The sequence below is a fragment of the Drosophila sechellia genome, chromosome 3L (genome assembly GCF_004382195.2).
Source record: "Drosophila sechellia strain sech25 chromosome 3L, ASM438219v1, whole genome shotgun sequence".
NCBI lineage: Eukaryota > Metazoa > Arthropoda > Insecta > Diptera > Drosophilidae > Drosophila > Drosophila sechellia.
The window spans coordinates 2,320,052-2,552,402 of record NC_045951.1 but is presented as its reverse complement, the minus strand read 5'-3'; the positions used below and the strand labels follow the sequence as shown (position 1 = coordinate 2,552,402).

Sequence of the window (232,351 nt, the reverse complement as noted above, 5' to 3'; positions counted from 1 at the left end):
ATTGGGTTTCGTTGGCCAGCTTTCGGCTGTTTTTCGGTTCATTGAACCTGCAAGTGTACTGAGAAAAATATTCTAATATAAAATAGGTATCTTATGTGATATTAAATGTGATATGAGATATGAATGATTCTAAAATAAGACCCATGTACCTACAACGCTTTAAAATAAATTATAATTTTAAGCAGTGAACTATTACAATTGTTTAATTACCATGCATCACTTAAGTTTCCCATTTCTGTTAACTGCATTTTCGCTCTCCTAACTCTTGTTTGCGTTTGTTTCTCCGATTGTTTTTTGCAGAAATTTGCATTTTCATCTTGCGCAAAAGGCAAACCAAACACACAAAAAATGCTGACACCGATGAGGCCAGCGGTGGGTTGATTGGCTGACAACCACGACGACGTCGACGGACGAGAAGAAACAGCTAGACACGCTTCAGTGCATCGAGTGGGAGGAAGTGGAAGTGGAAGTGGAGTTGGCAGTGGGGAGCCGGAGCAGCATCACCTGGCTCCACTTGAGTTAAAAAAAAACTGCAGAAAAAGCGCACTACAAACATCCCGCCACAATGACAAATGTTTGGAGCGGAGCCAGGCTTTAGGTGTAGAGCAGGTTTAATCAAACAACAAAGGAAGAGCCGAGGAGGCCAGCGAGGAGAAGGAGGAAGGAGGACACCACATAGCACCTGAATTGGCCAGGAGAAAGGTGAGTCAACTTTTGGCTATCGCCGGGCAATAAATCCAAGTGCCCAGCGGGTTTATGGCAAGATTAATGCAACTGTGGAGTGCTCATAAATTTCAATTACACATCCCATATATTAGTTTTAGAAAATAATTACACCTTGACTAACATAAAAACACATTTATGAACAATAAAAGTCTAATATTTAAAGATTACATTATTTATTTTAATAGTTTCTACCGCTTTTTTACCATAAACTAGACTTTATGCATGGCCAAACTTATAGCTGATGAAGCATAATCCCATCTGACAACTCGTATGCTTAGTATATGGAACATTTGTTCCATACGCCGTGGCAAGTCCCCTTCCCAAAGCTGCCACAACTGTTTTTTAGAAGCCCATCATCTCCCAGTTAGCCCATAAAAACTCGCTAGCACATACACACGTAGCGAATCCTTAGCCAAGTTTGTAGATCCCTGGACTCCTTAATTATGCGCACATGAGACTCATTCGGGGAAACGCGAGGACGATGGCGCCACGTTGAGGTCTAGTTTATTTGGACGCCAGTCGAGGGTAGCAACAAGAGTTTGGCAAAATAATAAAAATAACTTTCCGAATATATTCATAATTTAATAATAAACTATTACAGGATAGGGTGAAGTTCTGATCGAGATCCATTTTTAGATCAACTTTTTTTTATCCCAAATCTGTATTTTAATGTAAATATTTTAAGAATCCCCTCACTACAATATGGAGCATATGGAATAGGTTGCTACCTGAGGTGGAGTGTATGCAAATGCTGTGCCAGCATCCTGGGAATGCTTAAGAATAGTGACTCGCCAAGCCGGCAACGACAGTGTCCTCCACCCGATTCCAGGCCACTGACTCACTGGCAGTCATTTGTCAGGCTTATAAAAGTCAATCGGTTCGATTATGCAAATGGATCCCGGATCGATGTGTGAGGCTCTAAACACTTTGGAGCGCTGAGGACGTATCTCAATTGGTTCTGGCCTGGGATCTGTGGAGTGCGGTGCTGGAGCTGCTCCTCTGGTTATTCAATTTGGCAGGGCGCATCCTTTGAAGACTCGTTCGGTGGGGCATGCATTTTTGCTCTTGCACGTAGGCACAATCCAGTTTGGATGCAGAATTTCAGAAGTGGGAGACTGCCGGAGTGGGATCGCGAAACCCACTCTAGGGGGCCACCTCGTGCAGACTTGCCAACTTGTTTTCCCACCGTTTAATTGGCATAATTTGTCTAACAAGACCAGCGAACCACAGACAACACACAATATACACACAACATCGAAAACAACTCGTTTCGCATTCATCGCCGCTGCGGTAGCAAGGCGACCGTATCAAAACATCTTGAATTGTTGTGTTCTCGTTTAATAAGTGAATGTTGTTGGCTGTGTTTTTTTTTATATATATTTCTTGGTTCCTTCGTTAGTTGTGTTACTAACCAGGCCTACGCGGAAAATGGCCCGCCGGTCTACAGGTCTGTAAGTTTGTGTGCCAGACAGTTGTCACGACCAGCGAAGGTTGGACTTTGAATCGAAATGAAAGAAATACAACTTGTTAAGCACACAAAAGCTGGAGAATAATACTAGGAACTAAGGCGACTCTTTGTGAAGTAGCGTCCAAGGTTGATCTTTGAATCAAGAGTCATAGATGTAACTAAAATGCTGACACAGAAACTGTTGAAAAAGTACACGAATGAACTTATATCTTACATCATTATAAAAGTTATCCCAAAGGAAGTGCTTTTTGGCAGACACAACATCAGCTTTGAATTAGTTATATTCTTTTTAATTTAGTTATTTACTAAGAAACAATGTATGAATGATCTATATAACTTTGTTATAAGAGGTTGTCCGCTTGTTAACCCCGATCTGATTGCTCACAGCAGTGACTTTGGTTCCCGACATTATCATCATCATCATGTCGTCATCATTACTGCTGTTCCGATTCCTATATCCATATCATATTAAGAATCATTTCCCTGGCGCCAAGCTTTAATTCGTGTGAACTGGTGGGCAACTCCAAGACCTCCCAGCGGGGATTCCCATCTCGCCTTCGCCTAGTATATGTATGGCTTGGTGGAGTACCATCCACGGATCCACAGAGCGCGTAGGTAGGTGGCTTCACTAATTGCTACCAATCTTTTGTGCCCGCCACTTCACTCCACTTGCACCCGGTGTGCCACTGCCATTCACAATGGGGCCATCATTTCATTGTTGACATTGTTTTCTTGTTCACGCTCAAGAGACTGAATGTTGACGCAATTATAACATATGGCGTCGTCGCTGGCTACCTGCTGCTCACCTGGCCCGGCCTCCTCCTGGTGCCAGTCCCTCCTCCTCCTCCATCATCTCGCCGGGATCACGTGTTTGAGCTAACGAGTGCAATTTAACATTTTGCCGACTGCAATTAACATTTATGCAAAAATTAGAGAGACAGGGGTAAACTAGTTTTTTGTCATTTGCAAGGCGTAAATTGCAAATTATGATCGTTATCGTTATGATCGGGGGCATTTAGCGCTGATTACAGTGCTCTAATGGGGTGTCTTAATCCGTATTTATGCTAATGATAATGGTGACAGTTGTGCTGAGAACGAGGGTGCCGCTGAATGGATTCTCCGTCGTTTTTATAATGCAAATTACTCGGAAACTGTAATAGATATTATGGTTCACAGTTGGGAATGGTGTGCATCTTTCATGAGTAAAACGAGTTTGACTGTATAATAAACTGAAAATAGTTTTAAAAGGCATATTGAACCATTAGGGGATATTTAAATCGATAATTCTCTGCAAATCATATATAGAAACTATATGGGCTATTCATCATCTTGCATTCACCCTTGAAAGCCCTCAATGGGAGATCTTGCCATGAACTGTGTGCTTAAATTGCGATGCCAAAAAGCCAAGGACAAGGAGCCATGGAGGGACCCCATGGGGTTGTTATAAATAGCTGTGTAGTCTGCCAAACGAGCAGCCAATACCACCCCAAAAGCTGCAGGGATTGTGCATTTGAGCAGCTTGCTGGTCGTGTCCATGTCGGTCCTTTCACGTCCTTGCCTCTCTGGCCACTGGTAGGTAGCGCCATTCATTTATAATGAGGGTGGATGGATGTGGATAAATGGAGAGGAACTGTCATTAAATCAATATCAACTCGGCAGCCAAATAAATCTGCGAGCTCTTTAAACATTTACCACGAATACTATGCACTGAGTGCAACGTTGTTTTCCCCCGGGAAGGAGCAACGCGGCGGATGCGTAATATTTTAAGTGAAGACTTTACGATTCAACTCATCCGTCATGTGGTACGGGTGATTTTGAATAATCCAACGACGGACGAGATCATCGGCTATATTTATCTCGCCGTAATCTTTATCTTATCCACCTTATTCCATCCTTATTCGCGGTCACATGCAATGTGCATTTCGATTAGATTAGATTAGTGCCTATCCGTCGCCATTGTCTCGTGTTTCGGGCTCTGACTTTTGCGCCGCTTCCATATTTACAAGACACAAGACCCCGGGCAGATATTTGCATAGTGCGGCCGACTGTTCAGATCCGACCTTTGTCTCGGTTTCGGTCGCTCCTCCTAATTGTGTGGACATGGGTGTGAGTTCACTATCGGGCCATTTGTTTACCTCTTCGCTCGTGTTTGCTCTTTTCCAGCTAGTTAGGCGCGTATTCTTATTGACTTTGCGATAAGTTTCGACTGTCTGCTGCGTTAAGATAGTCTGTGTGGCACAAACTGCGCTTTTTTCGCCTACCGCGCTCTGACACACAGAAAATACACAAAGAATTGTGATTATAAAGAAGTTAGTTTTGTTTAGGCGTCTTAATTAGGTCTGGGTGGGGTAATGTTTATAAAATTAGTTTAGCTCATTAGCGGAGATTAGTAGTTATAAAATTCTACGAGCAGGGTTAGATAGCTCTACTTTATTAGCAGTTATGAAGTTTTGTTTAATCTGTTGTAAAATCCCACTACAGATTGTTACAAACCATTCTTCATAGGAATATTTCCCATTGCCAGTAGGGCATCTTGCGGCGCCAACCTAGCCCAACTCGTAAATCAATACCGCCCGAGCCGATAACGGTAACCACTACCCTATCACCTACACCTCATCGCATAGCTTTCAATGTCGCACCGACATTCCCCACTCTCCGAGGCTCTCCGTGTCTCTCACGGCCTCTCTTCGCCTTTCTGCAAAGAAAGCCCCAGTTGGATACCATATGGCAATGCCGTCTCTTTCTCGCCGAGGCACCAACAACTGAAATTTGTTCACTTTTTCAAAGACTTTCACACATCCAACACCTGGGAACTCAGCTGGAAGACGAGGGAGCAGGGACCGGATATTAGGTTCCCATCTATATCAATGGAACCTTAATTGTGTTTGATGTGCAGAAAATAACAAACATACGCATAACAAAGGAATATTCATAGAAATCAGCAGAAAGTGAAGGTGAAAATCGCCGCGAAAGTCAGTCAAATCGATGAGCAAGAAAATGGCAAAGGTAAAACTGCAATAAGCGTTGAAGTTACCCATCGATTTTATCAGTTTGGCCATTAGGGTGCGGCTGGGTTGAATTTGTATCATAGATAACTGAATCTCGTAATATACACGACTTCCGATAGTAAAGGAAAAACACCGGAATTTGCACAAAACATTGTGTTATAAGTTAATGGATCATTTTTTTTTTGGTTTCACCAGAGAAACGTTGCATTAAATTGTAATATTGAATAAAGAATGATCGAACCTACTTATTCTAAGCAATCTTTTCTTTGAATTCTTTGCAGTTTAATCATGGAGAAACCGATGCACCATGCACCCGCTCCCGTGGGTAAGGTGAGCCAGATAGCCAACATCTTCCAGCGCAAGCCCATCGAGATCCAGCCGGTGGAGCAGCTAAGCGCTGTGGCTGCCGCCCACGCCGCTGCCGCCGCCGCTGCCGCCGCCGCCGCTGCTGCTGCCCACCACGCCCACGTCCAAGGAGCTCCGGCGGTGCGAACGGAATCCCACTCCGCCAGGTTCAATAACGCCCGGGCTCTGTTCGAGAAATTGGGCGTGGAGTCCAACTCGAATGTGAGTTCTCGACTGTTGAGAAGTGGTTCGCGGGAGGACAACTTATGTGACGGCTCGGATCGCTCGTCATCACGCTCCTCCGATCGCTCGCAGTCGCCGCCCAAGCGGAGGACTCCGTTTCCCTCCGGGGTATCACTCGTTCACAACAACAACAATGCAGCCATTGTGGCCCAGAATGGAGTGCCACCAGAGCAACGCTTGAGCAACAGCAAATTTATTGTGGAACCAGCGGCGCAAGTGGTCCCCACCTCGGTGGTCAAGTACCCGCAGCACAATATATCCCGATTGAAGTCGGAGGAGCCATCGCCTGTTCCACCACCGGCCAGCGGGTCAGTAAGTGCTCTGTTCGCCAGTTCCGGCGGTGACAAGCCGGAGAAACCGGAGCGAAAGTTCAATTCACGGGAGCTGATCGAGAAGCAGAAGAAGTGGACCTCCCATTTTACCAAGACCAAAACAACTCGGACGCACAGCGATCTAAACCGCTGCGATATCATACGTACAGTACCCGGAACCGGGCTGATCATGGATAGCGAAAAGGTGGCCAAACCGGCAATGGAACCGCCACAACCTCCACCAAATGCCAGTCCCAATCCGCCAATGCGATCGCACGCTCCGCCAGAAATCAAGCCAAGGAGCGGGAAGATTGGCAGTCCGGTCAAGTCGCCACCATTGCCGCCCATTCCGGCGGTCAAGCCAAAGAACGTGAGTCCGGTGAAGTTCAATCCGGACAGGGTGCGTCAGTCGCCGACTAAAGCTGCGGATAATTCTCCGCCTCCACCTCCGGCCAAATCGGCAGCTGTGCTTCAGCGATCCCTGATGCAGGAGCAGCAGGAGCTGCTGAGGAACTCATGCGATCAGGGAGTAGCTCCCATTCCGCCGGAGAAGCCGCGTAAAAAGTCCGTAGATCTCATCGAGGATTCTCTGCCCTTGACCAATTGCTCCACGCCCTCATCCTGCGCCTCGCCCACCAGCTCGTACTTAATGCAGCCGGCCAAGAGGGGATCGCTGGACGGTGGATCCGGAAACGGACAGTATCCCGGCAATGGACTCAGTGGCAGCACCAATTCGGCCACCTCTGGCTCACCGGTGGCCAGTGCCTCCTCGGGACCTTCGTCCCCAGTTCACACTGAAGATGAAAAGCAGGAGAACGAGTCTACGGAGAAGTCGGAGATGGAGTACTACCACGGAGGCAACTACAACAGTGTTCCCAGGCGACGACGCAGCGAAAATGAAGGTGAGCTCTTTAAAATGATAATATAAAGCATTCCGCGCTAAACAAATTATTCACAAACATTTTTGGTAGACAAAAATGCATACAAAAGCAAAACAATTTCTCAGGAAAAGTACTAAAAAGCCAAACAAAAACCGCGCTTTTAACGTTGATAAGGTGACAGCCCAGAATATTTTCATGAATCATCATGGAGCTGATAGTATTTAGATTAAATATGTAAATAGATAGGGGCTTGCTAAAAGGGCTTTCCAATCTTATTATACGTCTTGTCTACGGACATCAAAGTCAGGCTTATCCAAGGAAGTTCTAGTTTCCATGTTGCTCCATTTTGTTGTGGTCTTTTCCTTCCTTTCTGGCCATAATTAATAGCCTTGTGAATCAGGAACGAGAAGCAACTCATCTCAGGGCATTCTCGAACTTCCTTTATTGCGAAGTTTTGAACTTTGCTGGCTTGAGTTCAAACACCTTCCAGACATTCCTCTTGTGTGTATGTGTGTGTGTGCTGAACTGCCAGGTCGACTTCATTGTGCAGTGGCCTCCTGTTGTCCTCCACTGGCCCCAGCTCATCCCCAGCCATTCCATTTCATTGCATCCCACATTCATTACAAGTTTTTCTAAGCGGTGTACAAATCGTGACTTGCGCGCTGCCCCAACTCCGCCCTTCCACCGCCCAAGACCCTTCCTTGTCCTCCTGACACCACCTCTTCAAACTCGACTCTGTTGCTGTTTTTACACTGGCAGAAAATAGAGTAACCTTAATGTAACTTACTTTTAAACCATTAGTAGTAAAATGTTCGATCATGTGCCTTCTTAAAAGTTACCTATATTTTTCTGCGTGTGCTCTGGAGGCAAATTCTAATATGGGTCAAACACAGCAGGCATATCAAATGCAGCCCCCAACGACAACGGCTCGACAACATTCCAAACGCTGCTGCCCGCCGCCCGCCGCCATCCGAGCATTCCGCTGCCCTGTTCCCTGGTGCACTTCATCCTCCTCCTCGAGTGCAATGCTCACAATCTGTCGTCGCCCATCTTCATGGTCCGAGGCTCGTTGGCGTTTGGCGGATTTTGTTGGGATTCCCGCCCCCTCTTGGGGTCTTCTTCTTGGGACTCTGCTCTTCTAGCGACTCCGCACATAAAATTGTATTAATGCCAGATTAGGAATTCAATGATGCGTTGCTCCTCTGCCTTCTCGTCCGCCATCCCAAACCATCCCATCCTGCTGCTGATTACAGAATTGGTATTTGCACGCCGCACTTCCGCCAGCAGCCTCAGTTCTCAATCTCAGTTCGATTCTCATCCCGAAGATACCACATTTCGATGCTCTTTCGGGGGAGTTTTATGACTGGCGAATCAAGATGGCATTATTATGGAATAGCGATTAAGTCGGAAATAGTGAGGCATTTGGAAATTTTGATTATTTCTGACTTAAATAAAATGCAGTTGATATTACAATGGATGTTAATTACATCATTGTTGGCAACATGCCCGATTTATATATACAAATAGCATATAGTTGGCAAATTAACATATTTTGCTTGCTAATTATCTGAAACTTGGCTGTATAATAATATAGTATAGTAAAAAAAAAACATAAGCACTTTGGCACTTAAAGTACCCTGTAATATTTGGTTTGTAAGGGTATTTAAATTTCAGTAAAGTCATGTTGTTTCCACTGTCTGCTTTACTCCACGAGTTGTAGCTTCTGCCGATTATTGGTTATCTGGCGATGCGAACTGGGGTCTGGAAGTCTTTTTAATTCATAAATGGCAGTGTTGTGTGGTTCATGAAGGGGGCGTGGCGCACCTTGATTTATTGATTTAATGGCTGCGGAGGGTGCAATGGAATTAAGTGGATTGGATTATGTGCTCAAGTTGGGGTAGGTTGTGTCTGCAATTGCCTAGTATGTAGTATGTAGTTTGTATGTTTGAAGTTCCAGTTTTTCTTCTCTTTGAATGGAGTGTCTGTCGTTTTTGGCCATTTCCCTGTACTCGCCTATTCCCGTGCTCTTTTAGTAGACCAAACACAATTTTTACAGCATTTTCTTGTCAAATCGCTGACACAGCACCCGTCATTTGCTTAGCGCCATCTAAATGCAAATGGGAATGTGCTCTATAAACATCATATCTACAGTGAAGACACAGTAAGCTGAAATTGTGTCAACTTTTGATATCATTTTATATAAACTTTAAGGTAGTAACCACTAGTTTCTCTAACTCGATGAAAGGAAAGTTTTCAACTAATACTTTTAAATGAATCACTGTACCTTTGGCCATACCCTTAACGAGTGTCAGACTCGAGACATGACGAGCACACATGAATGGGGCACGGACTCATTGGGGGTAAAATGGGGGGATCGGGGGCGAAGTGAAGAGAAATAGAAACATAGAGTCGAACGGAAGGCCTAGGCTTCTGTGCTGCATGGCACATTTTGAATGGCCTGCGTCCGCCTGTCACATTCAAGAGTTTATAAATAACGCGGAAAATACTACTCAAATACAACTGCGACGCCATCGAGAAGAGATGGGTGCTTTCAGGTGGGGGAAAGTCCCGAACTGTGCACTAAAAGAAACTTAAAAGAAATTAGACTTCCTTAGTATTATTGAAAAAGCATATTCTTGATTGCTTAGCTCCAAAAAACTAAGTTTCCATAATTACAGAAGACAAGCTATATATTTTCTTTCAGTGCAAAATGTCTGCTGCCGTCTGTCAGTAAATTATGACTGCCAAAAGTTGCTTGTGCTCCACTTTATATATCAGCACAATGAAACATGATGGGCACAAATGTTTTATCATTATATATTGGTTAATCCCAAACGGAAGGTTTTATTTATCACAAATTAAAAGCCGCTCAAATATTGACAATATGTTACGAATAGACTGGTAGAAAAGAGGGGGCTCGGCTGCATTTGTGTTTGTGTGCCGCCAACGCAAACCAAACGAAAACAATGAAGACAGCGCACACAATTTCCAACAAACGATGTACGCTTTTATTCACAAAGAGCACTAATGCCGACAAATAAATGGTGTCTTTATCGCTCAAAAGTTCCTTCCATTGAAAGTTATCATATTATAATTCTTTTTCAAATGTTAATGCTTAAAGTCCCTTTAGAGTTAATTACTGTTTTTTGCTCGGTGTATTTTGCCAGAAGAGGGTTGCTGTCTTCGCTGAAGGCACTGCAGCCCTAGTATCGGTACTGGTGGTTCGAGTCTCGGCTACATTTGTGCTCTCTTAGTTTGCTTATACACCAAAGCTTAGTCTGCCGAACAACAGATGGCGCCAGTGGCAAAACTGCTTGCACTGCTTACGACAACGGTCCATAGTAGTCTGGTTTTATTTAAAAATATAAATAAAAAGCATGAACAATTGACTTAAAACTATTCAACTGACAATAGTAAAAATAGCTAGTTAGTTAAAAATATAGTTTTAATATAAATGTTGTGAATCTTATAGAGCAATTTACCGCAAGAGTTCAATGATCCGATGTCTTAATGGAAGGCGCGTGGGTTTTTCGACAGCCACTTGCAGACTTTTCCCCTCGCTTTTCCTGTTCTTTGTTTGCCTACTTTGACCACCCAGCATCTTCGCATTTTTCTCATTTATGTTGTAGTTTTTTTCACAGTTTTCCGTCACTTCTTTTCACGCCAAACTGATGACGTCCATTGCGAAAATGTGCTGAAATATGTTCACATCGAGAAAATCATCAACGCGACATTTCGCAAGAGAGAAAACTCTTTGGAAATCGCCACAAACGCAGTGCGATGTCCAAACTACACTGAAGGAAATTGTGTTAATTTTCCTGCAAATAATTAATTTGATTTGCAGCTCTTATTTGTTTGAACCATTAAGCTAGCTATAAAAGGATTATTTTGAATGGTTCCAAAAAGATATACAGCAAATTTCCTACTCTGTCGTTCTCAGCTATTTTCTTTCAATTTTATTATTAGATATCACTAGTCGAAAAATCTGTCTCGACACTTGACTGATTCTCTCGGATTTCTGGCCTTTCCCAACATTTCATTTTGGGGATTTTGCAATCTGGCAGCTTGACAAGCGGCGACCCTCAAAAAGAATGTGTTGAGAAAGCCACTCGGAATACCCTGTAACTTGACTGCCGCATGTCTGGCCCCAAAAAACGCACGGCGGAGAGAGAATGATGCGCCGATCGGTCGATCTCGGCTATATGCTCATTTTCCACGCTCTTTTCTTCGCGGCGATGCTGAAAAAGCGAAAATTTTCTGCGGTCGTTCTTCAGTTGATGTCGCGTTGATAAGCGGGCAAGAACTTTCGCAATAAAATCGAAAAAAGAATTCGAACGCGTAATCGAAAGAATTCCCAAAACAAAATAATTCAAAATAAAGTGAAGATAATCCGAAGCCGTGCAAATCAAAACAAATTATTTGCCGCACGTTGCCGCGAGGCAAATAGAAAATCGAAATATATAGTAACCATGAGCTAGGGGCGTGATTGTTGTGGGTTTGTTCGATTTTCGAGGGGCACGTGAGGTGTCAGATTCGGCTTTTTTGTCCCCCTGGCTGATAACAGATCCTCGCCTTCGGAGTCTGGAATTGTCTTGAATGGAGCGGAGAGCTCTGGCTTTTTCTTGTCACCGTCGTTTTGATCAGTTGACAATTTGAACTGCGCCGGGAAAGTGCTTTCATTGAATGGCGATCCTCTTTTTAAATCAGATCTAAGTGTGGAGGTATTCATTCACTTGCAACTTTACGCATTGCGTAATTGATTTGAACTGAAATTAAATTGCAAGCTGCCCGAGTGACCCTAATATATATTTAAAAAGAGTTAATTGATGGCGGGCGAAAAATACAGATGTAGAGAAAAATGTGCAAAAAGAACGCAAAAGATGCAAGCATCTGCCAGCTGTAAAGTATCTTCTGGATATCGAAAATTATGGAAGCCTTTCTTTGTTTCGCCGGAGGTTCAGCGAACTGCATTTTGTTGTGGCGACAAACAAAATATTCAAAAAATTCATTCACATTTGTGGGAAGTTTTTCTTGGCATGGCAACAGCCACCAGAGAACGTTTAAACTTTTCCTATACTTTTTTTTCACAATTTTCTCGCACTCTTCCGCTGCTTTTTCTCCTTTCGCCGAGTTTATTTTCAAATTTGAAATTGTATGCCACAACAAAAATGTTTGCGATTGTCATGTGTTTGCAGTTTTCGCCATTCAGAGGTTGTAAAATATTTCAGTGTTGCCTTTTGTTCCCTCAGTTTGCCTGTTGCTGCTGGACAGAAATAAGGAATGTGTCCAAAAGATATTCTCCGACTTGCATTGAGATATTTTCCTTGGGCTAAAAAGTATCCTCAAGTATTTAAAATCAATTTCGGTTTTAAATGCATTGAAATATTTTCTTCGTTTCCATTTGAATTTTGTTTTGTCGTAATTCAGTTTATTTAAGATATAGTCGTTATAGTCAGTGAATCGTGTTCACTTTGAAATATTTTTCTGTCAATAAAACTAAAATATAAATATAAATATATTTAAATATAAATCAAAATATATTATTAAGAGGCTGTGACTATTTAAGAATTTTTTATTTTTTCGAAACTTTTTCATCTGTCATAAGCGAAGCATTTAAATTTGCACGTAACAGAATTTTATCTTCTATGGAAATTTGAAATATGTGCGCATTTGTTCAGATTGCTGTTTATTTTTGCTTTAATGAATTCCCAGGAGTTTAGCCTGCTCAGCTATTTTGCAGGACATGCAGAAGATCTTTGTGCCCTCTTTTTAGCCACAGAGATTTAAGACTCGCCTTTGTTTTGGTCTCGTTTGTGTTTTCATTATGCATATCTGCATTGTCAGGACTTTTGCAAGTTGACCCAACAAGTACACAAGCGCCGACTTTCTATATCACCCAGCCAGCCTACACACTGCAGCTGCCTTTCTTTCCGGGGATTCCCCTTCTTATCTGTGGGTTTTTGGCACATTTTGACAGCAACTTCCGTTTTTTGTCTTGACATTTCTTCTGGCGTCTCTTGCAAAATCTTCCTTTTCCCTGTTTTTGGCTTCTCTAATTTGCCGTTGCTTTGTTGTGGTTCCTCAAACAATTATTTTTGCATTTTACTAGTCAAATTTTTTCATGGTTTTAGTGGTTGTTCCTCAAAGTGAAAAGCAAGTGCCAAAATTTTTTCATCCATTTTTTTTTAAGAAACTCAAATCGATTTTTTGCCTTTGATTCATTGAAAGCGTTCGTTGAATATGTATATATGTAGTTGCATTTTTTCTATGCATTCAGTTTCATTGCTTCAATTTCCCATTTCGTTTACCCCCCTTTTCTGATTGCCATTTGTTACTTCTCATTAATTGTCTTTTGTTTGCTTTTATTCTTTTTTTATTCTCGTGTCATTTTTTTTGCAAAGCATTTATTTTTGGCCCGGTTTTTCATTAATTTTCGCATCTCATTATACAACGCACACACAGAGCGAACAAAAGTGTGATTTTCCCCTTCGATTTTTCATCGATTTCAATTGCGTTTGTTTACGCCTCCCCCACTCCACGGCCGACCTTCGGAATTTGGCTTGAATTTTCATCAAGTTTATTTACTTGAACCGAAACAGAAATCACACATACGCCCTCACCAGCTGCTCTCGGTCGTCCCGCCCCCCAAACTGACCTCAGTTCCCCGTTTGCATTAAGTATTCATGCTGGTCTTAATTAAAAGCGCACGCATGTCTAATTGGCATTAAGCATACGCCAGGGTGCACTTGACCAGATTTAGCACGCTGGCCAACACCGGCCCCTGTGGTCGGTCAACTGGCAGCACCCGAAATCCTAGCTTTGCTATCATGTCTTCGACAGGCCCTCTTCGCTGGCAAATAATAGCAGGCTTACTGGGGCAAGGGACATATACATGGTTACTATATCAGAACCCGTGGCAACGTATTCGTTTTCAATCTTAGCTAATTTACCATATATTTATACTTAGTAATCCCAAGATGTGTGTCTCAGAACATTGAAAAGTGGTAGTGAATTGAATAAAAAATGTGTCTCAGTTTGCGAAAACTTTGTCAAGCCTGTCGAGGTGGGTACTGGTAAAAATAAAAACGTGTCTGCATAAAAACTATAGTTAAACACAAATATTTAAAATAACTTACAAAACTTCTAAGACATTCCACTGTCAATTGGAAAATGCCTACACGTTTTACCAAAAAAAAAAAAATTTATATGTATGTGTCGCATGTCTGCTCCATCTCCCCACTAAAGATCCCCAAAGGTCCAATTCAGAGATGTACATATACATACGTGTATTTGGAGGCGGCTATATTTATGCCTTCCGTTGACAGCTTTAGCATCAGCACCTACACACGAAAATAGTCTGCAAAGTCCCAAAATACAGAAATGTGTATATGAAAGTTGCGATTAGCTTTGATCCATTTAGGCATTCGTGTTCCCCGGCAAATTTGTGCATAGATAAATAAATTAGGAAAGCGGACGATTAATTAAACAATTCATTGAAAGTGTCACAATATTTAGCGGTGAATCAACTATCTATATTTTAAAGATCAGGAATGTGCAAACTATTTAAATATCGAAGGAACCTAGGAGAATTCTCTGCCCTTGACATTTTTGGATTGTTAGATCAAAACAAAATTAAATACACACCCGAATAACACAAATGAATTATGCCAGATTCGAAAGTAACGAGTAATAGAAGGAAGAGTAATAGCCATGCCAGCCTGCTCCTGACCACATCCTCCACTCATGTGCAGCACGCGGAAAGCCACGCCAGTGGCCATCGAGGTAGCGTCAGGACGCCGGATGAGAATGACCAAAATAGCTCGCTGCTCTCCAATGACTTTGTCCTGATGCTGGACTGCTCGCCAAGTCCACAGGATGTGTTCTGCGAAAATACGCCGGAGTTCAGGACTTCGTGGCTGTGGCTCAACAAACTGACCACCATGCATTGCCACACCCTCTACGAGCTGCGCATGCGCAACGCGTACATGAGTCACTTCAGTGTTTGCCTGAACCAAAGGCGACTGACTGGCGTTTTCGAGCAGCCTCCGCCGGCGGAGTTGGCTTGGGTCGACTTCTCGGAGAAGCCAGAGGCTCAGCAGTGCCCAAACCTGACTGAAATGCAGCGTTCCTGCGATCTGAATCAATCCTCTCTAGCCGCAGTGACCTCCTCCTCTTCGTCATGCCACTGCAGCGGTAAACGATCGACATCTGAGTACTGGGACACCTTCTCGAATTGTGGTCGTCCTTCCGGCGGGACTAGTGAATCCATTTTAAAACCACAACTGCAGACAAGGCGATGGCTCCTCCCTTCCGTTCCCACGACCAGTGATAACGATGTGCGTCAGCTTTACAAAAACCAAAAAGCGAATTTTCGTTCAAACCAATCTTCTACCTCTGCCACGCAATCGTACACCAGTCGATCTCAATCTTCGCCGTCTAAATTTTCACTCAGAAGTCACAAGCCAAACGCTTTTCAAAATTCCGATAGTCAGAAGTCACCCGAAGATGTTCGGAATCGTATGATCGATTTAATGGAACTTATTAGGATGGAACTGCGTGGTGAACCGATTCTGGATAAAAAAGACATTTTGGAGGAGGAGTTGAAAAGATATAGGAATTTCTTCGAGCTTCATTTGCAGGATGGTTTGAACTTTGACCCGCATTCCAACTCGGCTCGTGTTCATGTGCTTCTCAACATGCAAAAAGATCTGATAAGGATGCTCAAAGAGGATTTGGCATAATGACATATGTTTCAGAATTAGTTTCATAATAAAAGATCCCTTTTTGTAATTTTTTTAAAGTTTAATCTTTTGGGATGTATGAAGCCTTGGTAGTTTTCAAATATAATCTATGTATATATTAATGGTTAATTTTTGATCTTCCAGGTCGCAAATCTGTGGACGATTCTTCGCCATCGGCCAACAACTCCCAACAGCAGCAGCAACATTCCATTCCGGGCTCCGCCACCGGATCTCCACAGCGAGTGGCCAACAAGCGCAGCAGCATCACGGTGAACATGCCAGCCGCCGGTCTTGGCCAGCGTCCCCCGAGCATTATATCGACGACCAGCCAGGAGGAGGGTGGCTTCAATGAGTCCATGCCCGAGCTGAAGGCCAAGCTGCAGCCCGCCTACGACCAGACGGAGGAGCAGCCGCACAGCCTGAACTACGTGGACGTGGGCTATCGCCTGAATCCTGACGGAAGCGAAAGTCGCGAGGTTTACGGATCGGAGGCTGAACTATACGACACGGCCAAGGAGACCGATATGCAGCGCAAGTTCCACGGAGCCAATGGTTTCGGCCAGGAATCGAGCACGGTCTACGCCATTATCAAGACGGATGTGCAGGAGTCCCAGCCAGTGGCTCCCTCAAGAGGCGTTCTCATCCAGTCGCCCAATTCTTCCAGCGTGGAGGGATCTCCCCTGCATCGCGGGTCGTATAGTTCCCCACCCGTGGGAGTGGTTTCACCTATAAGGCGGCGCAACAGCAGCAATCAGGATCAGAGTATGGGTGGTGGAGGCAGTGCCAAGTCCACGCCCCAATGTTCTCCCGCCCGTTCGGCCTTGGTGAAGGGCATTGCCCCCATTGCTTCCATCGATGCGCACGAAGAGGAGGAACTAGATCTCGTAGAGGAGGACGAGCACCTCGCCGTTGAGTATGTGGAGGTGCTGGAACTCCAGCAGGACGAAGAGGAGGAAGAGGCTCCGGTCCTTCCCGAGCGACGAGCTCCGGCTCAAGGCTCCCTGGAGCTTCAAGACTTAGAGTATGCCGATACCAGCGCTGGCGAGGATGAGGAGGACATCATAAACCATCTAAAGGACGGCGATGTATTGGATGTGGAACTAATCGACGATGTCGTGGATGAAGTGATCAAGGTTCATGTGAATCACAGTGTGGCCACTGCTCCTCCGATTCAAGCTGCTACTCCAGCTGCGGCGATTCCACGGGAGGATAGCCTGCCGGATGACATGACCGCCGCCGAGGCCGAAAGATTGTTGAGCTCTAGGTAAGTCACCACAAAGGAAGTTTATTTAGTATTTATTTTATTGTCTGTAATTTAGACATGTGTCTTGTTTCTTTTATGTATTGTAATGTTTACTTTGTATGTACTTAAAGACTAGCATGTTACTCTTATAGTTTTATCATGTCAATTAATATAATTTACTCTTCAGTGTAATTTGATTATTCTCTTTATTTATTTCTACATAATGTGCATTTATGTATTACCTAGTTATTGTGTAGTTTATTGTAGTCGAAGAATTTTCTTAGATTTCTCACAATATCTGCCAATATTCATCATTGGAAGCTAAGCTATTCCTAGTTAATCACCATAAGTACCCAAATAAAATAGCAACATTTGGCTTTGCCCATTCTGTTGATGCTAGGTAACCATTTCATTAGCATTTTATGTATTACCTGTAGCCAATAATTAATCCAGAAATCCAGGTATTCCGTAGCAGGCGGTATGCAGTTTCCCTGCATTTGCTTGGCCCTGCTTGAACTTTATTCACTCGCTCACATATTGAGCAAATATTTACTTTGCACCACCACCCACATCTCCTCTCCTCTGCCAGGTTACTATTCATCATCTGCTTAGTCACCTTTCAGCGCCGGCTTTGTTGTAATTGTAAGCTAATCTGTCGCTTGTCAACTGCTGATGCACTCGCCATCCGGAGTCTGTTCCGCCCGGAAGTGTTGACTCCGGCGGAGTTAAAGTTGCAGTAGCAGTTGCAGTTGCAGTGTGAGTGCACGTGAATACTCGCTTTGGTGGAGCTGAGCTGAAGGCTTAAGCTGATGCCACTTTAAACTGCCAAACTCTTTTAACTATTACCAACTCTAATTCAGTCAACTGGTCCATATTCGATACTGGATTTCTGGAACTTGAAAGATTGAAATACATAGATGCTGTAGCTATTCATGCAGTATAATGTTTTAACCCTCAACCCTTTGAAAGAAAGCAGTCCAATACTGAGATCTTCGCATGTGAACCCAAAATGCTCGAGTTCAAACACGGCGGTTAAACGTTTAAGTTTATCTAGATTTTCGCAGTCATTTATTCTCGGCCTGGCTTTCTGCGATTCAAACGATTCGTGGCTGCTCCCAGAATTGACTTGCCATTGATTTATTGTCTACTGGCAGGGGAACCTGAGCTCCAACGAACCTCCAACCCGTCCAATCTCCACCCCCTGCAAGCTATTGCACATATTTAAATGCAATTTTCAAACGATTTCCCAGCAAGTTGTTCCCATTGCAATCGTTATAGTTTTTGCGCTTGCTATTTTGCGCTTATTTGCGTTCAAGTTTACGTTCGGTCTTCGACGCTTTTGTTTCGGGGCAATTTATTATGAGCCATTACCAGGAAGAGGAATTACGTATCCTTGGCTTGGCTTTTTCGCCACCTCGTCCTGGAATTTTCACGTTTCGCACGCAAATAAGCAATTTCGTTTTAGCCGCGGAAAAAATTACACTTAACCGTAGTTTCTTTGGCAATATGTGTGCTGCGCTGCATACGTCAATTAGTCGACCGTTTTTTGGCCCTTTATTTATGAACGCTTGCCGTGTGACGACGAGCTCAACTTGGAATGGAGTGGAAACCAACGAACGAACGACCGATGCCTTCCCGACGCTTTTCCACTCGTTTTTCTCTCGTTGTGCTCGTCGCCGCCGCTCGCCTGCACTTTCCACTCATTTTCCGCTCCTGCGTGTCCTGTGCAGTTTTGTCCTGCATTCGCGGAGCCACTCGAATCACATGCCCGCCGCTCGTTCATCCTGTCGCATGGCTGGAAAATCGTAACGCTGCCAAAATAAGAATAGGAAAACGCAGAACGGCAAACGGGAAATTCCGCGCGCGAAACGAAATCCGTTTTGGCTGGCAAAAATAAAGTGGCAAAGGCTGAAAAACGCACGAAATGTGAGGCAATCTCTCGCCGAACATCGTTTTAATTAACATTTTCGTGCTCGGGCGCAGGAAATAAGTTTTAATTAAACTTTAAGTCGTCCCGAGTTGCCAGTGGAACTGCAGCTGGAGGAGCAGGAGGAACTGCTGAAGTGTCAACACAGTGCGCCGCCGTTTGGTAGGTGAAAAATATTATTATCAATATTTAATGTTCGCCATCGCTGGCACTTTTCTGCCTGCTGATGACATTTTGCCGCCGTTCCGATTATGATGATGATGACGAACGGATCCCATTGCGAGGATATATCCGGTTATGACTGGCATTATCAGTGCCTTGTTATCTTTTAATTAGACGTCTGTCGTGTCGGAGAGTCGCAACACATGCGTCGTAAGTCTCGTTAGTGGCCAGTTTTCAATTTTCCGACTTCGGTGTGTCAATAGGCAGTCGTACTTACGGCTAACCAGAGCGATGTCTATGATGACCCCCTTCACCAATTGGTCCAATTGGCCAGTTTCCGTAGTTTTCCCATCGCATGCATTAATGGCAATTGGTCCTGGCCCTCTCCTGCCTATGATTTGTTTGCCAACAGGACGCTTTTGTGGTTTGACATACTCGTGTATTTCAAGGATATTCGGAATGGGGCTTTTACGGTTAATTTTATCACATTTAATTACGAACAAACAGTTCAATGATTGATACACAGTTTATTTACAAAGTTACTCTTTGTGATAATCTAAATAGTTACACAAGGCTTTCACATCGGTATAAAATTAATATTTGATTATATGGTATGGTATTTAATAAAATTGTCATGCGTTTGACTGCGTATTATGTTAATCAAAATTTTATTAGATTCATTTGCCAAATAGTCATTGCTACTTTAAATAAGTGTTACGGTAAATCAACAAAACCTTTGAAACATTGATCTTACTAAGAACAACTAATTTGAATAGACCACCATTTGACAACTTCACTTGCCACCCATTTTCCTGATTAAACATTTTAATGAGTTTTTTGCTGATTATGCAGCCCGTCTCCTTTGGCCGTGCATTTCATTTAGTTTATTCAAATGAAAATTGTGTTAAGTGTAATTCGAGCGCAATCACAAAAACCAACAAACGGGGAATCCCAGCGCTCTATCCCATCGCCTCCATCATCGTCACATCCTGGACGACATTGCCAAAGGCATCAACAGGGCGACAAGTGCTAATCGCTCATTTGGCATTCAATATGCTGGCTTTTCCCCGCCCGAATCTCTGGGTTTTCCCCCTTGGCTTTTTCGGTGACGGTGGAAAAATCTCGGGGTGGGGAAATGCATTTCAGTCAAGTTTGCCTTTGGTCTTCGCTGCGCTTTTAAGCTTATTTAAATTGAGGTGGCGACTTAAGCCACAGGGGGTGTGGGCGGGTGGTTTTTGGGATAGAGGATGGTGCTGCCTGAGTGGGTGGCTGGGAAATGAATGGTGGGCTATAAGTGCATTGTGCAAGTGGTTTCTGTGCTTAGTTAAATTGTACGAGTGTCTGCTTTTACGTTCAAGTGACAGCAGCAGGAAATGAGTTAATGTGGGATCGGATAAGTCAAGGATTTGTCCTGGAAATAAAAAGCAGTAAATGCCAGTAAATAGACTGAGATGACATGACATGACATTGTGGCATTGCTTCCACATACCGAAATAAAATGTAACCAATTGATTTAATCCCCCAAAGAGAAGTGGTGCAGTAAACTCAAAAGTTTTCCACCCAGTTGTTATGGCATACTTTTCTGCACAATTTCCCCCTTCAAAAGGAAAATGCGCCCCAACTATGGGACCCTCATGCTTTCGAGAGTCCTTTGTGTAAAGTACAATCTCCCCATGATTATCGCCTGTACAATTAACATAACTTCAGGGCTGGAAAAATGATTTTATCAGGCGCATGGAACTTTCGGATGAACTGAAATAAATTGCATAATTTCAGGCTGGAAAAAAGAAACAATTTGCCTGCGAGCGGCAAAAGTGCAAGTTGGTCAACTAATTGAAAAACTTCACGCCCCCTGGGAATGCTTTTCGAAATGCAAAATTGAAATTCATTTGCAGTTGGCAAGGGCAGCAGGAAGGCCTAGGGAAATCGCACATACGCAGCGTTGTCGCAAGTGGCAATTGCTTAACTCTCTGATCTCGCCTTTTTGGCATACAACTCTCTCTCTGGCACTGGCTCTTTCGACTAGCCCGCAATTTACATAAATTGCAGCAGCGACAGCAGTTACGGCCATGTGTTGATGATGTCCTTGTCGTCCTTGGCCAAAAGTCGTGGCCAGAGGAGCAGCAAGGACCGGGACCAGCTGCAAGTCCAACTCTCATTTATCTTTCGGCAAAATGTTTGGGGCTCAACAGGAGCAACTCTTTGTGCCTCCCTTTTCCTTCCTTTTTTTTTTTGGCAGCCTGCCCAGCTGAGCTCGCTGTCCCCAAAACGTTTGTCCTTGACACAAGGCCTGTTCTCCACCTCCTCCTGCTCCTCTTGAATCCTTTTTCTGGGAGGCAAGTGGGCTAAATTTTCGGGAAATTAGCTGGTCAATTGTGGGCCATTTTCGGCATTGGCCTGTGTAATTGCGGAGTACTTTCAACTGCACTCCGAACAATCATCCTATAGTTCAGCATAGTTTGAATAGTAGGAAACTCAAAACGATAGGAGTGCTTAAAACACTGAAAACTAAGAAATGCAAATGCTTTAATTTCCTTGCTGACTCTTAAAACCCTTAACTATTTTGTAAATGATTTAAATAAAGCTATGTGCTTTTTCTCGAAGTGTCATTGTTGCAGCGGCATGTAGAACTGAAACTGATTGCAGGATTAACTTTCTTAGCGGCGGCTACTTCTCTTGCCGCCGTTTTTGGATGACTCTAGCTGTTGGCCGTTTTCTAGTTAACTTGGCCCTTTGCTCTCAACACTTTTTCCGCTGCCCGTTCGCTAGCGACTTTCCTCTTTTCACGCTTTCTCAATAATTTTTTTGTGTTCGGCGGTTTTAACTTTGCCTTCTATTTTCATTTCGGTTAGTTTCTGCCTTTTTCTCCTGGTTAGCTTGAACTTTTGCTTTTGACTGCATTTAAAAAAAGTTTTTGGTTTCGCGTTTTTAGTGCTAGTATTTCTTTCGCTTTTATTATTGTTGCCCCCGCTTTGCACGGGCGTTGTAATCTTATTTGTGTGCTTGGCTTATCGCACGCCCCTGTCCTGCCCACTTTTGTTTTTTATATTTTTAGTGTTTTTATTTCCACCCCCTCAGCCACCCGCTCAAATGCAACCAAAATGGCAACAAAGTGGGTGGCGCTGGGCGGCGAGAGGAAGTGTGCTGCAAGTGCAACGCAAAAGTTTCGAACGCAACTTGGAAATGGAGCACGAATGACGCTTTGGCCCATTTGTTGGTATTTATTTCAATAGTTCTTGAGATACTCTACGCTTAGAAGGGAAGCCCAGGGAAGTGGTGACTATCTGAGGGGGTTTAAGTGATTACAATATTATTTTATACAAATCAGAATAATTACAAATGCGAGTTGAGATAAATTATAGTTGAAACTTATTCAATGAAAAGTAAATTCATGATTATAAAACTACTTAATGCGAAAATAACTCGTTTACCCTATTAACAAGAGAAATTTCTCTCAAAAGTCCGGCATTCAAAGGCTTGGAAATCATTGTGAAAGTCCCGAGGGGCTTTTCCCAGCGACTTGTGACTCTGCGATTGTTGCTGTACCTCCATTAGTCGCCTCCAGCGATTCCTTCAACGTCGGTCCACTAATGCTGCCCCCCATCCGATATGAAAGCAGCTCTTCAGAGGCGACTTTATGGGTGGTGGGACGCACCTTTAGCACTTTGTTTTTTCCTGCTGTCTTGCAGTCCTTGGATCCTGAGTTCCTCGAGTCCCGGAGTCCTGGTGACTGTTTACCCAGTTGTTCGCATAAGTTTCAGTTTGAGGCAAATACTGCAATTTATAGCCGTTGCGTGCGATGTGTGACGTTCCTGCTAATTCGGTGGGTAAAGCCGGGGTGATAAAGATAAATAGGTGAAGAGCCCGGGTGTTTTTATTTGCCACGTTGATTGCCTGCAAGTGGGAATGCATTCACTTTGCTCGGGCAAAGTTTCTGCAAAATTTGCATTTTAGTAGCAAGTTATGGAATTTTTATCCTCCAAACGGGAGTTTTTTTCCCTCCCATCATTGAGAGGGCGGGCGAGTTGTGCCCAAATTATATTTAAAACAGTTTTTATATTCATATTTGTGTATGCAGAGCACTTAAGTTGTTGGCATCTGGCACACCGCGCCCTGAAAAAAAGAAAGAAAAAATTGAGGCAAATAATGTAGGCAGGTAACTTTCGCTTCGAGCTGATTAAAGGAAGCAAAGTTTTTCATTTTGCCGTAGATTCATCGAGCGTTTAATTACCTCAATTTCCTGCACAATCTACCAATGAATGGGCAAATGCAAAACGTTGTTGCTGGATGCTGGAACAGTTTATCGCATTGTTGCCACTTGAATCGAATGGGTTTCCAATTGAACGTTGCTCATACGCCATGTTGATACTGTTGACATTGTTGTTTCCATTTTCTTGTTCATATGCGGGCCAACACACAGCCGCCCACACTCGTCCTGGAATATAATTGTTGCCAAGTTGTCATTTTCAACATTGTCATCGTGCTCGCTGCTCACTGCTCCAGCTCCTTCCACTCCACTCCACCCCCCTTGATGTCCTTTGTCATCCTGTTATCATCCTGCATTTGTGATTTTTCTTGCTGCATACTTTGGTGCGCACGCAGTAAATATTGTTCCCGCCTGATTGTTGTTTCTGCCGGAGTTCTGTAGCTGCTGTGGAATTTGTGCTCTTCCCGTACGTGTTCGCCATGATAAAATGGGGTTTTTCAATTTTCATAGTTGCCCTGGCGAATGCGATTCGCTTTGTCCCGCCCGCCTCTGTGCATTCAAATTGATATTGTGTATATGATTGAGAGCTAAACGGGTTAACCTCTGATGTGTTGGCCCAATTTATGCAGATAAATCCGAAACGATAATAGCACCAAACAATTGAAAAGTCAGCCGCAGAGGTTTTTCCATGCATATGCGCAAGAAATATAACCAGTCTCTTTAAAAGAATACCATACCTTGACTTGGTTTTGGCCGAGTGCGGGTTCAGCCAGGCCAACAACTTTCTCGGTGTTCTCCACTCCACTCCACTCCGCCAAAGACAAGTGACTTTGAAAAGTGCTGGTGAACTGGACTAATGCAGGATGGAGTCTAGTCCACTGGCTTCCAATTCGAGCCAACTGCTATTAATAAACGAAAATGCTCGTTGTAAAACTCACGAATGACTAAACATAAATTCTGTTAAATTTATCACAACAATGGAGGGCTAACCAAGTCAGACACATGACGTCATTGTGGGCCAGGGCCACAGCCAGGAGCAGCACATGGAAAACTCACTCGGAGAGCGATTCTCCACAGGGAAAACGAAAGAGGCGACGGCCCGCTCTTGAGTGAGTTTAATCCGCTCTCGGTTTGTGGGGCAAGGCTTTTGCATTGCGGTTTCCCGCTGGCCGTTGTTATTTAAATTAATTATAAATGTATGACGATACAATGAGCAGACTGACCTTGTTTGCGGCTCTCTGTGCAAACGCCTTTTAATGGCACTTGCCATATGTCTGTTGCTTTTTCCTAATCAACTTGTGCTCCAATAAATAGGAAAGGAAAAGTGTTGGAGCGCACACCCTCCCCTTTCTGCGTTTTCCGGCTTTTTCGCCTTTGTTTACTCGGCACAAACGGAGAATTCCAAGCGTCGCATAATTGCATTTGTCTTTTGCATTTTATTTTCGCCGCAAGTACAATGGGCAAAAGGAGTAGTTTCGTGGAGAGAGCTCTTTTGTTAAAGAAATTGAGAAGTAGTCTTTTAAAATGTAAACCAGAGTGATAGAAGACTATTTAAATTTTATTATTTAGCAGGCCACTGCATACACTATACATTTTTAAATGTCCTTAAAGTTTGATGCCCATTGCCAGACTTTTTTCCGCTCGTAATTATTTTCCCGCTGCCGTCGACGATGAAACTTTGTCATCGCTGTTTCGCGCGTCGCACGCGGCGTATGCGTAATATTTTGTTATGCATGCAACTGCGTTCGCTTTGGGCATCCTGCAGAGGTGTGGTTAAAAAAGGATTGGGGGTGTCCCACATTCCCCAGCAATTAAAAACGGTAGCGTGTTATTTTTATTTTAATTAAAAAGCCATAACTCTATGCTAATTCCTTTTCGTTTTTCCTGGCTGAGGGAATCATTTGGAAAGGGAGGAGTAAGCCCTCCTCGGACTAAATCCGTCCACCTCCACTGGCAAACCCCTCCCATAAGCCGCTTAGTTAGCCGCTGGAATAAGTTTGCAGTTTTTGTTTGGGCCATTTCAATTGTTTTTGTTGATTGTTGGTTTTGCCAAAGTGGTCACGAAATAGAGAGAAGTATAGAGATTTCGCTTGCAAATCGCTGGCAAATTGTTTTATAGCATTTTATTGGATTGCATTGGGGCTATCGAAACATCCGAATTGTTTTTCAATGGACCACCGTTTTCAATCGAAACCGCCGTCAACTGTTGGCAATATCGTTGAATTTTAGGCCATTTGCAATATGTTTTTGAAACCAAGCTAATTACACTTTGCTGCGCTGCGCGTGAAAATGCCAATTGCAATTGCAATTACATAAATGCACTGCAACTCCGCTGGAAAACTCATTTAAATGCATGGTGTATCTGTGTGTCAGCACCTGGGGGGGGAATGGAAAAGTGGAAAAGCGGGAAAGGGCCCACTTTGGGCCGTTGCTCCACTGTTTGTTGTTGCCTCACTGTCTGCCACTTGGCTCTCATTATCAACAACATAATCAACCACTTGCAACTACTAAGGCTCTCTGTGTTAGTTTCAATGATTAGCCGTGCTCTGAATGCACGGGAAAAAACTATTTGCAATTAAATTTGTCACTACTACTTAACATTTTAGAATAATATCTTATAGAAAGCGTTAATTATTCATATAAATGCCTAATAATATACCCACAGTTGACCTTACAATTCTTTTATTAAATGTACTTTTTTTTGGATAAACAAAGGAGATTGTTTTTCCAACTTTTATTTCTCCCTGTGTGTGGGCTCGTCCTCGTTGTCGTTGTCGCTGGCAATTGTTGGCAGTAATTAACAAACACCTCGATGGGTATCCACCTTACACGTGACGTCACGCACAAGTGAGAGTGACAAACACTTAAACGTTAAATGCACCCAGCTAACTGAACTGGGCTGAGCCGAGCTGACAACTGTCTGCCTGCGCTACCTGTTTTCCTCACTTCAGGTGCCATTGCGTGTGCAACACGGCGTATGCGACATAACTTTTCACCCGATTTTCCACCCAACTCGCTTGGGGCTACGTGCCCGTGTAAGCGTGCATGTTTAATTTGGCATTGCGTACTTTGCGGCGCTGGCTGCATTTTCCTTCAGTCCTCAGGTTTACTATGTTATTACGTGCAATTACAGGGCGTTATTGTTATTAATTTAAGGTGAAATTACGGAAAATTATCAGCTTAGAACTAACTTCTATTGGCCGCGCTCAAGAATTCTATTAAACACACACAATGCCATCGATTGTGTCCGAGAATTAGCTAGTTAAAGTATATAGTTTAAGGATAGCTGCGATTGAAACGAATTTGAGGTGACCAATTGGTAATTGGATGCGAAAAATGGAAGCGGTTGCCTGGGAACTGGGAACCCAACCGCTGGATGGTGTGAATTAAAAGTGCATTACATTTTAATTGCACGCACTTGTCGACCGTTGGGCTCTCCACTTAATTACTGTTATTATATGCACTTTAATTTTATTTACACGCTCGTTGCGTTCGCAACGTTTATAAATCTTTAAGCGCCACATAGTTATAGTATGCATTTATTTGTATTATTTAAAATGATTTGCATGTTTTCACTAATATTTCATAATTTCGCATTTCTCACTTTGTTTAATTTCATTTATTTATCGTAATTTGCCTGTTTCTGTTGTGCTTGTGTCCTGTCCTGCATCCTGTATCCTGTCTGCGTAGCATTTTGGAAAACAAAATCAGGTTGGTCCTGTCTTTTCTGTGAATTCGTCGCCTTAAATTCATCTTGATCCGCAGAGGAACTTTGCTAAAACTATGTTTTTGTTCTTGTTCTGATCCGCAACAGACAACAGTCGCTGCTGTCGGACGAACAGGCCAAGGAAGTCGAGCAAATACTCAACGCCGCCCCCAGCGTGGGCGTGGCAGTTGCTACCGTTGTTGCCACAGCAACATCGCCGACCAGCATCAAGAATCTCATTGAGGATTTGCCCGGGCAATCGGCAGGCGCCACCAGCTCTGCCATCGGGGAGCAGGACATTCAAATCGCAGCTGTCCCAGCGATTGTCGAGGAGGACGAGGACGAAGAGGAGGAGTTCCCGGAGAACGACGAGGAGGACCACGCCAGGGCCGATTTTGATGCTAACTGCGGTGACTCTGACGGCGATTCCGATGACGTTGAAGCCGTGGACATTGTGGGCTATGGCCATGCATCCACAGCTCTGAATGCCACCTTCGTCAAGGCCGACAGCACAGAGACAGAGACCACCACTCCTTCGACGGCCACCACAGCCACCACTCGCCACGACGACGACGAGCCCGAGTGGCTAAGGGATGTCCTAGAGGTAGCTCATATCAGGCATGCTCTAGAAACTAATAATAACACAGTTGTCTCCCTTTAGGCACCCAAGCGCAGCCTAGAGAACTTGCTAATCACCTCCGCCACTTCGTCCAGAGGACCTGGTCAGCGTGAAGAGCTTGAAAACGGCTACGATCTAAAAGAGAAACATTCCGATCTCAATCAAACTTATGTGACTGGTGGGGAATCATTGCACGAGTCGATAGTTTCCGTGGAGTCCACGCAATCGGATGCCACACTCAATCAGACTACGACCATCGACGACAGTATCATCTCCAGCAAGCACAATTCCACCTACTCCCTGGCAGATGCCGAACAGGCCACCAGCTCTACGGTTTTGAGCACTGGGGTTACCGAACTCGACGACAGTCAGTACTACATCCCAGAATATCCGCCAGTGAGGAGCAAGGAGGTTCTTGTAGAGGCCGGAGTCCACTACTTCGAAGATGGCAACTTCTGGATGGAAGTGCCTGGTGAGTTGGTCATTCTTTTCTTTGATGCCTTCAGCGAATTATTTCTTTTCTAATATTGTACAGGTCTCTTAGACTTTGACGACGACGACTGTTCTTATCCGCCCATCACTGTACGCAAGAATCCCAAGGTTCGCTTTAGTTCCGGACCCATCCACGTGTACTCGACTTTCTCCGTAAACGACTACGATCGCCGGAATGAAGATGTTGATCCGGTGGCCGCTTCGGCGGAATACGAGCTCGAAAAGCGTGTGGAGAAGATGCACGTCTTCCCCGTGGAATTGATGAAGGGTCCTGAGGGTCTGGGTCTCAGTATAATTGGCATGGGCGTTGGCGCCGATGCAGGCTTAGAGAAACTAGGAATCTTTGTGAAAACCATTACCGATAACGGTGCAGCAGCCAGAGACGGTCGCATTCAGGTGGGTGTTGGTCTAACCATTAAGTCAGTAAGGAAGTAACCATTTTTCTCTGATCTCCAGGTCAACGATCAGATAATTGAGGTGGACGGCAAGAGTCTCGTGGGCGTTACACAGGCATATGCAGCATCAGTTCTGCGTAATACTTCCGGTCTAGTCAAATTCCAAATCGGACGCGAGCGCGATCCTGAAAACTCTGAGGTAGCCCAGCTCATACGACTGAGTTTGCAGGCTGATCGCGAAAAAGAGGAGCGCTTGAAGCGGTTAGTCAGTTAGGGATACGGCTAGTCAACAAATATTAATTGAATTAAAGTTATTTCAGTCAACAAGAGGAGTACCTGCGCCGCACTCTCGACTATTCCGAGGACTCCACTCAGCCGGTTTCGGCCAACTCGAGTGTCTGCGAGGGACCCTCGAGTCCCGTCCAAGTGGAACATCCGATGGAGGTGGAGGCTACCCACTCGCAGGAGGTAGAGTCGCTCAAGCGGCTTCTACAGGAGGTAAGGATTCTAGGGCGTCCTAAGACCGCCAATCCCGACGAGATCTCTCTTACAGCCGTGCTTAACTTGTGTGTTTGTGTGTTCTCTTCTCTCTCCTTTTGCTGAATTTCAAAATTGTGTGGATATTGAAATGCAGCACAAAGCGGTAATTGGATTTGAAAATATCATTGAAAACAAAATTTTAGATACTCAAAAAATTTTAGAGCACATTCTTAAAACACTTTGATACATATTTAGTTTTTTTTACATTAACTAACTCGTTGATATGTTTGTTTTAGGTTTGAAGAATGCGTTAAATAATCAATTGTATTTAGTTGTTGCTAGTTTTTAGTATTTTCCCATTATTTGTTTTTATTTTCGCAGAGCGAAATGGGTTGCCTTGTTAAAGAGGAGATTATTCAAAATCTTAAACGAAAGGTTTGTTTTCAGTTATTTTATTTATTATCCTAACATCATCTCATCCATCAATTGCACAACCTTTTTTAAGAGTAAAGTACGGCATACTAATATTTTTTTACAAATTCCCAGCTGGTCAAGCTCGAGACGACGGGAAATGAGAACGAACTGCTGAGCGAGCGACTGCGGCAAAGCGAGCGGGAGCTGGGCAACATCCGGAAGGAGGCGGCCAATCTGCAGAACATGCTCCAGCAGTCGCAGGGTCAGTACATGGCGCTGGACAAGAAGTACAATAAGGCCAAGCGGCTGGTCAGGGAGTACCAGCAGCGGGAGCTGGACATGTGCCATCGCGAGGAGTTCTACCAGCAGCTGCTCCAGGAGAAGGACACCGAGTACAATGCGCTGGTGAAGAAGCTGAAGGATCGTGTGATTAATCTGGAGCACGAGCTGCAGGAGACGCAGCGCAAGGCCGGTTTCCCAGTGGGCCTGCCCTACGATAGTGCCACTCTGAAGCTGACGCCCCAGATGATGCGTAAGACTCCGCCAAAGCCCCTCTTCCACAAGCTCGAGACGGAGCTGTCGGATACGGAAATATCCGATCTCTCACCCGACGGCGATGGCGTTAAGACAGCCACTGTGGAGCGCAAGGTTCCGGTCAAGGACGAACTGGATGCGGCAGTGCCGCAGCACGAGCTGCTGGATAACTCGGTTAACAAGACCAAAATCGATCTGGGTGAGTCACCACCATTAGATATTTTCTTATCCAAAAGCACCTTTTACTCATTAACTACAAGAATGTCATGGTTTTTAAAGAAAGTATGCTTTGAATATCACAAATGCACTGTCGTTAAGGATATGCTTTTTTACCTTTAATCCAAATGATTACTTATTCAATGCTCAAGTTTAGAACCATGATAATCCTGTTTTAAGTGAGCGTTCCGTTCTTTGTGCTTTGAGCTTTGAACTGCACCTGAGCTAAAGATTCGACCACTGCTCCTCCTCTTCATTTCCCTTTGCTACTTTCTTCTTTTGTGCTCCGTCATTGTCATTCTGTGCTAATTGTTATTCTCTTTCTTTCCATTTCTCTCGATTTTATTTGATCTCTGTGTGCCGTCTGTTCACGTTCGTTATATCGTTGTTCATGTTTGTATTACGTTCTTTGCTCGTTGTGTTCTTGTGACTGCCACGCCTACACGCTGCGCCCTCATTTTGCCCAACTTCAACAAATCGAAAAAACCAAAATCAATTCGAACAACACCAAATCAAACCAAATTCGCACCCTGCCAATTGAAATCGGTTTTAAAACAAAAGCCTCCCGTGGTGGTTTAGCCAACCGCCAGTTGCCCTCAGCAAATGGAAACAGTAGCACATCGAATGGAGCCGCTGTCGATCTTGGCCAGCTTTCGAATGGGAATCTGCTCAAGCGCAGCCGGAGCAACAGTCGCAGCTCGGACTGCACGCTGGATGACACGGATGAGGAGGAGGAGCGAGAGGGATCGGCATTGAACCTGGCAGGGGCTCCTGTCGCCCATGAAACCATCAGCCTCTCCAATGGCAACTCGCACCTGCTGGCCAACGTGAATAATCTGCTGCAGCACCATCCGCCAGCAATGGCCACTGTGGTCGCCACTCCCTCGAATGGCCACCTGGGCACCACCACGCCCATTCTGTTGAACTCCACCTCCTCCGCCTCGTCTAGTTCGTCCAACCAGTCGACGGCACGTGAGGCACAGATCAACCAGCTGTATGCCCAGGTGCACAAGGATCCCAGCAAGCAGCAACATCAGCAGCAACAACAGCAGCAGGCTCAGGCCGTGACCACCAGTATTCCAAGCATTTTCAAGAACGCTTTGGGTTCTCCGGCGGACAACGGGCTCAACGACTTTCATCGCGGCAGCATGACCACCTTTGGAACGGGTCCAGCCACCAGCAGCAATCGTGATCTCAACAGCTCGTACGACTCCATCCTGGGCTCCAACGATAAGCTAGCGGATAACGATCCTGCAGAGAGTTGGATGTATCCCAGCAGGAGACGAGTGGCACCAAATGGCAGCAAAGTCCCACTACCAGGATCCAGTTTTACTGATCAACTCAACCAGGCGCTGTCCGATCGAGAGAGGTGGGTTATGACTCCATAAAGAGTGGGTGGGACAAAGAGTATTATGTTCTCGAATGAGGTTTCCTTAGAACCGGAGCCTATTAGTTATTTTAATGATCTACCTAGTTACTGATTGTGTTCTCAGCCGGGATACAAAACAATTTATTTGTCTCCGATTTTTCCAAAATTTTTTTTACAATTATTATGAAGAGCTTAAAATCTGTTAGAGGGGAAAACTAGCAAATGGAATTAATAATAAATTATGAACTCTGTTATACGGTTGCTCGTGCTTTGCAGGCGACTCGGCGATGGATCCTCGCGACATTCCAGCGACGATTACACGGAGATTAACAAGAGCCAGAGCGCCGCGGCCATCAACTGCAAGACGCTGATCAACGAGATCCGCCAGGCGGTGAACGAAGCACAGCCCAAAGGTGAACTATGACCATCTAACCAACCAACTAGACCAGCACAATCCTCCGATTCTCTCTAGCAAGACCGTAGACTAACCCGTAGATCGATCCCAATCCCCAAGAGAGCAAAATACGTATCATGATCATCATCTCATTTCATACAGATCTGTACATATGTTTACTGTTCAACAGACTTAACTAATCCAACACCGTTGTTTCGTTATAACCATTTTTAATATGCGAAGGTTTTGAGAGTTCATTGCAGCTGTTACCCGTTTACATTACTCGCATTTCCCCATATGTATATCTCTATAAATATCTATGAATGTCTAAGCTAACCCGTTCAACCGATACCATGTGCTCTGCGTCGCAATGCCACTGGATCCAATGCGATCTTACTAACTCTGACTTTTCTATCTCTCCGCTTCTTTCTCTCTCGACTAACCCATAACCCGCAATCGTTCCTAAGTTAAACAAGTCGTTCCACAATCACTCTCCCCGCCCGGCACAGTGCCCTGGCAGCAGCAGCACCACCAGCAAATCCAGCAGCAGCCGTCCGCCCACACCACCGGTCCTCCGTCGCCCACCAGCATGTCCTCGGGCTGCTCCTCGCCCGGATACTCCCCCAGCCGGACCCTGGACCTGTCCGGTTCCAGCTCTAGTTTCTCCGATCGCAAGGCGATGGCAGCTGGGTACACCTACAAGGGTGGCCCCGTTCACGAATGGACCAAGGATCAGGTACGTCCAAGGATACTACATTACATTGCCATATCCTCTTTAATGACTCCTTAACGGCACACCAGGTGGGACACTGGCTGATGGGCATCGAGCTGGAGCGTTACATCCCCGTCTTCAAGGAGAACAACGTGGAGGGCGGAGCTCTTCTTACCCTAGACTCAAAGGACTTCAAAACCTTGGGTGTCTGTGGCGACGACAAGCATCGGCTGAAGAAGCGTCTTAAGGACCTGAAGGCCAACATCGAGAAGGAGCGCAAGGACATGGAGAGGGAGCGAAGGGAGCGCGAGAAGGCCATACGCAAGGCCGAGAAGAAGGCGGCCAAAAAGAAGTAGTTGAATTCTAGTTGATAAGCATCAAAGTAGCCAAAAACCAAAAGCATACGCAGTATATATTGTAGTCTATATACATACATGCATACACAACACACACAAGGAAAACAAGCGCGTATATATAAACATATATCTATTCGGTTATATATTTATATGCATGTAATGATAATATAATTTATTTGTACAACATAAATCTATTATACATACGTACTACATTTTAACCTATCGAACCTAATGGCAACTAGACGTAATTATTCTAAAGGAAAGAAAAGCAAGAAAAGCAGCAAGTAGCAGATCAGGGTCAGGAGTGGTAGTGTAGCAGTAGATCTCGGTTAGAAATGACCCCGAATCCCACACTCAAACCGGGCCCAACATCCAACCGATGGCACTCAGACTTCCCCGACTAAAAATCGAACTCACAACCAAAAGAAGAAGCTAAGTAACTAACGAGAAGGCGTTGGACTGACTGATTTTATGATTAATTTAAAAAGAAAAACAAACAAAAGGAATTCTTTTTTAAAGCCAACCAAAACCAAAATGAACCATTTGAATTGAAGTTGCAAACAAAAGCATAGAACACTTAAGGAATTCGCTGAACAGACTTGAACGGTGTAAGAGCTGCTTCAAATAAAATACGGAATATAAGGTTAATATTGTAATAACGTTTAAGTTAATGCAAGGCAGCACCCACGGGAGTGTCTCGTTTTTCTAATTATTAATCTGTGTAATTTAATGACTAGCGCATATTCAATAATATTCAATTCTAGATATACATATACATATGTGTGTGTGCAACAGTTAGTTGTCAAGACATTTACGAAACGTACTGTACTATCCCCTAAAAATTAATGCTAAAGTATTGTACTGTATGCTATGCCTGAAAGTCATTTAAGTACTTAAGTAGAGAAGCTAGTGGAAGTGTGTGTTTTCTGTTACCAATCGGCTGCCAGAAAACTAACTAACTAACTGAGATGCAGTCGGTTACTTTTTCGAGCAGCTTCAGCAGCCAAATCAATGCAAAATGTCCACCCAAATTTGTTAAGCAGCCAAAAAGAAAAAGGAAGCAAGTTTCAAGAGCGATTTCTATTCGTTAGCAAGTATGTCTGTGTGAATGGGCGTGATTGTAGCTTTAATTTCAATTTACTTTTTGTATAAATATTTATGAAACCTTTAGTATTCGTATTTCATATTCTTAATTGTTTGTATTTACTTCGTGTACTTGTGTTGTGTACGTAGTTTTATTTACCTTATAATTTCGAAATGTTGCAATAAAACCGCATACATATGCCGCGGTGTATGTATAACAAATCAAGACTCCTTCTACTTATCAGATAGCATCTGGTTAAACAATTCCACTCCCTGTGAATGCAACACCCCCTAATCGAGGGCCACTACAATCCAACCGACTTTGATTTATCGAGGAAAAACCAAATTTAGCAACTAGTCCTTGGTTGATTACCAATTAGCATATAATACTTATCAACATACGTATATACGAATACTCTCTTCTCTCTATCACTCTGTCTCTATTTGACTTTAAGACCCCGGCCGCGGCCAGGAGGAGACTCCATCCCACCGGAATGGAGGATCCTGTGGACCTGACGGCCGGCAGCGCATAATCACCGCATGTGTCTCACTCGTCTCGTTGCAAGTCCTTAATATAGCTTTTGAAAAGCTCGCCTCTAAACAGTGCCACCAACGAAAACAAAAGAAAATCAACCGTTATTACTTACGAAAAAACGATAAAAACACCTTTAAAAACGAATAACTAAATCAGTAAATTCAGAGGCGGCTCGCCTGCGATTTTGAACGCAAACTTCCGGTTTTTTTTGAGCATCCGGCCTTTCGAAAAACCGGTTTCAGGATCGCAAGCGTGCCGTATTCCAAAATAATTGTTATTTTTTTGAATATGTACCTCGGTTAAAGTTTATTTTTGGGTAATTGTTTGTAAGCGTTTTTTACACCATCAAAAAAGAAAAGAAAAATGCAAAAAAAAAAAACTAACAATCAAAAACCAGTTTAAAATTCGTAAAATTAATGATACAAGTAATTTAGCTGTTGCCCCGAAATTCTCAAAGAGTAGGGGCCAGTCGCATAACATAAAAAACGAAATGTTTGAGCCTACGAAACACATTCGTGCCTTTTTCATTGCGAAAAACCGTCCCAGAACCAGAATAACCGATCGGAGGAATCGAATACCATCTTTTCGGGTGTCTAGTGGATACTCTGTCACGAATACGTTGAAACATTTAAATCCCGCAAATGCCTTAAATCAAGAAAATTATATTACCCATTAGATATCCAACATTACTCAGTTCGCTTGTAGGTTTTGAAGCATTTTCGAATAAATTATTTAGTTCTCCGTTTGCAAACAAAGTTGGCTGGATTTTGTGGCCCCGACACGTAGAGGTGTGAATTTATCTGGAGTTTCCACAAACTATTTCTCTCTTTTGAAATGTTCCGAAAACGCTGTTCATTTCATTATGTTTTCCCAACCAAATGTACTTCGTATTTGATTTGGTACATTTTTTGTTTCGTCCTATCAGTTCGGTTTTTATATTGGTTTGTTCAAATCTAGTTTGTGTCTACTTTGTGTGTTTCTTGAGTGTACTGTTTATATTTGCAATAAAGTTAAGGCGGTCCCAGCAGATAATTAAATCTTGGGCCAATCCCCAATGAGGTGGAATTAAAAAGATGTTTATACAACTATACAAAATAATCAATTCGTCTATTGGTCAGCTTGCTTCAATCTCTGTTGCCATTTTATTGATACTTTCACGCATATAAATTGGAAATTAGATTACCCTTCCCTCAAATTATAAAAACAGAATTGGTTAGCGCAAAAAGTATTGTGAGGGTTTATAGAAGAAACACTACACTTAGCAATTAATGCGACTAGCCAATTATTATTGATGACAGCACTGCAATTAGCTAAACAACTAAATTGAAAAGTAAAAATCGCAACCAAATCTCTCAAATCATGGAAAATAATAAATCTCAAAATCAGTGCTAATAAATATACTCTGAAATAAACCTAAATATGAAATGAATTTCTTGTTTACTCGCCTGACAATCTCTTATCTGTAATCCTGTTCAAAAACAACATCGTAATGGGTTTGTTGTACTGCACAAGCCGGGAAAATGGGAAAGTCAGTCGGAAATGGAACATAGGAAGATACATACATGCCATGAAGAGGCCACCAACAGATACAAAATTCGGAGCCTGAGTGTCGAATCTTCCACGGAAACATGAATGGAACATTTTTAAGCATTCGTGGGGTTTTTCTTATTATCTGGGAATTTTCCACTCACTTGGGTTGCCTGCATCTTGCGCAGAGGTCAGTTTTTATGGTCTCTAACTAATGTTTCGATTTTGGTTGTATTAAATATGATTATAAAGAGTATTCAAACCTCGTCTTCCTTTCCATTGAAATATTCTCACGGAATCTTGTTTTGATTTAATTTCTGCCTACGGTTGATAAGTGAAATTGAAAAATACTTTCACGAAACAGAGAACTTAGCAACATATATTTGTACTATTTTCCCGATTCCGAAATTGATTATTAGCTGAAAACAGCAAGTGTCTAGTAAGAGTAATGGCATTTTCCTTGATCAACTTAGCTGTAATTTTTTAACTGCCTGGGTATTTAAATAATATTGTGCATCTGACGCTGATTGCACTTTTGCGTAATGCTATCAAAGTTGTGTCCCGGAATAATACTATGCTATTGCCATCAACGTCACTGCGACTAAGCGCACAAGAGAAATTTGCGACCCCCATGAATTGATGAGCTCTTTCATGTTGCATCCTTATCAGTGTTTATATTATTTTCCCACTTTTTTCACTTCGTAGGCCTATTGTTTTGCTAAAGAGCTCATTATTAGGTTAAGTACTTACGGGTGCGACTGGGATCTGCTTGGCAAATCTCTTATCGCGGTGCTGAATGGGTTGCTGGGTGATTCAAAAGCCATTCCATATTACAACAGACCAAATCGTGTTGATCCCAAGGTGTCTGATGACCTGGTAAAACTTTCCGACTAGCCGACTGATAAGCCAAGTCAGAGGTTAGTGTACGAATTATAGAAAATTCTCGGCAAGTGGCATGTTTTTCAAAATGATTTAAAAATAGAATCACTGATTATATTGTTTGGCGAATACTTTGTCTCTTAAAACAATCGACAAGTGACAATATTTCTCTATAAAGTTGACTTAATTCACTTGTGCTTTCCAGGTGTTTCTCTAAGAACTACGCCATATCATATCAGAAGTCCATAAAAACCTTATCGTGAACACTTTTGCGAAATCATTTATGGTCCTCGGTTACGTTTCTTATCGAATGTGTAACTAAAAGAGTTGTTTTCCTTCTGCGCCACACACTTTCTTTCAAATATTTAAATTCGCTCAATTCAATTAGTTAGGAGCAACGATTCCGGCAGTATACGCGCTAAACGATTTTAAATTGAATGCTGAACAACCAGCGCCGGCAGAGGCTCGGCAGAGCGTCGCTCTGCATCCCCAGAGATTCCGATTTCGATTCCGAACCCAAATCCGAAGCCGAATCAGAGCCAGAAACAGAATCTTTTCCTGAAGCCGTGCGACGTCGACTGCGTCGGAGCTCCAGTTTATAAACCCTCGTGCACCAGTCGGCAGCGTTCACTTTACCATCAGCGGTCGAGCAGGCAACCAAAGTGAAGAAAGTGCACATAGTACCACACACATATATGTACATACCATATCATCGAGTTCTGGACGCGGCCACAAAATATCATTTGTGAAACGTAACGAGATTACAAAAGGAATTCCAGTTCCAGATTTATAAATTAGTTTTGATTCGCGAAATAGAAAACGTACACAGTCGATTTTATCATAACTTGAAGCGCGAAAGTCACATTTGCATAACCAGAAGAAGCGCGTCCGAGGCGGTTATATAATTGCAGTGTATTTCGATTGAGCGAGAGCATCTCCAACTCCAGCTGCACAATGACGGGTTACAAGGTGGCCAATGGCAATGGACATAGCAATGGAAACGGAAGCACGAAGGGAACAAATGGCACCAACGGACACAGCAATGGACACAAGTCGGCGGACTACACCGCCCAGGAGAATCCCACGTAAGTGGGGAGAGTTGTTGGTTCGAAGTTCGAACGGACATAAAAAGGGGGTATTATATCGGAGGCCCTCACGCCAGCGGCTCGTTAACTGCAATCAGCTTTAATTGAAACTTCCAATAGTTCTGGCTTCAATGCTTCGCGGCTTCGCCTTAACCCCACTGCGCCACCTGTCCTTCTGCACGCCTCTCCCTCCTTTCCTTCCATGCTAAAGCTTGTGTGACCCGCTTTTCAAGGGGGCGAATCGATATGGCCTTGGCTATCCAGTAGGCCCTGCCAGTAGCCTCACTCTATGCCTGAATCAGTCATTTAGGAAACTCGCTCCGGCCTACAGGAAACCAAATTCAGGCACAGACCCCAACCAAAATTCGCTGCCTAGTGCGTAGTTCTAAGGGCTAAGACTTCCAACCAACCCGCAGAATGTGCTCCCGCGACTGTTGCTCCGGACCAGGTGGCTCCCACCGAGGCAACACCTGCGCGGACAAGAAGGGCGCCAGGTCCGGCAGTATCACTGGCGAGAAGATCATACCCACTCCACAGAGCCTGCTGTAAGTTGATTTTGGTGTCCAATTAGGCCTATCCTTAGCTGTCAGTCTTGTTCATTCGTTTCGATACCCCAAAACTATATCCCTCGGCCCCAAAATGTGTAACACCGATTGCTGTTCGAATCCCAAAGGCAAGGCTGGCACCAAGACCGCCATCAATAGTACGGATTCGTCAGATATCATACCAACTCCAGAAAGTCTGCTGTAAGTCCAAACTTTGTTTACTTCGGGCAACCTAAATCAGAATTCAAGTGACGGAGCTGGATCCTGTCCTTGATCTTTCCGCCGCTATCAAGAAATGAACTCAACTTAGATCTCTTGAATTTGAATTAAGACATTCCAGTATTCCAGGCTTATCAATTTTCGTCAGTCGACGCTGGCTACTCATTAAAATCCCATTCGAAGAATCTCTAATCTGCATATGATTATATGGAGTGGTTTCGCCTAGGTAGAAATACACAGTAGAAAAAGTAAATGTATTCGAAATAGTCAAGTGTTCAGGAAATATTTTTTTAATTAACTTATTTTCTCATTATTATAGAGTTAATATTTTTAGAGCACGTTTTTAGCAGCTGGACGGCTTGTTTTAATTAGTTATATTTTCTCTGTGTACCAAACATTTTGCTGATTAAAAGCCAAGATTGCCAGCTGCTTATGTAAGTGTTTAATGGCCAAGTCGGCTCCCGCTGATTGGCTGCGCAAAACGGGTGTGATTCCTGATCTTGACATAGGCCTCCACTTCGTAATCTTTGCCTCAGATACGGGTAATTGGCCAATGGTTCGATAAAGAGCGCAACTAAAACGTGTTGCCGCATTGATTAATTTCGAAACTTGTTTCCATTCCGTTGGAATCACAATGCTGAATATTGATGAAGCGGCGAAAACGCCGCGTCGCGTGTTCAGATCGAATTTTCATAAATGTCTGGCTACCAAAAGACCAATTTATTAAGGAATTGTGGCTAAAGTTCCCAATTAGTGTTAGTTATGCGGTATTATATGTTACCGTCTTAATGACGCACTTTATGTTTACTGTTTGGAGGCCAGCTTTTGTTTTTTCCATGTAATACTGATAATGCTCAGCATCATCGTCATCCCCGGCTTATCAAATCATTTGAACTGATCCGAAAACAAACACGTGGGAGGTCCCGAGTTCAGTTCTGGTAACAACATCTTAACATAACTCGACTTGCAGTTCAAGTTCGAGCAACTTAACCCAGAACCAGCTGAATTCTTTATGGCTCTAATAGCACTTAATTGCTGTTTTCGAGTTACTCGATAATAGCAAGCGAGGCAAGCAGTCATGACAATGTTACCACATTCTTTTGATTGCCAAGAAAAACCATAAATGATAGGGGGTCCTTATCTGGGTGCCTTCATATCCGTTTATAACACACCTTTGCCAACCTACTCAGCAACAAATCTTTTCCACAATTGCAGCGGAAATGGAAAAATCCAATGCGAGCTTACGCACGAAGAGCTACGAGCCCTTCGGGTTCTCAACGAAGACACGTTTGTAGACCAATTCTTCTGAGTTCTGTTTCTCTGTGTTCAATCGTCATTTACCTAATTATTAAAATACATTTATCCACACTACTGTGATTGGCATAAGGCTGTTAAGAATCTGCAAGAAGACACTTTCAGTTCTTCAAAGTAATTCTTATCCATAAATTTTGTATTTGTCCTTTTCAAGAATATCTATGTAATGCGATATGTGTCCATGATCTCTAAAAAGTTTTTAGTCTTCTGAGTTCTCACTGTGTATTATTTGTGTTGTGTTCTTATCATATCATCGAACTGATTGTACATAAATGAATTATTTGTTTTGATAAAACTTCGATTGGTAACTGAATCTAATTATATTCCTGTGTGGAACTTCACCAATTGGCAAATGTATCTTATTTGTTCCCTCTGGGAACTCCATTCTTCATTTCACTGTTTACCATCGTGGCGAGTAGATGAAAAGAATCTCTGGCATGTTAACATGTACCCATCCAAATTTATTGCAGTTCACACGTATATTTTTTCCACTTTTATTCGTTCAAAGATCACACGAAATACTCACCCAAACAAGATGTAAAACTAATTCCCCATTCTGGTTTTCAACAGGTATCCCTATGAGGTCATCGAGGAGATCGCCGACTTCATTACCAAGGGCTCCGGCATGCGCCCCAAGATCGGCATCATCTGCGGCTCTGGGCTCGGCTCCTTGGCCGACATTATCCAGGACCCGAAGATCTTCGAGTATGAGAAGATCCCCAACTTCCCGGTATCCACAGTTGAGGGCCATGCTGGACGACTGGTGGTCGGCACACTCGAGGGCGCCACTGTGATGGCGATGCAGGGCAGGTTCCACTTCTACGAAGGCTATCCGCTGGCCAAGTGCTCTATGCCGGTGCGCGTGATGAAGCTGTGCGGTGTGGAGTACCTGTTCGCCACCAATGCGGCTGGCGGAATCAACCCCCGGTTCGCGGTGGGCGACATCATGCTGATGCATGACCATGTCAACATGCTGGGCTTTGCCGGCAACTCTCCGCTCCAGGGACCCAATGACCCACGCTTCGGACCCCGCTTTCCCGCCCTGGTGAACTCGTACAACAAGGACTTGATCAACAAGGCCATCGAGATTGGCAAGGCCATGGGCATCGAGTCCAACATCCACGTCGGCGTCTACTCCTGCCTGGGTGGTCCCAACTACGAGACCATCGCCGAGCTGAAGGCTCTGCGCATGATGGGCGTGGATGCGGTGGGCATGTCCACCGTCCATGAGGTCATCACTGCACGGCACTGCGACATGAAGGTGTTTGCCTTCAGCCTCATCACGAATAAGTGCGCCACCGAGTACAGCGATAAGAAGGACGATGAGGCCAACCACGATGAGGTGAGTTCCTAGACCTACTAGTTGATTAAATCCAGCCACTAACTTTCATGTTTATTACCATCTAGGTAATGGCTGTGGCCAAGAACAGGCAAAAGGCTTGCTGCGAACTGGTCTCCCGACTCATCCGGGAAATCCACATGGCATCCGCTTAGGTAGTGAAGCGCAGAAGAAGTAGCGTTGGATTCTAAATTTAAAAATAGTTAATTCTCTGAGCTCGCTTCTAAGACTCACATGACACGGATTGTCCAAAATCTTACAGTATAGGCTTAGGGAATAGTTTAACTAAATTATGTAAAATAAACTAGCTATATCACAATTTTAGCACATTTCGTTTGTTGTTGGGTAAACATTTAAAAAAGTCTACGATTTGATGACATACTTCTGGGCGGCGAATCAGTAATTTTAGAAGGCGGCTAGGTTCAACTTGCTCCCAGCACAAACTTTCTGGGGATTTTGTTTTCCTGGCGTCAAGATCACGAAATTGGGCACAACATATATATATTTCACAAGGCGAATCTTAAGATGTTTACGGAGTCATTGTATACTTTTGAGTGAGTACTATTCTATAAAACGAACCAATATTTGCACACTTTTAGCTGCACAGAACAAACTCTACACGCAGTATGGCAAAAATACCAGGCGAACAGAAATTTCAGAACAGATCAGCAGAAATTCAAGGTGATCGATTGATTCCCCCGGTCTCCCAAACTAAAAAAAATCAAGGAAGAGTTAAAATATAATGAAATGTTATTTAATAAAAATTAAATATGCGCAATAATTTTTAACATATAAACACAAATACATAGTTATAAAATTAGGAAATAAAGCTAACATTAAAATGATTTCGAATTGAAAATAATGATAACGAGAGAGCTCGTTGGTTTTTTGGTGTTTGCAGAGATTGAACAAATGCAATTTCGTTAAATCGATAAAATATTAAATAAAATAATGGTAAAACAACTCAACTTAATATTATGTACAGGTATACGATATAATAGAACTCGAAACTCCGCACAGCTACCGAATGAAGCGAGTTGAAATTTATTGCCTGGCATCGTGCACTTGCATAGTAGTCGTTACATATATAAAGGCTATGTAATATGTGTAAAATAGAGAGTACATAGGGATATGCGCACGTGTGTATATGCTATACTAAATAGGCCTGTCTGTGTCCGTTGCAAAAGCATCGCCGCCTACAAAAAGTGCTTATAAAAGTGCCTTGTTTGTGTTTTGTGATTGTGTTCAAGTCTATAAAGTTGCATTGTGCCTGCCTCTCTCCTAGAACAGCCCTCGTTCCTTCTTCAGCTTGGTCTGTTTCCAGATGGGCAGCTGCTCGAATTCCCCCCGGCTGCATCCCAGTGCAGCCTGGAAGTCCTCAGCATTAAGGTAGACCTCCAGGCGGGTGGGCTCCACACCTTCGGGCAGGGGTCGGGCTTTCAGAACTTCCAGGGGATACTCGGTCTGCGTCATTTGTGCCAGCATTGTGCCGATCGATATGGAAGCATCAGTTCGCCCATCCTGCAGGGGAAACAAGAGCAATAAGTACGCTGCATTTGATTTGCTGCTTCCCAACTTACCTCTTCGTTGATTTCCCTTACATCCGGACGTTCTGTCCAATCGGGAAATAGCGCCTTGAAGGCCAGTGGCTCCAGGCCTGCCCACACCACCTGGCCTTTGATGCCATGGAAGGGCTCTTTCTCGTTCTCGCCGTGCTTGGCACGCCAATAGTCAACGGCTGTCTCGAGGGCTGCACGTCTCTCTGAGATCCAGCGATTTACTCCAGCGCGATTGTCATTGGTGGGACTGCTTCGCTCATCGGTGTTTACTATAAGCAAAGTAAAAAGGTTAATTTCTATCCAAACACATCGTTGACTATACAGTACGTACTCTTAACATCTTCCAGAGGCCACCATCCCATCCAGAGCCACAACTCATCGCCGTCGTCCAGCAAAAAGATATTCGGCTGCCTTGCATTGTACAACTGAGACTGGCTGAAGGGATACGGACTGTGCAGATCCTGGCAGCGCAGCGGATCGCTCAGTTCGAGCGCTTTAAAAACACCCTGGGTGCTGGAGAAGTTGAAGATCCTTATTTGGTAATCAAAGGACTTGGTGGCCTTAAGCAGGCTGCCGTATTCATTTCTTTCATCCATCAATCCTAAGGCCTTCTTGCACTGATCGTCTTCGGAACCCTCCTCCACCTCAGTTAGGTTGGCAGTTTCGGCGCTAAAGAGATCTTTAGGCACCGTCTTGATCAGATCCTGAGCAACCCCTACAGCCACATTACGCGTATGAGGAGCACTCTTCGATCCATGCCAGACAATCACATTTCCCTCACTGCCGTGAATTAACAGCATGGAGCTGCGTGATCGCAAATGGCTGGACTGGCAGACGACCTCCTTGATGATGGTCTCCTCGCTGACGTTGCCCTGCAGTTGGTAGAGTCTCCACTCGCTGTGCCTCTCCAGACATAGCTCCTTGCGTCCACGATGTTGCCACATTTGCCGGAACAGACGGATGAAGGCTGTGCACTCATCTCCCTGCGACACCCGCATTTGTGCGCCTTTCTCCTTGTCCAACTCCACAGTCAGCAAAGCAGCTGCACCCTTCTCGTTGGCACTAGAGTCCTGTCCTTGCCAGGTGAAATAGACACACCTGTCCCGACCCACTGTGCTCCTGTTCGACACCTTGCCACTGAGTTCGCGAACCGTGACCGAAATCTGATAGATCCAGCGCACTATATAGCTCTCCGCCGAGTAGAAGTGACCGTAGTCGTCGCGATTATTAGCGGCATCAAAGTTGAACTCGTGAATCTGCCATTTGTCCGTAGACTTAGTGATAACATCGAAGTGCCGCATAGTGTCCGTATCGTAGTAGAAATTGCCACGCCCCAAGTTGGCCTGCTCGAGCACCAGATTCGGTTCCTGGTAGGGTTCTCCTTTGTGCAAAGCGGTGCCGTTTAAAGCACGCACCATATGCACTCCGTTTGAAAGGTAATCCTTCTCTAGATCCTCGCGTTCTATCTCTGGCCAGTCACTGAACTTCTCCTTGAATAGCACCGTCTCCATGTTCTGGGTGATCTTGCCGAGAACACACCATTCTGGACGCTGAGCGCACCTTTTGGCATACTTAGTGTTCTCACGACGACCCACTATAGCGACATAGTTGAGAGGATTCAAGTAGCAGTCGGCATAATCTGCCGAATTCTCAGCACCAAAGTGTTCCTGGGCCAATCTCATGGCAGCTCGCTTGGCATCCGAAGGGGCATTCTTGCCATTCCACACATACAACTCGCTGCCAAAGTCAAAGACCAAAACTTTACGCGTGTCCAACATGTCCACCTTGGGGATGCAGCCCCAGAATTTCTCCAACGGAATGAGCGCCTCATCCTGGTACTCGTAGATCTTGTTAGTCTCGATCAGGCTGCTTTCGAACACGTCGTCTTCATCCGCATGACCGCATTCGGCTATATCCGATTGATCATCCTCTTTTTTGCCCAAAAGCTGCCAGAATTGACGCCACTGGCGCTCCTTTAAATACTTGCCATCGGTCAGGATCACCTCCTGGGTAGCGGTGCATCCGAGATCCTTGTTTTCCACAATGGCAGCGCAGATCTTCTTGCTCCGGGAGATCTCAATCACGTTGGCGAAGGATCCAACGTAGCGGAAAAGCTGCGATCCGGCTACGAGGATGAAGCAATCACCACGGTTCAGGGAGGTGTGCACGGGTTCCACCAGTCGGGTTTGGACATGTGTGCGCCCCTTAACATGGAGTAACATCACTGGCTTGTGGGGTAGCCACATCTGCTGCAGTGGAATTGACGAGGAGCGCAGTGCCACCGACTTGAAGTCCTCGACGGAGGCCAATCCGGCTATAGCCTCTGCAGCCAAGTTGGCATTATGACCATCTGTGGAATCAATAACATTAGTTGGGCTTCTAATTTGGCTGTTGGCTTCACTTACATGACTCCAGCTTAAGGCGCCGTAGTTCTCGCTCGGCTATGCCCGACCTCATTTCTGTGTACTCGGAGCTAATGTCATCACGAGCAGCTAAACTCTTGAGAGGATTGCGTGCAGCCCGTCGACCCTTGGGCCCCTGTACGTGTCGCTTGCTTACCAAGCTGTATTAAAGGGAAATTTATATTTTGAATTTGGAATTCATTCTCTCTGAAATTTGAAACTTACCGCTCAGTAGGCTTGATGTCATCGAAGGCGCTGATCTCCAGCTCAACGTTCTCCTCCTTCTTCGGCTTGGAGGAGAAGAAGTTCTCGAAAGTTTCCTTGTCGTCCAGCCGGTGCACCTGAATCCTGGCTCCCACATTGGTGGGTGCTGCGGCACTCTTGTTGTTGGCCAGCTCCTTGTTCTGCTTGGCATTCTGGGGGGAGTTGTGCTCTCCATCGGACTCCGAGCTGCTGCTGTTGGAGCGACTCAGGCTGGTGGGTCCCTCCTCCTCGGGATTCACGCTCAGGCTGCGGAGTGCGCTCTTGCTGGTGCTGTTGGTGCCGGTGCTAGAGGTAACCATCATGGAGGGGCTCTTGGCCAGACCAAGCTGCGGCTGATTGGCGCTGCGCACCTCCAGCATGGGACACTTTTTGGCCGCATCATTGGCAGAACGCTCGAATTGAAGATCCACGGGGGATTGGGCCTTCTTTTGCAGTCGACCGGCGACTGTGAACTTCTTGGCGTCGGTTTGCTCTGCACGGTGTGAATTTCATTAGTAGTACTCTCTGTTTTTCACTGGCTATAAGCACTTACCTATGCGCTGCTTCCAGTTCTCCGAGTTGCACTTGAGTTTGCTCAAACGATCGGAGACCTTGCCGCCCTCCAAGCTGGTGGGTATCAAAGGTGATGGGGGCAGTGGTTTGTCCGACAGCGAGTGGGCCAAAGATAGCGATTCCTGAAAAACAAGAGTTAGACGAGATCGTGATTACATTCACTTTACAAAAATTTGGGACCACCCACGCTCTAAGCCCCAAATATGAACGCGTTTATAAAGAAATTAACCAAGTTTTTATAGCCTCCAATATATGGTCAACAGTCTCGCGGCCTTATCGGCTGGGTTGTTCCCAATTCCAATGACTCACGGGCCACAACGCTTCTGTTTGCCAAAGGTTTTTGGATTGAGGAAAAAGCTTTTACCAGTTTTACTTTTTCCATGCCTGCGATTTAATAGCTTGTTTGTTTATTATTAGCGATTGGCGATTTTCCAGCTGCTGCGTCGCATTTCCCTGGCACACCTCGAAATCTGAAGGCCTCTACAGCCAAGTACGCTCCATTAGTGACCCGGAATGGATGCGCCAAAGTATCGGGAACTCGACTCGAGTGTCGTTTGCTTTGCTGCCGGCCAGCACAAAGCCAATCTGGCGACTGCCAATCGCCGCTTGGCTAATTGCGCACCTCCGCCGAAGCTCCAGAGCTCTAGACCCGCGCCACTGGAGAGCTCCGGCGGGAGACAGTGCGCGTCATTCGATTAGATAAGGCTGCACTGCGAAATATCGAGCTAGCCTAGGGCCGAATTTGGTATAGGTTAGTACCAGAGCATCAGGATCTGTGCAAAAATGTTTTCTGATCCTAATATTCTTGTCAGTAGAAATAAATACCTGATATATTGTAGAAGGAGCAACATTTTATTATATTTTTACTAGTTTTTGCAGTTGCAATATAAACTTTTACGAGGGACAGTCCGTAAGTCAATGTATGTAGTTCTTTCTCCTGGTGTTCAGTACTCTCAATTCAGTGGAAAGATAAGAAACGAATAGCTGCCGATATGGAACGCGGTGTTCACTCGACTTCCCTGCACTATTGATTTGTTTACATTCTGAAACTGGCAGTGCCTAGCGAAAAGTTAATTCATGTGTTTACACGGGCATCAGCATAAGTTATGGCGTGACTGAAATATCGATAAAGATATGAAACAAGCGTATCTTATCTGAACAAAACTGTGTCTTTGGGTGAAGTTCATAATCGCATTATCTTATTTAATGTTGTCAAATCTGTGTTTGATTTGCTTATGCAATGTTTAGGAATGTTTGGGTATGTTTGTTTGCTCGACTTCAGCCTTATGTGTGCCCCCCTGTCTATCTCAACTCAGTAAATGTGCCCTACAATAAATTATGATAATTTAAAGCCTGAATGCCAAACGCTGCAATCGAAGAGACAAAAATAGTAGCCAGCCTTGAGGACCCTCTTAACTCTTTCGCCACAACGACGTATTTCTCTTGAATTTCAGCGTGTGTCATACGAACCTCTCGGAATGAATCATCCCATACATAAATTGATAAAACAAATAATGGAACACGAAGTGGGCAAGAGCAGGGGGCTAATGAACAAGGAAAACAAAGCGGCGGGACAACAATTTGATTAACGAACGATGCGATTGAAACCGAAAGGTAGAATTCTTCCGCTAGAGGAGAGCCCAAAAGTGATGTGACCACATCAACCAGTAAGGTATGACGCCACAGAATCTCGACCAATAAAGGCCAATTTACAATATTTTATTGGCCGTTGTGCTTATTTGCGTCGCTGTATTTGGTTTTCGCATGAGATGAAAAATATATATATTCAGCAAAACTACAGCAAATGTTAAAATTAGCATATGAACATATTAAGTTTTCTCTGCTTTTGGTGGATTTTGGCAACCGGTAAAACTAAGCCAAGCCAAATCAAATCAAATCGACTCGCTGCCAATTAGGCCAAGTTGAGGTTGCCAATTGCTTGATGGTCAAGATCAAGTGCGGAATGCGTGGGCAACTGGCTAATTTTGTGGCTTCGCTGTGGAGAAATAAACTGGAAAATTTCCCGGAACTCGTGTATCTGTAGAGCTGCTTAATCTATAGTTCCCTGGGTGCGGCCCCATCAACTGGAGAGCAGCATAATGGGATTGATAAGGTCGCCCGGCTGCGGATTTATTGTTCGTTCTTGTTTGTATTGCAGCAGCGGCCACTTGTTGCACTATCCAAGGTTCAATGGAACTCACATCCCCAGAGACCTTTCACCGTAGGGTATCTGGTGTGTCTTCTGCTGTAGCTCGTCGACATTATAAATCCCCATCGAATCAATCAAAAGCCACAGCAACGAAATTACCTCACATCAAAATCGTTTTGCGGTGAATACTTTTCCTAATTCCCAATTTCCATCTCCCAATTTAAATTAATGATCGCTCCTCCAACGTTTTGATTTGCGTCAATTTATTTGACAAATTGTGTTTGGGGCCAAGACACGCTTGGATGGTCTTGCTAGACTTGCCAAACTGAAAAATAAATTAGCTGGCAGCTGTGTCGGGCTAAAAAGGTGCAAGAAATAACTAGATGGTCAACGTTCATCTAAAATTGTTCGCATGCCCAAGCAGCTGTGCATACGAAAATATACTGTGTTTTCTCTTTATTAAGAATATACGACAATAAGGTGTGTGTGCTGCATTTGATACAGTTCGCATTTATAACATATAGTACATTTAACGATAAGTAATACTACCATACAAATTCATGTTTATTCATAGGTTAATACGTACAATCAGCATATTAGTTTAGCAGTACTGTTCTCTGTGAATGAGATGCTTCGCAATTTGAATTCGGTTTCCAGACAGAACAAACGTTTTTATACAATTGATTGCGATTCTAAGTACAGGCTTCGATTGCCAATTGCGATTTGGGTTGGAAAGTCTTGACTTTGAGTTGCTTAAGTTTCCGTCGATTAAACAAACAAAATGCGGGCGGTTTCCTGTGGATTTAGGACTTGGCAAGGTCTCCGGTGGCTTTGTTACCTGGACAAATGCCTGGATGGGATGGGAGTTCACCTGGTGGTTCCATCTGACCCTGGGGGATGGAACCATAAAACGTTCCTTCAATCCCTCCGTGCTCCTCATCTGGTTTCGTTGATGTACGTGGTCTCTTCGATACACGAGGCCTGCTCTTCGTTGAGGAGATCGGTGATGGAGTAGGCGGAAAGGGGACGAGAGAACCTCCGCTCGGAGAGAATATCATCGATGCTGGTCACCGGCGACAGGCACTGGCAGTCCGGGCAGTCTTCCGGCTCCTCGGCACACCGGGCGATCACCTGGAATATGTCCTCCATGCTGGTCTGCAGGCACAGGGAAGGCGGCTTCCTCAGGAGAACCTGAGAGCGGGAGTGCTCCGGTTCCGGGGAACTGGAGAGCGGGGAGGCCGTAGATGGCGTGGCAGAGGTACCACGGGTTCGTCTTGGAACCGGCACTGCCACGGGCTCCCAATCGCTGTGGCCGGATGACTTCTTGGACGGCTCCTCCTCCAGTTCCTGCCACAGGTGTATCGACTGCTCGATGTGCTGCAGCTGGGCCGAGAGCTGACTGGAGATGCTGGTTTTCCGCGAGGCGCAAGGCGTCGAGTCTCTGGACTCATCGCTTGCTCCGAACATCCTGATCTCGGGAAGCGTTATGGGCGCAACTCGGCTCACCTGGCGCGTGTTGCCCGTCTCAAACATCCTGGCTATCTTGGTGACGTTGCTCCGCTTCACGGGAGCTGGACTTGGAGGTGGTAGCTCCGCTTTGGGAGCCACCTGCTGACGCTTGGGATACACCCGGGTCACGGGCTTCCTGGCCTTGGGTTTCACCTTTCCGGCGACCTGCTCCTGGGCCAGGACGTGGCAGCACAGCTCTGGGCCGTAGCAGCGGTGGAACATGTTCCTGTTGGCCTCGTAGTCCGCGTCCGCGAAGCGTTTCATCCGGATGAGGGACTTGGGCAGCAGGGTGACTACCACGTAGGAGACGAGGAGGTAAGGTAGCCATTCCGTATACTTCCAGGCGGTTTCCACGTATTCCGTGTAGCCCGTCATGCTCGCTTTGTTATCACAAATTGCAATTCGATTTGCTTGGCGGGTATTTATTAACTTTTACCTCGCTTTTCCGCTGATATCGTTTATTTCACTTTTTTTATATTGTCGATAAGGGCAAAGTTTTATTATGACATCACATCACTCTGCAAGGGGATTGGTTAAATAATGGGATATTTAATTTATTTTCACGGCTGGCAGAACGGAACACATTGCAAAATATTTACTTGGAGTTTTTATTTATTTAGCAATGTCTTCCGTGACTGGTTTATTTACTTAATTCGCGTTTTTCTTTTTGTGTCCACACAAATATATGCATGTATGTTCTCTTTATTTGTGAAAGAGTTCTAGAAATTATTCAGATTTTGTTGGACGTTCAGTTTTTAAAGTGTTTTCAAGAGCTGGTCATTACACTTCGCAGATTTTGGTTCTTTCTTTTCAAATATTTTTAGGTATTTTCTTGTTTAAATGTTTATTCAAGCTTTGTTTAGAGTTTTGCTATGTTTTGTATCACTTCAGCTTGAGTTCAATTTGTTTTGAATAAAAATAGCTTGGCAAGACATTTAAAAAATTATGAGTGACACTCAAAACAAAACATTGCAAACTCGTATTCAAAAGTTTCGTAGTTTTAAGGATCACATCCTCACACACCCACACACCTTTCTTCAAGTGGTGTCCACTGCGCTTTGCACTTTGCGACTGCAGCTTGCATTAATATTTATATTTATATTTTCATTAGTGCGTATTTTTATCTTGCCCCGACATCTGATATCCCGAGCTTTATTGATTTATTTATTTAGTTGCAATTTAGTTTTTTGCGAGCTGTTTCGGATCGGATTCTTTTGTTTCTTCAGCCGCTTTTTGTATTCCGTTGCGCCTCGCGGTCGTTCTCCTCTCTTCGGCTCCTCTTTTCGAACTCAGACGTGAACGCGATTGCCGATGCGAAATTCAGCGGTGCGATACGAAACTGCTCCCCAAAGCGGGGAGCTTTTGCTCTCCCCACGCTCTCTCGCTCGCTCGGCTGCTCTCTTTGGCGAGCGCAGTCGCCTTTCGCTCGCTCTTCAAGAGAGCAAACCTGCTGCACTTGCGCAGAATTCTTCTTGGCAATCTGATGATGCTGTTGCGCTGTTGTTGTTGTTCGGTCTGCAATTGTTTTTGTTGTTGTTCTGGTTGGGTCTGCTTGGGTCAAGTAGTTGATCATGTCTGATAAGAGCGTGCGCGTGCGAGGGAGCCAGCAAGTGGGCAACTTTCATTTCAAAGAAGTTCTTTCAGCAAACCTTAACCCTTTGCAAATCTTATATTAAATATTATAATTTTTGTATTTTAAGTTAATATTTTTTGTAATTTAATATTATTATAGTTCGCACTCATATTTTTTATTTTAATAGCATGTTATATTTTTAAGGTTTTTTTAGGAATATACATATCTCTTTTGCAAGATTAGTGTAAATATTTGCAGGGGTTTCCACATTTCCACTGAGCTCTGTATCATCTTCGGTGCTATTTGCCTGGTTTATCAGAGACGCGACATATGCAAACAGCTCACGTAGGTAAATAAACCAAATATAGAAAGGCACGATCAACAACAACAAGCGGAGCAACTGGGGTGCCTCTTTGTGATTTATGGGAATTAATTGCTAATTGTTGATCTTGCGCCCCTTAGAAATTTGTTTCATCTTTCTGTAAAATCTTCCCATCTAATATAGACATTTGCATCGCGACTAGATGTGAAAACAGATGCGCCTTTCGGATTTCAGAACACATTTTGTGTCGAGCATAGTGAAATACTTATTTCTGAATCACTTGCGTGGGTTCTGGTTCTGTTTCCGAATCTTTTCTATGCGATTTGTAATGGCCAAAGAGATTGCGGTCACTTCGGAGATTTCATGTCAAATCTTATTTTATTTTGACAGTCGCACTTTGAGAAAGTTTTGTATTTGCAGGTGGGTGGGTAGTCGCGTATGTATGTATTTGTGCCTATTTGTGCACACAAGTGGAATAGCCAGCCTTGAAACACTTTGGTATTTATATATCGCTTTTCATAATTTCATATTTCACTTTTTCTTTTCAGCCGCTGCCAAGCGAATGCGAACCAAAAAAAAAAGAAAAATAGATAAGTAAAAACAGTGCCATTCGCTTCCTGCTGCATTCGACAGTTTATGCAACTCAGGAAACCACTTCGCATTACTTTTTATGCAACTCGCAGCGGGCCTCCAGTTTTATTTTTATTTTTAGTTGCCGCTTATCAATTTTAATTTTACTAATAACAATAGCAACAAAGTCTGGCGAATCGAGAGCTGAAATCAAACTTGTATTGCCGCTGCGAAGTGCGAACCACTCGCTTCCAAGTCGCGATTCAAACTGCCTCGTAAATTTACAGACTGCCGAAGTCGGGAACTCGGAAACTCGGGATCGCATCGTATCGCATTGGATCGGATTCTTCAAAAGCCGGGTCTTCGAGGAAAACGAAGCTGCGAGTCTCCGATGACGAGGAGAAAGACGAAGCTGCGAAGACGTCAGCTTAGAAGGGTTTTTAAATTAAACTAAGCGTAGTAAACAAGATCATTGTTGGCATGCCGTGAAAATGGGTAAAATATAAAAAGGGTGAATTTAAAGTGCCAAATATCAGCTATGAAACTGAACTAGTAATGGTTCTTTGTAATTATTTCTCAATTCTTATTTCGAAATACATTATTGTTTCGGAAGCTGTTTTAAGTCTTACTTTTACATTGTACCAAAACTTAAAACGATCATCTGTATACACACACATTTTCTGTACACTTCGTGACTGGAATGTGACCACATAAAAAGGGACAACGAAATTTTTGGGCTGGGCCCACATCTGCCCAAGCTGATGAGATAAATCACCAGAGAAGAAGAAGGCAGCCAAGAAGGCCTATCGCGAAATTCATTTAGTCGCACTAAAAATAAACCAATGCAAGTTCAGCAACTTGAGGCACAATGATGTAATTGTCTAAAAATTCAATAGCTGCCAAGAAACTAAGAACAAAGGTAGAGGATCGAGAGCAGCAAGACACCTTATCTCGAAAAGTAATGAATCACACACAGAAGCAATAAAAGTAATCAGCAATAAGCAGGCATTCTTGCAGCTCATAGATACATCCCCCAGATACAGATACAGCAGCAGATATATATATATATATATATATATATACAGATACAAACGGGGAAACAGAGGGCCGCAGTTGATTTTAGAAGTTTATGAACAGCTCGGGGTACTGCTGTTTTCCTGCCCCTTTCCGCCGCTGTTGTCACTACAGCGAGGAGGGCATGGACTAATGAACAAGTACAGCAGCAACATCAACAGCACCGCAGCAACATTGCAGCATTGCAGCAACATCGCAACTGCAACAATGATAATGAAGTAGACTGCGGCGAGCTGCAGCACAAAACTGCAAGTATATCAAATTTACAAAACAATTTACAACAGCATGAGGCGAGGCCTGCAGCTGGAAGATGAGCACGTTCAAGATCTCCAGGCGGAGATCAAATGCTGCGGACCCTGCGAAGCCCCTAAAACAACAACTTCTGCCAGTTAGAAGCAGTCCAAAAGCAACCTTCGGTCGCCTCCTTTTCCATCTTTATTTCTTCGCTTTGTAATTGTTGCTACAGTTAGGGAAAAACGTAAGTAAACTTTTTAAAAACATATATTTCCAAGAGCCAAGTGTTTGGCTTAATCAAAAAGTTGAAGATCAGGCGAATATATTTGAAAGATATTTTTTTATAGTTTAGGGACTTACTGCCTACAGCTTAGAAACCAAACGTATATTTTTGAGTTACATTTTTTCTCTGAGTGTCTGGTCTGGCTGCTGTAGTTGCTCTTGGTTTGCTTTTCCAGATGCTGCGCTTGCCACAGCCCACAAGGCAAGTTTGGAAAATTATGGCAAAATGTAAGTTGGCAGTTGCCTCCAAATTGTAAAGGCAGGAGCAGAAAACTAGACACTGTCTATATATTTTTAGCTGCCCTCTTGGAACCGAAACTCCTGGATGCTGGATGCAAGATGCTGGATGCTAGTTGCTGTATTCTGGATGCGGCACTCTGGCGAGCCCTTCATTACTATGCGCATTTTCATTTGCTCCGCTCGTTTGCTCACTCGCTTTCTGCGATCGCGGCCTGATAAATTGTGCTAAATTACAAAGATTTCTTTCTGCCTTGACACGCGCTTGGGGACTGCGTCAAAGAGTTGGGCAGACTAATTGCGCATACGCCACCTGGGACGTCTGCCAAACAGCGCATGAATACGAGTGTCTCGCCTCCATCAGAGCAGGGAAAACAGAAATTCATCTTAATTATTAATAAATTGTACTATAATGGGCGTCAAGTGTCGTGGGGCGGAAAATGAGGGTAGAACTTTAGGTGGGGAACAAGCGAAATGGGCACTCCCTTTCAGATGATGTATCTTCTCTAAATATACGCTCTGCACATTGACCTTGTCCCAGTGTCGTCAAGCACACAGAAAATAATACTTTGTAGTTAGTATATATGATATAATTCTCTCACGAGGAAGACACAATTCTTCCTCTCAGTGCACTGAGCCACTATGAAAATAGGGAACCCAAAACAGTAACAGCTGTAGCAACCACAACAATAACAATAGCGACAGCACTTGAAAACTCATTTGGCCTGAGAGTGGGGAATATAATATGCATTTTGTTTGGTGTGTGGGTCAGAAGATCGCCCTGACACGATTTCCTCACAATTTCTCCACCCAACAGACGATGGGATGGTGGGCACCATATATATTATATACACATATAAACTCGTATAAGGAGGCGGAGTCCCAGTAATTAAGTGTGATTACTTCGGCGACTACTTTGGGGAAAGGCGCGAAAAGGGCGGGCGAAGACTACCCGCATAATTATGAACCAGAAGTAACCGTTTACCAGAGAGAGAGAGTTCACTTAACTTCATGTCTCGCCAAAAGCTAGCGGCAATTTTCAATGGATCGGCTAATTGACAGTCCAAACGGAATCGGATTTTAAACCAGGTCTGATAGCAGCAGCCGCAAAGTGCCCATGCCCATAAATAATAAGGCAAAAGTGGGCGAAGCTCTTGAGTTGGCTAGTGAAAACAGCAAACTTGCCAAACTTGCACTTCCCCCAAAAAAAGGCGCAAAAGTTCGTTTTCGTTTGAAATTCAATGCAAAGTTGGACCTTGGTCACCCTGAAAGTATGCAACATTTCTTACGAGATTCGAACCGCCGTGTGTTGGCGCTATGCCCGAAAGTATGCAACGTTTTTGTGTATACTACATGTAGTATACACGACGTATACGTAATGTAAATTTATCAAGTGTATTGTATATTGTAATACTAAGCATAAACAATAAATTTCTTAATTACTTAGCAATCTATTATAATGTATTATATAGCGAATGAAGATGCCAGTAATTCATTTTCTTATCGAATATTTCATTTTGGTAACCGTGAGACTTTTACAGGTATTTAGGTTCGGTAAGTATAGAATGGCCTTCTGTAGCATTATGATCCATTCTGATTATTCATAATACACGCAATTCGCAGACAGACACTTTATCGCGGAACCCACTTCAATTACGTCACTTCCCTTCCTCGAATGTAAGTCACACACATCATCCAGATAACACTCCCAGCCTCATCCTCATCCCTCCGCGATCGGTATCACTTGCACTTTTCGCATTATTATGTCATTGCCGTCAGGTTTAACGCTCAGTTGGCATTGCACGAACAACGGGCACATTGCAGAAATTGCAGAGAAAATGCAACAACGTTAATAAACAAAACGATTAGCAATAAGGAAACCATTTTCACGCAATTGCGATCGAGATCGAGATCGGATTCGTTGCGGTCCACAGCAAACCACCGCATGCATTGCAGCTTAACCTATCTTCCAGATACCATATACACTACATACTCCATATTCAAGATTGCAGATACCAGATACAAGTGGTGGGTACTCACGTTTACGAAGTTTTCACGGTGCACATCGTCGACTTCGTCGCGCTTCGAAATGCGCTTCTTCCAGTCGTCCTCGCCACTTTTGTGGAGTGCCGCCAAACGCTCCGCAATGGAGCCGGTCTTCGAAATCACCAAAGAGCGCTGATCGGGGCCCATGACCTGGATAAATGGATAATCGATAATGGATGGTTGGCATCAGCTCACACGTGAATCGGTTCAATTGACACTGGGTCAGATACAATTAGGGGGTTCTGAATTGAAATTATCCAAGGGAATTGATTCGTTCTTGACTCTTTTGGATTTTTCTTGTTAACATCTAACCTCCTCCAACTTCTTCCTCGGATGAATACTAGACTCACTTCGGTTGATGATCGTTGGACGCCTTGAAGAAACTGCGGCAGAGCCGTTGGGTGCGATGAGTCTCCCGAAGCTTCTGCCTGCTCCTGGCCGAGATCCTTCTTATCTGGCGATTCCTTGGCGGAGGATGTGGTGCTGCTGCTACTGGTGTCCTCCTCCTTGGCTACATGACGCAACTTAACGAAGCCGCCGCCGAGGGGAAGGGGTGGTAGCTGGGGGCCAAGGCCGATGGGTGCTGATATGCCCGAGTGGCTCTTGCTTTTCGCAACGAGATTGCTGCAAGAGAGAGAAACAGACGATAGACCGTTAAAAAAGTGCGCATAAAGTGTGGCAATTAAGGTGCGAATCCACGAGATATGAGATAAAGAGCTTTGAGTGCAGATACGAATGCATGCAGGAATGGCTGAAAACGTGCGTTTTCCTCAATGGACTCCACAATCCGTTCCCATTTTCCCCATCTTAATAGGAAACTCGTGACATAGCATTTTCCCGGCCACTAATGAACGAGTGGAGCTGCCTTATTCGAACGTCCCTCTTCGAATAGAATGCACAGGAAGCGATCGACAGTCAGTCGGCCTTTTATTTCTGCTGAGATGTTTGCCCTCCTCTGCAGCCAAACCAAACCAACTTTCTCCTTTAATAGGGGACCATCCATGGACCATGGATTTTATTAGGCGCTGGGCAGCGATTTTCCTCGCGTTGGCAATGGTATTTTCTTTTGCAAATGGTCATCGGATCGGTTATTGTTATGGCTGGGTCTCATTTTTATTGGCCGTCAGACGTTGACGTTAAAAAACCGCGGGCGGCTAATGAGACAAGTTGATTGCTTGGCTCGGGGGATTATCCTCTTAGTCATTCAGTTTCCTTGTACCAACTGACATTTTAAAGCATGTAAGACGGTGGAAGTTGGGGCAAGCATATTATTCTGCATTATTCATAAGCTATGAATTTATTGGAATTATGTTTTGCCAATAAAACAAATTTCAAATACTTGTTGAGGGACAACACAATTCATTATTATGCTCGATAGAAATGGCATAGAATTCCACTAGAATCGTTATTATTTCCCGCACATTTCATTCAGCACTTCCATTGATCAAAAGCTGGGCTTTGTCTCAGCAAAACAAGATTCTATCTGTATCGAATGGAAACCGCCTTGTATTCACTTTTTTTTTTAGCCGCACCGTTAAGAACGACTCGGAGATTTTTCATAAACTTCTGAGCAGACGGTTATTAGTCACCGGACACGATTCGGTACATTTTGATTTTTGGATTCTGACCGCCTTGAGAAATATCTCACAGCGTGAGTCAAAGTCGCGCGGAAAACAAAACCCCAACGAAATGGGCCCGGCATTTATATATGTCACGGATTATTCGGAACGACAGGCGGCATTCAGAAACCGCTAAGAACTTGTTTGGATTTCGATTTGGCAATGGCCATGCCAAAGGGAAAACGTGGCGCACTCACATTTGGGAAATCTCTGCACCTGTTTTCCTTACTACGAGAGGCACTGGAAAAGCGATTGAAAAGCGAACTGCACGCGACGAGCGAACAAAGACGAATGAGCAGGCAGCATGGATTGGGTCCCAGTACACTTAGGTATCTGAGTTCCAATCCCGACGAGGCTCGCCACCTGCGAGCCTACGGCAGGTAAACAAACAGCCAAACTGCTGACAGCTAAATTGCATATTAATTTGGAAAAATTTTGACAGACCCGCGACAGGCAAACGCTGACCAGGTGCTGGGTTTTCGGACCTCGTCTACCTAAAATGTCGGACGAAGTGTCCACTGTTTGCTGATCGTGTGTAAATCCGTTGAAGAGTAACATGATGACTATATCAGGAGCGTTTTAGCACCTTACATTTTATTACCTTAGTTCAGAAAACCACAGAAATATTTTCAAATGCATTATCTCAAGAATCTTAGAATGGGTAGTACATCTTTAAGCTAAAGTCTCCAATTGAAATCCAAACGAAACTAAAAATCGATTTCAATTACCATGCATAACCGCATGAAAATGGCATTGGTAAAGTTCAAAGTTTAGCCACAACTGCTGAGACGTGAAATCAAAGTAAAAGCCTGGCTAATGGAATAATGGCAGAAATTGCAGACGCGGTGGAGTGAGATTGGGATTGGGGAATATCTGCTGGCCAGGAGCCATAGGTCAGAGGGCAGACACGCGAGTGGCTCCTCCCGGGCTTGAACTTCTCCTGTTTCCACAGTCGATAGCTATAGATTTTAGTGCAGTAATTGCCCTTTGGAAAGCGTTTAGCGAGCAATTAGTTTGAGTGCCAAACTCCTGGGTGCGGTGAATGGACATGCTGAGCCACACCCTGAAGATACATACATGTACGAAAGTCCAGGCGATACCACCTTCATTCCACACGACTGACGGACAGCTCAGGGAGCTCAGGTTCCACGGAACTGAGACGCTTCTGCATATAATTAGAAGCCATTCCGGGGATCGTTGATCAGCAGTCCACTTGCTCAGCTCACTCGCGTTTTGTAATTGAATTACCCAGTGCGGTAATTAAAATTGAAATTTCTTTGGCCAAAAGTGAATGTGAACCGAGATTGAGAGTGATCACGCGATCAGTTTGGCAATGCGGCAGCGGTTTGTGGCGACTTAATGGTATAACAAAATGAATTGTTTTATAAACTATTTGGCGCGGCATAAAAAATGGCACGCCATCAAGCCATCGCTTTACGAGGCCCTCACACGGAATGATCTCTAATGGAGTTGTAAGCCCACAGATTCCCTCAAGGTGTTGAAAATGTATGCAAAAATACCTCATATAGCTCATATAAATGATGTGAAGAGTGCCTGCTGCACTCCCGATCACGATCAATGCCAACTCCCCGTTCCTAGAGGGTCTCTGTCATTGTCTCTATGTCAAGTACCCGGTTCGAGATAAACGATTTAAAGGCAACCATAAATCAACGGCCGTGGCAACTGTTGAGTTTGAGCGGTTTTTTAGCAAGGTTGCAGCCGCAGTTGAGGCTGAATAAGTATAAATAATAATATCTCACAGCTAATAATACTAAAACATGATATATTCCCAACAGAAGTATCTGACTTGATGGCAAACCGCAAAATGATATCAGGCAGGCCATCGAGTTGGATTGTGTGGCGGCACTTAGAAAAATCTACAACTATAATTTTAATTGTTTTCGACTTATTTTAAGAAAATAAACACATATATTTGTCTAAGATATATGACCATGGGACTATTTACAATTGCTATGAGTCTAAAGTGATCTTAAGAAGAAGAAGCCACACTTTTTTCCCAGTGCAGCCATATGAAACTCAGGTGAATTGCCGGTAATGCATCGCGTCATATAAATCATCAGGTAAACAGAAATTGACTTATGCAATGAATTATGGCAGAAAGCGAATGGGACTCACAAAAGTCCCAAGAGCAGCGATTTTGGCAGCCGAAAGAGTGAAAATTACCCACGAAGGCGCCAAGCTCCAAGTTGATGAGAGCAATGAAAGGCAATGAAGATCCGGACAATGCGCGGAGATCTCGGAGATCCGAGCTCCAAGATCGGAGATCCCAGATCCCATAGTTGGGCAGATTCAAGATCGCGTCGGGTTGACTTTCCCACGCCGCAGTTTGCCCGCTTTTCAAGTCCGGAGGAGAGCAGTTGAAGGCGGCGGTAATGATGCAAAATTACGACGTCAACATGGGCTTACAGCTTTTTCGCTTTTTGCCTGACTGCTTGGCTCTTTTGTCTTTTGTCTGGCCATTCGACATTTCATTAGGCCGGCCCAGTGGAAGGTTTAAAAGTAGTTACCAACTCTCGGGTCTTTTGTTCAGCAGTTTTGCTTATGCGCCCAACTGAAAAACTTGCTTAATTGTTACTCTGAGTTAAAAGCTACAATTTCACCTCAAGTTCAAGGTATCGCGACTTTTTGGTTGCTTTGTGAAATCGAAATTTGGCAATGGGCTGCACTTATCTTAGCGAAAAGTTGTTTACCTCATCATTCGCACTTGGCAGATTTTCCCTTGCAATAGATGTATTTTATATTCCATACTTTGTTAAAACTTAAAACTTTATAGTTTTTTGAGCTTCAACCTTTCTGGGGTTAACGCTTGTCAACATTTGCCTCCGCAACTTTGTTGCGGAACTCCTGCAATCAGCTGCTTTTGTTTTTCCACGAGCAGGCGCAGTACCCCAGACACGTGCTGTCGGCAGAAGCAACCCTCGAGTGAGCAGCCCCTGTCCAACACCCATCATCCAACGCCCAGAGCCCCACCCACTGGGGGATCCCCAGACGTGTTATTCTTTTGGTTCCTCGGTTTGCCGGTTGCCGAGACAACGCCGAAAATGCGTCAAAACAAAACTCAGTCCGGCTCTTTGTTCGATGCCAATGGCCATGGATGGGGGTGTTAAATCCGGGGGAGATTGGGTGGATTTTTTGGAGTTTGGGGGCATGGGTAAATGGCAGTTGAGTGACTCCGTGTGTTGACTGCAACGGAAGCAGGAAACATGCGTTTTTTGGGCAGGCCAGACAAAGGAGTTTCCTCGAATCCCACTTACAGCTGGTTAAGATCTGGGATGCAGCTCTATATGAATCCCATTAGGGCGGGGAACTCCATATTTCACTGGGGTTGTCCGTACTACGTGCCTGTCACGGCATTTTCCCGGTTCTGCAGATGGGCGTGCCCTTATTGATTGAGTTTTCCTATATATTCTCCCCAACTCTGGGACCCGCATAATTACCTCTATTACTCCACCATGAAATTCTTGATTCAGTTTCCCTGGGAATAAAGTGAGTCGACGTTTTTCAGATGGTCTACAATTTGGCCGACTCTTTGCTTTTCTTTCTACTTATATCTGGTATCTATAGAACAGATATATATATATATATATTTGATGTGACGCTCCCATTTACCGTTCCGCTGGCGTCAGAGGAACCGCGTCATCGTCGCGGAAAAAGGTAAACTTCTTTCGGTCTTTTCGACGTTTTGATAACTTGTTTTGTTTTCTGGCCAGGCCCACGACCATGTCGGCGGAACATGTGCGGATGTCATCCGAGTGCCTTAATTGACCGCCAAGTGAATGTACTTGCTACGACTGTCTCCGGTGTTCCGCCGACTTGTGCCCGTCCACATCGTAATATCGCAATGGTTCCGAACCCATGCCCCCATCCCGGTCTTCTACTTCAACTCCAATGAACTCTGCCGCCAAGTTCAACGAGTTAACCGGGAACAACGGCAACCAGAACTACGAGCAGCAATCGCAGTCCATTCAACTGAAGACCTCATACACTCGGAGAAAAAGGCATTTGGTAAACAAACGAATTTATATATATTATAAACTTTGAAAACAAATTAAATAGATTAGGATTGATAATGTTTTCAATTACACAGTCCCTAAGCTATTTTTATATCAACAAAAGATAAATGTTTTTTACTTCGATTTGTTATTATTACTGCCCGTTTTTCCGAGTGCAGTCTTGAGGTCTGGCCTCGTGTCTTGTCGCCTCGCTCCGATTGTCACAGCTGTTTTTTCTGGCGGGAATGGCTTGGACTGGTGGCTTGTCAAGTGCCTTGTTCTGCTTATCGGCAGATGCTACCGTTTCCTGGGTGCCCTGCGCCAAGTCGCGAATTTGCTATTTTCGAGGGGTTGGTCTGGTGCATAAATTTACCTTTAATATTTCAAGCTAATCATTTTATTCACTGCATCGATCGCTCACTGTATGTACACACTTTACACTTTCAATATCAGCACTTGCTCACTCGACTTGGTCACTTTGACTATCTGCCAGAGCAAAAAGGCCGTTTTGAATGCGAATCGCATACCGCGACTTGCAATACTTGGACTCATAATCAAAACACGACTCATATGTTTCAACCAAAACCAGTTCCCCGGAGAGGAACGCGCTGAGAGCCGGAGAATCCGATTATACAGAGAATATACTATACGTAAAGTTTTAAAAACTGAACTGAAATTGCGCTTGGCTGGTCAAGCGGCCGGTTATCATCGCACGGCCCAAACAGTTGATCTACAAAAGCTGCGGCATCAACAACGCAAAAAGTGAAACCGAATTAAAACAGCCAACTCTGAACGGATTCGGGGCCAATCCGCGGACTTAATCACCCCCAAAAGGTCATCACAACAGTAGCCACAGTAGCATGTGGCTGACCTTGATCACGGGAGCTCTGATCTTGCTCCTCACCTGGGACTTTGGACGCAAGCGGCAACGAGTCCTCGCCTTCGAGAAGTCCAAGATCCCAGGACCCATTTCCATTCCGATCCTGGGCTGTGGTGTCCAGGCTCTGCACTTGGGAGCGGAGAGTGAGTTCGATCGATCACAAGAATACTACTTATATTTTAAAAAACTAACACCTTGAACCCTTTCAGACATTATCGGATGGGTGGGGGAAAAGTTCGACAAATATGGCAAGACCTTTCGTTTTTGGATCTTGGGCGAGTCGCTGATCTACACGAAGGACCTGCAGTACTTTGAGACCATCTTGAGTAGCACCACTCTCCTGGAAAAGGGTCAACTCTACGAGTATCTGCGACCCTTCCTAAACGACGGGCTTCTCGTTAGCACGGGTCGAAAATGGCACGCCAGAAGGAAGATTTTCACCCACGCATTCCACTTCAAGGTCCTTGAACACTATGTGGAGATCATGGATCGACATAGTGGCGTTATGGCGGATAATCTGAGGAAGGTGGCCGATGGCAAGACAGCGGTGGATATGCTCAAGTATGTGTCGCTGGCAGCTCTTGACGTGATAACAGGTGAGTCGAGATGAGATTAGGATAATTTAAAACGTCAATTAAAATAAATTAAACTTGACTTTTAAATAAGTCGCACTTGAATTCTGGGAATGCGTTCTGTTTACTGGACACGTATAATTTACTAAACTAAAATACATGTTTATATTTAGTATTGACTTATTCAATCTTTTCGCAGAGGCTGCCATGGGTGTACAGGTGAATGCCCAGAACGACCCCGATTTTCCCTACATCAAGGCGCTGAAGAGGTGGGCATTACATATAATAAACTGAAACTCGCTAAGACTTTCCCCACTTCCACTCCCTTAGTGTGGTCTATATCCAACCGGATCGCATGTTCAGGTTCTCGAGGCGCTACAACTGGCTGTTCCCGCTGGCGGCACCTTTGCTGCACCGCCAACTGTTGAGCGATATCCGCGTCATGCACGACTTCACCGACAAGGTCATCAGCGAGCGGCGAGAAACCGTGCGGCGGGCTAAGGCCGACGGCACCTACCGACCGCTGAGTGGGTGCACTGACTCACCAGGAAGTCACATGTCATCACTGCTGACTTTTGTCTAATCTCTTGCAGGTCTGGGCGATGCCGAGATCGGTAGCAAGTCGCAGATGGCTCTGCTGGACATCCTGCTGCAGTCGAGCATCAACAATCAGCCCCTATCCGATGCGGACATACGCGAGGAGGTCGACACCTTCATGTTCGAGGGCGACGACACCACCAGCAGTGGTGTGTCCCACGCCCTCTACGCCATTGCCAGGCATCCCGAGGTTCAGCAGCGCATCTACGAGGAGTTGCTGCGCGTCCTGGGCCCGGATGCCTCCGCTCCAGTGACCCAAGCCCAGATACAGGACCTGAAGTATCTGGACTGCGTGATCAAGGAGACCATGCGACTATATCCGTCAGTGCCTGCCATTGGTAGGCACGCGCAGAAGGAGCTGAAGATCGGAGACAAGACCATTCCCGCCAACACAAGCATCTACCTAGTTCTCTACTACGCCCATCGGGATCCGGCCTACTTCCCAGATCCCCTCAGCTTCAAGCCGGAGCGATTCTTGGAGGACCAAGAGCAAGGCCACGATACCTTTGCCTATGTACCCTTCAGTGCGGGACCCAAGAACTGCATTGGCCAGAAGTTTGCCGTTCTGGGAATGAAGATCCTGATCAGCAAGGTCCTCAGGTTCTATGAACTGCTGCCCCTTGGAGAGGAGCTCAAGCCCATGTTGAACTTCATCCTGCGCTCAGCTTCGGGCATAAATGTGGGTCTAAGGCCCAGGAAGTTTTAAAACCATTAAAGTTTGCAATTGCATTGGGGTTTCGGTTAAAGGTAACTGGGATGTTCGTGATACTTAGTATGTAAGCATTATTATCTAATCATTAAATACTTGTAACGCTGTTGCTTTATTGGTAAATATATCAGCTTATTTAACACTTTTTTCAAACACAACCGTATTTTATTGATGATCCGTAGAATTGATAGTAGCTTAATAACTCAAGGGTGAACCATGTTAATAGTTTTTAAATAAATCACTTACTCATCCGCCTTTCATTACAACCCCTTAATCGCAATGCGACTCGCCGAGCTTATTGTTTCAATATTTGCGATGTTTATAAAATTAGGCCCCCAAACAAAGGGTATTTGAACAGCGGATGAGCGTGGCGCGCCATAAAGAATCCAGAGTTTATGAACGTAATACTGTATTTACCTAGGGCCAATATTAACCAGCTACTTAGAAAGCGTTCACACCGTGGAAAGTTATTCGCGGCCATTGTGAAGTGCTCTCGAGCGTCATATAAAATATGAATCGGAGCTGTAAATGGAAAATGAAATGCACTGCACGGAAGCAGTAAATTCTTTGAGATCCCAATTCAATCAAGCCAGCAGCCTGGTGTTTATCTATGGTTTATCATTGGCCAAAAGATAATGCGCTACGGCAATAGAAAAGTTTTGCAAAACAGATAAGAGCATCGCGAAAGGAAATCACATAACATTCTTATCATCGCGCCTGTCAGCCGCATAGGGTTTGCATATAAAAGAGCTCTCCGCCAGAGGCAGTGCGTCAAAAGAGCTTCTGTCTCCGGTGAATGGTGAATATTTGCAATGGGTCCCGAGATGTCATCCGTGAAAGTGCTGGCCTCGCTGGCCGTGATCGGTTTATTGGTTTTGTCTCCTGCGGAGGGTATCAGCCGACCATTGCCTCCATACGTGGGTCTGCCCACCCAGGATGGCCTCACGCGTCTGTTTCTCAATTCACGGGTCACGCAGACAGATCCCTTTGCCTCGGTGGCATGTTTCGGTGGCTACATCGGTGAATCTAACTTGATCGCGGAGCTTTACAGTGCCAACTACACCAAATGCTACAATGCGGCGGCGGACTCCAGGAAGGGTATCGATGCCGACTTCCTGGCCACTCGCAGGACTATCCGACTTTCTTCCGAAAGAGTTTGCAGCGAGCTCAGGGCTTGCAACAATATTAACACAACCCTCGCATCCTTCCAATGTCATGCCAATGTGGTAATTGGACCCCCTTTAAACTATGAGACAAACTTGCACCTACTGTAAATTCCCGACCATTTCAGGGCTCCAACAACACTGTGTCCACCTACAGCATCTCGGGTAACGCCTCCGAGTCGGCCAGCGTGCTGGAGGAACGCTACCGAGTGGTGGATCTGCGCCACAGCCAGTGCTGCCAGAGAGCGGAGCGGCACTACGTGGAGTCCACTGCCAGGAACTACAACTACCTGCAGGCCTGTCTGGATGGCCGCGCTAAACCGAAGCCCATGCCCAAGCCCACATCTACGACCTCCACAACGACCACCACCACCACTACCACGACCACCGAGGCACCCACCGAACCACCAACCACCACCGAGGCCCCTTTAAACGTCGAGGATCAGTTCAAGCAGCTTTTGAATTTGTTAAACTAATGCCCACCAAAGTGTACAACTTTCTGAAGGAGAAGCTTCGCAATTAAAGACAGGGCAGTCGCCAAGCAAACAATCCTTGGGCAACCATTTGCCCAACTCGAAATTCAACCCTCTGGCAAATAAATTAACCCTGCAAAAAGGGGTTGTAGGATTGAGTTTCGCAAATGGCAAAGAAGAAGGAATTAGCAAAATATTTAGACTAGGAAAAGGAATATCCTGGCAATTTGCTTGTGTCAGTGGAAGGGCTTTAAAATTGTTGACCTTTAACTAATTTTTAAGTGCAAGCTATTGCTGTGCAATCTCAGAACCTCATGAAACGCACCTCGCGCGCTATAAATGACCATAAGTTTAGAGCATGATTGATGAGATCCGAAAGAAAGATTTTTAATAGCAGCCCCAGGCTCTTCCGATTTCGACACCTCAAGGCGGAAACGCTTTGATTAATGATACCGTATAAAGAAATTATTTGAGCCAATAATGAGCCAAATGCGAAATAATTCGACAAGATCTTGAGATGGCAGAGATAGACAAAGATAGACAAAATTATTATGCCATTTATGGCAATGAAAATCAAAGTGGAGGAGCACACAGAGCTGGCCAAACTGGAGAATGGCCATAAGCCATTGAAGCTGGCCGCTCTTTGGTGCCAATCCCCATCCACAATTCCCAATCCCCTTTTACCAATCAAAAGAACACGTTTGGCTTTTATGGCTTTTTTTTTTTTTTTATGCTTCATTCCCTTTTAAGTCGATGGCCAAGTCGGCTTTTCTCTGTGAATGCCTCCACCTTCTAGGGCTTGAGTAAAATGAAAAGAACGAGATTCAGGAGAAGACAAAGACATGGCCATAGACGAAACACCTGTTGGGCCCAGAGCAAGTGGCTCATTTATTAGCACAATTGGCGTGGCATTCGACGCTGGACGCTTTTTATGGACCGGCCAGCAGAACCGCGGTGCAGTATGCCACTTATGTGCAATTCCCGGAATGCGATTACGTAAATCTGGATGCGTTTTACTGCAGACGAAGGGGAGTGGCTGGCTATCTGGCTTGTGGGTTTCTAATTAACTTTTGCTGCAAAACTAATTAAAATGCAACTTGTAGTTGGGTGTTTACGACGTGGCCCCTGATAATTGCCGCTGAAAATCCCAAGGAATGCTCAAGGGGTGTGGCGATTATGCTACGTAGGCTAAGGTGATAAAGATTGCAATTTATAAGCCACAACCACAACTTAGTTAATTAATTTAGGCATTGCATTGAAACTTAATTGATTTGACCAAGCACCGGCCACCATTACTCAACTGCACAAATTTCCCGCACCGCCTTTCATCCGATACGACCAATGTTGAAATGCGAGGAATTAATCACCTACTCATGTAAGCTGCAGAACGCCATTCCTAACCCACATTGACGGCACAATTTACGCGCTTCATTGAGCTTCGCCTGAGACTCTAGACTCTGGACCCACTCAGCCATGGCGAAAATTGTATAAAAATAAACAAAAACAAATGCCGCACGAAAATCTGAGGCTTGTCAACGTTATGCATAACCAAACGAAACGAGTTTTCCTCGTCCGAAAACGTGAACTTTTCGTTTTCATTGGGCCACCGGCTGAAAATTGGGGGAAATGTGTTAATGCAACGTGAGAGCGCCAGTGAAAAATGCTCAATAAATATTTGCGAGTGTTTTGCATAAATAAATGAAAATTGCTTATGCCAAAAACGAAGCGGACTGACAGCCTGGCCAATTAAGGAAAAGTTGCAAGTGCGATGGCGGCATCGTTGTCGCCAAAAACAAAAGCCACGAAAACATGTGGCAGCCAGTAAATGAGGTGTCGAATCAATTAGATCCTGTATGAACTATAGGGAGTTAATCAAACAACTTTTAAGATTTAGATACAATGCTTACAATGACCATTTCCTTTTAAGGTATGTTCTATGTATCCTTTAGATATTATAATCATAATGTGCTCATTATCTCAATATACCCTGGCTATCCGTCTGTTTACAGGGTATTTAACCAACTGTACGTAAAACTAGTTTGCCTGGAGCTGAAAAAACCAACAACTGAAAGCGCAGAAAAGGAAATCGTCGCCCGTCGTCATCGAAGTTGTGGTTGTTGTTGCTGCTGTTGCTGCCTTTTAAGGCTTTTTGGCGTGTTGCGCATGCGCCGTGTATGCTATCAATTTCAGCGCAGCTGTATGGGTGTGTGTATCTATGTGCCGGTGTATTCGGGTCATTCGCATTTTCACATTTTAAGGCGTAAGTTGTTTTTGGTTTTGCATGTTGATTTTCTTAAGATTTCTGCCTTGCAGCCTGGCCTGCACTTGCCGCCTTTTGCTGTTGCTGTAGCTGCCAGTTGCACGTTGCAAGTTGCAACTTTTACTGTCAGTGAACACACAGGGAGCACGCCCCGCCCCCTTTTCCTGCTGTCTTGGCCAAGTTTGTGGGGCCGCCTGTTAATGGGTAATGGCATGTTGTTGCTGCCCGATGAAGCGATTTTTGCTTTGTTTGTTACTTAATTGCGCCAAAGTCATTAATAATCGATTAACAATTTATGGCGAGAGGATGCTGATGATGATGGCCGATGGACGGCTTCAAATCGCAGGAAACTGGGGAAGGAAGTGCTCGGGCCTTCCTTTTTGATTTAGAGAGAGTACGCTATTTAGAAGATTAAAAGGCTATCACAGACGCATTTTATGGAGACATCATTTAATGCCAAAGATTTGCTACTTTTCCCCCTTTAGAGGATATTCATTTTCAAAAGTTGCTTCAAACTTCTCGATAAATCATTGGAAATATTTGTTTTTGTGACTTTTATAGCGCTTACTTATCGACATATGGAAGTCGTCTGCGAATGCCAGCTGTCTCGCTTTTCAGCGTAGAAGCCTAAGCACCGAGCAACAGGTGTCTAATTGATTGACTGACAAGCGACAGTCGACAACCGACAGCCAAGATGGTTTGATTGGGGGTCTGGGAGTTGGATGGGAGCTGCAGCTTCAGGTGGAGCTGGATGTGCAAATGGAAATGGCAATGCATTGACAGCCAGGGCCAAACAATGCAATTCAATATATCAAAGGAAACCAGCTCATTGTTTGTCACTCTGTCGCCCAGAAATCGATAGTACGCGATAGCAAGTGGCCTGAATGCTGCGCACATCAAGGAAACCGAGGCTGCAGTACATGCCACGTAGTTCGTACAGAGGAAATTGAATAGCCAGGCACACGAAGATGCTGCGCCAAACCGAAGGACTGAAATAATAAATGCCCAATGATGATATCTATGACAGGGCAGACAGACAAAGGAGCCAAGCCAGCAGGCCTGCACAAAGAGTTGCTTTCAGCTGCTGGAAGATGGAGTCCGCAATTGAGGGCAGTGGGCAGGGGAGCTGCACACAGAGAAAATCGAGATTGCAATGAGAGTGCATGAAGTTCCAAACTGACAGTCGCATCTTCTAGATACAATTTGATCACAAAAATACACATGTATCCATCAGAATTTAACAAAATGAATGAATATAATTTATTTTAGGGATTAAGCTCTTCTTTCGATGAAAAATCGCGTGATTAATCTCCCAAGAATACCACAAATATTTTTCCAAGTATGAGGACCAGCTGCAGTTGCAGATTTATGAGCGCTTGTCAGACAACAAAAGTAGCGAATACGAGTCCACGAATCCACATTGCTGGGCAGAACTTTGTCCGAAATGAGTTCATTGTACGGGGACGCGAAGGAGGTGGCATTCCTCCCCAGAACGTCCTCCTTGAATGCCCCGGCTAATGAGTTGTCAACTGGCCTGATGAGTTTTATTTGCCAGCCAGACAGGCCAGGCAAACATAGCATGCAAATAGTGAGGAGCCCCGCGGATTTGCATATTATCCTGGCGGGTTTGTTGACTTCGCGAGTGTCAAAGTCAATGTCGGAAAAACTCCGTCTGGGACTGTTGAAGTGACAGTTTAAGTGCATCTATTACGTCTCCTGCGCCCTAAAAATATAAAATATGCGCCCACAAAGCGGCGACTCACGTTTCCGCTTCTGGCCATAAAACCGAATAGATTTATGGGCATGGCCACTATGGTGGCGTCCAAGCATAAAAGGATGTGATGCGCTGGCCGAAAAATGACTCATGAAATGTGCACTAACTGCCAGGAAATCCGAGGCAGAGCGAATGGAGAATGCTATTGAGTAGCTATATATATTTGTGAATTCTAAATGGGCTTACAGACTATCGAGTACCATAAGCTAGAAACATTAAAAAGCTATCATTCAGCACAGTACAATTTTTATTGATTTCCAATACTCGAATCTCCTCCAGAAACTGCTCGTTTCGACAGCGTTTCTATCGCCTCCAACTGTTGGCAATTAGTCCTCATTAAAGTCATATTAAGTCAGCTAAATCCACGAAACCAATTTTTGGGTTTCGTCATTTCCTGTCAGTGGATTTTCTAGTTCGCTTTTTGCTAGTTGTATTTTTGAGTAATTCGAATCCAATTGCGAAATTCTCGAGTTTTTGGAGCACGAGCCATAAATTAGCTGGCCCAAAAAACTGAGGGGGCATTGATGGGGTATTTAATGCGCTGCGAGTGTGGGAGATGTGTTTCATAATGCACTCGATCAAGGGTTTATCTCCCCAGTAAGTCCAATTAAACGATAGTTGGACAATCAACGCCACAGGCCAATTTGCCCCAAAAGCACTTGCCCAGACAAATTGAGGAAGCGGAGCATTTGAAACTGACAGTAACAGCCAGCGGTAGATACATTTTCGATACAGAAACACACAGATACAAAGGTACACAGATACAACAGCTGTGCAAAGCGTAGACAAAAGGCTAGAGAGGGAAGCAGCTAAGCAAACAGGGTATAAACCAAAAGGAGTCAATGTACCAGAGCCCAGCGATTGTGTAATATTTTAGACAACTTGGGGAAGGCAAGCGCGATTGAATCGGGAATTGGTTGGTCGCAGGACCAGGACCCATAAAACTTTCCCGGACGCGAACAACTTCATCAATCGACGATGTTGCTGTTGCTGCTCAGATTTTTCCAATAAAAATAATATTTATAGCCCCGTGGAGGGGGAGCAGAACAAACCGAAGCGAAAACATAATTAATGGATCAGTGCCATGGAATTATGTGAGTTTAATGGTTGTGTAATCTGGAAATGCATTCTCCAGCACGCAGCGCAGCATCAAATAACATGCCCCAAATGGAAATGTTTCTCCACTCGATTCGGGGGCGGGGATATCGGCTATATGGCTATGGGATGCCATTGTATCGGATCGGTTCAGCCGCAAAGCTTTCCGTTTGATAATGCATCATTCGATCACGCGGCGACGGCGGTGGCGGCATTTTTCAATTAATGCCAGTCGATCGAAGTCGCCATATGCACTCAGGCAAATGGCTTTTAAGCATATATATCTTACATATCGGTCTAGCGAAGATTATCCATAACAACATATGGTCTTATGGTATGATTTCTACCATGAATTACTGTCTATAGAGCTTACTGCTTTATGTTTAATATATTTATATGCTTATTTCTTTGTGCACTGGGCGAGGCCCCTTAGTTTTTCCAGCTGAACGAACTGGCTTCTCCCGCAGAACTTTTGTTTCAATCCGCCTCGCTTATTTGCTTTGGCTCTTTAGCGTTTGGACTCACGTTTTTCCTATACACCGACGTGATCGGGCATTGCTATCTCCATCTCTATCCCTCGGCTAGTTGCCCTCTCTTTCTTCGTTGTGGGTGTTGTGCATGTGGATTTGGGGTAATGGTGATGCACATCCACTTCCAACACTTTCCCATGTGTAGCATGGAAGTGAAATTAACCCCAAGTGCCCCTTGACTATCATAAAAATCCGAGGCGATAAGCAGCACTCGACTGTATATTTATTTGTTTACAAATGAGCACTTTGTTATAAAAAGGGAAAACGAAGAGGCAACTTCTTATCTAGGTAAACTGCATAGGCATATTTTCCAAGTGTAGAGAAACCTTCTTCAATACTTTTCCGAGTATTTCGCCCCGTTAAAATATCAAACAGAGCTAATAAAGTTGCTACTAAACAAATGTCAATATTCCTTGAACAAATTTGAATAATCATAAGTGCTGAAATTTGAGTCTAATCGGTTTCCCTGAAAGCAGTGACTGCACTATTTTCACTGGCGATTAACTATTATTTAATTGGTTATGGGCAGACACGCTCGTCATTAAAACACTAATCAAAATAAAACAAATTGCAAACTAATTTCGTTTTCATTTCCCGCCCATCAAATGGAACCGCCAAAAGAAATTCGCCACGGGCCAAAACGAATGAGAAAATAAGGTGAATAAAAGTACAAATTATGCAAATTCATTGAAAACGAAAGGCATTCTCCAACAACTTAAACATTTGATTCGCTCCGCATTTGATTATTCATTAGCTGCCATTTTTTTGGATTACCTGTTTTGTGGGGGAGTTCATCAGCGAACTGAAATTATGCAATACAACTCAGAAAAGTTTGAATAAACAAATATAGAGTTAAAATAAATTGCTGGAGGTAAAACTCTTATAATTTTAATTGATTTCATTTTTCGAACGTGCCTGCTTTGGATATTTATGCAAAAACTGGCCTGAATTTGGGACCTTGAACTGAGAGACAATAGACAGCAAACACTTGATAATTAAAATCGACTAAGTCAACAAAATTTGGCTAAAATTGCTCAAGCGAGTCGGACTCTAAAAACTGGAAAGAAATAAAACCAAAACAAAAGCATCGGCTGCAAACATTTTTTCGTACAGATCGACAGAGAGAGAAAAACAATAGGGAATCCATGTGCAAGCAAACACGAAAACAACAACAATGTCTGGACAAGAAGCTTAACAACAACAACAAATCTGTGGCGATACACTAAAAAAATATACTGGCAGTTAGAGATTCGCAAAGTAAATCCATTAAATTTTTAAAGTTTAATGGAATTTCCCCAAACTGATAAAGAAGTAAGTTTTCAATAAAAAGATTGGTAGGTATATATTTAAATTATTGGTTCATAAAATGCCTTATGAAGTCAGTATTCTACAAAAACATAACTTATACAAATTTCCTTCAGCGCAATACTTTTTCGTTACTTTTCGTTTCATTTTAGCCCCAACTTTTTTCAGTGCATTGAACTCTGCAGAGGTTTCGGTTAATCAGCAAAATGTTTGAATGGAAACAAAACAACCATTTTACAGTTTTTTTCGGGTGTTCGACTGCAGGTAAGACAAGGAGAACGGGAGTTGGAGCGAGACGGAACCTGGCAGATGCAGCCCTTGCGAAAAATAAAGGAACTTCTGGTTTTTGTGAGAATCCTCTCTCCAATTTGTACAAACCTTTAAGGGACTGCAATAAAAGCCGCTGTTTCCACTGCAATTTGCACTTGCACTTTCAATTGCCAGCAATTGTTTTAATTAAGAAGCAAAACCTTCTTTTTGCTCGTTGCAACGATGAATTATAATTTATAATTTTTACAACCGCCACAAAAACGCGCGCGTTTGTAAAAGGTAAACAACTAAAACGTAAAACACGTATTTGCACTGAAACCTAATAAAATCGTTGTACATTTACTACAGAATATATTCCATCATTTTTGTGCGCACTAATATCCGTAACTTTTGTTGTAATGTTTCATAAACAAAACCCGCGTCACAAACAGCTGTGCGTCGTTTCTTCTTCTTGTTCCGCGACGCTTGAAACGACCGTTCGGGGCGAAAACTGTTTAAAAATCGCGCTGAATTCCGGTTTTTGCCTGTTTATATACCGCACAGAGTGACCAGTTTCACTGCAGCGGATAACGCTGCCATATTATTTTTGCACACAGCTACTCTAATTCTCTCTTAAGTACATTTCCTTACTCTCTTTCTGTTATGTTGTACGAGATAAAAGCGCCAGTGCGGCAGAAGTTGGAAACTTGGGTCGATGGTTTGAAACTACGGAATTACCAGTAATGTTAAGGTTGACATTCTGCTGGGTAACGTTCAAACTAACACTTTTGTTAAAAGAGTGAAAGAAGAGAAAAATCGATTCGTATCGTTATCGATGTCAAGTTTGAAGCAAAAGGAGAATTATCAATTTGCCATTTGAAAGTTTGGCGCGAAACGATAACATAGAATACTTCTTTTGGAACTTTTAGGAAATATAAGCAGTAGATTATATCAAACTCCATGCTGTTATTAAACATTTAGTTAGTAAGAAAGAACAGTTAGTGGCCAAACAAAACTACAGTTAATTAGGATTTCCGTGAACTTTATTAATGTTTCTTTTTATTTGATTTATCGGCTTTTTCGCATCACGTAAAAATATATAATGTGGCAATAATATATCGTTTAAACAAGTTTTCGATAAAATATATTATTTCTTGTGTATATATCAGTTAATTAGTTTTTGCACAAACGGTAGTAAGCAATGCAAGTTTAAACTTAGTTTCTAATTTTTTACAAAATGTCTGGGCTGAAGAAGCTTGTAAAGGGGTTTCGGCTGCTGCTGTATGAGCAACACTTGGCGCTGCTGCTGCTGTTGACCTTGTTGCTGCGGCGGATGCGGCTGATGTGGCTGTGGCCGCTGGCCAAGTGGCCAGTAGTAGCTCCTTGCCACGGGCTGCACTCTGACTAGGAATCTTTTGTTCGAGTGCGGAAAATCGGTTAAATCGAAAGCAAAAGTCTCTTCGGCAAACGAACACAGGGTGTGGAGTGTGGCGGAGACATATACAAATGTTCAATACAAAGTGATGAACGTCTTACTAATGTAAATTTCATCTCAACTCGACAATAATTGTAAATATTTAGTTTTACTTTTGGGAACCAGTCTTGAGGAGCACACACATTTGATGCATGTGTGTTGCTGTCTAAACGTTATGTCTACATATACGATTATAAAACCACGATGCCGCGGAACGTCGCACAGTTACAGCAGGTTAGTAATAGCTATGGGTTAGTGCACTAACACACGGAGCACTGGACGAGGAGGAGCAGGACCAGGACCAGGACCAGGACTCACCCATCTGGCTGATTCTGCTGCTGCGACTGCTGCTGTTGCTGCCGGCGACGTCTGGCCACAGCGCTGTTCTTGATTATGGCCTCGATCTCGCGGCCCCCCGAACTCTCGCCTTCGGATGCCGAGGCACAATTCCCGGCTGCATCGTCACGGGCCAGCGATCGAGGTTGCCCCAAGGTGGAGAGATTCCTCACCAGGTTCACGGCATCATCGTGCTTCGGCGTGGAGTTCTCCGAAACGTTCCTCAGGATCTGGGCTAGATTCCTCTGTGGATTGTCCACCTCATCACTAGCTGCTCTAGTGGCATCTGCCGAGGTTGCAGACTTGCGGAGATTGGAAACAGTGGCATGTGTGGAGCGTTTGAGCCGGTTCTTCAGCTCGGCATTGAGGTCCACGGGCATTAAGCCGCGTCCCATACCCAGCACTGGCATTCCCGTCTTAAGAATGCTCTTAAGTGGTTCGGTGCTAGGTTTTCCTATAAAATATTATAATTTTCACATATAAATTCATGTTAAATTTGCCCAATAATGACGATTGTGAAATCAGTACGAATGCAGCAAATCAATCCTTAAAAGCAGGCAAAAATCATAAATAACATGCTCAGTCACAGCTTACGTACAAATTTGAAAAGCGCAGAGAAAGGCTCGAGGCCACAAACATGCTCAAACACGATAAAGTACTTACTCAGCATTTGAATTTTAGCTAATAGTGTGTACCTCCCATTCTTTAGCACATTTCTTGTATTTATTTTCTTGGTGTAACAACTTCCATTAATTAAATATTACAATAATAATAATAAATGTAATACATACTCATCATAATATAATTCCGTTTAAGGTACAATTCGTTTTTAAATGTAAATAAAAAGTAGTGTTTTATGTATATATAAGCACAAAGCTGTTTCGCATAATAATAATATAGGGTAAAGGTAAACTGGAAGGCTTTGCTGGCCAGACATAATATACGAGCCGTTGGGAATAAAACTGTCTCTCGGTTTAAATACATTTCTAACATACATAGGTTTATTTTCATTTATTACTTCTTTTTCGCTTGACATATCTGTGGAATTTTCGTTTCGTTCAGTTTGTTTTCATTATTGGGATTACTGTGAGACAACTAGAATCGGGATCGGACGCATCTATCACACTGAGCGCGGACCCACACGAAGAGAGCGATATTTGTGTTTGTGTTTGGGACTTCGGGGATTTGGAAAAATTGGGAAATTTTGAATGCTCGGCCAAAATAGACAATTTTTCAGCCCAGTAACTCGCCGTACAACAGCTTGAAGTTCCTGCCGGCGGCCCGGAGCTCGTCGGGCGTGACCTCAATGTCCTCGATGGTGGAAATGGCGGCCTTCCGCCGGCAGACGGGCGAATGTGCTCTCTTGGGACTTGGCATGGCTGTGGGACTGGTGCAGCCGCTGGAGTAGTGATCCATGGACAGGGGTCGCGTCCTCTTGAGCAACTCCCGCCGTTTGGAAACCACGGTAGTAATCTGCGGCAGTTTCACATGCGCATTTTTGGCCTCAACTTGGCTGGGTGGCAGCGATTGGGTTTTATGCAGGGTGGTCGTGCTGTTGCAGGTCTCCTTGACACCAAAGTACTTGGCAAAGCGATCGTCCACATTGGGCGATCGCATTCCTACGGTCACGGAGGTGATCTCGGTGGTGTGTCGCCGATTGACGGGCTGTGGTTGCGGCTGCTGTTGTTGCACCAGTCGGCTAATTTTCCTTCGCATCTCGGACACCCTGGGCGGAGCTCGATCCTCGTCCTGCGACTGCTGGTGCTGCAGATGTTCCTGCTCATTGGAGGCGCAGTTCTCCTTGCCCGAATCGGAGCCACTGTCGCTGGTTCCGTTTGCTAGCTTCTCGGTATGTGGTTTCTCCTGCTGCTTTTCTATGAAGGGAGACTTAACCTTGCCAATGGTGCGCGAATGAACGGACAGGCTAACGGGCTCCAGGCTCTGCAGCTTGACCATGCAAGAGTTGCTCCAGCTGGTGCTCCCACTCCTACTACTGCTGTTATTGTTGCGATCACCGCGGAAGGTATCGGGCAGGACCAGCTTTCCCACAGTCCGTATGCTGATTCGCAGGGGCGAGGTGGACGGTGGCGGATCGGTGGCGGACCTGGTCAGCACGTGGAAGCCATTGTGCTGGGGAGACTCCCTCTGGACTGCCTCCTTCTTCCTCAGCTTGACCTCATCCTGGACCACTTGCTCCTTGACCTCCTCATGCTCGGGCTCGATGATGCTCTCCAGCGTGAGACTAGATGGCTCCTTGTCGTATGGAATCGGAGAGTAGTCCATGGGCGTGGGCGTCACACTGACACTGCTGGCGGATGTGCTGCTCCTGGGAGTGGTGCGATCGCCGGGCGGACTCCTCGAATAGCTACTGGTGCGACTGCGGTACCTACCACCGGCACTGGCACTCCCACCTCCTCCGCCGCTCTCGCACAGATTGCTGAAGAAGGCCAGCCGCTCAGCCAGCGACAGGGATGAGGGTTCTATATGGGGTTTGGTTTAGAGATTAGTTTTTGCTAGAGTTAATCCTTGTGGTCCTTGCACCACTTACGCATTGCATTTGCACAATCTGCTCGAACTGTCTGTCACTAGTTGGAAGTATACTTTAAGTTTAAATATTCATTGCTGCTGCTCTGGCTGCCTGTGGTTTCTTTCAGATGCGGCGACTTACAAGACTCAATGACGAGCTGCGCATTCGGTTATATCCGCTGCCCACACTCAAATGCTGTCGCTGCCGCTGCTGCGATAATGCTATACATTTCCCGCACTACACTATCATTTGCAGCAGCCTTTATCACGCACTGGACAAACTGACCGACCGACCATCACAAAAGATGATTTGTACCCCCGCATAACTGAATCATAGAAAGTTTGTCTGGCGTTTGCAAAGCAATTTCTATAATTCGCCACTTTTTGCGCCATTTACGCTTTTTGCTTTGTCCACCACACACACACACACAACTGCCATCTTCTCGATTTTCATTTTCATCTGTAACTTTCGATATTGGTTCTTCCACAGCGCTTTCAATTGATATGAACTTTCTTTGTAAGCGTCTGAGTGACATGTTATGTGTGGGTTGTTCGACTGATAAACGCAAAGAAATGATGGAAAGTTTAGTGAACATTACTTATGAAGAACTGGCCAAATGGCTTGAATTATTTATTAAAGAGAACCGCTTTCGAGCTTAAGGAAATCATAAATATAAATCATGAAACCATATAAGTCAAATCATATGATAGTATCGCGATATGGTACAAGTAAAGTTCTTCAGAGTTTTGTATGTGGCTAATTAAAATTTGCTTTTTGATTGCTAATATTTCTTTGTTAAAGGCCCTTAAACATTTGTGCATGCTAATTATATATTTAACTGGCGTCTATCAAGGTCAACGCCATTCCACCTTATCGACAATACATTTTACTGCCTGTTTTTAGGCCAAACCACAAAGAACATGACGCAAACTCGCATCTGTCGGTCATACCGATAAGTGATATGAAGGAGGCTCACCCATTTTCAAGTGTGTCAGGAGTTGTGGTGGATGACTTTCCAGGAAGAAAACGCCATTCGGGTAGGCGTAAAAAATGTTGTTAATTAAGACCGTTAAATTATGAACGCTTAATTAACTGCGTTAACTGCCATCGATGGAAATGTGGCAAATAAATATGGAAAAATAAATCACGCGCGTCTTAAATTACATAAAATACAGTTGTGGGGCATAAATTATTATTAGTTTTCTCATGCGGCAACAACAACAGCAATAAAACAAGTCAAAACAGCAACAGTAACGAGGAGTTAATTCATTTGTTAGAGAACTCAAACTGGCGAAAATAATGAAAAACTCGTAAATGAAAACCCAATGTACGCACATGCATGGAAAACCGAACTAGAGTACAAATTTCTTTTCCATTTTTCCATTTCTTTCATTGCGCAATTTGGCGTGGCTGCTTTTTTTGCATCCCGAATTCGGCATTGTTTATTTTTTATCGGCCAATGCGAATTTGTTCGAGTTAATTATGAATTAGTCTCAGGCGAGTCAATAAAAACTATATGAAATTATAGAAAACACAGACACAGTAAGCAACAACAATAAGTATTTTGTACATGTTTATCATTCCAAATGAGCATCGTGCAAATCAAACGTAAAAGATAAAATGGCCAAGTTGAGGGAGGAGTTGAAAGCCGGAAAAGCTGGAGCATATCTCTATGTTCCCAGCTTATCTGAGTATCAGTCTCCTCCCTTAAGAATCGATTAATATCCATATAGTTACTCACCGAATTCCGCATCTATCGTTGCATTTGGCGTGGACTGCTCGTCACTCTGCATGGAGTTGCCGGCTGCACTTGAAGACACCTCCGCCGATGACGCTGGTGGAGATTGACGGGTGGTGGAGGATCCTGAAATGTATGATTTGATTACAATGGTTGTACTGTGCCGCTTGATGGTGGTAGGCATATCTAAGTTAATAAATCAAATGTTGTATCCCAAAAGTGTTGCACAAACAAGAATAAGAAAATTGTTATGTGCTTTCTCTTCGAGTGTACTACTAATAACGTTCAAATTTTGGCATAGTTCTCCAGGCGGGCCTGGTTACTATTACATGACTTCGATACGGGCTCGATAACGAAAGTCTAATCAAAAGTGACCTGCACCACAAACCCCCGACTACCCCTTCCCGTGTCCCATTCACCTGGTCACAAATGTTGCGCAACACGCAAGCCTCAATTAGTTGCTGATTGCCGGAGACGGCGACTTTCCGAAGTGCGGGTGAGTGTGAGGCAAGTGACACACATTTTACAGCTTATTAACTTGGCCAACAACCATGAGAGGCCTGCCGCAACAACACCGAGCTAATGGCAAAATCTGGCAAGCACTCTGGAGTGGGCTCTACACACATTGACCAGCAGTGGGGGGCCTAACTAATTAATATTCGCAAAGGTATGGCTTTTGCTGGGACTCTCAAATGTTTAGGTGTTTGCTTAGTGTCATCCAAAGTGGCCCATAAAATAGAATTGTCATAAATTATTTACTAACTAACTCTAACCCTTAAGCCCTATCTATTTATTTTCCTATCAACTAACTTCCTTCGGTACAATACTGCTAACTCCACAGAAAAGCACTGTGGCCCTAGCCCAACCCCAGCTCTAATCTACTCCCATTCTGGCCACTGTGGTCTTGGCCTTCTTGTTCCGGTCGGTTTGCGACATGGGGCAACCAAGTTCGCAGTGCCACCGGTTCACTTAGCGGTCGCTGCTCGTCTGCTTTATTGCTTCATGCTAATTTCTGCGAAGCCAGCGAATGACGACGATAATGGCGGTGCTGATAGGTGGGTGAATGGCATCCCGACCCACAAACTCCCCATCAGCAGACCTTTGCTATTATTTGGCTACTATACTAACCCGTTGCCCGTTGGTTGCGCGACTGCTCCTGCAATTGCTGGAACATATTGGCCCTGGCCCGAACGCTGTTGCTCCGCGTGAGGCCACTGGGCGGTGTCATGGTGGTTGCGGTGGTCGCGGAGGTTGAGTTGGCAGATGCGGAAGCGGCTGTCTCGTCGCTCAGCGACTGGATGGCCGAGTCCTCCTCCAGAGCGGACATCTCAAAGATGTGCTCGCTGTCCGTGCCGATGGATAGGGTTAGCTGCTCGCTGAGGTTGATGCTGTCGTTCACCGAGTTCTGTCGTGCCAAAGCGGAGCCACCAGTAGCCTGACCGGCCAGGTGGACAACTCGCGGCGACTGCAGCGGTTGGGTGGAGCTGCGGGCCAGGCGGAACGAGGATCCCGCTCCCGAGTTCGTCGACGAGGATAACAGCAGTGGCGCGGGCACGTGGCTGAGTGGCTGTCCGGTGATCGGGGAAATCAGCGGTGGGTGCGGTGCGTGGGTCAAGCGGATGTCCAGCGGCTTGGTGGGTTTGAAGGCCGATGTGGCCGAGATGTCGAAGGGCGCGGAGTTGGCTTTGAAGCTGCAATAGAAGAATATACAAATCAATAAGCGCAGGTCAACGACAATTTGGTTTCACGGTTTAATATGATATTTTTATATGCCAATATTATAATTTAATGTCATTAAAATATGGAGAAATATTTTTATAGCATATACATTGTTTGTTTTCTGTCTAAAATCTCTTGTTTTCCCCCGGCGCAGAAATTTACATAACAACAGGCTTAATACACTGTGAATCTCTTTGTGAACATTCATCTCTATCATTCTCCCTCGGACATAATTATAGGCAATTTTGGCCAACTTAATTATGTTTTGGTGGTGAAACTTTGGCGCTGCCGGCTGCTGCTGTTGTGGATTCACTGCGCGCCTCCAGGGGAGCGAAGGTAAAAGTTTACAAGCCCGTCGATGGTCGGAAGAATTAGCCAAACGGTTTCGGCAATAAAAAGCCAGCAGTGAAAGGTAATTGAATTGATGATAAGAGGAATAAAAGCTAACTATATGTACTGCCGATTGTGTGTATGTTTCCACACACAGGCTCTCTACTGCATAAGCTTGCAAGTTGATCACCCTCCAAAGGCCTCTTCAACATTTTCCTTCTATATTTAGTACCTCACCTACAACTTGTTCGACTCTCGAGTTTTTCCGATATTTGTTTTGCTTATCAGGCCTATTTTCCACGCCTGGCGCACATCGAATGTTGAAAAGAGGAAGCGGAAAATAACAAAAAGACTAAAAATATACAACATTTTAATGCAACAACTGGCTAATTGGATTTCGGCTGAGGGCGGTGGGGGCAAAAACGGTCCGTGAGAATTCTCTCGTTGGAATTTTAAACACTTCGAGACTCAAAAAAAAAATAATGATTTGCGGCAACAGTTGTCGAGAATTATTGCAAATATATACGACTGTAGATTTCGAGTGATCTAATATAAAATAAAATATATAAAAATATATAAAAAACAGCTCTCGGATTTTGCCAATCTAGCGGATACACAAACCGCAGACATTTGGCGGAATATTTCACGGGCAAAAAACACACATTTAGCGCGCAAATTATTGCAGACACTGGCATTGCTATATAATTTAAATATATTTCGCAAATTTGGCAATTTGTGGCACTCGAATGTTGGAATTTTCATTTGGCTGCACGACTGCACACTTTCATGGAATTTATTTTTAGCGCATTACGAAATATATACATTTCGAGAGCTGAGCGAGAAAACTAGCGATTCGTGGCACACATCTTCTCACTGAATTTCCACGGATTTTCCCAAATTTCATTTTATTGACTACCTTTTTCAATTCACACGCGGTTGGCGAGCTCGTCTACCGGCAACTGGCCAAGAATTTCCGAAGGGAACGTGGTTCTCCTTCCACTAAGCACACACATGCGACTATAGGGTATAGTTACTCCCTACTATCTGGTTCTGCACCTGATAACGCAAAGACCGAACCGCCGAGAGCCGCGCCGCGATTTGGATGATAAATTTATCAGTTAGTTTCGATTTCTTCCGCACACACTATTCACTGTTTATTTTCTTATCTACGAGGCGAGGAATCTATAGTTTTCCGATACTCAAATTCGAGTTCTTTACGTAAAATTTATATTTCAATTTAATTTATTTATTTATATTTCAGCGCTGCTTTGGATACGTGAAAAGTGAAAAAGCGATCGCGAGCAACTGAGCGCAAAAATTGTACAAACAAAACGCCGAGCTGAAGAGCAGAGAACGTGGCAGAGGAAAGTGGTGGGAAGGTGCTGCTCTGCCGCAGTCGACGTCGCTGTCGGCAAATTTAAATTATTTTCAGCTTTATTTTCTTGCCTTTTTTTATTGCCCGTGCTTTATATTTATTTTGGTATGGTATTTTCCTTCTTTTCCGCCGTCTGTCTGGGAAATGTCTTCGTTGGCTTTTCTTTTGCGGTGCATTTTCTTTGACTCTTTCGTTTCGGGAAAGAGAAATCTTCGGCAAGGCAAAGAGCAAAGCACATATAATACAGCTATAATACTAAAAACTGGACATCATTCAAAGTACAATCTAATATGAATAATAATCGTGCTTAAAAATGGCAAAGCATAAAAAACTTCACTCTTAACTGCAACATAAAAGTGCATTGTTTTTGGCCCTGTCATTATGCATAATACTCATTTTTAAGAATTTGTGAATGGACCGACCGACCGTCTGAGGTGTGACATACATGATTTATTTATAGAAAATGCAGACAATTTCTCAATGGGCGCATAAAATAATTATTTCCCCATAGGAAACCTGCATAGATCTCGCCGCAAAGTTCGTTTTTTGACATGTTTACGATTGGGCTATTAATGTGATTCTTTTATAACCGTAAAACCGAAAGGCAAAGTATCGTTTGTGGCTGACTAACTGTTACTTTTTCGTTGGCTATCTTATCGGGAGATTAGGAAAGATACAGCATAACTTCGAATTGGACATTTATGAGCTGTATCGATTTAATCGGCCAACACATGTCAGCGTGCACTTTTTTACTATCTCAATGCTCAATGATTACGATTCGAATTTTTTTCGCTTTTGCTTTGGAAATTTTTTTGAGATTGATTTTCGGTTTTCTTGTTACCGTTTTCTGATGTACGCCTCAAACATTTTTTCGCTCTGACGTCGCTGCAGCAATAACATGGAACGACTGCCGCCCTTCCGGGGAATCCTTCTGGTCCAAAGGTGCAGACACGGAAATTCCAGATAGAAGAAACAAAAATATCTGTATCTGAACGCGTTCGCCCGCTGCAAACTACTGAATGCAACTGGCGAATATGGACAGCATAAATTTCACGGCACGAAGCGTCGGCAAAAGTGCAAAAGATATTGACAATACCGTTCGCTGAATGCAAATGCGACAGCCAGCGAGAGTGTGAAACAAAAACAAAAGCCTTCCAGAACAACCTGGCTTATGCTGTTATTGTTGGTTGATTTGCTGTATTGTTGCTTTTTTGAGGGAAGGGAGTGCCAGAGTGGAACAAAGGCCCCCCAAAACACAAAACAACAATAACAATAATAACAGCCAAACACTCACTCACCAGCAAACACATAAAATGCTGACATAAAAACACAGTTAAACAAGAACGGGCAACTTTGAGGCGGCGCAGGTGGAAGTGGTAGAGGAAGTGGAAGAGGTGCCACTCTATCTTGTAGTCAAAATTCTAAAATGCTTTTAGCAAAGAAACTGGGTTTACGAGCACGACATTGGCCAATTCGCGATTCGCAGAAATGGCCCATTTCAGGTGGGAATTCGTGGCCAACAAGTTGGTAAGAGCTAATTGTTTGCGAACGATGGTATGATAGTACTTGATGGTATCTCATTTTGGCTCTAGAAAGACTAGGAACAAATATTTCCGCACATATGAGCATATTTCTATGGATGCCCCCTTCCAAACTCGCGAATCCAATCGACCTTCCATAATCGCTGGCCATTACTAACCTTTATTTGTATTTCGCGCAACGCCGTGTTCTTGTTGGCCTCAATAGTTGCGCAGGTAATTAGGCAAGCAATAAGCTGCTTAAGTGACACCAGCCACAGCCAGTCGGGCCAATAAAAACTAAAAGGCGGCAAAGAAAAGTGAATGATATGACAGCGGATCGAATTGAGGTTAGCAGCCATGGAGGATTTCAATGGCTTGCTCGCCAACGAAACTTGTTGACATTTGGATGCGGAGCAATGGGAAAGCAATTAAACTATTGCCAAAATATCCGCGGGCGAAATGTGTTGAAGTTTCCATAAGAATCGGCTAGTTTATGGCTACGTGTTTACCGGAGTATGTCCACAGTAAAGTTAATTAAGCCGATCATGACTGGATTATAATGTCGGCTATGGCGCATGAATAGCCAAACAACTGGTACATTTTCCAGTTGACAGTGAGGCGGGGTTGTGGGCACCATGATGGTATAAATATTTATAGGCTCGGCCAAGTGCCAGCCAGAAATGTGCTCGGCGGACCAAAAATAGCAATGAATGCGAGTATATAGACAAATATTGCTCCACGCAAACACAGATACGGATACGGATTGGGATTCGGATTCGGGGGCTGGAATTCTTGGGACCAACGAAGCGTGAACTGGCGTTCGCTGCAGAATCAGTTGACAGCTTGACGGGCCACACGACGTATGCGCAATTTGTGAGCGAGAATGTGGCAATTTGAATGGAAATTCTGGAAAATACTGCCCTGACAAGGATATTCATATTTATAAGGTTTTTATAAGGTGTAATACTCCTAAAACTTAGCAGAAGCAATTAGTTTTGACTTACAAGCTCATCTCCTCGTTGGTCACGGGTTGCGTTTTGTACCGCTCCCTCTGCAAATCCCTGCGCAGCACACTTGGCTTGAGAACCCTTGGGGTGGTGGGTGCTCCATGCTCCGCTGACGATGCCTGCAGTGGCGATTCCCAGCTGCTGTTGGCCCCACCCGCCGCACGGGAAGTGGGCGTCGACAGCATCTCCATGCGCTTGATCCGCTCCGCCACCGATATACTTGTTGGTGTGGTTACGAAGTCCACTGGGGTGCTGGGAGCAGCCTGCGAGGTGGCAATGGCATCTAATGCAGCTGCCAAATCCATACCAGGCTGGACATCTTGACGTTCCAGCGAACGGGTGCGCCTCTTTAGCAAGCTTGGAGAAGTGGTGGACTCCTCCAAATCATGCAAAGCTGATCCGAGCGACCGACGCTTGGACGGCGAGTCTGTCTTTAGGATTGACGATAGGGAATCGTTGACCTCGTTTTCCAAGCCACTCAAATCGAACTCCTCTCGACTGCTTTTACGAGAGCTCTTCAATATAGGACGTATTTCGTGTTCATCCGCCTCGCCAAAGGATTTTTTTTTGAGTATGGGCTTTGGCGGCCGCACAGCCTCCTCGCTGGAGGTGCTCTCCTGCTTTAGGATCGGTCGTATCTCATGCTCCTCACCATCATCGAAGGTGATTCCATCATGGGCAGCCAGTTCAGCAGCAGCCAAAGTTACAGCTTGCGATATAGAAACATGCTTGTGGCATCCTCCGTCCGAAGGTGTTGATAGCGAGTCCTTCTTCTTCAGGATACTGTGTGGCTGGCTCTCCGTGGCCGAAGGGCAGCCGTCGCTCTTGCTGCTGTCGTAGCTGCTCTGCTTGAGGATTCCATGAGCCTGAGCCGGACTCAATCCAGTGCCCGCCTCCTCCAGGGAATTCCTCCTGGCCGACTTGATGAGAATACTACGTTCGTCGGGTGAATGCGAACGGGAGTAGTAGCGCGATTCATCTAGACTCGATCTCTTCTTGAGTATTCCCTGCCGTTTGCAGCGGCCAGCTCCAGCCAAGGGATGATCCACCACGCTAGAAGAAAAGGTCACCGGCGAGGGATTGCTTGAAGCACTGGAGTTGCACTCTCCAAGTCCATGTTCCTTCTTCTTCAGTATGGATACAATTTGGTTTGGGGCAGGTGGTGAATTCTGGTTTGTTGCCCCCAAAGTGGCTCCACCCTCATCCGTGCTCTTCCTGCGCATTATGGCTGACATTTTCTGGTTCTCATCCACCGAAGGCTGTTGCAGCTGCGCCTCCGATTGCTCAGCAATCTTCTTGATCTCGGCCAGATCCGTTTTGGTCCTTTCATTGAACTTCTGGGTGACGTTGCGGGCCGCAGGAGTATGCAGTGGTCGTGGTGCAGGCAGCACAGCAGTCATGGTGCGTACTGGAACCACCGGATGACGAACGGTTGGTATGAACTGGAGATGGGGTTCGGATATGGAGTTGGTTGACTCGCTGCAGGAACTCTTCTGCGGCGTTAGCAAATCTCTCAGGGCGTCATCATCGCCAGGAACCAGGGGACGAGCCATTCCCAGTTCACGACGTCGGCGTCGGCGGGTGGAGGAGGCAACCTCATCTGCAAGAGAAGATCAGGAATTAGTAACCAGTCGTTGGATCTCATGAGCTAAATAAGCAGATTCTGGACATAACACGTGCATAACAATAAGTAGGGACTCGGCACAGCTTGGATTTTAACATATTTTACACAAGTTCTTTCGGTGAAAAAGCTTTCTGGACGCAGCACAAAATGATTTAAGTGAATATGTTGAAAGTGGTATTTAAAATACGTATTATTCTGAGGCGATGGTTGCCACATGACGCTCGAAGATCGAATGAATCATAATGAGGTCTCTCCTCTTTGCTGCGGACTCATTGGAATGCTTATTCAAGCTTGAAGGCGTTCCGAATTTGGTGCCCTGCTGATCATCTCCCCTTGCTGTTTGCTGTTGCTGCACTGCATCCGTTGCTGTTGCCAGCCAACTTACCGCCATCCTTGGTGGCTTCCTCGGTCAACGAACGATTCAAATTCGATTTCCGTTTGGCCGACTTGTCGCGATCTCCCAAACGGCGTGGTGATACTTCGGGCTGTAAAATATAGATGGATTAATATAAGCAATTAACAAGAATTAAATTTCAGGAGATAAACCACTTTAGAAGGTTTAGAAGGTTTCCAACTGGACTCTTTAACCTCTAATATGGTTTACTTCATGAAAATTTCAGTTTACCGTTCGCTTTTGCTTTTGCACGGGACTTAATTGCAGATTAGCCAAGTGGTCACGTCGGCCGTTCTCCGTGTCCTCGGTGCTCATGGTGGAGCTACGTGGCCGCATCCTCAGAGTGCATTCCGCCGTAGCCTTGGGCGGACTGACTGCTCCACCCGTGAAGTGCAGCTCGCTGAGACTCTGCTTCATGGAGACGCCCGAACTCACGGCCACCAAAGGTTGTCGCCTTTGTGTGGGCGGTGTGTCCACAGGATGGGAGGCAGATCTCGCCGGGACTTTGTTCGCTGTGGCTGACGCGACTGGCTCCGAAGTGAATCCACTGGCACCTGGCGACTTGGGCGATAGCTCCGAGTTGCTAAGACGACGTTGTGCTTGGACTCCTCCGTTGCTGGAGGCTCTTGGCGAAACGGGCGAACTGTAGCGATGGCGCTGCTCCTCTTCCTTCTTTTTATCTGCGGGTTGGGTTAGAAGAAGGGGAAACTCACACGATAATGAGGATGACGAAATGCAGGCGTGGCAACACAGAGAAACACGTACAACCATTCTCTACAATAACTATTACAAATTTCAACCGACAGTTGGTAATAAGATGAATTGAAATCTGATATTGTTATTAAATAAAATTTAATCTTAAAAATTGTGATTATAGACACTTTCATATAAAAAATCGATTATGAAAGATATGAAGTGATTTTAAACCTTTGTTTATTGAGGTTTGGTTGCATGAGAAAGTTTGTGTGTTACCAGAAAACATAAGTGCACACAAAACAAACTACAGTGGTTAGGCTACGGGGGTAATGGATTTGGACAGATGGAAAACCTGATGACCTCCACCAATTCGGGGATGAAGATGGGCTGGTAGGAGGAGGAGGAGACTCACCAAGCGCGGCGGCGCGCAGACGACTCGCCTTGGTGGTGCGAACCGCTGGCGAGGATTGGGGCGAGGTGGTCGAGGAGGAGCAGCTGCCGCCGCTCATGAGCGGACTGGCAATGGCCTGCGGAGGCGCAATGGTGGACTGGCACTGGCTGCCGAGGAGCAGCGGCGACAGCGGATTCTTGCGACGCTTGACGGGCGAACCAGCAGCAGATGTTGCTGCTGCGGCAATGGACGTTGCTGCTGCAGATGCGGCTGTCTTAAGCACAATTAACGGGGCTTTGTTGGCATTAGCTAGGGGCGGCATGGGCGTGGCGTGTTGCTGTTTGCTATTGTTGTTGCAAGTGCTTTTGCTGCTGCTGCTGTTGCTGCTGATGGTGTTGTTGCTGTTGCTGCTGTTGCGTTGTCGCGCGTTGCAGTTGTTGTTGGTGCTGTGGCTGTGGCTGTAGGTGCAATTAATACTGCATTTGCCAGCTTTTCCTCGACTTTGGCTGTCTGCTGTAGCATTTTGATGTGTTTTTTTGTTGTTATTTTTTAGGAGGGTAAAATGCGTGGAGTTTTAGTGAGACATTAAAGCTTATGATTGCTGCTTGTTGTGGTTGCTGCTGTTGCTGTTGTTTTGGTTTTGGATTGCATAATGCAAATATGGGTGTCTGGGGGAAAAACTCGGCTCCAATCTAATGGCTAGCTGGCTAAGATTGATTGGTGTGGTGACAAACACGAAATAGTTGCGAAAGTCTCTGGGACAAAAGAAATGCATTAGGCGCCAAACGAAAGTTTCGAGTCGATCTCAGGTCATTAGGTCTCTATTTAACGATGATGTATTAGCTTTGCTGACTTTATTGGACATTAAACTGACAGAGCCAGCGATTAGATTATCGTCCAGCGATTAGATTTCGTTCACATATAAACCAGAATTTATGACTCGCTGAAGAGCTCTGAGTGTGGGAACTAATGGTTTCGAATCGAAAATACCATAAAAAGTATTATCTCAAGTCTAGGCATCCAACTGATGAGGAATCTGTGATTTCCCAATAGATTCTTTGCAAACAAAACAGCTGGAAGCTCTGTAATCCATTTCAACTTTGATGTTTTGGCCCCCAAAGTGGTGGCTTATGTAAAACCCCAGAGATTTCATAATCCACCCAGAAGACGGGCCAAAAGAAAGGGGCGAAAAACATTTTTCGGCAAATCATCTGCCAGCATCTCCGGGTTCCGCCCGTTCATTGCCTTCTGCTGGCTGTCAGAGATCAGTGAACGCTCTAAACTTTCGGGGCGATCGTTGGCCCTCTAGACAGCTCGCGAAAATCAAATTAATTCTACATAAAATGAATCAAAAATTGCCAAATTGGTAAATATTGAAATCAATACGCGCAGTGGCAAAACAAAGGTCGAAAACAATTGAAACGAAATCGATACGGCTGATCGATCATAGCCATCATCAGCATCATAGTTGTTTATTGATTTTTTAGCAGCTGCGCGTTCGTTCTGTGTGGTCGCAAATGCTTGGATCTATGTCAACGATCTTCGGGCGGACTTTCTCAATCCGTTATGCCAGACTCACAGAGACGACTGTCAAAAATTTATGAAACCCTCGTCCAGCCATTGATAATAAACCCGGTTCCGATCCGATCCGATCCGTCCGATCCATTCATTGATAAATAAAATGAAAATTGGGCACAGCTCTCGTCGTCGAAGAGCGGTCTGGTTGGGTTTTGGTTGGGGTCTATTAGCAATTTTATGGCATCTTTCATTTGCCTAAGTTGCGTGAAGACTGGGCATCGATTTTATCAAATGACAAACAATTTTATTCATTTATACAGAGGAAAGGTTTGCGAAAAAACATTTCTTGGGAAACACTGACACTCATAATGCGAATAAAAATTGCGCAAATTATCTTCTTATATAATAATTCGGAATGTTAGACTTTTCTGACATTCGAGAAACCTCGGCAGTCAAAACATTTTGGAATTGATTTGACGACTTGAATCGAGTTGCTCAATTGCAATTTGATTTAAATGTTTTGACCGAAGGCCTCATGAGCCAAATTAACATTTGTCTAGAAAACGTTTTCGCTTGATTGGCAAGCCGACAAAAATCTAATTTAGTTTAAATTGCTTTTAAGTGTTCCAAGCAAAAGAAACAGAAACGAAGCAACACGGCGACTCGCCTCTTCCGATGATAGAGTTTTTGGCTTTATTTCTCGGCTAATTTGCAGAAAACGTTGACAGGCCCACGGTTCAGGGCTGAATCGGCATGGGGCGGGCTAATTACCGAACTTTGGTTGGGAAAGTTTCCCCAAAGAACTAATGAATTTGTAATGTTCGCAAAGTGGGCTAAGCGAAGGTAAATTGAAGTGTGAGATCGGCAAATGGTTAAGGCAAATACAATAATAGCCAGCCAGCAGAGAAGAAATGATGTGTATCGATTTTGATACTAAGGGTTCAATGTAAGAAGATTGTAATATTGTAGTCCAACAACTAATGCATCATTAGTCATATGTAAGCCTTGAAAAATGGATGGCTGGGAATGATGAAAGGCTTAAAAATCATTACATAGACCAAAAATGCCTGGTCTAATTTTATGATCTACTGAACTGTGTTATTAACCTGTACCAATCTAAGCAGTAATTAAGGAAATTTCTATTATATAACTACAGTTTGATTGGTGTTGATCTACAAGTTTATAATGATAAATGGAGCACAAGAGGTAATTTGATATTAATATCCCAAAATAAAGAGTTATAAAAGAGAGAAGATGTATATAAAAGGTAAATGGGATTCTCCTCCTAACAATGAAATTCGAACAGGATGCGTGGAGTAAGCGGGAAGAGTTTCCCAAGGATAATAAAGAACTCTGCCAAGAACATGAATGGAAAACTGCTTTTTGGAAGCAAAGGATCAGTAAGCGGGTAGAAAGGACATAACAAAACGCTCATGGACGAACTGGAACTCGAAACACAAACAGGCAACACAGAGACGTCACGCAAGCAACAACGAAACACAGATACAGATTAGCGACTCAAGGACTCACCTGAGTGGGCAGATGCAGTGGGGCAGGAGCCCTGGACGATGTCTTCTGGCTGCGGTGGCTCGACGGTTAGAGCCTTAGGAACTTCAACTGGAGGATCTCGCTGCTGGTCATGGGTCATCACAGTTGTGGCTGCCGTCTCATAAGCGGAGCTATTCCCGTTCGCCGACGAGGATGGTGGATCGGTGGCGGCAGGAGCACCACCTGGCTTATTCCGTCTGCGGGTCGGTGAGGGTGAACTGCTGGAGGAGTCGTCACTGCGATGCAGCGGCGGAGGTGGGGAGTGTCCGGCGGAACTCTGGCGACTGGCGGAACGCGTGGTGCGCGTTATGAATCTGCGGAGGCGGTTGGACTACGTTATTATATTTGTTGGCTCGAACTCCCCACATAAGCGGTTTCTAAATTAATTTAGTTACACGGAAATAAACACGCAACGCTGCAGCAGAAGTATCAGAAGTATCAGAACACCGAAACAAAATACAGTCGCTGTGAAACGAGATATCCATTCGACAAATCGCAGATACAAAGATACAACTCTCGAGAGTTCCGCTAAATGCGGCACGGCTAGACGGCAGCAAACACGCTCGGCAACTGCCGCCGGCTCGCCCAGCAAACACAGTGGAAACCCACGGAGCTGCTTTTTTGTCGGTTATTTGTTTTTGTTGGTTTTCGTTGTTGTTGCTGTTTTTTTTATTATTTGGGTTTTGCCGCTTGGTATCTTGCAGATACACAGAGAACAGCAACAAAGTCACTCCGCCGAGCAGCGAATTCACTCAAAAGCGAAAAGAGAGCGCTGCAAAATTCGCACATTTGCGCCAGGTAGCAGCGGTATTTGTCAGATACAAGATATATCTGTATATGCACAAGCCGTGGCTCTATCTCCCGACCGTCAAAGAACAAAGCGTAACAAGTCTGTTATTGTTATGGATTGGTGTGACTATTGCACGCATGCGCAAAAGGCGGTGCGCAGGTAGCTAGCCAAGAGTATCCCAGGCGAAGTATCTCGAGCAAAGTATCTCAACGTCTGTAAATGATAGCCACATTTAGCTGAGCCACTTCCTCATCCTCGGCTGACAATGCATCTTTTGCCCATATCTGTTTAGCGAGCGAGTGAAGAATTTTGCAGCTTGTCGCAGACATTCAATCAAGCGCAAGACTTCGTCTAGCTGCCCGCTTTGTCTGTCAGTTTGTCGGTTTGTCTATCTGTGAGTTTGCTTATATTTCCTTTGGTTTTTGGTCAGGTACACAGGCTGCACATTTAAATGTCGCGACGCATCAATGTCACTCTTTTTGCTTTGTGTACTTTATGATGTCTCGTGCCTGCCAGTTTTACGGATACACAGATACAATATCTTTCAGTCCGTCCTTGTAGAGAGGTAGGGCATGATTATATCGATCGTCAACACGGGAAAGTCTCCCGAGGGAGTGATATTCTAGTATCCGGAAAGTAGGTTAGGGGATTAACCCAAAGAAAAATAATATGTCTGACTTTAGGATAATATTTGTATAAGGAAGTTCCACGATAATTGTTATGAAAACTGGGATAAATGGATTGAGTTACACGACTTTGCGGGCTTAGGATGTCGTCTGCTTCATTAAAATGCTTAGTCAGACACTTGGAAAATGGAAGTAGGAAGCTTAGAATGAAATCACAGACATAACTCGTTTAACTGAAAGGGAATTGGGTTGAATTTAATTGTTTTTTAGATTTCGATACCGCAATTTCAGCAATCAACATTTGGGCTGGACTTCTTGGAACCTCTTTTTCAAGGGTATTCCCCGGGCCTTTAATCTCCGCTGAGATCATCATTTCGATCTTCATCTGCCATGCGCTCAGTTTTATATTCTTGATGCTTGACTTTGCCCGTCCGTCAAATGGAAATTTCCATAAATTGTATAAATTGCTAGAGACACATATGACGTATCAGCTACTGGATGTCCGAGAACTTTCCAACCCGTTGGAAAATCTCAGGGGAAAAAGGAAAAGTGATAATAACCAGTTCGTGGATGCTGTTTTTTTCATCCATTTTGGTGGCTTCACGTTTTTTTGGGAGTCGCCACAGCTGCGATGAAAGCGAAACCAGGACTAGACCATCGACGATCTGGGCCAGGCTAACTGGCAATCTGGCCACCAACTGGCTGGCTATTAAACGGATACCCAAGCAGACGCAGCAGGTGATCGGATGACGGTGTTGACACCGCAAACGGCCCAAACGGGCCCCCAGATAAATTCCACACTTAATTGCTGTGCATTCAAATTATTCCTCGTCGAGATTCTACATTGAATGCATTTTTAGAAAATTATCTCTTTGGCTCTTTTCTTCTCTTCCCCAATCCTCATTTCTTTAATGCTGCGCGTGTTTTTTATGAGGCATTTTTGTAGCGAAAGCCCATTGGAAAAACTTGTCGCTAGTTTCGGGTTTGGCTGTAAAACAGGTGCTTTCTACGCCGGATTTCTTTCGGCGGATCCAAGGAGGATGAGGAGGAGGAGGATTAGGTGGTGGGTCCGAGGTTGGGGGTCATTTTCGGAGACAGCGACAACAGCGTCAATGTGCCATTCGCTTTTATATATCACATTATATTTGATGGAACCAAACACCGGCTGCCGCTGCGAATTGCACTCCACGCACTGACGCGATTGTCGAAGATGTCGCCGCCGCGATACGATACGATCCCAAACCGAAGCCCAAAGACCATTCCCAATCCCAATCGCAATCTCAAAACCAAGACAATGGACCACGTAACACCCGACGGAAAAGAGGCGAACAATACATGGATTTCATTTGTTAACAAGCCCCCTGCCTCTGTGAATCTCGATTTGTTTGGGGGCCCGGCTTAAAGAGGGCCGCCAAGTCGCATTGTATAACGCGACGTCGAACAATACGGGTGAAGATGGCATATGGATCTCAACAAGAAAGAGGTGGCCCACAATACATGCAATTTGTTTTGATTGTGCGCCAAGGATTATGGCGGTACCGGTGCAGCCTTAAAACGGATTAGACTCTCAGAAGTGGAGATAGTTTAGCTTCGAACTAAGTTCCAGCTTTAATAAAATTATACACACAACCAAAATCGCATTACATTTACTGTTTAATCAGCCACAACTTCCGAGAACACAACGCTTTCACCCTCAACGGTAATCAGCTTGACCCTCGAGTAATTCCAAGCAAAGCACACACAATCACAGTGGCGGTTAAAAAAATAGCACGAAAAGAAAACAATGTGGTTTAGAAAAATACTTTGGTACTATAGTGGTACTCTGGTCAGAAAGAAGGTGAGTGTAGAAAAATAACTTTAGGTTTACAAAAAACAAACACATATATTATAAATTGCTATTTTTTTAGCCACCGCTGTTCATCGATGCGTAATTAACCAGCTTGGAATAACTAAACATGGTGGGGGGCTTCGATACCCAACAACACCTGCCTGTAATCAGGACAACCTTTCCTCGGCTAACGACTGGCTAAAAGGAAGCTAATTATGCGCGTAATTGCCCCCGCAACAGATAGAGATACATTTAGGGACTTGTGATGTTTTTGGGGAGGTGGATTCCATGCGAGGATGGGGTCCCTCCGGCTTACCTGCGCGCATTGGTGGCCTGGTGGTGCTGATGGTGATGAGACTTGGGTTCTACTGGCAATGATTGATGTGCATGCTGATGATCGGTTTGATGGTCGGCCTCGGGATCAGATTGATCGTAGCCATTCGCGCCGTTCAATAGATGTGCCCCCAAGCTGACCCCCTGGCTCCAGCGTTCCAGGGTATCGTAGACATCCCCTTGATCGAACTGGGTGGTGCTGTCGCACTCCTCAATATCCAGGTCGTGATCGTCAAGAGTGTTTCGGATGGCAGACAGTGGTATCTTGGGCGGTTCCACAAACAATCGATTGGTATTCACAGGCTCCCCAGCATCGTAGCTCTGTACTTCCTTGGAGGCGGATGCAGTGATATTGCGGACCGATGGCTCCAGGCTCCTGGCCAGTCGCAGATTCAGTCGGTTGGAGGACGACTCCAGGGAGACATCACCCGAGAGTCCTTCCTCGGGTGGCAGAGAGGTGGCCTTGGCATTCAGATTGGTCACCTTGCGACTGGAGTGGAGATTCCGCAGGCATCCCTCTTCATCGCTGCTGCTGCCCGCGGGCAACTCCTTGGATGCTCCTAGCACAAGATGTGTCTGGTGTCCAAGCTGCTCTAGCTGTTGTTGCTGTTGCTGCTGCTGCTTGGGATTGCCACTGCTGCCGCCCGAGTTGCCGCTGCTCATCGGGGGATTGAGGTAGTGATGGTGCAGGGGCCAAAAGGTCGCCAGCTTGTCGGTTGTGGCCTTAGGCTGCTCCTGATCCTTTTTCTTCTCCTGCTCGTTGCTGCTGCTGCTGCTGCTGCTGTTTTCCAGGTTCTTCTCCTTGCATATTATGTCATAGAGGGCGCTAATCGGACGCGATTCACTGCGCACGCGCACCGCTCGACGTGATCGACTGTGGAAACGCTGCTTGTGCCGGCTGTTGCGACCGGATCCGCTGGGATTTACTACGGTTGGTGGTGGACTAGCCTGCTCTACGGGGTTACAACTACTGATGGTGGTGGTGCTGGTGGATGTGATGGGGGAGTGACTGGCGACAACGGGTGGCTGCTCACCACCTTCGTGGCCGATTGGAGGTTCACCTTTGGTAGGGCTCGCAGATCCCTGAGAGTATCTGAAGAAGCGTCCCTCGCTGCCGGTTCTCTGCTGGCTCCGACGGAGTCTTGAGTGGCTGTCGCTGGACGCAGAGTCGCCACGAAAAAATGTTCCCCTGGCCGGATTGCTTATGGGCAGCGGTGGATCCTTCGTGGCCGTGGAGCTCTTTGGAAACGATCGCTGTTCCACCAGCTGGGTGCTCGGAGTACTGTATACACTTCGATAGTTCTCGTTTAAGGCGCCCACATCCGATGCGTTCGGCGTGTGGATCCTCAGCTGGAGATCCGTGTAGTAAGCGGGCGTGGTGTGGTGGTGGAAGTGCGGATGCTGACCACGATACGACTGGACTGGAGCACTCTTCTGTGAACTGGAATCCTCCGAGTCCTTGGTGGTCTGCTGCTGCGGTGGCTTCTGTTTCAGTGGCTCAGGTGGCTGGCAGCTGGTCTTGGCAGTGGCAGGTGCTGTGGATAAGTCACTTGAGGCCGCAATGGTTTCTGCGAATGAAAGGGGAGAAAAAAACTGTGAGTCACAGTGGGCCAAATGAAAAGTAATGTTAACTCAATTCCCCCAATGGCATTTCCGCTTAATGCAGCAAGATGTCCCCCAACTGGGGATTATTACACTTAGCAACAGGAAATTTTAGAAGCAGTTGTGAAAAGTATGCAATGATTTAATTCCATAGCCTTTTAGATTCAAAATATGATGATGCATGCCTTTATAAACTTTTATTACATTTGTTTAAATGTATCTTACTTATTTTCATATTTTATTTTTTTAAATGTAAAGTTCCCCCCTTCGCTCGCCGCCCGTGTGTTTGCTTTTCTAATTCACTTTTCCCGCACCGCACTTGGCGCCTAAAAAAGCAAATCTTGGCAGCAATTAAATTGCACCTGAGCACTCGGATTAATATATTGCATGCTCTACAGCCAACCCAGAACGCCCCCTCATCTTGGGCCGCCCCATGCCCACCCACTAAACACCTACAACCGTGTCAAGGTGAGGTGAGGGTTGCCTGCATTTTATAGCCAAGCATCTGCTCTGCTCTGGCAATGAGTGCAGTTTTGCTGGCCGCGTACTTTTGGCAGTGACTGTGCATGTAAATGCAAATCTCATTTGACAACTGCCAAGGCATGAGCGATTAGTTATGCTCTGTGTGAGTGGGGTTAAAAATTGGTAGAACAGGGAAGCCTAACACGAGGGCCTAATTAATCTCATAAGTGTGGAGGGAACTCAAACGAAAAATTTGGTTATTTCGTTACGGAAAGTAATGCACGTTGTTATTTCATATAACCAACTTATTTGACAGCTGCTGCGCACATTTCAAATGCCAAGTGCCCAAATGGAATTTCACGAATGTGCTCGAATAAAATACCGTTTTTTTTTGGCCAAATGTTGAACAAATGCAAGAGCTCGGCGAATTTTTTGTGCCTAATTTATTATGACAGGCAGTCGAAAATGAGGAAAAATTATACAAATACAATTAACAGGCAAACAAGAGAGAGTGGGGAGTGATCTGTGGGATATATTTGGCCAGCAATTACGAATGCCCAGTGAAATTCAAATATTGAAACAGTTAGCACATCTCAACAGGGCAAATAGCAGTCTAGTAGTAAGATCGCATATCTTATCAGACGATGAGAGCAAACAGCCACAAAGCAAAAGTCAATTTGTCGATCGGAAAAAATAGAAATACACAAAAGAACGCAAAACATGGCTTGCTTAATTGCAACAATAAGCACGAAGCTATAAAAATTATACATTTCGCATTGTTTGTAAATATTCATTTCAAGTAAATTGAAACCATTTATAATTAAGAACCGATATCAACAATGTATACACACAAATATTTGTAATTCAATTTGGAAAAGGCAGGAAAAGCAGACGAGTGTGGGCGAGATTGTGTCATGGCTTCAACTCTATGAAGACAGCAATCCCCATAAACCGCCCTTTAATTCCAATCATAAATTAAAGGGCTTGTTTAACCCCTATGCTGTCACATACCACGCTCAATTAAAAAAGTAAAACAACATATTGCAAAGCGCCATTCTTTTTTGGTTCTCTTAATTAATTGTAATGTTTTTCTTTCGTTTTTTCGTTTAAACGAATTTCGTTCTGAATTTAATTAAAAAAAATCGCATGGGATACCTAGTCGCGTCTATTTTTTATCACCTGCGAAACTTGTCTGTGCCAAGTCAAGTGCAAGAATACATTATAATTGGCAATTGTAGAGCAAACCGTATAAAGACGACAAATCTGGTGGGAGCTGCGCACGTGTTAAGCTATTTTCCGAGAATCGCAAATGCCATGGGGTGAAAAAACTGCATATGTAGTTCGGTGTATCGAAAGTATTGGTTACAATGTAAGGCGGATGTTTCGTAGATATTTGACATAAACAAATATGGAGTTTATGCGAAAATGAAGAACATTTTCCCCCGACTGTAAAACAAGGAATGTATATAAAAGAATGAATATTGAACGCAAAGATAAACACAAGACTTGCACACCGCTCGTGCTTATCGCTAGCCAATTTCCTTTCCGGGAAAAAACAGAAATAATTGAAATCAAATATTCGCGCTTTGGTTTTTGTTTTGCCAACGCGCCACAAAGATGTGAAATGTTTAAAAACAACAAGTCCGAAAATGGCATTCTGGATGACAATGGCCGAGAGTTGAATGGACGCAGCTCCATGGGGCTGCGCTTTTGAATAAACGGATCAAAAACGTGGGATAAAAACATTTCGTGTTTGCCAAAATATTATATTTCCCGAATGCATTTACGCAATGGCTAAATCTGGCCATAAACAAATTGCAAGTGAAAATCCTGCGAGGCAAGTTGCCAGCGTGGGATTCTCCAACATATATATGAATGGGTTGCATGCCAAAATCCAAATCGAAACCAGAAAAATAAATAAACCAAGCCGTTGGCACGTTGCCTTATGGGCTATACGAGAAAACCGATTTGCAAACAGCTTTTGGCCAATACATTTCTTACGGCCCAACTAAGAAACTTTGACTAATTATTATGGGCAGTAAAAACTGCTGGTAGTTCGGTTCGAGTAACCAAAACGCTTCCAGCCACAATAACAATTACACATGCAACACTAAAGACAAAAAGACCAAGAAACAACAGATGCAATAACAAAGTGCTGTCAACATTTTTGCGGCTTCGTTGCGTTGAATTACCAAACGCTTCTGTGTGTGGCAGCCAGCTCAGCCAGCTAACTGATTGATCGATTGGCTCTTGTCTTCTTGCGTCTTGTGCCGCAGTCCCAGGTTGCATAATTAATAAGGGGCAGGGGCAGGGACAGGGGCACGGCTTAAACTTGCTGCAAAAATATCATATTGTCAAGGCAATCCCAGTCGGAGGCAGACCAGAAAAAAAGCTGCACTGCTAGAAATTGGGCTCGAATGTAGTGCAGGTGACTCTAAAGCTCGAAAGTTAAATTTAGCCAGAAATGCTATAAATTAATCATTATGATTGCATATCAATTAAACACATTTACTTCAAGATTTTTGTACATCATTATCAATATTGAGGAAAAAAGTGCATTTTACAGAAGTGGCTGCCGTCTCGTTGTTTACAGTTTGCAGTTTGCTGCTTGCCACAGAAAAACAGAAGAGGCAGGCAGCGAAATGTTGCAACGTCGTTTGGGATTATTTTTAAATGCAAGGGCATGCTGCCCACAACCAAATGGACTCCCACTCTTGCCCCGCCCCTCCCCGTTGTGGCTCACTTTTTTATGCAACAAGCACACATTTAATTATCAACAGCCAGAAAACCCCTTATCGACAACATCGGTCATAAAGCGGCCCGGGTCTTGATGGGCTTCCCTTCTTGGGAGAATCTTGAGAACTTTTGACGAGTGCATCATCAAATTGTGTAATTTTATGTTTGGCAATCAAAAGCAGTTAAAAGAACGCCTGAGACATGTGGGTGGCAGCATCGCAGGAAATTGGGTTAAGAAAAGTTCTTGAGCGTGGGTTGCAGTCGATGGAAGTGGATCTTAAGCCTGGGTACTCCTCTCTGTATATCTTTTAATGGATAACCCTGGGCGAGTGACCCTCAATATGGCTTGAGTCAACACATTTCTTCAACTTGGTAATCGAAACCATAAGTACTCAGTTTTCGTGAGCTGGTGAAATTTACACTCGAGGAAAACTGCTGTTGTTTCCCCCGATAAGCTATGGCCAAGTCATGTCTAATGGTGATTCGCTGTTGGTTTAGTATGCATCATCCTCCGAATGAATTGATAGTTAGCGTTTATCGAATGATTATTTATAGATTATTTTACGATTTTATGTTGGCAATATATTTATTGACCCAAGATATTTTAAGGCCTTAACCATCCGGGCTACACATGTCATTTCTAACGATTTATAGCATTGCAATGAATCCTAGGACCAGTTTCAATCATTTAAGGTAGATTTCATAAATAACAAATTAATTCCCACTAAGTAAATTACTCCATTGGCACTAATCCGGTTGGTCATAGTATCTTTCTCGCTCGTTCTGTGCTCAAGATTGGATAACAGGTCGTTATACACAAATGACCTCTGATTGGAACAACTTTATAAGCAGGTTGGGGAATCGAACTGGAGCCCTCCTCTCCTCAGCACTTAAGCCCTTTACAATCAAATAAAATGGCCATACATCAAGACTTAGAGAGAGAAATATGCACAGACAATCGAAATGAAATAAAAGCTGGCCGGACGGACCAACAATCGAGCGTAAAACAAAGGAACACCGCACACACCATAGACAAATGACAAAATCTTTCTGGGTCCGGGTTCGGGTAACTTGCCTCGTTTTATCGACAACTTTGAAAAAAAAAACAATTTTTTAGACAAAGAAGGGTTTGGGCAGAAGAAAAATGTAAGGTAAAACAATACTCCAGCAGGTGAACAAGGGCAATACAAATCGTTAACAGTTATTAAACAATAATCCAGTAAAAAACAGGCGCATTTATATAGGAAATACCAACGATAGCTGGACAACTGCGACGCCAACGTTTAAAAATAACCAATTGGAATGAAAACTGATTCTTTCGGGGCAGAGTCTACAAGTTGCCATAACACTTTGATAAAAAATTGCTATAAAATAGTACAAATAATGAGCAAATCATTAGGAGCAATGAGTAATAGATAAATATCAATAATATATATTGAGATTGTCAATGTATTCTCGTTCTTAGATATACTGAAATCTATATTAGTTAAAGCTGGGCTACAGATTGATTCAGCCGACAGAAAATCACTGCGAATCTATTTAGTTTATTTGCTCATTCACAAGTGCAAATATATCTGGCCAGCGCACTGTGTATCTTACAGATCCGATCTTTCAGATTAGAGAATGATTGTGCTACCTATAAATAGCACTTCTGTTAAGAGACACATTGGATCATGGAATAGAAGGTATTTTTCCTGCTATATTTACAAACTGCCACCCATCTATCTCATAAAAGCGCGGCGTATCTGACAGATACCCGCTATCAACTGCGTAATGCTGTCCGGAATGCTTGGATACTAACTGCGATATCGGGGAAAATCCATGGCCCCGCTGCTTTTGCTGCCGTGTAGATGGTACGGCCGGTACTTCTCGGGGCTGTCCAGATTGAGGACACCCTCCCGTATGAGGCACTCCTTGAGGGCCAGCATTTTGTCAACCTGGCTAAAATTGGCACGCCCCAAAACGCGGTCGTCTAGCTTCTTTTCTCAGATCTTCTTGCGGATTTGCTTATTTTATTTTAGAAAGTAAGACATACGCGTCAAGTGTTTATTTTGTGTAAAAGCGAAACGTTGCTGGGGACTTTTTTCTATTTTTTTCTTCTTTTTTTTTTTTTGGGTTTTTGCAGCAACGAGGAGGCTGCACTTGAGGCGAAAATAGAAAAGCGCTTTTCACTCGCGTCAACGTTACAACAAGAGACACTCGACGTGTCGTCTTCGCTTCGCTGTTGTTTCAGCGATTTTCCCGTATCTTTTTATTTTGTTTCGAATAATTTCCCAACGGCTGGCCGTCCGTCTCGGCGCTAAACGATTTTGCGACTGAGCGGCGAACGCTAGACAAAAGTATCTAGAACTCGGGGCTGCCTGTGTGCGCTGCGTTTTCGTTCTTTATCTTTTACTCGGCGAAGCAAAAGAATTAAAACAAAACGCGAGCAAGTGTTTGTGAGTATCTGTGTGCCCCGAGTATATTTGTATCTGTGTGCCCAGACTGCCGCTGTGTTTGCGAGCTCCGAGTAGAAGCAGCGAAATCAAAACAAAATAGCCAAAACAAAACGAAAAACGTGCTGCAACGGTAACTGCCACAAGGCGTGAAAAACCAAGATGCCGGAGATGGCATGAAAGTGGAGATTGGCGGGGGAAAAGCTGGAAAAACTCAGAGGCCGAGAAGCAAGTGTTGAAGGAATGCAAAGGCATCGATCTGCTGATGCGTCAGTTGGATACATGTTGCACGGTGCAATGCTTTCAATTCTGGGATCAATTTAATTATTTAAACGTAAGTAAATAAAGATTTCAAGTATTCAAATTTTTTCTAACTGAAGAAGATAATATAGTATAATAAATATTTGTTGCTTGCTGGTAAAAGGAAAAGCTGGTATCAAAATGCAAATATGTAAATATTACAATGGAATGGAACAAAATAATGGGATGGTTTATCTTCTAGTTACTTCTCCAATAGCAGATGCTAAAACGGAGACCATCCACGTGACACTGTGCCACTTTGCAGAATTGCAACGGTACCAACTGCAGATGGCGGGGCATGTCACCATGCCACACCAGCAATCCAATTCAAGCATCGGGAAGACCTGGGGACTTGGCCAGAGACAGTGGCAGCAAGGGATCGGATCGGGGGACGCGGGCATCGTGTGCTCCACATGATGGCTAAAATAGCAGCAACTAGAAACAAAGCTCATTAAACGGCAGGAGAGCCAAAACCAGCAACAGAAACAGAATTGCGGCTGAGGCATTATCTGGTTTATGAGGTTGGCCAACGGTAAACGCAACTTGGGGCGTCCAGGGGGCGTGGCTGGGCAGGGGAAGGCGGGGTAAGCGGGATGCAAGAGCGGACACTAATGAGTGCGTGCCATAATTGGCGTAGCCCAGTTTGGAGGATGCGTTGGTTCAGCTGGCAACTGGAATTGTGGCAAACTGCTTGCGGCTAAACTGTCGTATACTTAATATTCCGAAAACAGCACAGGCCCCATTACCACTAAAAGGCCACCGAAAAGTTTAGTTTTTACCTTGTGCATAGGGAATACAACATATCACATTGAAAGCATTTGAATGGATGGATTAAAAAGATATTCCAATATATAGTGCACATTTTCGCAAAGTGTCTCAGTAGCATAGAAAACTTTTACTTTTGGCAAGATCGCTTTTCAACCTGTGTGACACGGACATTTTCCAGTATTTATGTCAGTTTTTTTTTTGTTATTTTTAGGGGCTGTTTGTGTGTGTGTCTTATTGCAAATGTCAAGCGGTTTTGTGCTTGAACTTTGACCTCCCGCCTATACACCGATATTTGCATGTAAGCGAGGGCAACTTCGCTCGCTCTCCTATGCTCTCTCGCTCTCTCTCGTTTCTTTGAAGCGTAGATTTGGATTTCCAAAATTATTATATCAATTTCGATGGCGAACCAAGGCGAAACTAGGCGTATGCGCAATCTGGCAGTTCAGGCACGTGGCTCTGGGGTCAACGCGGAGTGACGTGACCTCATCATACACACTCGTCTATTCCACGGCGATATCGCATCGGAGCCCCGCAAAGTCAACAAATTGAGTTTGCCTTTATGGCGAGCGAGCAAAACAAAAACTTCCGCTGTGGGTGTCAATTTGTGTGTGTTTAATATGACAAAAGAGCGGTGGAAAGCTGTGAAAACTTCCTGCCACTTAAGCCGCTGACAAATTGAAACCAGTAAGCGCCACCCAGCATCGGTTGCATCTTGATTTATTAAGCGAAATCATTATGTCTGGAAAGCAGCCATTTCTAGCCGTGTGTTTAGATCACTGATTGCGCTGGCTCGTTTGCCTGCCCACTCGCAATATTCTGTTCTTGCGCGTTCATTTCCGTAATGTGTTTGCACTCCTAGCTATTTTTTACTTATTCATTACACCCGCTACAAATTGTATTTACACATTTTCTACAGCAGAGGTGAAAATAATAGTACTTAAGCATTTCTATAAATGATGTTAGTAAATGAGCTAAAATAAATGTCACCAAAAACAAAGCTATTAAAATGAATTAAGTATTATTTAATTGTGAATATATAACTTTTATAGTCTTATGTATTAACCCATAGCTGTATGAATTGAACTCGCTTTACCCGAGTTATGGCCAAAAGCGGCAAGTTGTTTTTTCTTTTGCTCGCTTTTGTTGTCTTGCTATCTCGCACTGTTGTTGAACATTTATGATGTAAACACGAGCGCAGGGAGGGGGGAGGGGGCGAGAAAAGCGGTCCATTAGAGTGGGAAATGTACATGCACGCGGCCAGTTAATTAATTAATTATTAATTCCGAGCTTACTCCACCCGCCGCAAGAGAGTTCAGTGAGTGACTGATGTGAGCGAGCGACAGTCGAGATTTTTCGCATCTCATGACGCATGATTTATGCCAATAATAGGGCTTTATTAATATGCAGCATACGTGTCGTATGATTGATGCGCCTGCGAAACGCACTCGTGCAAGTGAATAATGCATTACACGAGGTCCGTTCTATAACTCAAGTGATGTCAACTGACAAGCCCAATGTACTGGGAAAAAATACATATCTAAATGCCGAAGAATTCTTGCTATAACTTTCCATTTAATAAAGTTATTAAATCAAGCTTTCTTTAGTTATGACCAATTTCCTCCTATATATGTATGTATATCCCCCGACTGACATAAACACCAAGAAGTCGGGACGCAAGCCAAGTAAAGACGAGACCAAACAAACCATAAAAGTGTTTGCTTTTTGGTTTATCGACCTTTTCATCCATCACTGGCTGCGCCCTTTCCACTTCTCCACTTTGCCACTCGCAGTTTGACAGCCACTGGGATGTGGAAAAGTGGGAGGCTAGAATGTGAATAACATTTAGTGGCGCAGCCACAAAACGCATTATTTAGCAATGAAAGTGGATTAGTTGCAAGCACACCTGATGCCACCTGACCGCAGCAACCTACTTTTACTCACAGACGAGAGGTGGGCGGCTGCCAGGAAAACCATGTCAATACCAGCCACGCCCATTTAACCGGTTTAAAAGGCGTCAAGATGAAACCAACGACAGGATGCACGTGCAATTCAACATATAGATATCTTAAAGAAAGTACTTAAATATATTTTTTTAAACAGGACATTTATATTTGTACTGAGAAGATATTCCATTTGGAATATGCATGTAACATGGAGTAAGGCTGAAGGCTGGCAACAACCCGGTTGGCAGCGCTGTTGAGCAGCAACATGATTGTCGGAAATGGAAGTTATCGACAATCAGTCATCGAAGGAACGATCGCAAGGCAGCAGTGGAGTGGGGGTGGAAGTCAGCGTAGCAGTCAGTCGAGTTCTCAGCAGCAGTCGTTCGGTCACAAACTAAGAATACTTTATATAATTACCGCATTTAGAATTAAACTAATAATTAAATTAATAATAATAAACAATCTTACATGGGGGCTCGTCCAGTCCTAAATCGGTTATATGAAGGTGCAGTTGTTTAAAGAAAAAAGACATTGTTGTGTGCGTGGATATAGTCTTTAAAAGTTGTAAAGTTGTGGCTATATCTATTGCATTTAAAGTTGGAAAAATCAGTTGTACAGATTTTGTTTGAACACAAGTCGGTAAAAGTCGGGAAAGCTGCTAGAGAGAACTGATAAAGTTGAAATTGTTGTGTGCGTGGATATAGTCTTTAAAAGTTGTAAAGTTGTGGCTATATCTATTGCATTTAAAGTTGGAAAAATCAGTTGTACAGATTTTGTTTGAACACAAGTCGGTAAAAGTCGGGAAAGCTGCTAGAGAGAACTGATAAAGTTGAAATTGTCGTGTGCGTGGATTTAGTCTTTAAAGTTGTAAAGTTATGGCTACGTCTACTGCATTGAAAGTTGAAAAAATCGGTTGAACTCATACAGACTCAAGTCGTTTTGCTGTTGTGGAATTTAAAACAATTAAATTGCAAAGGTGGTGAAATTCGTTTCTAACGAAAATCAAAATTTGTCTTTTAACCGGTGGCGCCGTCTGCAAAATCGACTACCGTCGCGCCGTTAGAACATTGTCGTTGTTTGCTGGTGTTAGTGCCTTGTCGCGGAATGTTCACACGTACACCACCTACAAATAAAAAACTTAACACCGACCAAATACAAGCAATTCTAGAGAACGAAAGCGAGGACGAAAGCAGAAAAGAAAAAATGAACGAAGAAGATCAAAAGTTGGCGCCTGTAGGAGAAGCAGAGGCAAAGAAGCAGAATAAAGACGCTAGTGCTAAAGTCGAAGAGAAATTTGAACAAATGATGAATACTCTAACCCAGAGCATGTTGGCAAAATCTAAACAAGAGGGGCAAGTAATTATCGCTGCAGAAAAATTTGAAAAAGTTGTAAGTGACTGTGATGGCAAATCAATTCCTATTAAAAAATGGTTTGAAATTTTTGAGAAAAATGCCGAGGCATATGAACTTTCGGAGAAACAAAAATATGTTCAAGCCAGAAGTAAGATGATTGGATCAGCAGAACTTTTCTTAGAATCTGAATGTGTCAGTGGATACACTGAACTCAAAGAGTTACTAATTGAAGAATTTTCAGGCAGCTATAATAGCGCCGTTATTCACAAAAAGTTGCAAGACAGGAAGAAGAAGAGGGAGGAGACTCTACACGACTATTTGTTACAAATGAAGAAAATAGCAGCCTTAGGTGAAGTTGAAACAGTTGCTTTGATAACTCATATCGTAAACGGCCTCGACATTAAAAAGGAGTATAAGGGTGCTATGCTCCGTTGTAAAACTCTTAAGGAATTAAAGCAAGAATTCGAAATCTACGAGAGTCTGAATATTGTTGACAAGCCGAATATTCAACCAAAACCAAAGCAAATTACACAAGGTGTAAAAGCAGATCACTGCTTCAACTGTGGTTCGAGGGAACACAAACGAAAGGATTGTACACTTCCTACCAAATGTTTCAGCTGTAATCAAGAGGGCCATATCTCAAGCAAGTGTCCGGAAAAAGTAAACAGCATGCGCATTCACGTTGATAGTGCACGAACAAAGCCAGTAATCATAAATGGGATTATCATCAACTGTCTGGTGGACACAGGATCAGATGTGACCATAATTAAAGAAGCTATATTCAAGAAGATGAAAGATGTTGATTTAAACCGCACTGCAACAGTATTGCGAGGTTTGGGAAATGCCTCAACACAGCCGATTGGATGCTTCAGAGCATTAATCAAGACCGACCAGGTGGAAGCAAGCCACAACGTTTTAGTCGTCCACGATTCTAAATTCAGTTGCGATGGAATAGTGGGACACGATTTTATCAGCAAGTTTCGTCTTATCTGTAGTGCAGAAGGCTATACTTTTCTTGACCTGGAAGCAGATAAAAAACAAGCGGTTGAGTATTCCCAAATGTTTAATATTTGTGAAGAATCTTCTTTTACAGTTGCACCACAATACCGAGAAGACGTTGAACGCATGATAGAGAGAACATACGAAACACCACCCAAGCAGATAAAGCAATGTCCAGTCGAACTCAAAATTATTCCTGATGGCGTGATTAAACCCTTTCGCCATGGACACACCCGACTATCTGAAGAAGAAGCTATAGCTGTAAAGAAGCAGGTAGAGGAATGGGTCGAGCAGTCAATCGTCCGTAAATCTACATCAAATGTTGCCAGTCGCATAGTCGTTGTCAAGAAAAAGGATGGTACCCTACGCGTTTGCGTGGACTATAGAAAATTGAACACCATGGTTCTGATGGATTGTTTTCCGGTACCCATAATGGAGGAGGTGCTTGAAAAACTGCAGAGTGCCAAATGGTTTACAACCATGGACTTACAGAACGGATTTTTTCATGTGGCCGTAGAAGAAGCCAGCAAGCCGTACACAGCATTTGTTACCCGAGAAGGCTTATTCGAGTTTAACAAAGCGCCCTTTGGTTTTAAGAATTCCCCAGCAGCGTTTATACGGTTCGTTCAATTTATTTTTCAAGAACTAATTAATTCCAATATAATGCAGCTATATATGGATGACATAATTGTATATGCCGCTACCCCAGAAGAATGCATGGAAAAGACGGAAATGGTACTTAAGAGAGCTGCAGAATTTGGTCTAAAAATAAAATGGAAGAAGTGCAACTTTATGCAGAGGCGAATTCATTTCCTGGGACATATTATCGAAGGTGGACAAATATGCCCTGGAAAAGAGAAAACATCAGCAGTGAATTCCTTTGGAACACCTCAGAATGTAAAAGCCGTTCAAGGATTTCTGGGTCTCACAGGATTCTTCAGAAAATTCATACCTGGATACGCCCAAATTGCGAGACCACTGACGGACCTATTAAAAAAAGATGCCATTTTCAACATTGGACCAGTAGAGCAGCAGTCGGTGAATAAGCTGAAAGAGATTCTGGTAAACGAACCAGTATTGAGGATCTACTCACGAGAAGCAGAAACCGAACTTCATACAGATGCCTCTAAGGACGGGTTAGGAGCCGTTTTATTGCAGAAGTTCGAAGGCAGTTTTCACCCAGTCTGCTTTTGGAGCAGAAAAACTACAAAAGCCGAATCAAATCGTCATAGTTACTACCTTGAAGTAAAAGCCGCATACTTAGCTCTGAAAAAGTTCAGACACTATTTATTGGGAGTCCCTTTCAAGCTCGTCACGGACTGTGTCGCATTTAAACAGACAACAAAAAAAGCAGATGTCCCAAGAGAAGTTGGCCCATGGATTCTCTATATGCAGGATTTTAATTTTCAACCCGAACATCGTGCAGGAGAAAGAATGAGACACGTTGATTTTTTAAGCCGCCATCCCCAAGCATGCATGATGATAACATCCGAGTTGACAGCACGTATTAAAAAGTCGCAGCAGAACGATGATTCAATTAGAGCAATCCTGGAAATTCTAAAAGATCGTCTATTCCAACCCTACAAGCTAAAAGGTGGCCTGTTGTATAGTATGGTCAATGGCAATGAACTACTGGTTGTCCCTGCACTAATGGAGAGGGAGGTGATTCAAAGCGCACATGAAGTGGGCCATTCGTCGTTGCAAAAGACGATGCATAGCATACAGCAGCAATTTTTTATTCCTCATTTGGAATACAAGGTAAAAAAGCTAATTTCTAACTGTATAAAATGTATCATCCACAGCAAAAAGTTGGGAAAGCAGGAGGGATATCTAAATTGCATAGATAAAGGAGACGCACCGTTGCACACACTACACATCGATCATTTGGGGCCAATGGATTCATCGGCCAAACAGTATAAATACATTCTGGCAACAGTCGATGCGTTTTCAAAGTTTGTCTGGTTATTCCCAACCAAATCAACCGGACAGGAAGAAGTGGTCAAGAGGCTGACCGACTGGTCAAACATTTTTGGTTTCCCTAAGCGAATTGTTAGCGACAAAGGAACGGCCTTTACGAGTGGTGCGTTCGAACAATTTATGAGCAGCCATAACGTGGAACACGTCTGCACAACTACTGGAGTGGCCAGAGGCAACGGCCAGATAGAACGAGTAAATCGTTTAATTTTGGCAATAATATCAAAGCTGTCTTCAGACGAACCGTCGAAGTGGTACAAATATGTGCCTGAGGTACAAAAGGCGATCAACTGTCACGTGCATTCATCACTGAAGCTGTCACCATTTGAGGTCATGTTTGGCACCAAGATGTACACCCGAGTTGAGGATCGGTTACTGGAACTGCTCCAAGAAGAAGTGGTCTGTCAATTCAACGAGGACCGCTATGAGATGAGACAGCTGGTAAAACGCAACATCGAGCAGGCGCAGAAGGACTACAAGCGCAATTACGACAAAAAGCGCCGAGCTGAATACAAATACAAAGCAGGTGATCTGGTTGCAATTAAAAGGACCCAATTTGTAGCTGGCCGCAAGATGGCAAGCGGGTATTTAGGTCCATACGAAGTCACAGGAGTCAAAGACAATGGCAGATATGACGTTAAAAAAGCAGCAAACGTCGAAGGACCCAATGTCACATCCACCAGCTGTGACAACATGAAGTTGTGGAAGTACATAGCCGAAAATGCAGACCTATTGTCATCCGGGTCGGATGATGATGATCAGGAGGGCCGAATGTAACATGGAGTAAGGCTGAAGGCTGGCAACAACCCGGTTGGCAGCGCTGTTGAGCAGCAACATGATTGTCGGAAATGGAAGTTATCGACAATCAGTCATCGAAGGAACGATCGCAAGGCAGCAGTGGAGTGGGGGTGGAAGTCAGCGTAGCAGTCAGTCGAGTTCTCAGCAGCAGTCGTTCGGTCACAAACTAAGAATACTTTATATAATTACCGCATTTAGAATTAAACTAATAATTAAATTAATAATAATAAACAATCTTACATGCATGTGTATAGTTTAAATCTTTCTTTTGAAACACTCTCTACTTTTTCTTTCCATGTTCAACCAGATCCCAGAGAATCCCACCAGGAGCCTGTTTTTTTTTCGAGGCGAGTGGGCGGAGTGGCATCGAATGAAAAGTGGGCGAGCACAAGGTCGCAGGTGGGCCATTCTGATAGTGCTTTTCACGCCGTCAAGGCTGGGATGCAGTGCAGCATGGAAGATGGCCGCGGGGCAAGTAATCAAGCCATCATGGAACGCGTTGGCCGTCGGGCAACTAACTTGGCCATCATTCAGATTGAACGGGCCCATCCAATCCAAGCTGTCGTTGCAAATGCCCGCTTTGTTCGCACTTTGGCGCCATTAGCCAAGACAATTAAAGCAGCGCCAGAATGAGCAATGAGTTTGAGTTTAAGTTTGTAGTTTATACAATGTGCATGTGATGCATGGCGACGGCAATGGAGAAGAGTGCACTTTAACAGACACAAAGCGACAAGCCAGAGACACCAAATGCAGTTGCCATGACAGGCAACTCGGAAAGTAAATTAGCCGGGCAGAAAAAAGAACAAAAAAAAACAGAGTAAAAACGAGGAAAACCGAGACTGAGAAAGCAACTGGCTGGAGTTGCTGAGGAAATAACTTGATCAACGATGTTATAGCATAATTGCGCAGTGCCATTTAATCACAATTAAATTATATTTAATTTGCGGCGCATGGCAAGAGCAGAAGCTTTCTGGAACAGCCAAACAGGATATCCAGGCAAATCCGTGGGGAAAATTCCAGCGAATTGCAGTTAAGTGTTAATTTTATTACCAATAAATGCGTTCGTTAGAATAGAAACTTAATGTAATGAAGTTAGCATCTGAAATAGCTCAAAGTACGGCTTATTTATTTCCAAGTATTCAAGTTAGATAGATTGCAATTTCAGAGAACCTGCTAATGAACTCACATCAGCTGGGAGGCTAGGGGTGAATCCCCCTTGAGTACATTTCTATTTGCAGATAAGCAATCACCGGACTGATAACTCTTGGCCACTGATGATGCTGATGATGACGTGGGTGCCATGTGGTTATCCGTTGTCGGACTGACGAACATGGCTGGCATCTAACCGCCGACAGTGAACACCCGACAAAAAGAACCACAACTTTTTCGAACAGCGGCGTCGTTAAGCGAGTAAACAGTTTTTGCTGTGGGCGCCGGAAATAAATTGTGGTACTTTTTCATTTGGATTTTTTATTTTTGCAAGTTTAGGGATTAAACTATTTTGTGGGCGGTTGTAAATGGATTTTGCATAAGCCAAAGTGTTGAATAAATAATAAATAACAAATCATGCAGAATGCAGGAAATTAACATACAAAAGGCCGCTGGCCATTAAAGGCAAAGATTTGGGCACTGTATTAAGTATTTAGTTTCAAGGAGAGATTGCCTTGTTCAATTTCGCCATAAAAGAATCTTTCCTACATCCAGCACTTGACATGCAAAGTCCGATAATGGTGATGTCATTATTGGTTCGGTTTATTTATCCATGAAATTGGTGTGCCCACCTTGGCGGAAAACACTAAAACTCTTATCTAACAAGGCGCTTTGTGGTTGGCTCACAATATTTATTTTTTCGCAACGTTCCCGAGTATTAGGGTCAAGTTTGCCTTACACATTTATTTTTTATTTTTTGTTTATACTACCATCACCATTTTCGCTATATTTTCATTCTTATTTTTCGCTTTCCTGGCCGTTTTTCCCTGCGAGCTGCCTTTGGTTGCTTTCAATTGAAATTTCAGCGTCAATGCACGTTGCAAATTACGTGGCCCTTGAAGGTGACAGAAGTGAGAAAAGTGCACTTTGTGATGACTAGGCGATGCATTGCACTTAGGCAAAGGAGCCCCCTGTCATCGTATTATTATGTTATATATCAAAATAATATTTAAGTGACTCCAAATCTTTTATATTCATAAGAGTAGTATCAAAATGCTCAACAAAACTTCTCATCTCCGTGTTTTATTTATAAGTTCAAAGCCACAGGCCCACAGTAACAGAACAGAGTGAATTAATTGCTAAAACAATGTTGCTAATCAGCTCAAAAAAAAAATTAAATGAATGAATTGCAATTGAGCGCAAATCACGAGCAGATAGCAAAGCGTTCGGAAAATGATTCATGAATGCAAGCAAATCTGCTGCAATTGGCGCTGGGCCTGGGAAAATGTTCACGGAAATGCGAAAATCAAATTTGATTGTTTTCAAATTGAATTAGCCTGCTGCTAAATAACCCGATAATTGACTTGTGACTAAGCCAACCACCGCTGATGATGCCATCATGAAGAGTCGCCTTCCCCTGGGCCAAGTTAATAGTGCGCTACTGCGAAGTGGACCAGTTCCCGTTTGTTTGACATTTCCACCAATATTTTGCCACGACCGTGCATAAATTTAAGGCGTCTATCGAGCCATTTAAGATACTCGATTGGAAACGGTGCGAAATGAACACTTTTCCATAAACAGACACACACATAATTGATTGATCAATAAACTTAAATTTATATGCAAATTGTTCCAATTACGAAGCGTTAAAAGCACAAATCCCAAATCAAAGCAGTTATGCAATGGAGACGCTCGTAAATGCTGAAACAAAATAAAAGTAAAAACAAACACAAAAAAACAAAATATGCTAATTTAAAATGCAACTTCGTTTCATTATGCTTGAATAATTGTGAGTGGAAGTTTGAATGCAAGCCGAAATGAAGATGTGGCTGCCGAGCAGCGAAAGAGATTGTTCAAAACCTAATTAACAAGGCGTGACATAATAATCAAATCCGAGTAGACAGCGAAAAGATATCCGCCACGTTGAGATATAGTAAATATGAATATTATTAACACCCAAGAAGAAAGAGAGAAAGGTAATGATTATTGATGTTATCGTAGCTTACACTGCCATTAAGCTTAATCTTGGAAAAACTCTTTAGAGATGGGCTTAAAATGTAGGTAAACAGGCCGAAAGAAAATGGGAAAATGTAACTATCTTTTCTGTTTCATTTCTGCTACTAAGGCGATCTCTTCATTAAAGTAAGATAAAATAAACCGAATTAGAAGCTTTTGTTTCTAATCTCAATAACAGCCGAACTTGGCTATAGGTACGTTGTTTCATCGACCCTTATAGCCATCATTAACTTCATCATCAGCTGCCTGAGTGGGCTTTTGATGTCCAATGTCGCATATCGACTTGAAAGTTTGCCAACTGTGCCAAAGTTGCGACGGAGGGATGGGATGAGCTGGGAAATGCAATATGAAAGTTATGCTTGCAATGCACTTACTGGGGGCGCTGTTTGGGAATGGGAGGCCTTCGGAGGAAGTGGGTGGCACAGGGACTTAGTGTGCCAAATAGTTTCGGAAGGGCAGTGAAAATATGCAGGCGGCAGGAAGTGCAAGTATGGAATTCAATTACGACTAAGTGCCCGAGAGCCGAAAAGCTTTAAACGCAAAATAATAGTATTCTTTGGGTTCAAGTTTATGGCGCTTTTAGCAACGAGAGTTGGGTAATCCAAATGTGGTTATAGCATTTGCTTTCAAGAACCATTATCACGTCGTATTACACATATTCACCACTTGTCACTCAGCCTCAACTTCCATCAATTTGTAATCCCATTCCGTTTACTCGAACCTCATTCATTCGGCTGTCAAAGAAAAGTTCATTACCAACCCTTGGAGCCCAGCCGCATTTCCGTTCTCCCTTTTAACCAACAAGGACGATGCGGGGGAGCTGTCAAAAATTGTATCCCTCACACTCTGGGACAAAAGATGAGGCTACAGAGAGCAAACCAAGCTGAAAAGTATCTTTGCCAGCCGTATCTTTCGATGCCACACATTGACAAAGACTCATTGTCGTCGACTGCTGGTGCACGAATCATGGATGAGTGCACCCAAAAACGCTGGCCAAAAATGGCTGTCACCGAAATTGACTGAGCTCTGTCACCTGACAGGCGATCCTGTCGTGCCCCGCGATGTCCTTCCCCGTCAATCCGAGTCCTCGATGGGCCCCAAGTGCTTATGGCACATTTATCTGTCCCCACATTTGTTTTGTTTGTTTACTTAATAGATGTTAGGGCTTGAGCTCTGCTTTGTATATTATTGACAGACAGAGTCTAAACAACAAAAGGTCGAAGGACAACACAGGGAGAAAATGTGTCTTTAATAAGTTTAAATGTAATTAGTTGCAAGACATTGCAACGAAGTTAGAATAAGTTAATTTTTAATGAGATTATATTTCAAAGAGATATTTTAAAAGGCGCTCATTTATAAATCTTTATAGCTAACGTACTGTTTTCTGAGTGTAAGGACTACTAAGGGGATTCCACCGACGCAGCCTGACATTCGTTACAGTCAGCGAGAGGTGGGCGGTGGGTGGTGGGCGGATTTCAGTGGGCGGCACGGCGGGCTTTCGTCAGTCAATTGAGCTGACAGCTCACAGGAAGCGAGCGAGGGGAAAGGAAATACCAGCGGAAGGAAGACACACTCAGTGAGGCGACAGTTTTACATAGTATGTCTGTAGTCGGGGGATGGAGGGGGAAGTGAATCTCCATCTGCTGACGTTGAAAAGTCGCGCGTTTTGTAAATGCTATTTACGGATTTATCGATCGAATTAATACGTTAAAGTGCTGTTGGGGCAAAGACACGCTTTCTAAATTGGCTCTACATTTTAAAGCAATCGAATTAATCAATGAAAGTGAACTACTGACATTTGGCATTTCGCCTCCTGCTTGCTGCTCGTTTCGTCAATCTGCTCCTCCATTTTGTTTATCCTTAATATTACTCATACGCCACGTTGACGGCACACATAAATCACAGGCGCCTCAAACTTTCGTTAGCTATTGATGGCGACGGAAGAATTCCGTAATTAAGCGAAGCAGAAAAAATCACCAGCGTGAGATTTATTAAGCGTAAGCAAGAAAACAAAAACGCATAAATTTTTGTTTGTCATAAAACAGGAGGGCATAATCGCGGAAGAAGGCCATCCAGCACCGACAGCACCACCACCTCCGCGTTGCCTTGGCAATGGAATAGCCAAGATAGAGTGGGCGGTTGGGTGGACTTGAAGGTTACTCTTGGCGGAGAAAGATAACCCCAGCCAACTCGCAAAGTCAAGAAGTACATTTCGCTAAGGGAAGCGCAGCAAGTCGGGTGACCTTTAAGGGGCTGCAATTGTTGCCACAGAAACTTTCAGTTTTTGTCATGGCCACAAATGAAAGTAAAAGGTCGCATATTGTTGGGCGAAATTTTCAAGTAGAACCACACATATGCTAAGTGCTATTACTTACAATTATAATTTGGTCTGGATTATCGGGGAAAAGTTCTCAAAAGTACTCACATGGAAATACCACACAATATATGCAACTTATAGTAAAGGCGAGGGGTTTTTTCAAAGTAAAATGTCGAATATTGTCAAAGTGGGATGGAAATGAAAATCCAAATTATTCACTAGCGGAACCACATTTTCTAATTTCAGCTACGCCCACACAAAAAGTGAAAGAACGACTAGAAAGAGTACTATAATTAAATAAATGAAAATTAAATGTATTACGGTTAATTATTGACTTGCTGGCGGCTTGGAATAATTAAGCAGAGCAGTGCTGCGTTTCCAAAAACCAGATACATCTACCATTTACGTACAGATAGAAAGATACATCTACCATTTGCAAACAGATAGAAAGATACATCTACCATTTGCGAACAGATAGAAAGATACATCTACCATTTACAAACAGATAGAAAGATACATCCCAGCCACTGCGGTAGTAAAATTTTATGGCAATTCGCTGATGGCTGCGCAAAACTGCATTTTGTGCCGCGTTTCAGCCAAACCGAGATGAACAATTAACGCTCTCAGGGGCAGACAAAATTGCAGTTGCAGAGTTGTCCGCCAAAAAGCCAACTACCAACAGCCGCCAACGGCAAAAATTGCAACAAATTCCGTTAGTTTTGTAATGGAACGAATGGATTCTAATAATAGCAGTAATGAGCGGCATTTTTCGGTAGATTTGATTTGCAATTGTGCATTGTGCAATGCAAACAATTCAATACAGCCTTGGACAAGAAGTTTATGAATTCAATGAAAATTGAGAAGATAAAGGTTGGCGGAAATGACAAGAGCTACAATGCAAAGCAGAAATATGAAAGCAAAATGATGTGGGTTCTTTTGATAATGACAACATAAATAATCCAATTATAATGAACTAAAAGCAACAATGGAAATATTCAGTTTTTTTGTATTTTCTATTTCTATTGTATTTAGATTTTATTAAATTTAGAATTTTCAACCAACTATCAGTTTCTTATTAGAATAGACTGAAAATGAAAAATCGACCGAAGGCCTAAACTTCCCAAAATGAAACTGCAGTTGAAAGTTGGATTTTGCCATGGCAACAACATTAACAACAATCAAAATAGTAACAATAATAGAAGTAACAATGGGAGTACAAACAACAATAAAACAAAAATAACAACAAAGGGCGCGCAAACAAAACGCACGCCTCAATGCTCCAAAACCAACAACAACAACTCCCCAACAAGAACGAAACAACAACAAACCAGCAGCAGGTGACTCCACCTCTCTCTATCCCCCTCCCCCTCACTCCATTCACCACCTCTTTTCATCGACAGCTGCGTACAAAATAATTGTTATGCCCTTACAAGAGATTTTGAGCGAAGTTGATTTTTGACTTCTCAGCAAATATTGCTTCCACTCCTTTATACATAATCGTATGAAAAATTTACAAGTCCCCCAAACAAACTACTACTATTTTGCGCATAGCTGTATCTTTATTCTGAGAGTTCAGATGGAAAAAAACGCGATTCTTACGCTCGTCGAGCAGTGAATTAAATTAATACAAATTCGCGCAATAAAACGCACATGAGGAATGTGTACATTTATATTAAAGTAGCCTGAACTAAAAATAAAGACAACTTTTGATAAGCCGCCGCCTAAAAATAACAACAAGACAGAGCGAGCGAGATGGAGCACTCGAGAGTGACAGAGTAGGTCAGAGTCTTAGTGGCCTCTCGCTCCCTCTTTGTCGGTCAAGTGTAGATCCGAAAAAAAAAACATTACAAAAAAAAAAAGGAAAATAAACCGAATTTAGAGCTTTCAATTTTACCGTTTATACGGCTTTAAGAGTGAGTGAGAGGTAGACGGAGATTTCAATCTGTCACATTCCATTTTTTGATTCTGTTATTAGCTTTACACACTCCAAAAAATGTGGTCTACTTTTCTAGGTTTAAATCTATTTAACAACTATTATTTTCCAGAATTAATAGAATATTATGTATATTTCATTGTTGAAAACTTCTATTTGAAAGCGGTGTGTTCTTTTATTTACTTACAATTCTTTTCAATCCGACTCTTAATTTTGATGGTTTGCGGTATATGAAGTGTTGAAAATGCTATATTTATTTGGTTTTCATTCAGTAAACTGCAATTATATTATTCACCGCATGCAGTTTATATTTTTCTTTTTCGGTTTTTGTTTTTGCCCAACTTTTGTGAATTTTATGTGTATTTTTCCGTACTGCCGCAACTCTAAGCGGTTAAATCGAGCATGACAATAAGCGAAACAATCGGCGCGGATTTGAAACGCATTGCTAAACTTGTTTACGGCAACAACAAAAACACAAACTAGCACACGCGGCCGGAGCGGAAATTCTGATCAGAACAGAGACAGAACTCTCCAATTGCATTTGCGACGTCCAATCGGAAGGCCGACGATCCAACAGCGAGCAGGGCAAACAAAAGACTGAAGCCAGCTTCAAGTTGGAAGTTGCCGCTGCGCCAAAAGTTGCTGCCGTCGGGCAACAACAACAGCAACAGCAACAACAGCCACAATGGCAACAACGACAACGATCGACCGATCGTGTCTACCGATAGCAATTGTACGAGTACACCGGAAACAAAAAGGGGTGGAAAGTACTTTAATGAAGGTAATTCATTTATTGTTATAGCTATGGTATCTAAATTACCCAACCAATCCCTTATGTATTTACATAATATTTATAAGTAACAACGGTTTGAATAGATGATGATAACAAAAAATTTAAGAAATCAATTATATTACTTTAACATAAAATATTATACAAAAATAAATAAAAAAGAAAGCTTTAAATTTCTTCTATATTTGATCATATTTATGTATATAAGATAAAGATGTATCTTTATTTCTTGCGGTGTATGTGTGAGTGGTACGGGCGAGTGTGCTTGTGTGGGTGTTTGCAGTGCAAGAGGCGAAGCAAAGAACCAGCAACAACAGTTACGAGTATTGCTAAAAAGGGAAAGGGCGCTCGACTCTGTCATTGCGAATGGAGAGGGAGCGAGTGAGAGAGATGCTCGCCGGAGATATATCAACAAGTCAATGCCAAATGTTTTTTTATTTTTATTACTTTTTTAGTACCAGACTAATTAACCTATTAATAGGGCACCCAAACGAGATGGGGTCTTCAAAAGAGAATCACAGACCAATATAAGCCTATACTTTACTAAAATAATTAGTACAATTGCTTAATTTGCAGTTTTATAAGTGCTTTGGTGGATATATATCACATAAGCACTTATATAGTTGAATGTGATTTCACACATGAGTTGTTTTCATTCGGTTACTGGTTTTTGTGCTTATAGATGGGCACTACCAATAATTTATATGCAAACCAAATCTATTTGAATGGAAAAGCTTGAAATTTCACACAATCTAACCTTTTTGTTGCATACGCTTTTTTTGAGATTACAAAACACCGGCGATTTGAAAAAATTGAACCCAGTTAACTGGGTTAAGACAAGTAAGTGACACATAGAAACCGTGATCTCGAAAATTACACCTAATTAAGAACTCGAAGAGTATCTAATTCTCGGTTGACCAGTGCACTGATTTCCTACCATTCCGCACAATTTCCAGTGATCACAGCACTTGTACCTTAATGACAGAATCTGGTGGCCAATGAACACCTATGCACGTTGCACAGGTAAGGAAAGTTGGCAATGCAGGTGCCGTTATGAACGATGCAATGGTCAAGAATTGGCCATGATCTCGCTCGTTCGTAATAATGATGAAAAGCTCGGAAAGCACGGAAATGCCATAGAAAATTGCTTAATGAACCGTTTCGCTGCGCGTCTGCTCCAAATGGCCTTCGTGGCCATCATGGTCATAGAATCTCTCGCTCGTCACCCAACCAGTCCAATGGATCACAGTGGACCGAACCAAACCAAGTCACAGAGCGAGTTCAGTGCCATTAGGCAAACTGCCACCGAGAACATTTCCACAAACTATTCCCCATACCGTCCATAAAAGTGGTTAAATATGTATAAACACACAAAACACTTCACATATCTGCCGGCGAAACACGAGAATATTTATTGCGTAGGAAACCCTACCGAGATGATGCTGAATGTAAGAAAAGCCAAACTGCACACTGAATTTTCCGGATTCTACCTGCATGCTTTTATTTTTGTGTATGGTATTATTTTATTTATTTTTTTATATTTTGCGCAGGCGGCACACTTCAAATTGCGATTCGGTTGGGATCGGAAATTGAAACGGGGGCCGTGGCTAAAGGGGATTGGAGCAGTATCGATGGTTGGTGATGAGGTTCCAAGTTTAATGGTTGCAGAAGAAAAAGTTTAAGATGAGATTGCATTTGGAATTGGACGAGCCAGCGAGGCAGGTAAATCAAACCAGATGCAAATAAGTGGAGGCAAAAAGAAAAATATTGAAAACACTTCAATCAAACTCGCTCGGATAATGAGGCATCTATTGGAAATGCGGTGCATAGAAAAGTTGCAAGAATCATTATGAAAGTTTGGCCTTAAAAATGTGAAAATCTAATGGCATCAGATGATCTCAGTACCCTGTACTTTCACTGCTCAAGGCGCTGCTCTTAGCACGATTTTGGGTTAGAAACTTAAAAAAAAAACCCATTGTGAATTTCTCATGTTTATATGGCAAATATTTTCCTTAAACATACGTTTTATTTTCGAGTCATAAACGCTTATACGACCGGCAGTGCCAATGGCTTTTCAATAAACGGTTCTGTTTTCATACCGACCATAAAAAGTTAAATCGCAGTAAACCCTTAACTCACCCGAAAACAGAAAATAATAAATAAGACAGTCGTCGGGGCGAAGTACGAAGTACTCAAAACTGGTCGTGACTCACCTGTAAAGAGAGGGAAAAACGGAAAATGTAAGTTATACTAGTTCGGAAAATTAATCATAAATCATTGCATGTTAATAGGCGACGGCAAAAAAGTTACATATTTCAACAGATAAATTGGAGTGTTGCGAAAATGATGAAGTCACGTCGCGCGCCTTGTGGCACGTGCCTCAAAAAGTAGCAAAATAGCGACAAAGCATAATTAACTAATTAATTTGCCAGACAGCTGGCAACTCAAACTGAAAAGTTGAAACCGAGCGATGGGAAAAGTGGGGGGCTAGTTTTTTATGGGTGGGCGTCTGCTTCTGCTTTTTTGAGTGAAAAGCAAAACTTGAGTGAGTGTTTCGATCCGGTTCCCTTGTAACTCTTTCATTTGCCATTCCTATGTTTTTTTGCTTTTTTTTTAAGTTTTTATTTGCAAACATTTCAATTGCTATTTGTCAGCGTTTTAGCTCTTTGTTTGCTCCCTATGGTTTACGCCTGTTTGCTCACTCTGGCTTTTTATGACTTATTTCGCTTTGGACTTTTAATTAAAGTCCGCTTTTATGGCCCCTGCCAGTGGCCAAAAAGTCACGTGACATCGTCGCACAATGTCCATAAAAATCTGGGCAAGGATGCGAGGACTTGGATTACTGGCGCCTGCTGAATGATCACCCGTCTTATGCTAAACGGATGACTATATCATATTTCATCCTGACTCGGATCAAAGGGGAGTGGGTAGTAGTCATCCGTCTCGACAAAAGTCTTTAAAATGCTGTTATTAAATCGTCAAAAAAAAACAGGAATGAGGTTAATCCAATTAGGCTTTGTATGGCTCAAAATGATTGAGTAACAATTTACGAACACAAAGATGTGTCCCCTTAAAAAATGATTTACGAAGTAAGTTCGTATTAAATTAATTATGTTAACAAATATTTAGCCATATACTCCGTAATAAGGTAATTCGCTTTATCGCTTCAGACCAATCCCAACGTTAGATCTTTATTTAAAATTAATTACCGAGAAGTACTACCCCAGAGCTATACATACATATACGAACACATTCTTTCTTAAGTTAATAACACTCGGCCAAAATGCAAATTAGCAACGAGAACAGGCCACCTTGTAGTGCAATTTTTAGGCAAGGGAAAAACTTTCTAAACGGCCTGACCAAAAATGTTGAATTATGTAGATTTTATACCCTTTTCGGGCGACTAAAATCGCAATCATACGCACACAAGACCCACTTCAACCGAAGGACACTTTTTGTGAGCTTACCTGCACAGACCAGGAATTTGGCTCTCCTCCCTTTTGACCTTTAATGCCCACTAATTGGCCACGGGTTCAATATTACCAACATACAAAATTCTTGCGTAAATATCCGTGTTGGAGTGGTTGGACTGGTCAAAATCGAGTTCGTGGGGCGTGTCTGGTGTATTGAATTCAAATCGAACAGCGAACGTCGAACGGAAAATAAAATCTAAAGATATTCATAAAAACATATTTTTTATGTCTTTTTTATCTAATTTATCTTAATTCTTTTTAAAACAATAACAGTCGCAGCAAAGCTACGCTGATCGAAACTAAATTATTGAAAAAGCTCCATAAAGCGATTTATGCTGCACATCTGTATAAAAACATAGTAAGTTACTATCGATAAAATCGCATTTAAGACCCACTTTTCCAATTCGAGATCATATGAGTGCGAATCTGTGTATCTTTCTATCTCACCCACTTTAGCTTAATGCTGATGCCGCGCGAATGCCGAAACCACCGAAACAATCAGTTGGCAATTTGCTGGCAGAGCCAAATGAATGTTGAAATACTTTTTGGCTTTAACTGTTACTTCGTGCATACGTGCACAAATAACCGTTATAATGCGGCTTTATAGCCACATCTGCCGACATCCAGCCGATGATGAAACATAATTATGTTGAATCACTCACGTATCCGAAGGATACCCAGAGCAGCGAAACGGTAAAATGTAGCTGTAGGTGGCAAATGACAGACGAAGCTGAGAAATTCCCAAAATGAAAGTGAACGGAAACACCAGCAATTATACGGCAAAATCCCTAAGAAGAACCAATCAGCTTAAAGACTTCCCTGCAATTCTCAATCAATTTGGTTCATTTCCTTGAATTTCTTCTCCACATTTGTACCTAAGATGCGTTAAAGAACATTTCTCCTGCATTTTTACTCATGCACTGAAAGGAAAACTTGACAGGAAGCTCTTATTTAAAGCCATTTTTAAATGTATCTAGTACTTAATATTCAATGGTAACACAATAAATGTAAGGGTAGCATATAGAACCCAAGTAGCTGTTCAGCAACATTAAGCCCATATTATGGCTAGAACCAACCGAGCAGCAAGTTGAAAAACGTAAAAATAGCCACATAAATGTCCTTAGCCACACAATGAGTCGTGGGAAACGCCGAAATGGAAAGGAAATCCCAGCGTCCGCTCATTGAAATGAAAATGCAAATAAGCCAAAAGTCTGCAACGAGAAGCTGATGAGTCGAAAGGAAACTTCTGCATTCTAAGCAAAAAGAAAAGAAAAACCAAATACATAGCAGTGTAAGGCAGTAACAAAAGTGAACTTGAGCCACCAAAATGCGTTGAATATCGAGGGGGCAGATGGCAATGGTAATGGTGATGCTGATGGTGAAAGGGGGAAAAGCCAAGCGAGTTCAACGCACCAACAAAGGCGGCAACGGCAACGGCAACAATGGAAATTGGCCAACAAATGTCAGACGGATCCAAAACAGGACAAAGGCGTGTTCCAGGGGCGGAAGCGGGCTTCGACGGGGGGCGTGGCCATGAGCATGTAGGAGACATGAATTACGCACTAAGTGAAATGAATTGCAAAAAATCATAAAGCAAAGCGACCAATCAAAGCGGAAATAAAGTAACTCCACCACTCCAACTTGTGCTATACATTCCGGAAAATTCCGCGTAACTGTTGCTGGCCAGAACGGATTTTCCAGAGAGTTTGGGGTTCCCCTCCACGCGGACACGTGCATTTCCCACACACTCCAAACATTAAGCACCGCCGACAATGCGAAAACTTTGACAGAACGCACCTTGTTTGGCTTTTGTTTTGGGTTCTTTTCTCTAGGTTTCCCTTGCGTTGCTTCTAATGAATTTCTCTAATAACTTTTACGGTGATTTTTCATACAGGTTTCGCTCTAGATTTACGTAAAGTACCCGACTCGAAGGACACGAATCACACTTGCTTGCGCCGCCACTTCCGATTCGTTGGAGAACTCAGCGCGAACTGAGATCCAAGGCTGCAAAGAGACTGGTTTCCCATGCGATTTTCGCCACCATTTGGCAGTAATAAAGAGGCAACAGCAGGAGCGGCAGTAACTGCACTAGCGACGACCACGTCGAACAAGTCCTGAGCGCCCGAACAGCTGACTTTTTCAGCCGGTTTTTGTTAACGGCGAATTCGGGGGTCAGAAAGAGAGTTAATCGTAAGCTCACTCTTCAAGAGCAACGAACAAAGTTCTCTAAGCAAATACACATTTAAAAACTGGTTGAATTTGAGTGAAAAGTGTTTGTACACTTTAAGAGTGAAATTCCTTATCCTTTCCTACAATATAAAATATTACATTAAATTCATATGTGTTTTTAAATTTGTAAAATAACTATTGTATTAATTGTATTTTTGTATTTAAGAAGTTGTTGTCAAAACTCTCTTTTTTAGCCTGGCAATGATATTTAAATGCTCTCTAAGGATTTTTTTTTGGGTGTCCTTGCAATTCGCCCTGGCCAAAACTCTCTCTCTCTCTCAGCTCATTTTGTTTGTACCTGCGCAGTGGCAAGGACCTCGCAGCCCCCTGAGCCTCCACCCTCTCGTTACGCCCAATAAAGCAACTACTACAACAGGCTACACAAAATTGAACAAGTTGCCTACCCCGAAAACGAGTTGCCCCTTAGTCTAAATTTATGTTTGTCCAAGTTCCCGACTGTAAAATTTTCTGGCGTGCCCCATTTGATCACTTTGGGTGGGAAAAGTGGGTGGGCGATGGGGCAAAAGGGGCAGAAGGGGAGTCTCGAAGTGCAACCACAACAATCTGCGCAACAGAAGCGACAAAACAAACGCAACCCACACTTGACCGCATGCCTCGAGTCGTCGACTGGCAATCGAGACCACAAAATGTTCAAGCACTGCGGGAAAAAGTGTCACCAAAATTGGTCATTCCAGTGGTATATATCCACATAATAAATGTATTCAAAAGGATCAAACTGATCTGAAGAATTTAAGATTTTATCCTTATGTTTTGCATTTATTTAAGTATTTTGAGCGTTATTATTAGTATGATGATGTCATAACCGAGAAATTGTAAATATAAAACATAAATAAAATTAAAAAATGTAGCTTTCAATGTTTTTGCATGATCAATTTGTTTCTCTGTATTTTTACACACATGATTACGAATGTTGCGGTGTACCACGCGGCGTATGAGTAACGCTGAAAAAGGGGAACGCCTGTCTTGCCTGATAGTAATTATCGGGCACAAAGGTTGTCAATGAAGCGTTTGCCGCCTCCGCTCCGACGCCCACTTGGACACGCCCACTGGGGGGTTTCATTCAAGCGAATATCGCTCATACGCCCGCTGGGCTTCCTAGGCACATTTAATGGGGTTAAGTGAGTTATGATTATTTCAGCGATAGAAGGAGGCAAACATGCAGAAAAGGAACTCCAAGACATACACACTCGCACGCCCATGTGGTTGGTTTATTTATGGCACAGCCCTCCTTTACTTAACCACATTTTGAGGTCCTTGGAGCAGAGCTGCCAAGCGAGTCCCGGCGTAGACAAAAAACAAATTAGAGCCGGGTGACATTTTTATTGCTATTTAGCCTGGTGTGCCAGTGATTTTGTGTGTGTTTGTATAACGAGAGCAATGCTCGGCTTCTAAGGTAAATGAACTCTTTGTGGAGAATTTTTCTTAGCTTAAAACCTTATTGTTGTGGCTGCTTAAAGTCGAGGCGAACACTTCCGTTGGCCAATTTTCAATTACCCAAGCATCCACAGAGATTGACGACATAAATCATGGCCCGAATCCCACAACGACAAACGGATCGATAGCAGAGATTTAAAAAGAAATACGTACATCCATCCCATGGGCCTCTGCTCCCTGCGACTCTCGACCTAGCTTAAATTACCCGACGAAATCATACACCTCATTAGGCAAAAAAGGCCAAACATAATTATGAAAAAAGGACCCAAATACAAAAGCCGTAGAACACAACAATAAGATGCCAGAGCAAACCCAGGTCATGCAGTTGAATGTCCTTTTTACGCCACAACATCACGAGCCGATGGAGGGCCACAAGAAAAGTTCGAGCAGCTCCTTGAATTGGTTTCATTATGGGGCCACGACTTTCCCTTTTTGTTGTTCCTATTGCCGTGCGACGACTTTAGGCTTTAAGCTCTAACTTTTCTATTTTGAAAGGAAAATAAATACCTTTCAGGCGTGTTGCAGTACTCGTCAGTCTGTGACCCCACGAGACAGACAAATTGTAAACAGAATTCCATACACATTTATCTATACGGCCAAATTTTTTCCCAACATGCCTAACTTTTTTATTTGTTTTTACACTTGCAACTAAGTTTGAGCTAGGCAAGTTTTTTGGTTTCCACTCTGCCCGCTAAAAAGTTTTTTATTCAACTCTGTCTGGTCTGCATTTCTATTTGATATTAGGCATTTCGGTTTGCGAAGTTCATGAAAAGTTTTCAGAAAGAAGTTAGGCTGTGCCTTTAAAAGTTCTTTCTGTGATTGCCCACTAATTTACCTTAAATGTTGTAACTATATACTCAATTTTGCAATTTATTGATTAAGCTCAAAAGTATTTAAATCCCACACTTATTTGACATACTCATCTACACAAATTTTACACGCCATTCTACATATTGTGAAGCGCCACCTATCTCTGAAAAAGCTTTCACCACATGCACAGACAATTAGCGAAGACGCAAACCAACATACACAGCTTTTCATTCTATAAATACCCGCTTCTCTGAAAGTAAAGGGTATTTTTGATTTAACTTAAGGTAAAATCTGAAAAAAATATTTAAAATAATTTCCAATAATATTAGCAATAATCCATATTAGCGGCGGCAACAACATTTAAATAACATATTCCTTGCGATTGGCGAATTTTGATCTTTTATTACGAAATGTGTTAGTCAATCATGGAAAATTAAATGGAACAGGAATAGGAAACTCAAACTACACACAAATATAAATAAATCAAAAGCATTAGCAACGCAGAAAAGGAATCTAAAACAAAACGTTGTCAGAATCGTAGATTGTTTTTAAATAACATTTTATTAATAATATAAGTTTCATTTGCTTCATGGCTCCTGTTTCCATTTGTCTGCTAAATTATATAAACATTTAAATTATAGCGAAATAATGAATGCTACGTAAGAAATGGTTCGCTGTCAAACTTAAACTATTAAATTTTGAGCTGAAAATATACAAAGAGATTATAGAAAATATTTTCTCATTAGTATATGGTAAAAATGTAATTTGTCTTCGTTCATTGGTAAATTATTTTCGAATTTCTCGTTCATGTGCTTAACATTATTTTGGAGAGTACATATGGTGGATTAAGTATTTAATTGAATAATTAATAGAGCATTATTAAGTAAACGTATAAAAATCATTGGCACAAGTTGCAGTCAAATTAACAATTAATTAAGAAGGAAAACGAGGAAACTGTGTTAAAGAACTAATTTGTTTTTACCACGGTTAGAGAGCATTGATGAATGGTATAATTTTCGTTTGCAATTGCACAGTGGGCTTAAAAAAAATATAATAAACATAATTTTCGATTCGTATAGTATATGTAAATTGCACTTAGCATAGAAGTTGAGAATACTTTTGGTTCTTCTAAAATAAAAGCTAATTTAAACATAAATGTACACATATGTATGTATATTCATCCTAGACTAATTACTGTAAGTGGAAATTTTAAGTGCACTTGGTGGCTAATTCATAAAAAAAATCATAATTTTCTCTCTTTCCAGTTTCACCATAATTACAACAAACAATATAACAGCAACAACAGTCGGGCCATAAACGGCGCACTCAGGTGAGCGCAATTGCAATAATGATAATCACACCAATTACGATCAGGCACAAAGTGAGCAAATCGTTCGGTGTAATAAGGCCCACAGTGCAGGCGACAAATACGTGCTCGAGTGTAGTCCAACCGCCCCGCGTTGCACCACCAACCGCTCCAGCTGCGTCTGCCGCCGCCTGTGGTGCAAGTGGTGCCAAGGTTCGCACCTCGCCAAAAACGGAAAGAGCCTTGCAGCTGGTGGACGGCCGTTCATCATCATTAGCGGGATTCGCCGGAAGTCCTTTGCGACGACGATGTGTCTGGGTCTCAGTTACACTGTCTTCCTCTTCATCTGCCTTCTCTTCACTGCCTGCCTGCATCTCCTCGTCGCCTTTGTCATCGTTGTTCATCGATTTAATGGCTTCGTTGAGTGACTCTGATTTAATTACTGGCTCTACTTGTGTTTCGTAATTCACTTTTAGCTCGGAAATGCTCAGGTTAAGTTGCGGGGTCTCGTAAACGATGCTCTTTCGCCGTGTGAACGGCATTACGGAATCGCTTTCGTCAAGTTCTAGGTCCTCCAGCTGGTCATATGAAATTTCGTTTAGTCCAGTGGCGTTAAGTTCTGTGGCGTCAAGATCTATGCTGTCCAGCTCGTTATAGGTTTCGTTAAATTGGCATTCGCTGTTTTGTTCTTCGTCAAGTCGACTTTCGTCAAGTTCTTTGTCCTCAAGGTCTAATTCGTCTAACTCGTCAAACGAAGCCTCAAGCATTCTGTCAATGATTTCCGATTCGTCCAGTTCCGTTTCGTCTAGTTTAAAGTGCATCTCATCAAATGCAGATTCGTTAAGTAAGCTTTCGCTAACCTCAATTATAGCGGAACTCAGGCCATCTATTTCATCTGGCGTTATTCGTTGCAGCGTCTCAGTGGTTACATTGTAAACCTCTTGACTCAAACTAACAGTTTCGTTGAGGTTCAACTCTTCAACTACAGATACCAATTCTTCTTGCGCTAAGCTGTCTTCCCCCATTGTTGGTTCTGTTTCTCTGCTACTCTCTCTAGACAAATTTAAAGTGGCCGCACTAAGACTATCGTTCAGTTCTATTTCTTCCCGTAGACTCTCCTCTAACTCCTCTTCTGTGGGTAAAGGGGGAAAGTCTTCTGTTTCCAAACGACCAGCATCTCCTAAACACTCCGTGTCCGTCTGCTCCTCATCCGTTGACTCCGAAGCACTAATGGATACCTCGGATACGTAATGCTCTCTCACTTGAAATCGACTATTGTAAGCGGTCTGCAGTTCCAGGGAGGCATTCGCATGGTTCGCCAGGGGATAATCCGTGAGACTAACATTCCCAGAGTCCGGATTGGAGGAGGTCTCTTCCAGAGAACTCAAAGAATCGAATTGAGTTAAAGCAGCATTCGCTTCTCCTTCCGGCAGGGGACTTGCCTCTTCATCGCGATCCATTACGATGCGAATCTTGCTGGCATAAATCCTATTGAAGTTCGGCGACAACTTTAGCGTGGACTCCACCTCCTCGTGATCCTGCTCCGGAATCGTCTCTAGCTTATAACTATGGCTACTACAAGTGCTAGCATTATCGTTAGAGGTTGGATGGGTGGTTGAGGCTGAGGTGGAGGTGCTAGTAGTAACATCAAGTTGAACATTCATAACGGGATTAGTAGCGCTATTAGCTGAATCGAGCTGGGCGGGATTAGTAGTATTGGCATTGGCATTGGCAGTATCATTGGCGTTGGCGGAATCGGAAACAGGCGATCTCGGGGCCTCAGTGGTGGCGGGATCATCTCCGTTACCTGTGGCATTACGCGTCAGCCGGCTGCGACGCTGCTGTTTCGGTTGCTCCTCGATGCCGAAAATGGCGGCCAGCTCCTCGCTCGAGTTGTACTGTGAAGGTGAGGATGTGGAGGAGCAGGAAGCTCCCCGCTCCCGGTTCCTGCCCCTCCGATCACCCACTGGCGTCAACTGCAGGGGTGGTGGCGATACCGACGGGGCGGATGGCTTGGACTCCACACTCGGATTAGTAGTGCTACTGATCGTGTTGCTCTGACTCGTGCTCATCGTATTGGTGCTAATGGTGGTGCTCTGCGGTGTGGACTGCACCTCGTACGAGGTGGTGCTAAAGGTCTTGATCGGATCGGTGCTTGGTGCATGGCAATCACTGCTCTGCGACTTGATGTAGTCGCTGGAGGAATATGGATTGAAAGAGGTGATGCTCGAGGAGAGCGGACGGCTGGCACGCGAGGGACTCGACGACTTGGCTAAACAGTCGCTGCTTGAGCTGAACGAACTGGCGGTGGTGCTCACATTGGGTGGGAAGCTCCCGCTGCCACTCCCACTCGTCAGACTGGGGGCGGTGGTGCGCTGATCATCGGTGGTTGTGGTTGAGCTGCTGCTCTTCGCCTGACGCTCGCACTCCTGCATGATCTTGTCAATCTCATCGAGCGTCTGGCTCTTGGCTTGGGTCTCTGGAACGGGACAAACGAGAGTGGCATCAGCGGCTGCTCCACCCGTTGCGCTGGTGGTGCGGTTGCTCATATTACAGGTGGCCAGGTTGTCGTAGTCCGGATTGTTGGCCAGTTCGCTCAACTGCCGCATGCATCGTCTGGCAATGTGCTCGATCTTGTCGGATTGTAAGGGATCTAGTTTCTTGATAAGATGCGGCATCACCAACTGTTCTCCGCCTGGTCCAGTCTTTGTGGTCTGCCTCACTTGGAGGGCCTCCTGAACTACCACCGGTGGTTCTGTGGTCACTATGTCCTTGAGGATCTTCTCACAGACCGCATTAGCAGCTTCGGACACCTCATCGATAGCTCGGATGAGTTTGCCTTCCTTATGTAGCTTCCTGAGGGGCTTATCCTGAGGTTCCTGACCCTCCTGTCCCGCATCTGGCAGAGTTTCGAGCAGCATTTGACCACAACGTTTGGCTGCCTCGGAGACGGCTTCAATCTGCTGCAGTTCATCCTCTAATCTCTGTTGCTCGGCATTCAACTTTGGTCTCGCAGCTGTGATCAATGCCTCCTTGCGAAGTTCATGGAGTTCCTGACTTAACTTAATGCTGCTGGCCTGCGCATCCTGGGCAATCTTGTTGAGAGCATCATCTAGCATGGGTTCAGGAGTCAGACTCTTTCGGGGAGCTGGCACAGGCGCTGCCTTGGGTGTTTCCTCTTTGGACAACCGCTCTGGCAGCTGGGCAATAGCTCCTCCCTGACTGGGATGCCTAAACGGTATGGGGTGGTGCTTTCTAGCCAAATCCAGTTCCTCATCCTGAGCTTTTAACTTTCGGAGAAGATCCAGTGTGGCGGGTACATCTTTGGTATCACTGCCATCCTCACCCTGCAGGTTGGACATGCTGCCAGCTCTTTCAAGGTTGCGAGTAAGCTCCATGTAGCTCTTGAGATCTCCACCAGATGGTTTCGCAGCGTCTCTTTGGATCAGATTGTATATGTTGGCCGATTGGGTTCGAATAGCCCGTTGCTTCTTTTGCATTGGGTAGACAAAGCTGGATTTGGGACCAGGAGGATCCTTTCTCAATGAACGCACAGCCAGATCATCTTTAATGATGTCAGGAGAGCCACTCTTCTTCTTAACCCTCACTGGCTCCACGTGAAGATAATCCGACTGTGGAGCAGGCACAATGGGTCCCACTGGGATGCCGAATGGAGGCTGCTTCTCCGAGGGCCGATGTTGCAGATTGGCCAACTGTAGGTTCCTGAAGGCCACATCATCTCTGATTGGATCTGGTTCTCCGGTTGGCGAATCTTCATCCTCGTAGTCATCAGCATGCGCCAAGGCGAACTTTTCAAAATCACTGGAAGTTGGCACTCGCATCTTGGAGGAAATATCCAGCTTTGGCTCCTGTTTGGGCTCGGCTGGTTCAGTGAGTCCTAGAGACTTGTAAATGGCCTCCAGTTCGTTGATGGCCTCCTCCAAATTAGCAGGCTTCTTGCGGGGGAAGTAAACAGGAGGCGGTGGTGCCACTGCTGGTGTCAAGCTCATTTTACGCTCCGGATAAACTGGGGGAGGTGCCTGTTGATGCTGCTCCCTCTTCTCTGCAACGTACTCCTCATATTTGTTGGGTAAATCCTCGCCAGATCGCCTGTTCTGATAATGGTGCGGCATTGAGTTGGTCTTGTGCACATCCCGATGACGAATCTCCACATAGTTTTGGTTTCCATGCTCTTGAGTGGGTTTTATGTGCAGACTCCCACACACTATGTTATCCTGATTCGGCGAGGGATTGACTGGTGGCGCAGTCCTCTTAGGTTTCTGCACCTCGGAGTACATTGGCATGGGATAGGTTCGTAGCTCACTAAGTCGCGAGCTGGAGAACGACCGCGGTTTGGCCAAGGGATGCTGGGGAGCGGGACTTGGGGTGGGTAGCCCACTCTTAGAGGTTCGCAATATACCACTAGATGCTGGCACTCCTGTATTGTCCATCCTGCCTGCATCCATCATGTGTATCGGCTTCCTGGAGCGTGGCGTTGCATCTGCCACATAGTGGAAATCAATACCATTCGGCAGGGATTGCTTGCCAGGATTTGCGTTCCTCTCGGATCGAGTTATGAATCTCCTGTGATGTGGTTGCTGTTGACTCACTGGTGCACTGACTATTGACGAACTGGGCTGGGAGTTGAGTGAATGCACCGACTGGTAGTGGGGTGGCTGCCAAATGCGATCGTCCGACGCACAGCGACTATTGTGATCGAAGGCGTAGGACACGGGACGCAGGTCGCCAGAGCTGGATCCAATCTGCCCGGAACCTCCAATATGCACTCTCCTCAGTGGATCCCTTGGAGGCGGTGGCGGTGGTAATGGCTTACTCTGCATCCTGCCATTCATGTTCTGCAGGTGTATGTGACTGTCGTAGCTGATGCTTCGCTTTCCATCGTTCTGTATCGCATTCTGCAGGTTCTTCTGGGGCTGCGGTTGCCACTGGACATAGCCAGTGGAGGCGTTCGTTGGCTGGTAGATGGATAAAGGCAGTGGCTGGGTCTTGTATCGATGCTGGGCTACAATGGGTGCTCCGCCATGACTTGGTTCTCCATCCCGGGACAATCTCTTGTAGTAACGCTCATTGCGGGCCGCTCGACTACGTCGACTTTGGCCAGCAGCGGAACCCAGATGAATACTCTCATCGCTGCGGTATTTGGAGAACGTGGAGGAGTTCAGCGAGATCAGTTCCTCCTCGCTGGAGTGAGCTCCTGGTGGCTTGGGACCTCGCTGCGCCGATCGAGATTTGGGTTGCTGATAACCATTTCCCTGAGCCCCAGGCTGCATTAGTAATCTCCTGTCCAGCGAGTTACTCGATCGCTGATAGTAGCCCGGCTGATTTTGATAGTAGGGCTCCGGTTGTATGGCCTCCAAAGGCAAGAAGAACTCATTGTCGATTTGCGGTTGGGGTGGATGCGGTGGAGCCTGCTCTTGCCGCGGACTCACCACAATGTGATCGAATTTGCTGCTACCTCGCGATCCTTTGCCATGTTTTCCCTTCGGCTTGCTGCCTGACTGACGCTGGGCAGGCACAAATCCCGCCTTGCGATCTTCCTCGCTGGAGGAGGCACTCTCAGCCTCCTTTTTCTTGCGAAAAAGCCTCCCGAAGGACCATTTCTGTTTGCCAGAAAGCTGCTGCGAGGATCCCCCAATGCTGTGATTGCCCCTTAGCCGATCCATATCCTCTTCCTCTTCCTCCTCCTGGTGGTTGTGGTGATGGATGTCCGCTGTGGTTGTGGTGGTCGTGATCACCTTTGAATCGTGGTCGTCGGCGCTGTTCCGGTCATTGGTCAGCTGAAGCTCCCTGGGCAGCGGCAATTGTGGCCGCCAAGTGGTCTGAACAGTCTGTAAATGAAACGAGAAAAATAGTATTTAGTTGAGTTTACTCAAACGCAATCAAGATAAATGAATGTTTTATTTGCCCGCAACTCGCGGAACCGCGAGTCTGATAAGATTTCATGGTGCCAACTTGTGTTAACTTGGTCCGAAGACCTCGAGATAAGCAAACTCAGTCAGTTTTTAACGATCTTTGCGGCTATCTAAAAGGTTTAAGCTTTTTTACGACCTCACGTCGTTGGACCCTGGGTTTAGACAAATATTTAGGGCTTCTCGTTTTTCCCAGTGTAAGAGACATCTAACTTCAATCTTTTTCCACGTGTCAAGTGCGGTTTTTTTTCTTCCTAAGCGAAATCATTTGCATACGGCTCCCACACAATACTTGTACATAAATACTCTTTTTTAGTGAATTCAGAGCGGAAGCAGCTTATTATCATGGCAAATTAGAAGTTTAGCGAGCACTTTGAGAAGTGACTTACATACAAGCTATCTAGATAAACCTCTTGCCACTTTGTCTATACATAATGCATAATGTATTGTTTGGTTCCTGGAAACATTTCAGCCAATTCACTCGTGATCCATCAAAGCTTTTAAGACCCAAAGAACTATTTAATCTTATCTGCCAATCCCATTTGCCAATTGAAAGGCCCCGCAAACAAATGCTGAAACTAATTAATTTAATTTATTTTACAGCCCTCTCCATACAATTTTAATTCCGCTTTATTTTTTTTCATTTTCGAGGATATTAAACGAAAATAAACCAAATTGCGTGTGAAATTCGATGGGGAGGGCACATATATAATATTTGTTTATACAGAAAGCTCCGCAATTGGTCCGATTTTGGGGCACCAGGCGGCGTGTGGGATCTGGACGCATCATTTCCGTTGCTGACGCCATTCGAAATAGCTAAGGATGACGGCAAATGATATCGGGGCAGAAGAATATCCCAAAAGGTAACACTTGCTTCCCTCCCAAGTGGTAAACAATGAGTGAGGAAACATAAGCATAAAGAGATTATGCTCGTGTCGAATGACATTCGATATCGTTGGCATCTGTTAGCGAACTTGAGGAACACTTGGAGTTGTCATGGAAAACATTGGCTTATTAGCACCATTCAGTTTCAATTCATTTGGAAGTTTTTCGAAATTAAATGATCGTTCTTCAACAAAATGGATTACTCGCATCCATTATTCATTGAGTAAGAAAACTAAGAGTCATATGGTCGTTTTTTAGTCTTTTTTTTTATCTTTCATAACAATTCAAAGTCTCGTAAAAATTTTAAGAACTTTTTCGATAGAATTTTAAAGACTTCCAAGAACACATGTCTCATCGTGTGGTCACCACCGTTCGCTCACTTGTCAACTTTGATTTACAGATGGAAATATATGCAAGACTTCCCCAAATATCTTTGTTCCTCGGCTTGTTCACAATCGCTTGTTAGAGGCTCATTATAAAATCTGATCTAGACTATATTTATGTAAATTACACGAGAACTTTGACTGGGAAATTTTTACGGTCTCCTAAACAGCTGCGTAATGTCGGGCAATGAGGCAGTAAAAATCATATGCGGCTGGGTAAGATGGCCAACGCAAATCACTCATACGCAATGGCGCAAGCCGACCAAACAACAATAGGAACACATATCAAACGTGCGATTGTATCTCTGGGGAAACTATAAATAAGCACACGCAACAACTCCAGATGCGAAACCGAACGAGATTCCCGAAACTCAAATGGCAAATCCCCAAAAAAAGACGGGCAAAACGAGAAATATTTGAGAAAACTTATAAATAAAACAGGCAGCAAAAGTACAAACTGGGTGGAAATAAATTCGCGCGATATAGATCGAGGTATATAGAAGGTACAATCCGGTCCGATTCGATCCGATCCGATCCGTCACGAGCACTCGCGCTTTCTAGACTGATTACGGCTAAGGAAAAACTTTCCGTGAAGATCGATTCGAAGGCGACTAAAAAGCTCCCAAAAGAAGCTCCCCAAATGGGCAGAAGAGCACCTATAGAACTTAAGAGAACCAGCGAATGGGGTGAAGAATTCCCAAGAGTGCGTTTTACATGGTTGGGGCGAGAGAGGCGGTGCTCTAAAGGAAATCCCTTTAGTTAGTCCCTAGGCCGTAGGCTAAATTTCAATTAAGTAAACAGCAAAATGGAAACTAAATTGATTTTTCTAGCTTGCCCAAATCGGGATCATTAAAAGTGTATTACGATTGCGGGCAGTCAATGAACTTTTAACCCGACTTCGGGCTTTTTAATTAAGGCCGAAAATACACAATTCAATTAAGTGGGCAGGGAAAACACTGCAGGTGAAGGCGGTTCATACATTCATCCTCCAGCGGAAAAACACAGGCTGCACTCAGAAATAAATTACGCCCAAGATCGAAATGTGTTTTTAAAGTATTGTGACTAGATTATGGATTTTTCACCATTAATTCTTATATAATTATAATTAAATTCGTAAATTAGAACTTTAAGACCATATTCCACTCAACTATTTGTATGAGTGTATGTCACCTTTTGTTTGTGGTTCTGTCACCCGATTAACAAGATCATTAATTTCGGGAGAGGCGAAGGGAATATGTGATCAACTTCTGGTTATGAATGTTCCCGAAAATAGCATCTCTATAACACTGATCGAAGATGTTCCACTTGTGTCACATAAATATGTCCGAATGATTCACTAGGCTCGTATATAAAACGATGGCTAATGCAATTATCTGTAGTCCAAAGGTAGGAAAACTGTTTAGACAGCTTGGAAAATCGAAAACGAGCCCCGAGCTATGCGGAAGATCTAGTCGGTGGCGAAACTAAAGTGCACTCGAAAGTGGGTGAAGTGAGTTCCATCTAATTATAGTCGGACATTTGCTATATATACACTGGGGAAAGATCAGACGAGCGAGGAACGCGGCAATATGGGTCGCAATCCTCGAGAACTTGGGGTAGAGAACTACCTGGGCAAACTGGGATAACCTTGGATACTCAGCTTCATTCGCTTCAATAAAAATGTGTTCAAATCGGTTTCGCTAATTCCTTATTCGCAGCTGTGCGGCGAAAAGTTAATGAACTGAAACACGAATTTTAATTACATGTTTAATGACTTCAATTTAATATTATCGCTGCTCGTGGGGCGACTTCAAAGCTGCCAAGATTTATGCGGTAAGTGCTGTACGTTTCGAGGGATAAGTGAAGTGTATTTATAAACTTGGCAGCGTTATTTGAATACCGTTTTAAGTATCTGCCACATCCGCTTGCAAAAGCATCTCTGCGGCAGCCAAAAGAAGTTGAAATATCTGTGTCAGAGCGGAATATCCCCCAAGCTTATCACACACATTATGCAAAAAAGCCTCAAAAAACTCAAATGCCGAGCTGAAATTAAGAAATTTCTGCGCGGAGCTCAAGTCTTGAGGCTGACAGAAACAAGTGGTTGGGCTCCACTTGGCTCCACTTCTAATTCATTCGGGATGGCCCCCGACAAGCGAATGTCTCTGTCTTCCAGCGGTTCGCCTTTCGAGCATGCATAATCTATACTAATTTCTATGCTCGAAAACGCGGGGTCAACAACACGCCATTAGAACTGACCAACTCGGCTGGAAAAACTTCGGTTGAAACTCACCCGCTCCCGGATTTTATTATTATTATTTATATTTATGCACAGCACGTGTTGCACTTCTTGGCTGCAAGTCAGCATGTTTGTTTATCCCGACGAGCTAATGACTAGTGCGTGATATCGCTGATGTTGCCACATTCCCATTGTTTCAACAGGGAATCGCCGAAGGGAGGAGTATCTCTGGGGTAGCCGGGTGAACCAGGAAGTACGCTCAGCTAACATCGCTCTGCAGCCTTCCTCGCATTTCAAATTATGCATATTTTGTTCATTTTTCACGTCGGACGGAGCCGAAAAATGTGAGAATTTGTTATGCTGATATGCTATGTTTTTGGGTTGGGGTTAACTCAAGAATCCTATGAAAGCCAACTGGGGAATATAATTCTAAGAGTTCATTTTGATCACTTTTCTTCAGCTAGAAATTGTTTGCTTACAACTATTTTCTCCTACAATTAGTCCAAAAATATCTTGTTATACCCAAGCAATTTTCCACTTGGCCAAAACATGTTTTCAAAAATTTCTATATTCCATAGATTCAAAACTTTTCGCCACTCAGCTCACAACTTTAACAGACCATGAAAGCGAAAAACAATTTTTGAAAGCAGCCGCCGGCATTAAAAGTGTTTTGTGGCTGCTGTAATTTCATAAGAAAATAAAAATTCTGCGTGGCCAACGCATGAGAAAATATTTTGCATATCTAAACGAAAAAAAACAAACAGACGAAACTTGTCGCTTTCGTTTTCAAATATCGGGGCGTTGAACTTTTCCCAGAAAAGCCGCGTTTGACATGGAGATCTTGGGCAGTCGGCCGGTGGGCCCCCGATTTTACCTATTGGTTTACACTTCACCTTTCTTGCTGTTTGTTATACAAAACCGACTTTCACTGGAAGTCATTAATTTTCACCCAAACTCGAGTGTGAGCCAAAGAAATCAGCATTTGATCCACAGACACACACATGTAAATCGATTTTTAATTGCTACGAAATGTGCGTTGGGAAACTGGGGAGCCTAAAAAGCAGGTGGTAAGTATGCATTCAAATTTATGAAAATTATTTGTCTGATTATAAATTCAACTTCTGGGAAGGGGGATCACAGATTGAGCTGCAGAGCCGGCTAATTTGTAGCGTTTAGTTAACTTCGATTCGATAGGGAAACACAAAATCTGCATAATTACGCGAAACTCTCGAGGGCCTTTTGCGTAAGCTTATGTGGGATTTGGGATTTCGTTTTGGATGAATGAAATGTTAATCGGAGCAACAGGTTCACTGGAGATGCCTCAATCCGAGCTTATGTCTCAGATATGGGACTATAAATGAAGAAATTGGTAATAGTAATGTGAGTAGAGTCGTACTTCTAAAGGAAATATAAGTTCTTGCTTAAAGTGCGAGTTTAATTAGCACCTTAAATTTCAGCCCAAATTGATTTTCTGTTTCAGTATGGATCTGCAATTAACGCCTTGAAAGATTTGTGTGTTTGTTTAAAGAATTCGTATCCCTCTGTCGACACAAAAGACAGAACAAAGTCTTTCAATGGAAATATTAAAAGTTTGTTTAGCTTTGCGTGGGCAGTGACTAAAGACGTATAACTTTAACGATCATTCAGGGCTGGCTGGGGAAAATGGCATCAACGGCTGGGGAAAGATTTCAAAATAAACACAGACAGCGATCTTTGTGAGAGTTCACAAAGCGGAGCATTTTATTGCGAGACGAGCCAGAAAATGCATTTTTTGCACGCTTCGCTTTAAGCGGTTGAACTTGTTTTTTGTGCTGCTTTGTGGGATTAACAAGCCATTAACACGTCTCGAGTACTTTCAGTCCCAAGACCTTGACCCAGCCATCTGAAAAAAGGAGGTAATCGACGGGTAAGACCGAACTTCAATGTCGAACGGGCGTATGCCAGACTTAATTATGAATTGCTAAAGGCACTTGTTCGAAAATTGTACATTATATACTAACACGCCAGAAACGTGCATCTTCTTGCGCTACTCAGCTATTTCCGTAATATTTTCGGGTTTAAAATACTCAAAATGGATTTTGCCATGGCCCAAAAAAAAGAATTCACATCATCATTTTGTTTATAATGCGTATGGCGGCAGCCAAACGAGATTTTGAAGCGTATTTATTTTTTTATTTGGCGTACACGTAATTATTTTGAAGGTGTGTTAGACGGAGAATGAATATGTTTTTCGGTAATAAATATTTTACATTTAAAGTTGTGTGATTAATGAAGTAAACAATGGTTATAGTTCTTCCTTGTAAGAGTAAGGTGTCAAAAGTGTATTTGATTTTCTACACAAACCAGTGAATGATCATTTTTGCTCAGTGCTTATTTTCAAAATATTATTTTTGTGTGTATTTCGTTTTCAATTTTCTTTGCTTTGCTGACAGACAGTTCAGTTAAAAGCTAGAGGAAATTTCTTTGGCAGAAAATCGAGATGTGCAAAAATTATAGAATATATGTGCAAAGACCGCATGGGAATATATTTAGTTAATGCCGGCAAAATCTTCGAGTTTGTATATATACACCTGAGATTTGCGGATGAAAAATGTGAATCTTTCGCGAATGAATCACTTTTGAATCAGTTGAATCGTTTATACTATGTGTGCCGAATCAAATAGTTAGTTCTCGTTATTTACGAGCTCCGAGGGCAAGGCCAAGTTTGGCATCATTTTAGACTTTGGCTAGACAAGTGACTAGTACGAATAGAAAGGAAGCCGACAATTTGCATGCTAGACCAAAGGCATTAAATTAATTTCGCATATCGCGAAGCTGTTTCTAACATCCTTTGAGCGGAAAAAATAGCCGGAAGCTAGCATTTTAAATATCCGCTCGGCAACAAAGACCGCAATTGAACGGACAGTGATTACGGTTCGAGTTTAGTCGAGAAATTATATGGTAAACTTTCAATCTTCACAGTCAATGGATGCCAGACAAACTGCGAACATGGCTACATGGATACATTGGTACATTGGCACATGGATACATGACAGGTGGTCTAGATTTTGTGGCCCAAGGTTCGAGCCTTCATTGCGGATTAGTTGCAATTATTGTGGCCTCTTGACATTCTTCTTTATGAAAGACAGCAGCGGTCAACACAAAACTCAGCACTTACGCACTATCGATTTTTGTCCGGGCTTAAACCTATTAAAAGCCGCCACTTCCAAAGAGTGTCATCGATTGGTGTTTGTTTGTTTGACAATAAAAGTAGCCGGCATCATCGAATAGAAAGATACATCAGCGAACTTGCCCCTGAGGGTCTTCAATTAAATGACCAAATGGCCAAATGACCAAAGGGACTGCGATAAAGAGCAATAAACTAAGGGCTAAACCGAGTAATTAAAGAGCAGCCCATTTGATTTTGTTTGTTTTGTCTTCTTCCTGCCCACCAAATTGTTATTGAACTTAATTGGATTTGGTAACTACTTGAGCCGAAATGGATGAGAAAGAGTAACCGAAACCCCGAAGAGCAATCAAAATTGGAAAATTGTTTTCTTTATATAAGTGCATTGAGCAACGAATATGGATTCAGTTGATTTTAATCGGATTTTAACAAACTGTTGGTGGCGAGCCACAGAAAAGTGCAATGAAAGCCAATTGCATCGTAAAACGATCTCGGAATACTGCAGAAACAATTGTGCAATAAAGTAGAAACAGATAAAGAAAACGCTGCGATTCCGAGTTTTAACTCAATTTAATTTCTGAATTTAAAGATATCAATCTAACTCAGTGGACCACACAGTGGTTTTTCTAGTAATTTTCCATTTTATTTTCCATCTACATTTTACGACACAATTTTTCCACTTAATGCCAAAGATTTACTCTTCGTCCGCTACGATCACGTAACAAATTTCATTTACTCAGCCGACGTGCGCACTTCAGCTTGAAATAATAAAATCAATTGGAATACGATAAGAACAAGGACAACACTTTTACTATAGTATAGTATACACTTTACTTAGTTACAACATTGAAGAGTAAAACTTTTCCCTTTTATTCGCTTTTATCTGAATAACAAGGAAAAAGAATTGAAACTCCATTCGACAGGCCATTCAACGTGAGCCAACAATTACACAACTCTCGGGCACCAAAAACATGGCCATAAAAAGCCCATTTCATCAATGTCAGACGCAGGGGATTGCCCTCATCCCCCGATCCCCCGGTCCAGCTGCAGCTCCACCTGGCATGTGTCATGGGTACATGGACATGCCCATCAGCATCAGCATATGAAACGTTTTTCACATTTTGTGATTTCTTTTTATTTTATTTTCCAGCTGGCACACGTGCGGCAATTAAACGAGCAGCCAATAATTTCGCTTAATAACACACAAAAAATACTGGCATGGCATGAGGAGTATAGTGGTTCAATCGAACGTAATTATGGTACTTAAGGTAATGTTTTTTAACGCATTTCTTCGCAGACTTTTGAAGGTCATTGGGTAGCAGCATTTGCATCGATTAAATTAAATATAGATAGAGGCACAACAACAATAAAAGTAATGCCTGCCTCGGACTCGTGGCCTCAGTCATGCCAAGTTTATCGATGGAGAAAAACACGAAAACAAGTTTTCCTCGTGGCTCTATCGAATTACATTGGAGCGTGAGTTCCGCTTTTAATACGATTCTAGGTGGGAAATATATACGCCTGATTCGCTACGGTAATGTTAAGACCCGTAAAAACCCTTACGCCTACAAAAAAAAACACCTCAACAAATGGTTATGATCCACGCCTCAAAGGCAATGAACTTGAACCTCCGCGTAAAATATTCAAATTCAAAGGTTTTCCTCTTTTCCCCAATTGATAGGGCATGAAATGAGTTTGTCAAAGATAAATCATCCTCCCAGATCGAGAAGAAAGGCCAGCAAAGAAAGAAACAGGTAGGAATGAAAACCGTATAGTATTTATTCTTTCTTTAGCCTGGCATTTCAAGGAATTACAGAATCCTGTTCTCTAGTTTCAGGTAGTTGGTGTGGGTGTGTCGTCTTATTGTTTCTTGCTGCATCATAAAATGTTTGTTTGGAACGAAGGTAAAAAGGTATTTTAGGGTTGTTTCGAAAAGGGTTTCCTGAACTTTAATTGCGTGTTCAGGACCTCGAGGTAATTAAATTGATACATATTTCATGTCAGGAGAATGCGGAATTATATGGTCCACACCCCAGAGAAAAAGGAACCCCAAAGAGGATGAAAGCCTCGCCCAAAACACAAACAGAATTCCACAGCGCTAAGCCAGGGATTTATTCTGGCCAAGATCAAATGGCCAGTGACTCCTATAATAAGGCTCTTATTACGCACCCAGACGAACCCATCCCAATTCGAATTCAAAACCACAGACGACATTTGAGGATCAGCAATGCGCTCAAGTGTAAATCTGGAGCAAATCCATATCAATATCAATATAGATCATCTCGTCTTGCCCAAGTTGTTGACCCAGTGTAACGGCAATCCAAGGTTCTAGCGATAGCCTAAGCATCACATTCACTTTAGAAACTTTAGAATTTTTTGTTGGCTCTTGCAATAATAAAAAAATCTTCGTATAAAAATATGTCGCATTTCTGATGTATGAGGCTTTCTGTTCCGAGTTCTTATCGACTCAGCCACAATATCATTTGTCAAAGTGTCAACTCCGGGCATTGTTTGTGTTTATATACGAGCACAGTCTGGTGTGGCATCTTCGTTTCGCCCTTTGTTTTTTTTTTTGCTGTCTGTCCGAAATCTGAGCATTGAAAATTGAGTAATATGCACGGGTTTTCGGTATGCGGGCCTCTTTGGAGATGGGTTAGTCGAGATTGGCGGCCAGTGATGCGGCATTTTATAATAATGCAGAGAGAAGAACGATGAGGCATGCTATGCGAGCACTGAAGATTGGGGATTGGCTTTTTGCCGTTGCAGGCAGGTTCACGAGATTGAAGATTCATTGCTTCTCTGACAAGGCCGGTAGCCCAAAGTGGATAAGGGGCATGCAGTTAAAAATGATCAAGATTAGCGCTTGATGGAAAGTCAAGGTGAGCCGGGTTTGAAAAGTTCTTAGATAGTCTTCGGCTTAAAAGCTTTTATACAAGAAACCCATGGATTGTTAGATGTAAAGTGTTTATAATGGCCATAGGTTAATTATATGAACTCAGATTTCTAAACCAAGCACACAGCGCGGCAAATCTTTATAAATTAATATGGTCGCATTAATTGATCTTTCAACCATTTCTACAACATCAGAGATTTATTCTCTGAATAAACAGTTTTCACTCGAAAAAACCAACGTACATAACCATTTCAAACACTGAAATTAAGCAACATCCGTTAATGTAATCAGATTTAGCCGTTTTTGGTAACCGATCTCAAGCGAATTTTGCTCACTTGACACCTGAAGTGTCGTCACCTGTCGCACGAGCAGACCTTTCACAGAAACCCAGACATTTTCAGCCGTCAATTGATTATACAATTTGCCAGTAAAGTTACCAGTTAATGGTTTCTATCGAAAAATGTATTAACATTGACCGCAGTCAAAGTTGCAATTTCACACGATTCGCGGGGAGTGAAAGAGAGTAAAAGAGAGACACCCACCTGAGCGGACTAATTGCAGGTGGGCCCAAAAGCGAGTTGGCGTTTTGGCCAAAGAAATTTCGTTGTGGTGCTGATTTATGCTCGAGTGTTTTGACAACAGGCCGAAGACTTTCAAAACGATTTATTTGGCTTTTTGCAAATCATTTTCCAAATTGAAATTGGGTTAATTGAGCTTGACTTTGAACAGTTAAAAGGGTAGTGGAATTTTTGTGTGTAGGCAGTTGTTCCAGAGAAATGTGGATAGAATACTGAGAGACGCAGAGTTTCGTAATCGATCTGTGTGAAGTCGTAGAAATGCAATTTGTGGTTTCAAAGCGTCTTGAATGAAAGCCCCATTCGGGCTCAACGCTTGAGTAGTTTGGCCTGAAGATGCTGGAAACGGGGAGAAATAATGGCTTTAAAATGGTAATGCTGATACGCTCAGGTAAATAAGTGGGCAAGTGGATCAATTCTAAGTCTTCTCAATTCATCCGCAGATGCAGAGATGTCAACTTTCCACATGATCGATGAACCATCAGGAGTGGCTTAAGAATATTCCAAACGAAGTCCGCTAATCAAAGAACTATCACAATAGAACCAAAGATTTTCACTTCATTAGGTGCGTCTTTGTCCCGCGAGTCTATGGAGATACATCGGCATAAGCCATACAACTCCATGCTATCCACCGTTAAATTGTTTTTCGTTCGGCATTTTCGTAATTTACTTGATTAAATGCATTGATCATTAGGCGTTCTCCGTCGAGAGCAAAACTAGTTTACAGAATCCAGATAGTGGCAGGAAGCTGGCACACAAAAATGCTCGTCGAAGGTAAGCCACATTTTCAACCGAAAAACACAAGACCCAGAGGAAAGACAAAAACACACAATGAACTGAGGAGACACCTGCCGTAGTCCAAGCCGTTAGCAGTTGGCTACTGCCACACAATGGACCCAAGTCGAAGTCGAGCTGGAGGTGGAAGTGGAGGTATCTGGTATGCAACCTGTAGATATGCGCTTTATAATTGCATGAACCGCTGCACCAACTGACCCACTTCGGCACACCATACAGACTCTACTATAGAACCCCAGTCTTGGGCACCCGCAGTCCGGCAATAATGAAGCTTGTTCTGCGGCTTCTGTGGGCCCCCAAATAAAAATAAAAAAAAAAACAGAAAATAGAAAAATGAATAGGCTAAATTAGTTTAAAACAAATGTAAGCCCGCATGAGCGAACGAGTTAAGGCGATAATTTATGCAATTGCCTCGAGTCTTTGAACTTTTCAAACGAAACCAACAACCCAGCAAGCTTTTCTTGTTTGCTTTGGCACCTTAGGGAAAATTGAAAATTAGTAGTCAAAAAGTTCAGCTTTTCAGCATGGATTCGCTGCTCCAGAAGATCTCCGAGTTGTTTCATAACTTTACTTCCCCCATTGCAGCGGTGGTATACAGTCCTAAGAATGTAGAGAACGCAGAAGAAACCAAAACCTCTGCAAACCAAATACCAGAAGCTTTGAGCCAGGAAACTGCAAAGCCGGAAACTGGGAAGCCGGACTCTGATCGCCCTTCACCTGATACCACTGAACCCCTAACCTCTGGTGATATTCCAACCCCAGATGTCAAGTTGCAAAAGTTCAGGGAACAAACAGCCCCACATTTAAACTACGAGCTAGAGTTTGTTAACTTCGTAGATCGCAACGCCCCTCAGGGTCTATCGAAGAAGTTAATGGATATAATGCCCTATCTGGAAGTCAGCTTTTTGTCCTGGCCAGCGTTTTGGATTTGGCGCGGCTACAACTGGCAGTCCGCACGGAAAACGGAGAGAATCGCCTTTTACATTCAAAGGGTTTGAAATACGGCAGTCTGCCGTGCAATTAACATATTAAAAACTATTCATTTCAGACCTATCAACAGGCCAAGCTAATGCAGTTGGCTATCTTAACCACTGGTCTGTTCACGATATCAATGGGTCGACCTGCCGGCATACCAATAGAAATGCACACTGTGCACAATAATCAGGAAGAAACAGATGACATCGGAGACTCCTCTTAGTTCAGGTAAGCCTTGATATATGTTTCTGTCCAGACTTTACACACACACAATACACAACATTCGGTCGAAAATTAAACCTTTTGAAGATGGGCATCCAAAATTATTACGGCAATCTGAAGGAGAAGTTCTTGACGAGGCTCAAGCCAAAGGAGGAGGAACCAGCCAAGCCAAGAGCCCACCCACCTCGGATGCATAATCTTGGCGAGGAGATAAGTTTACTGGTGCATTCGCAATCCTTTGAAAAGGCCTACAGTACTGCAGCACCATTTCTTTTCGCCAGTTTGGGGGCGTGGCCGGGCTATTGGCTGTTCAGAGGAATGGATTACCATGTTCATCGATCGCACATTCCATTGCCCATCTACATAAGACAGGTGAGTCGTTTGCTGCTTCGGTTTGCCATAAACTTTTTAGCTAAACACATTATCATCTTAGACCTACTATCAAGCCAAAGTGGTGCAGCTTTTCATTATCTTGGCCGGCACATATACCGTCTTCAGAAACGCCAGTCGCTTGCGTTTGATGAATGCAAATAGAGTGGGCCCGAATTGAAGCCTTCAAAAATCATGCAATGGATGTCCAAGAACCAGCGTCTTACAAATTTCGGAAACAGACCATCGGAGAGTTGAACTTTTAATTTAACAAACACAAAATATAAACACAAAAATACATTTTATATGCATTTCCTACAAAGTTGAGTCTGTTGATGCAGCCGATTCTTCGGAATCATTACTTTCCTTATCTTCATCATCTTGAGCCTCCCTTCTAATGGTCTGGATTACGTGTGCTAGTGCGCCACCAGAGACACCATTGTCCACCAGTTCGATGCAGATTTTAAGGGATTCCTTGCTGAGGCCGGAGTTCAGTACATCCGATATGGTTTGCAGAATAGTCAAGCGATCGTCGGATTTATGTTGTGTCGGTTGTTCTGACATACTTATTGCACAAATTTTGATATGAACTCTGAATAAATATCAAAATAATTTAGGCGCAATGCTGACAGTTAGCTCAAATGCAATCGATTGAGTGTATTATTTACAAGTGATTAATGATCTGTCACACTGTCAAAATATTTGATTTCCCTTCATAATCCCAGGCTGGCACATTTGTTCTGCTAACCCGAACCCCGATGCCTAACCGTAATCCACATTGCCAGCTATAAATCGTAACACCGTTTCAAGTTCAAAGTTCAGTAATGAGGCACCTGCTCCAGTGAACCCCCATTCGCTCGCCATCCGATCTGCCCGCTGCCAAGTGGAAAGATAAATTAGCTACAAATTAAACAAATTATATACGCCAGAGATGCGTGCCCCTCACAGCCATTTTGAAGCGGAGGGGAGAATTGTAAATGCTGAAGAAATCTCAAATCTCAGCTGGCGCACAATTAAAAAACGCTTAAATGAAGATCTTTTTCAGTCGGCAAGTGCAGTGCCGCCAGCATGTGATAAGTAAGAGCAAACACTTAATCGTGAGAGGGGATCTATTGTATCGCTTGGCCTCACCTGTATGAGATACATTTTCCGCTTTTTTTTCGACGCTCCGCACAACGAATGCTAATTATGCAGCATCTGATGTGGTGATGATGAAGTGGTTACTGTCTTGCTCTACTTGGAATGCAGCTCACTTTTCGTATGTTTTATGGGTCTGGTGCAATTGCGATCAATTGGAAACCGAAAAGAAGGCGATCTCGGGACTTTTTCACTCAATGAAAATCAATTGAAAAACGTTTTCGCTGCGAAAATGTAGAACTTCACTTGGTAGCGAAGCAATTTGCAGCTTTAACTGAGGCGTTCAAACTAAAACAGTTGGCCGTGTCTTATTGTACAGTTGTATATAGTCGGGCTATATAAACGCAATTAGTCAGCAGCACGTAAACACAAACTAAATGAAAGGCAAGTGGGGTAGATATTGAACTCGCTTGTCTTGTGGCAGTGAAATTAGCCCGATCGAAGGGGGTAGTACATAAACTTTTCAGAGGGTGTTTCCCTGCTTAACACACTTCGCTTGCTATGGCAATAGGTTTGCAAATGCCTTTGCAAGGTGTTCACACCGCACAAAATCGATCAAACAAATATTTTCAAACACGATTGGCCAGCTCAATGTATGGGAACTTGAGCGGTCTTTTGGTATTTCGAGGTTTCTCTTCGCTGTTTGTTTATGCTTTATTTATTTACACAAATATGTACAGTTCGTGGGTTTAGGTTTAGTGCGTGGTTTAGTGCATATTTTAGTGTATTTGTCATTTGAATATTGTTTTCTAAATTATTATTCGTAAACGCGTTTGAATGACCATCGTGTTTGTGAGTTGAGCGCGAACTGAATTGAAATTCCGCTGGGCTGTAGCTGCAAAGCAGCTTGTGGATTGTATCTTATGGATTCCATGCAACCTCATCATGAGGTTCGCTTCGAACATGTTTGGAAATATCTCTGATAGCCGCCGGATCAAACAGGTTGCGCACGATTGGGAATGTTCGGATATGTTCCCAAGATTCCCGGGGCTGCACTTGAAATCGCTTCGACATTTCTTGATGTCACAACTTCGGAATTCGGATTATTCTGGGGACGGGATGGAGGCGCCCACTAGGAATTTAGTTAATTTGTTGATTATTCCGAGCACCATGGATGGGGCAGAAATTGGATGCTAATGAATGCTAAATGGTTTTAATGGTTGAAAAGACTAAGGGATGAATAGCATGGGGCGAACATACGTGAGTTGGTCATGGGTTAGAGGTGGATTATTTGTACTTTTATGATACTAAATAAAACTAATTAATATTAAGGAAAGTGTGTATAGCTTAAACTTTAGGCACCCTTTTGCCTAGCCCAGTCATATTCAACCCAAACCCAAAACCTCATAACTATTCACCTCTCCACACCCAGGCGCATATCTCAGCTTGTGGAACTCATTGCAACAGGTTCGCCGGGCATTAAAAATAAAAGCTGCAGAAATCCATAAGGCGAAAAAAAAACGAGACCATAATAATTAATACCGATCGGCCGAGAAACCCACCAAACTCCGCCAAAGGAAAGAAGTGCGTAAGTAAAATAAAGAAAAACAGGAAATTGTTGCGAAATATTTCATAACCTGCCAGCGAGAGATGACAAAACTGCGAATGGATCTGCATCTTGTGAAGAAATTTCACCCAAATACCAAGGTGAAGGGGGTGTGGTGTCTTGGCCAATAATCGTTCACCCTTGAAATCGACTTTCAATTTGCAAAAGTATAAAAAATGAAAATAAAAAGGAAACTTGCGGCCAATTTCATTGGCCATGCCTGCCCGATTCTCTGGCATCTTGTGGCACAAATGTGTGGCACCGTGATAAATGCACCGAATAAGACGGGAGAAATAAAATCAAAATGAGCCAAGACAAAAAACCTGCAATCAGCAAACGAAAGTGAAACAAAAGTGCCGACGAGCGAGCAAGAGAGACGGGAAAAGACATCGGGAACGCTCAGCGAAAAACTTGCAATTTCCATTTTAAATACGCAACAACTTTCGGCTAGAGGCAGGCTGCCAGCCACAAGGAGTCCACCTCGTTGGTCCACCCCGCCCCTCATGCAGCTGCTCAAAAACCATAAAGGAAGGGGCGGGAGGCAATGGGTCTTAGGACCAGATCCAGACTTACACTTAGAGAAAGTGGCAGGAATAAATTTAGTAAATTTAAATATCTTGGTCTGTGTAAAATGAATCGAAAATGAATCCTTATTTAGAAAGAGGCACACAGTATCCTTCATAATATTCATATTAAAAAAATGTTCAATGCTATATATCGTTTTCATCGTGTATCCATGAACAACAAACGGCTTGGGCCGCAAACTCCTTGACTCGGCGATTTGTTGTCTGTGGATCGTCTGGCTCTTGATTGGAGCTGCCCTCCAGGAAGCGGACGGGGAGGAGCAGGAGCAGGCGAGGCAGGAGGAGCTTGGGAAGCCGTAGGAGTCTGGGCGGATTGGCGCTCTTTTGTTGGGTATGTCATCAGCATAAATTTCGCCTCGCATTCATCATAATTTCCATGCATTTAATTTGTATCATAAATTGTCTGCTTTAGACTCCTAGAGTCTGACACTGAGATTGCAAAGGGCCATAAATGCTGAGATATTAAATCTTGCATTAGTTCTGGAGCGACAGAGCTTTGCGTTTGCCAAGTTCCCAGCAAGTTCAACGAACGACTGGCATTTTCACTTTCACTTAAAGCAGCAGGGAAATGGGAAATGGGAAATGGGAAATGCAGGTTCAATGGTCACGCACTTGGCAAAACAGCAGCCGCAGCAGCAGCAACACAAGCTAATTGACATCCCTAGCCGGTGTCTGATTACCCAGCAGATTTTGCAAATGAGCCGGGCAAACATTGGTAAAAACAAGCCCAGACACTTGAGATACAACGATATGCATTCGCCAGATACAAAGGTACTGTGATGCAAAGATACAAACACACAAATTCACTCGACGCACGTTTGAATGCTGTGCAGCACGGCGATCAATAACAACAAAAGACTGGCAGACTGTCTGGGCCGAGATGGGATGGGATAGTTGTTGGCCAGGTTAAAGATCGTTAGGCGCGACAAGGGGTCAGGTAGTAGTGGTGGTGGTGAAGGAGATATGTTTCTATGATGGCCACGATAATCAAGGAGTGGAGGGTTTCTCCGTTCGGTTAATTTTCCACTTATTTCGCTAGCCGCCTGACCAAATGAGCCAATAACTTCATTGGTGAGCATAATCATGGGCTGCATTGATTGGAAAATCCATTATGCGCCTCGCTTTTCAGACTGCACATGCTAATGGCTCCCTTTTTACGAGCCACTTCCTCGCAGGAACCGGGGATTACGCAACTCCTCCCCGGGGGAAGTCCTAAGTAAAGAAATCAACTCCGTTTTTTATTGACTTACGCAATGATTTCCTTTAACTGCCTATGGCCCAAAAACGATATCGGTGAAACTTACCTGCGCGGAAAGGAAGATCGCAGACAGATGGCATTAGTCATATGCGAGGTGTACATGATATGCGTGGAAATGATTAAGCAATTTCCGTTGACATGCCATTTTCCAAATGGACCAGTAGAGAGTGAGAGTGCGGCGATAGCGAAATATGTATCTGCAACTGCAATCGCTCATAAATCAAGTTTGCTCCATCGAGGCTTACGTTCGTTCGGTTTATGGCGACAGATTTTGTGGCCAACCAAATGCAGTTAATGGTCAGGAATGTGGCGAAATGTGGCGAAAGGGAACTGCCGATATAATAGAGAGTTTCGGTTTCGTGCCGTTTTTATCTGGTGTTTAAGCGAAATGATTAGGAAACCAACTCACTAACAATTTTGCTCCAGATACTTGGGTAATTATACCCTAAGATTCCTTCAATCCTCAGGGTGTAATAGACTCAAATATAAGTAGTGTAGATAATAATTTAAGGATCATTTCCTTCATGGCCATTTAATATATATGTAATAAGAGAAATACGTTAATTTCCCACGCCAATTATCCGTGATCTAACCATGCAGCTTCCTTGATGCAATTCCCTTCATTTTCCCACACCTTTCTGATGTCTCAACTGGCGGTTCTCAAGGAAAACAAACCGCAGATCATCTGGCTCTACGCCTATGAGTTCCACCCCCAAACAACTCAAACACCTGCTGACCTGTGGCGCAATCTTTTTCCACCGATTGATGGATGGGACACTGTCAGGTAGTCGGGGGCAGCCACCAATCCAGCAGATACTTTCTGCCACATTGGTGTGAAATTTCGTTTCGTCTGAGGCCGCTCAAAGATATCTCTTTGAGGCGTTTTTGGAGCCCAACAGACCCACTCTGCGCCAAGTTCAATGGACGCTCGTTGGCAGACGCAGAAAAGGGTCTCCTTTTATGCTTCTTCAATTTTATGGACAGTTAAACAATTATATTTGGTATTTACAACACACCAGACGACCATTCGAGAGATACGCTATGAGAAAGATGATGCAATGCGGCAATCGACCAGCCACTGGCGATCAAAAGAAGGAGGAGTAGATGGCTTCAATCCAAGGAGCCGACCGGCGACAATCTGCCACTTGGCACTTTCGATTTTCGCTTTCGCAGTTTAAAAAAGAAAACATTTTGTTGCATTTTTTCCAGCTGGTCACGTAACGAGACCCCCGGCCAGCAAACCATCTGACCATTAAGAAATTCTCGAGGGTTGGGTGGGTGCTGCAGTGCCGAGGTATTTGAGACCTGAGCAACTGCACCCGCACCCACCCAATCGAGCTGCCACGCCCGGGCGGCATAAATCACTGGGGAAAAGCGCAGTCCATTCCATGGTGTGTACATAAATTTAATCGGGCGTTTTATATCAGCACCTCGACGGCGAAACTAGAAGACAATGCGCAATTCGCCTAAATATAGCCCAGACTTCGAATCCGTTCGTCATGCCAGATGCAATCTAAATGAGAACCGACTCCCGCTCCGGATCGACAGCACGTCCAGATCTCAAGTTATGATGGGTTATAGTTGGGGAAAAATACGAGTACTCTACACCAGATACTCCGTTGAATTGCAACAAGAAATTAAGAAACTAATTCGCTGATGAAATCTGGAAATTGAGGGAATTCCACATTCACCTACTACTTAGGAATCTGCCCTACCCAAAGTCATGTCCATTAAACCTTACGCATGTCTCGTAGAACGTACGCATCGATATGAAGAGACAGCAAAGTACGTTTGAATATTAACGAAACGAAAAAAACAAGATTTACCTATCCAGCTGCTGGTTTTGATTTTTATTTTAATTTTTTTATGGGCTCTACTCATATAGTTTTATGAAATCTGGCGTTTGTAGGTGCAAACCTATGATGTTGTTATTTCTGGTTTTGGTTTTTCTTGACGATTTCGGTTCATTTGTAAAATGCTCACGTGCCACGGATTTCTTGTTTGCCTAGACAAAGTTGTGGAAAAATAAAAAGTAGACGTATATGTGTATAATAGTGAAAAGAATGCCATGGAGAGGCACGTTTCGGGCTGAACGCAGTTCGAGAAATTTGTTTGCCTATTTTATGTTGATTCCTATGACGGACCCTAATCCGCGACATGCATCCTATGGCCGCCCATGGCCAATCCTTGACGTCTGACGAAGGGGAGTGCCGCTCGCAGTGTTTGCAAATTAATTGCCAACTTATATGCAAATATCATAATCACCATTCTTCAATTCAAATTACATGGCTGGCGCAGCACATAACGATCGTGTATTCCAGGGCTCTCGGCAAATCTCCATGCAAATTCAATTTGATCTTTTCTGCATTTCTGTCGAGGAACGAAAAACAAGGCGCGAAACGATTTTCCAACCCACGCAGCGATATCGAGTAACAGCAAACGTGTTTGCATGTGAACTTGAATGAAATGCCAAGCTCGAATTGGGTTACAGACAATTGCCCGAACGTAATTATACCAAAAGCCCACAGAGCACCAAACAATCTTGTCCCCATATGCTGACAGCCGGATTGATTGCTCGGCAAGGTTTTTGGGATCTGAGGAGCAGCTAATAAGCGGGCAAATTGGGGAGAAACCTCCGAGCATTATGGCATTTTAAACGGAACGACAGAATGGCAGCTGAAAACCAGAAATGTCGATCATTTGCTTTGCTGTATGTTTAGACCACAAGAACTCATTTCTTGGTAGGGTTCTTCTTGTTAATGGTTTACCAAGACAGTAGGAACACCACTAACCTGATATTTTACAAAAATATGGTCAACAAAAATAGAAACTTCTTCATTTAAACCAGTACAACCGAATCGAGAATTAATCTGTCAAGCTAAGCAAACAGCGATGATCATCTATCATAGTCAGGTGAAAACAAATAGAAATTATAAATGTGCTGCGGCCCAAAGCAAAGTCATTAAGTTGTCTGAAGTCTAACGCATTAACTTCTCATCCCCAGATGATCTAAAATCGGATTAGTGTGATATCTAGCCCAAATCGCTGTAATAGTGCTCCAAAATTAACAAATTCATAATCAAATTTGGTATGCCGAATGTTAATTTGTATCAATTTGCGGCCGACCGCAGAATGAAGAAAGAAACTACTATTTTTCTAGTTTTTCGCCAGGCACGCCAAATCAATCAAACCTTAGCAGTCGCACATGGAGCAAAACAATCAAAGCATTATCGCAAAAAACGGCGGACTGCAAAAACTAAAAACAAAGGAAAGATTAATGAACACAAATGTACATTGAATTGGTTGGCCCGACGCACTTTCACTTTCCTCCATCGAACGGGCCGAGAAAAACCGATAGGGCAAAGAAATTTATAGTTAGGAAACTATCCATCAGATACTACGAACCTACTTGACCCATTAAGACCCACCAAACAGGCACACGCAATGCAAAACGCATTGGGATATCGCTCGTTGTCCCTGGCAATTGTTTAATTGGATTGTTTATTGGGTGAATGGGGGTGGTTGCCATGCTCCCAGCGGGTTGGCCTATCTATTCCCGACCTCAATGTCCGCGAAATTGAGTCAACCCATGTTGCCCCCTTGTGCTGACCCAGTTCGCCATATTTCATGCTCAATTTTACTCTTTCAGGGTCACGTGAAACCAAATGGACTAACTAAAAGTGCTCGTATTTTTGCAACATTCCCCAAGGCCTTCCTATATCGCCACCGATGTCGTCAGATCGGTGGATTATTTTAGCTATCCCGCTGTTGGTTGTCCATTCTATATCTGTCTGTCGGTCTGTCTAATAAATTAATGGAACTCTTTCTGCAAAATTTATTTAAAGACAATTTTGAAAATCTCTACGAAAACATTTTAAAATATGTTTGGGGTTTTCTTATGAGAAACAATATATAGAAAAGTTTCTATTCTAAGGAATTCACTTTAGTTTTCGATAGATCTTAGGAAATGTACTGTTCAGGAGTATATTTAACAATTTCATACGGCTCGTTACACCAAGAATTTCAACGCATTTCATTAATCTTTGTGGACGTTCCATTATACCCGACTTGACCGTCTTGCTCTGTCTTGGCCAGACAATTTTTCATATTTTAACGAGCTAAAATTACGCGACTTATCGTAAAGGGACCCTGATATTATATAGCTATTGAATGCGGTCCAAGTGCCACCCCCAACAATCTGTCACAATTTATTTAAACACTTGCTCCCCCATGTCGTTACTCTGTCGCCCGAAAAACAAATTGTATTTGTTTCTCTCTATATGTGGCGATTGTTTTTTGGGATTTTCTCTGAAAACATTTCGTTGACGGAAGTGCGCGTGTCGGCGCGACGCCATTTAAGCCAAAAAATGAATATGGCCTTATAATGTGTATTTAACGATTCGGAAAACAGGCGAAAAGGCAGGCGATGCATTAATATTTCAGTCGCGTTTCGAACGCGCAAATCTGTGACGCCCTCGAGTCGCCGAATCCTGACTTGCATTGAGAATCGGAACGACGTTTAATATCCCTATATAGAAATCGCAATATCGGCAAACAGTAGCACATACATATAGGTAGATATCCACACATAGAGAACATATAAACCAGCCGGCCATCAACTAAACGGCCCATGGCCTGCATAAACAATTTGACGTCAATTCGAATGGAAAGAGAACAGAAGTATCTGACTTCGAAATCGAGCAAAATCAAAATAAACCCAATGAATGTGTATTTTCATATTTTCGCCTCACTCGGCTTCAGGAAATAAATCAAAAAGCTCATGGAAAGAAACCATTTTAAGCTAAATTATATACTGCAAAGAAAGCCGGCAATTTGTTTGCTCATAGTCTGGTCAGAGAATTTACGACCCAACTATCTGTGGGGCTTGAAATTGCACTCAACCCCTAATGGAGAATGACTCAACCATCCGACAACCAACCACCGATGAGCCAAAGGGCGTCTTTCGTTGGCCAACTTGCCAAGTTGCAATGGGCAACATTGAAAAATAAGTATGCAAAGAGCAGAATGTTTAGCCGCTGACCCTTAAAAAGCGATATTTGACATTTGTGCTCGAAATATACATTTAACGAGTGCCGCAAGGCAAAGTGAAAGTACAAAAGAGCATTTAAGGCGCAAGGTATGTGCTCGAAATCCAGGGTATATTATTCGATTCATTACTCATCAAGATGGAAATATTAATTATCCACATTTATTAGTTTCAAGAACCGCAGGAATGATATACAGCCTCACGAATTCCACTATAGCCCAAACTTTCAGGGGAAATGATGTGGAGCATCGATTCATTCATATTAGACGAACGAATGAGTTTAGTTCGAATACATATATCTTATTTTTGGGGGTCCTTAATTGCCGACGAACTGATCCATTTTTAGAGGAAAACTATTGGAAAAACACACGCCAGCGGAGAACGGCAGAGGTGAAAAACGATTCAGAAGATGCGGCTGCCAAATAGATACAAGTTGCTAGCGCATACAGTAGATACAGATTTGAATCCGAATCTGAATCTGAATCATGATGGACGCACACAAGTGGACCTCGGCCACACCTCCCCGCCTCAGCTTATGTAATAGTCTGTCCAACGGATGTGCCGAAATGTTTATAAACAAACAATTGCACAGAGAGAAAACGAGCATACAGATCTGAGACGATTTTTAATTGGATCATGGATAATATAAAATATTCAGCTGTGTTCCTGAATTTTAAGACTATTTATAATATTATGATCCTTAGCCAGGGGGCAGGAGATGCATTAGTTCCGAAAAGAAATGTGGGTTTACTTGAACTTACACTTATAGCGCGTACTGTCGAGCATTTACAACATGCCGAGCTTCATCATTCCAGAACAGAAAGTTGGACGATATTTCCTGCGTTCCGTTTGGGGTTGGCCTTTCAGGTGGGTTTGTTTAGGCCGCTCACGTTGTCACAGAAACCGCAGTCAGTGGGGGGTTAAGTAAAAAGTAGGGTCCGAAGTATGTTAGAAAGTAAAACGCGCGCAAAACAAATGCCACTATACTGATTAGTGGAAAGGCACAGGGGAACACACGCGTGCAACCGGCGAAGTTAACCGGAGTCGTTAGCCTTATTCTTTTTCTATTTGTTGTGACAGCTCGCTGTCTGCACTTTTGTTGTTGTGACTGTGGGCAAATCCAATTAGCCAGTAAAGATGCCGCCCCAACAATCAGATAGTAGTGGCAAATACCCCAGATATTTACGATATATCCACCGAAAAATTACTGAAATATCTTTGGGATTGTTTCGATTCGGAAGCCAAAGAGATTTGCTTAGAACTTGGGATAGAAACGCGTGGAAAGCCACCGAAGACCGCGACGGAAAAGCGGAAAGCGCGAGGGAAAACGCGATGCGACCGGGAACGCAACCAAAGCAGAACTGAATGGCCAGCGGAGGAATCCAATGGCCAACCAATTCTGAGGCGATCCCTGAGTGAGAGCTTTTCTCTCACTCGACATGGGCGGAAAACTGAGAAAAAGTCGGAAAATGCTATTTTAGCCCATGCCGGAAAACCACTCAAAGAGCCAAAGCATAATGAAGAAATTATGTGTGAACATTTTGACGTAGCAAATTGTTTACAACGATTTTTGGGTGGAAGGCGCTCCGGCGTTCAGCGGTTGAAAATGAAATTGCAATTGGCCAGGAATTTTTGAAAGAAATATTTCCGGGATATATATTTTAGGAAAATTCGAGATATGTGATTTATCGAAAATTTTTAATTTAAACTATAACTTCTTCATGGATTCAGTTTGGCCAACCTAAAGATATATTTTGCTCGACAAGCATTCATTAACAATCGATTTTATTTGGAATGCACATATATTTGATAACACTATAAACCGCCCTCGCAAATCTAAGTTAAAACGGTAAAACGTGTAATTGCTTAACTTATAACGGTACATTTTGATGGCGGCTTACACCCACACTTGTACGTACCTTGAAATGCAGCTGGAACGCAGGACCTTGCGACCACCAAGCAAACAACAGCTGTTGCAGGACACCCGCCTTCGCTTTTATCAATATGTCGCCTCTCCTTGATTTTATATTTACATTTGGATATTTCCTCGTCGTTTTAAAACCGATAAACAGCAATTTTCATTTTTATTTGCCGGTGACACACACACAAACACGCACGCACTGCCAAAAACACAAGCACACGCGCAAGTAAACAGTTGCATTTTGCCGGCTGGATTTGTTGTTGCCGCCGCCAGATAAAAAATGGAATAGGGATAAATTGCGCAGAAAACTTACCTGTAATACGGCTAATACCGCTCTTTACTTTAATCAAAGCTTTGTTAACTACTTAATCACTCTTACATTAATTAATCACAACTATCACACCGGTTTTATTTACGCGCCTTTAACACGACACGTATTTCGTTGATTTTGGCGCGATTTCGTTTAAAAAGAGACGGTGGGATGGCATAGGCGCTGCCCATACACACGCGAAATGCACTTTTTATGATTTATAGCTTGTTTATTTTGTTTTGATTATTTATTGTTAAACGAAAGCTAAAATTTGGCATTTGTTTGGCGCCGTTGCCAGATCGATTGTGGTTAGTCATATGGTGAGCCTGCTGCCAGACTGCGAGAGCAACCCACTTTTTAGTGTTGGCTAACAGAGGTATTTGGGCCTAGCTTGGCAACGCCATTCAGAAACACATTTTGTTTGTAACTAAAGAGGTTTTTTAAATTTTCTTTTGAATAACTTGGTGTACAAAGTTGATTTTTGAACGGCACACTTCTGAAATGGCCCGCACTGAACTGGAGAAAAAGGACAAGCGCCAGGGAAAAAAACGCAAGCACGAGGTGGCTACAAACCCTGAACATGCGGCCAGCGACGACGAGGTGGCCGACAAAAGTCTGATTCTAGCTTCACAGGTAGATCAAGAGGAGGCCGCAATAGGTGGGTTTCAACTCAAATCTATATCGGCTATGTGTAACATGTCCAAAAAATTACAGATAAACCCGCCAAGAGGCGGCAAAAAGAAGCAGAAGTATCGGTCGCTAAGAAACGTATCAGGAAAAACCAAGCGGAGGAGCAGGTGGCCGCCAGTGGAAGCGATGAAAGTCTTCCTCAGAAGACCCAAAAGAGAAAACAGGTGCAGGATGCAAACGAAACCAAAAAGCAGAAACGCAGCAAAACGCAGGAAAGTAACTCGGAAGACGACGACGATGCGGACTCGCAACCCACAACAGCGCAACTAAAAGAAGCAGCTCGTCCGGAGAACGCTTATGCAGTGGTTACCGTGCGCCAAAAGAAGAAACAGAAGCACCAGCAGCGCCTCGAGGCCCAAAAGAGTCAGAGCTCCAACAAAGATGCCCAAGTCAACAAGGAATATCTACTGAAATGGAAGGAATCCCGCCAGGATTGGAAGTTCAACAAACTGCGACAGATTTCCATACAACAAACCGCCTTTGATGTGGAGAAACTTGATGAGGAGCTGTGGCCAACTGCTCTGGAGTATTTGGCCAGTTCACAGGGAGCAGCGCGCTCCAAGATCAGTCAGTTGGCCGAGGAGGTGATCCAGAAACTGGACAAGGAGGGCGAGAAACTGGAGGACGAGGCGGAAAGGCGAAAGCTAATCGAGTCCACGCAGTACCAGCGGGCACGCGATCTCCTCCAAAGCTTCGACTAGATTATTATGTTAGTTGTTAATTTTTGCCTTAGGAATAAATTACACATGCCTTCCTATTTTACAAGAACTTGTTCTTGATTTGTTTTATAGCATCCTCATTATGTATAACATTTTACAAATTTACTTATAACTACAGGTCCACATAGGCTAAAAGTTTGTCAATGTGATCAACGCGCATCTGCAGAAGCTGTCGATCCTCGTCCTTCAGCTTAAGTTTGTCCAGCTGATCCTCTTTCAAAAGAAAATGCTGCAGGAAGAGCCTTACGCTTTGCTTAAACTGCTGCAGCTTGGTGTTTTTGGCCACTCTTTCGAACGTCTGATAAATCTCGCGTTCATCGTTAGCCAAAAGCAGCCTAACCATCACTTCCTTCATAAAGTAAAAGCTGAGCTTGTCCAGCTGCATAAAGTCCACGACTTTGAGCACTGACAGCTGCAGACCAGCAGCTAGGATTACGTGCTGCAGAAAACTAGCCAGGTTGCGAATCTGCGGCTTGGAAAGCTTATCGATATCATTGATTCTGTCCCAACTGGCAAACTGGAAAGCCAGTTGAAACTTTCTGTTGAATTGGCAGAACTTAAGGGCCAGATGAGCGTAGTAGGGATTAGCACGCTTCTCATTCAGAGCGCAATGGATGATCACGTAGGCCACCGCTCGCTGGTCCTTCAGAGCCAAATGCAGAATCTTCTCAAAGGCGTCCACATAATCGGCGGCACTCATGACGATGCAGAAGATATTCCTCCTTTCGGCTGTGTTCATCTGCTGCTTTCTGGCCAGCTCCAGTAGCTGGTCCGCAAAACCTCCGTTGGCAGACTTCGATGAGTTCTTATCCTGCTTTTGCTTGGCGGATCCCATCTCATCCAGATTTCCCGTCCAGGCGGAGCCCACAATCCACCATTTACCCACTTTATCAGCACGCAGGAGGTCCTGCAGGGTTATGTTCAGAGTCACCACGTAGCGATCATTTTTCAGCATGGCCTTCAGGCGCTTTCGCAGATTCTCCGCCAACTCGGGATCATACTGGGGCAGCTTTTGCATGTTGTTGTTTTTGACAGCATTCAGAATATCAACCATGAAACGCAGGCGCGGATTCTCTTTCAGTTCCAGTGGGGCACTGGCAATTTGCGATTGAACTTTTTGCATCATGGTCTTAAAGGCCAGTGGATCGTCCTTGCGCAGCCGGAAGCCAATGGACTGGAAGATCAGCAAAAGGCACTCCACGCTCTTCTCGCAAAGATGATCTGACAATTTGCCGATGAGCTCCATCAGCAAGTTCAGCTCGTAGATCTTGAAGAGGTACATGTAGCAGAGCACCAGTACTAGGTTATTCAGCTGCTTATCCTCCACCTCCAGGCTAGCGATGTTCTTGACGTAACCATCGAATATCTCCACGAAATTCTGCAGGAAATGCGCTCCAATCTCGCTGCCCACCTGGGCATGTAGGTAGGCCAGCAGCACCATGTGTTCCTGCACCATTCGCTCGTTGGTTCGCGTGGAGCCCAGAAGGGCTTCTTGAATTAACTTGGTCAGGGTCTCGTTCATGTTGTAGCGGGAGTTCTTCATGTACAGCTCCTCGATGCCGGCGGCAATCTTGTGCAGATTCGCTTCTGACAATCGATTGAGCAGACCTTTGCATTGCTTCAGAAGGCGAGCTAGTATCTCTGCCTGTTTTTCACTTGATCCCGCGCTGGCTGCCATCAAAGCTCGCTGATGTGGCGGTATGTACTTTTGACCGGCGGCTGAGGACTCGAGCTCCACGGGATCAGGCAGGATGTTTCCCTCGGCATCGCGTTTGCGTCCGTAGATGTCCTCTTTAACTGTAATTAATTCGTTAATTAAATGAATAACTCTAAACGATGTGTGTTCTCACCCTTGGGTGCATTCTCTTCCTGCTCCGAATCCTCCTCGCTCTGTTCTTCCTCTCCACTTAGGTCTTCATCATCATCTTCACCCTCAGAGCCACTGTCATCTTCTGGGAAGTTATCCATGGGCTCATTCCTGTCCTCCTCATCCTCTTCCTCATCGCTCCACATTCCCTCCTCCTCCGTTTCTTGCTGCTCCTTCAGCTTTTTCTTACGCTCCTGCTTCTCCTCCCACTTCCGCTTCTCCTCATCGTCATCCAGGACAAAGTCAAGCAGGTAGTCCAGGCCATCGTTGAACATCTTCCGCACCAAGCGGTTTTTGTCCTTGGATTTGTTGAGCTTCAGCTTCTTCTCCAGCTTGTTGATCTCGCGATCATCTTCCTCGTTCTCTATGCGAAGTTGCTTGATTCGCTGCTTCTTGGACTTGCTCTCCAGTTCCTTTTGCTGACGCAGTTCCTTCCGCCTGACCGCCTCTTCATCCTGTCTTTGGATGGCGCCTCCTGGCGTTTTCTTTACCTTCCTTCCCAGTGGTTCATAGACTTCCACTTTTTCCCTTGCGGGCATCAGAGCATCCACCTCCGCATCGCTGAAATCCGAATCTATGGACTCGTCATCGTCGCTGTCTATCTCACCGGACAAAAGTTGCTCCTTGGGTATTTCATCTGGATTTATTATTTTCGGCTTCTCGCTCCGTTTCTTCTTCTTGTTTTTGCCCAGTAGCGACTGCACTGCCAACGCCTCTGCCGCCGCCGCCACGCGCTGTGTACCGTTTGTTTTGCCGGCGAAATAAAGGCGTTTATTCTGCTTTTTGAACTCTGACTTTTGCTTTCTCTGCTCCTTGCGGGTCAAAGGTTTAGCTTTCGGCTCCTTTTTCTTTATTTTTGCCATTTTCAACGGCCTTTACCAGAGATTTCAGCTGGACCGAATTTAACAATTGTTGTGGTTGACAATCAGCTGTTCAAAACAAGTGTTGGACAACCCACGTGCTTTTACACGGGTGTAGGTAACAGCAGTTTGAGAGGAATCTGGATTTAGTAATATTATTTTTTAAAAGTGTTAAAAATTTGAAATATTTTATAGTTGACAGCATAATAAAATAAATTAATAAATACATTAAGTCTTAGTTTACAATCTTACGCGACCCCCTTGCCACGCCTGTGTCCGCCGAAACCCTTGGCTTTTTTTAGTGCATTTCATAAACGCACAACAATTAATTTAATTTTTGTATTCTTGAATTAGAATCTTAGATAAGTTAGCAATTATGTCCACGAGGTGGTATCCCATCTACCAGCGCGGCAATCCGCAACTGCGCGTTTTCCTGCCCAACTTCTGGATGAAGCTAATCCGACCCACGGAGGAACAGCCGCCCAATGTGGTCACCTTTTCGGTGTCCATGGAGATGACCAAGTACGATGTGCGCAGCTATCTGGAGAAGATCTACAAGCTGCCGGTGGTGGATGTGCGTACTCGGATTGCCATGGGCGAGACCAAGAAGGATCAGACCTACGGCTACATCACCAAAAAAGACGACGTGAAGCTGGCTTATGTAACATTGGTATGACCCTACCAATGGGGGGTATAACCCCCCATTCAATGGATATTCCCAATTATATTTGTGTATTCCAGCCCAGGGAGGAGTCCTTTGTCTTCCCCGACTTCTTTTCCGAAAAGGCTGAGAAGCAGGCCAAGGAGGAAAAGTCGCTGGATGAATCGAAAGCCGGCTTCCGCAGATTTCTGGACAGAAACAAGAAACGACCCGGCACTCCGGGCTGGTTTTCCATTTAGTTTTAAGTCTGTAATCTTAGTACTTTTCGTTTCAACGGGTAAATAAACATTTATTTCGAAAGTTCGAATTAACCTAAAGCTCAGCTTTATTTGCGAGGAGGTCAACCTCCATTTTTTTTGGGATTTCTCGGTTATTACTTGGCCTGCTTGACGGCGGCGGCAACCCAGGCGCGGATTTTGTCCTCGTCCTGGAGGCCCACCATGCGCTGCACCTCCTTGCCGTTCTGCAGCACCACTAGCACGGGCACGGCGGCCACATCGTAGTCCAGAGCCAGTTCGCTGTGCTCATCTATGTCCACTTTGGCCAGCTTGATGGAACCGGCCTGTTCGCCCACAATACTCTCGATGCGCGGGGTCAGCAGCTTGCAGGGATTGCACCAGCTTGAGGATTACAATATAAACATTAATATGCCATGTCTTCAGATTAAAAATATGAAAATTACGTTGCGAAAAAGTCCACAATCACGGGCTGCTGGCTGTTCTTTACTTTCTTGTCGAAGTCCTCGGCGCTCTGGACTTTGAAGATCTCCTGTCGCGGCGCAGACACTGACAGCATGCGAATTTGCTGGCCGCTAGTCAGACGACGCGTTGTCTGTCCCAGAATGTTAATAATCTGTCGCTGCATGGCTTATTTTATACAATTTCTCAGTGCAAAAAGGTCAGCAATTAATTGATTGCAAAATAATGACAAGGGAATCAGAACAACAACAATGAGTGGGGGAGTTGCCAGATGGATTGGTATTGCCTAATGATGTGTGTACACACTGTTGATGAAACTGTTACTTCCCGGTCACTGTTTGCATATGTCGTGAGAATTTATTTTATCTTTATTAAGTTAAATAGTTATATTTATTTAGCACGACTATGTAATTTTTTTGAATTTTTAATTTATAATAAATAACGATATTTCGTGCACTCAATCTAGTTGGCATCTCCGCTGTGAAAATAATCACCAATTTCATGGTGTGCAAACATTGGCTCTACTTTTTTTGAGAAGTAGTCTTGTTTTGTTTTGTCGTAATAATATCCCAACTTTTCGGTTAAAATTCAATTGTTACAATCGCAATACGGTCTGTAATCATCGAAAGGTTAATTGGCGCACATAAAAAGCGGGAATAATCGTCTTAAAACCCCCGTACCCTCGGGTCAATTACGGAAATTGTCCAGCGAATTTCGCAAATGGCCAGTGGAAGTTTAGTATTTCAGTCAAACTGAAGACCAAGGATCAGGGAAAAGCTATCAGTATGGACGACCTGTCGCAGGGCGACATTTGCCGCGTGTGCAGATGCGAGGCACAGCCGGATAGGCCTCTTTTCTACCCGTGCATCTGCACGGGATCAATCAAGTACATCCATCAGGACTGCCTGATGCAATGGATGCGCTACTCGCACAAGGAATACTGCGAGCTGTGCAGCTACCCCTTCAGCTTCCAGCCCATCTATGCACCGGATATGCCGCGAGTCCTGCCGCTGAAGGATGTCCTCGTGGGACTGATGTCCGCCGTTTTGGGAGGCGCCCGCTGCTGGCTTCATTACACCCTGGTCGGGTTGGCCTGGTTCGCAGTGGTGCCGCTGTCTGCCTACAGGACCTACCGATACCTGTTCCGGGCGAGCTCCTTCGATATGATTCTCACGCTGCCCTTCGACATCTTCTCCGTTGAAAACCTGGCAGCTGATGCCTTTCGTGGCTGTTTTGTGGTCATATGTACGCTTTTGTCCTTCATAGGATTGGTCTGGCTGCGCGAGCAGATCCTGCATGGCGGCGGACCCGATTGGCTGGAGCGTGACGACGCCCCTCTGCAGGCAGCGGCTGCTAATCCGGCGCCTGCTCCCGCCGCCGGGGCAGCTCCACAGCCCCAGGACGACAACAACAATGCAGACGACAATGAAGCTCCGGCTCCAGCGCACAACGAGCGGCAGGATGCCCAGGCCCAGGGTGCTGCTCCAGCGGCTGCAGCTCCCGTCGTGGACGCCGATGCCGATGAGCAGAATTGGAATCCCATGGAGTGGGATCGGGCTGCCGAGGAGCTCACCTGGGAACGCCTGCTCGGACTCGATGGCTCGCTAGTTTTTCTGGAGCACGTCTTCTGGATCATCTCACTGAACACCATGTTCATCTTCACATTCGCCTTTTGTCCCTACTGCGTGGGCAACTTCATCCTGAGCTCCATGGATCTTCTGCAGCCCGAGAAACCACTGCTGCACTTTCACGGCCTGATTACCACGCTGTTCGGTTACTGCTGCATTGGATTGACCCTGGTGGTGCTGCACTTCTTCTCCAGAGTTTTCCGCATGCGGAGAGTCTGCTGGTTCATTGGATTGTGCTATATTGTGGTCAAGGTGTCGTTGCTGTCGGTGTTGGAGATCGGAGTACTCCCGCTGATTTGCGGCTGGTGGCTGGACATCTGTTCGTTGCCCCTACTAGATGCCAGCCTCAAGGATCGCAAAGAGAGTTTTAGGGCTGCTCCGGGCACCTCACTTTTTGTCCACTGGATGTTTGGCATGGTATACGTTTACTACTTCGCTGCCTTTGTATCGCTGTTGCGCGAGGTCCTGCGACCGGGAGTGCTCTGGATATTCCGCAATGTCAACGATCCTGACTTCAGTCCCATCCAGGAAATGATCCATGTACCAATTGCGAGACACATCCGGCGGCTGGTCGCTTCGGCTATGATCTTTGGATTTGCAGTACTCTTGATGCTCTGGCTGCCCATTAGAATTCTGCAGTTGGTTTGTCCGGACTTCTTGCCATATGCACTTAGTGGCGATTCAGAGGTCAATCTGCAATTGCTGCTTTTACAAGTAAGTTACACGAAAACTTATTTGAATGTAAGTCAACAATCTAAACTCGCCATTCCAGATCGTCTTGCCGGGCTTCTTCGAGCAGACCCAAACACGCATCTGGCTAAAGGGCTTGCTGCGCATTTGGTGCACAGCGGTGGCCTGGTTGCTGGGCATCCGAAGCTACTTGCTCCCAGCACCGGAGCCGGACATTCGCGCTGCTGGAGAAGAAGGCGTGGAGTATGCCGCTGGCGAAAATGCAAACCAGGAAGGCGCGGCAGCGGATGCGGCAGCCCACCCACCAGCACCACCTCCTCCACCGCCACCGCCAGTGGAACCGGCGCCGGCACCACGAAACCTTGCCGCCGCCCATCAGGCCATCATGCAACGAGATGCACCCGTGGGATTCCAGCCGTACGACAAGCCATCGCTGTTCGCTATCCGTTTGTGTGCCCTGTTGGCACTCATGTGTTTGTCCATCGTTTGTGCTGCCATGTTGACGCTCACGGTTCCAGTCTACATCGGTCGGCGGCTGATGATGCTCTGGTCCGCCCAGCCGGGTGAGAAGGCAGCCGGAGCGGCAGCCGCAGAAGGAGCGGCTGAAGTGGTACGAAATCTAGATCCAATCGATCCGGAAGGAGCCAGAAAGAACGAGCGACTACTGCGCTCGCATGAGCTGTACACCGCTGAGATTGGTGGCTACCTGTGCTGGATTGTCTGCCGGGCAGTAGCTGCGGTGGTCACCCTGCTGCCACAAGGCCGCGCGGCTATTGTCGACAAAGTAAAGCACTGGGTCCGAGTGGCATTGCAATATGCCCTGCCCGTTCTAACACTCCTGGGAATCTTCGTGCTGGTTCCGTTGCTGATTGGATTGCTGATGGAGTTGGCGGTGGTCATTCCCCTACGCGTTCCACTACGCAAGACACCCATCCACTTCCTAAGGGAGGATTGGGCGCTGGGAGTGCTCTACTGCAAGATAGCCATCGCCTTGACGCTGATGGGTCCGGACTGGCACTTGAAGCGGGCATTGGAGCGAGCCTACATGGATGGATTGCGCGATTTCGACTTGAAGTTTGTGATGCGGGACTTGGCTGTGCCGGTCGTTACTACCATTGGTCTGGCCCTGGCCATACCCTATGTCATGGGACATATGATGTTCCCGATTTTCCTAGCAGACGCCTATGCGCAGCATGTCGTCGCACGGCTCGTGTATCCCGTAAGCTTCATTGCGGTGGGCAGCATATGCATCCTTTTGTTCCAGATCGACCAGCTGAAGAAGCTCTACCTGTCCATCAAGGTGGATAAGTACCTGGTGGGTCAGAGGCTGGTCAACTATGAGCACCGCAAGAAGCAGCAACAGCAGCAGGAGGAGGAGAAGGAGCAACAGCGGGCGGCCCGCGAATTAAGGGAGAACCAGGAGAGAGATCGGGAGCGAGAGCGGGAACAGTTGGCCCAGGAGCACGAGTTGGCCGAACTTCTGTAACGAGATGATCAGGTGCGAATCGTAGGCTTTTCAGTTTCTAATTTGTGCGACAGGAGGGGAATCAATAAATTATGAGCTCACGAAGGCTATTAGGTTTTCACGTATCAAATTGTTAAACTCTTTGAATTCTTTAAGTTTTTCTATTGAAAATGATGGCAATCTTGTGTTTCTATCTTAAGCAATTAAAGCATGTCCAATTTCTATTTGAAGATTTTTATTTCAACCCGACAAGGAGAAGGACACCATGATGTTGAAGATGTTGAAGGCTCCGTGCTTTTTCGTCGTGGAGATGCTTCTGCTGCTAATTTATCCCTGCTTACCATCTATTGCTCTGCGAAACGCAAGGATTTGGAAATTTTGTTCTAGCTTAGTTAATTTTTTCCCCTCTTTGTTTTACGATTAATTTGTTAGCTGCAATTGTTGTTAAATCCTTACGCTACACAGTTTATAGATCCTAAGTTGTATGATATTTTGACTTCCGCCACATCCGCATTGACAGAAGTAATCGATGGGCAGCGATTAAACCTTGTATTAGAGCCGTATGCAGAAACTTCATCTGGGAGCTGTCAACTTTAGGAACTTTTGAGAAACCCCGAAACAAACCAAATCCCATATGGTGAAAGTGGTGAAAAATGAATGGATAGTGGAATAGAGAAATGAACATTTTCGAGCTAGCTTTACGAACTGTAAAAATTACATATGTAACATTATAAATATAACTGATTTAAAATTAATTAATAAATTAAACTTTAAACTTCAAAGGAGCGTTCGAAATTGTTTATAGATAATGGCGACACAATATTTCTGCCAACAAATTGATCAAGGCATCTGTTGTGCCAAGTCGAAAAGAAATATATACAGACAATTAATCAACGTCCAAACAAATTAAATGAAGCACCATAATGTAAGTGGAGTCAATGGATGAGCGCTCCGCTCAAGTGAGCTAATCATTGAATTCGTGCTGAGTTGGCCAGGAGCGAAGTGATGGGGGCGATGTCAATCATACGCCCTGTGTGCCAGCGGCAATTGACAGAAACGAGTCTCGCCCACGGCACACGTATGAGGGATGACCAGCTGGAGTGGAGGGAGACCGGCAGCAGGGAGATTCCAGGATGATCGCCCCGAAAATTCCTGGTAAAAAAAAGCTGAAAAGTTGTTCGCTTCCCCCAGCAAAGTTTCGACTGTTGCGAATTTGTTGTGCGACAAATAGAATAGAATAGGGAACAGAAATAGAAAACTTTTCAATGTTTGCAACTTAAATTGTTTTGTGGTTTGACATGGCCACCACGACCACTCCTGCCACACACACAGAGAAAGCCAAGTGGCTTATGTGCCATGGCTATTAAAATGTATGGCAGGTCCTCATCCGCCGCCAGTGCCGCCCCTCCACAACTTGGCCAAATTAAACACTTAGCAAACTTCCAGATGGCCGAGTCGCAGAGATAAACAAATAATAAAGCGAAATCAAATAATTTGCATTATGTCAAAGTTGAAAGTTGCCGAAACATTTTCCCTGCCAGCGCGTGCTTAAGTACGAGGACCCAGCCAAATGGGAATACGGCGTTTTAAAGTTGGCAAACTTTGGCGCGTGTTGGAGTGACCCACGGCGGGATCGGGATAGTGGATCCATCGCCCAGATTTCCTCCGCCTGCTGCTGCCAGGAAGCGATGAAGGGTTTGCGTTGCGGTTCATTGAACCAGTCACTAGATGCGAGTGTGGGCATTTTTCATTTGGGCATAAATTGTTTCTTAAAGCTTTTCAAACATCAAACTTTGTAATAAATAGTTAAATAAGGTATTTTGAAATATCTGAAGCTGCTTGATTGGAGGAGCCCAAAGGAAATAGTTCATTAGGCTGCAAGTCGAAGTACTTTTAATTGGATTTCCAACTATGCGAGTGCATGGCAACGAGGATGAGATGCAGCGAACGCATTCTCATCGCACCTCCATAAATCAATAGTCATCCATGTCGGATGGGCCATTAATAAAATCGCACATAATTCGCAAACATTCTCCAAGCTGACAACGCATCAAAACAATGCAATTTTATGGCTCCATCAAGGTTGGAATAAAGTCCATATTCGGCCAGAAAAACTTGGTAAGCGTAAACGGATTTCCAGCTTTAAGCTGTTGCCACATTAATGCTCTTTTCCCCGTTGAGGGGGACACACAAATTCCGGCAGGACCACAGAAAATGCCACAAAATGCCAGCAGGCAGACAAATAAAGTTTTGAAAATGCCACTGGTTGGGTAACAAAACTCTCGCCACTCCAGTGGAAAACACACAGCACTTGCCAACTTGTTGCCTATCAATTTATTTAGAATTTCATTTGAATAATTAAACCAGTATCGCTTTCGGTCATCGTCCATCTCTATTCGACCATGGCCCAAAGAGGGGGAGTGTGATTTGATTACTTTTAATAATGTAAACAGTAAATGTCGAGCTGTGGCCAATTCGAAATGTGGCTGTGCTGCAAATTGCATTACTCATTTCCATTTTGGCCCATTTGGCCTTTAGTTTGCTCCTTTTTGCTGGATTCAATTTCCGCAGAAACCTTTCAATTACCACTTATTAAGTGTTTTGGCTCTATTTGATTACAAATAAATGCAAAAGGTTCCGAATAGCTTTCATTCATTGCGATTATTTATTTATTATGACATTGCGCTAATTCACCATAATTTTCGCTCGGATTTCCGCGGTTAATTTTTAATTACCACGGCCAAGTCATCAAATTTATTTTCCTGGGGAACATTAGGCAATTTCGAAAGTCGAGGAAGTTAAAAAAAAACACATTCAGATGAAGATTTCAGCCACTCTTGTCAACAATGCCTAATGTCATTCGCTTTTTCATCTTGAACTCTGAGCCGAGCGTTGTTGTTGCTCAAAATTAACAACTTCATATGTCAGCCGTGATAACTTTGTGCCTCTGGAAGGGTGGAAAAGCATTCATGTAGAGCTCTGGAGCGGCTTACGCGGCTTTATCATTTGTCGCGCATTACGGGGCGTATGCGTAATGTGGCAGGGCGAGGACTTAAAGCCGAGCTCATTTGCATGAATTGCTCCGCAGCTTGTTATTGTTGTCGCTGCCGCTTGAGGCTCTTATCAAGCATAACCAACACTTCATAAATTGTCTAAAATTAGCCATAAAACAAAGCAAACAACCCGTCCAAGTTGCTGTTGTTGTTGTTGTTGTTGTTGTTGTAGTTGCCACGGTTGCAGCAATCTCAAGAGTGTAGCAACCTGCCCCACCACCACCACCACCCACCCACTTGGCACCCGCTTTAAGCTCGTTATGCTTTATTATAGCCATCATAGGCATCCGGAAACCCTCCTGCAAATCCCACGGACGTGGCAACTATGTATCCCTATAATGGATATCCATATCCAAACATGTCGGTACTGGTTGCCACACTCGCCCGTCGCTGAAGTGGCCTTTTGATTTCCGTTGCCATAATTTATTATTTCTGCCGGCGCAAATAAAATAATTTGGATAAAAGCATCGCCATGGGAAACGCGAGAGCGGTCAGTCCTAAAAAACACAAAATAGTTAACCACCGCAGAACGAAAACAAAAACAGGAAAACAGGAAGTGAGGTGGTCACCACCAGATTTCCCTTCTCAAGTAATCCAAATAACTTATAATCCTAAAACTTATATGGATTTTCAAGGACTCCCTTTTAGCAATAAAAAGTAGATAAGTTTATATTATTCATCAAATCGTTATTCTAATTTTTAAGAACGCTTTTATTAGCAAAGAAACAACTTTTGAGCAGTAAAGGAACCATAAACATTGATTAAAAGTTTTTACGTTTTGCATAACTTCCTTCATCGTTTATATACCTCAAATTCAAGAAAGGGTATCTGGTTTACCGATAAAGGAAGGGGATTTGGGAAAGCTGAATACCCAGGCGTATTTATTTACTTTCTGGGCTTCTACCAACCACAACAATAGACCAAAAAAGAGCCCAGCCCAAGTTCTAACGCTACCTTAAAGATACATAAAAAAGTACATCCGCATCGGACTTGGTCCGGGTTAAAGTTCGAGTTCGGGGGTTCCTTTTTTATGGCCAGCAGCCGTTGGCAGCGTCTGATTGAGCGTGAAGTTGTAAAACTTAAGGAGTGCTAAGTGCCCGTGGTGCGACTGCTGCTCCTCGCCGGGATTACGGCCCATAAAGCACGCATGTCGGCGCCAGGACTCGACTGGGCCAAAAAATTAAATATGCCTCACAGAATGGGACATTCGAAAGGTGTGCTCGTGGACAGTGTCCACTGCAGTCGTGGATGGGGCAGATTTATGAGTTGGTTGGGATCGAGCAAGTGGCTACTAGATGGAGAGATTAACCCGACTTACGAGCCACTTGTTCCCGCAAGCTTGTAAACTCATTTTTTTAGTTGGCCATAATTTAGTTGGGCTAATGGGGAAGCTGAGAGAAGGGTAAAGGAAACCCTTGTTCCCTTTGGGGACATTTTCGGGACATTAAGAGCTAAAGGTGTAGTCTCAACCGTTTAAAAGTGAAGAAAAATAAAGATAAAACTAAAAATATGAATTGAAACAAGTAAATAGAAGTTTGGTTAAGAAAGAGTCATCATCATTTTATTGATATCTTTACAAACCACAAGCATACATAATATGCCAGCTTTTCAGTTACTCTCTGACCCCAATATTACTGATATGAATAAATCCCCAATCAGAGCGCCATATAATAAACTAAGTCATCTAAACAACATCTGCTTGATATGGCCGAAAAGTGATTTTTCTCGATGCCAACTGGACATATTTGTGGCAATCAAATGAAGCTGCATAAACATGGCGCATGTAAGCCCAATATGTAAATTCACAAACATGGCATGCAATAAATACAAAAGCCATACACATACAACTGAGTAGAAATGCAGTCGAATTATTTGCCAATCGGGTCGGAAAGGGGGAGCAGCTCCATAAGGACTCCAGATGTTTTTCGCTATTATTGCGACTGGGTCACGCACTTTTTGCTCGATTTTGGTCCTGGACAAAGCGACGCCTCTGTGGAAGCCATAAAATTCGAACGCACATAGCGCTTTTACGCCGAATTGTCTGGCGTCTGGATGTTAGCATACTTTTTATGCAAAACGAATCAAAATCCAATTATAAACCGAGAGCGTGTGTGTTAGTCGAGTGCTGGATGGAGGCAAGGGGGGTGCTTCACGGGGCTCCAAAGGACACAGCAAAGCCAACTGCATTGCAGAACCCAACAACAACAGCACTTGGCCAGGCGGTAATGAAAAATTCCATTTGGTAAACAAAAGACGCCAGCGAAAACGCGATTTAATATACATGCGCACATATGTGCGAGCAAATGCATCGATACGCATTTATGCACTGAGAAAAATGTGTCAGCCCCGACGTACTAATATACAATATAGGAATTTGTTTAATATCTTAATCCTAAGTATAAGTAAGTATATTCTAAATCCAGAGTATTTTAAGGGGCAATCATTCAGAGATAATACAGATATGAAATTAATGTTAGCACTGGTTTCTCTCAGTGCATGTGTGTATGTCCGCCATGCACGCGTTTTCCAGGCGCCAAAAACTGATGGCCCCTCCGACTGGAAAACAATGAAACTCATTTGCATTTTCCCCCGCTCGTCGGAAAATGGTGTTGTGCCCTAAACGGCAACTTCAATGGTTTAAGCAAATATTTGGTGGGCCAGCAGTTACCGGCCAACAAATTTGGCATAAACACGTATATACGGTAGAAAATATTAGTGAACTACAAAACAATCTTTAAAATGTGGTATAAATTTTATTATAAACAAATGAATTTTCGAATCTAATGCCAATCAAAAATTGAGTGGGCAATAATTAGGAAAATCGAGCAGATGACAACGGTGAAGAGCATGATAGGGAATCCAACCACAAAGAATGACCTGAAGGTGATCTTGTAGCCATGAGCTTTGCCCACCACCGCGACGAACTCGTTGGCCAGGGAGCCCAAGAGAGTGCCATTGGCACCGTAGCTGGTGCCCATGCTCGTGGCCCAGATGAGCGGCAGTAGGCGTATCTGGCCCTCGTCATATACGACCATGTCAGTGCAGAGTTTCACCATGATGGGGGCCACCGCCGCATTGTGGATAAAGGCGGAGAGCAGGGCCGAAAGCCAGAGGATCAGGAGCATGCCGACCATGGTCTGGTATGACTCGTCCACTCGGAGGATCACGGACAGCACCAGGGAGCCCAGCCAGTGGATGAGGCCCAGTTCATCGACGACCATGGTGAGAATATAGAGAGAGGCGAGAAGCAGCATGATGCCCCACTCGACGCTGGCCATGACCTTGACGATATCCTTCTGGTCGATCAGGATGAGCAGCAGAAAGGCGGACAAAATTGATATCCAGCCCAGAGAGGCTCCGGGAATGGCCCAGGGAACCGATTGCAGAATGAAGCAGAAGGCGGCAAAGCCCAGGGCCAGGAGGGATTCCACCAGCAGCACCTTCTTGCGGACAAAATTGCTCGCCTCCAAGGTTGCCAGGGTCACGAAGTAGCCCTCAGCCGGAGGGATCATCCTGCTCCTTGGCTGTCTTCGCAGTTCGGCGATCCTCAGCTGGATATCAAATGAGGTTCTGATATTTTCTCGCCGCTTCTTTGCAAGATTCAACTGATGTTCGTCCAGGATGTAGATCTTCTTATCCATGGTCCAGTAGATTAGGCCGAAGGTAGACGCCAGACAGATCAAAGCAGTCGGGAGCATGAGTATCGAGAAACGAACAAAATTTATTCCTGCGGACTCCACCATCTTATTGGTCGCTATGATGGTATTGGGTGGCCCACTCACTGGGGTAATGGATCCTCCGATATTTGCATAGATTGCTACGATGATGAGCACCAAGGTGGTCCTCAAGTCCATCACCTCGCATAGTCGAATGACGGGTGGGCAGAAGAGAAGCACCACGGTGGCATTGTCCACAAAAGTCGAGGTCAATCCCACGAAGAATCCCAAAAGGCCGATCAGCAGCCAGGCATGACCCTTGGAGATGCGAAAGGCGACCACGGCCAGGTAGTCAAAGAAGCCTGTATCTGCCATGCGCGATGTTATTACCATATTGCCCAGCAGGATCATCATGGACTCCCAGTCCACCCAACTCACTATCGTTTCCACAGTGGGCCTGTTCCCCAAAACGGTGAGCAGGGCCAGGGACATAGCTGTTATAAGCAAAGTGCTCAGAATACGGTCCGAAAAGTCCCAGATGATAATGGCATATAGACCAATGACCAGGAGGGCGGCATACAGTATACCCAGTCCGTGCTTCAACGGAGTGCTGTTCACCGTCAAGAGCAGACCCACCGGATCCTTGCTCATGCTCTCGAATGAGATCACCGTCTGCGCAAAGGCCCAGTCATAGACGGAGCTCTCAAGAGAACGATCATTTGGCAAAGTACGCTGGATCAGGGACCTCTCATGTTGCCATCCCGAAATGGAGAACTGAAAGACCCTATGAACCTGCAGGTACTTCTTCTTATCCGTGTACATGTACACCATCCACATGCCAGTGCGCCAAAGGCTGCGGTTCATCCCTCGATCGCGCCACTCCAATCGAACTGCAACAGCCGAAAAGTTGGATGTCCTAACCCTGTGGTTCGTCAGATACGCATTTATGGCCCCATTCAGTCGTATCTCCACGGAGTCCTGCTTCATCTTAACATTCCGGAGGGCCGTCTTGTTGGGCATCACGGTCACCATCGAAGTGGCGAGCTCCTCAGGCTTGTGGAGAAACAGGATGATCGTGGATCCGGTCCAGAGCGACAGTAGAATGACAATTCGGATGATGCGAAACACATAGCCAGTGGTAGAGTCCCGTTCTGTTTTCCTTAGCCTCAAGCGATATTTCTTGATAATTGGATTCATGGTCAGCCATACGGATCAAAGTTACTTTGGGAATGCACTAATGTGAACATTTGAAGGATAAGTCAAACATCAGTTTCAGTTTCGTGATACGAAATATATATGTACCACTTAAAGTACTTTTAATCCATTTGATTAGAACCCAAAGGGAAAGCACCACAGATTTTTCCGTTCAAGATGTTGTGGCAACATCAGTTGGCCGCTGAGCATGTTTGTGAAATGTGGTCTGGCTAACTTAATAAGGAAACTCAAACCCATTATGGTTATTTTCCAACCGGTCAGCATGTGGGTAATGTGTAGCCACAAACTGGGAAAAATGCAAAGGGAAAACTTGAGTTCAGTGTTAGAAGGCCAAAGTAGGTGAAAGCCATTTTCCCAGCTGACCATCAAAATTGTAGCCGTGATGTCTGGAAAAGCGGAAAATGTTGCATTGCAAACTTTTTAATAACGCCGCAAAATGGACGGAGAATGGAAAATCCGACATAAAGCAGGAGCATGGGATTGCCATATGGAAATGGACAAAACAGTATTTGATGCATGACAAATCTGGGAAAATTGTTGCTATTCTTCCTGCTGTTTATTTCTATATAGCATTCTATATACCACGTATGTGTAGAGCAACTTTGCTGGCCAAACAAACAATGCGTGTCATTCAAGAGGATTATTCAGGCGGCAAAAGTTCTGAAAATATGCATATTATGCCCATGAGGTGGGCGAAAAGTATCTTCAATACTTTCAGCAACTTTACTTGCATCTTTCGCCTTCAAGCTGGGTCATTTTTCGATTTTCCCTGTCCCCGACGACACATATAATCCACTTTAGTTTTCCCCACAATTTGTCGCCATGCACGTTAATCTAAATCAGCTCTTTCAATCTGGTCGCTGCACGTGCCGCAGTTGTGTGAGATTCCACATCCCAGATCCCCCGGCAATCTGCAACAATTTGCCCACTTTATTCGGTCTGTATTTCCATTTTTTAATTCCCACAAGTGGCCTGACATCAACTTTAAATGGCAGCGCGGTTAATTGGAAACGAAGTGCAATGCAGACTGTCTGAGATCCGCTTCAAATAGCAGGCGGCGTAATGAAAATGGTCACCGACCCATGCAGGTGTTGCTGTTGCCTAGGCAATTAAATGGGATTTTCACATGCCATCAATTTATATCACCGGCAATGAGGTCTGAATTGTTTGACACAAGTCAAGACGCAGCTGTGGGAAAATAGCTTGGCAAATTCAAGCCCAAAAATCTAAATTATAATCGAGTTATCCATAGAACATTGCCAAAAGGACAAGCAGAACTGAGAAATAACTCAGCTTTAAATGTGATTCCCTAATTAAGTCTGGCTTGAATCTGAAACAAGCCCATTTAAGATACAGAATTTATTCTCTGTGTACTCACAAAATTTTATGACTGAGTTTATGCAGGTTTTGGCCAAGTTTTCGAAGCTTTATGTCTGCGAGAGTTGTTTTTCCTGCACCATCCACCGATGCTGCTGCCTAATTAGTCATGTGGGCGGAAGGGTGGGCGGCGTGTTGTGACTGTTGCCAAATGTTCTGACCCTTGGCATCGCACAAGTGTTGTCACCCCAGTGTTTTAGCCAAATGTCGACAGCTGGCAAAGCAAACCCCAAACGAGTCCAGAATGGAGCACCGAAGCTCCAAAAAACCAGACGACTGGCGGGTCGACACTTTGACAGTTGTCCTGTCGTTCGAATTTCGCACGGGTCACGCCCACCTTAATGTGGGTGTGTGTGTGTGTGTATAGACTGCGAATATAATCCGCATAATGGATACGCTCTCAAAGGAAATTTTATGAATTACTTGCAAATATGTCATTATAAAAATCTATACAATTATTTATAACAATAAACAATACTACATAACAATCAGCAAAATAAGAAAATCAAATATTCTGAGGGTGTGGTGTTCATTTTTAAAAACAAGGTTAGAGTATTCGGGACTCTGCGGACTGAAGGTACCTTCCTCCATCTATTATTTGCTTCCGCAGGCCTCTTCTGGGTAAAGGTGGACAAAGTATCAACTGGAAGCCCCCAAGAATGGCTTAGGCTTCCATCCAGGAGCTCATTACCAAATACCAGCGATGCAGCGGCAGCAGCTGCTGCTAAACGCCTTTGAAGTCGACGGCTCAGGGGCCAAAGGAATGCCGAGACCCAAGGAACCTGAGTCCCACGGATACCGGGATCCAGTTATCCAGGCATTCGAGGTGCAGATGTGGATGAACTAATGGTTATGGTTATATTTCGGCGGCGCAAGTGGGCTTATTCGAATTTATTGTGGGAAGTGAAGGCGCCCAAAGCTCCAAAGGGGGGGCATCTCGCATGGGACTCGGATCAAAAACAATAATTTACTAGATTTCACTTTCGTTTCGCACGAGTTCAAGTGGCTCAAATTGTCTGGAATTAGTGGGTGAAATGGCGGGGATTATTATTCAGAGCTGACTCCCACGGCTAATTGCCAACCGCTGGCATTAGCTAATGAAAATTTTGCCAATTCGGGCGAAAACGAGATAAAGGAGCTGAGTCCGGTCGCCTGTAAACCTATTTTAATTTCGAATGCGTGGAAAGCCCACCTACATTCCCAATTGGCAAAGTTTTGGATTGATATATCGCCGCAATAAATTGTTAAAAATTCAATGGAAAATTGGTTCACTCAGCTTCGTAACATATGGCCCTTGCTGAAATTCTGAAAAACTCCACCACTCGCTGACTGATTTATGAGCGCATGTAAAGCCATCGAGTGTGAGCAAAAGTTGGGCGGCAAAACTTTTCTGTCCGCATTATAAAGATGCTAATCCCAGGGACAAGTGCTCCTCCTGCCCGCCGGACTATGCCCACTCCGAGCTATCCTGACGTCAGCCTGGCCAGAACAATGGAAAAAGCAGCCCGAGCTAACGAACTCTTCAACAAGTGCTCATGAATGCAAATTGTTATCATGTTGTTGCGGCCATTATATATGTGTAAATATATCTCTTACTTCTACGATGTGGATTATGAAAATAGGAACGGCCATTTGCATAATTGATTTAAAAAATACGAGCAGGATACCCGGAATCGCCGTGCAGCTCTAGCTGTCCTTTAATTGAAAAATAATATGTACTGACTGAAGAGAGAGAAGGTGGAGTCCTCGTCCTCATCCGTCGGTTAGCTTGAGCTCCTCCTTCCGGAGGCCACCTTCGTGTGGACACATGGCATTTTATATATCTAGCCTGCGGTGATATTTCCATTTGGATGGGGAAAAAGCGGGCGGAAAATAGGAGGGAGGAAAAGCGCCTGCTTCGGCTGGCCTGTGAAATGTTAATGATGTTGCCAGCTAGCTGGGAGCACACATCTTTCAACATTTACGTTTGTAATTAAATTTTGTAGCAACTGGCAGGCATTTCGCAGTAATTGCATTTACCATTACTATATAGACTCGTGCTCAATTTTGGCCCTTTTAATATGCAATTAAACGGTTATCGTAAGCCGTCCTGTCCAGAAATGGCCATCAAATGTGGGTTTCATCTTGGCTAGGTTCTGCAGATAATCATTAAATTTAATATGGATTTTATAGGGGTAACCTGAGTGCTTAAAAGGCTTTGCCATCGAATTAGCCCTTAATGCATTTTTTATATATTTTAAATATATTATAACAACACATTTATCGCATTTATTTGAAACATTTAGCAGTAAGTGTATTACTCACTTCAATTATGCGCTTCTCTTGCAGATGCCATTTATCCCGACAGACATAATTCGATTTGCTTCATTTGTTTATTAAAATATTATAAAGTAATGCGGCACGTCATTCGATGGGCACAACAAAGGGCTCGTTAAGAGCACGTCGCCTGACTAACTCGGCGGTTAAAATTGAAAAATAAAACGAATATTTAAACACGTGCGGCATATTATGGGGCAACTTTCCTGAATTTCGCGCTGAAAAGCAAGCTGCTTTTTTGTTGATTTGGTTTCTGGCTCCGTTGTTTGTGTTTCCACCAACTACGAAAATAATTGGAGAGATATTGCGCTGATTAAATAAGCAAAAATTAAATATTCATATATGGAAATGGTTAATAGACAAGACAATGCAAACCATAAAAACTGTAATTTGGCTTAAAATAATTAGCCTACTGATTTTTACAGCTGATAATCTAATAATTGGCAATTCTCTAATTACACGCCACTTTCACAAACTAATGCAATTTGAATTGAAACTAAATTTACTAGTTAATTGCTTATTTAAATAATGATACTATGAATTCACATTTCTCTTACATATTTTTCTAAATTTAATGTCTCAATTCGGGAGTTTTAAGTGACCCTTTTCAGGGCCAAACACACATTTGCGACAGTTTGTGTGCCTTTGTTTGGCCAAGTTTGTTTTTAGGCCCATCATCATCATTAGAGACAACCCACGTTTCATGTCTAGCCGATTGTCTCATTTGTTTTTGTTTAATTTTTTGCATCGTTTGTTATTTCTATGGATTTTTCCTTTTGCCATTTTTGTGTTTTTTCTTTGGGTTTGCTGGCGCAGTCGAAAGGGATGTCCTCCAAGCTTTGGCTAATTAATGACAAATTTTCCTGTGCCTTTCTGGCAAAACCCACTTAAATTGATCGATGACATTAAACTGTTGTCATATCAAACAAGTGGGACAGAAATGCTAATGAAATGTTTGGCCTAGAAAAGTATCTGCAGCGAAATGGGAGAAAGTGGGCGTTTATATATAAATATTGCCTAACAACCACTAATGATGTCACACTTTATGGCTAAAAGTAAAAGTTATATACCATATATATATGTACATTTATGGTGGTTTTTTGGAAACGTGCTGCCAAAGCAATGAGTTCAAAACTATATTCTATGAGTTTCCATTTTATATTATAAATAAACGCAACAAATACATGCGGTTGTATCTTGTGAATATCAGGATTTAATATGTTTTATAGCCGCCAGAAATTGGAACCCGGGGATTACAAGCTTAGTGCCGAATTTTCCGCAGCCGCCTGCACATCGAAATTATTTCCGCGGGCCATAACTCTTGTCGCCACATCATCACCGGCATATTGCGATGGGATCCAGTGGGCTGCATGAGCAGGACCACCCGCCCAAATGGTTGGTAGGTCAGAGGTTCAGAGGACTCTAATTGATTCGTTTTAAGCGCAATGATTGCGGTTTTTGGTCGATGGCCAACATCGATGCATTGGATTTGTGGGCGACGGCGACTGTGTGTCCATTAGATGTGTCATAAAACGCTGGCCCAGATAGAGTGGGCTCAAAAGCCTTTTGGGGCTGCGTAAATAATCTAATTAAGCAGGCCCAGATTGAGATTGCTGGCCATAAATAAGGCAATCTCGGTCCGCAGGGCAAGTCATTAAATTTATGGCCACTGACCGCGCCGAATCAAAGCATTTCATTTAGATTTTAATGGCCAACTCCTTAGGCAGGTCCTGTGCAAATACCGATAAGCTGCTGCGGCTGCCGTGTCTTAACGCGAAAAATCAACACGAAATTGACTGGAAGTGCCAATTAGCATTTTTCACAATTAATTGGTAAACAGCGTGTGTTTTCATTCCCTCTTATCGGCGCATTCAACTTTCAGTGCCCCTCGAGATTAATTAAAAAGGTGGGGCTTTAAATCGAGAGTCGTGTGCAAAGGTCCTGGCTGGCAATTAACTGGCCGGGGATTATCGGATGTAGTGGCTTAAAAATGCAATGTCCTGCGCCAGGCAAAGGTGCCATAAATCAGTTGGCAGAAAAAACAGATAAACATGGGAGGGGACACGTATTAACAACTCTTTAAATCACAAAGGCAAGCCCAAATTGTATATTTTAAGTTATTAATTTATTATCGCAGGATGGAGTGGTTCTGAAAAAATAACAATGAAGAATCCAATTGGCTAAAAGATTGCTATTCCAATTTCTAGTCCGGTCATAACTTGTTGTCATTTCCTGTCCTTTTGTCCACCTTGCTCGTTGTCGACTTGTCATGCAATTTGTCCAATTATCAGAAGAAAAACAGTTTTGTGCAAACGAAATTTAATTGAAAATTTTAAAGACGCACAGCAAATTGGCAGAGAGCAAGCAGACTTTGGAATTTATTTAGTAGACCAAACAGAAGGGAATAATTTCGAGCATAGTTGTCATCCATTTGGTGAAATGTGAATGTAAATTTCTGGGATTTTCGTGCAGAGGACTGAATGCTTAATGATGATTCAATTGAGGGACTTTCGCGCTATCCTTATAATCCTGCGACTCAGTCTGCTCAACAGTTTCTTATTCATGGAGTGCATTTTATGCGAATTTTATGCAAATTAATGGTCCTTTAAATACAAGCAACAGCCGATGGATATAAATGAACGAAACCAATGAAGCTTCACGCCACGACTTCGCCTGGGATTTGGCCAGTATTAAGTGTACTACAATATTGGGTAATTAATTGGTAAGTACCATGTAAGGCGACACTTCAATTCGTGTTCGTTCGGAATAATCGAATTTCAGCCTACACTGAGGGAAACCCGGTGCACATTCATCCATTCATCTGCGCTCACCTGCTGCATAATTGTTTAAAAATGCCGCCAGCATCGAAGTTTTCGTCTGCCGCCTAATTAATTCTCAATTGATTTTGGGCACAAGCCGGCGGCAGACAACTTTTGAGATACTTTGTCCTCCGTCTGAGCTGAAAACTTTTCCGACCCTCCGTTTTTCCGTTCTGCAGTCCTGGACTGCAGTTAATAGAATGCATGTTTTGGCCAAGTTCTCCTAATTAGCTGGCCCGTACTCGAAGTTTTAATTATAATCACATTGCTCGGCAGTGCTGCAGTTGTCTTTACTGACAGTTAATTGATATTAAGTATGCGCAGTGTGGGCGCTGCAAATTTATATAGTTTGGGTATAGTTTGGTCCCACTAATGGCCAACGTCAGGTTTTCCGGGGAGGTAAGCCCCGGCATGCAGTTTAATTAAGACCCGTCCGATGACACCTGACACATTGACTTGGCCAAAGGACCTCCCAGCAATCTGAACGATTTTAATTTTCCTTTTCTTGTCTCAACTTCCAACCTAACTTGCAGCGCTAGTTCCTCGTTATTTCTTCCTCGTTTTTCCGCTGGTCCAGCGCGGAAATCGCGGAAAGTGGCAGGTGGAAAAGCGGAAGATATTCGAGCAAACTGCAGCAAATCGTTGGAGTGGACATGCAAACACAGACTTTGCGTGTCCTTTAGTCAGCAGTAAATCTCACGACCAAGCGGTGGCCAACTTTTATTGCGACATCCACCGCGCACCATCTGCCGGGAAAAAATCAGAGATGGGAAGGATCTAAGAAAAGGTACGCCGTGCTTAAGTTTGATATCTTTCATAAAATAAAATAATACGTAAAACACTATTTTTTATATGAAGCATTTATTATAAGCTCCTATTTTTGTTTTAATTTTTTAAAGTACCTTTAACTTTACCTACGAACAAAGATGACTTCTGTCATCACTATCAAGCAATTGGCAGTAAACGAAATTCCCAACACGAATACCAAGTTCAAGGACTCGGAATTGTTTTCATTTGCTCCTTCTGCCTCTTTTTTATGTTATTGCATTTCGTTGGGAGTCAGCTTAAGGTGCGATTATCTGCCAAGTGGTTTATGCTAATAGGTTTGCTGGCTTGTTGTGGTTTGTTTATACCTGTTTGCAGTCCGTGCCCAACGCAATCACTATTTATGGCGCCCGAAAGACTAATTTCAAATCAAATGTATTCAAAACTATGGAGCTCGTTATCTGCAATTATGCATTTTAATTCAGACTGACTCCCATGCATATGCGATTTCCTTTTTTGGCATCACACAGAAACAAGATCCCACACCAAATCCCATTTATAGCCCGCAATCAACGAGCTTAACAGGTGAACAAACACAGAAACCAGGTAATGACAAAATCGGACCGGGAACAAATAAACGGACACAAACACAGCGGAAGTTGTTATGCAAATTTGGGTTTGCCAGCGTAAATCCCTTATCGGTCACCAGAGCCCATATTCCGTCCAGCCCGACATGATCGAGGTCGGACATGCCAAGCGCTCCGCGGATTATACAATAAAAGGCCAATAGCTGTCAGCTCCCTGCCGGCCACTTTCAATCTATGCATATTGTTTAAGGCCGCGCTGCAGCCGCTTAAAAAAAAAACCAGCAGATAAAAGGGAAAATGGGTAGCGAGGTCCACGACAACTTAAGGCGATTGAAATGTCAACGAGCGGGAACCACTGCTGGTGATGTCGAAAGTGGAAAAGCGTGGGATGCAGCGACATCTATGCTAAAGCAAGGATTTCATTTCGACGCTTTTTTTTCCCTTTGGAAAATTTTTTGGGCTACCATCATCTCATGGATATCGTTGTCGTTTCGGCAAGCGCAAAATTTCTAATATGCAGGTGAAGAGGCGAATGCTCTACAAAAATTAGAGTTACAAAGTTCATAATTGATCTGTGAATAGATCACTATTTATCGCATTTTAAATTGGAGCAAGGTCACACCAAATCGATTGACGAAAATAGTGAGACCAGCTAATTAAGTGATAAAATAGGATATCCGCTTACGTTTAATACAACCAAAATGAAGCAAGCCAGGCCCCATGTCTTTTTACACTTACATACCTCCGTTTTGCGTGCTCTATTTTTTCTATTTGCAAGCATATTTTGGCAAATTGCCCTCGTCATATGCGGCGTATGCGTAATATTCAGCGTACGCCACCAAGAGTCCTTGGCTGGAAAATCTCCCTGATGGCACTTAGGAGCTAAGTGAAAACTTTGAAGCTTACATTTTTTCACCCACGTTCAGATAGGATGTTGTCATGACAGCATCGCTTTAATTAAGCCAGTTAATTGTTACACATACGCCCCGCCGCACCTTGCACAATTAATTTAAAAATTCGCCAAGGGTCAAAGTTTTAAAGTTTTTCCTTAGCTTGCCAGTCAATGCCAGAAGCCAAAGAGGAATACTTAGCCATTGTTTTGCGAACTTTTATTTTGTCTTTGACCCGGGCAGATTAATTAAGGGTACTTTGTACTTGACGCCTTTTTTTTGCCAGCGGCGGAAGTGAGTGAAAAGTTTGAAGAATATTCCGCTGCAAAACTAACTTTGCTAACAGACGCCATAGTTGTTTCTCTTTTTTTTGTTTTGTTGTTGTTTTTCTTTTTTTTTTAGCTTGAATATGTTTACTATGTTCGAGCACTTAAAGTTGAGCACCCGTCAGATGGTTGAGTCGCAAAATGTTGAGCAAATTTTCACACCACCGACATACATAAGTGGCAACAAACCATCTCTATATAACCATAACGCGTGTGCACTGCGAAAATAAATAGTTATCTAAAGAATATGTTAGGATTATTTATACATTTAGGGGGAAATGTAAAAGAAATTCACTGACAACGTCTCTGAAAGTTTGTTTGCTGTATTAATAGAAATGGCACTACTGCATCTGAAATATATTGTTGCATACTTCGGGGCGCGTGAAGTAGCGATCATTTTTCTTGCTCTGCAAACATTCACCATCATGTGTGTGTGTGTTAGACTGACTGACTTGTTCGGCTTCTTGCCAGGTGTTAAAAATGACGTTAGTTGGCTGGCTTTGTTGCTGGCTTTTAGCTGCTGCCTGTTTGTTGCATCTGCCCCAGCAGCTTGTTGCTCGATTTATGCAAATTGAGCCGGGAACACGAGTGGTCTCGAGTAGAGTGGCAAGCTGATTTTGCAGCTTTGTGGATTGGCCCCACGCGGATGGCGAAAAGATGAATGAATGCCGAACGGAAAAGTGGAGCAAAACTATGATTTCTTCTTGCCGAACAATAAAATGTGAAGTGCACTGTGAAGATTCCACGTTTGACACAAAATTTGCATTTGTCATCAAAAAAAAAGTATAAGTTGTCAAGAGGGAAACAATAAGAGCAAATAATCCAATCATCTCAAATTTTGAAATTGTAGCTGCGCTCGACTCTTTCTTTATCCCATTTTATTTCTTTGACATTTTCGTGCTTTTTGCCCCTTTTTCGTATGAATTTCCAGCCACACATACATATACACATATTTTCTTTCCTCGTTACCGCATAAAATATTTTTAGCCATGGTTACGAGGTCATTGTTTTCTGTACATATCAAGTATCATGCCAAATTAAACTAAACCAGTCAAAAGACAGTATATTTGCGATAGGTTCAAAGAGGTGAACAGCAATTATTTTAAATGTGGTTTAGGGCAATTGCTTTGATGTGCCAAAAGTTGGTTATTGGTATGGAAACCAGGGGATTGATGGTGAGTTAAAACTGTTGAAGTTACTCGCTCCGTTCGGTTGCCAAGAAATTGAGCCGGCTTTAAATATTAAACATATTCGGTGGGTGCCTAATTCATTCGATCAAAATTTAATCGAGTCACGTAGCGCGTCAACTAATTGTATTAATTAACTATTAATAAACTTTCAAGCTGTTGCGCGTATTCATTTGTTATTCAAAATGTGCAGAAACATTGACTTGCATTAAGCGAAAACGTTTCTTTTTCTTGGCATTTCGTGAAGAGTTGGCCAGCATGGCAGCATTCTGACTAATTTATGTGCGCGCACTTCCGACGCTAGTTTAAGCCAACAAAAAGGCCCGGGAGTTTTGGCCATTTTATTTGTGGCAATTTCGCTCAATTACCACAGTTAATTCCTGGCCCCTTTTTTTCCCGCTTTCCCCAGTGGTGGGGTACATGGTCCATAAAGCTAGTAACATTCGGCCACTTTGATAGAGCGCTCCATGGGGCAGAAATCCCCTGCTCGTACTCGAAATCTCTCAGGGCTTGTTAATTATTTACATCAAACATTTTTTGTCCACTTCGTGCTACCGTTTCGTAGAGGTCGCCATAAATTTCAAACGGCCAGCCGCCTATTTTTTCCGTGCTCATGTTTCATTTTGTTTCTCGGCGGATAAACACAGGTAATGAAATGGCATTTAGGTAAGTCGAGCGCGACACTTGAGTTTCTATAACAGAAAATTAATTGCCAAAGAGGAAGGTAAATTAATTGAAAGGTACATTTGTCTTCGAAAATGAATTTATTTCGGTTCTTTATCTTACAAGCAATGCTAGAAAAAATGGATTCATTTTGGTATAGGCTTAAATCAATTTTCCGGGTCACAAACTTTTGACTTTGAAAAAAAAAAAACAAGTTAGGACGGACTTAACAACTTTCTATATGTAAAATAATAAAGAATCCACAGGAAATGGAACAAAAGCAATAGCCTGTCCTAAAAATGGTAAACATCATAATAAATGGAATTTATGTTTATTGATTTACGGGAAAACAATTGTTTACTTACTATTTTCTTGGTAATTTTAAGCTTGTAAAATGGGAATTTGTTTCGAGGTCATTTATGCAATTATTACAAGCTATATTCGGTTTGTATATGTTATTCTTGTTAAAACGTATCTCTTTGCATGTCCTTCGATATTCCAAGAAGGACTTCAAAGCCGGTTTTTAAACTAATGCATCTGGGGAGCTCTCAAGTCACTCGAGCGTGGCGTTAAATCTCAAGACACAAATCTGCTGACCGAAAGAAAATCCCACCAACTACAGCTACTGACAATTGACAGTTACATGAAAGCTCTGGTCAGAAAGCGGCAAAGACATTTTCTTTGAAAAATTGTTGGCTGGTCAGAAAAGCAATTATATGTAAGCTGAGTTTCGCCCAGACAGGGTTTTGGCCCATCTGCTGCTGCTGCTGTCCCGCTGCAATAATTTGACAAAGATTGAATATCCCTAAGTATGTTATTTTCCAGTTTCTGCGAAATGGCCGGCAGACTAGAACATTAAGCTGATTTCCACCTGAATTATTTAGGAATACATTAGGCCCCGCTATATGTCTGTCATTAGATTAATTGCCGAGGCTCCTATTGCTGCTCCATCAAATCGGATCATCACGAGTCTGCAAATCAGAAATGAGTCTGGATAGCATCTCTAAATTTGGGTTTTCGATTCGATTCGGTGCAAAGTGCATTTGACAAATCACTTTCGGCTCAGTGATTTGCGTGGTAGCAAAAGTTTGCTGGACCCAAAAATATTCGACTATAAGTATCTCACAATGTATTTTTTTTTGTCATATTTATCATTATTTATAGTCATGTCAAAAAGTTGCCGCAGGATAAGGATACTTGCCCAAAGTGACCTCGAATTTGATCCTCTGAATAATTATAACAAATAGTGATTCCCAGAAGCGACTTCATAAATTAGCTGCTAATCTGTGGCCACTCGCTGAATTTCGCCGAAATTCGCTCGGCAGATATTAATAAACAAACTGCTTTTGGCATCATACGGATTACACATCCATGTGGCAAGCAATGGAGTGTGTGCACACACAATCCCTCATCCCGTGGTAATCAAGAGGCAGGGATTTTTGCCAGTTATATGCCAACATGACGTAATTACGTTAATGAGCCTCATTAGATGCGCAGTAGCTGCAGCTGCTGGATGGGCAAAGGATGGGCACCGAAAGGGCAACAGTGGCTGCTCCGCTGTTGGCTCCACAATCCCCCTTCTCCGGTTAAGTGGCACGAAAAGTATTTTAAAGCGGTTGCAATTAGGGGCACGATGCCATGTATTAATGCAGAGTACCCATGCAAAGGGTTAAAGGCCTTGGGAGACATGCACACAGAAGACGTGGTCTGGTATTTCCATTTCCATTTCCATTCGTGTTTCGTATTTCGTATGTCGAGTGAACTGAATCCGGCTGCCAGGATGCTGCAGTGATGCAATGTTCCAGGACGACTGCTGCTGTCAGCCCCTTGGGCTCGGATGAATCAAGTTCACGGCTGTGTGGCTCAGTGCTGGCAACTCATGGTTACATAAAGCGGGGAATTGCTCGTAATTAATTTAAGCACTCAACGAATCAAATTTAATATTCAACTGGCAGATGAGAAATGAATAACTGGGTACCCATTCAACAATGAATGCCTTGGATCTTCGAACTCATACTGAGTATCTAAAGGTACATATTTTAATATTATAGAAACATCTGAAGTTCTACAACTATAACATAGCAAAAGATATAAGATACAGCCAGCTCAGCTGCGATCGAGACCGGAATGAGACCCGCTGCTGGGCCAGTTTGAAATCATGTCATTGGCAGAAGCAGCTGCAGCTGCCAGCTAATTGTAGTCAAATCCATTATGCAAATGGGCGCGGGGTGAGGGGTATGGGGGCGGAGGTGCTTGTGGGGCAACTCCCTTTTGGCCACCGTTTAAGTGGGGAACAGAGGAGGCGACTGAAGATTGCATGCGCCACTTCCCAAAAAGGGAAAGCTCTCGGTTGCCATGGCATTGTGCTGCCCGTTGCGTTGCTACCAGGAATTTCCTTTCACCACCGAACACCCAAGTGCACAAAAGCAGGTGGAGGATTTGGGTTGCAGCCCTTTGAGGGCCAGTTCGCTTGTGCAAAGTTTTTCAATCAATTTTTCATATGGAAAGTTTAAAGCAGCAGCAGCAGCAGGGCCCCAAGTTGCCAAGCCCACGGTGCGTATACTCAACAGGTGAACATATGACAAGAAGCATTATTAAATTAATATATAATTTGTCTATGAAGGGGCATACGGAATGAATCAAGGGCACTAAAGACCACTTAAAGGCGGTTCAAATTTTTATGCAATCGCATGGCGTTCCTTTCCAGTCGCAGCACGTTCGAATAATGGCCAAAGTTTGGCCTAACTGCCTTCGATAAAATGTGTTTATGAGTGCCGCAAGCTGGTCCCGCACCGCTGCATTTTATGGCCTGGGGCCAAGTTGCGATTCATATTTAATTGAGCACGGCCAAATAAACAATGGTGGTAATAAAAGCGTAGCCAATTGTAGCCGTCAAAATGGGGCATTAATTGCAAAATTGTAAACTTATCGGCGGACAGAAAAGGAGGCCCGAAGGAGGTGGGCTTATAATTGGGTAAAAGTGGGCCCAGGTAGGCGTCAATTGAGTTAATTAGCAGATTAAAAGGGAACAACCTTTAAATGGCTTCATAATTCAATAAGCAAAAGGGCGGAAATCAAGGTAGATTGGGCATGGGTTGCGATACTTACCAGTACTCGTACTCGTACAGATAATAAGGGGGGGTCAAAAGATGATTATCCTTGGCGAACCCATTCAACTTGGCTTTGGCCCTTTTAATTTTAACTTCAAAAAGTTAATGGGAATTTTCCGCTGAACGCGGTCCGCTAACTTTAAGCCAAATGAAATGTTACAAGCCCCGAGTCTTGACCGCAACTAACTTGTCTTTTAGACAGCAATTTCCATGGCTTATCAGGGATAGTGCAATCTGAAGTAATCTTTTATTTTGCACAACTACTCGGAACTAGGAAAGTTGGCAGCCAGCATTTCTCATCTTTCGCCGAACTCCTGCCACGTTTTCCCAGCTCGTTTGGGCCATAAAGTTTTTTGGCCCATTTCTCATGCTTATTGTTTTGGATTCCCTTTCCTTCTACGAGTAAACATTTCTATACGTTTGTGTGAACTTTTCCCTGCGGTTCGCCGTATTTTCTGGCTAATGCAAATTAAACTTTCCTAAAAAACGTTTCAAAGCGGAGCTCTTGCTCGCTTTATTGGCCTGTTTCATAAATAATTGAAAAACTCGCATAAGTTATTTAAAAATTATGTCGGCTCGTAATGAAACAACTTTGGTGCGTTCAATTTAATTTTATTATGTTTAGCGTTTGCTTAATTTAAATACCAATCAGTGAGCTTTTCAATTCGATTTAAACCTTTTTGTTATATATAAAACTTAATTACGCTCTAATAAACCTTTTGGTGGCTCTCGATTGGTTAATTGAGTAGCTTAAATCACACTTATCCGTCAATCTAACTGGGCATAACAAACAACAATTAATCTATTATTTATGCTTACTTTCAGTAAGCAGAGTGGCAACTTTATAATTTAATTCATTTAATTTAATATAATTTCTTTTAATTTAGCAGCTAATTTAATCGTTGTACAAGCAACACACAGTTACATATTTTTGGTGTATTCACATTTACTTATTCGTAGTTTTATTTACGTGTTTATTATTAACGAGATTGAAAATATTTGTCGGGGCTCAAGTGCAAATACTTCAATCACCATAATTTATGCGTTCGCTGGCCATTTGTCATTCGTCGAGGGGCTTAAGCGATTGCAATTGCAATTTTCCCAAGTGTGGAAAAACTGCAAATGTTTATGCAATGTTTCATTAGATTATTCGGTCAGCTGCAGTGACTGCCTTAAATTATTTCCCATAAATTCAGTAACCCACGAATCGGAACTGAATTCCCAAGTGCGTTCAAGAAAACTATAATTTCATTCACAGCCCAAATTCCGATTTCCAATAATAGAATTCGCAAAGTATTTCATTTACCTACGCACCGCACTGCAACTGCCACTTATTTTTTCAATGCCTGCATCGATATCAGGTCAATATTTCTAGGACTTAATTGCCATTATTAAAGATACGGACATAAGTGTGTGTATATATGTATAATCTGTACAACAACTTGCAAATATTCTGCTCAAATCGTAGCCGAAAATTCGTAGTTTTGAGTGAGTACGTGTGTTGCATAATTTATGCGAATGAAATCAGCATGAAAACGCATGGATCAAAGTGGAAAAGATGCAAAAGTTTACTATATTTCATTTGATTCATGCCGAAAAGCTGAACAGCTGCGTACAATTGGGTCAAGTGGGGAAAATAAAACATTTTCCATGCTTTTCTATACTAGTAAGCGAAAGTTTTTGAATTGTGTTAGTTAAATATGGTATAAAGATAGATGTACGAAACATTTTACAAAACTATATTTTTTGATTTTGATCTGTGTTGTGACACAATGGTAACTATTATTGTGACGCCAGCTGTAGCTTATACGAGCTAGTTTATGCACAGCATTTTTACAGCTTCTACTTGACTGTGAATGGGGAATAGAGTGAAGTCAAACGGTGCGTATGAGTGATGAACCAGCGTTTTATTATTATGACTGTACGGGTTTTACGATTTCCCACCAAAGTATGCACATAACTCGTGGCTATCTGGGGTTCTTACACAACTAGTTTACTTTTTACAAGGATAACTAGGCATATAATATGTACTACTATCAGGGTTACTACGTCACAATGCGAGCTTGTTCAGCGGTGTACAGCTGGTTCTCCGTGGCCCCGCTCACCTTGTCCACCACCACCACGATGGCCTGGAACGCTGGTTCCACCGCATCGTTGCCGGCCAACGGAGCACCACCTCCCCCCACGCCTCCTTTGCCGGAGGAGCGCCTTCTGCCGCGTTTCAGGACACTCAGCAGGCGACTGAGCAAAGTTCGGCGACCACGACTCCTCCTGTGCTACAGATTTGTCACCTGCGTGATGTTGGTGGTCGTGCTGGCCATCACCACCTGCGGCTGCTGTCGTCCCTTTTCCAGGACAGGTGCCACCGCAGAGCGCTCAGCTCGAGCAGCTGCCATCTCGTCCTGCGCCACCGGCAGCCACTTGTCCAGGAATTTCGGACGAAAGAGCAGCGTGAATGTGGTGCGGAATTGCTTGCTCATGGAGCAGTACAGAATGAAGTTGATGCTGGAGTTGATCAGGGCCAAGATATCCATCAGGTCACCTGGTGGCAAAAGGTCAAGGCTTTGGGTTATAACTTCTTAAAGCGAATTGGGGATCTGTGGAATTTAATATGCCTTTATGCATAGTACATATTTACTTACTCAGTCTTAGGTAGCACTGCAAATAGAAGACATCTCCGAGCACGGCATTCAGCAGACCCATAATCCCTTGTGGAAATTCAGTGATTAGGAAGAGGAGTAGCACCGCCAACAGCATCCTCGTGGTGCGATCCGTCTGCTTTTCCTTCTCCAGAGTTTTGCTATTTTTCCGGGGTCTGTCCGCTGCTTTTCCATTGGCCGGTGATTTGGTTCCATTACTGGCAGCCGGAGTGGCGGGCTTGCTGGTGAGCTTCTTCCGCCGCCGCTTGGCCTCCAGCAAGGCCAGGATCAATCGAACCGACAGAATGGTGAGTGCTATGCAGGGTATCAGCTTAATCACTACACTGTATATGAGAAATGTGGCATTTTGCAGCGAGGCGTTGTGCAACGCCAAATCGCTGTGGTACAGCCTATAGACAGTAACATTTCGCACCACTGGCGATGGCGTGGGTGGTGCAGAGGTGGTGGTCGATGTCAGCAAGGAGCTCGCATTCAACCACACAGTTTCGTTCAGTGGTGCACTGGTGGGCGTGGCATTCAGGGCGGCCGCCCGGGCACTCAGTAACTCATTGCGGTAATCGATTACGTACTGGGTCATGGGAATGGAGTTTATCACTTTGCCATTCATATCCAACTGATCCACATATTCGGTTATAGCCGTGATCAAATAGAGCGACGGCGACACCACCAGTACACACACCACATAGGCGGTGGTTATCGTTATTATAGTGGTTCTCATTCCACACCACACGCGATTCTTCTGCGGATAACCCACTGCTATATAACGCCAAACAGCCAGGGTCACCGTCAGCCAAATGGAGATGGTGTGCAGCACTTGGGCAAAAATCGAGTGGAACTTGATGAAGCAGGCCCAGCTGTAGCTGAGCTTCTCCTCCCGCGGCAAACTGTCCGTCAGGATGTAGTCGTGTATGGTGTAGGGTATGTACTCCAGCATAACTGCCAGGTCGGCCACGGCCAGACCCGTGAGTATGGCATTCGTGGGGGAGCGCATCTCCCGCCGGGTTAGCACAATGATATTCAGGGTATTCGCGATGGTGCCCAGGATGCAGACCACCAGCGACACATAGCCATGCATGTTTTTGTAACTGAAAAAAAAGAATTGAGAAAATATAGAATTAGTTGTGAGCTTAACTCTTTAATTCCACGCAACAATATATGAAAATGGAATAATAACTTCCTAAGCCCATTAATCCATTAAATTTGTTTGAAAAACCAACCCATCTTGTGACATTCGTTTAAGCAAATTTTATTTTTAGACAATTTTCCAACTCTCTGCAAGGATCCACAAGTTATAACCCAGCACGGGACAGAAGTGTAATAAAGACACAAATCGAAATGTTGTGAGTGAGTGGCAGGCATTTCCCAAATTATGTTTCTGTTATTATGCTCTAGTTAGCCTTAACCAATTTGTTACTTCCATGTCTAGTCCGCTTTCTCGCAGCAAAGTAGGCAATAAAACCATCCGAAAGCCATTTCCGTTGACTTGCCAAGCAGCAGCGTTTGCAGCACTGAGGCAATAAACTGTCGGGTGCCTAGGGCTTAAGCCAGCCACGCCCACGCCGCCCCCTTCTGGGATAAACATTTTACCAGCTTTTGTTTAGTTTTCGTCGAGCGCTTTGAGGCTAAAAAGGTGGAAGAGGAAAGGCCCAGGCTCAGGAGTCAAATTTCTGGGCAAAGTTTCAGGGAATTCGGCACAGGAAAAAAGCGAGGCAGCCCTCAACGGTTTTGGTTGGGTTTTGGCTTTCGGCATTTCGCCCTGTTTATTTTTTGCCTTTGTGCAAGTTGCAGCCAACAAATTAGACTTAGCATAAAATTTATATAGGAAAATGCGAGGCGAGACCCACAAACACGACACTTTAGCGCCTGCAGGATGCAAGTCCTGCGGCTGACTGGTGGGGAAAAAATGTTTAATATACTCCAAGCTCTCCAAATGGAGTGACACGTGTGCGTCCTGCTGGTGCTGCTGCTGGTGCTGTCGGTGGCAGGACTTTAGTTAAATTGTTTATTGCTGTCGTGCGAAATTCCCCATTCACTCGAAACAAAAAGGGGATTCCTGGCCGAACGACAGTTTTATTGGAGAATCTAAGCCAAATTTGTGGGCAACTTTTTAGTCGTGTTAGCCCACACTGTAGGTGGTCGGTCTTATGCAATCCTGGCCGAATTTCCATTCCAATCTCCATAGATGAGAGCTTTTTGCCCGGAAAATGCTTGCCAGTTCATATTCATTTGTTTGCGAACCAAATTTATCCGAGCCAACTGAAAAAACTTTCTGCACCGGCAATGCAAACAGTTGTAGTGGGAGGAAAACGTCTCTATTATTTCTAGGTAGCTAGAGTAGAAAAACTATGCCCAACTTGGCGTAAAACTCTCAACTCTGAACCTATACCTTTCGAAGGGATTTCATTGAAAAACCCGGGATCCCCTGGATTACACAGAAAGAAATAAACGCAGTGATACAAATTAACATGTCTGAAAGAATTGACAAAAGAGAAATAATGTTATACTTTTATAATTATTTTTAATATTTTATAAATGTGAAAGCATAGAAGCCATGCCTTTTAGGTAAATTGATATAGTTTTTACAATCATATGCATTTTCCGGTGTACTACTGCTTGTTTTGCCTAGTTTTCTCGGTATTTGGGTTTCATTTCGACAGCTAACTATGCCTGATTTCTGGGCCAATAACTTTGAGCCAGTACGCCCCAACTGGAGCCCCGATGCCATCCTGGTCCAAAACAATTCTAGGACTTCATTCATGTCGTCGACGTTGTTGTCGTTGCCGCCATTCATCAACATGGATTATCAAAGGACATAAATTAGACTCAGGGATGGCTGGGAGTCTGGATTTTTAGCCAGGTGAAATCCTGCGACGACGAACCCAAGACCGTACAGCAGGCAAAGTTTTTGTGAGTTTGATGAATGGAGTTGTAAATTCCCCAGGAGTTAGTTGGCCGACAAGACGAGGGTTGTGCCGCCAAAAAGTGTCGCCGGCATTCGGAAAGCGTTTCAATTTCGCTGTTTTTGTGGCACGTAGACACACCTCACTTCGTATATATTTTGTGTATCCTGTCCATCAGCATGGGAAGCCTTTAACATGAAATGCCAGACGATGTGTGCCTATTTGTTTTATTTGTTCGGGGCGTACGCGGCCGCAAAAAGCGACCATGCATTTGGTAAATTAAATATTTTCCGAAAGCAATTTTACACATTTTTTGGGTCTTCGGTTTTTGGGGCTTTTTGGCGATTTTTTTTTATTCTTTTCGATGGCTTTTCTCTTTGGCAACGGAGAGCCGAACGCCTTTGTGCGTTCTTTATTATTTATGTTAATTGCTTGTATTGTGCGTGTTATGCTGCGGTTTTTCCTTAGCTTTTGAGGCCCTTTTCGCTTTGCCATTAATATTGCGTATACGTCACGTTGCCGCCAGGGAAAGGGTTCTTCTTCGATGTGTCAGTGTGTGACACATTGGCGTTTGAATTGTATACTTTTTTTCGGGTCTTCTGGCGTTCTGTCGTTCTTGTGTTCCTTTGCCGCTTGAGTGGCGCCTGGAGACGGCTGAGTGGGTGCTTTTGGGGCGGTCTGCGTCTGTCTGGGGCGTGACAGCGTCAAGTGTCGCCTCCGCTGGCAATTTGGCACGTCTTTGACACAAAAGTAAATGGCCAAGTGTTCTGGCTACACATCTAATTGCCATACAGTCATCTTTCAAACTCCAGCTACCACCTTTAATTAAAGCGAATGCGGCATCGCATTCTGGGCTGCTGATCCTGTGGCCAGCCACTTTGTGGCCATTAACACTGCTGCTGGCCAGGCTGGCTCTAATTAAAACTAAAAGCCGTGGTCTAAGTGGTGACCCTCGGTGGCTGTTTTGCAACCGTAGAGTGAATAATTCGCAGTTGACTCGGAGTTCACAACTTCATTACGGCAAATAAATGGCCATCAATGATTTATCTGCCGATTGGATTATGTTCTTAATTTATGAAACTAAAAAGAGAAATAGCGCCATGAAAAACTAGACATTTTTCCACGGCCCATTAATCAGTAGAGTTTATTAGGATAAATCCAAATTAATAATTGGAAATGCTGCTGGTTTTGGCAAAAGAAAAGTATTGTGTTACTTAAATAAATAACATATTTATTTAAGGGTAACTAAATAGCTTTGTGGGAAGTTTAGATATGATTTTATGTGCAAAAACCTGCATCGTCACCTTAATCGAAGTCTAATCGTGGTAAATGCACAACATTGATAGGTTTATTGGCCAATTGACTTAACTATTTATTATCGCTTACATGTAAGAACTTCGGAGAATGGTGAGTCGGCTTAAATTACACAAATTCAATTTCCTAAACCGCCATCAAGTTTTTAGGGCCGCTTTTAATCATCATCTCGAGGTTTTACGACCGACTGGCATGCAACGCATATATAAATACTCGCAGCCCGGATTCACTTTTTTATGGGTGCAGCAGATGGCCACTTGGAGGGCCCGTAGGATATGGTCAATTAAATTGATTTCAGTCATCAATTGTTGACCTTGCTGTTGACAAATCTGTTTTTTTGTTTTCGTTCTGCTTCGTCGTTTAATCGCCCGAGAAAATTGTACGGCAAATCAAAATTGAAGCTCCCACGAAATGGGGCGATAATCGATTTCTGAACGATTCCCTTGCCCCAGCAGCTAATGGCTATGATGTTGCCACCACCGCCTCCGCTCCCGCCTCCGCACCCAACTGTTGACTTACGGCATTGTTGTCGCCATGTCTGGTGGAAAAGCCCCTTGGCCTTGATCGTGACATTGGTGAAAGTCGCTTACCTTGTGTGAAAATTATCCATGCCGCTGCCGCAGTAGAGCGGCTCAGTTTCATTGTTGCCACCGGCCATTGTTGCAACAGCAACAGCAGAAGCAACGGCAACTGTTGCAAGTCCTTTGTGATTGCCGCCCGTCACTCACCGATGTTGCAACAGGATTTGCTGCCAAGGACAGCCGTGCAGAGCCGCCTTCCCAGCAGATGCATTAATAATTTATTATCAACGGGTGGCCCCTGCAAATAAGGATAGAGATAGAGATACATTTAGAGTGGGATAGTTAGAGGCGCCATTGTCCAACTAGACGTATAATTAATGCAAGTTGTAAATTGTTGCGTACATGGCCGTTACCCCATCAACTAATGTGATTAAATATTGCATGGAGCACACTGCTGCTGTTGTTGTTGTGGTCGCATGGTGGCTGCCCTAAGCCGATTAGCGAATAGCCAGCAAAATGTATATATGTATATATATTTTCCCAGCATAGCAAATCGGGGGCTTTCCTTTTATCTACTCCGTGCAACGCCTGCTGAGAAGGCTGCCTTGCAACTTAATTAGCAGCGGGAAAAGTGCACTTGCGGCGAGGATAAATGGGGAAGTTTAGATAAGGATTAGTTAGCTACCCTCCGAAGAAGATATTTATGTGGCAAGTGGCTGACTAGAATTCCGAAGGAGTGCTTTCTCTAATGGATGCAATGCAAAAAAAATCAAGAAATAATGCTCCTATTCGAATCTCAGCCACTTTTGAGCCGCAAAGTTCAAACCCTTAAAAAACCCGAACTCCAGCTGACCTAGGATGGCCCATAAATAATTTCATTTGGCCAACGGCTGGGCTCATCAAGCAAGCTGGAGGAGATCAGGATGGACCGCAACTGAGTGGCGAATATAAAATATCTGGAGCCGTCGTGTGGTCTAAATTAGATTTGTATGGCTGGAGCATGGTCAGATATAAATGCCATTTTTCTTGCCTCTCCTTTTGAGGGATTCTTTTTTTGAGTTCGCCTTGTCCGTACAATTTCAGTCGGACGTCGGACGTGGGCAATATGTTATCTGCCACCAAATGAACCATGGGGATTGTAGTACGAGTATCTCTGCGTGCATTCTGCAACAATTTCCTTGCGCAAAGATTTTAATTGCATTTGTTAGGCAGCTACAGCTGCAGATGGCAGCGGAAAACCGTTGGGAAAGAGCTGGAAAAGCGGGGGAATGCGGCTGCAATTAACACGTTCCACGAGGCACAGAAACCGCAAAGCCAGCACATTGTTTAAATATGCATAGAGGGCAGAGATACAGTGGAAAAGCGGAGGAAAAGCGGCGGAAATTCACGGAGAACGAGCAGCTAATGTGCAGGAAGCTTAGTAATTTGATTTGCAAATTTCCATTTGCTACCAATTTCTTTTTTTTGCGTAGCCTGTAAATAAGCCAAGGGGCTAATCAAGTACTCAAGTGGCTAAAATGCAATTTATTTGGGCTCGCTGCGTGGAAATTAAATACTGTAGCTACATCAAATGGCGGTCAAATTAATTGATTCATGCTTTGCTCCGTTTGACTGATGTAATTGTTGTGCCCATTATTATGACACAAGACAAATGGCCAAGTAATATTAATTAAAATCGTGCCGCGCCATAATTCGATTATATAAATTAATTGCCGCTTGATGAACGCCGTTATGCAAGAATATGCCGCTCAATCCCCATGGTTCATTCGAAATTCGATACAAACTGCTGCCGCCCAGCGGAAATAATTTTGTATAATTGCGAATATATAGTGGCTATATGAGGCCGGATGATTGCTCCGTTCATCACGAGTGTGCCGATGCGGTTGTGTGTGTGTTGTGTGTGTGCTGTGTGTCCTGGTGAGGTGACAAATGAAATGATTAATGAATGACAGCTGCCGGTTGGCCGCAGATGTATGCTATAATTTTTGCAAACAATGGCAAAGAATAATACGCTGTTGCTATGCAGAAAGTCTGACAGCTTAACAGATTACATGGTAGCGTAATGAGAGAAATTGGGGATGCTGAACTCTTACAATAATTATAACAAATAATTTCTAGGGTTCTTGTAAATGTTGTATACCTCAAGTAAGAAACATATCATTCATTTGTGCATCTAAGTTAGTAGAGACTTGATTGTGATTAAATATTTTTGCTGAGTGTGGACCATGAAAGGCAATCTAATGGCGAACCAGAAAAGCATTTTCATTTCAGGACAGAGCAGCAACAATGAGAGCGTAAATAAGGCCGTCAAGTGGGTATAAGGTGAAAGCGAAAGAGGAATTGAAATCAAAACTTATTTCCGCATGACAAGAGGGATCCACGTACATATACATCTGCTCGATAGTCGGTGGTGGTCCAAGGACCTTGGTGCTTGGTCCTCGTCCGATAAACCGGTTATGTCACGCCCATATTGAACGGATTCGTGCCGCCATCTAAATCGCAGTGGCAGACAGGACAGCAGATATGTATGGGGAATACCCGGAGAAGAAACAGCACAACACATCCATGGGTGCTTTAGGTGGCAGGGGAGCCGAAAAATGGCCAACAATCGCAGCGAAATGAAATTCAAGCTGCGGGGAAATCTTATTTTTGATTCAAGCCAACATTGAGTTCCGCTATTTGCTGCTCTTCAAACTAATATTTGCTCCTTATTGATTATTGATTGATTGTTTTGCTACCCTGTTTACTTTTCCTTCGCCAGCTGTTTGTTCTTCGCTCTGTATTTGCATTTTTCTTCTTCACGTAAGCAAACTTGTTATTCGCTGCTTGTTTGCTTTGCTTTCTGCAATGGCATTATTTTAAATTGTTTTCTAAACGGTTAGCCAAAAAATAAGAAGGCAGGAAGTGCGAAATATCGAGACCGGAAATAAGCAGAAGTCATTCCCGCCACGCCCGCCATGTGAAGATGGACAGCTGGAGTTGCTGCTCGAGTTGATCATATTTAAGATAAGTGCTTTCGCCAGCCAAGTGGAAGGAATGCTTACCCTCCAACAATTTGGCAAAGTAAACCTTAAAGCTGCTGACCGGGAATTTAATGAGCGAAACTCTTGGCAGCTCGAGTCTCGAGCAGGAGGAAAACAAAAAGATTAGAATTATACTATGCCATTAGTGCTCTCAGCTTTTCAGCGTATGCAGCGTGTGGCAAGTGCGTCGAGCGAAGATAATGGCCAAGGTCACACGGTGAAAAATGGGAAAATTATAGGCGTTCTGTGGCAGCACGTCAGTCTTTCACATCCCATTTAAAGGTGTCTAAAAGTGTGCTTTATTTTGCACACGTCAATGGGACTTTAATTTAAACTCATTTCAGGCTTATACAAGATGATAGTTCTCTTTGAAACCAAGACATATTTTCCACTGCACAGCTTAGCCTTATGAGAACTCAGCCCCCGCTCCTTGAGACTCTTTTGCCGGATGTTTTGGGGGCATACGGGGATTCCCCGGCGAACTTTGTCACCCAAACCGCTGGAGGGCTGCAGCCGTTTGTCACGACGATGACTTGATGGCGACGCCACTTGGCTCACATGGACACGAGCTGCCAGTCATGGCAGCAGTCTGAGAACACAGTGTGTCTGGCCTGAGGAGTGAAATGGCGGTTGTGCATGGGCACACAAGTATAAATACAGCTAGAGCCTGCTAATATTTGTGTCAGGATGTCTGACTTCCCTGCAAACATCCTGTCAAAGTTTTGTTTCGCTACTCGACGAGAAAGAATCGCTAAACAAAAATCTGTTCTTGTCGATGTAATTAGACGACATGCGAATCGCTCGTTCGCCATGATTTCGGCACGTTACTCATACGCACAGGTGGCCGCAGAAGCCGCAACCTTGTGATACACATGCTGCGCAGTCATAATTCAAATGTCATCCAGTTGTCATTGTTCGTTTGGCAAATTGCTCGCTGCCTTCGCGAAAAAATTTCCATGGAAATGCTGTCGCAGATATTGGATTGTATGTTCGCCTGTTGACTGGAATTTGTGTATCAAGCATACGTCATGTTGTCTTGTATGAGTGAGTAATTCGCCAGAAACAACAAGATGGGAGATTGGTAAAATGGAGGATACTACTAGGTGAGTGGGTAAGCCCAGGGCTAATTTTAGTCTGAAAGAGTTTTAAGTATTCAAAGCAGGGAAACTCGCAGACGAAATGGAATTCTGTCTGCGGGAAATCAATTGTTCAGCAAATGAGATTGAATTTCGAGTAAGCGGATCATACAGCTTTGGCATATACATAAGCAGGCAGTGGTAACATTAATCATACTAAATTATAAGCTGACTTACTCGACTGTATTTTAAGCCAGGTATGAGTAATTAACTTCATTGTTTTGGCCACCCAAGCACTCCGTCCAGCAAGCAACCGCATTAGCTTATCAATGCAATTACACATGAGTTCATATTGCACCCACCCCCAAATGTTTGACAGAATTTCGGTTTCGCTTTCAGTCTGCTGGCCAACATTTTAAGCCCGAACCTCAAAGAGATAACACTGAATGGGATGCATGTTTTGGGCCGAATGGAAACGTGTTGCCTGGCAGACCAGCAATTTGTTGCCGAAAACTTTGGCACATGTGCAAATAGTTTCGAGTGGTTGCAAGTTGCTTCACTTTGAAACAATGCTGCTCTTAATTGAGTGGCAGAAAGACGAAACTCATGGTGTTGAAGAAGGTAAAAGATGCAGAGAATGGTCCCTTGATTGTCAGCAATTTGGTCGCCCATTGGGTTTGGTAATTGCCTATCCATTTCACGGCTCTGCCAACAAAGTTATTAGGAAAGTAAACACCCACACCCCTTTCAATAAGCTCAAATCAAGCATGAAGCACGTGTGCCCGCGGTAAAAATACCTGCTTTTATATTGGTTTAATTCGCTGATAGTGGCAGACACTTGCGGTCAAAAAAATAGTGCAGCTATGTAGTTGCTTCAATGAAAAGTAGTACAATCTACATATACACCAATGGGAAAACTTAAGCATCATTATTGTTCATCTCATTAACGAGGTAATAATCCACAAATCGGTATGTAAAGTCATGCTGTGAAGGCATGCATTACTTCGACCTTCTCTGTTCGCTAATAAGCAGGTGGTTCTATTTCCTCCTTTGGCCGGGGCAATAACAATTGGCCAGATTGTCAAGTGGCTGGCTGCCTGGTTGGTCCTGGCCGCGCCCCCTTTCGGCCCGCCCGCCCTGTTTGCTTAGCCATTTTGTTGAATGGCACTGCTTGACTGGGTCGCCTGAAGAGCCCGAGTTCTGGAGAGGTCGTCGTCTATCATTAAAGCGAGGCATTGGGGCGCAACGGAGCCTTGACAAGGTCGGTCTGTCAGTGCACTCGGTGCCAAATAGCATTCACCACCCTCCAGCCACCGCCCACAGCCAGCCATTGAAAGGGCGAGACAAGGTCAGGGCGAAGGTGTGAACGTGAAATGAAATTATGTAAATAGCGAACGGCAAAGAGTAATTAAAAATTTGATCTCGAGAAGTGTAAATTTGTTCTTGCAAACGGCGAGTCGTCAGAATAATTGAAAAAAAATTGCAGCTACTGTTTGCCTACTTCTACTTTTCTCAAAATTTGGTTAGCAAAGTAATCACTTAGCCGGCTACATTTAAAGCCACTTTTAGTCAACGTCTTGCACTTCCGCCGCCAGAAAATTGTTTACATTTCGCCACAGTGCTTTGGGACAGGAAATGCGTTTTCTCTTGCCCGGCAAACAATGGAAATTGTAAAATAAAAATGGTTTGCCTGGCCGCAAAGTGCAGATAATGACGACGGGAAATGCCATAAAACCAGAACGGAAGTGACACTTATCGCTGTGATGGTGTAGGGATATTTCCAGACCGAATTCAACTCAGCACACATTTAAAACCTACTTTAAGGACTGCTCAGCCTTCATCCACCAGCAGGTGGAATCCAGAGGAGAATCGGCCATTGATACCGAGATAATAACTCAAATGAATTGGTTGTCGAGGCCTTGGGGCCCGGGTCCTTTGAGACGCTCATCGGGCCCAATAAAAACGCCAGGATGGCAAGACATTGTGCACTGATTTGCAACAACAACTGGGGAAAACAGCAAGAGCAAACAGAGACATCAAATGGGGCATTCCAAGGACCAAACTGCAAAACAGATGATTCCGGCATTATCATTCCAGCTCAGTTGTGGTTCTACTGCTACTGTTGCTCAGCGTTAAAGTAAACGACATTAATGGAAACATCAAAGTAATTTGATTGCATTTTCTCCCCCACAATGGATATGAATGAGCACTGCGACGCTCTGGCAGCCCAGCGAATGGAGGAATTCGCATATATATGGGGTGTATTGTATAAGTTGATGGTTGGTTACACAGGGACAAAAACTATCTGAAATAGTACCGAAATTAAAGTTATTCCAAGAATTAAAAAAGACACGAATTCCTTTATCAGGAAAAATATACCCCAAGTAAATTCGTTTCCTTTCAGATTCCAATTCTTTAAAGTGTACACATTTTCCGCCGTGTATCTGTGTGTCTCTGTGCGTATCTGTGTGCTTACCCCTGGGGTGTTTGTGTGCGTGTGGGCTGCACGCATAAGTAGCAGGCATGGAAAACTGGCTTCTACCAGTCTCTCCCGCTGTTCTGCCATTGATATTTCACCGCCTGCTGGGCCAGCGCCCCGCCCCCTTTTCACCAGCCGCCCTCTTAATGGCATCTCATTTTCATGTGTGTTTTCCACGAACTACAGCTCGCTCTGCCTCCATTTTCTCGGTCTCTGTTGATGCTGTGTTAATTTAATTTGGCCAACACAAAAATAGACAACACGAAATGGAATATGTCCAGCAATGTAATTGCCATGACCAAAGCAAATAAAATTAGGGCCAAGTCCGAGGACGATACGAGCTGAAGGCCGCACTTAAAGTAGCCTTAGCCGAAGGACTCGGCATATCTATAATCATAACTCATAGGCAGATCTCACCAGCGAATGGTGGAAAAGGCTGCACGGCCACAGGCAATAAAAGGACTTGCGAAGCCAAAGGACGATTCAATTTGGAGGCCGAACTTTAAGAGGATTTAGAATACTTGTAATCACATTTAAAAATACCACACAAAATTATGCAAATTAGAACGGCTTATCAGCAAATGGTTAAGTACGGAGGTTCTGCGCTACCCAAATCACTTTCTTTCCCCCAGTTCTGAACCCTTCGCACATAAATTATGGAAAATTAACCCTAAACGACTCATTTAATAAACATTTGGGCCTACAAATGCACTCAGCTGACTTAAACGCACCTGAGGCTTCCGAGGTGTTTGTCATATTTATTTATGGGCCCGACACCATTTTATTTATTTATATTCAAATTTATGGCAGTACTGCTTAAATCAATGTTAGTTCAGTTCGCCCCATTGTTCCTGGCGATGATGGCACCCTAAATTATGCAACACCAAGTCCTTTCGCAGGACGACAGAAGTTGTGGGTCTTCTGCGCCGCAGGCCTTATCAATTCCAGGCACAAACACATGTCCTTATTTTCGGTATGCAAATGCGTCCACCCACGCAGATGTTTGCGGTTGTTTGTCTCAACTACACTTTTTTCGTCCAAACTTTAAGATGGAACCGCTTTTTGGGGCAACCGTTGTGTCAGCTGCCTGGGGATTGCTTGACATTTGAGTGGTTGACGGCGTAGACAGAGAGTTCAGGCCAGGGGTCAAAAAATAAATCGAAACAAGAGTTTGTTCTCAATGAGTTCTGTACTTTTCAATTCGAATCACTCAAGGTTCTCATGGCTCTGGAACGGACGCTTGAAAAGGCAAAGTTGAATCTCAATCTTGACAGGTTTAATGGAGCAGAGAAACTTTGAACTCTTTGATAAGTTTAATAAAGTTTTAGCATGGTCTCTCGGCCCATTTAAGCTTGTAAAGATTTTTGAATGACACAATTTTTAATAATACTGGGATGAAAATGAAGGCACAGTATTTGCTACAGGTGCATTTAAAAGATACTTCAAAGCGCCTATCAAATATCTCATTTAATCCAGGAAATTGTGATGTGTCAATGCTGGGTGGCCAACCTTAATTTCCTAGTTATCCGTTACTCTGGAAATATGTCTGAATCGCCAAGTCTCAGTCTCCGACTTGTATTATTTGCTTAACCCCTTCTGGCCTAAATCAACAAGCCCACAATCCACGTTTTACTCTTCACACCAAACAAAAAGATCAAGCTCACAACACACAGAACGGCAGCCAAGTATTTTCACGCGCATTAGCTGCTCGTCTTCAGAGGCTTTTCCCCGGCAGGGAGGGGGGTCGGTCGGAAGAAGTCCCAGGGAAAATATTTGGCCTACGTAAAATATGCAGAAAGTTCATCATGAAAGCAAATAAAACGCATACGCCGCGTGGGCCCTGTCCAAGGGGTGGCTGTCAAAATATGAATAATGGCGCAGCCAGACGAGCACCTCGGATTGGTTGCCCTTTTTTTGGGGGCTCATATTTCCCCACGCTTTTCATTTTTTTTTTAATAGCAGCTGTAAAAAATTAAAAGCCTGTAGCTGCCTGCGGCTGCACAGGAATAAAAAGAATACTGCCAAGTCAGCTGTAAATAGCTGAGCTCCTTCGTCCTGCTCCTCAGCTCCTCGTCATTCGCTGAATAAATACCAGCAAGGTCAAGTGCGTGAGTGGGCGCCTACTTTTTCTCTACAGAATACTGAGAAAAAGATTTAAAGTACAAATTCCTGGCTCAACGACATATTTTAAAAGTTTAAGGGAGGTGAAAAAGATGTGTTCAGATGAAGCATTCGTTTAATAAAATCAAATGCATTCTCTACACTTTCAGTGGCTTTAGGATTGATGAAATGTTTTTCTCTCAAATAACTATTTATATCAGTGCATCAGATCGTGGGAGGTCTTAGAATATAAATTTTGCATGAGCCCCCGGATGGTTTGGGTGTTTTCTGCTGACCACTTGACAAAATTTGGGGCTGCCTTCGATGGAGGAGGCGTGGAGAAGTGAAAAGCAGTTCGAAGTTTATGTGCCTACGTGTCGGCCATAGTTAATTTATTATCCATGGCGGGTCCTTTATTTGTTCCCGCACTTTAAAACATTACGGCTGTCTGTGCTGGCAGCTTTAATCAATTGCTGGGAAAGCTTTTTATCTGTGCTGTCAGGCGAAAAAGCAAATTATGACAAAATGTAACCATAAAAGGCGGCCAAGTCGCAGAGAGTGCAGGCGCAAAGTTACCCTGGCCCCAGAAATGTGCACGAGATTTGTGTTACAAATGCTGGTTTATTAAGCCATGGCTATACTTAGCACATAAATACCCGCCATGATGACACTGCCAGTCGCAGAATCCTGTGTCATTAATCTCCCATTCCACGTGAAAATTGGCCAGGACCAGCTCATCGCATCGCATCGTATAGCACCTAAGTCCTCGCTTCTGATTGATGGGTATCCATTTGCAGAGCTGTTTTCGTTGCCTTTATATAGACGCATAAATCACATAGTCTGGTGCGTTCGTGCATGCAATTTGCATTTAATTTTTAGTTAAGCCCTCGATGAAATCTAGTTTCGGCCGATTATTTGTCTGACTCAGCTGGAAATCGGATCGAATGTCGTCGCCGGGCGATAAAGTGGGTGACAAATTGAATGGCATTTCCCGGGTATCCAAGGATTCGAGTGATTCGGTGATACTTGGAAACCGGAGTTCGGACAGCGGACTGCGGACTTTTGCCTAATTAAGTTGCCCATCTAATTTCGCCAGGCAGACGGACCAAGGCATTAGCACTTCTCTTCACATATCATCAGCAGGACGGGCTGGACTCGGAGGACTCGCTGGACGTGCGCCAAATGTCATCAACACTAATGGAATAATTTGAAATCTACTTAGCTGGAAAGCAAGAACAATGGGTGGGTCGAGTTGGCCGCTCTTCCCGAAACTTTCCCCCATCAACATCTATCTCAGCTGCGTTTGTTGATAATAACATTATTTATGTTGTTTTAATTATTTTACGCATTTTACCACAGAGCATTACAATGAACTCGAAGTGGGCGTGCCGCTCGCCGCCCCACGCTGGGCAGGATTCTGCCCTGCCCTCTGCTCGCCTTTTGTAGTTCTCATTAAGGACGAGGCGGGCTAATTGAATTATGTGAGTGATGTGAGTGGCACAGGGTGTCCATTAACTTGTACAAATTGCGAAGGACTGCAGGTTCGAAAGGCTTAAAGACAAACATGTTTTCGCACTTAGGAGATTTGTTGACAGAGCCGAGAAATTCGCTTGTAAGTTCCCATGTACTTGGGCAAATTTGTCTAAGGAATTGTCATTTAGCTGGGGGCCCTAAATTGTGTACTTTATTGGGGTTTCTTATTTATTGACACCCTATATATATGTACATTGTACGTCCATGTCCTATCATTCAATCCACAAAGTAAATATGGCATTACTCTGCATTTACACTAATCGCAAGTTCACTACTGCCGATAAACGTGACAAACTTTCATAACTCTTGGCAAAATAAAAAAGAAACAAGTAAATATTTACCAAACCCGAAATGTAGCCACATAAAAGTAAGAGCTCGCATAAATTGATTCACTCGTTTGCTTATTACAGCCAACGATAGCCCAGTGAAATTAGTTCGAAGGAGTAGAGAGCCAATTAACTTTGGGCCAAGTCGAAGTTTGTTTGTAGAATCGGTAAAACAATCATCAAAGCAGATTATTGTAATTGAGAAACTGTAATGGGCACAAGGTCAACGCAATTCCTGATTAGAAGGAAATGAAGCCGAAAGGATACAAAATAGTAAGTAATTCTGATTTGCCTGAAGGTTATGAGTGAGCTTAAGGTGGTTTTCTATAAATTATGAAACTAACTAACTTCCTCTTAATTATATTATAAATGCAATTAGGTAGTGCAATACTTAACTGATACATTGGAGTCTATCTTGTTGCACTAATTTGTACATTCCCATTTCGATTAGAGATCTGAGCTAGGACCCTGTGCAATTGCCCATTCACCAATTCTGCCTCTGTGATAAGAGGGCTCGGAATCCTTTGACATGCGAGTATCGTGCACGATTTCCTTAATTATGCGCCGCTAAGTGAACCGATTGCACTTTATCGGAATGAAGCACGCACTCGAAAAGGTCATCAGCCGTCATTGATGGCTCGGATCCGGATCCTTGGACTAGTTTATGACCCAATTATGCCAAAGTGTCTGGCAGTTGGCGATGCGTTTTCGCGCTATTGTAAAACCGCCTTTACATCAGAGCCCACAGTTCGGGCTGTAACCATGATTTGTTTGCTTGACTTGGCTGACACGAAGCCAAATGGCACACGTGCACAGGCCGATGAAGCCAGCCCTTTGGTCCGGAAAACTTTGTTCCAGATACTGGGAAAACAACGGAGGGAGCTCAGCTATATCAAAGATTTAAAAGGGAATTAATAAAGTTAATGTATCTTAACGAAATATCATTAATAATGGCTGTGCTCTATCGAACGTTTAATTCTTCATTGGAACTTCTAGTTTAACCATTGTGCTTGGAATTTATAAATTCCAATTTTTCGTTCTCTGCATAGCATAGTTCCATCGCCTTCGCCTTGATTGCTGCAATTGCTTGGCAATAAATAAATGACGGAGGCGTTTGCAGTTCCAGAATGCTGTCTATTACGTGCCTGGCAAGAAAGTAGTTAGAGGCGGCAGAGTTCGCCTCCTCCATTGAAATGTAATTTAAATTAGGCTCCGTAGCCCCGTTTTACGTGTTGGCCTGGTCGGATCGCTGCGGCGGTGGTGACATTTATGCTATTGCCAACCGAAAGCTGTTATTTCGAGCCTCCCAGCTGTGGATTCGTGGAAATCGTGGAAATCGTGAAAATCGGGCGGAGGAAACCCTTTGGCGTTTGGCCGTCTGCCAGGCAGCGGAACGTCCTGTCATAAAGGCAACTATTACGGGGACACTTGATGGCGTCCTCGACGACAGGGATATCCTATAATCAGCAGCAGCGGCGACTAATGGCAGCACTTAGAGCTCCTGGCCAGGACCTTCTGGCCGGACTCTCATGAAACTGTGATGAGGGCAGGTCGAAATGATTTCGGCATACTGTTAAATTCATTGGACACATTCAGCCGCACTTTTAATGGCCCTTTGCTGTTGCCAAATGTTGCGGATCCCGATGAGGCAGCTTCATTAAGGTGTCCTTTTTACGGGCTCCACTTTCAGATCTGAACCCAGCCAAGTTGAGATAGTTTATAAAAACATATTCCTCGAGATTTCGATCATATTTCGAACGAACCAAACAACCTGTAGTTCGATTCTAACCGAAAAAGAAGCCAAACTAGCATCGCTGATTCAGTTCTGTCACGTCGCAGGCATTTTGGCTCAGCTTGTACGACATTTAGCAATTAAGGGCGGAGCTTTGGCCAAATGTTGCAAATCATAATCACAGTTTGCGCATCTTTTTGGGCGTTTTTACTTTTTGCGAAAAATTTGTTTGCATTTTGCCGCGCTGCTTTGCAGCTTCGCTCCACTCGAGCACTCATAAATTATGCAGGAGTCGTCCTCTGCTTATTTTTGTTGGCTTTTTTGAATTTATGATGCCAACTTAAATCGCGAATATTCCGCTTTCTGTTTGTGTTCACTCGAGTTGGTGATGTTGTAAAGCGCCTCAAGTGTTCGCCACCAACATTTTTGTCACAATTTTTGCTGTCTGGGCGAAAGTTTTCACGCTTTTTGTTGGCGTTGTTAATAAATTGTAGGTTGCAAAGTCCGAAACAGGAGTCAACTTTTCTATGACTTTGTTTTTTGGATATTGAACGAACGTGGCTCGAGGCAATTGCGTGGGTGGAAAAGTAGCCTGTGCAGTTCAAGTTTTCCGAATCGTTTTCCAGTTGCCATGGTGCTATTTTTTGTATTGTGGGTGGGAAGCTTATCAAAAAATATGAAATGCAATGCAAACCTTTTTGGTATGTCAATTTTACTGCCATTCAACAGCTTGAAATAAAGTTGTTTAAATGCATTCTATTTTGTATGATATTTGAAATGATAAGTTATACTCGAGCGGCATTATGTGTAAACCAGTTTTTTTAAAATGGAATGTAGTTTGGTTTCATGAGATTTTAGTATAAATGGAATTCGTACCAACCAATGCAAGCAAACATAAAATGTTGTACTCTATCCTCTGTTTTGCCAATGTTTTGCTTTAAAAAAACATGCGCGATATTAAATAAAAATGTGCCTGGAGGGAAATTTCTGAATATTTATTTTGCTAGGAAAAAACGTGTTAATGTTTCAATTGCCATAGCCATCTTAAACGCTCTCGCCCGTTGGCTGGACTGAAAGTAATTTTAATGTAATTGGCATTACGTGAGGGGGATTTGCTTGGTATTTTTGGCATATCATTTTCATACAAATCTGATGCCAGGCACAGGCCATAACCACCCATAACGGGAATACCACCCTTCCAATCACGACGAACGAGCATAAAAAATAAGCATTGCCTACAACTAGGCGCTCACCAACACACACACACATACACGCACACAAACGCACCCGCAATGATGTCAAGGCAGGTCAACTTTTCGAAAAAAGAGGAGAAAATTTGGGGGACAGATTGGAGTATGGGAAAACAATCGAAATCAGCAGCCCCCTTATCACAAATCAACTCAAATTACGAACTCAAACACGCAAAAAATGGAAGCCAACGGAAATATTTGTGCGTGCATAAAACAAAGGCGAAAACAACCACACCTACACACACGTAAATAAATGAAATTCAATAGGAATAGGAAGAGCCGAGGAAAATCTCTACAAAATTTGACTGCGCAAATAAAGAAATATACAGTCAATAAGGCAAATCGTCAGACTTGATTTGGATCATTATTACGCATACGCCGCGTTATGCAAATCAGACAATTTTCTCCCTGGGCCAAAACAGCGCTAGTGAACCGGATATAATTTATAATTTATAGAGGAAAAAACGGCTGAAAACGTAAAAGTAACAAAGTGCCATATCAAGTTTGACGAGGCAGTTTCCACCAAGTTTTAACCAAGGCAAAGTTTTAACTGATTTTTGATTAAAATCTTATCGTATCACGGCGGCAGGAAGTAAAAGTAAACCGAAACCGAAACGGAAACTTTGATTAAATTTTCCGTCAAAGTCATCCGTAAAGTCTAACATATTGAGCGGCACGAAGAAGCTTTAATTAAATTTTATTTATTTGTTGTTTCAGCAAATTGACAGATGACTTTGTTTTTCGTTTTTGATTAGTTTTCGGTAGGCTAACGAGGAACAAAGGAAAATCTTCTGCTTACCATAAAAAAACATATACTCATGGCAAACATTTTTAGGAACGACAGTGTATTCTATTGAACACTTTTTTATTTTGTGGAAAAGTTTGTTTTTCCAAAAATGTTCACAGATTATCGAAGAACTAACGAAAACGAAAATGCGTGCATTTTTTAAATGAATTGTGCAGCATAAAAAATGTATCTATTTCTTTGCCAGAGGATTATTGTTGTAGGTTTATTGGTTTCCCGAATATGTAGCATATGTAGGACTAAGGGATTAAATTGCAGATGGACTGAAATCTTTAATTTGGCATATAATTCAGACGCTTGGATTGCCTAACGCCAACAAAACCATTTGCAATTAAAACTAAGCTAAAACATTAGCTTGCTCTGCCAGTTTATTTGCCGAAGGCTTTGTTTTGCATTCTCTACCACTCTTTTCCCACTCTCGAATTTTCTTTTATGTTTTCCGATGTCACGTGCAAGCGGTCAGCTCTTGTATTTGCCTAGTGCCATTTTGTGATTGTTTGCATTGTTCCAGGAGCAGGACAAAGTCACTGTTCTGTTGGCTTTTTTTATCTTTCGTTGATAGAGAATTCACTGGAACTTGATGGCGGGGACAATGGACTGCCGAAGGGATGGCCAACGGAAGTCCTTGAAGGGTTCCTGCGAGCGCAGCTGAAGGACCTGACCCCTTGGAATCCTTCCTTTGTCAACATCCGAACTTCCACTTGGAAGGCAAGTGTTAAGCAGAAATGCCTCAACACTCCATTAATTTCTACGCTGGAAAATGACAAAAAAGGAAGCAATCTCGTTGCCCAATTGACTAGACTGCCATTAAGCCGGATAAATTCGCCGGAAATCTGCAGAAAATGCGACTTAACATTACTGCAATTGTTTGATAAGCGTTCAATTACTCTTATGTCGAAGGACTTTCAAGTCGAGATGGGAGTCTCCTTCGAGTAGCTTTAAGTTTCTCACAATTTATGAGAGCCACTCGATCGGGCTTTATTTATATTTATCCCCAATTTGCCATTTAACTATTTACAAATAAAAAGCACTTCAGCTTCCATGCCCGTAGATTGCGACATTTATTGCAGTGCGCACATAGGTGGATAATTTATTGCCACAAATAATTTAATGGGTTGACACTTACTGCAAACTAGAGCCAAAATTGCTGTTCCCACGCCGAATTATGCAAATTATTCAACAGCTGTTCTGCGAATATTTAATTTGCCTAATGCATTATTATCATTTAAATCTTGTGTTGGTGTTCACGATTTCTGTTTTATTTACATTTTTATCGATTTCTTGTAATTTATGAAGTGTATTCACTGATTACTGTGGAAAATATACTATTTTTTTTTACACATTTCATAAAGATAAAACGAGAAATATTCCATCGGTTAGAGAAGAAAATGGAAATTTACATAAATCTTTACACGATCAAATGCTCATTGTCATTTAAGATATAGGTGAACTAGCTCAAATTAAAATTACCGTTTAAAAAAATTAAACTCAATTGAACAGTTATATTTTAAATTATTTTTAATTTCACTTACAACTCTACAAAAAATGCAAAATAGATTCAATAAGGTTCCAGCTTTTCATTCAATGAATGTTATTAGCGATTTATTTTCAAAATTTCTTCAACACCATGTTGATAAGTTTGAAATTTGTTGAAAATACTTTTCACTTGTGCAAGATAAATCACTGGAATTCAGCTAGTAACGCAGCCGCAGCGCACGGAACGCAAAACGCAACTGAGCCGAGTGCATGGAAGTCAACAAATCCGCAGTGAACGGTTCCGTTGCGTCCAAATCAGTTCTGTTCTGTGCAGCTCAGTTCGGTTCAGTTCAGGATGGTTCGGGATATAGTATTTACTTGGAGGGACCGAAGTGCCGACGATGCGAACGCCACCGAGAGGCGATGAAGACTGTGCGCGATGGCGGCGGCGCCAGAATCCGCAGTCTCGGGTCGCCGAACTGGCAGTTACTGCTGCGTTGCCAACTGCTTCCTGTGGATCGCATCCTCGGGTTCCACAAGCAAAGACATTGAGCAAAGTCAAGCACTATGGCGGTCTGCAAAGGCACTCTCTTAAGCCGGAAGTGGCTCTCTTAAGTGAGTTTGTGCTGCGCGTGCGCTCACCGGAAACAGCTGTTCCGTGCAGACCATCAGCTGCTGGGCACCATTTTGTTTATGTTTTGATGGCGTTTTCTTTTGGCTCTCGCTTCGGAGTTTTCCTTTCGCTTTTCCTTTTGGGTTTTTCTTGAGACGAGGTTAAGGTCAGGCCAAATTCTAACAACAGATGGCGTTTTGTTGCCGGTAGGGCCACAAAAAGTGTCGAAGGATACGGGTCCCAGGAGCACTGGTAGTAATGGTAATGGCTTCCACTAATTTATGCACTATGGCCCACGTGGCGTATGCGTAACACTGCCAAGTACCAGTTGGTCATAAATCATCGTTGGAGTTAAAGGTGCGAGTGGTTTGGTGGTTGGAAAAACTTTAATTTATTGCTGGTTTGAAATAATGTTTTCAAGGCTGAACAACTTATTGTGTGCAGTACATATTGGTATTATCCTGTATCAAGTATCCTAAATCCTTGAATTAGTGCTGCTCAAATTAAGAGCGGCACAAATGGCATTCTTTCTGGTTAAACTAAACCCCCGAACAGCTGCCAATTTGTGGGCTCGTTTCTAGTTCTTTACCTAGTCCCAAATAGCCGGCCATTTGTCAGGCAAACACCCGTAGATTTTAGTGGCGGCTCAGACGCTTCTCAACCGTCTGTGGGCTGAATTTATGGCCGGTTCCCTTTATGCAAATGGGGCCGGCGAAATGTCCAAGTGGGAGTGGAGACGCCAGCGGAGAAAGTGTCGCCTGCCATGTTCCAGGCGCATGACAATCACTTTTGCTTTTACTTGTTTAATCCTTTAAGACGTTGTCTGTCGCCCCACAGGCAGTCCCTTTCTTTTGCGCCCTTCTTTCTTTGCACTGCTGTTGATTTTGGCCAAATTGAATTTATAATGCTGGCGGAGGTTACTCTATACGCCCCAGACAATTAGGAACCCAAAATGGGAGCTTTTAAGTTGGTGCCGAACCAAAAACATACATATTTAGCTGTCCTTAAAAGAAAGATAGTTAACATTCTGCATGCGAATGAAATTCATTGAAATTCACATTGCTGAGTTATGAAAAATATTATTTTCCTATTCCTTTATAGATTCGAATTCATAATAATTTCATAATTTAGTTTTTAAATTTATGTTTTATGTCTAGATGGCAGGTATATTTTGGCCATCGTAACCCAAAATGCTGTGATTGCTAACGAGGGGGAGTACTTCCGCTCCGGCGAAAAGTGCCTCCGGATTTGGAACCACCAAATGGCCGCTGGGAATGCGGAGAAAATATATTTCACAATGAGCCATCGTTTTCCGTCGTATTTTCGGGGGTGCAGCAGATGCCCTAATGTAGGCAAAAAGTTTTCCCAGCTGCAGGAAATGGTTGGAAACTGCAACAAACTGCATAATTAGCGAAAAGCTGGGTCAAATGCAAATCACGAAGAAAATGCTGATTTTCCAGCGCTAAGGAAGCAAGGAATTTCTGTGAAATATTAATATGGCGATTAGATTGGTTGCCCCGCCCCTAAATATGTTTAATGGGCAAAACGTGCTGGGTTGAGTTATTTATACATAAATTTAGGCAGCATTAGCTAAAATTTTAATAGTGTATCCAAGGGGGCAACAAATTTATAATTAAATTATTCAGGAGAAAACACTTGCTCACAACTAAAGCGAATTCCTATGAAATATTGTTGCTATCTATTGGTTTCCACGAAACACGAATAAAACCTCCATCGCCTGGCATGTTTTTAAATTAAATAAAACAATTTATCGCTGCATATTCTGCGAATATTTGCAGCCATAAATAATGGACCGAAATTTGGAATGTAAAAAACAAGCATTGTTGCTCGACGAAGCGAAAGCGTATGTGAGAGTGTATGAAGCCAACGAATTGGAAATTACCTTGTAAAATTAAAAAAAATCAAAATCAATATGGAAAGGATTTAACTAATTTAATTATCCTTCATTCATATGTGTTAAGAATGCAGATATATTTTTATCGAATTGTACTGATCTGCTGCGTTACTCTATTCGATTTTCCACACACGTATTTGGTTTTAAGCGAGTGTGCATTGTGCTGACAGCTGGGCCAAAATTTGCATGGCACGCGCATATGTTCATGCCAATCAACTTGGCCTAAAACCAAAGGCAAGACCGCAAATCTATATTAATATTTTGCTTTTAATTATACCATGGAATTTTTGTTTCATTTTTAGGGTCGAGAAATGCTCTCTCTTTTAATATTTGAGTACTTTCTATTGCTTATCTGATGCGAATAGCAATTGACCTATTGAATCGTGATAAGCCCACTAAATTCGGCGAATTGAAGCCTCATAAATATTTAAACTACAATTCGTTTACGTAATGTTTGCGTTACACAAGTTGTCATTTTGCGGAGGGGGATGAAGTGCATTGTTGTTTACAAACAACACGTCAGCGGAATACTAAACATTTTGCTTGTAGAGAGAAATGTGTCAGCCAATGTTTCGCCCAGTTTTCAAAAAGGAATTGCCAACGAAAGTCAACAAATCCCAGGAGCGCAGCGCGGTGTTCTCGGCGCTGGGAAAGGGTGAATAACTTTTCACTTTGCAATATTATCTTTCACTGGTTTATTCAGCATTTTTCCCAAAGCCCCTCCGACTCCGTCGCTCCAGTTCCTGAAAAAATGTCAGAAATTCCAGCTGTAAACAAAAGCGTATAAAATAGAATTGGCGCCCGCTGACAATATCCATATCCGACAGCCGAAGCCAAAATTATTTACAATAACAGCTAGCCATAAGTCGTGGCGATTTCGATTTGCATTTTATTCGCAGCGTTGGCGTTTACGCCCACAAGGACACTTTCCACTTGCTAATCTAAACATAGGAAAAGTACGGCGGGAAAACACGAAAAACAGAGGCGTGGTGGCACATAAAATTATGGAAAATCCCAAACGTAAAAGTTGTCACGGGCAGGCAAAGCCACAGAAATGAGTTAGTACGTTTTTCGGAATTAAAAACGCTGCAAAGGCAAACAACACAAAAGGCAAATAGAAGCTCGACGGGCAGTAAAGAAAAGCGTCTAAACAAGAAGAGGAATAAGGAAACAAAATACGACAGTAAATTTCCCAGTTGATGGAAGCAGCGTGCTGACCCACGTTGCCCAAATTTACTTTAATGCGGCTGAAGATTTAAATTTATTAGACGAGCGGAGCAAACTACAGCGACCACAAAATGGCAGCGGAAACGGAAGTGGCGCCTACCAACGCTGGGCGTGGCCATGCAGCTGGGCGGGAGTCCACCGCCTTAGTGCCGCGTCCTGTCAACAAATTGTGCGGAGTCCGTGGTCAGTAAGGCAGAAACTTAAAGATGAGCAGAAACAGACCGAAATGAGTTCCAGTTAATACACTTAGCAGTGTTGCGCATTTGGCTACTTTACAGCTGGTCGTAAATTATGAGTTGGTGACTGTACTTGGATACTTAAATTTTTGACTACTTTTTGACTGACTTTAGTTCTTTGTATGGCTGGAAGCCATGTTTGTGTTCTGTGCGCGCCAACACTAACCCATCAAGCAGGTTCTTATGTCCTTGAACAAATTTTCCGCCCTGACTGTATCTCTCAACTTAAAAAACACAAATGCAGCGCCCGGGGCTGCTGTTCATTTGGTGTAACCAAGTCGAGTGCTTTTCCTGCTCCGCACTTTCCTCAAACAAAAGCTCATTAAAGGACCTCAGCCTCATTTTCGTTGCTCGGCAGCTGCTTCGTTTGTCATGTTCCGCCGCTAAGTGAAATGTTGTGCCATTTGCAAGTTGAGTGAGTTGGTCTCTCCTGCGGTCTGAGTTGGCTTTAGATTCAGATACAGCAAACCCTGCAGATACCCTGCACGACTTGTGGCGGATGCGTAAATCGGGTCACGGACATAATAACAATAAACTAGAATTGTTCAGTTGATTAATTCAAACGGGAGCTGGAAAGAATTTGCGGTCACTTCGGTGGCAGTTCCTTCAACTCGCCTCTTTGTGCGTGTCAATGACTGTGGGTCGTCGTCTCTGGAAATCAATCTGGATGCCATGCGCTCATTGAAATCGAAAGGCGGCACGTAGGCGTCGAGTAAACAACGGGCATTCAAAAACGTCAGGAGTTAAAGAGTTTGCTAGTTCTACAAGTTCTGAATGGGGCTTTCTGGTGATAAATGTTAACAGCATCTGCAGCTGGCAAACTACACTCCCACATAATTGGCAAACTGGTCAGGTGTGAGTGCACCGAAAGAAAAAAAGGACTATAGTTCAGCCAGCATTATCCATAGGATACTATGGTTTGAATTCACTTTTAGATGACTGTCATCCGCTTGACTTCCACGAAATGTCAGACCCAAAATGTTTCAGTACTTTTATCGCACATCCGCAGCAATTTGGTCGTGGTCAGTTCTCGTTCCATTTTCGTCCTTTTTGATGCAGGTCCTTGGGCCTCGTACCTTGGAGAAATCTGCGTAATGGCGACGTGACGGAAAAGCCAGTTTGCATTTTTCAAGAGCTTTCAGCTCAGGCCGGCCTGTTTTCCTTCAATTTTCCACCCGCTTCGTGGGCGGTAATTTTTCTTGGCTTTAGTCTTGACGGCTAGGCATATTAATTAAAAGCAACAGCTGCATAATTTAGAAGCACGGCGGTAGAATAATATAATCAATGCCCTTGGCCCTGCAGGTGGTCCAACGGGGCGTATACGTAATTCAGTAATTCAGTTGCTAAATCAAATGATAAAAGTGTTGGATAAAGGTACAAATTAGTCCCAAATGCAAGTTTGCTGGTTGCTCATGCAAAATTAATTATCCTGCCTGTGAAGTCGTTTCGAGAAACTTTTCCACTGAGAGCTTGTTAACTGCTTGTAAATTATTAAGTAGAGCGTATAACTCAATTAAAAGAAAAATGTCCAAAAATAAATCAGTTTTGTTTGCAGAACTTATTCCTTGGATTTCCTAATCTGAATTAATGTAATTTCTGACACTCGAGGATCCTGATTCATGGCCTGTTTGCATTTTAAATACGCATTCTTAAACGAGAGCATAACGACTCTTGTGACAAAAGCACGGAATCCATTCTGTGCACTGAATTATAAATAAACCGCATAAATAAGCCCAAAGTCAGCAGCAAATGTAACACACACCAGAGCCACATGCAAATGCCAGGCTAACAAAACACAACATTCATTTCAATTTCAGCTAACTGCGACACTCATAAAAATTCCAAACATAAATCGAATTAGTAGATAAAATTGCAAGTGAGTTGGGGGACAATGGAGATAAAAATAATAGGAGTCTTGCCTAAAGAGCAATACGTTTCTAGATATATCTTTCGATTTTATTCATTTTTTGAATATTCAAGACTCAACAAAGCAATAGAAGTGCTGCAAGAATTGTTAAATTTAATACATGTTGCTTCTTTCTTGGCAAACTGCCTGCTTAGCTTTATAAAATAAATGATGTTTCATAATATTTCTGTAATCCCAAGTCACTTCCAGATTAAAGCCAGCAATTCGAAAGCCCTTTAATCATATAAAATTAAATTGTATAACCATTTCGGGTGGAAGCCGCCTTTAAACTGTTCCTTTGCGTGCGAGATATGAAAGTTTTCCTGATAGTCACGACGTATAAAACTGACACGTGCCTCGGATGCGAGAGTGCATAGAAATTTGTAGCATATAATTTTCAGCAGGCTGACTTTAGTTCACTCGGGCTTCCTGCTCGGCATTCTGGCGGTCTGTCCCTTGGGTCAACAATCGAAATTAAATTTTCGAATATGCGCTCAACATCTTGGCAAGCTGTAAACAATGAGCAATTTTCCAACTGGGACAGGCAATATCTTTTGATGAAAGCGCCCGAGGACCTCGGAAGTTGTGCCAAGTGTGAAAAGCTCGGGAAATTGGTAGGATGGCGAGGATGGGCAGCATGGGGGCTATCTAGCATCCAGTGCATAAGATGCCATAACTGGAAATTAATTTGAGGGCATTCTATCGATCAGCTCCATAAAGTCACATTGTTTTCGACTGGCTAAGTCCTTTCAATGCCTTCTCCTGCGGCTAATTACCATTATCATTTTTGCCAAGTCACCTGAAGAGTCCTTCGACGTGGGAATTCCCATCTGCACCCCCCTTGCCAGTCTGCGGGGGCTGCAAATATTTAATTATACACTCAACCACAGAACTCGACGAAGGCTAATTGGCCTGCTGTTGCTCCCGAGACGTGAGTGAGTGTGTGTGGGTTTTCCGGACTGAAGCATACTTCCGGGAGTTTTGGCGAAGTTTCACGGTTTCTTATTGCAGATTTTTGGGCAGGAAATGGAAAAGTAGCTTCTGTTTATTTTCATAATTCGCCTGGCCAGCGGGCATTTTCCAATTGTTTTCACAGTACGCTCATCTGTATTATTTCTACGTTTGCCTGCCATTCAAAAAATACAAGGCAAATAACAAATTCGCCGAAAGTAAGCGAGCAAGTAAAAAGTTTAACTTCGAGCAACTTAATATGTATGAAAAGCAGGAATTTTTTAACGAACGTAAGAAAAGTTTTTGAAGGTCCACAATAATGGATATTAAATAAAAGAAATGTACACAGCCAGGGGGAAACATGAGAATACTTCTTTCTCGTGAATTTCGAGGCCAATTATTCCTCACTGCACCAAATTACTGTTAACAATAAAAGTCCATCCACATAAGTAACTTAAGACTTTCATTATTTCGGATTCGGTGTGAAGTTTGTTTGTCAAAATTTGACCATATTTCATATCTGTATGTTCCGAAAAATGAGTCTAGTCCGCAAATGAAATAAATTACCCGTACAAAATAATAAATAGAATATTTGCAGAACAGATGTGGCCCTAAATTTATTTTCCTTCAATATTACGTTTTCGTGATTATGTCATAAAATGCGTATTAACTGCCACAAGCCTGGGCCCCAAGTGTTCATTTTGGCAGCCGAACAATGATTCCCCTGAACCCATTTTAAAGTCAAAAGTTGGATGGAGCCACACTTTCAGCCTTCGTCAGTCACGGGTCGAAAAGAGGGTCAAGAAGTGGGCCAAAACCGCAGAACCAGCCCAATGAGCCGCTTTCGGCTTAATGGGCGGCATAAATCATAAGCCAATTGACTTGGCCGACTGCCCAGAGAGCCATGAATGACTCTATTGCTGATCCCTTTTATGGCGTGCGGAACATTTCAGCTTCATTTCAGCATCATTTCATGAAGTGGCTCCACTGCCTACAACATGTTATTATTTTTTCCATTTTTCGTAAGCCTTTAAATATTTTATAGGATCGAATGCTTGAGGCCAGGCACGTTGTGGCACTGAATGAGGAAAAGGCTTATGTTGACAGAATTTTCAACTCTTTGGGGTTTTTGTTAGTCCCGAAATTAATGAGCTTAGTGCGCCTAGGGAATTCACCACAACACATATTCGACTAATGTTTATTAATGAGTAAATCTGGCTTTGATTTTGAGCGGGGATTACGCAGAGTTGTTTGATGTAATCTTAAATATCGTGGGAGCATTTCTTAAGCAGAAATTCTCCAGAGTGGCAGAGAAAAGCCACAGAAATTCCTTTTGTTCTTCTTTGTCAGCGGCACACACATGGCGTATGATTAATGTTTGCCACAATCTTTGCGTGCGTTTGTGGCTCGATTTGAGATTTTAATTAACTAAGTCAAACGATTTTCTGCGGCTTAGGCAGCTGCAAATGTGTTATTATTGCCAAATAACCGAAATGTACTCGGTCAATCGAACATGCAAATATAGGCTCTAATGGAAATTTATGAAATTCCGTGTGCAGTTAGTCCATTAACTCGATTAAGCTGCAACTGATGTGGTCTGGATTCGTGTTGGTTTTGGCTTGTGGCTTGCACTCGAAATGCGGAAATCAATAACCGAAATTTACGTTTGAGTTTCGGATTGACGACTAATTTATTCATCTTTTATTGCAACTCATTCGCGCCAATGGCAGCTGTACGCCATTCCGTCGAAGTAATTAACTCAACAAGTCAAGTTGAGTGCCAAATCCCGAGCAAATAAACCCAGGCACACAAAGCTGAGCCTTCAGAAAATGTCGGAGGAATACGAAAGATGGGAAAATGGGGCTACTTTCGGGCCTGGAGGAAAAACAGCAAATATGTAATGAAGTCACGTAAACATTTTAATTTGGCATTAAGGTCCCTACTCCCACGTTTCATATACATACAATTTCTGCCGACCGAGGAGATTCCATCGCGTAACGAAATGCGTTAACGCGTTAACTTATTAATGGGGATGGTAATTGGGGACTCATAACATTTGTCACTGGACCGGCGAGTAGCGACTGCATTTTCCTGTCTGTTTTTAGTGTTGGCCATATTTTGCACACCTCCATTTGGTCCTTGAATATTTAATGCTCGTTCAATATGTGTGCGGATGCCCTTCGACCGCCTTTTTGGTTTTTTCGATTATATTTATGTTCGCTATCCCTTTGACTATATCGCAAAAATCAATAGATAGTTGAAAGTTGGATTTACTCAGCATCTTAACAAATTGGTCAAAGCAATCAATGAAGTTGAAGAAAAGATTTACCAAAGGTCAACAGTTGGCTGACTGAGGGCTTATATAATCCTATTTCCTTTTATGTGTTCCTTTAGTTTGTTCTTCATCAGCCACTAGTAAAAGTATCTTTTAGTTGCCAAAGCTCATTGTGCACATGTGGCACATACCTTTTTTATTTACTCACGTATCTATAGCTACATTGAACACATTTGGCATTTGCATTCGTAAAATATTCTCTTAATCACTATTGCTTGAATAAAAATCAAATATTATGCCAGTCTTACATTGTTTGATCAAAATCAATTCCAATAATTTATAAGCCCCTCCGAACAGCTTTCATCTCGGCGCGTCAAATCAATATTCCGTCACATATTCATAATTAAAAGTACTCATACGCAGTGTGTCCCTGCGATTTTCCGACATTTTCACACGAATGTGAGAAGCTAAATGTCTGCTTAACAGATTATTTTCCATGTTTATGGACTTAATGGAGTCCTTTTACTATAAGAACAACTTTAGTGTGGAATCAATGCGCCATTAAAAATAAAAGTACCATAAAGACGCTTACAAACTAATTACAAAACACCAACAATGGGCTGCGCACAGGAACATTGACAAAAAGGAAAACTTTTCCCGGACGAACCCTAATAAAATCAGAAGCTAGAACCGCCTGTGGCCAAAAAAGGTGAATCCTTGTGCGTGTCCATTAAGTGATTTAAAAGTTTCGAAAACAGTTTCGGGCAACGGCTAAAACATGTCGGCACAGCCTAAAGTCGCTAGCTCATTTTACCTTAATTGTGTAGGGGACTTATCACAAAATTTTCCACAGGCCATAGGAAATTGATCGAATTTAACATTTCCCACTTGGATTTCCCGTGGAGAGATGACAGCCGACATCGGGAATCAGCATCAATCCTGAAAGCATCGAAGCATCAAGGGTCAAATCAGACCTCACTACCCGAGACATTAGCATGTTATGCTCTACCTACCGCAACACAGAAACCAACACGCCATCCAAAAGATGCGTACACAGAGAGAAATCAGTAGTATAACAAAATGATATACAAAATATATTCATTGCTGAATATCGGAAAAATTTTATTAGAATTGTATTAGTAGGTTAGTTAGTTCTGAAGCCATTTTATCCGTATATTATGGTGTGGATAAAGTTATTTTTCAGTGTGATTAAAGCACTATGCTAACATTCCTTGACGCCTTCAAAGGAGCCACCGCAGAGCTGTTAGACGGGAAAACAGGGACTTTCCCACCGCCGGAGATTTAGATGCAGACTACTCAGCTGGGTGCTGGTTGGATGCCTGCATATTGATTTAAGCAGGCGCCAAGGCGAAAGCTCCCCGGATTCTTATTTAAATTGAAATGCAATCAAATCGAACCTGTGGGGGTGGCGCTGAAAACAAGCGGTCTTAACAAACTACTCGCTGTTGGAGTTCAAAGACTTGGCCGGGTAAATATATGCAAATGCAGCCAGATTCCAGATCTGCTTGAGTCGTCTCCAGGTCACCCTTGTGTCATCCGTGGCTGGCAGTGCAAGAAGGACAATCAAGCACTCCATTGAACAGAATGGTGAATGTCCTTGTAACTTAAGCCGAGGGTTTTATGCGGTGTCCAACTTCAATACCCCTGCTAAGTCCTGGCCAACGGGATTTGCATTAAAACATCATTTTTTGTCGGCCCTAAAATAAATCGTTCTTGTTGACAGAGCGGTGATGATATGCAGCTTTGCGAGGGCTCATTAAAAGCAAAAAGGTAATCACAGAGGACAAAATTAATGGGCATCCAACTGTCAACTTTATGAATCTGTCTGTCATGAGTGCACTAAATTCTTTTGTGGCCATACTTTTTATCCCTGGGCAGACATGCTTACCTCGCTCAAAAAATCATGAGAATCATCAAAGTAGCAATCTTCTGGGCGTTCACAGAATTCCCTGAATTATGTTGCTTTTTGGAGATAATAAAAACAAAAACTGGCTCTTTTATCCTAAAATTTCGTTTCGGGAATGTGAAATATCCATTTGAAAGTGGACGGTCATTTTGCACTATCAAAGAAAAGATTTTCACCCAAAATTATTTTGACCCCTCATCGTGTGGAAGGGGTCCACAGAAATTTGACTAATTACAGTTTCCTGGCCCAGACAAACACACCCAGTGGTCGATGGATGGACAGCCCCAAATGCGAAATATTCTCTTACGCAAGAGCTGATGTGCTAATTATGCTAATTCCTGGCATTTCCAGGCCAACCAAAATCACATTACGCCGAAAAGTGGGCGCTGCAATGGAACATCGTTCCATGCAATTTACTATAAATAACATTATATCTAATCGGGCCGGGATTCAGGGGCTCCGATCCGTATTAGTTGCATTCATTGGCTGCAATTTGCATAATGATGCTGACTATCGGGGGCACAGACATCAAGCCGGGCTCAAGTCCCAATTATGTCTGCTACATTTTGTTTAATGCCCTCAATTTGCCAGCTCAAAGTTATCTCTGCAGCATGGAAAACTCCCCAGGCAAACTGGAGTGGATTGCAATCCGTCGGTTGCCCAGGATATTCGGCCAATTAGTGTCCTTGTGTGGGCTGCTTTTGCAGTAGACCCCCTCCACTTCCTCCCATTCGTCACACGGCACGTATGCGTAATGTTAAACAATTTACGCTCAACTGGTTGCTAGCACCATGCAACAAGTTATTCAAAAAATAATACACAAATCTATGCATTATGATCGAGTGTTCTTATGCTAACATACATTTTTAACTGATTTAATTACAAACATATTTAGTATTTAGCTAGTGGATATATTAAAAAGAAAAGTATTTGTTGCTATGTGTAATATGACCTGTGACCTGTTGTCTGAGTTTCAAACTTAATGGGATTTTAATGGCAAGCGTCTCAGTTGGCGAATGATCAAAAATTTACAAATTAAGAAAAGATTAGGTAGGTAGGGTGGCTTACCATTAAAATACTTAAAGTAGCAGGTTATATGCCTCAGCTTGAAAAATGAACAAAAAGTATCTGAAGCCCTAAGCCTAAATCCTTTAAACCTCTTTCTGCCATTGTTCAGCCCTTTGTGATATTGAACTCTTTCTACTTTACCTTAACTTCACCAAAAGGTATTGTTTTCGTTTCATCGGAATTCCAAATTTCGAGAATTTATGCCCATAAAGTCGTCGTAGTGAAAGTTATGATTAATAAACTTCTAAATGCGCAATGGACAAACAAACAAACACAGCGTGCCATAAAACGCACATAATAAACAATAAAGTTTAGCCTTCTGCGTAGTTTCCTTTAGGACAATAGGCGGCCTTGAAGGGCCCACAAAATAGTTAAATGACGAACCGGGAAATCCATTTGCGAAAGAGCTTCTTCTGTCACTTTTGCTGACAAAACACCCTTTCGCCGGCTGATTGGAAAATGTGCTCATGTAAACATTTTGATTGCTTTCCTTGTTTCGAGCTCATTAAGATTTAATTCGATTCCCGTACTCCAGCGCAACCTTCGTGAATATTGTATCACGTGCATAATGCGTGTGTCCCGAAAATCGTTTTGTTTATCTGCCCCGTTAAAGGTCCTGGCTTCCCATAATCGTTTTGTTTACAGGGCCTCACACTTTTTTTAGGGCCATTTCCCCGAAGTACTTGTGTAGCAGTACCGAAACTGCAGATTGCCTTGCATACTTTGGGGCCTGGAAAACGCGGCGATGGCTCAACCAGTGGGTCGTGAAAATCCGCTCTGAAAATCTTGACTGAAAGTCGCGAATCATATTAAAGCTCCCTTCACCCTATTTTAAGCAAGGACCTCTGCCAGGACTTTTGCTCTAGCTTCGTAGCCTCAGGGTCATGCCGCCCAACCATCGCCATTCAGATTCGATTGCAGCACATTCGTGACCTGGCCGGTTTCCGATTGCGTCGATTTGTTAGTCCGCAAGTTTGCGGACCGCTGACCTTTCTCCGCCGCATATGTCGTACCTGACCGCAGCTGCGAAAACTTTCATTTCCGCACACAGGCGACCATGCGTGGATATATGTGCACTCAACATATTGTTAGTAATACAGATTTAACTTAACATAAATCTTAAATATAATTTAATATATATATAAAAAAGTGTAAGCAATTTCGTGAATTATCCCCAGACAGTTGAATTATAAGATTTGGGTTTTATAAATTTATACAACACTTGCTGAAAGTTATTTCCGCGGTGCACTTACGTTTGTGGTTCACCCCTTTGGCACACGCCTGCCTGTGGTCATGGGTGGTTTTGGTGGTTGTGGGTGGTGCGACGACCATTTCGCAACTATTTCCGCCATGCAATCCCTGCTGATGAGTGTGTGCGTGAGCCCGTGCATTATTTTAGAAATTTTTTTCACCCAGCCGCACACGTAGAGCTGCCGGGCATCCGGAACTCTGGCCGCAGATCTATCTGCGCGATGGAATGGCGTGTCCTGGGCATATGCACCCTTTGCACGCGGAGAACGAAAGTTTTGGGTATGCCAGTACATTTTTTTTTTCGCCCGGAGCAGCAGCACAGTGGGAATTATGAAGAAACGCAGTTGGGAGCGGGAGCTTCGTGATTGCAGTGCCATGCAAACATATCGCATAAATCCTATTGAATTGTTGGCAACGAGCGTTGCGAGTGCAGCTTTCGAATCAATTTGCTGCCGGAGTGCTGTAATTAAAGTTTCGTAACATAATTTCATGGGGGTTACGTCTGAAATGCCATGAATTGCATAAGCACCGTACTTCATCGGATTATGAAGGAAGCTGCACAGATTTCCATATGTCAAGAGGCTCAAATAATTACATTAATTTGCTATCGAGAACGCCACTGCAATGCGGTTAAATTGATAAAAGTTGCCTTTTGTGCGCTCGCATTCATTACGCAATTTTGTCGGCTCGACGAGGAAATTCCGTGCGTTTTCCCGCAGCATTGCTTCCTATTAACTGCTGTTGTTTGTCTTTCGTATTAAATATTTTCCCGCGCGAAGGCCATTTACTCTGATTATTCTGCACTTAAGCAGGCGCAGCGGCCCAGTATCAGTGCGTCCAGGATCAGAGGACTTAAGCTGCTTAAGGATTCAGCAGGTGGAACAGATTTCCGTGTATGATTCATGCGCCAATTCCATTTCAGCTAATTGCCCCATCAATTGGTCTAGTCATAGCCCAAGTTGCAGGACCAGAATGGTGTCCAAGGGTTCGCCTGGCCCGGGGTTCAATGATTTTTTCATGATAATTAAACCCAAGTCCTCCATTTCACTTGGGACCCGCGGGCATAGCAACTAATAACTTGACAACTGGCCACGCTGCAGACGGATTGAGTTTTCAATTTAATTAAATCCCGCGTCAAATGAAAAGGGCCTGGAAAAGCCGAAGGGAAACTTTCGCACCATTTGTCACAAAAGCAGCGGACCATTAAAACTGAGGCACAAGTGTCAAGGGCCAGCGAAGAAAAACCAAGAAAGATATACCATATATAGTACGCTCGCATTTTCAAAGGCGAAAAAAACTAATTCGCATCAATTTCAGGGCCATCAAGTACGCGATTGGGCACAAAGAAAGTGAGAGTAAGCCATCTCAGATATCCGGACTTGGCTTTGTCATCTGACAATTAGATCGCTGAACTCTTTATGGCCATTCCAAATGAGGCACTTATGACTTAAATTATGTCCAGTATTCTGCTTAGCCAAATTCAAAATTCTCTTAGCAAAATTGAATAAGTCTTTATTGGGGCAGCAGGAATTTGTATATACACCTAAAATGCTCCTTTTTCTCGAGATGTTTCCCTAACCGATTCAAGAACAAAGCATTCATCAATCCCTATCAACATTTACTCCCTATTACGTTATTGCTCATTCAATTGCTATCAATTTAAAAATAATATTTACACACCCTTTTCCGTACTCTTAAGGCCAAATTTCGCCGCAGTTCAAAGAGGAAAACTGGAGGGTAAAACCCAAACACGAGGCGCATATAAACTCTCGCATTTTGTAGCCCATATGACTTGGATGACTTGGTGGGTGGGGATGTGGGTGTGGATTCAGTGGGTGGCTTCCAGTGGGTCGGTGGTTTGCGGCAAGGCAGTTTGCCTCTGCTCGCGACATGAGAGCTCGCATATTTCCCAAGTGTTTTTTGGTGTTGGCGCTGCGGTTATGAGCTGTTTATGCAACATTGCGCGGTTCTATATTAATATTATTAAATATTGAGGTTCCTCGATATTGCCAGGAAAGTAAAGTGTATTGCAAAGAAAATGCGGTGATTGCAAGCTGAAATTCGATTCATCAAAGAGTGAAAGAGTGTGAAAATTGAAGTGTGCTTGCTAACACGAATTTACGAACTCACTTTTAGGGACTTCATATTGAATAGAGTTTCCAGTTTTCTCTTTAAAATGCAGAGTAGTTAAAATTCGTTTAGACATGTGCTTGTTTTCTGCCCTCTAATTCCGATTAAGCAATGCATGTAATTCGCAGTATGCGCATATCATATATACATGTGCTCCATTTGAATTGCTTGGCTGGGATCTTGGAATAATTTATTTGCTGTGGCATCTTGCGAATATCTTTCCATGCAATATTTGATTAAAGATGTTTATCTTGTAAACATTGTAGAACAAAAAGAATACTCATAATTCAAATACATACCTTGAAAACAATATTTCAAATTGTCCTTTCGCTTTTCCGGCTGTCGGCAGTCCATTACACTGCGCTCAAAAAGTTTGCACACTCTAATGTGTTAGCTGTCAGCGAGTCAGCCACGCTGGGCTGGGCGCCACAGCAAATATCCTTTGCATTGTTCGACATTCCTCGCCGGCTTACATCCTGGCTGGATGCCACTCCCCCTGTCCAGGTGCAGTTGGGGCTGTTGTCACATAAATAAAATTAAATGCCCGGCATAAATAGAATGTCAGCTTGCTGAATTTCAGTGCTGAACTATGGCAGTTGACCACATTGCGAAGCTTTTTTGTGGATGTAGCTGCTGGTTCGCTGCAAGCCTTTAAGCCTCAAAAGCTCGGACGTGTCAGGCTCCGGTTTTTGCCCAACACTCAGTTGAACCATCAAATCTAATGACAGTCATCTAAAACAATAAGGCGCCCGGCTCTCGTTCACCGAGCAGTTAATTCTATTAAAATGTCAGTCGACGACAGCCAGCAGAAGATCTCGTTGCCAACTGCTCACTGCTGGCCTACTGTTTTCTTCATTTGCATGTAAATACTTGGCAAAATACACTGGGAAAAATAACACTTACAGATATATGACTTTAGGTGGTAAATATGGTATATGTCCTGATTAATACATCAATATGTTACGAAAAGAAACATTTTGCTGTATATTATACAAACATGGTGGTAGTACTTTTATATTCGTAATAATAATTTTTTTTCAGTGTAGAAATCGAAGGTTCTCAGGGGTGTTGACTTGGCGAGGGAGCCTTGTCGGTTTACTGAAAGTGTTTCTCGAACGATTTTCCACTCGAAATGCAAACATTCAGGTGCTGACGCAAAACGTTCATTGCCCAAATTATACAAAATAGTTTATGGATGTAAATTTATTTGGCAAGCAAAGTATCTGTTGTTCGGCGGGTATGTGTTCCAGAGCGGCACGTGGGCAAGTCCGCTTCCCAGACATTATTTTCCTGTATTCTTCGGGGCTTTTCTTGGGGCTGCCACACGGCTTTAAGTTGGCGTAGCATCAAAAACTGTTTGACACAACTGGGTCGGTCCTCAGCCTTTATTTTCTGTTGTTATGCTGGCAAAAACTGGTTCAAGGAGACAAACAATTGCTACGCCGTCGTCACCGCAAAAATGTCGTACAAAATGGAGCAACAACTCAGTTAACGGTGCACCCACTCACAGATACGCACACATGCAGCCGCGAACGACACACAGATACACACGCATACAGCCAAACACGGCACTGCTGTTGAAGTATTTTCAGGGCGCACGGGACGTATGAGTGACAACATTCAGTGCAACGATTTTTTAATGAGTTTGGCGAATTGCAAAATAAAGAAGCTCTGATATACAGGAGTTTAGAAATGAGTTTTGCACAATTGAAGAAATGCTATTTATCTAACATATGTATTTACATAAACAAACCATGCGATTTCCAGCGGTTTTCTTTGAAAATGAAATGTTTTACAGAATGTTACTTGTGTTATCTGCATGCACATATTTTAAGCGGAATTTAAATTCAGTTGGATGCCCAAAGTTTCAACATACCTGCAAGAATATCCAGCACAGACCCTGCTGACAGGTGCTTTCCAAGTTACCCCTGCCTACTTTTCCTAGCTGCTCCTTGTTCGTTTCCGCCTTTCGTACCTGTAGACACCTTCAGCCAATTGGTGGAGCAAGAAAAGCAAAAGGCGAGCCCAACAATTTATTCAGCCATAAACAAGGAAAGTTTTGCCCATTTTCGCATACTCCGGAACAATTGTTGTCGAACGGTCGGCGGTCACGCCCCCGCCGCCTTTAACTGGGCCACTGGCATCCGTTCGCAATCCGAAATGACAAATAGCACGCAACAGGGCATTTGTTGCAGTGTACTGAAGTATTGTAGTTGTGTAGTGTTATCCTTGTTTCCGTTTGCCGACTGTGTGTTTAATGAGATTTGGGCCCGCACCAGTTGTTTGCATTTTTTTTACGACTTTTTGGCTCGACATTGCGTGTTTTCAACGGATCGGCAGGCCAGAACATTGTTTTGTTATTGAAAAGCAATTAAGTCGGTTTTAAGGAGCAAGCGGCTCAATTTCGGGGAAACTACAGAGTTGGTCCTTCACTTTTTGGGGTCAATAGCTCTTTAAATTCAAAGGGTTTTTCTCAAGCAGTTTTTCCAAGAAATGCTCCCTTAATTTGGAAATAAATTGGTAACCTCTTCAGGCTTTAATCATAAGGCGCTCACCAAAATGGGTGAAATGAAAATTGAAAACGCTACCAGAATTTTCGGATTATGTGAGCTGACTGCTGTTTGCTTATCTTGTCAGCTGTTGCCCCGTGTTTGCTTACAATCAATCAATTACCAATGGCACGTGCACTCGTCTGGCTCCGCTGGCTCTGATTTGGCAAATAAATACGAGTATTTTGCCATTTCCATGGGCCAAATGCAAATGCCTAACCATAGGAAAACATCAGCATAAATCAGTGCTGCCTCCGCCTGTCTGTAGCTGCCGGCTTATCCGACTTTCGCTGAATAATTTAGAATCTTTTTCGTGGCTGTTCGACATTAGACACAAAAAGTGAATATCAGATCGGGTGATAACAACTGATTCATTTAACTAATGAACCACTCCAAAGGGCAGAATGATTTAGTTCGTAATCTCTTAAGTAAGGCATTTTAATTAAATCCCAAGCCATTCCTCATCCAATAGAGCAAAAGCCCTCCCTTTCGCCCTGGTCACCAACTGGGGCGTGGGCCGTAATTAAAACATTTATCAACTTTGTTGACAAATGACTACAGTTTGTTTGTTCTGCGCGGCACACGAGCTAGCGAAAAAATCTATTGCGATTTGGGGTTTTTTGCGCATTTACGAGGGGACATTACACACAGGTTGCGTGAGCGTTTTAAAAAAGCCTTCTCCTTTAAAAGCCCCCAAGAATTTGATTAATGATTAAGGGCAAGAAATTGTTGCCTGCTAGTATTGGACATTTTGGCACAATCTATCATGTTCAAGTGGTGGGAATGCTTTTGAGTTACCAATTTCCTTATCGTGGATGTGTGATAATATTTTTCCCCGCCTTCTACCACTTGACAAAAGCCGGGCTTGTAAACAATATTCACATGTTGCGAGGGCGTCAAGAGCCACAGCTGTCAATGAGTTCGAGCTAACGACTTGGCATAAATAACCGCTGGCAACACTGCGTATGAGTAATAGAAATGGCCTTGCAGCACGAACAAATTCGCGGAGGCGTTAATGTATATGAAAGTTAATATATGAAAGGAATTTCTTTCAGCCGTTGTAAATTACAAGAAATTCTGGTTCCCAGTGCTACAGATCTAAATATTATTTCTGCACATAAGCCATTTTTCCACATTTTGAAACACCATTTCGACTGGAATCCCTCTAACTTTGACATGCAGTTGTTTGGCAAACACGTTCACACATCGTGGTAGCAAAAATTAGTTGCTAATTAGGGAGGAGCCATAGGAATGGGGCTGTTTCGATTTGAGTTTTCTTCCCTACCCTCCGGGCAAGTATGGTAATTTTTCTGCCCTTTCTGCTGGGCCACCAACTGGCGCGCACATTTTGGCCATTGTTAAATAGCCGAAAATTTTCACAGCCAAGGTCTTTTGGCCCTCAATTTTTTGGCCTTGATGTGCGCTTAATTCAATGAAATTTGTAGCAATTGCATTTAAAATTTGCCCGGGGTTGATTTTATAATTAAGGCTACTGGCGATAATTCAGCGGAAATTGGTGTGGAATATTAACAAATTTCGTCGGAAG

General features: G+C 43.4%; 17 protein-coding genes and 2 long non-coding RNA genes across 65 annotated transcripts; 11 read left to right on the top strand and 8 right to left on the bottom strand.

Moving 5' to 3' along the window:
• Nucleotides 1-300: 300 nt before the first annotated feature.
• Nucleotides 301-34,258, top strand: LOC6610492. 18 transcript variants are annotated; one of them, XM_032719682.1, is made up of 15 exons: nucleotides 301-702; nucleotides 5,484-7,003; nucleotides 15,868-16,987; nucleotides 26,953-26,973; nucleotides 27,077-27,572; nucleotides 27,630-28,059; nucleotides 28,123-28,475; nucleotides 28,536-28,735; nucleotides 28,795-28,972; nucleotides 29,336-29,389; nucleotides 29,501-30,101; nucleotides 30,680-31,487; nucleotides 31,764-31,900; nucleotides 32,391-32,617; nucleotides 32,683-34,258. In XM_032719682.1, exons 2-15 carry the CDS (start codon nucleotides 5,491-5,493, stop codon nucleotides 32,947-32,949), a joined length of 6,405 nt encoding a protein of 2,134 aa, XP_032575573.1. In that variant the 5' UTR covers nucleotides 301-702; nucleotides 5,484-5,490; the 3' UTR covers nucleotides 32,950-34,258. The 18 variants fall into 18 exon arrangements, with proteins under 18 accessions (XP_032575573.1, XP_032575568.1, XP_032575578.1 ...); XM_032719677.1 differs by having other exon boundaries at nucleotides 32,349-32,617; XM_032719687.1 differs by lacking the exon at nucleotides 29,336-29,389 and adding an exon at nucleotides 29,109-29,117.
• LOC116801269 lies at nucleotides 14,127-15,772 on the top strand. Its single transcript, XM_032719694.1, has one exon. It carries the CDS (start codon nucleotides 14,647-14,649, stop codon nucleotides 15,721-15,723), a length of 1,077 nt encoding a protein of 358 aa, XP_032575585.1. The 5' UTR covers nucleotides 14,127-14,646; the 3' UTR covers nucleotides 15,724-15,772.
• On the bottom strand, nucleotides 18,830-37,532 carry LOC116801271. 5 transcript variants are annotated; one of them, XR_004361894.1, is made up of 4 exons: nucleotides 36,845-37,532; nucleotides 23,287-24,164; nucleotides 22,487-23,168; nucleotides 18,830-20,466 (listed from the first exon to the last, which is right to left on the bottom strand). It is a non-coding gene; the product is annotated as an uncharacterized LOC116801271 (long non-coding RNA). The 5 variants fall into 5 exon arrangements; XR_004361895.1 differs by having other exon boundaries at nucleotides 18,830-23,168; nucleotides 23,287-23,490; nucleotides 23,551-24,164; XR_004361896.1 differs by having other exon boundaries at nucleotides 18,830-23,168; nucleotides 23,287-23,490; nucleotides 24,000-24,164.
• A 58-nt stretch (nucleotides 37,533-37,590) lies between these two features.
• Nucleotides 37,591-41,799, top strand: LOC6610491 (purine nucleoside phosphorylase). 5 transcript variants are annotated; one of them, XM_002035035.2, is made up of 5 exons: nucleotides 37,591-38,058; nucleotides 38,475-38,603; nucleotides 40,038-40,109; nucleotides 40,707-41,478; nucleotides 41,544-41,799. In XM_002035035.2, exons 1-5 carry the CDS (start codon nucleotides 37,928-37,930, stop codon nucleotides 41,628-41,630), a joined length of 1,191 nt encoding a protein of 396 aa, XP_002035071.1. In that variant the 5' UTR covers nucleotides 37,591-37,927; the 3' UTR covers nucleotides 41,631-41,799. The 5 variants fall into 5 exon arrangements, with proteins under 5 accessions (XP_002035071.1, XP_032575589.1, XP_032575586.1 ...); XM_032719698.1 differs by lacking the exon at nucleotides 40,038-40,109; XM_032719695.1 differs by lacking the exon at nucleotides 38,475-38,603 and having other exon boundaries at nucleotides 37,592-38,058.
• A 645-nt stretch (nucleotides 41,800-42,444) lies between these two features.
• On the bottom strand, nucleotides 42,445-148,450 carry LOC6610486 (supervillin). Of its 21 annotated transcripts, none has more exons than XM_032719654.1 (19): nucleotides 147,649-148,438; nucleotides 129,917-133,958; nucleotides 95,245-96,829; nucleotides 91,667-91,998; nucleotides 88,640-89,131; nucleotides 87,763-88,211; nucleotides 87,523-87,622; nucleotides 85,511-87,113; nucleotides 80,691-81,253; nucleotides 79,566-79,688; nucleotides 75,280-75,751; nucleotides 56,599-56,872; nucleotides 56,243-56,398; nucleotides 46,233-46,374; nucleotides 45,662-46,172; nucleotides 45,440-45,597; nucleotides 43,366-45,384; nucleotides 43,056-43,303; nucleotides 42,445-42,996 (listed from the first exon to the last, which is right to left on the bottom strand). In XM_032719654.1, exons 1-19 carry the CDS (start codon nucleotides 147,661-147,663, stop codon nucleotides 42,757-42,759), a joined length of 13,524 nt encoding a protein of 4,507 aa, XP_032575545.1. In that variant the 5' UTR covers nucleotides 147,664-148,438; the 3' UTR covers nucleotides 42,445-42,756. The 21 variants fall into 21 exon arrangements, with proteins under 21 accessions (XP_032575545.1, XP_032575546.1, XP_032575548.1 ...); XM_032719655.1 differs by having other exon boundaries at nucleotides 88,640-89,128; XM_032719657.1 differs by lacking the exon at nucleotides 147,649-148,438 and adding an exon at nucleotides 135,766-135,857.
• LOC116801270 lies at nucleotides 48,795-52,640 on the bottom strand. Of its 2 annotated transcripts, none has more exons than XM_032719700.1 (2): nucleotides 52,471-52,640; nucleotides 48,795-50,428 (listed from the first exon to the last, which is right to left on the bottom strand). In XM_032719700.1, exon 2 carries the CDS (start codon nucleotides 50,283-50,285, stop codon nucleotides 49,338-49,340), a length of 948 nt encoding a protein of 315 aa, XP_032575591.1. In that variant the 5' UTR covers nucleotides 50,286-50,428; nucleotides 52,471-52,640; the 3' UTR covers nucleotides 48,795-49,337. The 2 variants fall into 2 exon arrangements, with proteins under 2 accessions (XP_032575591.1, XP_032575590.1); XM_032719699.1 differs by lacking the exon at nucleotides 52,471-52,640 and adding an exon at nucleotides 50,942-51,218.
• LOC116801272 lies at nucleotides 53,835-54,346 on the top strand. Its single transcript, XR_004361898.1, has 3 exons — nucleotides 53,835-53,927; nucleotides 54,142-54,193; nucleotides 54,264-54,346. It is a non-coding gene; the product is annotated as an uncharacterized LOC116801272 (long non-coding RNA).
• Nucleotides 62,593-64,788, top strand: LOC6610489 (probable cytochrome P450 4d20). The gene is made up of 5 exons (XM_002035033.2): nucleotides 62,593-62,903; nucleotides 62,970-63,356; nucleotides 63,532-63,601; nucleotides 63,663-63,859; nucleotides 63,926-64,788. Exons 1-5 carry the CDS (start codon nucleotides 62,741-62,743, stop codon nucleotides 64,633-64,635), a joined length of 1,527 nt encoding a protein of 508 aa, XP_002035069.1. The 5' UTR covers nucleotides 62,593-62,740; the 3' UTR covers nucleotides 64,636-64,788.
• LOC6610488 lies at nucleotides 65,419-66,385 on the top strand. The gene is made up of 2 exons (XM_032719701.1): nucleotides 65,419-65,864; nucleotides 65,930-66,385. The coding sequence occupies exons 1-2, from the start codon at nucleotides 65,451-65,453 to the stop codon at nucleotides 66,275-66,277; spliced, it is 762 nt and encodes a 253-aa protein (XP_032575592.1). The 5' UTR covers nucleotides 65,419-65,450; the 3' UTR covers nucleotides 66,278-66,385.
• On the top strand, nucleotides 145,398-146,154 carry LOC6610484. The gene is made up of 2 exons (XM_032719702.1): nucleotides 145,398-145,943; nucleotides 146,000-146,154. The coding sequence occupies exons 1-2, from the start codon at nucleotides 145,476-145,478 to the stop codon at nucleotides 146,147-146,149; spliced, it is 618 nt and encodes a 205-aa protein (XP_032575593.1). The 5' UTR covers nucleotides 145,398-145,475; the 3' UTR covers nucleotides 146,150-146,154.
• LOC6610483 lies at nucleotides 146,171-146,780 on the top strand. Its single transcript, XM_002035027.2, has 2 exons — nucleotides 146,171-146,520; nucleotides 146,582-146,780. Exons 1-2 carry the CDS (start codon nucleotides 146,236-146,238, stop codon nucleotides 146,696-146,698), a joined length of 402 nt encoding a protein of 133 aa, XP_002035063.1. The 5' UTR covers nucleotides 146,171-146,235; the 3' UTR covers nucleotides 146,699-146,780.
• LOC6610482 (mitotic-spindle organizing protein 1) lies at nucleotides 146,754-147,632 on the bottom strand. Its single transcript, XM_032719704.1, has one exon. It carries the CDS (start codon nucleotides 147,079-147,081, stop codon nucleotides 146,833-146,835), a length of 249 nt encoding a protein of 82 aa, XP_032575595.1. The 5' UTR covers nucleotides 147,082-147,632; the 3' UTR covers nucleotides 146,754-146,832.
• A 10,250-nt stretch (nucleotides 148,451-158,700) lies between the features above and the next one.
• Nucleotides 158,701-159,778, top strand: LOC6610481 (uncharacterized protein C7orf50 homolog). Its single transcript, XM_002035025.2, has 2 exons — nucleotides 158,701-158,978; nucleotides 159,035-159,778. The coding sequence occupies exons 1-2, from the start codon at nucleotides 158,822-158,824 to the stop codon at nucleotides 159,709-159,711; spliced, it is 834 nt and encodes a 277-aa protein (XP_002035061.1). The 5' UTR covers nucleotides 158,701-158,821; the 3' UTR covers nucleotides 159,712-159,778.
• On the bottom strand, nucleotides 159,762-162,541 carry LOC6610480 (nucleolar MIF4G domain-containing protein 1 homolog). The gene is made up of 2 exons (XM_002035024.2): nucleotides 161,580-162,541; nucleotides 159,762-161,526 (listed from the first exon to the last, which is right to left on the bottom strand). Exons 1-2 carry the CDS (start codon nucleotides 162,457-162,459, stop codon nucleotides 159,842-159,844), a joined length of 2,565 nt encoding a protein of 854 aa, XP_002035060.1. The 5' UTR covers nucleotides 162,460-162,541; the 3' UTR covers nucleotides 159,762-159,841.
• A 205-nt stretch (nucleotides 162,542-162,746) lies between these two features.
• On the top strand, nucleotides 162,747-163,434 carry LOC6610479 (39S ribosomal protein L23, mitochondrial). Its single transcript, XM_002035023.2, has 2 exons — nucleotides 162,747-163,126; nucleotides 163,198-163,434. The coding sequence occupies exons 1-2, from the start codon at nucleotides 162,833-162,835 to the stop codon at nucleotides 163,354-163,356; spliced, it is 453 nt and encodes a 150-aa protein (XP_002035059.1). The 5' UTR covers nucleotides 162,747-162,832; the 3' UTR covers nucleotides 163,357-163,434.
• LOC6610478 (thioredoxin, mitochondrial) lies at nucleotides 163,386-164,068 on the bottom strand. Its single transcript, XM_002035022.2, has 2 exons — nucleotides 163,800-164,068; nucleotides 163,386-163,737 (listed from the first exon to the last, which is right to left on the bottom strand). Exons 1-2 carry the CDS (start codon nucleotides 163,979-163,981, stop codon nucleotides 163,491-163,493), a joined length of 429 nt encoding a protein of 142 aa, XP_002035058.1. The 5' UTR covers nucleotides 163,982-164,068; the 3' UTR covers nucleotides 163,386-163,490.
• Nucleotides 164,069-164,328: 260 nt separating this feature from the next.
• LOC6610477 (E3 ubiquitin-protein ligase MARCH6) lies at nucleotides 164,329-168,353 on the top strand. Its single transcript, XM_002035021.2, has 3 exons — nucleotides 164,329-166,157; nucleotides 166,216-167,631; nucleotides 167,830-168,353. Exons 1-2 carry the CDS (start codon nucleotides 164,601-164,603, stop codon nucleotides 167,617-167,619), a joined length of 2,961 nt encoding a protein of 986 aa, XP_002035057.1. The 5' UTR covers nucleotides 164,329-164,600; the 3' UTR covers nucleotides 167,620-167,631; nucleotides 167,830-168,353.
• A 5,078-nt stretch (nucleotides 168,354-173,431) lies between these two features.
• LOC6610476 (P protein) lies at nucleotides 173,432-175,504 on the bottom strand. Its single transcript, XM_002035020.1, has one exon. The coding sequence runs from the start codon at nucleotides 175,502-175,504 to the stop codon at nucleotides 173,432-173,434; it is 2,073 nt and encodes a 690-aa protein (XP_002035056.1).
• Nucleotides 175,505-190,158: 14,654 nt separating this feature from the next.
• On the bottom strand, nucleotides 190,159-213,161 carry LOC6610475 (sex peptide receptor). The gene is made up of 5 exons (XM_032719265.1): nucleotides 212,814-213,161; nucleotides 212,408-212,592; nucleotides 197,027-197,255; nucleotides 192,205-193,307; nucleotides 190,159-192,104 (listed from the first exon to the last, which is right to left on the bottom strand). Exons 3-5 carry the CDS (start codon nucleotides 197,092-197,094, stop codon nucleotides 191,839-191,841), a joined length of 1,437 nt encoding a protein of 478 aa, XP_032575156.1. The 5' UTR covers nucleotides 197,095-197,255; nucleotides 212,408-212,592; nucleotides 212,814-213,161; the 3' UTR covers nucleotides 190,159-191,838.
• Between the last annotated feature and the right edge of the window lie 19,190 nt (nucleotides 213,162-232,351).

What these genes read in the sequence shown, in the direction of transcription:
- LOC6610492 (XM_032719675.1), top strand. Translation starts at nt 5,491, where the DNA reads ATGGAGAAACCGATGCACCATGCACCCGCTCCCGTGGGTAAGGTGAGC. An exon ending in ACGACGCAGCGAAAATGAAG is followed by an intron (nt 7,004 to 15,867) that starts GTGAGCTCTTTA and finishes TTGATCTTCCAG; the next exon opens with GTCGCAAATCTGTGGACGAT. An exon ending in GAAAGATTGTTGAGCTCTAG is followed by an intron (nt 16,988 to 26,952) that starts GTAAGTCACCAC and finishes CTGTCTGCGTAG; the next exon opens with CATTTTGGAAAACAAAATCA.
- LOC116801269 (XM_032719694.1), top strand. Translation starts at nt 14,647, where the DNA reads ATGCCAGATTCGAAAGTAACGAGTAATAGAAGGAAGAGTAATAGCCAT.
- LOC6610491 (XM_002035035.2), top strand. Translation starts at nt 37,928, where the DNA reads ATGACGGGTTACAAGGTGGCCAATGGCAATGGACATAGCAATGGAAAC. An exon ending in ACCGCCCAGGAGAATCCCAC is followed by an intron (nt 38,059 to 38,474) that starts GTAAGTGGGGAG and finishes ACCAACCCGCAG; the next exon opens with AATGTGCTCCCGCGACTGTT. An exon ending in ATGAGGCCAACCACGATGAG is followed by an intron (nt 41,479 to 41,543) that starts GTGAGTTCCTAG and finishes ATTACCATCTAG; the next exon opens with GTAATGGCTGTGGCCAAGAA.
- LOC116801270 (XM_032719700.1), bottom strand. Translation starts at nt 50,285, where the DNA reads ATGACGGGCTACACGGAATACGTGGAAACCGCCTGGAAGTATACGGAA.
- LOC6610489 (XM_002035033.2), top strand. Translation starts at nt 62,741, where the DNA reads ATGTGGCTGACCTTGATCACGGGAGCTCTGATCTTGCTCCTCACCTGG. An exon ending in TCTGCACTTGGGAGCGGAGA is followed by an intron (nt 62,904 to 62,969) that starts GTGAGTTCGATC and finishes GAACCCTTTCAG; the next exon opens with ACATTATCGGATGGGTGGGG. An exon ending in CGGCACCTACCGACCGCTGA is followed by an intron (nt 63,860 to 63,925) that starts GTGGGTGCACTG and finishes AATCTCTTGCAG; the next exon opens with GTCTGGGCGATGCCGAGATC.
- LOC6610488 (XM_032719701.1), top strand. Translation starts at nt 65,451, where the DNA reads ATGGGTCCCGAGATGTCATCCGTGAAAGTGCTGGCCTCGCTGGCCGTG. An exon ending in TCCAATGTCATGCCAATGTG is followed by an intron (nt 65,865 to 65,929) that starts GTAATTGGACCC and finishes CGACCATTTCAG; the next exon opens with GGCTCCAACAACACTGTGTC.
- LOC6610484 (XM_032719702.1), top strand. Translation starts at nt 145,476, where the DNA reads ATGGATTCGCTGCTCCAGAAGATCTCCGAGTTGTTTCATAACTTTACT. An exon ending in TCGCCTTTTACATTCAAAGG is followed by an intron (nt 145,944 to 145,999) that starts GTTTGAAATACG and finishes TATTCATTTCAG; the next exon opens with ACCTATCAACAGGCCAAGCT.
- LOC6610483 (XM_002035027.2), top strand. Translation starts at nt 146,236, where the DNA reads ATGGGCATCCAAAATTATTACGGCAATCTGAAGGAGAAGTTCTTGACG. An exon ending in TGCCCATCTACATAAGACAG is followed by an intron (nt 146,521 to 146,581) that starts GTGAGTCGTTTG and finishes TTATCATCTTAG; the next exon opens with ACCTACTATCAAGCCAAAGT.
- LOC6610482 (XM_032719704.1), bottom strand. Translation starts at nt 147,081, where the DNA reads ATGTCAGAACAACCGACACAACATAAATCCGACGATCGCTTGACTATT.
- LOC6610486 (XM_032719654.1), bottom strand. An exon ending in AACGATAGATGCGGAATTCG is followed by an intron (nt 75,752 to 79,565) that starts GTGAGTAACTAT and finishes AATATTTTATAG; the next exon opens with GAAAACCTAGCACCGAACCA. An exon ending in GAACTGGAAGCAGCGCATAG is followed by an intron (nt 46,173 to 46,232) that starts GTAAGTGCTTAT and finishes CACACCGTGCAG; the next exon opens with AGCAAACCGACGCCAAGAAG.
- LOC6610481 (XM_002035025.2), top strand. Translation starts at nt 158,822, where the DNA reads ATGGCCCGCACTGAACTGGAGAAAAAGGACAAGCGCCAGGGAAAAAAA. An exon ending in TCAAGAGGAGGCCGCAATAG is followed by an intron (nt 158,979 to 159,034) that starts GTGGGTTTCAAC and finishes AAAAAATTACAG; the next exon opens with ATAAACCCGCCAAGAGGCGG.
- LOC6610480 (XM_002035024.2), bottom strand. Translation starts at nt 162,459, where the DNA reads ATGGCAAAAATAAAGAAAAAGGAGCCGAAAGCTAAACCTTTGACCCGC. An exon ending in GGAAGAGAATGCACCCAAGG is followed by an intron (nt 161,527 to 161,579) that starts GTGAGAACACAC and finishes AATTAATTACAG; the next exon opens with TTAAAGAGGACATCTACGGA.
- LOC6610479 (XM_002035023.2), top strand. Translation starts at nt 162,833, where the DNA reads ATGTCCACGAGGTGGTATCCCATCTACCAGCGCGGCAATCCGCAACTG. An exon ending in AGCTGGCTTATGTAACATTG is followed by an intron (nt 163,127 to 163,197) that starts GTATGACCCTAC and finishes TGTGTATTCCAG; the next exon opens with CCCAGGGAGGAGTCCTTTGT.
- LOC6610478 (XM_002035022.2), bottom strand. Translation starts at nt 163,981, where the DNA reads ATGCAGCGACAGATTATTAACATTCTGGGACAGACAACGCGTCGTCTG. An exon ending in ATTGTGGACTTTTTCGCAAC is followed by an intron (nt 163,738 to 163,799) that starts GTAATTTTCATA and finishes GTAATCCTCAAG; the next exon opens with CTGGTGCAATCCCTGCAAGC.
- LOC6610477 (XM_002035021.2), top strand. Translation starts at nt 164,601, where the DNA reads ATGGACGACCTGTCGCAGGGCGACATTTGCCGCGTGTGCAGATGCGAG. An exon ending in TGCAATTGCTGCTTTTACAA is followed by an intron (nt 166,158 to 166,215) that starts GTAAGTTACACG and finishes TCGCCATTCCAG; the next exon opens with ATCGTCTTGCCGGGCTTCTT.
- LOC6610476 (XM_002035020.1), bottom strand. Translation starts at nt 175,504, where the DNA reads ATGAATCCAATTATCAAGAAATATCGCTTGAGGCTAAGGAAAACAGAA.
- LOC6610475 (XM_032719265.1), bottom strand. Translation starts at nt 197,094, where the DNA reads ATGGCCGGTGGCAACAATGAAACTGAGCCGCTCTACTGCGGCAGCGGC. An exon ending in ATGGATAATTTTCACACAAG is followed by an intron (nt 193,308 to 197,026) that starts GTAAGCGACTTT and finishes CTTTTTTTTCAG; the next exon opens with TTACAAAAACATGCATGGCT. An exon ending in GCAGTGCTACCTAAGACTGA is followed by an intron (nt 192,105 to 192,204) that starts GTAAGTAAATAT and finishes TTTTGCCACCAG; the next exon opens with GTGACCTGATGGATATCTTG.